This window comes from Odontesthes bonariensis, chromosome 10 (assembly GCF_027942865.1).
Source record: "Odontesthes bonariensis isolate fOdoBon6 chromosome 10, fOdoBon6.hap1, whole genome shotgun sequence".
Lineage (NCBI taxonomy): Eukaryota > Metazoa > Chordata > Actinopteri > Atheriniformes > Atherinopsidae > Odontesthes > Odontesthes bonariensis.
The window spans coordinates 16,948,477-17,193,726 of record NC_134515.1 but is presented as its reverse complement, the minus strand read 5'-3'; the positions used below and the strand labels follow the sequence as shown (position 1 = coordinate 17,193,726).

The following is a 245,250-nucleotide window of genomic DNA, read 5'->3' as shown; positions in this document are numbered from 1 at the left end:
GATAGTAGTCCTCACCCACATCTCAAATTCAAGGAATTGCTATTCTCACATATTGTTATGTACTTGTTGTCGTTATTCTAAAGGGGGAAGATTGAAAAATTGAAAAGGTGAAATGCTAAGTATGCTGTACAAGCTTCCTCTACTGTGAGAAATTGTTCCCACTATGGAGTAAAGCATGGATGTGCTTCAGATTTGTATTAATTTCCTTTTTTTAATTGTGGCCTTCAGAAGCACATAAATGCTTTCACATTTTGTCATATTCTAGTTCCTGAAATGTCTTTTTTTTTGCCGGCTCAGATTATTCATCCTAAACCTCAAGAAAACATATTTAGTGGATCCCCCACACTGTCAATGGGATTCCTCCACCCAGACAAACCCTTGGACATAATGCAGCTAAGGTTTCTTTCCTCTGGCCAAGAGCTATTGATGGCAGCCTGATCTTGGGTCATACATTTTTTTCAAGTAAATTGCTCATTTGTGGAGTTGCTCAGGCCAGCAGAAACTTTAGTTGGTGCACAAGCTTCATCTCTCAAGAGTTGTCTTTAATTCAGCCATGCACCTCACAGTATGATGGTCTCTGGGTGACCGCTGCTTTCCTCAGCACCTAAAGACACTTGGCGTCAGCCTAAATTTGCTCTCAGTTTAGCAGTCTGTGTGCTAAAGTAGCTGCACGCTCCCACAATAATAGTACTGACGTCACTGGCCACCGCCGGACACTTGCTGCCTTCAGGTTCTCTACTTAAACTCCGAATTTGGAATACCAACGAAGCTAAACAAGTTGATTATATTGATCGATATTACTGTAGTTGTCTTGTGAGGTCAGGAGAAAAGGAGCTACCACCCGATGAAAGAGTTAGGAGAAGAGGTAAACTTTTATAGATAACATACTCCCAGACGTCCAAAAAAAATGTTGTACTATAATCCATGCTCATAAATGTATAATATAAGATAAGATAAGATAGTACTGTATTAGTCCCGCTGTGGGGAAATTCACCGAGTTGATGTAGCAGCAAGGATAGTAAGATAGAAAAAAATGGCATATATATATAATTTCATGTTTGTGAATGTTCAGAGATTGTGTTGTATTGGTTACAGAAAAATAAAAAAATAATACACCATATACAGTATTGAATGAGTCACTTAAGCAGCCAGTATATATACAAACGGACTAAGTATGGATTGATATTTACTATGTATTTACAGTGTCCCACTGATTGTACAAAGAGATATTGCACATGAGAGGGATGAAATTGCACAGTGTCCCGTTTTTTTTTTAACGTGTAAGCTTTACATGTAGCCTAGTGTAATAAAACTATGTTAGTTTCAGTTTAGATTGGTTTTATAGCAATGTCCTCACATGCTTAAATGCAAACCATCAGGCCTTGTCAGAAACATAACAAAGTTGTGGACTTCTTTCTACATTTTGTCATGATGCATGTAGATTATGGAACCAACTGGAATAATGCAAAGAATCCTGATTCATATTTAAAAAAACATTCTTCAAATGAATCTTTTGATATATCTGTGCTTGTTGGGTAATACACATTCTTTGGATGAATGACAGACTGAAAACAGCCCATGATGTTATTACTTTAGGAACTGGCACTGTGTTCTATTCAAGGACCAGAAGATGATGATTAAACTTGTGAACACGTACATATTTTTGCCTCAAAGTTGCCTCAAAGGTTTGGTGCACAAACACAAGTGTTGGACTTTGTACCTCGCATCGCCAGCACAAACAGTTAAAAGACAGGTGCTCCTTCTCTCAAACTGTTCCAGCAAACACCTGCGGACAGATCCCGCGAAACACGTACCATGCAGTCCTTTTCAGCACTAAAGATGTCTTGCTTTTTTAATTGCACAAAAACAGGACAGGTTGAGCATCTGATTTATATGTACCTTTCAGGTGAAATTGATCATGTTTTAAAAGGCACAATGGAGTGAAACAGTCATAGTTTGTTTTATTTTTTTTTACATCTGTGCTCATTTACTATCACAGTGCAAACTAAATATACATATTTGGCCTCCCATAATGCCTTAGTTGAATGGGGAGAAAAAAAAAAAAATCGAGCTTTTGAGAACCGATTAACCGACTAGTTCCTTCCTCAGATTTGCCACAAGGTCATTTGATTGATTATGGTCAACATTTCAAAACAAAAAAATAAATATGATTTTTAACAAAGAAGCTTGTACTGTGCCACTATATTATGGTTTGGTTTTGTTGATCAACCCCTAAATTCAAAAAGACATCTGCAAAGGAGCTGACATTAGGACACAGATGGATTATGGAACAACAGACCTTTCAGTTTTTTCTAACCACAATCCATGTAGATACGATGTGTGGTTGTTGTTTTTTTTGTCTCTAGTTGGCCATCCCAATCTTCTTTTATCTCACTTTCTGATTTGGGGCGACTTAGGTGAGTTGGTCCCTCCTTTTGATCATATCATCCATTTTGGTAATAATACAAATGTTGGCTGCTGTTGGTCTCCACTCCTTTCGTGACACATTTCTGGTCTCTTGAGGTTGATTTGCACTTAACATAGTTACTTTACATCTAATTTAAGTTGTTTTTTGTGTCTCACTTTGTCCAGTGTCATGTTTTGTTCTCCCTTGTTTGTTTGTTTGTTTCTTTAAAGCCACCCTGTCTTTGTTTATAGTATTTTATGTACAACCTCAGTTAAGCTATGTCCAAAAATACCATGGGCCACATAGCTGTGGTCCTATACATTTCATTATTACTATTATTATTCAAAACTCAATTTAAACTTATAGCCAAAGACTATCTTAATCCCTTCGTGTAAACGTCTGCAGGCCAAACTCGACATGGTGCAGTAGCTGGCTCTGTAAATCACTCCGCACATTTCGTGGTGTCCCTTTGAGTAAAACGCTGGCGCGAGACAGTGCGCCCGGACGTATCAGTTTCCGACAGTCCTTGAACGGAGCAAGCTGCAAACCTGCGAGAGGAGCAGTGATTGAGGAGAGAGCAGAGCGACGGCCATCTTAGAGCTGCCGTGGTAACCGACACTCATCTTCTGGGATTTTATTTTTCTTTTGTGATAAACATTTCGCCCGACTGACGCCGGAAGAAGAAGGCTGCGTTTGACTTCGCCGCGGCTGAACTCAGAGTCGGGATGCGGTTCCGAGGGAATAAACACTTTGCATCCGCTGTCGGACTGGTCCTCGGACTATTATGTGCGGTGGAGGCAGCTAAAGGTAACTAAGCTGGGATTTGTGTCCCGATGTGTCTTGTTGGTCTGTGCGTCGCTGCCAGGACTGGATGCTCCGCGGCTCTCCGGAGCCTCCTGGTTCCGTCCAGGCGCTGAAGGTTAAAAGAGAGAAAGGTTAACACTTACCTGCTCAGGGATGGTCAGCAGCGGACGGATCCAGCCGGCAGCAAGTGCATCCCGCAGTGTTTTACCTAGAAAAAAATACAAATAAATAATAATGACAGATTATACACTCACCACGGTTATTATCGGTTGGTAACGTTTGAGCCTCAATCTAAATGTGGTACTTAGGAGATAATATCAAGGGTACGAAACGACCCCCTTCTGTCATCTGCATCCATTTCTATTTCTGGGGTCTCTTCTAGTCGCTTCTTTACGCTCTCTTTTATGAATGATCAAAAATATGACTCACCCTCTGCATAGTTTGTAAATTATTTTTACTTCCCCTTGTCTGGTACTCCCTGTACTTATCGTGTTCTTATTTATATTTATATATATATATATATATATATATATATATATATATATATGTGTGTGTGTGTATACGTATATTGGAGTACCTCTGAATTAAGTCGCATGATATTTTGCATTTGCTCTCTTTACGTTACACAGCTTTATTCTTCCATTATAAGGATTAACACTTGGGTTTCGCAGCGTCTTGGTCGCAACAGGATGGATCTCTGCTGGCTACGCATTGCAGATCCTCTTCACATGTCCCTGTTTTTTTCGGTGGATTCAAATATTTATGTGCTGTGAAGCTTGATCTAAAAAAAAAAAAAACCTCGGTAGGTCTGTGCCCACTCATGACATGAAGCTGTTCAAGGAGTGTTTCTGTTTCCTTCTTTCGCAACGTCACCGATGGTCATGTCTTTATTTGCTGCAGGGCGGTCCTGCTCCCTCCTTACAGCAGCTCCCTCCCTGCTCAGACACCCCCCCCCCCCCCCCCCTCCAGAAAAAAAACACCCACCACTACCACTGCATGGATTTATTGATTGTGTTTTAACCTTAAACTCAGTCCACTCACTACACACTGTGAGCTTCCTGGGCCAGGGCGTGTTAAGGCAGGTGTATATTAGTCACTGACCCGATCAGCAAGCATGAGCAGCCACCAACGCTGCAGGCCAGTGTGTGTTGTTGTCTTTTAATGTTACACCCATTTTATGCCCCATGAGCAAGACACAAAGAGCAAAAGAGATAAAGGTACCCATAAAAGTTTGCACAGGGGGGGCTTTTATCCCTGCCATTTGTCCTGGTTTCCACGTTGAATGCGCAGCAGTAACTTAAATCTTCTCCCCCCCCCCATCACTCAGAAAGAAAAGGCCTTTAACAGCTTGTTCTGGCTTCTTATGATGCAGACCAGTGTGTGCAAAGTGCACCTGCTGCCGTTCCCGCTCTTATCAGGAAAGGGCACCTGTGAGATCGACACCTTGTTTAGGGCTTATCTTTTATTAACCCAGATGTTACCTGCTCATATTGTGCACCACCTCGTGCCCCGTTGTCCGTGTTTTTTTTTTTCATTTGTTGGCCGGCAATCTGTCTGCAGATGAGGAGGCCAAATGCTGCCGAAGGTTTTCCCTTGTACATCTTATTCAGATTTAAATTCCTACCTCGACTGTGTGATCAGTTTTTTTTGTCGCCGTCAGGACAAAGCGTCCAAGTAAAGATAAGTCGTCTCCGTTGCTGCTGCTCGGACTGCTCTCCACCGCTTGAAATGCTTTTTAAGCGACACCCTTTGCGTTTCTCATTTGCTCACGACGCTGTTTCTCATTTGTTTTTCAGGTCGCACCCATGCAATTTATTACTTCTTCCGTTATCACAAGCAGCTGCTCGGTTTCCCCCGTGTTCCCGAGTCATAACATTAGGTCTGCTGAGATGCACGAGCTTCTCCTGTGCACACAATCGGACAAAGGAAAATGCTGGCTGCTGGGAAGTTTCTTGGCCCATTCATCATTGAATTAAGTTAATTCGAGGCGAACAAATTGGATGCCCCGCTTTGTGTGCTGCTGAGTTAACATATGCGCTCTCCTCACATGGCGTCTTACAGGTCAGACATAAGAGTTTACTCCCAGACGTCCAAGTCTGTGCTGGAGAAGCCGAGCACTGATCTGCTTGTATTTGCGCGTGAGTTACGATTGGATCAGGGTCGGGTCAGGTCTGCTAAAGTGAATATGTTAGTAGGTTGTTCTCATGTAGCACCCAAGTCTGTTAGGTCATTTCAGTGGTCTCAACTAAGCTAAGTTGAAGCTATTTTAAAAAAGCAATCTTGGCAGAAACCTCTCGCCTGGCTTGTGAGACGGCCTCCTCCCAAACTAATTGAAAATTGATTTGAGGACCCATGCAGACAAAAAGAAGCCATCGGTGACATGGGTGGTCCTTGAGAAGTAGGGATGCTGAGATCTCCCGTGTGCTGCAGAAACTCTCACTCGGGCCTGGAAGCCACCACCGACCTGTGTGATCTGAACCATCACGCTGTGCTATTGCAAACAGAAGCTTTACGTGGTTGCTCATGGCGGACAACGACTTCATTGTTTTCCTCTTCCGTGCAGCTCAAATGACACTGTTGTTTGCCATATTTCAGCCTCAGTTTACATTCTTGTTTTTCCTCAGAAGTTGACGCAATTAGCTGTCAACACGACAGGAGTTAATGGCTAAAAACCTCGTTGGGAGAAGCACTTTTAGAAAGTTTGAACAGTAAATGGGCAGGAATAGTCAGAGCTGTCGTGTGCACGCTGCATCAGGATTGAACAGGTCGGAACCCTGAACTCTTTCGAAGTGAGGCCACAACTGACTTCGCTCTCAACACTAATCAAAAACTCTTTGCAAGCTCAGACAAGTATGCTCAGATGTTTGGAAGAAAAAATAATGAAATTAAGCAGGATTACATAGCTGCGACGCGCCCTATAAATGACTGACTTTTGGGGTCTGCGAGCATCGAGACACAAACGATAGCTGTTTTAATCATCTTTTAACCCCGGATTTGATTCGATTTTGATTCATTTTTGGTTTGAATATCAACAAACATTATCCAAAGTCCAAAATGCTCCGCTCAAAGTTAGCCTTTTTACCCCTATATTGCAGTGAACAGAGGCCTACTTGGCCGACACGGCCCCCGTAAGTAAACTCTTGCATTTTTTCCAGTGTTTATTCAGAGTTTCTCCGAGGAACAAAAGGCTTTCAGGGTTGGGATCTTGACTGAGTACGTCACAGTGGGGTCACTGTTGGAAGGATCACAACTCAAGCCCCTCAAGAATGTGTTTATGAGATAATCCACAAGTGCTAAGATGTCGAAGATTTGGTCATTTGCCACTCAGGCTACAAGTCTACGGAGCTCAATTTGGGTCGGTGGTAACTTTCCTCTCACTGGGGCCTTTACGAGCTGAATGGAGTCAGTGAACTGTTAAGAAAGGGTCATTCAGTTGGGAATATTAAGTTGGCCAGATGACTGGGAGGTTGTGTCAGTCACCAAGAAAGTATTTTGTTGTCATATTGTGGATTCTGCTTTGAAAATGTAGCCTAACGCCTCTTCGGTTGCATTTTTCTTCTTAATTTTGCTCAGTTTTATGATTAAATTTCAAATAAGCCATCAGAAAATTCAAGAAATGTAACAAGAACACATTGTTTTTCCTTGTTGACATATCAGAATCGAAAGTTGAATGTCTTTGCTCACCAAGGAGTAGCTAATGGTGACGGTTACTGTATCATTTCTGGAAGAAAGTGTATCCGAAATCAGAGCGTTCGGGTTTTAATTCATCTTATATGTGCAGCTTATCTGGCTGTTGGCCTCCCCTGAGGCACAAAGCTTCCAGGAGAAACAAAGAGCGGCACCGCAGAGCTATTCGCGTTTGGGCGTGTTCACGTTAAGATTCAGGTTCCATGGGAAACAGGTAACCAGAGAGCTCGTTACCTGCTGCAGGCCAGCTTCGCCTCAGCGCCTGTTTAAAGCTTCCTCCGTCTCACTCTCACTTAGTCGCTCTCACTGCTGCTTTTGTGCAGCTCACACAGAGAGGGGATTGAGCTCCCTTCAAGGCTCCCACCCCCCTCTTCAGAGGACTGCTGCGGTCGTCCTGGGTGTGTTCGCTCTGTTGGGCGTTTGTGACCGCCCAGAGGACAAACAAATGTTGTTGCCTGGCGGGGGAACTGACAGGCTCTCTCCTGTGTGAGTCGGGTGTTTAGGGAGTCCGGGGCCCCCCCCCCCGAGGCCTGGGCTTCCTTTAAGGGGCTTTGGGGCCTCTGTGAGAACAGTCTCTGGCGTGTGATGGAAGTGGCTTGCGTCAACAAGCTCAGGAGCATGCAATGCAAGACAAACGGAGAAGTGTGCCCGCTGTTTCAGACCGTGTTGTCTATTGATCTTTACTGCTCCACCTGTCAGCAAAATGGAAGTTATTCCTTGACTAAGATTTTGCAGGATCACATACCTTCACCTATTTGGCGTCAGATTCTGCTTGTGTCTGCTGAATATTTTTGTCCAGCTGAAAAAAGAGCTGGAGCTGCCTTGGAAGCGGCCATGAGGGCACCCCGTGGTTGTTGAACGCACACGTGTCAGACGAACCCATCTCCTCTGGCAAGCACAGAAATGTTAAAATACTTGAGAATCAGTTCATAGTTGAATTTCCTTACATGCGGGGAAACAGTCGGTGTCAGTGTTCCACGTCACCTATGCTTCTGTGCTTTTGTTTTGACACTCCGAACTATTCAAAGTGTTCCAAAGTCTCTCCAGAAACACTTCGAAGCCTGACTTTTAGTCTGTGAGTGCAGATGAGCCCTTTCTTCTTTCTTGAGTGTGCTGCAGCAGCTAATTGGACAAGTATGAACAACCTGGCAACAGAGAGGCTTTATTTAGTCTCAGACAACAGTGAGACCATCTGCACAGATCCTGCTGCCGCTTACTGTGTCTGTGATCAGCAGGTTTCGTTCCCAATTTTTATTATATTCAAGTCTGGTCAATCGAACGTTTGCCCGAGCGTTTAGACCGATTATTCAGGATATTTGCTCAACTTTCCATTTCCCCCTGCTTGCAGTCACTGGTAATTTATGTATTATTATACTGCATGAAACTGAAATGATTATGATGGGTGCAGCTGGACAATTTTCATTGCATTGAAACATTAAGTGCGGCTCAGCAGTGGCCAGCCTCATATCGAGTGTAGTAGAGTCTGTCATCAAAGAAGATGGCTGCTGGCCTTATAGTTAGAGCTCGATCAATGAAGCTGAGCACCACAGCACATCACAGACATGACACGTGACCGCAGCACCATCATTACACAACAGGCCCTTTGAGGTTTCCAAGCATTATGAGGCTTCATCTGATAATCACAGTCCGCTGCCACAATCTGGACAGCTGCGGCGTGTTTGTTTGCTGCAGGGTGAACCGCGGCCTGTGAGCAGGCTTGTATCGCGTACTCGGATAATCAGTTGAGGTAGTGAGGATTATGCCGTTGCAGGGCATGTGGAAAACTTATGTTCAAGTGTTCACAATCAAGCCATACTTCATTTAGTTGTCTTGGGAAATGCGTCCAACTTTTGCTGAAATACAAATTTTCAGCATAGGGTTTGTACAGTGGTTTTATTCCCTGTCTGTGAGTGGCATAGTGAGTGGTGGTGTACAGGCAGCCTATTGAATCTCAGGATTACCAAGACCTATTGTGTCTTTGATGTTCTCACAGGAAGTGTTTTATCACGGTTAATAGGTCAAACTGTATAGGTTAGGCTTCGGTAAAAGAGCAAGGCAACCATAATGGGGCTTTGTCATTGTGTTCGTTTGAATGGTCAGTACGCTACTTCATTCCTTTGGGTTCACGAAAGACGTGCGGCGGTTTCACACGGCTTTCTCATGTCTGCGAGTAACTATAAGCTCTGCTCTCTGCTGTGTTGATATTACTGATAATACTTTTAGTGATCGCAACTCTTTTTTTTTTTTTTTTCCAGGTTGAAGTTTTAATCCCTTTCACAGATAGGTCACTTATCCAGCTCCACCGAACTAAAACTCCTGCTCTGCTCTGAAAGAGTGCAGGTGGCAGAGCTGATGAGTAAATGCCTGGTGCCCACAGTCAAACCAAGAGCTTTATCCATGTCCACCTGCAGCAGAGGTCAGCTGTTTATCGACCCAGCTCCCTTCAAAATGTTCTCCATTTCCTGAGTACAGCCTCCGGTTGTCATTTTGGGCACCTCGAATGAAAGATTTCATGGGTCATAGGTCGTCTTTTCTCATCCTGACGCATCATACTCATCCCCGCATGCACACAATGATAAGGTTGTCGGGTGCCTTTATTGTTTTCTCTGACGCTCATTGTTTGACCATGAGAGTGAATGAAATGTTGGCATGCCATTATAGGATTAAGCGTTATTGGCTTTATTTGCTGTGTAACAGGATTGCATACCACTGCGTCGCTGGGCTGTAAGGCGTTCAGGAGCCCCAGCATTCATACTGGAGAACTGAGGTCAATTGTAGTGCTGAATGTGGCATTTTTTAGGTTTCATTTGTTGTTGCGGCTGTTGAGATAGATGCTGTTAAACAGAAAAGAAGAAGCATGTTTTACAGACTCTTTTATAGTTACCAAAAGTGGAAAGGATACTTTTTATCATTTAGCAAGATTATATCTGCGTATTATATATCTGTGTAGCTACATCTTAACTCTCCATCTAATAGTTATTTTTAGCCAGTGATATCCTTGAGCAAGAAATGGTACGATGAGGAAATGCGGTCATTTTCTTTTCTCCGTAGCCCACAGTTTGCACATGTAAGCATTGGTTGTGGCCTAGAAATGGCATTTCCATCTCCATCTTCAGGGGAAGAGACTATATAATTGAGAGCAATCCGTCCTTAATGTTTGCTATAACTGTGTTGATTGTGTTCAAAATGCAGATATGTTCAGTGGAAATGACCCGCCTTGTATTGAATAAAGATGGGATAGACGTTCTATTCTGTGATGCGCTGCTCATCTTTCTGTTCTCTTTCAGTTGACAGAATATTTTTGAGTTGTGGATTAAAAGTGTCACCGAGCACTTTAGGAACATGCGCTGGACATTTATCTCTCATTTCTAACATTCAAATAAACTTGTACAGCAGATTGATTTTACTCGCACGGGACACACGACACGTCGGTTTATTTAACGGGATCACTTAGAAAGATAGGACAGTACTCCGTGTTCATGATGCATAAAAGATAATTCCAGGGGCGGTCGGTGGCGTAGTGGGTTAAGCAGCCGCCCCATGTACAGAGGCTAGAGTCCTCGATGCAGCGGGCCCCGGTTCGAGTCCCGCACTGAGTGGCCCTTTGCTGCATGTCTCCCCCCTCTCTCTGCCCCCTGCTTCCTGTCTCTCTCCAACTGTCCTATCATTAAAGGCATAAAAAGATTCCTTTGGTTGTGTCTGCTTTGATGTGAGTTAAAGGCTGAGTTTGCAGGGTGTAATGGGGCTGCCAGTGAGCATGAATTAAATCAGACAGATTTCTTTATTAAGTTGAATTAAGACAATGGTGAAAAAAAAAAATCATTTTTTCTCAGAATGCATTATTTCAAACCCCTTTTTTTCCAAAATATTTTTACCCTTCCTAAATCCTAAGCACTTTCCTCCAGAAAGATCTATTCACTCCATTACTTCCCTTTATAATCCTTAAATATGAAAAAATGACTTCTAGGAAAACCACGACATTTCAGAGGATACCATGTCTGTATTTGTGCATGTCACTTCTCGGTTTCTCTGTGTGAACAAGTCATAACACAACATATGTTACCTCCATCCACTGCCAGCTTGAGGGGGTTGATGAAGCTGTCTTGTCAAAGGGGCCTTGTTGGCAATTTCACACAATGCATTTCTAAATTTCATGCTTTTAGGGAAACGTTATAGATTTCATTTCACGGGATGTGTTTGTGAATCAAAAGGGGCTTTGATTTCACTGGCACAGCAATAGTGCAAATTGCTTTTGAATCTGTCAAAGGCTGTGAGCGTCTGCCATTTCGACCTTCTTACCAGGGCTTACTTCTGGAACATTTTTCCACAGTTTGCCATCTGTGAGCATATATCTGCGTCAACACTTGTTTCAGTTGGTCTGTGCTGCCAGTCTCAGACGATAGCTGGGAAGTGATCGCAATTGTCAGATGTTGCTTGCTTCACAGAACTTCACAGAACTTCCCCTCTACCTCTAAAGTAGTAAACTTTGAGGTTTTCTCATGGGTCAGTGTGAGGCCGCACATTACACAAGTGGACACTGTGCCTTTTAAGATTAAAGAACCAGGAGACAGCCGCTCGGCCAGTTCACCTGTTTAATTTTTTTAGAATCATGTTGACACATTTTGTTCAGATTTTGCAGGAACGCCACTGCTCGATATTTTGCTGTTCAGTGAGTTGAGGTTCAACACACCTCGGAGCTGAAGGCCACAAAAGACTCGTGGACAAGTGCGAGGCCAACACGTGACCCAGCTAATGTAACAGTGACTCTGTAGAAGCTCAAGCAGATTATTGTGGCGGCCTGGTCCAGCAATCTGTCTAAAGACATCCACCTCACTTGAGGTCACGAGACGCTCGGCAAAGTGATTTATTGGGCTTGATCAATCCTAAATTAGCAGCAAGCACGTCCACGTCTTCACATCTTCAAGCACTGCTTGTTCAGCAGGGCAGGATCGAACCAGTTTCAAACATTGTTGTCTGATGAAAGCCTGTTTCAAGGTGGAACTTTTGGAGTCAATTTTGCTATGATCACGAAGGCATGCCATGTGTTTGGGGATCTTTTGTGCACATCACGCCATCTTTCTCTGCTCACTTCCTTGTTATGACTGTGGCGTCAAATTTATCATTCATGCTGAAAAAATGATGCCACGACATGTAAGCTGAGGCACACCTACGAAACTGAGCAGTTTTCGTCGTGCTTCACAAACATGGCTTTCAGTCGTAACGTATTTTTGTCTTCTGATTCTGCAGCCGTTGCGATGATGTTAGTTGTTCTTAAGTGTGTGTTGTAATACGTATTTGAAAATGCTAACATGGTGCACTTTCCTCTGGTGAGTGGATATCTCTATTAGAACTATTATCTGGATTATACCGCCAGTTCACTGGGGCGCCCACATCTCACCAATCACTTGCAATTAGGTTGTAATTTATTTAGACTTGACAGTGTAATCACTGAGAATTACACTTAATTACGTGACGATACAAATGCAGTCATTTGCTTCGCTGAAATTGGATTTAGCCGAGCGGTTTCTTTTCATGTAATCTGAAAACATTTCTATCGTTCCTTTATGCTTTTTTGGGGGAGGTTCATTACGTCTGTTTGCTCTCTGAAGCTCATAACGTAGCTGTAGCACAGACCGCGTTAGGGAGCATCAAGCATCCTCTTGTGAGTTAACGAACATGTGATGCCGGCTGTTTCTGGAACATCAGAGGGTGGTGGATGATTTAATACCGCAGCAAAAAAAAAAAAACAGACTACAGTGCGGATTGTTCTGTTGAGGCTCAAAGTGGGAATGTTGCTTCACTGCCATTAACTCTGTTTGTGTGAGTCATAGCGAACTAACCTGTATTTGCAAAAAAAAAAATCAAAGGAAATGCAAATACAAGTACATTTTTTTACCTTTCTATGACGAACGGTGGGTCCACAAATAGGATTTCCCAGACCTCCTCAAAATTGCCTAACATATGCTCAGCTGTGGAAGTAATCGGAGCCCACACGTGCAAACAGTATTTTTGCAGTACAGCTCAGTGGATGGATAGATTGGCTGCCTTTTCATGGGACAGTTTTTTTTTTTTTTTGGTTGTTTTTTTTAAACACATGTGCGTGCTCCCATGCCAAAACATCCATGCTATGACCAGCAGAAACTACAAGTACATCCAAGTTCCTGTTGTAATCAGGAGCTAAAATATCCACAACAGTGTTTTCAGTGGCATCATAGAATAACTAACCAAACTGAGAGGCTTTTATGTAACTACAGCCTTGTGCTGTGGTGGTCTTTCTAAATGGAGCGAGTGTATTGATGCTTAACGTGTGAAAATCTATGTGCACAAAACTGCTTTTAGCCACCCAAGGTCAATTCATCTGACCTTTTGATAACTCAAATGTAGCATTTGTATCAATTCATCCAAGAGAGAGCTCTCATATAGCCTGTGGCAAATGGTTATGTGTTTAAATGATTGAAACATAACCTTGTCAACCCCAGATTATGTCACCCACAGTTTCCTAGCTAACATTTGGCAACGTTATGGTGCCGTGGTCGATTTCCTGCTATTGATTGTTGAGGCAATATCAGCTTCAGTGGATGGTCAGGCCTCAATTAATCAGAGAAGCTGACGCTGTTTGTTGAGCATCTGAATGAAGAATCCTGAGCAATCTTCAGTAGCTTAAAAAAGCTCATTTTGATCTATTATTAAAACTTGTTGTAAACAGGTCTTGCACAAAGTGATGATTTCTTACAGCGTTTTTTTTTGTTTTTTTTTTCTTTTGTGCTCAAACTCATCATTCCAAAATGCAGTTGAAGAGGGATGCAGACTGAGTTTAGTGTCACGCCTGTCGGCCAGAGTTAGCGTCCCGTTTCCAGATCAGTGGCTCAGGAATGCCATCACCTCCTCTCGCTCCGGAGTGAGCGCATATTGGCTGTAAGAGACCCGCGTTTCTCTTGCATCCATGCCGTCACTCACCGCAGCTTTTTCTGCTGCCGCCAGCTGCGACAGAGTGCCGTCTGCAGCTGGGACACTTCCCTGGCCGATACAGATACTTTACCATCCTTGTGTTACCACTGATGTAAACTGTGGATCTGTCTCTTGCAACACTGCAGTTGTAGAAAGTCCTTTCGTGAAATCACCTCCAAGGTGGAGAACAAGGTTTTTATTCCGCTGAAATGCTACGCCATCTCGGCTCTGCAGAGATGCTAGCGCTCGATCGTCATTGGCTCATGGTAGCCTGCTCCTGCTGGAGGTTATCCCTTCATTTTATCTAGTGCTTCTAAAAATAACATTAAGCGCATCCCAAACCTCATTAAAAATGTATTAACGCTGCATGTGGGGGAGGGCACAGATGAAAGTCAGGCCGACAATGTGAGCAAACACGTATGAAGTGAGATCATTAAAAACCAAATCCAAACACGTGAATTCCTTTTTAGTGCTGCTGAGGTGAAGTTCCGATCAACACATTTGCATCTTGGGACAAAACTGACGTGATGAGACATGTTTTTGTTAGAGACTGACATTTTCTCTCTCTGTTTCTCGCAGTCAATAAGCACAAACCTTGGATCGAGACGACGTATCACGGGATCGTGACGGAAAATGACGATAAAGTTCTTCTGGACCCCCCTCTAATTGCGCTAGACAAGGATGCTCCTTTACGCTACGCAGGTGAGACAGAAGGTTTCATGTCGCCGCTGTTCCTTCACCGATCAGTGATCAAAAGACTGCTCTGTGGTCATTTCACGCAAAAAGTGCAGAGAAAATGTAATCGACACCACACACCTAGAAGCTTTGAGACTGCGTGACACATGATGAATGCAGAACAAGTGCATGAATGATGTGCATTTCTTAGACATTTCAAGGACATTGACGTGTACTTTTAAAGATGCATGATCTGCTTGCTAATAAATGATGTATAAGCCAAATTAATTATTCTTACCAAATGAAATAGAAAGACATCTGTAGTTAGTATGGAAGTAGAACCTTTAATGTATTCTGAGCATCATGCTTTGAAATTGCAAATGCATCATGATTAATGTATGAAGGTCTTGCTCCCTGTAGTGCATTTTATTATGTATAACTCTTAATTCTTCCTGTGATAAAGCTTACATATGAGATCAATTATATGTATGTATAAATCTTACTTTGCTTCCTAATTTATGGTTCTATAGCTTCTGGTTGCACACATGTCTTATATAAAAGCATCCTAACCTTAGATTTTATGTCTTGCCTTTCATGACGGACAGCTGGCTGCCATATCCTCCAGACTGGCCCTTTTGATAATCAGATCAAAATACCTTTTCAAGTTTTCTTTTCGCTTCCAACTCAGTGCAGAGGCACAATTAAAGTGTTTTATGTACGGAGGCAGCATTAGCTTTGTTTTTTTTGTTTTTTTTTAATCAAGTGGGAATTGACTTTGGCCAGGATTCAAAGCACCACGGCAGTGGAAATGATTTCCCACCGTTTCACATCACACGAGCTGTGTGATCTTTTCTGGGCTGCTCTCGCTGCTCTTGCCGCTCTCGCCGCACTTTATATTTTAATCTCGGGATTACTTCTCCTGACTTAAACTGTGAGGCTTTAGCTTCCACATGTCAACAGCAGGAGATGCCAAATGTAATTGTTTATTCTGTCGTATACCTTATAAGATTTGGTTAAATATGGCTGCCCTTCGCGGGGCTGCTCATCGTCGCAGTTTTAAAGGTAGACAGCCTCAACAGGAGGCTCCAGAATGGAATAATATGCCCATTCTCTGCGTGACGTTTGTCTCCTTTCACAGTGAATTAGCGCTGAATACAAAGCACGGTGCTCCCAATTCTTTCAGAAGGGGCTCCACTTTTGATGAGCAGGTTTGCAAATGGACTGCGTGTCCCTGTGAACTTGCTCTCTCTTGAGACAGAGCAAGCTTCACGTGGCAGCGGGGGTGAGCCGCTCTGTCATGCCAGATTCCCTCTAGTTGGTCCATCTGTGCCAACTAAGAGGGTTCACCGTTAAGCTGACCCCACAGGCCATTCAGAGGCCCAATCACAGGCCTTCCAGTGAGATCAGTGGAAATGGGTGAATCTTTACCGTAGATCAGTTGCTATGTAAGTTAGTGCATGTATACGGCTGATGTAGCATGAAGCTGGCATCAAGTGTATCTTTGTATGAGTGTGTGTGTGTGTGTATATATATATATATATATATATATATTATATATTATATATTATATATATTGCAGTGAATTCAGGGTGATTGAAGCTGAAGTGTTTGAAACCAAAGCTCTTGAGCACAGTGGTCATGGATGACTGCTCTAACATGAAAGAGGGACATCGAGCAGGAATAATTCTAGTCTAATATTCCCTCCAGAGGAATGATACATAGATATGTGTATATAGATGAATATTCAATAGATGATGATTATTTCAACGTATTTATAGTTGGCATCACCGAATATGAACATGTCACTGTAAGGGCGTGCAGAGAGGCCCTTTTGAGTCTAATGAAAAGCTCAGGAATTCCTAAATCTCTGTTGTGAGCTGATCATTAGAGCTGCCTTGACCACAGAGGCCATAACTCCTACTGTGTGATGGGTCTCAACTGCATTCCTCCATTAGCTGTGCCTGCTCGTCCTTCCTAATGCGAAATCTATTCCTGATTGTTGAGAAGGTAGCAATGAAGTGGCCAGTTCAGACCTTTCTGAGGTCGTGAAAGAGATTTAAAGCAGGCCGCTAATAGAAAAGGGATAATTTGGTTGATTTTCTCATTTCAATAGATATGTATTTTTTAAATCTCTTCTTCAAATCTTCAACAAAGCCCGAGTTGATCAACAAAAAGGTGTTGAAGGACACTCCTCCAAAGCATGCTGCTCCTACGAAAGTGAGATTTATGTACATGGTTGCAATTAGATGTTGTGACACAACATCTAATTGCAACCATGTACATTTTCTGAGAGGATTTGCTTTGGCCTTGATGAAATCGAAAGGACGGCTTGCTTTTATTTCATCAACTGACCTGAAACCTTCTGCTTATGAATTCCTCTTAATGGAGCTTTTGTAAGGCTCCAGCTCGAGTATGTCTCTCTCTGTCCTCTATGTGTCTTCTCTGAGCTGCTAACTCTTCTCTTGTCTGGGTTTATCTTCTCTCCTTCCCTGTAGAGAGTTTTGAGGTGACCCTCACTGAAGAAGGTGATCTTGGGCTTTTTCTTCTGCCTTGTGCTTAGTTGTTACTATTAACCCACTAACGCAAAAGCAGCATCCACACTTTTACACAGAAACTCCTGCCTTGCTCTGTAATTTCCACCCATTCGGTTTTTCTCAACCCTCTGTTTTCTCTCGCCTTGGATTTTTTGGAGTTCCAACAGCTGGATGAAAAGTGTGATGTGGGGCTGACTGTTCTTAGAAATATCTGTGCATGAGACATCCATTGCAGTTTGCAGACCCTAACAGTTTTTCAGCTGTCACCCGGAAACAGAAAGCTGCTCAAAAACAGGAGTTCTTAGCACCTTCAATTAAAACAAAAAAAATCAACAACACAGAAACTAAGTTGGCTTTCTGACACAATTAATTATGAAGTTAAATCTGAAAAGCCTGCATGAGTTGACATTTTGTAGCCTCATGACAATTGGAGCATGAATCTAGTCTCGGATTTGAATTGACAGAGGACGGGTGTTCTGTAAACGTGAGCATCCTAAAGGCACCACGCATGCTCCTCATGGTGCCTCTCTCAGGCCTGCAAAACATCTGTGCACTGAGAGGGACTCCTGTAGACGTCCAATTAGATCGCTGAGATTGTTAACTAATGCAAACTCTCTTTGCTGCAAAGTTTCTGTTCTTGCATCTCCGCCTCAGTTGGGTCTCTTGGTTTAATCCTTTGCCACTAATCTCTACCATTAGCATGGCTGCAGTTGTCATTTGATGTGGATGTCAAGCAAGCTGATATTTCTAACCCCAGTTCTCATCCAGTGCTTTTTGTTTGAATACTGTTCTTGTACTGGTTTAGTTCTCTTATGATTTCATGATTTTCTTTGGTCTCATTTTGCAGTAGTTTTGGGTGAGAGGCGGGCAAAATTACACAGGAAGACTTTCTTCAATTGTGCAAAAAAAAAAAAAAAACTACTATAGAAAGTGTTGGCTTAGGCTTGATTTCTTTCACAGATTTTTTTTGGGGGGGGGTTTGATGGCTGAATTGGTGCCGCACCACCTCATCACAGCGCCCTCTATTGTTAATATTTAAAATTCTATTTCTGTTTCTATGTTTTTTATGTTAAGATAAGTTGTATCTTTAACAATCCTCATTTTAATGCTGGTCTCTGTGTACTTAGTTTTGAGCTTGGTTTCTCGAGTTTGATTTGAAATATAATGAGTACTCCTGTGAAATGCCTGTCCACAAATTTTCAGTTTCTGCCTGCATGAATGGATGCACCGTTTTCAAGTGGCTTGTAAAATTCACTAATACTAAATCTCCCACATCCTCTCCCAACTACTCACCCATATGACAGTGCTATGGGCTTCCTCCACAGACACCATTCACCTCAGTCTACAACTCCCTGGCTCCCAAATTCTGTGGCTGATGGTTATTCATTTATTTTTTTGCTTGGATGTATTTTTATTCATTTTTATTTATTTGTTTCAGTAAGCATACTTATTTTCTCATTTGAAACCTTAAGGCTTCGATCGGTTGTTCTGAGCGAGCTATGTTTTCACTCTCAACGTGTTCAGGTGAGATTTGCGGCTTCAGGATCCACGGGCAGAATGTTCCCTTCGAGGCAGTGGTCCTGGACAAGTCCACTGGCGAGGGGGTTATCAGGGCCAAGGACAAGCTGGACTGCGAGCTGCAGAAGGAGCACACCTTCACCATCCAAGCGTACGACTGCGGAGAGGGTCCTGATGGTGCCAACATGAAAAAATCCCACAAGTGAGTCAACCTCATCTGATCCCTGTATTTCCCTCCGTTTGACTATGTTATTGGGTTCACTTCACTTTGTCACACTTCATTGAAAATGAGTTGTTCCCACTTTATCACCTTCCTGTTGAAATTTGAGTGGTATGATTCAATGTACTCTCATATCCAGGACTGTGTAAACATACACAAACGGGACTCCCTGTTGAGTCATATATTTACCTGCTTTCTGTGTAGGTGTTGGTCTAAAAAAAAAAAAAGAATAGCTAATGGTCATATCTTCTAGAAAAATAGGGAATGATATAAAGCCCACAAAATACCTATGGCTTGTCGTTGCTTATGACCTTTTGTACGTGGGCTATACCTTTAAATAAGTGGGAACCGTGGGAAATTTCACTGTTATCTGACTTTCTGTAAACTAAACAATGAATTAATTAAATTATAGAATTGCAGGCCTAATAAAACCTCATTCGCAGTCCGGGCTTACAGTGCTTATAATCAGTGCTTCCTGAGTGACGGCAACACCTAAAATGAATGAACACACAGTACAGTGGTGTTTGACTTGCTGCCAGTGAAATCCACATTCATGGGTGCTCTAGTAGGAGAACAAGTTTGAATTCCAGCAAAGGAATGAGCTACTTTCCACTCGTGTTTACTCGTCTCTTATTACTGGTTGCAATGACCTCTGTAGAGCTGAGCTTTGATTTTTGTTTGTATTTTTTATGACGGGCAGGACCTGATAGGTAGGGAAAAGAATGTCTTTGAAAATCTGTCTTTAGTCAGGAAGTAGTTTTTGAGGAAGAAGTATGTCCTAATCTGGGAGAGCAGGGTTGTATTTTATCTCAGGAGGATAAAACAATGTGAGCGCACACTCGAAGCAACAATGTACCGTTTGTTTGTTTGAACCAAAGTCCTTGTTTGACATTGACGCTAGTTTTCTATTCAAAGAGAATAATCAGAAAGCAATTGTTTTCATTTTATGTTTTCGTCATCAAATGTGGCAACAAGACGTTTGCCCTTTAGAAAAATGCTCCTGTTAACTCCCTCATTGTTGAATATCCAGCTGACATCACTGTGTCGTGTCCGTCTCAGGGCGACCGTCCACATCCAGGTGAACGACATCAACGAGTATTCACCAGTGTTCAAGGAGAAGACCTACAAAGCCACTGTTATTGAGGGAAAGAAATACGACAGCATCACGAAGGTGGAGGCGGTGGATGCCGACTGCTCATTCCAGTTCAGCCAAATCTGCAGCTACGAGATTGTGACTCCCGATGTGCCGTTCACCATCGACAAGGACGGTAAATAGCTTCACATGATGTACTTCGCTGCAGCGCGGACCAAAGATCCGGGATTGTATTGACAGACATCACATTGTTTATTGATCTGTGCAAACAATGATGCCACGAGCCTGTCATTTAGAATTCACAGCAGCTTAGCTTGCTGGCTTGCGAGACAATGACAGCCTCCTGGTAATATCACCCAAGTTGATCACTTGGACTCTTTGAATACAGATCCAGCTAAGATGCATCAGATTTTGATGTCCAACCAGTGTGATGCATGGTCGCGTTTAAGAGGAATGAAGTGCAGGTGATAGTACAAAGAGGTTAATCAATATGGTGATACACGATGTTGGGACAGTTAATCGTTGTTTGAGGTTGAAATAAAAAAGTCTGATCTGGGATCTGATCTTTGGTCATCAATTTTTCCATCTCCCTCTTTGAATCATTGCATGTTAATCGGACTCAGTGTGAGCTCTCATTGTAACGTGTCGAGGATAAAGATCACATCCGAATATCGTGATGGAGCCCTGAGAGATATCAGTGTTTTTTCTCAGTGGCAGTTCTTTATGCTGTATCTAAGACTTGCCTCTTTCTTTTTTGTTTTTTTCTCGCTTCTCTAAGGCTTCATCAAGAACACAGAGAAACTGAGCTACGGCAAAGAGCACATGTACAAGTTGACGGTGACGGCCTACGACTGTGGAAAGAACCGAGCCTCTGAGGACGTGGTGGTCAAGATCAGCGTCAAGCCCACCTGCAAACCCAGCTGGCAAGGTATCAGAAAAGCTGCTCTGTTCTTGCTGTTGCTCACCAGCTCGTTTAGGTGAGTCTGTGTCGACCCAATGATGCGGTCCATTCAGGCCGGGACTGTCACAAGGGTTATTTAACTACTTTAAGCCATAAGGTCTTTATCACAGCAGAAAGAACTGAAACGAATAATAACTATTCCCAAATCCTCTGTTTAACGCTCACCCTCTGTCGACGCTCTTTTGATGAACATCTTTTTCCTCTCTTCTCTTTTCTCTTTTTTTTTTTTTTAATGTTCAGGCTTCAATAAAAGGATTGAATATGAGCCCGGCACAGGTAGCATGGCCCTTTTCCCCAGCATGCACTTGGAGACCTGCGATGAGCCAATCACCTCCATCCGTGCCAGTATTGAACTGGAAACCAGCCACATTGGGAAAGGCTGTGACCGCGACACCTACTCTGAGAAGTCGCTGCACAAGTTGTGTGGTCAGTAAACGCTCCACCGGAAATAGAATCCGAGTTCTTTCTGATAAATCAAAGCACTCAGTATTTTTGTTTCTGTCATCTCTGTTCTTTAGGAGCCAGCTCCGGCACCGTGGAGCTCCTCCCTGCACCCAGCAGCTCTGCCAACTGGACATTAGGACTGCCCACTGATAACGGGCATGACAGTGACCAGGTGTTTGAGTTCAATGGCACTCAAGCCATTAAGGTTCCTGAGAGTATGGTGAGCACCAGCCTGAAGGAGCCCTTCACCATCTCTGTGTGGATGAGGCACGGTCCTGGGGCTCACGACAAGGAGACCATCCTCTGCAAATCTGACAAAACAGGTATTAACTCTCGAGAGGGGTCAAATCTTTCTCGAAAATGCTACAGGGACGACCATTCCAAAGTATTTTAGTTCAGTTTGCATTACAGGGGTGGTTTACTTCATCAATATTAGATTCAATCTAACGGGAAACAGTTCTATTTACATCATACAGTGACTTATCATCCCTCTTGCATGCGTTAACGCCTTGTTAAGAAAAGACACGAGAGCCTGTCTTTATCTGAAAACTGTGAAATTAAAATATCTGCTGAAAAGGTCACACCTATGTTCAGTTGTTATTGCAGCTCGTACTCGTTACTGTTGCACATATGGCGTCAGCAAGTACGCCTCTGACTTCAAAAGGAAAAAAAAGAAGCCATTGTAAGTTCAGGCTATTATCATTGTTATGTGCAGCTGGCTGGCAAACACATGGAAACGCGTACTTTTATATTTTCTTTCTCACCTCAGCTGAGTGCTCCCTGACCCCTGAGTTTCTGTCAGTAGTTGTAAACTCTGCGAGCGCTCACAAGCTGCTCGATCTTGCTGACTGTAAAGCCTCTAGTGTGGTCAGTGAGGGGGCGGAGGTTCATCAGCTTCACCACGTTTGCTTATATAAGAGGGATTACATCAGAACGGCTGTGCCCTGGGCGGGATGCACTCGTACGTGTGATCTCAGCGCTCCGTTCGTGCCCTCCATTCAGCGCAGTGTCTGCTTCAAAGAAACACGCTATGTGAAATTAGCCATTACGTTTTGGTGCACCGCTGAAAATCAACACAGGACCAACACTGATTAATCGGAAAGGTTTTTTTTTTTTTGCTTATCTATTTCACTAAATTAAGCAGTGGTTGCTTTTCCATGTGACTAATCACAGAAAAATCCATTGGGAATTAGCTGTGAAGCTGGTTTGAATAACAGCTCTGTATCTGAGAGGCGGTGAAGGGATGTTGTGGAGTACACAGAACATCGTTTCTGTATATTTCAGAGAGAATGTTTGTGTATTTCTTTTCTTTGTATAATTTGGGTTTGTCATCCAGTGTGTTTACAAGTGCTTTGATGCCCCTTTTGAATGCCGTAATCCTCAAATTGTCTGCTAATATGTGTGTGTGTTGTTTGGTCTTTTTTTTTCTTATACTTTCTGTAGAAAATTAAGCTATTCTATTCAGTTAGAACATACTGATATTAGTAAATGTTACTGTTTCAGTTGTAGTTGGGGCACCTTGTAAACCTGCTTACCAGCCATCTTACATATATTCCCATAGTAAGTTACAGATAAAGACTTTACAGTTGGTTTGAGTTTCTCATGCTGATCTCCTCTATCTGCAGACATGAACAGACATCACTACTCCCTCTACGTCCACAACTGCAGAGTGATCTTCCTCCTACGCCAGGATCCGTCGGAGGCAGAGAACTACAAACCAGCCGAGTTTCACTGGAAACTGGACCAGGTCAGCTCAGCCGCTTCAAAACCAAGACTTGTATAGCATTAGATGGATAACCTGTCATCCAAGATACTTGAAACCTCTGATTTCAGCGTCATATTTCCTTTGTTGGGCTCTCTACAGGCTTGTGACAAAGAGTGGCATCACTATGTGCTCAATGTGGAGTCCCCCACTGTTTCTTTGTTTGTGGATGGAACCACCTTTGAGCCCTTCCTGGTTACAGAGGACTACCCGCTGCACACCTCCAAGATCGAAACTCAGCTCACCGTCGGGGCCTGCTGGCAAGGTAAACCTTGAAGCTGCCCCCCCGCCTCCCCTTGTAACTCTGTTAAAAGACAAAGTGTATTTATTTAAACTGTCTGAGACGGACATTCATGATGTAGAAAAGTGTTAGTTTCTCTTCTGTGTGGCTGAGTATCTGCCTTAGTTACATTCTGCTGTTTGTCATTGTTAAATAGTAAAAGACACTCGAATGCTATTCTTAAGTAGAACCTGTGTAAAATACAGCCTGCATATTGTTTCATAGTTAGCCGACACTTTATTAACTCTTCCTTGAATTCTCAAGTGACGCAGCATGACCTCTTATGTAGCATCTGGATCTCCTACAGTTCCTCAACCTTCCTTCCTGTCTCTCCCTGCTCTCTCGTTTCCGTCCTTTGCAGAAAATTCAGGACATGACAATGACACAGAGAGAGTCCCTGAGCCCACCTCAGGTTGCTCAAGTCTTTCCCTTTCTCCTCAGATACGTCCATGTGTTCACAATGTCCCACCACGCTAACTGCATCTTCATACCATTTTGCTGGAATGATCCTAAAACATTCTAGACGCACCAACGTTTTATTTTTCCTTTAGTTTGCCAATACTTTTTCCAGCATGAGAAGGCATTTGCCAGTGGTATGAGGCGCTGCTCCATGTTTCGTTCATCCTTCATTTAATTGCTCTTCAAGCTTTAGCAGCCACGAAGCTTAGCTTTTTATTCACACTGATACACCAGCAGTGCAGAAATGGACACAGTACAGAGAGCTCTGAGCAGGCTGCGGCTTTTTTGGCCATGCTGGCTTTTCTTTCAGAGGGCGACCTTGCATATCAGATAACAAACACCCGCCCCTGGATGATCGTGCCACCTTGAGATAGTTAGTTTGACATTAACCCCGCAGAGATGCCAACTTACTCTCATTATGTTTTAGCATGAAGATATGAAACACCATCACAATGATCACCGCTCAGTATTACAGATTAGCTTAGTGTATAAAAAGCATTTTGCAGTATTCAAGATAGTTGTTTTTGTGAAATTAAGTCAACTAGAATTGATCTCAGATGAATCCCCTCTTTGAGTTTCATTTTATGTGTTGTTGTCATTTCTTTTCCTCCATAAAGCAGTAGTTCATCCCATTATTGCATGAAGGCATGTAAAAGCCCATCCATCATCTGCTTGCCTTGTCCTCCGGGCCTCAGGCCTTCTAAGGGAATACATACTAACTTGCATGAACTCCATTCATGCCAGCATGTTTGAATTGTCAGCCCCGGGAAGTCTGTGGAATTTACTCTTAAGTAACTCATTTTCTGTAACCAGGCGGAAATGCCCGAATGGCTCAGTTTTTCCGAGGGAACCTCGCAGGGCTGATCATCCGCTCTGGCAAGCTGGAGAACAAGAAGGTGATCGACTGTTTGTACACCTGCAAAGAGGGACTGGACGTGCAGCTGCCTGAGGAGGTCGCTTCGGCTGTCAAGGTGAGGGTGGCAAAGTGCTTCGGGCAGTCTGGCTCTGAAATATATTAGTGCTTTAAAAAAAGGAACTCAGACACTGCAGTGCTCTCAGCTTGTCATAAGTCACCTTTATGTGGGAACTTTAATAAGAATAAAGAGTGATTGAATAGTTTTTTATATTGTGGCCATCGTACAGGTTTTATTTGACTTGATTTATTTTTTTAATCTGACTAAGCTGACCTTGTTTTCTTCTCACAGGTGGAGTTTAACCCCAACCAGTCCTCTCTGACCATGGAAGGAGACGACATCGATGCCTTCGACAAAGTCATACAGCACATCTCCTACTTGAACTCTCGCCAGTTCCCAACCCCTGGCATCAGGCACCTTCGCATCTCCACCACCGTCAAGTATGTAGCAGAAGAACGCTTATCTGCCCCGTCTGTCCCGCCATCTTACCTGCCAATTATATCCGCCTTTTACATTCAGATTGGTTTGCCATTTGTTGTGGTAAATGGAGGTCGAGAGCTTTACTCCGTTTCCGTGAGAAGGAAAGTAAGAGTGAGCGGTTGTGATGAAAGTGACAAACAGAAGAGCAGTATGTTGTTTTTTTTTTGTTTGTTTGTGTTTCTTAAATATATTCAGAGACTCTAATGTCACCAAAGGAACAGAATGACATTTACTGATTTAACCCATTCGCTCTAGCTGACGCAATGACCGGTTCCAGTGAGTGAAGCAGTCGGACATTTTTTCTCATTCGCATAAAATCTGTATCCACAATCAATTACGTTTGTATTAATATCGAGAACAAATTCCAGCTACACACTTAGAGTCACAGTGAAAGTATTTTTCTGTTATTGTGAAAGGTTTCTCACCACATTGTGGTTTACCAGCGTAAGCAAAAATATGCTCCCATGTTTAGGATTATCCCTTTGCTTTCTCAAAAAGCCTAAATGCTGTAGTAACTGCTGCATGTCCTTTTTGCTGTACACATGCAATCCAGTTATGGCAGTCGGACACATTCAAAACGCCCCGTTGCTCAACAAGAGCAAAAGGAGACGCAGCAGCTTCATCGAAAATCGATTTAAAAGTGCCGCTTTTTAAGGTTATTGTTCAATCTTCCGCAGATGCTTCAACGAGGACGCCTGCGTGACGGTGCCGGACGCCGAAGGTTATGTGATGGTGCTGCAGCCGGAGGAGCCCAAGATCAGCCTGAGCGGCATCGACCACTTTGCCCGCAGCGCTGCCGAGTTTGAGAGCCAGGAAGGAGTGACGCTGTTTCCTGAGCTTCGTATTGTAAGCACCATCACCCGGGAGGTGGAGGCCGACACAGAGTCTGAAGCTACCGAGGGAGCTGACGATGACCCCACAGGTAAGAGATGTTCACATCAGGTAAACCTTTAGGTAACCTCTTTTAATGTTGAAGGGGTTTTGAAAATAAATGCAGAATTTTTCTCTTGGTTTCATAGTCTAGACATCCTCTGAGCAATATAGACTGAATGTCCTCCTTAGTTTTTTGTAGTCGATAGTAATGCTCCATTTGTTCCCCCGATTGAATTACCTCAGATGCTGACCGGGCAGCAAAGCTGCAGCTGATAGCAGGGTAGACATACAGTAGCTGGTTATTTTGCGGATTATGCCTGGGCGATGCGGGGATTGAACAGACAAAGCAATAGGGAGGGAGAGAGGGAAGAGATAAGTTGTTTATTTCTGGGAGTGGTCAGCGACCAGCCGTGCCATCTGTTGGGTTTCCGTACGGGTTAAGAAGAGGAGGCACAATAGACGTGCTCTGAGGCTGACACAGATACAGTGAGATACGATGTCCTGTGGTTAGCAGCAGGCCATATGGGACAAAAGGGCTTAGAGAGATCTGTTTCTGTCACCGGTGTTAGCCTGCCCCACCTTACACAAGCTGCAAACAAGAGATGTCACACTGAATGATTAAGAGTCATTTAAAAGGAGCTTCCACCCAGTCAAAAACAGAGAATACAGACTTGATCAGCAGTGTTTGAACATTGCAATAAACTATAATTGACTGTATTTGATATCTAAACTAATTCCTATGTTAATCTCCATATTAACATATAGTTCCAGTCAAAGGTTTCCAAACTTTTGATTGGTGCAGTGTACATGATTTCTGAAACAAATGTACAGTATATTTACATCATTCTCAGAGCGACAGTGTGCAGCTTTCTGAGATGCAAAACATGGGCATTTTCATGTATGCGGTACATTAGTGGTTCCAGAAGTAAATGGCAAATAAATGTCTAAACCTACCGTAACTGCTGAATTTGACCCGTGCCTTTTGGAGCACGAAATGCCAGCTTTTTCTCTTGGGCGATATTTTCTAATAACCTGGGCTCATTTTGCATACCTTATGATCTGGGGAAAATGACTGGACTTTCTGTTTCTTACGATTTCTCTATTTTTCCCTCAGCTCCCATTCTTTGATTTGCAGGCGATTAATCCCCTGAAACAAGATCGCTAACATTTGTTCCGCTGCTGTGACTCAGAATTGATTAACTCTAACTTGCCTTTGCGCTTAAAGAGTGCAGTCAGAGGGTAATCGTATGTAAACTATACGGGTTTTTGTCCAAATAAACAGAATTCTGTGAACAGTTTGGTGCACGTGCGGTATCTAGATATTTAGTTTGTTTTTTTTTTAACAGTAAGATTAAACTTATAGATTACACCCCATCACATATTTGTATTCCATCTCTTCATCTTAATGATTTCTTATTCACGCTTATGTCAGTCCAAGAGGCGGTGGTGTCAGAGGAGATAATGCACAACTTGGACACATGCGAAGTCTCTGTGGTGGGAGACGAGCTGGACGGGGAGCACGAGAGCCTGGAGGTGGACACGTCCCTGCTGCAGCAGCGCGCCTTAGAGATGAGCTCATCTAACCTTGGCCTCGTCATTACTGGTACAGAGCACCGCTAAGAACACACCACCTCAACATTTTAAGTACAATGATAGTTCACTGAAAGAATGGCTTTGATTAAGAAGGGAATTTGCATACAAATAACAAAAACGCATGTAATCATTTGCGCTGAACGTGGCCAGGCATTTAAGTCCAAACCCACTGAAGCTAGAAGGATATAAAACCAGGGTTACTTATCTGAAGTTAACGTCAAATGCATTTCTGAGTCCTCTTTGAACATTTTTATGTCATTTTTATGAATGTCCTCTGGCGATCGCTGTGTTTGTGTTTGACACGAACTCCCACCCTGTTCTTTTCAGGTGTGAACACCATGGCCAACTATGAGCAGGTCCTGCACCTCATCCGTTACAAGAACTGGCACACGGAGGCTCTCTTTGACAGGAAATTCAAGCTGGTCTGCTCTGAGCTCAACGGCCGCTACATCAGCAATGACTTCAAGGTTGAGGTACGTCCGAGCTGTTGCGTTACACGACTGTGACACTTTGGGACAACAACCCTGGGCTGCATTGAAGTCTCGGTGTTACTGATGTATTGTGTCCCCTCACAATACAGTGAGGACAGTTTACATAAAGTTTTTTGTTTTTATTTCCTTCTAGGTAAATGTGATTCACACAGCCAGTCCTGTGGAGCATGCCAACGATGCCATGATGCAGCCCAACTTCATCAACCCTGTCCACCACGCCTCTGTGGATCTGTCTGGTCACAACTTGGTCAACGCTCATCAGGCCTCAGGTACTGAAACACGTGAGCCTGACATGAGATGTTTGGGCTCAAATACAAAGTAAAGATGTTCTCTTTGCTTCCTCAAAAGCCAGGAGTTTTCAATTTTGTTTTGTTTGAATATAAAACCCTTTTTTACTGAAACATGTCTGCAGTCTTAAGCCTTATTTGCTGGGGATTAGTGTTACCGGGAAACCTCGTATGATTTAGAAACCACCCCTCCCACATCCGTGCTTTGTGTTGGATAACAGAAACTGCGTTTTACTCGTCTTTGTTGGCATCATCCCCTGATATAATGTCAATGTTTTGCATAACAAAGATGCTGGCTGAATGTGCCCAGTCACTAGTTATAAACCTACATTGTTCCTGCCACATGCCGCTGATCTCATCATCCACAGGTTTTGTTTTTATGATGGATTTGACCTCTTCCTTTTCATGAATGGATCACAGTGCCATATATAAACAAAATATATTTTACTTTACTAATAAACAATGTGGCAGATTCCAAAGATTATAAGATCTCAGGTGACTTCTTCAGTTGTTGTTTATTAGAAGAGGTCCCCTGGTAACACGAGCCCTGTGCAAGTAGGGCTAAAGATAATCATCCTACCAAAGTTATTAAGAAAAACTGCTTAGATTTGGTCATGTCTATTTATTTTAACTGCACGTGAACAAAGCATTGATATCAATTTTGTTCACGCTAAACGATGTCAAGTTATGATGTTTCACGTATTTTAGAAAACTTGTTGAACAGGGATTCAGCTTTTCAAACCATCAATTTACTGTCTGTTCTGTTATCTGTTAGTGTTTAGTCTAGATGTCATAATCAAACCTGTAATCTGCTCAATTGTGCGTTAGAATAAGATTGTGCCGCTGCAGATGGATTACAGCCTATTAAGCAGAAGTAGGACATGCATGGAATTCTAGTTGTTTTCCTTGTTTTTTGTCTGGGTTTTTTTTAATGGCACAAGTTTGGGGATTACACTTGAGCGTGGTCTGTGACATTTGTACAGGCGGCGCCCAGAGGAAAACCTTTTTTTATGCCGCAGCCTCTGCTATCTTTTAGGCTGACGGGCTCACAAAGCTCATCACTGTGCAAGGGAGGCCCTTTCCTGATAAAATGGGGAGAAGTAAAGCAGGTTGGTGGGAGACAAGTAAAGCTATTTAAAGAAAGTCACACACACACACACCGCTGAAGCCATTCAGGTGCAGCTCACTCAGCACTGGCACACCTTAGATATGCAGCCTTTGAAATACCCCTTTTTTTTTTTATCTCCCCTCCATAAGACTATAATGTATAACTATAATGTTTCTGTGTGCAACAAATGTGCAGATCTAAGCTGTCACTTAGTGATTGTTGCTGTGTTGTCTTGCAGTGGTTCCCAGCGCTGCCACCATTGTCATTGTGGTGTGCGTTAGCTTCCTGGTGTTCATGATCATCCTGGGCGTGTTCCGCATCCGAGCTGCACACCAGAGCACCATGAGAGACCAGGAGAACGGCAAGGAGAACGAGATGGACTGGGACGACTCCGCTCTCACCATCACCGTAAATCCAATGGAGGTAAAAAAAGAAAAAGAAAAAAAAAGTTTTATGGGTGTTAGCCAGTGAGAACTGTTTAACCGGATTTAATTTCTCAACAAAATGTGCTTCAGCCGCAGCCCAGACAGCTTTCCCCCCAGCTTATGCATTCTTGTGTGATGCTGTGACTGTGCCCTAGTTCTGATCTGCGGTGGGCATGGGGGGGGGGGGCTCTTTGTGGCAGATATGCAAGTAGTGTTTGTAGTCAAACTGAAATGAATTGATCATATATTTTTGTGACTAGTTTGTCTCATCAGGATTTGGTGTTTTTGCACCAATGAGCAACATTTTTGTCAAAAGTAATGAACTGCGTCTGCTTGAGGGCAGGATATAAACATTTGCACGGTGGATTCATTCCTTTCATTGAACTTCTTTTCTTACTTTGCTTGTCATCACAATGTTGGGTTGCCACTGCGGAGAGCAGAGCCGCTGAATTAAACCTCATATATATATACAAAAAAATATGAACCTTATTGGAAAAATGCTTTGTCCTTCACTCAGTATCCAGATAATCTTGATTTAGTGTTGCATGTTTTACCCTCGTTTCAACAAAATCATTTAACAAATCGATCGACTTAAGACAACAGTGTTCAGTGAGAGAATACAACATGCATTTCATATCTCTCTGCAAGTTTTATTATATATTGCCGACTACTCTTCTGCTAGTCTGCTAGTCTGACTGCAATCAACTGTGCTGAAAGGGTTCTGGAGATCTGCTATGTCCAACCTCATGAGACTGCTGTTGTGTGATCTCTAGATACGGCCACAGCTTACAGGAACATGCGTAAAAACAGAAATAAGGGAGCTCGAAGCCCCAGTGAAAACGAACAGAACGGGTCAAAGGCCTTTACTTCGCTGCGCAGCTGGACCGTCAGATTTAAGCTCTTTCCCTAAACAACAAAACAAACTAATATTGAAAAGAATACTGCCGGTAGCTTCCAGCTCAACTAGTGATTATGCAAATAAATAGTAATAGATAAACCAAAAAAAAACCAGCACCGACCTAAGGGGAAGGAGTGATGGTGGAGGGATGACTACTCGCTGCACGTGAGCCTCCTCAGCAAATCGGTGATAAAGAGGAGGAGAGAGGACAGGTTGATGATAGAATGTCAAAGGAAATGAGGAGAGAAAGAACGCAAAAGTTCAAGTTCATGCAACAGTGACTGTCAGATTAAAGTGACCTGGTTGTTTGACCTTCGGGAGACGTGAGAAAACTTTTATCAAACTCGATGTTGGGGTGTATATATCGAACTATCGGGAAAGTTTTCCTCCGTCTGTTAAGTCATTTTCTTCAATTCAATAGAATTTAAAGAGCCCTCAGAGCCCAACAAGTTCAAAGGACGATGTCATTACTCTGAAACTCACTATTTTCTTATCAGTTTTTGTTAAGATCGAGTCAGATGTTATAATGCCCTTGATTGGAACAGACTGTGTATTGTTATTTTGAATTAAAGGAGATCAAACTCTTCGTCTGCTTTGACACGAATATGTCAAACGTCAAAACGAGTTATTAAAAATTATTGTCATTATTATTATTATTGTTACTATTATTATTATTATTATTATTACTATTATTATTATTGCCAGACCACAAAAATTGGTGCCATGGTAATGGTGTGCATCCATTTGTCATGTGTCCTGGTCAAAGCCTGGATAACTCACGGAGGCAACGAAACTCCAAAAAAGAGTTCACAGGTCAGGGTTAGGGAACTGATCGTTAAAGCACGTTGTCTCACGTTTCTCCCCTTTCTCTCGCTGTCTATAACGCAGACGTACGAGGACCAGCACAGCAGCGAGGATGAGGAGGAAGAGGAGGAGGAGAGTGAGGACGGGGAGGAGGAAGATGACATCACGAGCGCCGAGTCGGAGAGCAGCGAGGACGAAGAGGGCGGGGAGCCCGAGGACCAGCAGGGCGCCAGCAGACAGCAGCAGCTGGAGTGGGACGACTCCACCCTCACCTACTGAAGCGACAAACACACGAGCTCTGACGCGCACACGTCACCACCCCCACACCCACTGCTTCACACGCCCCTCCTTACAGTTTCATGTCTTGGAGCCATGATGTAAAAACAAGAAAATGATTTAAAAAAAGAAAAGAAAAAGAGAACAGAAAATCCCTTCAGCTTATACATGGTCAAGGCTTTCCTGTTGTTATCTTAGTGGTGGTACTCGGTGTAATGTAGTCATCACCAGATTGCTTGTTTTTACTTTTCATTTTTTTTATTTATTATATTTGAATTCCCAGGAAAACTTGGCCTGCATTTGTTTTGAACTGTGTGAGGAAGCCGACCCTGCACTTTTTTTTTTCGTGCTACTCTCAGACGTCTCTCGGAAGGAAAATCGCTTTCTTTTCCTGATCTACATTCTCCGCTGATGCTTTTAGATTTGTTCGCCGCTAACTCTTAAACCGCTTCGACTTCAGTTCTCTTGAATTATAGTCCACAGTGAAAGGAAATTTTAACTAACCAGTAGCCTGCGATTTCTTTCTTTCTCTCTTTCCTTTTTCAGTGCATGGGGGAAGTCTTATGTGTAGAGAAACAAATTTTGCTTTTTAAAGATTTTGTAAATATGATGAAACCGTGTAATTAGCCAACGTGTTTAGTGAGGGCCCGCTCAACGGGGTCCAATGTCTCAACAGACGCCGTGTGTAATGTAGAATATTTGTGTCACACAGGCTGTAGCATGTCGCTTAATTTTTCTGCAAAGGCTGTCCCATCATGCTGCGTCGCGATGAGAAACCCAGGACCGTTACGCGGAGGTTTCCATGATAAAGTGGTGTCCCATTTTTTTCGCGATGGTTTCAGCTCCGTACGCGCTTTGCTTCGCTTGCACAGGCGGCGACGCTCGACTCCCGGCGTTTGTGTCATTTCATTCCCAGTTGGTCTCGCTGTTGTACAGACGGGATTTTTCTTCTTCTTCTTCTTTTCTTTTTGTTCCGGAGCAATCGCACCCAGAGAAATGCTCGTGTCAACAAAATCTTTGCGAAGCGTCGGCTGTCGATCTTGAAATGTAGGTACTTAAAATGTCTGCTGGTGTGTTTGGACGAGCAGAGATTCACTCAGCAGCTATAAAGCCTTTCTCCCGGTCCTGCTGTGCTGACGGGAGTCGGAAGGGAAAAAAACCCAAAACCTTCCAAACGACCGGAAGAGCATGATTTTTATGTCAGACTTGGAGAATTGGATATAAGTGGCTGAATAGGGCAGTTGGTGGTTATTGTCTTTGGGGTGTAAAGTGAAATGAGAGGATTTGCTAGGATTGCTTTGTTGCAAGCTTATTTTCCATGACACATTTAAAAATAATAATAAAAATATCTATATTCGATGCATTTTTAAACTGTTTTCTGATTGCAAAAGTATCACAGACTTTATTGTGCTTAACGGATTTACTGCAAGAGGTATTTCTGCATGGTTTCCAACAGGAAAACACTTTAAAAATTAGTCTCCTTTGAATGTTAAACCAAGATTTTCTTCTCTCTCTCTCTCTCTTTTTTTTTTTTTTTCTTTTGCAGTAGACCACTAGATTTTATTGTACATGGAACTGTACTGTAGAGTTGTTCTAAGATATTTGTTTACATTTGGTAAACTTATTTTCCTGCTGGTACTAGTGTAAAGCTTATACAATTGATTGGGAAAATGTGTCCAGCCTCTAGCTCCTCTCTGACGCTGTTGTCCATAACTGTTGTAAATATCTTTCACAAAAACCAGATCATGAAGCCCTTCACACTCTTGTCTGGTGTTCGTCTTGTGCGTTCGGGGCACTCGGAGCGGCGTCGATTAGGACGAGATTTTGGGGGCATTACCGGGATTAGAGGAGCTGGTTTTCGCATGTTTTCAGAGGCCAAAACCGATCTCAAACACATTTGAGCCTCTTATTTCGGAGAAAAGGGTTCGTTTAATGGTTAATGACTTTTTAAGTTCGGTTTAGGCATTTTTTTAAATTTTCTTTTTCTATGTTTTGTGGTGGCGACATAGTGACCAGTCTCCCCTCCATGATGACTTAGACACGTAAAACATGGGGCAAGGTCTGAGCCGGCTGAGATGGGAGTGCCTTTTGCCGATCATAGAGTAATTAGCAGGTCTAACAAAAACACCTATTCACGCTCTTTTATTTGTGGCATTTTATTTTTTAAAACAAAAATCTGTTTGATGCTAGATTTCTTACAAGGCCGAGGGGCCGTTTTCTCTCAGTTTGCCGTAATTATAGTCCACCGCTAGTTTTCTGAAAAGTGCAAACATTTTACATAGATGTCATGTGTCCTTGTTGATGTGTAGAGGAAGTAGATCCATATCGTCTCTTCTATAGATATTGTACTGAATCATATTGACGGAATCCACCTTTTAAAGATGTACAGTACTTTATGAAATTGCTTTGGCAGCATATGTGGGCATACTGCGAACAGGCTTGTCTGTGTATAGTGGACGGTGATTTTGAACGGTGTGCTATTGCCTGAATTGTTGAGAAGTTATCTTTCGGGCAGCATGAAATTCACAAGATTACAATAAGCGTGCCAGCTCCGAGATCCTCACAGTTTCATCATGTCAAACACTTTGTGCGAGCTACAGTTTTAACAGCCCGGTGTCATGGGTCACTGATGCGTGCGACTCTGATGTCAAGTCTCCACAGTTACGCCACCATCTGCAGTTTCAGTGGATTGTTGTTCTCCGATCAGCCCCTGAGCTAAGCGTCACCAACTATGTGAAATGCAGCCATACTCGAATAACACGATGGGGAACCGACTTTGCATGACACATGTATGTTCCATAGGGTTGCAAGGCGGGGGTAAGAAAGGAGCTGTGACACACTACTGTTTTTCAGATTGTCTGTTTCACACATCCGTGACACTCCAGGTATGATTATGATTTTTTTTGTTTTCTTTCTCAAAAAGGATGGTGGAGATGTTTTCAGAACAGCTGGATGTTTCCTTTGTGCTTTTGTTGGAGCTGCTCTCTCTTTTCTACCAATTGAAAGGCGAATTGTAGTGAAGTTGATGCTCGCTCGTAAACAAAATAAAGGATGATGAGATGGGATGTAACCTCTGTCTGAGCTTGTTTTTCTTCACTCGTCACTCGCAGTGTAAATGTTGCACTGGTGAGGACAGGAAAGGTATGAGAACACACCCTCAGCGGTGCTGCTGAATGTTTTGAGCAGTGCTCCCCCTGGTGGTTAAAAAAAAAAAGCTTAAAAAAAAGCTCTTACATAAAGGACCGTTTTACAGGCTAAACATACCAATGAATAATACACAATTTGTTGTTTGAAATGTTCGGTTCACACTGGAAACGTCGTCCAGTTTAAACTGAAACACGGTTTAAAATGATGACTAAAGAATGCAAAGAAAACACCTGGATAGATAAATACTCGGCACATCAAATGTGCGCCGACGGCCTCAATTTCAAACCATATTTGCTGTTTTCTTTCTCAGGAATTAAATACAGATGTCTCGAGCCACTGCTCACATGGAACCATTAATTAGTCGAGTACTCTGTGGCCCTTAAATGAACCCTCTTTCAAAGTCACTTAATAAATAATCTCATTTAACTGGGCGTGATCTGATGTTAATTGCATAACTGTACCATGCAGTGCACCTGAGGGTAAGCATCTGGATTTGAGGTTGCTCCACTCCTCTTTAATTCAGCATACGTACGTAAACGAATGAGATAACATTTCCTTTTCTTTATTCCAATAATTGGGGTAATTTTTTTTTTTATATCATCCTGGTAAATGTGCCCTTATCACTTCATGGTACTATACGACTCCTGCACTGTTCTCTTCACACTAATCTTATCTTCCTGGGCAGTTAACAGCCCAAAGGTGGTAAATCAAAACCATATGAGACTCATGAGATGGCTGCTTAGACCATCTGTAAGTTTTTTGGGTTTTTTTACTTTTTTACTTAAGTCAAATTATCACCACAGCGGTGCAAAAGTAAATGGAGTGATGGTAGCAAAAGTGCTGGTCTGATTCCTCCGGATCATAAATTACATCATTTCTGTTGTAGCTGCTGGATGTGGAGCAACTTTGGACTACTTTACAAGCAGGGGCACCAGATAAATCTGAGGTGTCATGAGCCGATTAGTGGCAGTCGAAAGACGACAAATCAACAAACAGCTCAGTTTTTGGACTTTAACCTTTGATTTGGGTGAGACGTTTGAATCATTGTAACCCGTATTCCAGCACAAGTTAAGAAAAACAAATGACCGTTTTACAAAGCTGACGCAGACTACTCTCACACGCTTTTAAGATGTCAAAAAGATTGAAAGCCACTGCCCTCATCTTTAAAACTGGGTTGTATTTTAAACAGCCTGCTTAATTATCCGCTGTTAAAAACCTCCACGTAAAAGGAACTAAAGCTGTCAAATGAATGTAGCGGAGCAGAAAGGGCATCATTTCCCTAAAAATGGGAGCATTAAAGTTGAGAACAAGTACCTCAAAATAGTACACAGGGACAGCATTTACTGTAGTTAAATGTACTTGGTTACTTTCAGCTGACGTGCAGTGGATAGAGCTTAGAAATGTCATATTTTGTTAGTATAGGATATCCTAACAGCAGCCCTTTAAAAAAAAACAGACACATTGTCAAGCTTTTTGACGTATGTTCAGTATTTGTCATGAATATTGTACACAGTTTTGATTATTTTAAAACTGTAGGGATTTGATTGGCAGATTTCAGAACTCTGAACACCCTGAACAACAAACACAGAGGGCTTATTACATGTAATGTGACTCGGAGGGTCACTGTAAACTGAAGACACTCGGGAGGTCTGGTTCATGTGGTGTTTCTGTTATTTTTTCCAGAACCAACAGAACCAAAAAGCACACATTGTTTTGTTTAAAAACTACATCTCAATCATTTGAAGCCGTCACACAGGAAATCAAACCTCTAAAAAAACAGCACTGATGAATTTTCGGGTTTGAAGGCGGACACGGCAGCCCAAAACAGCACAAACGACATCACAATAATCCTCTTTCTCGTCTTTATACTCATCTGATCACATGCTCGTACCTACTATGATACTGTTTTTGCACTTATTAAGACAGATAAAAGACGTTTACAAAAGTTGACATGTATAAAACAATACTGTTAAAAAGCTTTAGAACTACAGGAACACCTAAAAGTGCACGGATTATATACAAAGTCTGCAATCAATTGGCACATTTCTGTCTCAGTGAGAACAAAGACGGTGACTTAAAATGAACATTCTGTAAGCGAGCTATACTTTGGGTTTTACACCAGAGCTTGCTAAAGCCAATATCTTGTCTTCAGAACCTGAAAAGGAGAAAAAAATAATAATGAGGTAATGAATATTAATGCAAAAGCATGTCTGGCATTATTACAGAGGAAATGTTTATGCTCACCAAGGTTTGCAGTCACTTTTTCAAACTGGCTCAGAGTGGCTGTAGCATTTTCAGTGAGAAAACTCTCATCCTCTGGAGTGAGCTGTCGGAAAATACGTTTAACAGTGTTACAGCTCCTTCGGGCATTTTGAACAACTGGTCTGTCAGCCTGGTGGTAGCTGCACGGCCAAAAATAAGTCAATGCCTCTTTAAAAGATAGCTTGGACACATGGGCACATGGTACTGAATCATTTGAGCACCCATGGAAAAACTCAGCTGTGAGGAGTTACTCACCTTCTCTCCAAGTTTCCTCAAGGCTGTGAGGATTTCCATTTTCTGCTGCGTGTGCACGTCTCGGGACAGTTTCCCCACCATCACATCTCGGTCCATCTGCCCGGAATGTCACACACCAGTTGGACAGTTTTCAGGAAAAACAACGCACACTCACACTCACACTCACAACAGGAGCCAAACACAGATCTGCCACAACATTAAAACCACTTACAGAAGAGGTTAAAAAGCATTGATCATCCCTACTGGATGTTACCCTCACATACACTTAGACACCGTTGCTGACAAACACACCGCCCCATCACAGCAGGTCTCCTCGGAAGGACAATGGACCACCAATAGAGCAGCCTGCGTAATGGGGGTGCATTTCTTTGGGCATGGTGCTGCCACCAAAACTGCCCAGACCCATTTCTATTTGCCATTTATAGGATGTGCTGGAACAAATACAATTCATAGCAAGTTTAGGTTGGTTTTAATGTTGTGGCTAATTGGTGCACACTTAAAGCTGCAGTCCAAACCTCTGCTAGTCTGGTTCTCAGCTGTCCTGGCTGCTTTTTGGCAAAGAGTCGGATCACCTCTGGGGTTTTGAATGCTTGGCTGATGGCTGCCTGGATTGCCTGATGGAGACAGCGACACAGTTCTAAGATTTCACAAATTATCGAGCCATTTTTGTTGCTTTGTCTCTAGAAATTCTTAAAATTGACCCCTATTACTGAGTATTTGCTCATTATTAAACGCTCATACCAGCTGCATTCCACTGAGTTCATCCACCAGTGTCATGTCTCCTGACATTATCTTCTTCAGGGAGTCATTAAATTCACCCAGCTGTTCCAACGTTTCCTTCTTTGTATCTTCATACTCTTCCTCGTCGAGTTCTTCTCTAGAATAAACAATGAAACGATAAGAAACAGAGACGAAAAGGAGGCATATCGAAGTACACTGGAGTCTCGTCTCTGTACCGCACCTGCATTCCTCCAGGTCCTGGAGCTGTTGCATCAGTCTGTCAAGCTGTTCCTCCATATTCTGCCTCAATTTACCGGTTTCCGATTTCCCCCGAGAAGCCATCCTCAGTTAAAATCCTGTCTCCAAACTTTGGGGGGGACACTTGTCAGGGAACGAACCGTCAATACACACAGTAGATTATACTGGGTGTTGTTAACCAGTATCCCACAGTTCACGAACGCCCTGTTAAAGGTAGCATAATGCAGTAACTACACTGATGAATGGTTGGCCGAATTAACTTAAACGCTAAAAGCTCGTGCAAACAGTGAAACTAACACAGTTAGCTGCTTAGCAAGCTAGCACGCTAAGAGAAAGCATCTCACCGGGAATACCTTTGTAAACACTTGTCAATAAACCGTGCGTTAAGAGTGATGCTTGCGTCAGCTTGAGAGGGTGTACCATAAAAATAACCAGAATCACAGAGCTAAAAGATTCACTGAGAAAACAAAAACTCTAGTTAAATAAATAATGGCAACAAAACGTTTACTATCGGTCGGGCCGTTTGACACTTGGAATATTGTGATTGTGAACCTAACTCGCGGGCGTGGGTGCGGCTCTCTTCTTCCTTATTGATTCTATCCAATCAGATTTCTTTATCATTGCGTAATCCAAACGTCAGTACGTACAGGAAGCAAGTGACACATTTCAGAGCAGCGGGCAGTCGCTCTTTCCTCTGGTAGTACAACGACTACATTAATTCACATTCACATGAGAAAATACACTTTGCTATGTTGACTTTATGATTTTTATCTGTCGAAGATCGCTTACACACATTTTAGTGGCGCTTACAGATAAAATAGTTGTTTACGTATCAGTGACAGCGTTAACGTCTGTTAAGCTAACATAGCTTTTGCTTTGTCATCTTAGTTTCTTTTAATAGAAGAATGTACTACTTATTTTTCACTTGGGTGAATGGGGTGCAGTTCAACTCCCAAAACTCAGGGGGTCCATGAAGATTTCTGACATGTGACTTTTGAAAGGAATTAGTTCAGCCACTCTTTGTATCTGTTGTAGAATCCAGCTCCAGCATGAATCATGGAGAATCAGAGTATAACCAGAGTGGTCCTGGTGGCCTGCGGGTCCTTCAACCCCATCACCAATATGCACCTGAGAATGTTTGAACTGGCCCGCGATCATCTGGAAGACACAGGTTGAGTTAAATGAAAGTTTCATGTTTTACAGTGATGCTTCTTTTTGCGTTTCAGCCTGTAGACGTCTGTCAAAACCTATCTTGTGTTCTGAACACCACAAATAAAACTGAGATCATAGCCTTTGTGTTAGAGCGAGAAATCTCACTGAATAGTGGATGTACACCTGCAAAACACACTTCATAAGTATATATCACTCGTGGTGGAATTCTTCCGATTCAAATCGTTCAAATTTCAATGTGATATTTTCAGTATTTAGTGCGTCTGAATTTTGAAAGAAGCACTTAAAAAATGTTTGAAATCAATGTCATTTTCACCGTGAATCTAGGTTGAGAACACATTTTGAAATGATAAACTTTGATCTTTCTGTGGCCACACCAGTTAAAGCGGCAGTAGGCAACTTTTTTTTAGTCATATTAGCTTGAACTGTCATGGGATTCTGGAAGTAGAATATTAAATAGGCTGTTTAGGAAAAATAACGAAATCTGTAGCTCCCTCTGAAGCCTGTAATCATGCTTACAAAAACCGAGCGCTCCCGGCTGTTTTTAACCAATCAAGTTACGGTGGAGGAATCCTACCTGTCAATCACAGCTTGTGCACACGCTGCTGAGCGTGAGTCTTCCCCAGCTTGTGAGCGCTCACACTGGTGTGAACTCACGTGCACAACCTCGTCCACAGAGGGGGAGGGGTTTGGGGGGCGATTCGGAGCTTGTTAGAGGTTGGGGGAGGGACCTGAAAGTTGTGTCAGTTCGAATTTTCCGACTTTAGACTCGGAATTTTGAAAACTTGCCTACTGCAGCTTTAAACTGAGTAGGTTTAGTTTTTGTGTCAATCAACACAAACACATTCAAAACAATCTAAACATGCTTTAAGAGTGGAGACAATAAAACAAAACCTAAAGCCATAAAAGCTCTCTCTTTCTTGTAGCAAGACAAACTATTTTTTGAATACTGAATTTATCACAGGTATTGCTTGAAAAGTCTGAAAATGCATATTTAAAATGATTTAAAACTGCTTGAAAATGACTTATTAAAGGTGAAGAAACTTTGAGTACAGCCAATGCTGCATGAAAAAAGAGGTTCTAAACCGAGAAATACATAACGAGCATAATTATATAATTCACTGACTTTGGAGTCATGCATACTCTTTTGGATACATATTGCATTTTAGTTGCACTTTTAAATACTTCTCTATAGCCAATATGCTTCTGCTGCTCTTATTTACCTGTTCACACTTTTTTACTTTGTTTGTCAGGTCAGTACAGTGTGGTGAAAGGAATCATCTCCCCGGTGGGCGATGCCTATAAGAAGAAGGGTTTGATTGAAGCCAGCCACCGTGTGGAGATGGCCAGACTCGCCACAGAAAGCTCATCCTGGATTAAAGTAGACCCCTGGGAGAGCTTGCAGCTGGAGTGGCTGGAGACGGCCAAAGTTGTTCGGTAAGTTTGCACCTTGCATTCGTTCTTGGGACGAATAATACAAAGCACCCCCGTCGAACCTTTCAGTAATTTCAGTTTTCTTTCCTCCTGCGCTCAATTGTCTGTAGATTCTCCTTCATGTTATAGCATCTTTGTTTTGTTTTTTGCTTTGGTTAAGGTGGGATTGTCTTCCTTTAAATCTATTTTGAGCATGTTAATTTAAAAGTAATTTCTTAAAAAGCAATGATCTAGACTTCGGAAATCAAAATATTGATAACTGTTGCAGAAACCTGTTTAATTTTCTACCTCTTAAAAATCTCTGAATGTTATGCCTGAATTGTTGGAATTTATTTTCAAGTTGATGATTTATCAATTGAATACATGGCTTTAATCACATTCTGTAGATGCATTTACAGACGACTGAACCTTTTGTCTTTTCAGTTGTGTTTCCTCACATGGATTCCGACATCCTGCTTTCAGAAAACTAATAAACTAATCTGAAAGTTCAATGGCAGGGCTGTTAAGGGTTGTTAGTATGAATCATCGAGTACCTCCCACCTGCTATCCAAATAAGATGTGTAGATTAATGGAGGGAAAATATTGAATGATCATGGGAAGATGAATCTGCAGTAGTTGCTTACAGTGTACAGTCTACCCTGACAATCTAAAGTAAAAACACAAAAATTGTGCACAAACTTGAGTGAAAGTTGTATTTGGATTAAGGGAAGGTTATCTCATGAGGCTGTGAAGAAGAGACGGATTTGTACACTGGCAGTACGACAGATACCTAAAATATTCCAATGTGTGGGGAAACTATTAACACAGTTGATGCCTGATTGATTTTGTCTGCCCTTCACATAGGCATCACTATGAGGAGCTGCTTGCTGCAGAGATTAACAGCGATGATGTGGACACTGTCAAGTATGGAAAAAAGAGGCGTTTTGAGGAGAAATATTTTGAGGGTTCAGCACATCGAAAAAGAAGTGGTAGGTCATGTATGGATACAGAAAATAGCGGAACTCAGATAATCTTTTCTCAGTGTTCTTGTCAGCAACTTCCCTTTTGCAGTCTGTTGAGTCCAGACACAAAGCAGGCCTGCTCCTGCACGCATTTTTTTCTTTTCTTTTACAGCTTAAAGTATTGTCCTCAACAAAATACACAAAATATTCAGCATGAGCAAGTGAGGTGCAAACTGTTCCATGTGTTTATGGTGTCTGATGATTAAGCTTACCCCAGAAATGTTGCTTTGCACTCCTGTACCGTTTTCTTCCCCTCATACATATGTAAATGAAGGAACCTGCGCTAGATCTGATGCAACTTTGTCACGTATTTAGCAACAGTCCTTGATGTGTAAAGTTGTCAGTCATCCCAACTGATCTTTGGAGAACTGATTAGTTGTTCGCAGAGCCATAAGAGCCATCGTAACCGAACTCTCCTCTGTGCTCAGATGGCCCTCAGCTGATGCTGCTGTGTGGGGCTGATGTCCTGGAATCCTTCGGGATTCCCAATCTGTGGAAGCAGGAGGACATTGCTGAGATCGTGGGCCGCTACGGTCTGGTTTGCATCACCCGCAGTGGCAGTGACCCACACAAGTTCATCCACCAGTCAGATGTGCTGTGGAAGTATCGCAAGAACATCCACATTGTCCACGAATGGGTGACCAACGAGATCTCAGCCACTCATGTGCGCCGCGCGCTGCGTCGAGGTCGGAGCGTCAGATATCTGCTGCCAGACGGCATCGTCCGCTACATCCAAGAGCATAATCTCTACAGTGCCGAGAGCGAGCAGAAGAACGCCGATGTGATCCTAGCACCTCTTCAGAGATACACGGGTGCCCCCTCAAGTTGAAGGTTTACTGTTAATTTAAACAAAATCAGACACCATGCAGTTTAGTGAAGCCTCCACCAGTGCCTACTCTACAGAGCAGTCTCTTCTTAGAAAAGTTCCAACTTTTTTGAGTGAAGTGATTTAGTAACAGTTAGACTTTGCACTAAGTTTGCGTGTTTTATCTTTTTTTAAACTCCTAACTGAACACCGGTTCAACTAAAGTGCTGCTGCCACTGCTGCAAATAGACATATTGTCTAGTTACAAGAGATGTTTTCAAGATTATGCGCAAAAGTATCAACTCATATGATGTTTGTTATTGCATGTGATACGATCAGGAACAAAGTGATTTAGTATGAGCCTTTTTTCTTTTTTTAATGTCATTACATGTTTTGCACCCTAAGCTGTGCTTTTAAATTCACTCCCTCAGGCAAGCAGGCCAGATGCTTCCAACACTCGGTGCTGCAGATTTTTAAAAAAGATAAAGTGTGACGTGTTGTGCTGCAAATAAACAATTCTCTTTATTTTTCACCTTGGGGGGGGTTGCTTCATTTTTGTTACAAAACTTATCGTCACTTGAAAAAAAAAAAAAAAAAAAAACTTTAATCATTCTCAGTTAAGTAAGTGTCACATTCATTCATGTGCTGTTTGATTAAAATGCAGTTTGTTAGAGGGAAAGTTTAATTATCTCTCAGTTCATTAGCACTATTGATAGAATACAAATTATGTCAATTACAGCAGAGTAAAGACTGATAGCAGTATGGTGAAAGTATAACTGCATCGCAGTCATATTAGAGTCTGCATTTAACAATTTAGATTAAATGTTGGGAGACATTAGATTGCTTAAAAAACCTAAAGATATTAGGGATCATTATGAAATAACAGCATTGAAGCCATGACTTAATGTGGTTACATCCCAAGCTCATGTTTTTCTCATGAAATGCGTTACACGTCTGCATCATGTGCCTATGACAGAGTTTACACAGGAAGTCTTGGCAGGAAAACAATCCAAACTGTGTTTTTTTTCCACATACTCTGTCATGTGGGGAATGACACCCTTTGTGTTTGGACAAGCTTCATGTTGTTTATTTTCTGTTGAAGAGTATGTACCAATTTCCGCATTTTTTTTCTCAGTGCATAGACAGGTGCACCTTTTCAGTGTAGATGGCCTTCCTTATAGAACAATAGGCTTTTTCCTGCACAGTAAGAGCATAGATGATTGTTTCTTATCCATGGCTGTAGAAGCGATGTACTGTACTTTTGAGTGCTTTTCCTTGCGTTATAGTAGTATTTTTTTATGTGCGTATTATTTCTTTGTCTTTAACAAAATGTCAGTGGAAAAACCGTCCCTGCAAGCAGGAAGGTGAACACATTTTTTTGTAGTGATAATAGTAGTGACAAACATCTATTTTAGAAATGCGACCATGAAATCTTGAAGGAAATTGGTATCAGCGCTCCAAGAGCAACAGCTTTTATTAGACTAACAGGAATTGAGGACGACAAGCTCCACCTGGTAAGAATAATAACTTAGAAAGACGGAATTACAGAACTAAATGCTTCGAGCTAATTTACTTTATTTCTACATTTCATGAAAATCCGGTCACTGAACATGTGACCTATTTCCCTCAGGAGCTGCACTGGGAGGCAGAAGTCTACAAGCAGGTTTTTAAGAAACCTGTAATTCCTCATGTCAGAGGAATGACATGAATTTCAGGACAAGTGGACCAATAATGAAAGCGATTGTGTGCCAGATCCATCACTGTCAACGCTGAAGAGCAAAACCACGCAAAAAGATGATGGCACTTTTCTCTGTAACGCAGATCTCAGGCTAAGAGAAAATGTCTGTCCTGTTAGGGTATGAATTGACACCAACAGATGGCATCGCTGCATTACTTTTGGAAGATAGTGCAGCTTAGTGGTTCTGGCAAAAATATTAAACATCCAGGATGTTTATAGCTCCTTCCAGCTGGCTGAAAAAATAAAAGAAGAGCTGACTTTTATTTTCCTCTGAACTATACTGTCTTTGTAGACAAACTTAAGATGGCTTGTGCTGTCCGTCAAAGAACTTGCTAGTTGCAAAATCCTCATTCGTGTCAATATATTTATACCTGATGTCAGACAAAGTTAGGTGCAGGATATTTGGAATTCAGCTATGTTACATTGGAATTTTGTAAAATAAAACTGGTTTGAAAGAACTCAACAGTTATTCAATATTTCTTCCCGCGTCATTCATCACACACGTAATGAGGCCTAAACTGTGCAAAATGGGTATTTTATTGTGTATCGTACGGTAATAGATCTGCCATCCAGATATTTGTTATGGCCTCACACGCAACTGATGTGCACATTGACTTTGATAAATAACTGCAGGGTATGCTGTTTATTTTTAAGAGAGTCGAAGCATTGGGTATTAATCTTAAAGAAGCTCAGAGCAGTTAGCTTGAAATTAATTGGAGTAAAGTGCAGTGAAATTATACAAAATATAGACTTGTATACATCTGAAACCTCTGGTGAAAGAAATGCTTCACACACAAATGTTTTTTTTTACAGTGAATGAATGCAACGCTGTAAAGAAAAAGAAAAAACCCTCTTCACTACATGTAAATATCCATCAATTCAGCAGTGATGTTACATGAGAAAAATGCACAGATATCATTACAATGTTAATGTCAAAAAAGTATATGAAGCTGTCGTATAGGTCCTGTGTTCTCCAACTAAATGTACAAACTTATATACTATTAAAGGCATTGAAAGGAAAAGTACCAAATCAACCAATTTAAAAAGGCAGCGCTGGGAAATGTTTGGAGCATGAAAAATTCCCAAAAATGATCAAATTAGTTTTTCAGTCAATGAAACAGTTCAGCTCCAGGACTGCTTCTGGTATTCACTTTAATTGTTTCATTAGATTTTCATGCGTTTTGTATGTCAACATTTCAATTTGTGAGACAAGTGGGTTAAAAAATGCTAGATAAATATAATGGTGTAAGAAAAAAACAATAAAACAAACCAAATAAAGATCATATCGAATTAGATCGTCCTTTTTGTAAAAGGTAAAATTAGAATATTCACCAGTGGTGTTTGTCTTTTGGTGCAATCATTTAATAAAAGCACTATATTACAGTTAATCACTTCACCCAACAGGTGCAATACAGAGTTTTTCTATGCGACACAGTAATGCCACAAACCTCCAGTGGTCCCTTAAGTCACGTGACGTAGTGTAGAACCAAAATGGCCGCTATTGTATTTTGACGTATAATAGCTAGCTACTTTTCTTTTTGTTTAATTCTTGGTAGAAAACTAGTTAACGAGAGACATTTTGGAGGAATTGTATCTTGCCATCCTCCGTAAATTGGTGTCCTAGTTTTTATCTTGAGGACAATCAAGACTGACACGTATTTGTTGAACGAGTTAGACTATGCATATTCAGTTCTAATACAAGCTAGCTAGCTGGCTCTGGCTGGCACTCTGAAGCAACTGAAAGTGAAATAGCTTGCTAACTTAGCTGTGATGATGGAGGAATTGAGCGCGGATGAGGTAAGGTGTCAATGAAAACTGCAATAACTAAGAGAGGAATGGGTTTTTATTTCCCTAATGGTATAAATTACGGTTTAGAAATTCCTTCCCTTACCCTTGGTGGGGGTCTTGCTACTAGCCGAGTTGCTACAAAAGGTAGCACAGATGTTAGCTTAATCTAAATGGAAGAAAAGCATTAGCTAGAAAATCCCACAGTTGGCTCAGGACCGGTAAACATAAATGCATGTTTGCCATCTCGATCCATATGGTGTTTTTTAAAGGAGATAATTAAATAAAGCAGTGAATGAACGAGAAGTTCATAGGTTGTGTGTTTTCTGTCACCGTTACCCGTGCCGTTTTATTCAGCCGGAGTACAGTGCTAATTCGCTAACGTACAGCCAAACTCAGTGCACGAGCTCTGGAAATAGTAGGTTTTGAGATAAAACGACCAAATTAGCGTAGATATATTGGCTCATCGTCATCTGGAAGATTGTTACTCGTCGATGTTTTTTGACAAAAGCATGACATCGTAGTTACTGATTTTATCTGACATATCTTCTTGCGGTAGGCTAGCTGACAATCGCTAATGTTGTTTTGCTAACGGCCAGAAATTAGCCTGCGAGACGACTCAGCAGAAATAAAAGGAAAAAAAAATCGGGCCACCATTGTGCAATCATCTGTGAGTGGGGTCGACTATTGGTACTCGCGTCAAATTGCATTCAATATTGTTGTTGCAGTACCTTTTCTAAAATGCCTGTGTCTTAAACGTAGTATTAGAGGTACAGAGGGTTTAACAGTATTTTACTCATTGTAAAGTACTGTTACTATGGAGAAATTGTATACAAGAACAAGTCAACTTATTGCCGGGTCATTCTGCTCTAAACCCCCCCACCCCCATCTCAAATTGGAAACATTTATTTCTTTAAAAAAATATATCATGTAAAACTTCTTTTAAGTGTGTGTAAAAATGGGTCATACATGTGTGGTTGATTTGATGTACTAAGATCAATATCAGAAAAACAAGTCATTACGAGTTGTACCTTCAACTATTCCTGGACCTAATGGAATAAAAATCGATCTTTAGAAAGACTTGTGTTTAGTAAAATTAGAATTTATGGCAGAGCTGAAGTCAACAGCTACATGTTGACTTCACTAGTATCACTTTCCACTAGAAAGTATGAAGCAATTTAAGATCATTATTCTTGAGAGAAGAATACAGCAAAAATAGCCTGTTTGTTTTCCAGCTCCAAAAAACTGTACCTAGACCTATCTTTGACTGTTTTCACTCTGCATTTGTGACTGAATAACTTTTAGACGTTTTAGACTGGAATTAGCACTGAGGACATTCAGATTTTGGTCGCGAGAGGGTAAAAGCAACTTCAGAAAGGAACGCAAGACTTTTATTTCGATCGAAAAATGATCATTGACTTTAATACTATAAAATCTGTTTGATCCATAGGATTTGCAGATACTGTATTTTTACACCTGGTCCAGAAATACACAAGTTATTGTTGAGGTGTGGAAGTGATTGCAAAAGGGATGAAGTCAAGTTCAGTTGGGCAAACTTGGACATTTCCTAAATGAAATTAGAGGATTACTTTAGCAAGGTAACATAAAACTAAGAAATGCCCTTAGACTACATTTGTTTTGCATGCTGTTGGTTGAAAATTAATACTTTTTAACTGTCCACCCAGACAAATTGGACTTGGACTCTCAATTTGTCCCATCAAAATATCTGAGTATAGAAGTCTGAGAATTTTTGTAGGAGATGGATCACTTCTTCTTTTTGTTTTATCTTAGTAAAAACAAACGGGTCCAGAAAGAGTACTTTCAGTAGTTTCCACAAGCCTGATTTAAAAAAATAAATAAATAAATAAATAAAAAATAAAAAAATAAATGTTTTCTTCTCCCCACTCAGCTTAGTACAAACATAAGCTCTGGCGTACAGGCTTCTTATACCTTTCCCATGTAAACGGAGCCATGAGGATTATTTCTAACTTCAGATAGCTTTTATTAAAAAGATTGTATTATTGTTTCCAATAATTTCATTTAGTTGAATAAACATTTTGCCACTAATATCCGGCAAACAATGAATGCCTACTATTAATAAACTCTTCTTTACATGCCTGCGAAGGCTTGATGAGTTTTTTTATTTTTATTTTATTTTTTTATACTCTGCCCCCACATTTTTGATAAACTAACTTTCTTGTTCTTGAAGAGGATTTGGTCCCTAAGATACGGCAAAAGCAGAAGGCCTCAAATAAACCCAAAAAACATTATCAGTAAAGTAAAATTCCAATCTACTTTGTTGTCATCGAGCGCGGTTAGTGGGGTAATAATTATCAACATTTGTTGTCATGTGTTCTATTATTATTCTGTCCAGACTAAAGGAGCCAGTCCCTATTAAAAGGCTAATCGATAACTGGTCAATAAACATTTCAACTGTCTGGATGTTGTTTGAGCTGCACAGAGAACTTTAAGTGAACCTGAAAAATCTGCTGGTGTACATTTTAAGATTCGCAGAAGGCGACTGGCGCGACTTGCAGGAGGTCAGACGTCACAACCCAGCACCCCTCTCAGCACACCCCTGACATCCCCACAGAGAGAGACTCCACCCGGACCCCTCCCTGGACCCTCAGGTGCCGCACCCCAACCTGTGCCACCAGCTGCCTCTCAATCGTTGGGGCTCAATGTCCACACTGGCACCCCTGCCACATCCCCCATGGGCAACTCTGGTAAGATTTAAAGTCCGCAGGTTATGGGACATATGCAACCATTTTTTTTGTGGAATTGTCCTTTACTGTTGGCGGTACTTGTCTTTAAAAGTTCAGATTTAGGTTTGATGTTAGGAACAGATCAGCTTTCTTAATCTGTCAACGATGAGTAATCACTGTCAGCCCTTTTTGTGAGGTGTTGCCTAACTCTGCTGTACCTCTCAAATTAGCTTGTGACATGTTGTTTGTGAGGCTTGGAGGATAAACAGGCGTGGTATTTTGAGCACAACACAGAGCAATCTTTATATTGGTGACCTTGATATTTGACAAGTGGGAATCGATCACAAATACCCATGGATATCAACACAAACGGCTCTGCGTGATCACCAGTGTTCCTGTTTGACACAAAGCGTAGAGGACCTTCAGGGCAAAGTGAGAATCGAGGCTTTCATCCATGCACCGCTCTGGAAAATGCACCAGTGAGCCATGTATAGATGCAGCGACAGTTTCCTGGCATTGTTCGTTGGTTTGCATAGATGTGTCTGTTGCTATGTAGGTCTTTGGGGGCGAATGATGCAGTTACGAGTCATTCAAAATGTGTCTTTTTCATCGTGACTTTCAAGCAATCCCTTATTGAAGCCCTCTTTTTACATAGGCAGTTTTTATTTGCTATGACAGTTGTTAATCAAATGATTATTTCTCAACTAAGTTGGAATTTTTTTTTAATTCTATCATTAAATCCTGGGTGTTAATCAGCTTTTTTTCTTCCTGTTTGACACTTATCAGGACTTATAATAGTATGGCACAGAAGACGAATCTTAAGCTTTGCTCTCGCATTGTTGTTAAGATTTTCCCTCTGTGACAGTAGCTCTGGCATGACACGACTGCGTAATCCTGTCGCATCCACGTCGAGTTTTCAGTGGTAAGCAGGGAATTTAATTCCCTGTAGTGATAATAGTAGTGACAAAAATCTATTTTAGAAATATGACCATGAAATATTAAAGGAAATTGATATCAGCGCTCCAAGAGCACCAGCTTTTATTAGACTAACAGGAATCAAAATGTAATTAGTCTAAATTAAAAGTTCTTTTTTAAAAAAACTTTTTTTTCACTTTGTAAAATTCTACACATGATGTCAGCTTTGTAAAGATGTGGCCACTCCATTTACTCATTATTCCATTAGCTTGAACTGATGTTGATGATGTTGATGATACTTTATGTTGTGAATTTTTAATTCGATGGTGTGAAAGCAGCGAGCGAATGAAGAGAAAAATAAGGGACGATGTGCTAAAATCCACAGCTTCGCAGGTTTTAAGTGTTTGGGTTTTTTTCTGGATGGAGGATGAACTGGCCGGTGGGTTGGTCTTACTTAAAGAATGGGTAAAAAAAACCCTAAAAAGTAGGGTATTCCATGAAACAAAATTTATATAAATTTAACTCTCACAATTAGGGCCGGCACGGTATATGTATTCGTGCCGAACCGTCACGGTATGGGGGTCGCGGTTCGGTACGCGCATTGCCACGCAGAATACACACGGTACGGAAGTTTAATATTGATCTGAACGCGGAACTGTTATTTTGCAAGAGTTTCCTTCAGGACCCATTTAAACACTGCCACATGCAAGCTCTGATTGGTCCGTAGAGATATACGCTTTCGGACAGAGTAGTTATAAGAACGCAGTTATCAGAACTGTCCTACTCGAATTTCGTTCTGATAACTGTCCTTCCCCAGCGGAACTGTTTCAGTCTGCATTCGCACATGAGTCGGGACCAGGTCGGGACTTATGCGCCGCGCGCAGCCGTCTGCGTCAGTGACGTGTTACGTTAGCCGTTTAGCGCCACATTCAACAACAAAACAAAACAAAACAAAACCAGAGAGATGAAAAAACACCACAAAGAAGCTAACAGGCATCTAATATCAGGCGTCTAATATCGAGGCTGGTAGAGCTCACAGTCAGGATCAAGCGCAGGCGATACTTCGATTCATGAAGGAAGAAAGGAGAGCAGAGCGCTGCAGACAAAGGAGACAACGTGTAAGTTTAACTTATTAAACACGCGCCGGTTCTGTCTGTGTGGTATGAGGAAACATTTCAGCCGTGATAGCATGACATGGGGCGTAGCTGCCGACCACCACACACCTCCGTCAGGTGTGTTCTATAGAAACCATGAAAAGACCCGACCAATTACGTCTCCCAAATGTATTACAACAACCCCTGGATACGAATACATGCAGAGCAAAAAAAATTACCGAAGCAATTGGAATTTACATCGCATCTGCCATGCGCCCAAATTCCACTGTAGAAGAGGCAGGATTCAGATGTCTATTACATGTGCTCGAACCTCGCTACACGCCTCCTTCGGCACTGTACCGAAAATGTACCGAACCGTAGGGTCCAAACCGAGGTACGTACCGAACCGTGAGTTTTTTGTACCATTCCACCCCTACTCACAATGTAATTCAAAGCCAGACCCACAACAAAATGTATTTTTTCCCTATCGGAAAAAAGAATCCTCGACGGTTCAGTCCAAGTATTCTAACCGAACAGAAAGAGATGTTCCTTGAGCCTCAGAGATGTTTATGTTGTTGTTATGTTTTTGCAGGGGTGGCGTATGGCAGTCAGAGCAGCGAGGGTGTGAGCTCCCTCTCCAGTTCACCCTCCAACAGCCTCGAGACTCAGTCCCAGAGTTTGTCCCGATCGCAGAGCATGGACATTGACCCTGCCTCGTGTGAAAAGAGGCAAGTGTTTTTAATGTTTTAAGTGTAAGGTGCTCCTCTTTTCTTGATGTCCAAAGTGGCTGTGAAATGTACTATCTCTGTCTGAGGGAAGAGATGGGTCAGTAATAGATTTCGAGGGGTTCGTTGATGAGTCTAATATGAAACTTTGTTTGAACCACACGGCATCTACGGGTTGAATGTTTTGCTTAGGATCGCAGACTCATGAAGCACTTTGTCGCCCTCTTTTCTTCAGCATGTCCCAGGTGGATGTGGACTCAGGGATAGAGAACATGGAGGTGGAGGACAGTGACCGCAGGGAGAAGAGAAGCTTGGCCGAAAAGGTAAAAGAGGAAGACCTTGAAATAATTTGGTTAATTTGACTTTGATTATGTTCTTCTGGAGATCAAATGAGTTTTGAATGCATTAACATGAAATAGGTGCTTGGGTACAAAGGTAATTGGAGACTTTCGAAAAACACTTTGTTTCGCTTTCATTTGGTTCTTTGGCTTTGTGGGAAATACCCGTCTCTTGTTTGACCACAGAGATCACGAGATAATAAGTAACCTGACTCTGTTGTGTTAGTTATTTTGGCATGTACTGTATGATGGCTCATGCTTTCTATCAAAAAGCCTTTGCTACCTTTCACAGGAAACCTCTGCAAACTCCGATGTCTCCGAAGAACAGGCTCTGCAGCTGATTTGTAAGATCCTCCGCGTATCGTGGAAGGAGCAAGATAGAGATGTCATCTTTCTCCCTTCGCTGGCTGCAGAGTTTCACCTGAACTCTAAAGATGGTATGTTGTTGGACGGCTTCTCTTTCCTTCTCACCAAAACGACTGGACTCTGCAGAATGGCAGGCTGCTTACTCTAGTCCTATTCCTGCACCGCTAACTAGACTGTTACTCTTTCTTCCTAATCTCGCAGTATACTCTGACTTCAAAGACCTCATCAGCCAGATCCTGATGGAAGTCTTAATGATGTCATCCCAGTCACATGTCCATAACCCTTTTGCCAGCTTGACCGCCACCTCACAGCCAATTGCAGCAGCAAAATCCCCCGACCACCGTCTGACACTGGTGCAGCCCCCCAGCCAAGGTGGCAGCCCAATGGGCCCTAGTGCGGGGTCCTTTGGAGCCAGCTCTCTGTCCAGGCAAGTACCTTTACTGGTTTATATCTTCTCTGACGACTAAGCTCCCAGAAATGCATAAAGGCAATGGGGTGCATGGATGCTATCTGAAGTTTTCTTTTCTTCTTATTAATTTTTGTGGCTGGAAGCTGCCATATTTTTTTCGTAGTCACTGTGCTCTTGCTTTGATCATCTGTCTTTAAAGCAGTGTCGACAGATCAGTTTGCCAACCAATGATGATCTTATCAATGTTATCCACAGTCTGTATGGTTGTGGTAGTCCTCACCCAATGGCTTTGGATGCAGCCAAGAGGACTTGCTCATCTCTCTCCACCCCCACTACATCTACTGCACCCTCTGCTCTACAATCATTTGTTCCTCCCAGCCCGCCTGCTTCTTCCACTCAGAGGCACTCCCTCAACCCTCCATCTGCCCCCATGCCCATCTCCCAACGCTATCGGCCATACTCTGTCACCCCTCCCTTGGGAGCTCCTTCCCCACTGAGCCCAGGTCAGCGAGGATTTAGTTTTCTTGGACCTTCTCCAAGCCCGACTGGGCCCTCTGTTCCTCCCAACACCCCAGTTCCTATCCCACCATTTAGCCCCCAGTCCCTCTCCTTGAGCTCAGCCAGGGCTCGCAACCAATCCTCCTCCACAACCCCTCCTGTGGTGCCTCCTTCTCCCAGATTGAATGCTCGACAGGCTGCCTTTGCTTCCAGGATCCCACCTTCTAGGTATCTCATCTGTCATTTGCATGTCAGTGTGGAGTGCGCATCCCAGCAGACATTTAAAAACCTCAACTTATAGTGAGTCACCAGATGTGAGGCTAGGTGAGAAGTGAGCATTGGCCAAATCCATGTCTTTTGTTTTACATTGCTTTTTTTTTTTTTTTAGAGCAAATCAATTCTCATTTACGCAAGCTTAAGATTATCCAAATTGAGAATTGCACTGCCAGTCTAAAAGTCAATGACTGACTTGTTACTTGAGCTTTTCTTGACTTAAAATCTAAAGACAGGTTCTGTCGGTGTGTTAAAGCTACACACAAAATGTCCTCGATGAATATTTAAAACCCATCGCAAGAAGTAGTCCTCACGGAAGCATGACGCTCCAGTTTCCCTTGTGCTCCCTTCCTCTGTGTCCTCTTTTCTTGTGACTTGTTACCACTCTGAATTTATTTCTATCTCTTTTTCTGTCTCCTCATGCCATCACAACATCTACCCTTCTTCCAACCTGTCTCTCACATCTGTCTTTTTCTTGTCCTGTTAGCCCCTTGTCGTTCCTGTTTTTTGCCCTTTCTGACATGTCTCAGGACAGCAGTGATGAAGACTCTGAGGAGGAGGAGGATTTTGCACAGGTTCAGTTTGGGTCCAGGTACACCACTGCACGGTGTGTGTTAATGCGTGTGTGCGCTTGCTCAGAGATGGGCCTACTGCATGTTCCAGTGGGTCCAACAGGCTTACAGCTAACAGTGCACAAACACTCCAGTTAAGAGCTGTGAAAGTTGAACTGATGGACACTTTGAGCGCTTTTTGGTTGTTAGATGGTTGGCCCTATGGTGCCAGGACTGTAACTGCTTTTATGTTTTTTAACATCTCAGGGAGGCTGAGAAGGAAATGTGCTGTTTTATGAAGAAGATAATCTGAACCCTGAACGCCAGAAGAGCTCATTAACTTCACAGAAAATCTCATCCTCAGTTTTTACATGCTGCACAGCAGCATAAAAGTGTCCAGATGACAGATACACCTGAATTGTTTGTTGCTGATTGTAGGCCTAATTAGGAGTTCCTGTACTATAGTTATTTATTGACATTCATTCGCGACATTAAGACTGTCTTCACAACATCAAAAGCTTTGTTTCTGATTCAATGTTAACAAAGCAATTTTGTCATCTACCCATATTACTCGTGTATGTGTGTGCGTGTGTGTGTGTGTGTGTGTGTGTGTGTGTGTGTGTGTGTGTGTGTGTGTGTACACACGTGTGTGTACGGTATATATATATATATATATATTCATTTTTTTTTTTTTTTTTTTTTAAAGCTTCAATATCAGTTTTATTTACCCTGTTGCCTGCAAATAACCAATTTAATTTTATTATTACCCTGCTTGGTATGATTGTGCTTTGAAGCCATGTACATGTTACGGTTTCATAGCTGAACACTAACAGCAACTTGAATTCTTATCACCACATTTGTCAGGTAAATGTGACAAGGTGAATATTTCTTCTATAAAATGAGCTCTTGGATATGTGAATCTGTTCTTAACCCCCCCCCCCCCCCAGAGTTCAGTTTTTAATTTTGCACTGCCGTCTTTTTCAGGATTCTCCAGGGTTGCGTTTGAGCCGTTTAACCACTCACAACTAATGTCTGATATTGGTGATACATTTCTCGACACTGTGATGTTTTCTCTTAATCAATGAGCCTCTCCGCCTGCTTCTGTGTTTATCTTCCGGTTTGTAGTCTCGGTGCATGTGGAGTGGGGATGTCCTGCGATTCAGCCAGCGACGGCTTCACCATTGAAGCATGCAAAGAGACAGAGATGCTGAACTACCTCATGGAGCGTTTTGACAGTGTTGGCATGGAAGAGAGGAAAGCTCCCAAGGTGGGAAACTGCAAGAGAGGAGATTTTCATGGATTTTTTTATTTTTTATTTTTTCCGCCTCCCACTGAATTGGAGACTTATTCAGTATATATTGTTAGAGATGAGTTTTTTTAGGTTGTGATCATTGGGATAATAACTGATATTTGACAACCCTTTGGTTCCTTTTTCGCTACATCTAATTTAGTATCAGCTGTGCTGAGGTCAGGTGAACATTCTGTACATCACAGACTGGCTGCAGGCCTGCCGGTCTTTAAATGGGTTCTTTGTAATTTAGCAGGATCTGAAGGGGTCTCTGTAAAATTGGTGGAATATTTTATTTGAACGTCTCCCCATTTTATCCCCTCTTTGTCTCCTTCTCAGATGTGTAGCCAACCAAATGTGAGCCAGCTTCTCGGTAACATTCGCTCTCAGTGCATCTCCCATGTTTCTCTGGTCCTGCAGGGCACCCTGACCCAGCCTCGGTAAGAAACTCTGCTTTGGGTTGTTTTCTTTCCTGTCATTATACTTGTGCAAGTTCCATTCCTTCCCCTCTCCGTCTCCATAGCAACTACTCTTTCACCTTGCTTACGAACCAGTTATTTATTTCTTTTCACCACGCTGTTTTTCTGTCACTTTGCTGCATGTAGGAGCCCCCTCCAACAGTCTCTGCTGGTACCTTATATGCTGTGTCGGAACCTTCCTTATGGCTTTATTCAGGAGCTGGTGCGCATCACCCATCAGGAGGAAGAAGTCTTCAGACAGGTTAGCACATCTTTCCATTTTTTGAGACCCATTTACACTCGACGAGTGTCACTTATGTTGGAACTATCCCAGTAAATGGGAGCAGAAACAAATCCATTCCAGGATAAACACTTAAAATATAAAACAGAAACAACTTTGGTGAGAATCCTCTACTGCAAGGATAGAACTGTGATGCATATAAAAATTTAGAATCAGTTGATTCAGTGATGGATTGTCAGTACAAGATGACACAACTAGACCAAAAGGGCTTGGCTAGCGAGTTTAGCAATAATCCAGGTCAAACTGAATTGAGCTGAGTCAGCTTAACTATGTTTATCACCATCTTTTTCAGATCTTCATACCCATCCTCCATGGCCTGACGTTAGCAGTGAAAGAATGTTCCTTTGACAGTGACAACTTTAAATTCCCCCTCATGGTAAGGACACATCGTCCTACAGGACCAGACAGGATATGAGAACGAATGAATTAACTAATTGCTTTTCCCCTTCAACAGGTTTATGTTGTGCGTTCAAAGGTGCCAACTGAAGATATGTGTGCTTTATGTTTTTTTTTTTTTACAGGCATTAGCTGAGCTCTGTGAAATCAAGTTTGGAAAGACTCACCCTGTGTGCAGTTTGGTGAGTATATGGCTGGCCTGGCTGCATTATGACTCGTTTTATTATAATTTCCTCGTAGCTCTTTTATGTGGAAATGGGGCTCCTGTTCTTTGTTACACCTTCCTCATACCAATAAACTCTGAGCTCTGTATATTAGCTTCTTCCCTATATTACTTTTTCCCACTACATATTTAGTAGTGTGACAGAATGTCATTTCAAAGTATTTTCAGTTTATATTAAGTTCTGGTTGGCACTTAATTAGGAGACTTAAGTAAGTTACTTTAGTTCATAATATGGACAAACTGCCTGACAGGTATATAATTAGTTAATTCTGGGTTGTTAATCGCAGAACTAGACGACAAAATGGGTTGTAAGTGTATCCTTTGTGTATCCTCCTGTAACGTATATCTCTGTCGCACCTCTTCTTTGCAGGTAACATCGCTGCCTCTGTGGTGTCCCAAACCTCTGAGTCCTGGCTGTGGCAGAGAAATCCAGAGACTGTCCTGCCTCGGAGCGTTCTTTAGCCTCTCTGTGTTTGCTGAAGACGATGTGAGTTGCATTTCTCCCTCTTGATTAGCTTGTCGGAAAATGTTCGATGCATTCTGCACTGTCACGAAAGCCTGAATGTGTGTCGGAATGGAGAGCGAACCTATGTAACGATACGGCAAAGACAGATTGCAGCGTGGCAAGTTGTTCAGTGTACAGAAAATCTTGACATGATGCTCCTCTGTTTAGACCAAAGTAGGAGACAAGTATTTCTCCGGCCCAGCCATCACCATGGAGAACACACGAGTTGTCAGCCAGTCATTGCAGCACTACCTGGAGTCAGCCAGGGTGAGTTTCCACAATCCAAGGTTGCTTTTTTTTTTTTTTTTTTCTTTTCTTATTCCTGTCTTTCGCAGTAATAAAGAAATGATAGAATTATGTCTCTAATTATTTGTCTTCTATGTCAGGGTGACATGTTCAAAGTTCTCCACAACGTGCTGCTAAATGGAGAAACGCGCGAGTTAGCCCTTAATTACATGGCAGCTCTGGTCAACCACAATGTGAAGAAAGCCCAGATGCAGGTTTGTTCCACAAGTTCTCATTTCCACATGTCACAGCTTTTAAAACGAATGTCTCTCCGGTTGCTACAGTTACGTTATAAAAAAAGAAATCTTGTGCACGCACAACGAGATGCATTTAAACCAATTTCATCTTAGTTTCTTTTTTTTTTTTAATTATTATTATTTGAGCAACATTTTCCTCTTTCTCGCAGACTGATGACAAACTGGTGTCGACGGATGGCTTTATGCTTAACTTCTTATGGGTGCTGCAACAGTTGAGCATGAAGATCAAGTTGGAGACAGTAGACCCCTACTACATTTTCCATCCCCGGTGTCGCCTCGTTGTCAGCCTGGAAGAAACTCGAATCAAAGCCACCATGGAGGACCTAAAAAGCTGGCTGACTGAACTGCGTAAGTTGACGGAAATAAAAGCACTTGAATACAAGGTTGTCAGAGCTCTGAAGAAACAAAATGTTTAGGAAGTGGTTTTTTGTTGTTTTTGTTTTTTTTGCTTGAATATAAGATTTTGGTATTATTTTCAATTCATTGAATGAAAGTTAACTACATAACTGAAAGTGATTTTTTTTTTTTTTCTTCTTTTTTTTCATGTATAATTGGCAATATGTTCCTATTTATCCATACTTCAGTGATTCATCAAGCCATTTTCTAGCCTATTATGTTTATATCCACATATTTACATCCATGTGCCTTTTTAATGCCATATGTTTGAGTGATTTTTAAAAAAAAAAAAAAAAAACCTGGACACAAACATGGAATAATGAATTTACTCCGTGAACGTGAACAGATGAAGATCCAACCAAGTTCTCAGAACCCAAGTTCCCCACCGAGTGCTTCTTCTTGACGCTTCACACCCACCATTTGTCCATTCTGCCCGGCTGTCGGCGCTACATTCGCAGATTGCGCGCCATCCGTGAACTCAACAGGTACATGTACGCACAAATAGTCGCTTCATATTCACATTGCAAGTGCAATAATAGTTTTTTCTCACTTGTTAGGACTGTAGAGGAGCTCAAAAACAGTGAGAGTCAGTGGAAGGATTCTCCATTAGCTAGTCGGCACAGAGAGATGCTCAAACGATGCAAAACCCAGCTCAAGGTAAAGTTTGCGTAGCTGTACAAAGCTGCTTTTCCTTCATTTATTGGTGAATTCTTAGGCACCAGATTGAAGGTACACACACACACAAATACTCTGCATTAGAGCACTTGTAACCGGTGCTTAAACGCTGAAACGTGCATGATTCTGTAACGCAGCATATTTACAGAGATGTGATCCTTATCGTGTGTGACTTTGTCCTGTCAGAAACTGGTGCGAGCCAAAGCTTGCGCTGACGTGGGCCTTCTGGACGAGAACCTGCTCCGCAGATGTCTGCAGTTTTATAGCACAGTGATTCAGCTCATTCTGCGTATGGTGGACCCTGCCTACCCGAAGTGAGTCATCGCACCACTGACGGCCCGTGCTGCCGTTTCTCAAGATATTGATGTCATAAGGAACTAATGTGACATCAGCTTTTTTTTTTTTTTTTTTTTAATTTGATCCTTTGTTAGTCTGCTTTTGATGCCGTGTTTCATACCAGAGGACATTATAGACGAAGAAGCACTAAGATGTATTTATTTTTTCCTCCTTCTCACAGCATTACTCTACCATTGAACCCTGAGATTCCCAAAAGCTTTGCTGCTCTTCCTGAGTTTTACATCGAGGATGTGGCAGAGTTTCTGCTTTTTGTTGTGCAGTAAGTTTTCTGCTTGGGATAATAAATCAACATCGGCATTCATATGGAAGCTAAAACTAGCTGCGATTTGTAAGCTGACACCTGTGTCATTTGTTTGATTTTGTGCTCCTCTTTCATGCATCCTTTCTTCCAGGTACTCTCCCCAGGTGTTATATGAGCCGTGCGTCCAGGACATTGTCACCTTCTTGGTGGTGTTCATCTGCAGTCAGAACTACATCAGGAACCCCTACCTTATAGCCAAGTTGGTGGAGGTGCTGTTCGTCACCAACCCTGCAGTACAGCCTCGTACTCAGCGATTCTCTGAAATGATGGAGAATCACCCACTGTCTGTCAAACAGCTGGTCCCTGCTCTCATGAAGTTTTACACGGGTGAGTTTAATGTACAGCATACTGTATAAGCTGCTACTAAAATGGAAATGTGTAGTGCATATATGTAATGGGAACGTGTTATTCTTCTTTCTCTTTTCACAAAATAATTGTCTTCATTGGTTAGATGTTGAGCACACTGGTGCTACCAGCGAGTTCTATGATAAGTTCACTATACGGTACCATATCAGCACTATCTTCAAGAGTCTCTGGCAGAACATTGCCCACCATGGCACCTTCTTGGAGGAGTTCAAGTGAGTTTGCTCTTGACAAAACACAAAATGAATGAATATGCAGTGTATCAGTGCATTATTTCCAGCCTGATCTATTCGTCTGTCCGTTCTTGTGCTTACTTCCCACCAGCTCTGGCAAGCAGTTTGTGCGCTACATCAACATGCTGATTAATGACACCACCTTCTTGCTGGATGAGAGCCTCGAGTCCCTGAAGCGTATCCACGAGGTTCAAGAGGAGATGAAGAATAAGGAGCAGTGGGAGCAGCTGCCGAGGGTCTGTGCTTGATTTACCAAAAGTATAGGCAGATGTAAAACGCATAACTGCACAACGCTAGAGGAATGAAAATGCACCTGAATCGCAGTGAATAATACCTAAGAGAGAGGGTCAACAGTAGAACTAGCAAAAAAACTCAATTATAGCAAAAGTCCTCGTCCTTGTGAGCTATGGCAAAATACACCTCTTTCATAGTTGTGCCAATAGACTATAAAAAACCTAGTCACAGGAACAGGACCTCACCTAACCTGTTTTATGATGGAATTTGTTCCACAAGCAGCACCAGCACACTAATGAAATGAGGTTATGTCAACCATAAATTGTGTGGACAAAATGGATGGACTTGGTATTTCATGAGACAAGTTGACATTTTGAATCAAAGTTTGAACATTTCTTATTGAGCCTAACGGCCCTCGGTGGACCTGCTCTTTAAGGCAGACTGATTTCAGTTTTAAGATTTGGTGGCTCCATCCGCTTTCCATTCACAATTAATGGTTATGCACAGCGGTGAAACCTGGGAGGAGCGATGCAATAGAACAGAAATTCTTACGCGTTTTCCTGCAACTTTTCAGGAGCAACAGCAGAGCCGCCAGTCCCAGTTGACTCAGGATGAGCGGGTGTCTCGCTCCTATCTGGCCCTGGCTACAGAAACGGTTGAAATGTTCCACATCCTCACCAAGCAGGTTCAGAAACCTTTCCTCAGGCCCGTGAGTGTCCCTGTTCTCACTTTCCTTTTTTTTCTTTTTTTTTTTTTTTTTTTACATATTGAGAGTGATGTTTAAATATTGAGAATCTTTAAACGGCGCCACCTTTTTCACACAGGAGCTGGGGCCTCGTTTAGCTGCTATGCTGAACTTTAACCTTCAGCAGCTCTGTGGGCCCAAATGTCGGGACCTGAAGGTGGAGAACCCTGAGAAGTATGGCTTTGAGCCAAAGAAGCTCCTCGACCAGCTGACTGACATTTACCTGCAGCTGGACTGTGCCCGCTTTGCTAAAGCAATTGCAGATGATCAGGTAGGGCGCTGATTAACTCAGCTTTAGTATTTAAAACGGTCATCTTTTTATTTATTTTTTTGCACTAATGATCTTAGTTTTACACACAGATTTCTACTAAATTGAACGTTTTGGTTTCAGTAACATTAAGGCACAAAGTTGCATTTAAATGTTGATTTATAAAATGGCTTTAATGCATAATTCATCCCTAGAGAATCCTTTGAATGATAAAGCAGTAATGACACGCCGTTTAATCTCCCAGTTTACCATTTATTCATATAGTAATGTTGAAAATGGGTTAGACACCGAATACTCGCCTCAGACTACCTAAGGAACTTTCTTTTTTTAATTTCTCTCCAGCGATCATACAGCCGTGAACTCTTTGAGGAGGTGATCTCAAAGATGAGGAAAGCTGGTATTAAGTCTTCTATCGCCATTGAGAAATTCAAGCTGCTATCCGAGAAGGTGGAAGAGATAGTCGCCAAGAACTCCCAGTCTGAAATGGACTATAGCGATGCGCCCGATGAGTTCAAAGGTGTGTTCGTCAGCTTTGTTTTCAGAACAGAAAACTAATACTTTTGCAGAATGTAACGGACTTAAAGTGGCACTGCATCCTCCATTCACTCTGTGTAATAATACTTTCAGTAACACTCCCCATGTGCTCAGTTCCATGTTATTAGAAGGTCGATGTTGCCTTTTTTAAATTGCCACCAAGTTTTTTTTGACAAGGTAGAATATCCACATTGTAATTAAGTGAAGTGGCCCGTTTGTCATATTGTTCTGCTTCTAAACTCACATCAACCAAGATATACAAATGCATACATTGGTGATGAGTACATTTAGAAAAAAAGCGGACAGAAAAATTGGTCACCTGACCCACATATGTAGCATGTTACAGATTGTCCTCTGGAAGAAAAACTTCACTATTTTTTTTTTTACCTCTGGTCATTCTCTGACAGTTGAGACCTTCATTGAATTCTAAACATTTGCAGCAGATTTTGGAGCTCATACAGATCATATAGACAGCTTAGAGCGTGGATATCTTGCAACCACAGACTTAAGATAATCCAGAAAGAGAATGTGGTCTGCATACCTCCTTTGATTCCCAGATATGCCTGCCAGCCCACCACAGTTGATGGAAGTGTGCCATACAGGACGCTGGAGTATCAGCTGTCTGTGTGGTCACAATTTCACATGCCAGGTTTTATTTTTGTAACGCACAAGCCCTACTTCAACAACCTTGTGACATTCCATCACAGGGAACACATTTTCAAATGCTCTTTGAGTGATATTTTATAGGATATTTTGTAAATTGGTATTTTGATGGGTGGACTAATATTACCGTCATAGAAAAATATCTAGCTGAAATTATGTTTTGGATTTTGTTTGTTCTTTTCTTTCTTTCTTTTTATACATTCAAGAATTTATTAACTTTGAGTATTTGTCAGCACATTTTCCCACATTTTGCTAATTCGAAAACTGTTTCTGCTTCAAAGTCCGTGCCTGAAGAATAGAACAGATAGAGAAGATTGTAGCATTCCCTGTTAAACAAAGGTGCCGGTTTAAAAGTGCAATATTTGGATGGTCAGTAAATGGCCGTCATTGAGTGTTTCAGTAGTATTTGTGGTTTAATCCTCTGCTTTCCCACAGACCCTCTGATGGACACGCTGATGACTGACCCCGTGATACTGCCTTCGGGGAACATCATGGACAGATCAATCATCTTGCGCCACCTGCTCAACTCCCCCACTGACCCCTTCAACAGGCAGCCACTCACAGAAAGCATGCTGGAGTCAGGTAACCTCAACACTTTTCATCATTAATAACATGTACAGCATAAATTTCAGTTCAAAATTGGCAAGAGCACGCATTTATTTCTCACAAAGAAACGGCAAAACCTTCATTATAGGCGGGATGAGTCATTTCTTTAGAAGCTAGTTCCCCGCCTGCTCGATTGTGAGCGTCAGTTCTGTGGCTGCTTCTCACCGTCTTGTTAATTCCGCAGTTCCTGAACTGAAAGAGAGGATCCATGCTTGGATGAGAGAGAAACAGAGCGGACGGCCTCTGTAAGGACCACGTCACAGATGCCTGGCCTGCTAATAACCACGAAGGGATCGATCCAAATTGCCTCAATTCAGTGTCACTACTACCAGTGAGAACATGGGGGGGAGAAAAAAAAAGGAGACCTGATTGATTTTTATTTGCATTTACTTTTTTTTTTTTTTTTTTTTCTTTGTTGTTTTTTTTCTCAAACCATTATCATGGTTCTAAAAGCAAAACATAATAAAGTGAAGACTTTTAAGTTTTTCTCTCATGAGTTTGTGTATATATATCAAAATGTTTACATATATTTAACAGTAGTTGGTTAATGCATTAAAATGCTGCAGACACATCTCTCCAACACCAACAGGATTGGCAGCACCGTGAACGGTCACTTTGTTCATCATCCTCCTTTACGGTTCTCATTTTGTTTTGTAATATTGTGTATGTTGGCTTCATTAAAGACTTAGTATTATTTCAGGGAGAGTGGAGGACGATACATGTAGGAGTCCGTGTGAGTTCCGATAAAATTGTTAGCCCTGACTTTTCTCCATCAAGACTGTGACAATGATGTACCCGAGTACACGTGAAATATGCTGGTGTCCCAGAGCTAACTGCACAGTTTGTGCTTGTAGGTAAAGTAAACAGCTGAGAATAACCATTAAGGATGTAGCTTAAAGTAAACTAATCCCTAAAAGTTCAGCTTTCTTCCTGGCACCAGAGTGAGATGAGCAGTGGCTTACCAAAACACAGGCTGTTCCGATCTACGTTTTTAGACACATTTCCTCTGCTGCCTTCAATACACTGAATTTACTTTTGTGTGCGCATGGCCTAAAGTCCAGAACCTCCAAGACAACTCATGGTCCTGTAACAACATGTAAGGGAAAGTGGAAAGGAACATGGTGAAAACGAAGCATGACCACCACAAACAGCAGCTTGGTAGTACACCATTAAAAGTCATCTCACGTCAGTTTGGTCTCTTTCAAATGGCACTGTACCTAAGTCGACCTTGCTGCCGTCAATTGTACAGGAAATGATTTCCTTTAACCACATACCTGTTTTGGAAGCTAGGATTTTGAACTGAAATAAATGATGATACACATTATTTCACAACTCGTCATTGTTTTTTCCTCATATTGATTGGTTTATTTGTTATAATGAAAGAACAGATATTTATACATCTATTTATACACCTTATTTCCCTAATAAATCAATATATAGCCTATTCATTCATATATAGGTATATATACGTAATCATAGAAAAACAAAGAAGTACAATTTCTTAAATTTACATCTAATTTCAACGATGTTGCATATCAGATTGTTGTTAACTATGTATTTGTAGACATTCTTTGTCTCTTCAGTGGTTTCACATCTTAATATGGATATCTTTTCTATCATATTGGTCATGTTTTCTCCGTCATTTGGAGACATATCGTATGTCTGGGATAAATACCAGTTACCCCGTGGCTCGTTTAGAAATGTATGTGGACATTGTGAAGTTGATCAAATACACGGCAGCCCGTTTGTTAATGCCACACGGTAAGATGTAGCATGCTAGATCTGTCGGTAGAGGGCGCTCTTTGCGGTGACCATTGGTGATGCGGTGACAGCGGTGCGGGGAGCGGTAGGTAGAAATCCTGCAGTGTGGCGTCACGCTCGAAAAATGGAGAAAAACCCCACCCTCCGCCTATGCTTCCCGATAAAGAGGTTCGCCATTGGCTCCTCGACGCATTTGTCAATCATGTGTGCGCGTGGGTTGGCTCCTCAGCCTGTCCGTCCGCACGCTGTTGAGGGAGTTGACGTAATCTCTTCGGTAAATCAAGGCGATCCATCGATTTCCATTTTCGCTTGTGTGCAGATAGACGTCCGCTTTCCATCCAACGTTACGGGAAAATTAACCGGTTAAAGAGCCGCCGTTTTCTTCCTCAAATCCATCCAGCGGAGGATACCGCTATAATGGGTGTTTTTTACGGAAGTGGACGTTGTAGCAGTTTACGTTCGTGCAGATTCTGATTTAAAAAAAACAAAAAAAAAACAACACGTCCAGACGCCCGCAAGCTAACGTCGGTTGTAGCCACTGTCCGGTGGTGTCATATTGATCAGACTCTTCAAAACGTGTGAGTATGGATGAAATAAATTGTTGACATATTTACATTTTTAAAGGGTTGTTGTGTTCGTGGTTATTACAGATTAATTCGTGCTGGTTTGCAGTTGAGTGTATTAACTAACATGAAGTCACATATATGCGTTTCCGGTTCACACAGCGGGTTTTAATTATGTGAAATTTGCAAAAATATAGTGTTAATTAGCTCTGTGTTTGTGCATGGGTGGACAGCTGTTAACACACCCGGGGTTAGTTCAGTCTCATGCCTGTATCCTTAAGCTACAGCTGCTAACATTTTAAGTCTTAACGCTAGCTAATAGTGTTCAATTTAACGATTATCATTTCAAACTTTGACCGCATTCGGGTTTAATGGCAACATTTTCTTTTCCCCTCCGTGCAGGGTAAATGTGAACAGAGTGTTCAGCCTGTGCTGCAACCACAAACATGTAACTCCTCCCTGCACTATCCCACAACATGCAGCAGCGGAGGATTAGCCCGCTTCCTAACATCGGCGAAATTAAGGTTCAAATTCGGGCATTTAAGCTCTTTGTCTGCACGGGACGAACGGAGTCGGATGTAGCAGACGAGCCCGGCTCGCCGTCCCACCGTGGCCCTCACCGAAAAGGGGGGGTAGATAGAATTTCATGGGCGTATGCTTCAGCAAGTATGGCTGACTGCAAGGACATGGAAAAACATGGCATATTTAGGCTGTGTAGTCACAGGGTGCGGGAAGTATAGCTTCAGCTTCAGCTGTCCCACATAGGAAAGTTGTGATCAAGTAAAAGTCAAAAGCGCATCGACCTGCTGCAGTAATCATTTTTTGTTCATGGCTAAAACGCCCCCTCCCCCCCCAATATTCTGTAGATTTGATATAAAAATACAGCACATTGCATCTTTTTTTTGCACTGTTAAAGGTTTGATTCGCTGCTTTGTTTACAAAATATTAAAGGCCTCAATGGGTTTGTCGGCCATGTTTTTTTTGTAGGCTGTTTAGACCGGAAATTGTAAGGGAGTGCACGAAATTGTAAGGGAGTGCACTTTTACTGCATTCATTTATATTTCACTCTGCATTCTAGACGAACAAGCTGAGCTTTTATTATCACTAAACTGACTCATTCTCCCCCCCCCCCCCCCCCCGCCCCCCAACTCCTTCAGGAGCTACACAAGCAGTCCTACTGGGAGACGGCCCTGAAACGCAAACATGTCCGGGGCGTCTGTGAAAGTCGCTGTTCGAGTTCGGCCATTCAACACCAGGGAGACGAGCAAGGACTCAAAATGCATCATTCAGATGCAAGGCAACACTACAAGTGAGTAGCCCCCTGGCATGCGCACAAGAACACCCACGCAAACCGAGCACCGGGTCTTGAATCGATGCGGGTTTGCCTGTTGAGGGAAGTTTGGTGTACCGCACATCCTCCCGCGGAGTCTTTGCAAAGTACAGCAGATTGAGCAAACTGAATAGTGGAGGATTGGGGACAAGCAGCCTGAAAGAGAATAAAAGGCTTACAGAGTGAAATTCCTCCTCCTCCGAAGGGGCCTGTGTGCCTGAAGGGTTCTCTGTGTGAGAAGATTTCAGTTGGTTCATGCTGGGAGACCCAGGGGTCGTCACACAGCCTGACCTGCTGACACCCACAGTTCATCTCAGCTTAATCACGCAGTTGGTGTTTTATAATGGCCCTGTGTGTTGCTGTGGTGTTTATGGTTGCCTTATCTCTGAGTATACACAGACATTTTCTGTAAAGAGGCAAATCAAATGCTACAGACACAAGTTCACAAGTGCTAATGAATATATGGATGTGCTTTAACAATATAGTGAAAGAGAATTGGATCAGATTAAAAATTCAGCAAGTTATTTAAAGTGTTTTTATGCTTTCTGAATGTGTCACCCAGCTGTACATATAAACACATCAAACCTTTATGGTTTTATGTGTAAAAGGGGCCTTGCCTCGCTATTTGGCACCCACGTGGAATCTATGCCTTTAAGAAAGGATTAATATCAGCAGAGCAAGAGGAGAAGACCTGAATGTGGCTTTTAGTTGTGTGAGTCAACCTGCTTTGGTGTGACTTTGAGTCATCGGGTACAGTTAGGTGTTACCTGCCGCCTTACTCATGTCTGGGATGTATGTCCCATTTCAGCTGGCAGATAAACGCAGTCCCCCCCCCCCCCCCCCCCCCCCCCCCCCCGACATTAGTATGGAAACATTTAATGACCCAGTAACATGACAGCATGTGACACCAGAAAGTCGTTCTTCCAGCAGACTCTCTGACTTTCCTCGAGTCGTGTCTCTCAGTCTGATCAACCACATTAGACTAAGCCTGTATGAATCTTCCATAGGATCAAGTGTCCCTTACTAGATATGGCCCACTTGCTCTTTATCTCTCCCACTCTACCAAAGAGAAGCTTTGTGTTTAATCCGCAGTTCTTTTACTCCATATCCTCTGGTTTTCATTATGCCAATGTCACTCGAAGGAGCTGGAGGGTGACTTGTGGTTTGTGACCGAACTGCAGTGGCATATGCAGTGTTTTTTTTTTTTTGTTTTTTTTTTTGTGTGTGAGCGTGTGAGGAGAGAGAGGAGTAGGCTGCAGCAATGCCTACTCTACCTCCTATCACATGGGCAGATTGCAGAGCAGAAAGGGAGGCTGGCAGGCAGCCATACTCTCTTCGTCAGGACTTCATTGCAGATGGTATGCTGAGAAAGCTGTCTTATTAGGATGCTGAGAGTTTGAAGTGGCTCTAACGTACATGGATTCGTACAGCTGAGAGTATTTAACGTGCAGTGAGAAAACTGACCTTTCTGACATCTTCTGTCAGATTTACCAAAGACGGACAACTTGTCTTTACTTTAAACAATTGGGAAACAGTTTGTTGGGAAGGCAAAGAGATACCTTGTTCATTGTTGTATTGGACTATCACACCTATTGGTATTTTTGTCATTTCATAACATTTTCATTTCATTTTTCTCTTCGATCTGAGTAATAAGTGTTTGCACAAAAACACATTGACATTTAACAGTGTTCGTGCCTGTTCCCATCATAATTTTTTTGTTTTCAATTCATGTTTTGATTGGAAATGCAAATCATAGATAAGGCTTGCTGTGCAGAAGGGTGAAAGTGTTTTTTTCTCCAGTTAATTCAACATAACAACTGATCACATGACTGATGGCTCTTTTAGAGAAAAATCCATGACCAAAGCCAGCTGTAATGAAAGCGTGATGATGACATCACAGATTGTTAAAGACCTCCTTTTTTTTCTCATGTGTATGTCCAAGACAACAGAGTTTTTGTTCTTCTTTTTTGGGAGTATTTGTTTTCCAGTTGGTGACCATAGCAACCTTCCTTGGTGATGTCAGATGTATAGAACATAAACTACGCTGCATCTTTCTGTTAACAGTCCACAGCTAGTTTCTTCCCTTGAAATCTGTCGGACACGTGACAAATTCTCATTTTCTTTTCGCAGCAGATCAAAAGATTACTGCAAATTTCTTTTCATGTCAAATGTAAACATGACCTGTAACCCATCGCACCCTTCACATTGTCAAATACATTTTTTAATCAGCTTTAAAGGGGCCTATCACCCCTTTAAGTCCTGCCTAGCAGAGAGCAGATGTAAGCAAACAACATCAACAACCCCCCCCCCCCCCCCAGCATTCACTATATCATACTATTGCTAATAGACTGTTCAAAAAGCTGTTAAAATCAAGTTTAGTAGTAAGATAGCGCTAGCCAAACATGGTGTCTGCAATATATGTCCAAGTGTGCCATTTTCGGGGGTCTTTGGATTTAAATAGGACTGAAAGCAGCCTAGCGGAAATGGCATATTTCATGGAGTTGTTTGGTCAGCTCGTAGGTGTTTGGCAGATGTGTGTGAGAGGCCCTGACACCACCCCCCCCCCCCCTTGGGGACTCGCTCAAGGGCGTATGGGCCTGTCTGTGTGTATGTGTCAACAGTACGGAGAAAGACGACGCTTGGGGGCAAGAGCAGGATATGCTATCTGCCCCCCTCGCTTTAGCTCGTCTTTCTACCACGCACAGAGGCTTGATAAGGATGGGTAGCAGGCAGAGGGGCAGCAAATTGATTATCCTGTGTGCATAGCCTCCGCAGGCAGACTTGAAGTAAGCAAAGGCCTCTTTCAGCAGAGGCTCTTAGACATACCAGAGATAATGTAATTACAAAGGAGAGACGCGATAGGCAGTTACACTGATTTGTGTTGGTGCTTCAAATGTTGAATAACTCCAGCACCTCCAGAGTCTTCATTTGGGCGTGATGTGTTCTTCACTTTGGTCTCTGTCTTCTTATGCAACCTATGCGTCATGGTCCCCTTCAGCCAGTGAGCTGACACTCATGAACGTAAAGGCCAAATGTGGCGAATGGACTATTCCGAACATAAAGCTGGGCTCAGATTATTTTCCTACTTTCCCCGTTTTTCCCTTTAAGGGAAGAAGTCCAGTGTTCAGGATGGCGTTCATCATGTCTAATCATTAAAGACCAGTTACTTTCCAGATTACTTGTTACGTTTCAAAGAGCTGGATTCTATACAGCGCCATCCCCTATGGGAAGAGTAAAACTACATTACAAACTGGTAGAGCAAACAGAAGGTCACCACGACAATTAAACCGTCACCTTTCATATATAATTCTGACGAGTGCCCTCTCAGTAACTGCTAAGTGGATGGTGACCTTACAAAAACCCTGCAGGGAGGCATCGGCTCAGCTCCGGTGTCGGGTACACATAGGAGGAGGCCATCACCACAGCAGAAATAACAATGAACCTCCCCTGACTGAATGAATTATAGAACATACTTGTGGGACAAGTGGAGAGCACTGGTTTGTGTGAGGGATGGTCATCCCTCTGCTGAACCCTGTGTTGACTGGGCCGATTGACCCCATTAGGACCAATAATCCACTGGCTCGCTTCAGGTCGCCACGCCCTACTGCCATAATCCGTCTGACCCTTGCGGGTGCACACATGGGATGTTGCCTTCCTCATCAGCTCCAGCTTAGATTGTTTTGGAGCGACACATGTACTACTCACAGATCAGACTCACACATTTCAGATTGACCTGCTAATGACGAGGGAGGACGGGCTGATGTCTGTGTCTGTCATCGGCTTTTTCTGTGTCACGAGACTGTCGGGTGACGCGCACAAGTACACGCTGAGGCCCTCACCCAGTTTTTCAGTCCATCGATCTGAGACGGCTCGGTGATAGAAAGTTCCAGAGTTGGTGTACCTGTCTGAAAACTTTGTCGGGCGAGTGTTCGAAGCGAGGCAGGCGCCGTATGACTTTTTGGCTCGCGCTGGACTCGGAAATGGATTGGTCACAGCGTGGCGAGAATGTCGGTTAGCTTGTCTTTCGCCAAATTATTTGGCGGAACAAGTGGCACGACCAATTGTCCATTCAAACATGATGGCTTTCGTTGATAAAGAGCATCATTTTGTGCTATTTTAAAGCCCAAATTATACTTCTGGCTTCGGTTACCATAAACAACGAATGTGTCACCTAACGGTCATTCAGTACAATAAGGATTATACCCAGTGAGCCTCGTATGAATGTTTTTTTTCTTTCTTTTATTTTCAATAAACCCCCCCCCCCCCCCCCCATTTTTTTTTTTTTTTTTTTTTTTTTTTTTTTTTTTTTTTTTTTTTTTCAGATTTCCTGCTTTCAAGAAAATGTACCGACCTATGAACCCTGGACCACATTACATAGTGATCCTCAGTTTTCAGAGTGTGAGGGGTGAAGTCTCTCACGGCCACCGCTGTCATATGGTCTGCGGTTGTCTTCTGTCCTGGACTGTCAAAGACATGGCAACCTTGTTCTGCTTCAAAAATATCTTGCCTGAATGAATAAGAGCCTGTCTTCCTTCATGTGCTTTACTTTTCCTAAACATCATGTGCTTTGCTGCCTTGTGTTGCTTTTCCTGACGTAGGTTTTTGGTTTTTGCAAGTTGTTTGATGCCGAGCGTTGGCAGTTATCTAACGTTAGACCGTCGTTATATATGGGAGAGTAGTTCATTTGAAAAAGAAATCCTCATTTTGTGTGGCTTTCTGTCTGTTCTATCTAAATCATAGAGTTTTCTGTTATGCAAGTCTTATTATTATGCAAGATTATTTGACAGAGATAAAAGTCGCAGTTAAGATGTAACGGTTGTCATTTGGAGGCCTCTGCTCACGCAATCAATTCATTTTTGGTGTTCCGTTCGTGGACCTTTCAAGCGACATAGTGCTATTATTATGTTCAAACTGAAGCATTCCCGTTGGCACCGAATCGCTTCTCATCAATTAGTGTTTTGAAATGAATGACAAACCACAACGGGGCGGCACACATCCGGGATAGGCTGAATGCTGGTGTACAGTGCTTAATACGGCAGCAGTCAAACAAAGTCTTCTCATGATTTGTCCAAGTGCAAAATCTTTTGTCTTTTTATTATATTTGGAAAGAAAAATCTCAGGCTGTTTAAGTAACAAATTGGTGATGCCTTTACATGAACTATAACAACCGACATAAAAAGAAATAAAGGCTGTGCACCTGGAAAACCAGTGTTCCTCCATAAGGTGAAGTCACCTTCTGTCAGGTCTGTGGTTCACTTACTTTAGCTGCTGAAACCAGTGGAATGCTAGCTGCAATAACAGATGTGGAGCGGTGATTCTGTATCATTGTATCTCTTTGTCGTTTTTTTTTCCCCATCCATCATCTTTGCCAAGGTTTTTTCACCCTTACTGTATTTGTTTTTAGCTCACCCTTCGCTTCAGCCTGTGATTGAGCTCTGCAATCTGATTGAGCCTTTTGTAGAAAATCCGGGGATATCGGAGGAGCTGACTTGAGGGGGGGGGGGGGGGGGGGGGTTAAACGCTGCCACGGCAGCAGAGACAGTGAAAGTCGTGCACGAGCTTTATTCACGTGGCTGACAGCGTGAGGCAGCATCTCGTACAGTTGCCCAGCTGGAATGATGAGGTTTTTTTTGTCATACTGATGGAGGCTGGATAATACATTCAGCTTGCATAGATTAACTAAAACTGAAGAGAAGGCAAAGCTGTTTGTGTTTGCGTCCATCAGTGTGTAATCATTTGGAGCTTGTCCCTCCACAGACTAAAAGAAATGTCTTGCTTTCATTTCAAAATGGTAAGTTGGACTCATGGTCCCGTTTGCTTCTGATTCCTCAGACTGTCTCAGAATGATGATGTTGAGATCACTTCTTGCAGTGGAGTCATATCATCACTTACTGCACCTTTTGTTCCTCTTATCGTCTGGACTTGTCTCCCTGATGGCACTGCGTGATGGATGAAAATGTAAACACGAAAGCTTTGGCTCAGTGTCGCATGCGCATGGCAGTTAGATGGAGGCAGCGTAATGCTTGATCCTGTGCCGCAGCTCCCTCGCATCTGACTTGCTAATGGATGTTACGCTCACATAGGCCTATGTGGCTGGATATAGATTTATGTACTAATGAATTTATAGCAGAGCGTAATGCCCTTGTGCTGTCGGTTTAATGCCGGCACCCTGTCCTCTTCACACTACCAGCAGACTTTGCACTCGTCCTTTTAGCTCGTTGCCACAGCAGCCCACATCCATTCGTCTCTGACTCAGCAATAAAAGAAGGGGCTAAGAAGCAGATAATGGCATGTTTGTTTTCACGTTTTCGCTGTCCTGGCTTGGTCCTTCTACCTACTCTTGGTTCATTGCCTAAGTCGGGTTAAATGGCTGGACTTTCCCACATTCAACAGCGTGAAGTTTTTGTGCCCTCACCGACACGGCTCTCTTTCCAGACTGTATTGTTTGATTTCCTCCCACAGTCTGAGGGCTGCTTTCAGACGCAAACTCACAAGCTTTGTAGTCGAGGCACGGCAACTTGTTGGTGGCATGATGCTCATTTTGTATTATTCATGAGTAAAAAAAAAAAGCACCATAGTATTTTTAAAACCTAATTGATCCAGAAGAGCTGACTGCTGATCAGGTTGGCTACTAGAATCCTGAGCTGCTTCAATATGGAGCTGCCTCATTCTGCCATTTAAATACCGTGAAGCTAATTGAGATCAGTAGAGCATACTCGCACGCTTGTAAATGCCAACCCATGCACGCACAAACCGTTTCAGATTCATTACTGTTCCCCACAGAGAAAACTCTGGATAAAAGGTGTTTTAGAACTTGAGTTATCGCTCGGCGCTCTCCCCAGTTGTTTTCTTGTTTCACCTTTCAAACCAGGGATGCAAACCAAATGAAAAGATGTGAGATTTTCTCAGATTCACGTGCCCGCTCTGTGCTCATGATGTCATGATTATATAAAGCCAGAAAGCATTTAAAGTGAACTGCTGAGTGGAGGCTAGTTGAGGAAATCCAGGTCACTGCTCTGTAAAATGGGAGCCTGTTGTTCGCAGTGAATACGAGGGCCTCTGTGTCCCCCCCATCTGCACAGACTGGTTTACACTGTTACCACTCAGTCATTGTGCCTGGATAGTATGATAATCTGCAGGCTGTTTCAGACAAATTGGAGATTTGGAACATGTATTTCCCTCAGTGAGTTAACTGCTGGACAGCAACGGCAGATATTTGCGAAGCCTTTTGGGGCACGGTTCTCATTTTAAAGTTACGGCTCACTTGAGTTGGAATCTGAATATTTCTTGTGGGAGAGAAGTTTTCTTACTGCTCCTGCTCTAGGTTCCTGTTGATTATTAGCACTACCAGCAAAGTCGATGATCGAATTGTTCCTTCATAACACCTTTAGAATGATATCATATCTCCAAAACAGCAGCTGTTTAGGAATTGCTTTCTTTTCAATCCTTTTGTTTCTTCATGCAGCACATGCAGGCCCACTTCCTTAAAGCTGCTTGTGACTAGGCCTACGCAGGAAATGTTCAGCTGCCAATACATGAAGTGCTATTTTTGAACAGGAATATGCCACAGTTGTCCAAAACTAAGGTGCTGTTGCTGCGGCCTGTTTCATGATGCAGGATGTGTTGGACAAGACCTCTGACCTTTTGAGGCGGCACCTGCAAGGAGAAAAATATGCTCACTGGGTCTGATGCGGAGAGTGTTGCCCCTTTGAGCTGTGCATGTTGCTTGAAACTCTAACTTAAGTGCCCTGTCATTTAAAAAAAATAAAAAAATAATATATATTTTTTTTTTTTTTTTTTTGTCGAAGCGGACGAATTGATGACAAATTAAAATCTGTGAGATGGGCAGACAAGGAATTAAGTCCGAATATAAACGTAGAGATTTATTGTTATTTAAGCTCTGAAATCGTGGTAGCGCTGTGTGGTTTGTGGGTTTAACCCCTCATGTCATCATCTGAGAGGCTGCCTGGTATCCCTCTTCTTTGTTGTATTTCTGTGTTTGTTTAGCTTCTGAATGGAGTCCTGCTGGCTTTGCATGTTTTCCCTGTCTGGTGGCTTCTAGAAGCCTCTCTTTAGTCTGTTATCCTGCACTCTGCGAGGGAGTCAGTCCGAGGTTGCTTGTATCAAAGGCCCTTGCAGCCCTAGTTAGGTGTCACTGCCTGGGAGTTGGGGAGCAATGTATGGTTTGGCTTAGACTTCAGCGGAAAGATTGGGCGGCTGAAATCTGTCCATTCCTTCCTGTCAGTGACAGTCTGTCGGCATGCAAAGCACTAGCTGCCATCTGCTGCTGTATAAATAGACAGTAGAACAGGGCTGGAACAGCTGGCATATGGACCAAGACTGTGACCTCTGTCGCTGCTTTATAGCCTAACAGGCAAACCCACCCCAGTTATTTTATCTATATGGAATGAATGGGTCACTTTTTTTTTTTTTTTTTTTTTTTTTTCTTGCATGTAAACACACATTATGACTGCCTGTACAGACTACACCATATTTCTTTAAATATAATGATTGTAAAATGAATATCTTCATATGAGTGCATTCCCATTGTTTTTAATGTGCCGTTTACGTTTTTGCTGACCTCGGTCACATCAAAGGTTTCTTTTTTTGGGGGGTTAGGGTTAGAGTGTGTCTGTCTCTTCTTTCTATTAAGAGACGGTAGGTAAGGCAGTGTGAAAAGGCTCATTGTAACAGGCGGCATTGGGTATATAAAGCCTTGTCATAACAGTTTGCTTAATGTTTTGTGCAGGCTCTGTTGTCAACTGAGATACCGTCCCCTGCTTTTCGGTGCTTTGTTCTGGTGTTTTCCTGTGCTTTTTTCCCCTTTCCTTTCTCACAGTAGGAATAGGGAAAATGCCATTATCAGCCTGTTTTTTTTTTATTTTTATTTTTAAGTAATTGCCTTCTCTCACAATTCCAGTAATATCTCTGAGTATAGTTTAGCAAAAAGGAATTGTGTGATGTGGCGACTGTGATATAGATCCCTGTCATCTCCGCTGACTAGGCAAGCTCTGTTTGCCTGAGAAATTTCCAGTCTTCGTGGCAGGAAAACTCCGGGGGTTATTATTTAATTAAAGGCCACATGACATCTACCTCACCACGGATGAAAGTGCACTGCACTCAGTTGGCCAGTTGAGATGCCACATGCTAATTTCTGTTTTGGAGATGTTGTGCATCTTGTGTTGTGGTTGCAGCAAGCTCAGCTGTTTGTCAAATGCGCACAGCCGTGCTCAGACTCTACTTTTAGCCCTCAGCTTTGAGATGCATTCAGTGATAACTCTTTCACCTGCGCTGCAGCCCTGGTAACCGAGCCATCACACACACACACACACACACTCTGCCAAAATCACTGCAAAAAACATGCAGCAAGCATTTCTGCGGCCACCTCAGCATGCACCCAACGCAGTCCGTCTGCTATCCGTTTCAAGACAGAACAACCATATTAGCATTACTGTGGCCGAGCTCACGCAGTCGGGTCATGTCAGCAGCTGCTTTGCTTTAGCGCTCATGCACAAACTCTGACACTGGTGGGCAGTATTACTAATGCAGCATTACACCGTGGTGGTACAGCTCCTCTCTTTATGTGGTGGGCATGACGAACATAAATCAGTCCAGAAGTCCTGAGCAGCCTGTATTTTTTTAAATGATCAGCCAGTGTCGGTTATCTTAAAATGGCAAGTCATTTATTAGTCGATAACTCACACTTATTGGTCAAAGGGATGCCTGCCATGTAGCCGTACTCATCAGTACCTCATGACCTTGATCACAAGTTAATCAATTATTTATGGGGTTATATTTATGTGGATGCCACTGCCCTCACAGTAAGAAGCGAATCCTGTGCTACATTGAACTCGCTGACCGATCTGTGGCATCAGTCGCTTGCAGCAGCAGCTTGTTCAACAAGAGTCAGGACTACCTGCTCATATGCTGGATTGGGTTGCTTTTATGAGTTTAGTAACAATCTTCCATGTGTCCTCTCATCTCTGATCTGCAGTGATCTGAATAACATCAGATTAAATGTTCTAGTTTCCATCCAGATTAATATCTATTATCTAGAAGAGAAGATCGCTCTAAACTTTTTTCATTAAGCAAAGAAGAAGATTATTAAATCTGATTTGTTTAATTTTTTTTTAGGCTTTCTTACTGCCTTTAGGCGGCCATTTGTAAATGTAATCTACTTAAATTAAAATGCAGCAAATTGGTAATTACTGTATCAAACGATATTTATGAAATGGAATATTTAGAAGCTTAGTATGAAATGGACATTAATTTTGAGCAGAATGTTTAGCGGTCTCTCTTGGAATAAAAAGTTATGGTTACTAATGGCAGTCCCTAATCAACACTGAGTGAATTGTCATTAATGAAATCATTTGAGATATCGGCCACATGTGTACGGTTATATCACCCTGCTGGCTACATGCAGAAAGACTTGGGAATGCCATTAGAATGCATCAGTGTTGCTGAAAGGAGCTTATGTGGTAATTGCAGCTCCATTTCTTTGGAAGCCTGTGTTCCTTTACCAGCTCATCCATTTGTTGGCCTTTGAAAGTTTCATGTATGGATTTTTTTTAATGCATTTATCCTCTTCTTGTGATCCAAAATAGACATTGATCAATCTGCGAGAACAGCTAACTGGCCCTTAGGTGGTTACTGGAAGAGAGAGGCTGATGGGTTCAGCCATTTCAGATTGGTCTCAGGTGAAAGGGGCTAGCTTTTAGTCCCCATCTGGTGCTCAGAGGCCCCCTAACAGCCTAATTATGGAGGGGTGTTTTTGCTTTCCTGGTTGGATTATAGACCCCATGTTGAACACTGAGGAAGAAAATGTCTGCTGGCTACAACCAGCTGAGTGATGTTATTTAGATGGCAGGATGTGGTTAGTTTACTCGTATCCACCTTGCTTTGAAATGGAGAGCTCCTGTGGCACGCTGGCAACCGATCAGTTTTATATTTTTGCAACAGGAGCTGAAAATATAGAACAGTTACATTTAGCAAAGATGGGAGTCACCCTCTTTGCCACCCGGTGGTTTGTCTTCACAGAGCAGGCAGGACTGCATTTCTCAGTCCTGAGAGAATCGTGTCTCTTTAGTTTGATGGCCTGATGATGACTCATTATCTGATCTTGTGCCTGAATAATAATTTTGTGTTTGAATCATTAACTGCGTTTTCTGTTACATGATGTATTTTCTTAAATTTGAATAACCCACAAAGTCTGACATAAGTGGCTTCATGACTTAAATATCCCAAAGGTTTGCAGATGGAGCCTCCGACATGTTTCGGAGTGTTCAAACCATCAAAAGCTTGAAATCAGTATTTTATGTATGACTGTAATTGTCTATAAACCTGGATTTCAAGTAACTAATTTTAGGAGAGCAGCGGTGAGGAATGCTTGAGAGAGAAAAAGGAACGCAGTGTGCCGCATCCTCCCCTTCTGTGCCAAGTTGAAGTTGTTATGGCAACCGGAGTCTGGTCTTATACCTGTTGCCATGGTTGAGAAAGACAAATTGATGACGTTGTTTATGAGGCAGCAGAATGTGTCTACCATTTAAAGTGCAGAGTGAAACTCCGGGTGGAATATTTACTATAAGTGGGAGGCAGAGGGACTAATTGTCTCACGTCTGGTGTGATTCCATGTTCACATAAAGGCAGAGTGTGATCCATAGGTGCAAGTGTAGTGGCTCTTGAATAGAATATAGGGACATTTATTGTAGGGATGTACAGAATGTAGTTGGTTATAAATGCAAAAGAAAAGGAATGAAATCCCACCTAATTGTCAGTCTTACCATCCTCGTCCTTCAGTTGGCACAAATTTTACATCTCCATTTGTGTAGTGGTTGCATTCCTTTCCTCGCTTCACATTTATAGGCTCTTAAATGACAGACGCACACTTCTGACGCACTTACAAGGCTACATGGGTGAAGCAGCTTTCTGTTCTGAGTGGGCTTATGAATGGGATGTTTATGCCACATGAGCATGATTCACCTTTTGGAGCTGAGCATTGTTCCAGTTGCTGCCTGGTTTGACACCTTTTTTTACGTCTCAAAAATTCCCTCTGGTCTATTATAAGAGTCTCAAAATGAACTGGGGGAACGTGCCTGTCTCAGACGTCAGAAAGCTCACTCATGCTTTGTCTTGCCAGGACTCAGCTCGGCCTGTAAGTCTAGCCTGTCACCATCAGTCTGCCGGCTTGTAATGGGCATTTCACTGTCCACATATCTCACATGTGCCGCCATCTTTCTGTTTTTACTTCTGACACTGAATCAGAATATATTCTGCCTCCTCATTAATAGCCACTGTAGATTGTTCCAGGAAAGGGTAATAAGGGCATCAGTAACCGAAACCTCCCTTCATTTCTTCATGGCCGGTCTCTAATTTCCCTTTGGAAGCAGGTCAGGGGTGAAAATGGGCTTTATTTAGCCACCTGTCTCGCTGTATCTACTTCCAGTGCCCAATATGGAAGCCGCCTCTGTGCACCTTAACCTGCAGGTTTGAGACAAGCAGATGTGTCATTTTTTTACGTGTGCAAATTTGTTACAATCGCACTTGCAATAATCATCGCATATTCAGTGCGAAGCAGTTAGTGAGCTGGTTTCTGAGGACACACTGTGCTTTTCTGTCAGCATGATGTGACCCATGGAGGGCGATATGCAATCCCTGTCTCTCCACTTCGCCTGCATTATTGATAAGTGCACTGAAATCCTTTTCGGCACATAAGGCACTCTGCTGGCGACATCTTGATGCAAAGCCTCTCGAGCACCCTCATGTCCAGGAGCTGGACCTGGCTATAATTTGCCCATTAACGAAGTGCAGAATTTGCATGAAAAAAGGCTAATTACCGCTTTGCGGTTGGCACTGCAGACTTGCTCAAAAATAATGAAAATGCTTTAAATACTTGACATACAGTTTTGTCTTGCTTTGTCTGTCTTTTTTCACACTCCTTTCTCACTCCTTCCTTTTCCCCTTCCCATCCATTTTAAACAGTGGAGGTTTATCCACCTGGCTTGAGCAAACTTTAACCATGAATCAAGACATCTTTAGCTAATTATGGCTACAAATGTATTGCCGTCAATTAGCATCATTCTTCTCCCCTGTCACATATCCAGTGCTCAGTCTGAGAGCTAGTACACTTGTCCCACGGGTACCAACCAGCGTGGTTGAGGGGGATGACATACCAGGCGTGGTAACAGATTCTTTCTCATTATGAAATGTGTGTGGCCGTGGGGAATGGCTGCGTTGTGCGGAAACACTCTGTCAGCAGATGCTGCACAACAGGTGAAATGTTGCGAGTAGGCTGTGTTGTTACTTGTACTGTGTTGTTACTCAAACTCTGTCGTTATGCTGTGTTAATAGTCCATATGATATAAGTTTGGATGCTGATTAAAGATGACATAAAAGATGACAGTTGTGCGGTTCTCAGAAACCTAAAAAAGTCAGAATGTGTCACTGATTCATGTGACTTATGTTTCCAAATATATCGCTGTTGGTTCTCTGATTGAGGAACCGGACGGCCGTTACACAACTAGCATGAAAATTAAGTTGTGTCAATTTAGACATTAACCAACTTATGCTCAAAGTAGCCTTCAAATGAAACTCTAATATCATAAGAGAAGTTGTAAACCAGATGTTTTTTTCACCACATTACTTATGTTGCTCCTTCTCCACAGCTATCCTTAACCCCAAAGCCCCAAAGGAACCAGCAAAGACCTTCAGTTTTGATTACTCCTACTGGTCGCACACCACAGTGAGTTTGAACGTATTCTTTGCTCCATTGTCTGTGATCTAAAAATATTTTTTTTAAACTTAACAGGATACGGCACATATTTCCTGTTAAAGATGTGACGACTTTCCACTTGTGTACATTTTAAAGTATCCCTTTCTTGCCTCACAGCCAGAAGATCCCTCCTTTGCATCACAGACTCGTGTGTTCAATGACATCGGCAAGGAAATGCTGGAGCATGCTTTTGAAGGTTATAACGTCTGCATCTTTGCCTATGGCCAGACTGGAGCTGGCAAATCCTACACTATGATGGGCAGGCAGGAGGAGGGACAGGAAGGAATCATTCCCTTGGTTTGTAGAAGACACCCTTCAGAATTTAAGACAAACCTCAACTACTTTAGTAATGCGGTCTCTTGTCTTGAATCGAATTGCAGCCTTAAAATTTCAGATAATTTACATTTTCACCCTTTGTTGTAATCATATAGCACAATGGCTCTGCAGATTTCCCTGCTTTATAGCTTCATTTATGAGTTCAGCTGTTTTTAACCCTTGCTAGTGCCTGTAGCTGCCACCTGACTTCCTAATTTACAGTAAATGGTTTTTATTTTGTTGTCTTTTTGTCCATGGGTCTCTTATCCCCACTTAACCTCTCCTTTACTTCTCAACATGCGCTTAATTTGGTCTAAAAATATTTTGCTCTGCTTCTCAGCTGTGTGAAGATCTATTTGAGAAAATCAATGAGGACAACAACAAAGGGGACCTCTCCTACTCAGTGGAGGTAAGTTTTTAAGAAGATTTTAAGTCTGTAATCCCTGTTGTTAAACCCTTCCTCCTGATTCTTTGATGAGCCATCCCTTGTCCTCTCCTAACGGCGCATCTGGTAATAGTCAGACGTCGAACACATATTGAGTCGGCCTTTGACGATATTGGGCTTTGCCAGTATATGTTTTGTGAAACTTCACTTCCACTTTTTCTCACATAGTCTCAAAACACAGTACGATTTCACGTAAGAACATCATGTTCTAAATGTCAAATATCTTGCTATATAACAACGTGTCTACATATTCCAAAGTTTCATTCCGATATTTCTGATACTGACCTCACGTTACTGAGTGGAGGCGTGGTTCTGAAGCACCTGAAGTGATGCTGTCCCATTGGAAACTGTTCCTAGGTCAGTTACATGGAGATCTACTGTGAGCGGGTGCGAGATTTGCTCAATCCCAAGAACAAAGGCAACCTACGAGTGCGAGAGCATCCGCTGCTGGGTCCCTACGTGGAGGATCTTTCCAAGCTAGCGGTCACCTCTTACACAGACATCGCTGACCTAATGGATGCAGGCAACAAGGCCAGGTGAGCCGAGCACAGGGATCGTGCCAAGATCTTTGGATGGGGTGACGTGGTAACCCACATTTTCAGTGTTAAAGGCTGATAAAAAGATAAGAATGTTCTGGATCCTCAGTTATGAGCATAGAATGAGTCGTTCAGCACACCAGAAGCTTCCTTTTGTTGTATTGCTTATTTGTAATAGGAATTCAGGCTTGCTTCTTTATAGAAAAAAATGTAGGTAATGAGTATGTTTGAATGAAATAAGTGTATACCACTGATTGCACATGATGTATCTGTGTTGTATGCTTCACTGAGTGTGTCATGAGAGCACCTGTGGGGAGGAGTGAACAGCTTTAATCTTTCTGTGCTGAGTCAGAGGGCTTATTTCTAGAACGTGGCGTGTAAAGCCCGTAACTCCCCTGTGGCCATTCTTCTGAGTGCGCCTTGTGCGTTTCTGTTCGGTGTCCTCACAGTATTATCCACCTCCGCTGCACGAAGTAATCCCTCAGATTCGATTCACTCTGAAAGGTGTAAAACCCAGAGATGATGGCACCCGTAACGGCCAAGGCCCTGCATGCACTCTTAACCATTGTGGACGATGCAGTAGAAGGAATAAAGATGCTCGGAAAAATGTTGCATGTCCACATTGTTTTGTGTTTCCAAACTGTAACGATCTGTGCTCACCTACAGAACTGTGGCTGCCACCAACATGAATGAGACCAGCAGCAGGTCCCATGCAGTTTTCACCATCGTCTTCACACAGAAGAAACACGACAGTGAGACAGACCTCTCCACAGAAAAGGTCAGAGCAGACCAGAAATCCAGCCATCTTATCGTTATTTAATAATGCCACATTCCCACTGTTTGACACCTAAGGCCTTGATGTCGTGTTTTTAGGAATGCGTGTTTTCACCACATTTTTTTTTTCTCCATTTAAAGCCTGTTTTTTAGTTTGTTTCTTTGATTTTATCTTAATCTCTACTATGGTTCCCTTAAGCTGTTTTCACACATGACTTGAGATTTAGGACATTACCTGGCGTCACTTTTGCACACAGAGGAAACAGTCTGTGTCAGGTGTGTTCTCATGTCTGCAAAGATTCTATTAGGTGTAGGCAAGGGGGTAGACCCCCTGGGTGGAGCACGCAGGAGGCAGGACATGACGCCTATCCCTCCACTTAGATATTTCCGTTGGCAACCTTGTGGTAAATGATTTTCTTCTTCAACATGGGTGTTATGTCCAGTTTTTAGCTAGTCTAGTGTGATACAAACGTCATCGGAACACGCGCTCTCTCTCTCTCCAGACAAGTACTCGCTCTGTTCACAAACGGGCTCGCTCAGACGTCACACGGGCTTTTTTTCGTAAGGAAGCTGGAAGGAAAGGGTCTGCAAGACGTTTGGTCCCGCTGATGTGGACTTTTGCAGTTTGACACGCAGCTTTGCAGAGTTTTGTCTCGAAAATTTCAGGGATGTCGTGAATGTGCGAGAACATCTTAACTCAGTTCTAAATGTGGAAAGGGGGGGGGGGTGCATTTTAGATTTGGCCCTTTGCACTTCCTCCAACTGTGGAGACACAAAGACTCCTGTGTTATTGTGAAGACAATAGTTATTGTATCTGACCACTCTATCAGATTTTACTGCCACACTGCAGTTCACTCGACAGTCATGCTGAAATTTACAGATGTTTTGAGGATTTGGTTTATTTATTAGCCATTTCAAAGTATTTTTGATTTTTCTTTTTTTTTTTGTTAAAAAATCTCTCTTTATGATTTAAATTACACATAAGAATCTTGCAGTTGGATTCATTTTGATTAAATCTAATCAATCAAACCTAAAATTGATTTTTGATTCAACATCCTTCTTAAAACAGTAAAAAAACTGAATGGTTCACAGTCTTGTCTGTGACCTTTGTCACAAACCAATGTACAAGCAGGTAAGCCTTGTGTGAATCATATGCCCTCTTCTAATACAAATGTATATTATTTATAAGCTTGATGCATCTAATGCGCTCACTCCCTCCCTCCCATTAGGTCAGTAAAATTAGTCTGGTAGACTTGGCAGGAAGTGAACGTGCAGATTCCACTGGAGCTAAAGGCACCAGGCTAAAGGTAAGACTTCCATCTTCAGAAACACCTGCAAACTGTATTAATAGACAGTTGGCTGATTATTATTTCGCCAACTATGGAATGATATGTTTTATTTGTACTTGTAGGAGGGAGCAAACATCAACAAATCTCTCACCACGTTAGGAAAAGTTATCTCTGCGTTGGCTGAAGTGGTGAGTATTTCATTTTTGATTTTATTTGTCTCCTCTCCCTTTTTCCTCCTTTACGGTCTGTTTCTTACCTTCTGCAACTTGACCCCGTCTTCTCAAGGACTTGGTATTTGTAGCGTTGCACGCTGTAATGTCTGCCCTCTGTTTTCTCTTCTCTTTTCCTTGTAATGCCTGCTTACACAGGATAACTGTACCAGCAAGGTAAACCCTTTGACAGCTCAAGCACTAACCTCTAATTCATCCCACGAGATGGGCTCGACAGCTTTTTGCTTTGTGCAGTGTAAAAAGATGCAGCCATTTTATCACCTGAAGGGCTGTGCTTTTAGGCACAATGCACTATTACTCTCACAATCATTACCCTCTACTCATTGTACTGTTTCATCCTAATATTGAGCAGTCAACCATCATTTTAAGAGTTAAAACAGAAAGCCTTCCATTAGTCGTACCACCCCCCCCCCCCCCCCCCCCTCGTGCCTAATATTCTTCTTTTTTCTTCTTTTTTTACTCCAGAGCAAGAAGAAGAAAAAGTCTGACTTCATCCCATACAGAGACTCTGTTCTGACCTGGCTGCTGAGGGAGAACCTCGGTATGAACATTAGTGTAACTTGATAAATATATCGTACTGGTGGAATTTATATCAACCCATTTATATAATGGAATAGGATGGAGGGGTGAAAAAAAAATGACTGGAGCTAGTGTACATTACTCTCTGCCATTTTAAGAAGAACACTGTCAGCAGACTGTAATTCAACATAACTAGACAAGGACACTCCTCCCTTCGGTTAGTGCATGCATAGAGGAGAGACATGTGCTGCGTATCTTTAGTCTTGACTGGCACATGTCGTACATAATATTTCAGTTTTTAGTTTATGCAAGTGGAACTCTTGTACCTCGTTGTGCTCTGCAGCTTGTTTAAAAAACTGCTCACCCACATTGTCACATAATTGACACCTCATCTGAACTCTTATAAGGTGGAAACTCCAGAACTGCCATGGTTGCTGCCCTCAGTCCTGCAGATATTAACTATGATGAAACCCTCAGCACTCTACGGTAAGTTTCCTGTTCGGGGCATAGATACTTACTCACAAAAATGAATACATTTAGATGCATAATTATGGAACATCCCCAATCTTTCAATCGTTTTTTTTTTTTTTTTTAGCTACGCCGACCGAGCAAAGAACATCAAATGTAATGCTGTCATTAATGAGGATCCCAACAATAAGTTGGTGCGCGAGCTGAAGGACGAAGTTGCTCGACTGAAGGAGCTGCTCCAAGCTCAGGGCCTGGGAGACATCCTGGACAGTGAGTTTTACGCCACCACGCGGCCTCTACCGTCTCTGTTGGGGCCTACCACAAGCTGGCAACATCTTCTATCTTCATTACTGTCTCATAGCTTTCAGCCATCTAAGTTTGTTTTTCATTACAGGACTTGTACCTGTACACGGTACAAAACTAAAACTTAAAAAAAAAAACTAAAAAAAAACAAACATTTGAATTATGCCTCCTTTATAAATATATGTATTTTGCAATAAATGTGCTGATTCTTATTGAACAAAAAGGTTTTTTTAAGAATATATATGTCGTGTACAAAACTGTTCATAAAACATTTGATGAAAATTTATTTAGTCACCTGTCGCTGGTTGTGATTGACAACACAGACGGTAGCTTTAAAGCTACATTGAAATGTCACACACCATTTGCTGTACACAAGAGTAATGGCTCTTGTCAATTAGAAACATATCTCCATTAATAAGTTCTAATAGCTGAAGTGATTAATAGCCCACCTACTTGCTAATGGCCGCTTAGATGATGTGTAATGACGTGGCACTTAACAAGTCAGTCTATGGCATTTATTCTCACCCTTGTCATTGTTTTCATCCAGTTTTCTAAGAAATCTCAGTAACCTTTTCCTCTCATTCTGCTGGTGCTGACTTCTGACCCTTCTCATCTTTTCCTGCCTCCCCTCAGTTGATCCTATGGGGGATGATTGCCCAGGAAGTGGAGTCAAATGTGTGTATATGTGTGCCAGTCATGCATTGTATATCACCATTTGCCCTAATTATAAATGGCTAACATTGCTTACAACCCCCATTACCCGTATATCAAAAGTGCTGCCAGCTTTGCATGTTATGCTTTGGTAAAAAAAGCAAAAGCTTAAGAGAGTAAAACTCTGAAATGCAAGGCTGATTTGGCAGGGTTAGCACGCCACTAGGTTAGCATGCTTTGCGCTTGCTCTTTAATTGTGGGGGTGAGGCAGCTTTTTTGCAGGCTCGGATCCAATTATTTTACAAACCAGTTTTAGAATTTCCCTTTTAGAAACATAATTTAGAGTAGCGTGTCCGTCTTCCCCACCCCCCATGCAAATGCATCATTTTATAACCATTTCTCATTTTCTGTCACTCACTTTCTGAAGCTTCTTTTGTTGCCAGTGGCTCCTGCTGCTTTTTATTGTGTTTTCTTTTACTAATCCTCCACTACAGGTGACAGTGCTCAAAGCTTTAGAATGCCACTTCTGAGTCCTCAAAGTGAGGCTCAGAGCAGCAGACGGAAAGGTGGATAATTTTATATTTCTAAGTAGCCGCACCAGAGGTGTGCATGTGTACAGAGTTGACTAACTTAGTGTGCTTTGATAGTTTGTGTTGAGTAGTTTGGTAGTGTGCTGTGATCTTAAACTTCCCTAACACGTCTGCCCTTTTGTCCTCTCATAACTCTTGGCAAAAATGATGGAATTGCCGCAGTTGGCAGATGTTCATTCAGTTGTTTTCTTTGGTTAAAAAAAAAAATAGATAAAAAAGAATCATAAAATCACAGATATGATCAAAAAGTATTGAATGGCTCAATCATGCGGAAGAAATGAAGGAAGTGTAAATTTGCAAACGAGTTTGCGATTGAGACTGGCAGGAAACATGGTCCCAAACAAGAAAGCTGGCAGTGGAAACCATGGAAAGTACAAGTACAAACAAAACGGGAAAGCTGTAAAAGGGGAAAGGCACAGGTCGACCAAGAAAGATGTCAAGACTCAAAGCATTAGGTCTTGAAAATAGAAAATGCGCGACAAAAGAAATCTAAAAGCGGATGGGCAGAAACAGGAGGCGGTGTTTGTGATCGAGCTTTAAAAAAAAATAAATTATTTTTTAAAAACAGCTGAAGGAAATGGGATTTACCAAGCTCACAGTGGGCTGGAGACATGATTGGATGACATTCGGTGATTAATCATCTGCATTTGACAAGGGGACGAGGTTGAGACTTTTTTTTGGTGCTGGTCAAATTAAACGTATAAAGATGACCTAAAGAAAAGAAACACATTTCCACAGTCATTGATGATATGGAGTTGATGTCCGGTAAAGGACCAGCGGAGACAGCAGGACACTTTCCTCTTTTGTCATTTTTAAGGATGCTGATGGTACATTTTGTCACAGAGCAAAGAGCATTTAAAATGTTTCTTGAAAAAAGAAAGACACATCAACTCAGTGACATGGGCTGTAAACATTCCAGATCTCAGTACCATGGGGAAAAAAATGGTCCACGACGAGGCCGCTATTCCTGCAAAGCTGATCTGTTAACTCCTACCGAGAAAGTTGGAACCTGAGTGATGAGGAGTATTTTTTTCATTAGGGAAGTCTTCCAACAATTCAAGCTGTCAGAGAGGCTAAAACAAAGTTAATTTTTTTTTAGTTTTGTTTTACAAAAATTATTCAGCTGTTGAATAGTTTTACGCCATATCTTTGTTTTTGTTTTTTTGTTTGTTTTTGTTGTTGTATAGAATAAATTAACTGAATGAACATCCTCCAAGAGTGTTGATTCTGTAATTTAACCTGGAGGTATGTGCTAATAATTTGTGAAAATGGTCTGAATTTTTTCACCCGTTTCACTTACTTGCTCTTTGCCATTTGCAGGGTAAAAGCAAACCTTTTGCTCCTGCATTGTGTTATTGTTAAGCTGAAATAGCTCTGTACTTTGGGTGTGTTTCTCAAGATTAAGAAAGCCCATATCTTCTAAAAGCCTTAACTCTCAAGTTATTTAACCTATACTTGTCTGATGGAATTGTCGGCTCTTTCGCAGCGCAGTGTGTTATCGTAGACATCCTTGGAGCCATTATGTTGACATGAGCTGCCTGACCTTTGAGTGAGGCTGCAGTGGCTTTGTTATTTTGTGTGTGTGTGTGTGTGTGTGTGTGTGTGAGTGAGTGAGTGACTCGACTCAACTATGGGCTGAACTTTGGCAGCATGTGTCTGATACTCTCCTCTGTCCTATCATTGGACCCTCATGCAGTCTCCATCTCCCTCCCATCCTGTAGTTGATAAACTGATAGCAGTTTTCACACAGCGTGTTTTCATTCATGTAACAGCTCAAGACAAAAAGACCAAAGTGACGCACTGTCATTCATTTGATTTGTACGAACTTAAAAAACTAAGAGCTCAGAGTTTATTGCGCCTATCTCCAATTCTGGCTCTCAAAAGAATCAATCCCCAGAACACTCTTAAAGAGAATTTGGGCGAATTATTATTATTATTATTATTATTATTATTATTATTATTATTATTATTATTATTATTATTATTATTATTTTTCTTCCAATTTTGCAAGATAAGGAGTCAAACTGTTAAACTTGCTGGAGTGAAAACTGCTGCTCTCAGTAGCAGACCATCATGCTGAGTGTTTGTTTGAACCCTTTGACGTACAATGTGTGTCTTACGTTGGTCTTTCCTCCCTTTTGTCTTTTCTCTTTCCCCATTTTCTCCTCTCTCCCCTCTTCCTGTTTGGTATTTGGTTCCTCCATTTTATGCGTTTATTCCCTCTATCCTATATCCTGGGTCTATCCCACCTCCCTCTGTTGTTCTCTTCTTTTTTTTTCTCTCTCTCCTATTGTTGGCTCAGACCTCAAAGACATTCAGAACAATAAGCATAGATACTTGATAGCCTCAGAGAACCAACGCCCTGGCCATTTCTCCACAGCCCCTATTGGTTCCCTGACAGCCTCTCCATCCTCTGGCGCACTGTGCAGCCAGGGGGGCCTGCAGTCAGTCACCAGCATCCAGGAGCGAATCATGTCCACACCCGGAGGAGAGGAGGCCATCGAAAGACTAAAGGTAAAGTAGATGATGTCGAATGCAGTTCTCATGTTCCTACGCCTCCAGATAGAGGAGAGGAGTCTCACAGCCATTTCCTCCACTCTTTGATGTATCTTTTGAACGCACCAGACACACACAAACTTGATTTTTTTTTTTTTTTTTTTTTTCCTTCTTCTTGCCATTCAGCCCCAGTAGAGATAACCCCCGAAAAGCCACATTCTGCCTTGTAAATCTTAACGAAAAGCCATATGCTGAACTGAAAATTCCCCATCTGCAAAACTTATGCATGATTTAGACTTGCCTAAAGGCTTGAAAAAGTTCATATTTTATGTATATTAGGTAATGACGTTCTTTTCACCTTATGGTCTGTTGAATATCGTTGCTATAATCAGAATCTCATCGACTCATATTGAATTGTTTGATTTAAACGGCATAAGAAAATGAAATGCAAGACCTATAGTAATTTCATGTGGCCTAGTGTGGCAGGTGCATGTTCTAAAAAAAAAATGTCTTCCAATCTGTGATTTGATGAATGGATGTGAAGTGAAAAATGAAAAATTCACAGCACGTTGAACGAAAAGCGCTAACACCCCAGGCGGTGTATTTGTTGAATAAACTCAGTCCGTGTCAATGTGACCGTTTCAAATGAAGACACCCCCCCCCCCCACAGAGTGTAATAAAAATTTGTTTGGCTTCTCAGTCCACATGTGGGCTCTGAACTTTATGCTCTCGGTGCACACTCTCCGTCTGTAGATAACGTAGCTCACAGGACTGCAACAACCAGCCATCAGGAGCTGCAGTTTCCATAGCAACCATGGTGCTCAGTCTGTCTGTCATCCCAATGACGTCAAGCACCGACGCAAATACGGATGAAATGAGACCAAAATAGATTTGAGTTTTATTGGCGATATTCTCATTTTAAATTTGTTGTTGCTATTTTTGGTGACAGACAAAAAGCATTACGCTAAAGGTTAATAACCTTTATAGTTCTTATACATCCGTGGCTCTGTTGACCCTTTTTTTTTTTTTTTTTTTTTTTTTTTTTTAATTAGTATATTCTGCTTCATTAAATATTTACAGTTCAGTCTGTCATTAAATAGATCAGTACTCAGAGCAAGGAACCGCTCCCTGCTTTTCAAAGATCAGATGTAGATGCCGTTTTCTGTGCTTACGGGAGCATAAAGTAGAATTATAAAAGCTGTCGAATGAGGGCTGCATACATCATTGTGTTACTCCGTCCCTCCTTTTCGAGAGTTGAACCCTGACTTCTTTGTCTTGTCCATGAGAAAAGAGTATCTTAACTTGAATAAGAAGACTAATTTGTCTCCCATATGTAATCCTGGCACTAAACTGAATTGGTGGCCTCCAAACACTGCTAATAGCTACAATTGCATTGCACTACGTGTGCTTTCCTCACTTTTTGCCTCGTGTGTTCAGGAATCAGAAAAGATCATCGCTGAGCTCAATGAAACCTGGGAGGAGAAGCTGCGGAAGACAGAAGCAATCCGCATGGAGAGGTCAGTATCATCAGACAGTCCTGCTCGTTTACATCTGCATCTCTCGAGGGAGGGAGGGAGGGAGTAGGGAGGAGCAATGTGTGTCCTACATGTGCATCCACCCTGTCAGTCTTAATTGGGATTTATGGTCTGTCTGAACTGCATGTCAGATGGTCTGATAGCCCTGGAAACACCCCCCCCCCCGGCCCACACACACCTTTATGACGTCAAAGCTGGAGTCTCTGTCACCCATTGTCTGTTACTTTCCAGAACAGACAATCGGACATTTACAGCCAACTCATGCTGTGATTGGCCAGCTGTGTGGATGTGAGAGGCATTGTGCTTCTCTTTCTACTTCTCTTTCGCTCCCATCTCTTGCTTAGCTGTTTGTGGTGCTTTTTATCGCATCCAGCTAAATACAATACTCTTGATGTCTCCTCAGAGAGATCATTTGAAAATGAACACTGTTGGCCCCCGTTTGCAAGTGATGCCTCTCCCTCCTCTCTTGGCCGTCTTTTTTTTTTCTCTCTTCCTGTTGTTCAAAACCGCTACTAACGCTTTAATTTGCAACGTTTTCGGAGAGCAGGTCTTTAGCCTTCAGAAAACCCTTCGTCAGCGTCTTTTCCCTCCTCTGTGCCATCTTCTCTCTCTTCACCTATCTGCCTCCTCGGCACCAATTCTGTCCATTTCCCTTGCCTTCTTAGTCGTAACACACTGCTGCACAGACACCCCTGTCACACCCTTTCTCCCCCTTTATCCACTCATCTGTGGCTGCAGAAATCAGCCATGTGTTACTTTCTGTCCACCGAGTCAAAGCACCGATCACTTGCTCTAATGTTACGCACCATTAGTTTTCAGCCTCTTCCGCTTTTGTTTTCAGAAAAATGAAGGTGTGAATAAATGTGCCACTGTTATAGAGTGCAAGAAAATACATGGAACATGCAGAGTAAAGACCTGTTTGAATACAAAGTGCCATTGCTGAGTCTGCGTGTGTTTTGCCTCCGTCACAGGGAGGCTCTGCTTGCAGAGATGGGCGTGGCAATCCGTGAAGATGGCGGCACGTTGGGCGTGTTCTCTCCCAAAAAGGTAGGGCAGATTGGATGGGAAAGAATGAAACGTAAACTTTGAGACCGATGGCAGGGTGACTGTGTCAAAATTTTTCCATGGGCGTTGATACTCGGTCCTCCATCATTTCATGTTATTTTTATCCCATGAGAACCACCACCCCCCTCTGAACTGTCACGGTTTTTTTTTCCTCACAATCCACTTTATCTTCCTGTCTTTCCACTTTTTTTATTTATTTTCTTCACATGCTCAGCTTAGCCACGATGGGCCCTTCGATGAGCAGTATGATTGTATTTCTGCCACGAAGGTTTGTTTAATTGAATAAACAGACAGAGCACCTTTTCTGCACCAGAACTAGCCCCAAAGCTGGCTGTTTAGTTGAGCCTTTTCCCGTAGTTTTATTTGAATGTAATGCTTTGTAAGTTAGATCAAACTTAACCTGTAGCTTCTCACATCCCTCTGTGCTATCATTAGCAAATTAGATTACAGGTAGTAATACTTTCCCTTTCCTAATGATACTTTCCAACAATTTAAAGACCAACAGATGTGCTTCTTGGCAGAGTCACAATAATGACTGTGTATTTTTAATCACTGACAAATGAGCTCTCTGCTCAATGTTTTAACCCACTTCAGTCTTCTGCTTCTGTGTCATGTTTTTCCCCCTTTCTTCAATTCCGTTTTCCTTCCATTGATTTGTTTTTTTCCTTTTCTTTTTTCTTCTGTCACTCGCTTTTCAATGAGAAGCCTTGTGATCTCTATACAGACTTTAATGGGGTATTTTCCCCAAAAAAGGTTGGTGGTTTGGAGGAGTAGCTTTTAGGATTGTTTGTTGTCTTTTCAGACCCTAGAGCTGTCATGACTGTTCCTGTGCGTACGTTTGTGTACTGTGTCACTGATGGAGGGGCATCTGTATTTGAAATATATGAAACTGGACTCATTTTTACTGTCTGTCCTTGTGTTGATAAGTTTTCCACATCGCTAGATATAAATGAAAGAAATGTCATTGTGCTGAAGTATCTGTCGCTCATGTTCATCTGCAGACTCCACACTTGGTCAACCTGAATGAGGATCCTCTGATGTCAGAGTGCCTGCTCTACTACATCAAAGACGGGATTACAAGGTAACCAAAATCTAAATGATGACACTGAAATGCTGCAGTTAATCTGGAAAAAATGTTGTATTTAGTTATCTCTTTTTATGTCAGGCAAGGGGAACTTTGAGAATCACTGATGCAAAATTTTGTTAGTGATTGGAATTTTATTTATTTATTTTGGCAGTCTCGAGTTACTTTTCTCCTTTCTTTGTCCTTTTGCTCCCTTCTGGAGACTATTCACGTTGAGTATTTTGTTACATTTGCGCCCCAGGGGGCCAATAAGTGATGAAAGAGCTGATTGTGCCGTCCAATAGGTGTCGGTTTAAAGGTTCCATTTAGCTTCTGCTGCTGACCTTTTCGCTGGAATGGTTGACAATGTAACGATAAAGCAATACGCGGTCTCAAATGGCCTCTGTGACTGTTTCAGGGTGGGTCAGGCTGATGCTGAAAGAAGGCAGGACATTGTTCTAAGTGGAGCTCACATCAAGGAGGAACACTGCGTCTTCCGCAGCGAAAGAAACGCCAACGGAGATGGTGAGACTCAACTGTACCAGTTTGCTTGCTGTGTTTGATTTAAAGTAAAGGGGGGGGGAAAAATCTGTTTAGATTACTGACAGATACTCCTAAATGAAAGCAGCCACAGCTGTTTATTAAGAAATATCGAGTAATAATTTACTCAGTTAATGAAATGAGCTCATATATTTAGATTTTTCTGTTGCTAATGGAGACATACCTGTCAGTAATCGCTTCGTACAGTAAAAAATATATTTGGCAATTTGTATTTACATTTGAATGACCGTGAGCTTATTAAACTGAACGATGATTGGTTGGTTGTTTTGTTTTTGCCGAAGTTATTGTCTTGCTGGTGCCATGTGAGGGATCAGAAACCTACGTGAACGGCAAGCGTGTGGAGGATGCGATCCAGCTTCGTTCAGGTGCATATCTCCCTTTTGAGTAGGATGAAAATAACAACCGTGTATATATAGATGAGTGATATTTGTTTAATCTCTGGAAGCTTTTTGGATCAAATCTCTCTCGTAATATCTATGATAAGGCCCTTCTCTGGACTTTGTAGATACTAGTTGAACGGCATGTCCCGTGCTCTCACACTTTTTCCTGCCACACATGTGCCCTGCCTTTGTTTAGGCAACCGTATCATTATGGGAAAGAACCACGTGTTCCGGTTCAACCACCCAGAGCAGGCCAGAGCCGAGAGGGAGAAGACGCCATCTGCCGAAACCCCCGTGGAGCCCGTGGACTGGACGTTCGCTCAGAGAGAGCTGCTGGAGAAACAGGGCATCGACATGAAGCAGGAAATGGAGAAAAGGTATTCAAGCTGTCCTGCTTGCTTTGCTTTCAGGAATTTCTAAGAGTCTGTCTTTGGCAGTTGTACATGTTCAAATACGGATTGTAAAGTATTTTTTGTTATTGTTAAATGAGTTTCAGAATTGATATATTTTACTCACTTGTGTAGGCTTACTGAGATGGAAATCCTATACAAAAAGGAGAAGGAAGAGGCAGACCAGCTCCTGGAGCAACAGCGACTGGTGAGTTGAAATAAACTGGAACATAATGAGGCCCACTTTATGCATTCAATTGGTTTTCTCTTGGCATTATTTTAGCTGTTTGAGACAGGTTAGTGCAGAGTGGGTTTCAGAGGAGTCAAGTTATGATTGAGACTTTTTGCATAGCCTGCTACTTTCCTCTATTTTGTGTGTGATTTGGAGGGAAATGTTCTTCCACATATTATAAGTTAAAGCATGAATGATTATGGTTCAATTACAATTGGAAAGCTTGAATTAGTTTTTTGGATGATAGTTTAATTTGGTCCATTTAAATCTGGTACTAATTCTCACTCTAAGCGCCGACACTTGAGATTTGTGTGAATCACACTTTTACTCCTAGCGCATGTCTGTTCCTCTTGCATGGAAGTTTCTCTGGTTTTGAGACGGATGAGCTTTTACCTGCCTTCATCTTGAGTTTTAACAGATCTTTTTTTTTTTTTTTCCTGTAGCAACTTGATTAAGTGAAAGTTAGATTTGAAAGCTTTCCCCTCTCCAAATCCCCGTTTCCCCTTCCTTGTGTCTTCTGTAGTGGATCTGAATCTTGCAAAAGAGCAGCTTTCAGCTAAATTTGACATCAAGAAATTTGAAACTGGTTCAGTATTGGCCACCTTTGGAACGCAGACGCCCTGCTGTTGTGAAAGAAAAAGACAAAATGCTGCTTTTTGCACGGTTCATGTTAATAGCATGTTCTCTTAACTCATTCAGTATATGTTCTGGACTAAGTTGCAGTCTTTGCTGTTGAGCTGGTCAACTCTGAAGTGGCTGTTGATTTGCTTGGATTAGATTTCTACTCTAGTTTTCTTGCTCTGTTTTGTCCTGAGTTTCATCTCTTCAATGCAGTTGCTGACATGTACAATGCATTGTGATAACAAAAATTGCTGCTGTAGTTTTTGACAGATAGTGACAATGTGGTTTCTCATTGACTTCTTTGGCCACCTTTCTTTGCTGGCCTTACTTGGCATTCGTTTTGCACACTGGGGCCACGGCTCCACAACAGAGTTATCACCGCTCACAACTGAGTCAAATGAGTCCCAGATCTCTCTCGTACTCCGGTGTTTTTTACGTGCCGAAACACAGGCATAAGTTTCAGGCTCATAGGGACATAACATGTCCAATTCTTGCCACAGACAGTCTCATACAGAGCTGAACATCCTACTGGTATCTACTGGTTGTGATCTGTAATGTTTCTTGTCTACGAAAAATGAGAAACTGCATTTTTGTTTCCAACTAACAACTTTCTTGTAGTGGATTAACACTTGCCCTCACTTCTCGCCTCTTCTCTCAACTGGCTTTCTTATCAACTGCAAGAACACTCTTGTCTTCTAACTCACCGCTAATACTAAAGCAACTCAAACCTTCTGGACTAAAGGGGGTGAAAGCTCCAGAGTCCATCTACATGCATGCCCACTGTAAGCATGTTTGGGATCCAGCTGTCAAATCACAAATTTTTCAGTTAAGAAGAGGAATATCAAAACATTACTGAGGTGCTCCAATCAGCAACTATCATCGATTGATATTTCCTTTCTAATCATGATAGACATGCTTTACCTTTACTTTTAATATCAGTATGCAACATTGGGAACAAAAGTGTAAGAATTATATTCCCATTATTGAGAGCCTTGTTTTTCTTTGTGAATATTTTTAAATATTCATTTCCATTTTGAAATTTCTCTAGTAAAAAAAAATCTGAGAAAGAAAAACTGAAAAGAAAGTCAATGAAGCCACAGTTTGTTGTATGTTTGGCTAATTTAATAACTTTTTCTTCATTTTGATTGTAATCTGCATGGCATGGTGCCATACATCTTGGACAGTAATGATGTATGCAAAATACATATTTTTTAATAGTCTCCTTTGGCCAAAATTCCAAATCTTAAAACATTAAAATTCTTGGATTTAACTTTGACTTGAAACGTGGTTTAAGTTCCCATGTTGCATATTTATACCTTTTTATATAATTCATTCTTATTTTAAAACCATCCTTTCATCCTCTCCCTGATTTCCCATTTTAATTTCTCCCTTTTTTTTTTTTTTTTTTTTTTTTTTTTTTTTTTTTTTTTTGGGAACCATTTGGTTTGTGTCCTGTGTTGTTTTCTCAAGGATGGAGACTCTGATAGTGGGGATGACTCAGATAAGAGGTCTTGTGAGGAGAGCTGGAGACTGATCACTTCCCTGAGGGAAAAGCTGCCTCCCAGCAAGCTGCAAACCATAGTGAAAAAGTGTGGATTACCCAGCAGTGGGAAAAGAAGAGAGCCAGTTAAAATGTACCAGGTCCCTCAGCGACGCCGCATCACCAAGGACTCCAAGTGGGTGACTATCTCTGACCTAAAGATCCAGGCAGTCAAAGAAATCTGCTACGAAGTAGCTCTTAATGACTTCCGCCACACACGGCAGGAAATTGAGGCACTGGCTATTGTGAAGATGAAAGAGCTTTGTGCTAGCTACAGCAAGAAGGACCCCAACGAGCGGGACTCGTGGAGGGCAGTGGCTCGGGATGTTTGGGACACTGTTGGGGTTGGGGATGAACGCATCGAAGATGTCTTGATCAATGGGCCTCGACCTGGAGGAGTTGTAATGGATGAACTAAAAGTACACATTGATAAACTCGAGGACATCCTGCAGGAGGTGAAGAAACAGAATAACATGAAGGATGAGGAGATCCGTGCTCTCAGGAACAAGATGGTGAAAATGGAAAAGGTCCTCCCGCTCATCACCCCAGAGAGCCAAGAAAAGCCTCTCAGTGGGGGCGCTTCTTTTTGTGCAACTAGAACTCCCAGCCCGAGAGAAGGAAAACCTCCTTTGCCCGAAATGCCTGACGCAGAGGATGCAGAGTCGCAAACAAGCCAAAGTGCTGGAGATGACTCAACCCTGAAGCGAGGCCACATGCGCTGGATGCGTCAAGAGCAGGCTCGCCTCAAGAGTCTGCAGCAACAAGAGATCTCTAAGCAGCTCCGCCGGCACACCGGACCACATCGCTTTATACCACCAGAGGACCGAAAGCTACGTTTTCCCTTCAAAAGTAACCCCAAGCACCGCAACTCATGGAGTCCAGGTACTCATATCATAATTACAGATCAGCAGGTCATAGAACTAAAGGTGCCCAAAGAAGCTGTAGAGGAAGAGGAGGGAGAAAACGAGGCCGATGTGGCATTACAGCCTAGAGACAAGATGGCGGCTTCAGTTATGCACACCATGCCGCCTCTGCCAAGCCCGTCAGTTCAGCGCAGAGGCAAAGACTTCGAGCAAGGTTTAAACCAGGGTCACAGACACAACTATAGGAACAACCAGCACCAGCAGCCCCACGAAAGAGGCCGCAGCAACTCTTTTAATCACCGTCAGCGACCTTCTGGCTCCATGGAGTCACTGCAGCAGTCTGAAAACAACAGGAGGCACACACAGACCATCTACCTGCCCCGCCACCACCAGAACCAGCCAGCACACCCCCCCCCTCAACACCAACAACAGCCCTGCCACTATAACGGCATGGTGTATACCGACGGCAGCTTCAATGGCTACCAGCAATACCATCACGCTGACCACGTTAACCACCCCGTCAGCTTTCACGCACCTCCGCGAATGCGCAGGCAAATGTCTGCTCCGAATCTGAAAGCCAGCAGAGAGACGGCAGTCTGACTCGTGGAGTGAGGAGCTAGTTTCGTACACTCTAAGTAGGCAAATGCATTACAGATCACAACAGCAGAATTGACTGTGACTTTAGCACTTGATCAGTGTGTTACTGGTTGATCCAAGTATTCTATGTACTATGAAACAACGTTTTCTCATCATCATCCTCATCATCATATTTGCCATGTTCATCAGTTTTTTGCTGCACTGTGTGTCGTCATCTTTAGCACTGGGTGAGCCATCATTAGGATTTGCAGCCGGCAGATGATCATTTGGACTATTTTTTTTCGCAGGAGAGACATGCCACGCCTGCTTTTATTGGCATGTGTGACAATTCATGACTCATGCTTTGATTTGCCAAAATTATGCTCATGGTTGATATTCTGAGTTTACATTTTTGCCATTTTTAGTATTGTTTCATGATGAATGTTTGTAACCACTACACTATGGATACATGGAATTTTCTTAAGACTTGTTGTTGCCCCAGCGAGGAACAGAAAGCGGTCTCTATTTATTTCCCTCTATGTATAATTAAACTGAATGTTAGGATGGGAAAATAAGTCCTCTTTGCAATATTTACATCTTGTTTTGTACCTCAGAAAGCATGTTCTGTCATAAGTCATCATTGGCCGTGATCAGCAATCAGAAGAATTTTTTTTTTTTTTTTTTTTTTAAACGTATATTGTATTAGCTTGATGCGCCAGTCAACTGTGTGCCTTTTTTAGACTGAAATGGTGTTAAATGTAAGTGGTATTCAAAAGTGCCTTTTATTGCACTAACTCTATTAATCCTGCTATGCATTTGCTACTCAGTGTTTTCTTTTTCCCTCGTTAAGTGTATTTGCAGGGCTTTAGCTGAATATTGCGAAACTTCACGACTCACCTAATCAAAATTAACTTTTGTGTATTAACACTCTTATTTATTCAAATGCTTAGTAAGCCACTACATTTCTAGATCTAGTACCTTTTCCAGAGCTTTCCTTTTATGTTTTGATTCACTTCAGATGTGTAACTGCCACCACTTGTTACAGTATTTTCTACTTCCTGGAGTCGAGATTAAGCTGTGTATTTAGACAGGGAGTTCACTAATGGGGATTTCTACATGTTTTAGTTGATTCCTAAATTTTTTTTTTCTTTAAAAACAACTTTTCATTGATGGTTTGCTGTCTTTGGATGCTGGAGCTCACCAAGAACTCTATGAACCACTATAGTGAAATGCTAGGACATAGACCTAGCGTCTCTGTGTGAAAGTTTCACTGTGAACAGTCCAGACCTTTCAGAATAAGACCCTCTCCTATTTTTGTTTTTTTTCCTCTCCGAGGATTAGTCAAACATTATGAACAAATCTATGATTTGGTTTAATCCAGTCTTGAAATTTTAGCTTTGTGGTTCATTGAGTAAGCACAGAGCTCACTGTGTTTCAAATGGATACCCACTGAGTGTTGTCATGGTTCCCAAAGTCTGGCCTTTAAAAATGTTGGAAGAGGGACAAAGACTTGAGATGTTTGCATACTTGTTATTCAGGAGAAATACCCATATCAAATGAGATTTTGAGAGCTGCCTTGTTTTTGCCGCCGTACACTGAAACAGTGTTTATGGAATAACTTGTCCACCTTGTCGCCTGTTAATTGTGCTTCACCTGATGCTTCCAGTTTGCAGAATGTTTGCATTTCAGTATTCTGTTTTTTTTGTTTTTTTTTCTTTTTATGCATTTCTTGCTGCGTTTGTAGCTTTAAAAGATCCCCATTAAGTATTATAACTCATTATCAGGTGGCCTTCAGATCATTTGCTTAGAAACTGAGACATTCAGCAGCACGGTGAGGCCTTTTGAAGACTGTTAATGGAGTGATGACATCATTTGATTTTATACTCTTAAGTTTCGACTGTATATTTTCTGCCTAACTGTGCCACTTTGACTATCTTTGCATGCAGCAGCGTACATGTCTTCAGCCCTGATGTTTGCTCCATTAAAGAATGGCATTTAGCTTATGCTCTGCCGCTGATGACGACTATGTAAGCTGGAACATATATACAACACACTTGAGCTATGTACAGTGAACTGTTCCTTTTGAAAAATACAAATCTTTATGCCAGGTCTCAATTCAGTGTCCCTGAGTGTTGTACGTCTGCTTTTTGGATCCACAATAATCAATACCTCATTGTGGCTGTGTAGAGAGTTAAGCTGCTCCTTCCTCGAGCATTTTTTTGCAAACATATTTGAAGAAGAAAAAAAAAGATAATACCCATTCTATGTGTTGCTGGAGGTTTATTTTCAAAGGATGACTGAAATAAAAATGACCTGCTTCACGTGCAGTTCTTCGTTTTGAACGGGTGGTGTTTGTTTTTCTACGCCAGGAAAATGCAGTTCAGCGACAGAACCAAGTGTCGATATGTACTCCCTACCAAGAGTTGTAGTTTGAGATACTGCAAAACACAATTTATTTCAAGCTACTGTATAGATTTCTGTAATGTTTTACTATTGTTTACATAATTGTCCCAAGATAAGGCAGACCTCTTTATAACTCTTTATTTCTTAAGACTGCAATCACTGAATCTAACATCGTGACCACGTTGCACGCTTGGAAATTTCTGTTGTGATTCAAAGACAAATGAAGTATTTTCAAATGTGTCGTGTAAAACGGCCTCAAATGCTGTAGCGTGTGGATCACTGTGGTAGTTTTTAGCTGCTTGAAGTAAAACAGGGACTTTGGGTGTTGGGCTGTTGGTAGGATACCAACGGGGAGGAGGTCAGCGACAGATGAAAAGGCTGCATTGTCTTCCCAGAAGACTGTGAACAAACAGGATGAGGTCATCGGGTCCGCAGCCTGTCCTTCTCTGATGATGATGGCGCCCCTCATTGGATTACAGTTGACTCAGCTTCTACCAGCACCTCTCTTCTTCCATTGCAGCCATTTCTCTATGAGGATGTTGGTTCATTTATTAATTCAGAATGCATGCCGGAACAGTTTATTTGTCATTTATTGCACTTCAGTTCTTTACTTTATAAACGGAAGCATTTGAACTCCATGTGTGTCTGCTATTTGGATCTTGATTAGAACAGATTTTTTTTTTTTTTTTTTTTGGGGGGGGGGGGGGGTGATGGTGATGATGATCATGATCATGTGATCATTTTGTAAGTTGGTTTTCCCTCAGATTTCCAAGAAACACTTTTCTTGTACTCTCGGTCCTTTGCTAAGCAGCCTTTGATGTTCAGTATTGTTCAGTGCATCTCATTCCACATTAGGCATGATCCATTCCCCTGTTACTCCCCTGTGCATCATTTGCACATCCGGCAGCAGGTTTCATTTGGACCAGCGGTCAAAGTCTTCAGGGCTAGTTTTTCCAGAAGTAGATTCCCTGTGGTTATCCTGACATGGAAATATGAAATGTGGTTCTGATGGCTCGCGGAGCTCACCTGTCGTTGCAGCTGATGGACAGCTGTCCGTGTTCTCCTGTGTGTTGGTGTCCAGGTTTACGAGAGCAAACTGCAGGAACTGCAGAAACAGGTGGAAACTCGCTCTCTGGTAGCAGAGACACCTGATGAGGAAGAGCTGGAGGAGGAGGAGGAAGAGGAGGAAGGTGCGTATTGCTGACTCCTCATCCCTTTAGATATTTCTGTAAGAGTGCACTCTTCATGTAATCTGTATAAATGATGTTTGTTTTCTTCCACATTTCGTGTCCAGAGCCTAAACTACTGGGATGTGCGTATAGCATTTTATACACGATATTATACTTAAATCACTTTTTTTTTTTTTCCAGATTAAAATGTATTAATAGTGCCATACTAATTACCCACAGAAGATATCAAGTCAAACTAGTCCATAAATATCACATCATCAGATTCCTCTCAAGTGAAACACAACTAATACTCTATAACGGTTTACTTGAAGTAAAAGGACCATACACGAAGGTTTTCATGTTTTAGCCCATTAACGTGTCCTTAAAAGTGTGGCACCGTGTTTCAGAGTATCACAGGTACATACTGGTTTCCATCTTGCCTTGGATACATTCAGTTTGGGTTTTCCAGGAGCAGCGTTCGTGAACTCGATGCTTTTCTTCATCCGATTTTGGAAATTGTGCTTTAAAATGGTCTCTGCACACCAAGTGTGGTCAGTTGTCGCAATCAGTATTAATTTAGTATGATTGATAGGAGAGAATGGATCTGTGGTGGGTTTAAAACTATCAAAACAGCTGGTATGGTCCTTTTTTTTTTTTGTTTGTTTGTTTGTTTTGTTTTAGCAAGTGTTTGTGAATTTAAATGTGTTTTATACGTATGATGTTAACTTCACCTCTGTCTGCTGTCTGTCCACAGTGCCGTGGACTCAACATGAGTTTGAGATGGCTCAGTGGGCCTTCAGGAAGTGGAGGTACCATCAGTTCACCTCCCTGCGTGACCAGCTGTGGGGGAACGCCGTCTACCTAAAGGAAGCCAACGCTATTAGTGTGGAGCTGAAGAAGAAAGTAAGTGAAATGATGTTCCAGGTTTCTTAATCGTAGTTAGATATTTGTTACTGTCTGGTTTTACTTTAAAGAGCAATATACAAAAAAATTATTTTTTTCTTTCTTTCTGACCTTGAGTAAATTAACTTTTCTTAAGGCTTCCAAAGTAAAAGATTTGGTTAAAGAGCTGATGCATGATTTCAGGGTCACAGGTAGTCATTTCACCACAAGACAAACAAAAAACTACCGACCAAGAACTTCTGGAACTTCTGCCAAAATAGTCATACTACATTCCCATACATAGTGTAAGAAACGTACGTTTCCCTTTTACCCGTCGCACGTTTTCCTAAGAGCTGTATTTGAGTTTAATTATATCGATGTGAAATAAAAAAGCTGCACTCCATCCGGTTCATGGGTCAGTTACTGTGACGCAGGTTGACACGTTACATATTCTGCTGACCGGATTTTTTTTAAACACAAACCCACATGATGATGCTTTCAGGCCATGGAGGGCATCACAAGGGAAGATAGATGGCGCCTGCTGACGTAAATAGGTCAGATACTTCAGGCTGTCGCCGACTGCAGAGGACTCGCCACATGATAATAAACATGATCATTTTGTTAAGACTTTGTGTGTTTTACTTTTTAAAAGGGCTTTATCTCCCGTACAGTTTGTCTTATCTGTACGCAAAACAAAATAGTCTTATCGGGCACTTGAATGCAGCATCAGTTATTTCCTTTGTTAATGTGCTGAAGCACATAGTCTGAACAAATGTGGAACTTTCCACTTCGCATAGTATGGACTGTGCACAGGCAAGTGTTTTAAATCATCCAGAATACAACATTGATTTGCTGTCGCACAGACGGATTGAATTGGTTACAAATCAAAAGCCGGCCTGCTGTAGTTTACCTTTCCCATCAAACCAGCATGATTTACACTCCGTACTTTAGATGCTACAGGATTGAAAATGTCATGTGACAGATGAGCCTTCTACAATATCAGAGATTTTTTATTTATTTATTTTTTTTATCTATAGGTTTCTGTCTGAGTGTGATTTATATCCAGTGTGGTTAATTGGTGGAGGATGCTGGGAAGAGAGAGGCCGTAAAATGCAGGTTTGATCTATTTGATGTTTTTAAAATGCCCCCTCTCCCGTTCCTCAGGTGCAGTTTCAGTTCGTCTTGCTGACGGACACGCTGTACTCCCCGCTGCCCCCTGAGCTCCAGCCTCCAGAGCCAGAGAAAGAGCGCGACGCCAGGCCTTTCCCTCGCACCGTGGTGGCCGTGGAGATTCAGGACTTGAAGAATGGAGCCACACACTACTGGTCCCTTGAAAAACTCAAGTAATGCCCATAACTTGAAAATAAGAGATGTTATTTACTATAATAATAATAATGATAACTTTTCTAACTTCCTCTCATATCAGTTCTACTGGCCTCAGTTTCAGAGTAATAGTTCAACGTATAATACATATAAATCATTACATCTCGCAGCATCTTTCCCCTCCTGCTTTGCAAGGAGGTGCGTGCTCTTATCTTGCTTCCATTAATACTGAGCGTCGTCATTTGCAGGCAGAGGCTGGAGCAGATGAGGGAGATGTACGACCGGGCAGGAGAAATGGCCTCCTCTCACCAGGAGGACGGCGAGGGCTCTCTGACAGGAAATGACCCTTTCTACGACCGTTTCCACTGGTTTAAGCTTGTCGGGAGGTGTGTAGCACAAAATACACACGTTTAAAACTCACCAGATATCGAGATTGAATCCTACCTGTTGTGCTGAGTGTTTGTTTTTGTAACCAACTAATGTTTTGGAATTTAAAAGTGATTTGTGCATTTCTTTTGGCGTTCCATTTTTCCCTGTCCTAGCGGCTCATGTATCAGTGATATCACGTTTCTGGCGTCATGTTTTTATCATTTATTTCTGCCGATGGTTTGTCACTCATATGAATGTTTCATGCATTTTTGGTTTGTTTCACATTTGTGATTTTTTTTTTTTATTATTATTATTTATTTATTTTTTTTATTTCCCTCATTTTTGATGTCACATATCAGTTTCTCCCTTGTTTTTATTCTATTCTGACAACACATTTTGAGTTGTCTTTTCGCCATCGGAAATTTAGTCTCATTTATGCCTTGCGTCATTTTGCCTTGTCTGTTGTTGCCGTTTTCATGTCGATAACCCCTGTAATTCACACAGAAGCTTGTTAACAACCTGCTGGATTTGAATAACGTGTGAATGTGTGGCATTTTGCATTTTATCCTCTTTCGTCCTGGATACACGAGCAGATTTATATCTTAATCCTTTAAAATGGAATTTCATTTTGGTTTAAAATTACCACGTTCCTATAACCTGCTGTGACACCTGCTATTAGCCTAATACGTTATGAAAGGAATCCTCCTGCTGCATTTGCAGTAGCTTTTTTAGTAGCTTTAATTTGATTTGTTCAAACAAATTATGGCTTCTAATTACTGCTAGAAAAATGACTGACTGGTGTCCGGCTGCTGTTAGTTGATGACTTAGCAAGTCTTTTTTTTTTTGGTATATTTTTCTGTTTTGTGTCTTGAAACTATCACATAGCAATTTGTGAGAAAATAATATTAGTGAAAAATCGGACCTTTTTTGGCCTGTTTTAACTCTTCTATCACTCCACTGTTACCTTTCCTTGGTTCTTGCCATTGTTCCCAAACTGCCATCCCTCTCAGCTCCCCCATCTTCCACGGCTGCGTTAACGAGCACCTGGCCGACCGCACACCCTCGCCCACCTTCTCCACTACCGACTCCGAGATCACAGAGCTGGCGGACGAACGCCAGAGCGAGATGTCAGACTTTATAGACGACGAGGCGTTTGTGGACGACACCAGCTCAGACGCCGGCACCGAGGAGGGCTCGGACATCTTCAGCGATGGCCAGGATCCCTTCTACGACCGCTCCCCCTGGTTCATCCTGGTGGGAAGGTTGGTGACTGGCAGTGGTGTTTCCTCGTCCTCCACACGCACAGGCTGGGACAGGAGAGCTGATGTTGGCTTGTTGTAGCTTAGTTTGTTTTTATATATGATGTTAAAGCCCAAATTGATGTTGCACCAACAATGTAATCTATTACTTAATATTTCATGTATTATTGGACCAAATCTGAACTGTTAGCAGATACTGTAAGCGTATCACTTAATCAGATCACGCATTCAGAGCCCTTTTGAATTTGATACGATTTGTCATACTTCTTTGCTCTGAGGCCAGCTTATTTATGGGCTGCTTTAAATTTAGACTGAGTTGAAAAGCCACCATCTTTTTCTGTCCACGTTCTCGCGAAGCGATGGCTCATCTTCCACCAACACACTGCTGACTGTATTAACTCCCATCTGTGTGTGAAATACGTGTATCTACTGTGTACAGACCGACTTAAGTATTTGTCATTTTGTTTTGTTTTTTTGTTTTTTTTAAATGGTTTAAGCCCTTGCTTTTCATTTTGTTTTTTGTTCTTTTTTTTTTGTTGTTGCTTTTTCTTATTTTTTCAAACATTGTGTTGAAATGATTTTGTTCTCATAACCTTGCTTGTGTAACATTGTTCTTAAAATGTATTGTAGTTCTTATTAATTCACTCGCAGTTGACCGTCACCTTAACATGCCTACTTGAATTTGTTTTGGTCTCCGTCCACAAAAAATAATTTTCTTCAGCAGCATTTGAAATTTGATGTCGCCTCAGTGCCGTAAACATGATGGCTTAGTATTAAACACTGAGTCCATGCAGGTTTCCAGCCGGACACATTCTGCAGTAGCTCTGCGACCTGCATCACTCTGACGTAGAGATTTTGCAGATTGATACCTTTCCTCCCTCTTGGCCTTGAGTCTCTCAGTGCTGGGAGGGAGGGTCGGGGTGACAGAGAAAGAGTAGGTCACTAAGGGTGCAGCAAAAAAACAAATCAAGTCCCACAAAACAAAATGTCAGTGTGTGACTGAGAGACAAACGTCTCCATAACACAACACCGTAAACCAGTCTTTTACAGCCTTTACTGCTGCTGCGTCCTGGCCATCAGTCATAAGCATCACGCAGTGAAGAAAGGGTTGTAGCTGCAGCTTTTTTTACGGCCCTAAACATCCTTGTTATGTTCTCCTCTTTTTCTTTTTTTTTTTCTTTTCTTTTCTTATGTTTGTTCCTTCACATAATTGTCACTAATATTTGACTGTAATGTACTTTCATTAATACATGCTAAACGGTGAAAATGATGGTGCCCATGTTGGATGTTTAAACCGCCGGAAGACATATTTGTCAGTGTGTAGACTTTAGTGGTATGGAGCAGACAACATGGCGGCTACATACACCCTTATGATCCTTATGTTGATGATTGCTGGATCTAAACACTGCCGCAGTTGTTCCCCGCTGCACCACACTGCACCACGGGTTCTCATGTCTCTCCTCTCGTTTTTACTCTCAGAGCTTTTGTGTACCTGAGCAACCTGCTGTATCCTGTACCACTGGTTCATCGTGTTGCCGTAGTAACGGAGAAGGGCGAGGTGCGAGGTTTTCTGCGCGTGGGGGTCCAGGCTATAGCTGGTGAGTAATTAATGAGGTTGTTTAATTTACAGACCTGTTGGAGCAGATAAGAAAGTCTAATGTATATATGCTTATTACCACTTCTTATTTATGACGGTCTATGGATGCGGGCTATATTTATGCTGTTTGAATAATATATTTTACTCAAACCAAATAACTAGATAAAGGTATAGTACTGTCTTAAGATTTAAAAGCAATATGGCAACATGTGGAAGGGCCCTTCAAGCGACTGATCTGCCAGCAAAGCAGAGATTCCCTTAGATCCTTTCCGTACTCCCGCTGATGTGCTTTGACAGTTTAAGTCAGCTGTGTCTGGGACAGATCCTGATAAAAGGATGGTTTGTTTCTTTGTAGCTGACGAGGAGGCTCCAGACTACGGGTCTGGAATAAGACAGTCGGGGACCGCCAAGATTTCCTTTGATGATGAATACTTCAAACAGGTGAGCCCAAAGTCAGATAAAAGGAGTTTCAAACTTAGATACTCACTTTTTCTGTGTGTGTGTGTGTGTGTGTGTGTGTGTGTGTGTGAGGCAGCGGGTGTGTAATATTTGGGTTAAAACATCATGGTAGGGGAGAAAGTTTTTTTTCATGTTTGATTTTTAATCTTGGTCTTATCATTCTGTTTATTCAAGACAAATGAGGATTGTCAGATTAGTGCTCCTAGCCTCTATCAACTATCCTTGAACAAAACAGATCTTCTGATATTTTAAATCCTCTACCAGCTTTATGCTAATGTCTTGTTTCCTCTTGCACATCTTTTATCTTCCCACTCAGAATGATTTCCCTTCCACGGTGATGACTCGCTCTGGCTTGTCCCTTGAAGAGCTGCGCATTGTGGAGGGTCAGGGTCAGAGTTCAGAGGTCATCACACCCTCAGAGGAGCTCAACAGAATCAACGAGATGGGTACAACTGCCAGTCCTTAACTTACCTCGTAAATTTCCACCTCTCATCCCAGGGGGAAGCACTTTTAGCAGATGGTCCTGAGATACAAAGGAGGACTTTTTTTTGTTATATTTTGTTATGGAAATTGGATTTTTTTTTTTTTTTTTGCAGGTTTTCTTGCTCTGTGAAGGAATCTGCACAAATACTAAATGATTAGTTAAAACCAGAATCGGCTACAAATCACAAGCTTTGAATTGTAGAGGTTGGAATTCACATGCAGATTGCAAAGCACAGTCCCAGCTGCAGTTGTTGGTCACTTAAAATAAATCAACCCGCAAGCCCCACTGACCTTCTCTTGTTTTTCTTTTTTTTTCCCCAGACCTTAAGCTGGGTAACATTGCGGACACCAAACTGAGTCCCGGTGAAGGTCTGGCAGGACAGTTGGAGGTGGGCAGCATCTTTACCTTCCGTGTTACCGTCCTCCAGGCCAGCAGCATCCCGCCGGAGTATGCTGACATCTTCTGCCAGTTTAAGTGAGTCTACATTCCTCAGTCTTAATGTTAAGTGTGGTTTACCTGAAGTGCCTTTTGTCTAAGCTGCAGTGGTTGTGAATGTATCATAATGTTTACATGCACTGGGAATAAAACCGTTAAGGTAGCTGTGAAAACTGTGATGCTGTGAAAATAGCATTGCCTATGAAACAAAACTGTTATGAGGCAGTAATGTTATAAAAAAGAAATGAATGTTTCTGATAGTAGGTTTTAAAAATCATTAGATTTTTTTTTTTATTGATTTGATCATTTGAGTTCATTTATCACGTCACATGTAACCTGACAGTGGATGCCACTTTACCTTTAAATTAGGTTAGCAGAGAATAAAGAGAAGTTTGAGCTATATCCTAGATCCTCTTGTTTTTGTGTTAAAACCCCAACATTACACACTGACGCTCTAGCATGTTTCTTCCTTCAGTTTCCTTCATCGTCACGACGAGGCTTTTTCCACTGAGCCTCTAAAGAACGCCGGCAAAGGAGCTCCTCTGGGCTTTTACCACGTCCAGAATGTGAGTGCTCACACTCGCACAACTGAAGATGCAAAAGCTGTAACTTTGTTATAGTCGGCTGATAACTTAGTTATTTCACTTTGCATGCAGGTTTCAGTGGAGGTCACAGAGTCTTTTATTGAATACATCAAGACCAAACCCATCGTGTTTGAGGTGTTTGGCCACTACCAGCAACACCCGCTGCACATTCATGGTCAGGACCTGATCAGGTCAGTGGAGCTGAAAATGAATTCATTCTTCTATAGGGATGCAGTGAGAGTTTAGGTTTCCTTTACAAAATGTAGTTAAATGTTTGGAATAATATCCAGGTCTTTGTGGACATTTTCTATAGTTACAGTTTTATTTCTCTTAACAGTCCTCCAACCCCATCAAGGAAATACTACCCTATTCCTATGCCTCTGTCTAAACCAGGTAAGACATGCAATCTTCACACAGCACACTGTGAGAGCAGTACGCTCCATCACCATCAGTTCAGCTTGATTTTGTTTTTATGTGTGTCTTACATAAGCATGCCTCATATGTCCTTCCCCTTTTCCCATTTCTTGCTTCCTTTGGATTGTTTTGTCTCTCATTTGATCGTTCCCCCACACTCTATAATCCTCTTACCAACTCTTTCCTCCCTCTTCCACATCTCTTTTTCTCACATGTCCCGTCCAATCTTTCTCACCATTCGCACAACATTGCACACACAGACCATGCCCGTAAGATCGAGCTGGTGCGCTACCTTGTGAGCGGCTATGTAAACGGCAAAGTGCTGGACACGCTGTCTGAGCACGCCAACGCCCTCGCCTCTTCCGCCGTGGCCACTTTGGAGGATGAGGCTGACCAGCTCTCGAATTTCCCCTTCCTCCAAGTGACCAATGACCCCGTGCTAATTGTACCCAGGCACCATGGTTGGTACAGTGGACGCTGTAGTAGCTGATAAGGCTGGCATTAGATGCACCTGTGTTGTGGTGACTAGACTAGCGCTTTGCTCTTATGGTGCTATGTGACTGCCGGCAGTCGCAAGGTAGAGCTGTCCGGTGTTGTGTGCTGCAGCTCACTACCAGTACGTTTAGGTCCTGTCAACTCAGGCAACCCCCCCCCCTGTTGCTTAGAAACTGACCTGAGCTGAAACCTTCTGGTGGATGGCGCATTTATATATTTATAGAATTTCAAGCTAAATAGTTAAATATGTATTCATCATAGTTACTGACATAGCTTCGATCAGACTCCAGAGGCCTAAATCCTCGTAGGTTTATCTGCATTCCAATTCTATCATTTTCATGTGAATTTATTCTAGCGTGTGTTAGAGATGAGCCCGTTTAACACCAACATAATCCTGATGATGTCTCAGGCAGCAGGGTGCTGTCAATGATGGTGTAATCTGCGGTTTAGCCCCTCACAGCTTCCCATTCCACTTTTTTCCTGATGAATTTACTTCTAGCTACTTCTAGCATCTGTTTTCTGAGTAAACCGTCCGTGTGTGGGTTCATTGTATCCAGAGTCAGCAGTATGTTCACTCCACATGTCCGTCCTCTGTTTAGTTATCCTAATTGTGCAGTCGATATATTTGCCCCTTATTTTCATTAGTGCCCTCTGGAATTCAAGAAAAGTCCAAATTGATGATATTGAGCCTGTGTGTGTTAATGCAATAGTTCCTGCCACGAAGCTGAACACCATCACCAAGTCCAACCTGGGTCAGTGTGTCAGCAAGTACGACCTGCTGGTCTGGTTCGAGATCAGTGAGCTGGAGCCCACTGGAGAGTAAGTGTCTACCTCTGCATCTTTTATTAAGAAACGCAAGCAAATCAGACATCATTGGACACTTTTTGATCTTCACCTTGCAACATTAAAGCTTTAAGTTAAGTGTAAACTTAGCGAAAAGATGTCAAAGATTTGACTTTGACCCAGAAAAGTTTCAGTTCCCACATCTGCAGCAGCGGGGTTCTTATTAACTCACGGTGCCCTTGTGCAGCATCATGCATTTTAAAATCCAGACTGAGTCTGACGTCTCTCCATCCACAGGTACATCCCAGCTATAGTGGATCACAGTGGAGGACTTCCCTGCCATGGCACATACCTGCTGCACCAGGTGCTGGAGGGTTACACCGTTCTTACTGCTCATACTCACCCAACTAATTTTAAATTTTTTTAGACGGTAAATGAATTAGTTATTACTTTTAAGCATTACCTTGATCCTAATCTCCTGTTGTGTTTGCTGCAGGGGATCCAGCGGAGGATCACGGTGACTCTCATCCATGAGAAGGGTAGCGAGCTCCACTGGAAGGACGTTCGCGAGCTGGTTGTGGGTGAGCAATCTTCCCTCAGGGATTTCTCTAGCACTGCAGCAAACAATGCTGCTTGTAGAGGTGTAGAAGAGGTGGAAAGTGTGTTGTCGTGTAATCAAGAAAGTCAGGGGACACACTGACTATCACTATCACTATGTGATACGACACCTTTTTAAAGGAGTTTTACACTGAAAGTATAGCGCACAGTCTTCTCAGTCTGGAGAGATGCTGCTGTTTAGCTTCAGGCTGCCTGACATTCTAGAATAATTACATTTCCCATTTTTAGACATTTCAGTTTCTGACACTTAGTGAGGATACATGTCCGGGTGACGGACACTGATAGGGCTGCAAACGGACAAACTTGCAGTTAATCTCTGCTGACTGGAGTCCTTATTTTGGCATTCACATTCCACCAAAATAAGTTCTTCTAATTGTATTGATGTGTTGTGCTGTTCTGTGTCTCCTCAGGTCGTATCAGGAATAAGGCCGAAGTGGACGACAGTGCAGCCGATGCTGTCCTGTCCCTTAACATTATATCTGCTAAAAACATCAAGTCCTCCCACAACACCCACAGGTAGGATAAATCCTCTCTGAGAATTTGTCTGGCTCTGATTAATTGATAACAAACACACTTTAGACACAACATGCAGAGGTGTAAATGCATTCATTTGAGCATGTTAGAATGTGTTCTGCTGGAATTCCTGTTAATCATTAGCCCAAACATTTTTATTTTTATTTTTACCTTTTAGCCACTGTTTTAGGGAATATGTTACTTGTGTTCTTGCCTTTTTTATGCTGAAGGCAAATCAGGATCACTGCATGACCATTTTCACTGCTGTTAATTTGTTCCATTGTCCTTGTTGCCTGACTCGCCTCTTTTTTTTTTTTTTTTTTTTTTTTTTCTTTGCACTCTTCCCTTCTGCTGCGGTTGGACTCATGATTGTGCTCAGACTTTCTATTGATAAGGATATTGATAGGTACCAGTGAACAGAGAACATAAGGCTCCTTCCCTGAAGGGTCTTTATGTTTCTTTATAGTCCTATAGATTTGTAGAAAATAAGTGCTCCATATTTTGTGTTGTTTTTTTTTTTATTTCCTTGCATGTTGCTTAAGAGCTGTCTTTTGTTTCCATTGATATTTAGCTTCTGTGAATCCAGTTTCCAAATGTTAATGGACGTAAAGGCAGTCTTGATGGCAAATGCAGCCCCCTTTTTTTGTATTTATTGTATAAGTTTGTGATTTTGTGACTGCAGTTCAAAGTGTGTCGATATTCTGAGGTTTCAGAGTGAATGCGTTTCTCTCACTTGTTTTCCACTGTATGAAATTTAACTCAATTATAGCCATGGCCTGTGTAGCAAGGCAGCTCTGGCTCTGTCTGTGTGTACCAGCTCCCCCTGCTGCCAGAATCAGGAACAGTGCCAACTCGATGAGACCCTCACAAACATTTCCTTTGAAATGATAAGGCACATTATTTGTAAAGCAGCACACTGAACATATAAACTTTATGTTCCTCTTATCTTAGTTTTTGACAGTGGACACTCTGGCTTCTGATGTCTTTGTGTCCAGATCTTACCACCGTTTGTTTCCTTATATTTCATCATGACGGTGATGAAATATAAGGCCACTTCAGTGCTAATCTGTCAGAGCTGTGTTCACAACATCATTAACAGAATAACCAAATGTCTAAGTTCGTGTTCATTAAAGATAAAACTGTAAGGGTTACGTTCTCTGTATCTTTCTTTGATTTTTTTTTTTTTTTTTTTTTTTTTTTTTTTTTATATCTTTCTTTCGCCCCCCTCAGAACTTTTTATCGCTTTGAGGCAGTGTGGGACAGCTCTCTGCACAACTCCCTCCTGCTAAACCGAGTCACTCCTTATGGAGAGAAGATCTTCATGACCCTGTCTGCATATCTGGAGGTCCGTCTGCTCTGACTCATTTTATCGTATCTGTTTGCATTGGGTTCTAAAGTTTACCACTCTGTATGTCAGCTCACTTCCTGTGTCTTCTCTTCACAGCTGGACCATTGCATCCAGCCTGCCATCATTACCAAAGACATCTGCATGGTCTTCTACTCCCGAGACGCTAAGATCTCCCCTCCCCGTTCTCTCAGAAACCTCTTTGGCAGTGGGTACTCCAAAACTCCAGACTGGTAAGGCTCCCAGCTGTCACACTCTGACTGTTTCTATCACACAAGTAAACGGCATTTCTGCCACGTTAAACTGTCATTGATCAGAGTCTCTTTTGCTTCATTACAGCAACCGAGTCACTGGCATCTACGAGCTGAGCTTGTGCAAGATGTCCGACACTGGAAGCCCAGGTGAACAGACCAAAAAACTTCAGAAATATTTGAAGACACTTGACTGGTTTATGGTACTTAGTCTGAGAATTTCATCCTAATGAAGGGATTTTTATCCTGAGCAGGGATGCAACGCAGGAGGAGGAAGGTCCTGGACACATCGGTGGCTTATGTGCGTGGAGAGGAGAACCTGGCCGGCTGGAGGCCCAGAGGAGACAGCCTCATCCTGGAGCACCAATGGGAGCTGGAGAAAATGGAGCAGCTGCATGAGGTGGGACCTCCAAAAATTATGTTTCACACCCACAAGCTCAAGTTAAATAAAGTGCCTCTCAGGCTTTTCAAACTTTCCTGTGCTCTGGCTCTCTTTCTCCCCTGAGAAAAGTTCAATTTCAATTGAGTTTTATTAATATAGCGCCAAAGTACAACAGATGTCATCTCAAGGCACTTCAAAGACACAATCCAATTTGTGCCAATTAGAATCTAATTCATTGAAATAAAATCATAATCCAATTCATCAAATTCCAAATTTGTCAAATTCATACATACACAGCCAATTAAAAACAGAAAAAGAAAAAAGGTAGCTTAGCTAAGGAAACCAACAGATTGCACCGAAACTTCTCTGGCAGAACCCAACTCAGGAAGGGCGGCCATCTGCCAGCTGGGGTTTGAGAGGACATAAAAGAAGGGACAACAAACACTATAACACTAGACCAGGGACACCTGCTGAGAAAGAGAAACAACAAGTTAATGACAACAATAATGTTATATGTACATTGAGAAAAAAGAGAATGGAGTGAGGAAAAGTGCATAATCGGAGTACCTTCGGAAATCTAGGCCTACAGCAGCATAACTATGGGCTGTTTCAGGATCACCTGAGCCACCCCTAACTACAAGGCAAGTTTTAAGCCTAATCTTAAAGGTAGATTAGGCAGCCTGCTTCCCAGACGTACACTGGTAACTGGTTCCTCAAGAGGGACCTGATAACTAAAGGCTCTGCCTACCATTCTACTTTTAGAAACTCTGGGAACCACAAGTAAACCATTAGTCTGAGAGCAAAGTGCTCTGTTGGGAAAACATTGCGCAATGACATCTTTAAGGTATGGTGGAGCTTGGCCATTAGGAGCTTTATATGTGAGGAGAAGAATTTTAAATTCTATTCTGAATTCAACAGGGAGCCAATGAAGAGAAGCTAAAACTGAAGAAATATGCTCACCAACTGACTGGTTTCATCTGGTTTCATAGATGGGTATAGCTGAGTATCATCAGCATAGCAATGGACATTTAGGCCATGCTGTCTAATCAGATCTTAATGGAAGCATGTATAAAGTGAAAAGAATAGGTCCAAGCACAGAACCCTGCAGAACTCCATAGTTTACTCTGGTGTGCAAGGAAGATTCTTCATTTATAAAAGAGCCTTAACTTGTACCTAACCCTTATTCTGTTATTCCTCTAGGTGGAGAAGACCCGTCACTTCCTCCTTCTGAGGGAGAAGCTGGGAGAGGCAGCTCCAGTTGGAACAGCTCCTACAACCAAGTCCCTGAGCGAGTCTCTGTCCTCAAGCATGAGCTCAGGCACTCTGTCCACCTCCACCTCCATCTCCTCGCAGATCTCCAGCACCACCTTTGAAAGTGCCATCACGCCCAGCGAGAGCAGCGGCTACGACTCTGCGGACATCGAAAGTTTGGTGGACCGTGAGAAGGAGCTGGCTACTAAGGTGAGAGCCAATGAGGATTTTCTATATTCAGCAGAGCTGATAACAGCTGCTTCCTCTTTTCTGCCATGAACTTCAACTGATCGGTCTTGTTGCCTTGTAGTGCCTGCGCCTCCTGACGCACACCTTCAACAGTGAATACAACCAAGTGGTCAATAGCATCAGCGACTGCAAGGTGAGAAAAAAAACACAAGCAATCTGAAACGTATAAAGTGTTCACATCTTATTTGTTTGAACTAAAAAGTGAGTGCAGCATTATGTCTCAATAGGACGTCTGCGTATTTAACTTCTGCTTCTTCTTTTTCTCTGCAGCTGTCTGACATCTCACCCATTGGACGCGACCCATCAGTGACCAGCTTCAGCAGTGCCACCCTCACCCCCTCCTCCACCTGCCCCTCTCTGTCTGACTCCCGCTGTGGCTCCTTAGACCAGAAGTAAAACTGTTTCCTAAACCTCTACTGATCTTAGATGCTCTTCAACACATCGAATGCATGTAGTTTGAGCTTATTGGCTTTTTTGATACTAACTTGGTATTTAATCTCCAAGGACCCCAGAGAACTGCTCTCGTGCCTCCAGCCCCTCCTGCTCAGACTATGAGAACTTCCCAATGGTTCCCACTCTGGAGACGTCCTACCTTGCAAGGGCTGGAAAGAACGAGTTCCTCAACTTGGTGCCTGATATTGAAGAAATGAGGCCGGGGTGAGTAATACTAAGCTAGCTCTTTTGCTGTAATTTTGCTTTTGTTTTTCCTTTTGATTCACTGTGCAGAAGCATCATAAAAGCTTTGTCAATGTGAGATGTATCTCAGAGTCCAGACACAAGTGGATAATCCTGTTTTCTAACTCAAGCGGAAAGAATGTGAATAGGCTGAGCTTGGATGATTTTAGTTGGACTCATATTGATCTGACCTCATGAAAACAAGTTTTTCCTTAAAAAAAAAAAAAAGCATGAACATGTAAGGGATTGCTTTTTTTTTTTTTTTTTTTTAAACATTTTTTTTTAATTTTTTCTTTTTTTCCAGGTCCGTTGTGTCCAAGAAAGGTTTCTTAAGCTTCATGGAGCCACGCTCTAACTCGTGGGTGAAGCACTTTGTGGTTGTTCGCCGGCCCTACGTGTTCATCTACAACAGCGACAAGGACCCTGTGGAGCGAGGCGTCCTCAACCTGTCCACATCACAGGTGGAATACAGTGAAGACCAGCAGGCCATGCTGAAGGTAGGTCCTCAGGTGTTATCAGGGGTATCAGCACCTCCACATGGCACACGGGTCATTTATAATACATGCACGGGGATTGTTTTGCAAGTGTCAACAAAACATCAGCAACAACTTTAATGAAAATTGGCCACCGATTCTAGCCTGGGAATTCCCATGCTGCTTTGTGCGCGATTTCATTCACACTGCAAAGGCAGCCTGGAAACCACCACCCTTATTTTTGCCTGAGTTAGGGAACCAATCACAGAACCGGGGGGGGGGGGGGGGGGGGGGGGGGCAGCAAGACGATGACGACGTCTATGCGCGACACCGAAGCTTGTAGAGTATTAATCCAACATGGCAGCGGACACAACGTTATCGTTCGATGCAGCCTTAGAAAGTGTTTTAAGTAGCTTAGAACGCAAGTTTACTTTTAAAAATAATCGTTAAACGCCATCTTCTTCTCATACACAGTAAAGCGTCTTCTTCTTCCTCGTCGAATTTCTGTCGCTCTACATACGTCATCTGGTATAAGTGATACAATTGGCTATGAATCGCGCGCAAAGCAGCATGGGAAGAACCAGATGCCATTTGATAGACATTCGTAGCGCCCAATAAACGGCTCTAGGCATTCGTAAACCACGCCTCAAATACGAGAAAATGCACACCTAGTTCCCAGACCACCTTCTCATCGAGATGTGGACAGGTCAGCCAGGCTACACCGATTCAGCAGTTTAGGGAACCCATATTGTGCTGATTTACAAGTTGATCATTTAATTTTGGGAGTTTACAGGAATAGTTCACGTGCACTTAGGGGCATGCATTTCAAAACACCTTTCTGAATGGTCAGAAATGGCAGAGAGCAGGAGAGCTACTGAAAACCTGGACCACAAAAAGACATTTCTTGCAGTTTAGGAGCAATGCCTTAGAGTCAACTTGGATTTTGTATCTCTGCAGAGCCGTTACACACTCAAAAAGCTGAATATTACATAAAAAAACCCACAGATGCACAGCCTTTCAAATCATTTTTATTCTTTTCAGACTCCCAACACGTTTGCTGTGTGCACAAAATATAGAGGAATCCTCCTGCAGGCCAACAACGAGAAGGACATGAACGACTGGCTTTATGCTTTTAATCCTCTGTTAGCAGGAACGATAAGGTACAAACACACTACTCCACTTTGCACTTTACACGCAGCACCTCAGAAAGTGCATTTTCACCTCACCGCGACTTGTTGTCCCCACAGATCTAAGCTGGCGAGGAGGCGCAGTGGCTTGACAAAGAACTGAGTGGAGCGGCACACAGAAACCCACGACTCCCACTCTTTCTGAACAGCCTTTGAACATACCAAGTGTTAACACTTATTAATCATTGTGATTCTCGGGTTTTCTCTTGTTAGTAGACTTGTGGCTTAAGTCTCCTTTCATGCGACTAAAAGTTTCAGTTCCAGAAAAACTTGCCTCCCCGTTCCCTCCACCGACCCCCCCTGCCAACTTGGCTTTCCTCCTCCTCCCCCTTAGCTTTTTGTGTTTCTATTTTTATGACAATGTTTGGGTCTAATTTTGTTCCGCTTTGTTGTCATTCCTGAACTCCCTAACTAGTAGCATGTTGTAGTAGTCAACTTGTGTGTGCACGGCTCTTCAAAAACTCATTTTCAGTTTGCCAATCATCTGTAAAAGAAAAAAATGTCTTTATCAGTGTTATTTGTCTCCCTAAACGAGTTTTATTCCCTTTTTTTTTTTTTTTTTGCTTTTCCCGTTTTCGATAATGAGCTCGCATGATAACTGCAGCATTTCTCAGGAGAAGGACCAGGTTTGCTCCCTGACAAAAAAAAAAAATTAAGCAAATCAGATAACCTATGGTTAAATCACGAAGGAAAATCTCCAACTATCCCTAAATGAGTGCTATTTAATGCTCTGCTACATGAACTTGTGCTGCTAATAAATTGATAGTTTTATTTTTTAATCGTAAGGGGATTTGCATCAGGCCGCTGTTTCGTCTCAGAGCAGCTCCCCTGGACTGTCTCAAAATGTTAGGATTAAAGAAAATTCAAGCAAAATCATGTCGAGCTAAGGGAGACACGATGGCAGCACCGGATCGCCGCTGTCATCCGCGCAATGTTTAGATCCCACTCCTCATTCTCTGTACATACACCAACTCCAATCCTCAATAGTGCCAGTGTCAGTCAGTGCATTTGTGTCAACATCAAAAAATACATGCTAACTGGATCAAAACAAGCAAAAATTTATGATTTTTGTACCTCTGCAGTGGAAATGCAAGGATGGGTTGTTCCAGCAGGAGTAGATATTTGTCCTTTTTGCTATTTCATCTCTAGAAAAAACAGGGTTTCGAGGAGATGGGGAGGAAGAGAGAGTTCCATTTATAAATACGGTTTGTTCTGGGATCATTGAGATTGTAACTCACATTTAAGACATTCCTCTTAGCTCCTCTAGCTTACACTAACATGCTGAGCCTCAGAAATGTGTTATTTATCCGTGGTGAGAAGGGTGGAAGAGGATGAAGTTGCAGTGTTTTCCACTGTGATCCACTCGCTGCCTCACCAGCGTCGGATAAAACCTCTAAAGCTAAGTGCTTACAGTTCAGCAGCTCCACGCGTCACCACTTCTTCAATATCTATTCCTGTTCCTGAACTGAAACCTCTTCATTCCTTTTAACTCGCATCGTCTTTTATTCTTAAAACTGTTTGGTTTTCTTTTACAATTATTCTTTTGATCATTCCACAGTGATTTTTTTTTTTTTTTTTTTACTAATTGTAAAAGGGCATTTATTTCTTGGTTTGTAACCAGCATCTATTGGTGTTTCACCTTATTTTGCACATTAACTCATATCTATAGCAAGACGAAGACAGATCACGTAGGAATATGTCTGAGCATCGGGAACAATGATGAGAGCACATATCGAGGCTACACTGGATGACAGATGTTTGTCAAAAGGTTTACTGAAAAGAGATATTAAAGGGATGACATATTCAAAGGTTTTATTTCTGATGTTGTTCTTGAAAATATTTGCTCTGCACGTCGTGCTGCAGCTGCTCCATTTGGCTGCCAGTAAATTCAATTTGTGGCGCATCCGTTTCTACGTGTTGGAGCTGTGTTACGAGCACAGATGGGTGTCATTAAACTCTGGCCTACCAACCAGCAGTGTGCCCGCTGTGTCACCTGAAAGGAACAATTGGGGTAGAAACAGAGGCGCTTACTGCAAGTATTTGTGTGATTATTGCTGATGCACGGACAGAAAACATTTGCGCCGGATGCAACATGAGATACGCAGAGCGTCACTGCCCTCAGGTCAGCCAGCCTGCTGGACAGAGTGACAAAGACCTGCAAGATCTTTGATTTCTGTGTAAATGTCGTCTGTTAAGGAAATCGCAGAAAGACGTTATTAACAAAGAATCTGTGCACTTATTTAGGCTCAAAGTGCGGCGTACCTCAAATGGACCTGAACAAGAAGAGATACATATTTATAACGAGCACTTCTCAGAGCAAACGTTTTCACCTCAGTGGCTAATTTTCAGAGGTGTATTATTTTGGATTGTGTATTTATTGTTTGCAATGTATATATTAGTTTGCAGCTCTTTGCACATATTAATAAAAGGTTCAACTAACTGATCAAATGAAGTCTGTGCGGTTTAGTTGTTCTGCTCATAATGAACCAAATGAAGGTGTGGCAGCCTCCTCTGGTGTGAACTGGGAGAGAGTTGAATGTACGACTTAAGATGTGTGGGTTTTTTTTCCATCATTGCAAAAACAGGGAAAAGAGACCCAAAATGTCTCTCTTCTCAGGACGAGATGAGTTACATTAGTGCTTCCTCTTTTATCAGAAAGTGGTTTGAGTGACTTAAAAGTCTGCTTTTGTTTTTAAGAGTATTTACCCACAGCTCAAGCTGACCGGCTGTCTTTAATCTAACCAAGCTGGTTTTTAATCTAGTTTTATTTTTTTTTTTCTAATATCAGGGAATTTAACTCAAAGTAGCTAGTGAAATCTAAAGTGACAGGACACTATTGTTTATTGTGACCGTGTCCTTCTTCACCTCATCGCTTTTTTTTTCCGTTGATGCCTTTACAAAAACAAAGATTCACGATATTTTCCATTTTCCATCTTCCCCTCTGACAATTAAAATCAGTCGCCTACGTTCCCTTTCAGATTCCTTCATAAAAAGAATAAAGGACAAACCGTGACATTAACACTGTACATTATTTGTCAGACTGGTTTCATTTTCATACTTATTTTGTAAATATCTGTGTTGTATGGAGCTTGAACTAAAATGTAAATATGTTTACTGTATTTGTAATAATCCATTCGCTGTATAGCATAGATGTGTCATGCAGATATCCTAATTCTGTGTATGGTAAACTTGCACCATTGAACTGTTTAGTGAATGAGGCAACAATAAAAGTGCAAAATGTGCATTAGCAGATGAAGTGACGCTCGTTTGTCCTCTCCTCTGTGCTCAGCTTCACTGCGGTCCTCTTTTTATCCGATGACGGCTTCCTGTCATCGAATCCTATTTAGGAAAAGAAAATAAGGAAAACATGCTCTTGAAAAAATGCTAGAATTCTAGTGAAACTAACTTAAAACCTATATGAAAAAAATTATATTTATATATATATATTATCATTTACCACAAGTATCTTTACTTAGATGATGCCTTCTCACTTATTTCTTAATTTGTCAAAGACAAATATGCCTCTATTGCTTTAATTTGCTTAGTTTTTGATGGCTTATTTTCTACTGCTAAACTTTTAGTGTACACATCAGACACTTATGACTAATTAAAGTGTATCAGTGACTTGTAGAACAAAAAATAAACCCTTTCTTTAACTAATTTTTCACCCCGAGGGATTTTTTTTCATGCGCGATAAGCTGTTATGACATTAAAGCTCTTTAGTGCAGAGTCCTTTTCATGTGATCTGCCACAGATTCCAAGCAGCTCGGAGAAGAAATGTGCGGTTTATTGAATAAAAGCTGTATGGATAGAAAAGGGAGAGCTTAAAGACGAAGACTAGTGCTTAAAAAGGCTATTGGATTAATTTTTTTTCAGTATTTTCTGACATTTTTTAGCATGTTAACCTAAAGTTGTGTTGTAGAAAATCGTATGGACTCTGAGCTAAAGGAACCTCATGAATTCAACACATGATCTTGATATCAGATGACCACCTAGCCACATCATGTCAGCTGATGTTCTTTTGTGTAAGTTGTCATAGAAAAAAAACAACTATTTTTTACTAAAGGCATACTTTGAATGATATTCAGTTACAAAATAGTGCAGCAGCGGTCCTGCAAAAAGACCTCAGGAGGAGCTCAAAGAGTCTGAGGTGTTCCCTCAACCTACAAACTCCCCAGATAACAATCTGATGGGATCTGTGGGAAGCAAGCTCAATCTACAAAGATCCTGCCCCACAACCCACAGGACCTAAAGGATGTGTTAGTAAGACACTCAAGGACACCCTCACATGTTTTTTGTCCGCGTCCTGACTGTTTGGGGGTTAGTTTGGCTTCATGCGGAGGACTGATCAATATAACGCGGACAATCACAATGTTATGGCTGATTGTTCAATTCAATTCATTTTTATTTATATAGCGCCAAATTCAACAAATGTCATCTCAAGGTACTTAGATAATAAAGTCCAATTCAAGCCAATTGGAATTCAATTAATTTTAATCATAATTATTCATAAAATAATCCAATTCGTTCATATAGAGCCAATTCAAAAACAATTTCCTAGCTAAGGAAACCAACAGATTGCACTGAAACTGTTGTGTACAGTAATACAAAAAAAAAAGAAAAAGAAAAACAGCTCATGCTGTGCTGTTGGAAGAGAGTTTAGGAACTGAGAGCAAAAGGTTTCTCCCGTTCTTAGTTGATATGCAATTTAAATTACCAACAGTTCAGGGCCTCAATTGCAGTATTTTTACAGTCATTACTTTTCACATTTACTAGCTGTGCAGAGATTTCTCCCCAAAGTCTATTAAATGTATTATATGATAATATTTTTGTCTCGTTCGTCAAAGTTGTCATTCTTAAACTCTTTGCTCACACAGTCTTTCGTGGAATGGTCAGTGCCTCCCAATATATACTCTCTGTTAGATGCTCTAACAGGTGTCTTTCCTGTCTTTTGTTTCCCTGGTGTTAACTTTTTAGAGACATGTTATTGGCAAACAAAAAACACTGTAATCTGTTTTTATTTTACAATTTTCCACAGAGTCCAGACATTTAGTTAATTCTACCTCATCTGATTGTTTGACTGTGATCCTGATAAATTGTTGGAGGAAAGAAAAATTTGGAAAATTGTGTTTGTTTTTGTGTATGCGTGCAATTTCAGCGTGTTCTTCCATATCAGATTAATTTGACAACTTTTTTTTTTTTATTGTATTGGATTAAATTAGAATAAAATCACTCTTTCTTTGAGGTGCTACCAGCTCAGCATCCACCAGAGACGACTGCTTCTTCTTCTCCGTGATGGTTTTATCTTGAGCAATGAAACACTTTATCTTTATTTCATCATTAAGTATCTTTCAACTAAGTTCAATATCAAATATGTGTTATCTAACTATAATTCAGATCCAGGTTTATTGGCTCTATTAGAAGTACGAAGCAGAGGAGTAACTGCAGTCACGCATGCTGATTTCAATGTACCTCGGAATTTATTTCACGATAATGGTTCGTTGTTTGTGGTCAGTAGTTCTAATTTTCACTTCAGTTAATAAATAGCTAAAATGTTCTAATAGTATGTCGTGTAATGTTTTATCAGAAGTTTGATGATAGCGTCTTTTCTTTTTTCCCTAGTACGAAGTCAGAATTTCCTAGCTCTCATGTTTGTCGAATACAGCATTACGCCATTTCATGTGGGCGTGGCCGATGCAAACATGAGTGACTGCCGCTGTAACCAATAGGAGAACGGCTATCTCTGCTCAGCGTTCTGAACAAATCAGAAATCACAATTAACATCACGTCACTTCTCTTGACGTCCTCTGATTGGTGGATGCTGTACGTAGGCGTACGTCTGCTTCTCTGTCAATTTGGATCAGACCCACTGGAGGAGGAAGTGAAAAACGAGTCAGGAAGATATCGGCAAGGCATTATTGGCGTGTGAGCTCGGCAGTCATTTGAACAGTTGTTAACTTACTGTTACTTTATCCTCGAAGCACGATGGCTCAGTAAGTTTTCTAATGAGTCTTTACTTCATTCAGAAACAGGGAGATGTGGAGAGTTGTTTGCTGAAAGGCGAGGTTAAATTGTAGATTGTAGTTGTTTTGTCTGTTTTACTGAGAGTAATCTTCTTCATCGGTTAGTTTAAGTAGTGCTGTTATCTTGTTATGTAGCTGGCTAGCTGTTGTGTTTAGCAGAAATGCATATATGATATTTAATGTAAAACTTAACGCAATGACACAATAATCGCTAAGTATTCTGGGAATTGAAGTGTGTTTTCAAGGTTAGGAAGCTTATGTTTTGATTTGCGTTTAATAAATGAAAGTCCATCTTCCTCATGCATCTTACGAGGAAGCTGTGAAATTCGCTTTTGTGTTCTAATATAGCTTGATTCCCATCAGGTCCTCAGAGTAAATGTGATCACTCTTGTTTTTATAGAGCAGACATTGCACTTATTGGTTTGGCTGTCATGGGCCAGAACATCGTCATGAACATGAACGACCATGGCTTTGTGGTAAGACCATTACTTACATTGGTTTTCACTTCCTCGGGCTAAAACTGTCCCTCTGTTGTTTGACTCGGTTAACAAATATGTCTCTTACAGGTCTGCGCTTACAACCGAACTGTGTCCAAGGTGCATGACTTCCTGAAGAATGAGGCTAAGGGCTCCAAGGTGATTGGAGCCGAGTCCCTTGAGGACATGGTGTCCAAGCTGAAGAAGCCGAGGAGGATCATCCTGCTGGTCAAGGCTGGACAGGCTGTGGATGACTTCATCGATAAACTGGTTTGTACGAAACTACAGTTAAACCAAGCATTACCAAGCTTTATATATAGAGTTATTAACGTAGTGCTGTATTTGTTCTCCCTCAGGTTCCTCTTCTAGACGCCGGGGATATCATCATCGATGGTGGCAACTCCGAATACAGAGACACAACAGTAAGTCGCTGAGAATTGCTGTGTGACAGAATCACTTTATTTAACTCCGCGGACATCCTCGTAATTCTCCTGCCTTTGCGTCACACAGCGGCGGTGTAAGAGTCTGAAAGAGAAGGGCTTGCTGTTCGTTGGCAGCGGGGTGAGTGGCGGCGAGGAGGGCGCGAGATACGGACCGTCACTCATGCCAGGTGGACATAAAGAGGCCTGGTAAGTCATGACAAACTATCATTGCATGTCAAATCCAGTCTCTGAAAATGTTGGATACATATCAGACATGTTGAATCTAACACCCACTGGTTACTATTCTTTCTCTAAGGCCACACATAAAAGACATCTTCCAGAGCATCGCTGCCAAGGTGGGAACAGGAGAGCCTTGTTGTGACTGGGTGAGTGCATTTTATTTTATTATGTGTGTGTGTAATTCTTACTACACTTATTATGTAGGATGCAGTGTCTATTATCAAGTCTACACATGTTTCTCGGGCAGGTTGGAGACGAGGGTGCAGGACATTTTGTGAAAATGGTCCACAATGGCATTGAGTATGGAGACATGCAGCTGATCTGCGAGGCCTATCACCTGATGAAGGATGTTCTGGGCATGGATCACGATGAGATGGCACAGGTGAGCTCGTTGTATCTGTCTGACATCCTTTTTATGATGTAAAATCAACTGAAAAACCAACGCGGCTGTCTGAAATTCATCTCGCTGTGGCTGAAACGCTCAGGCTTTCGACAAATGGAACAAGACAGAGCTGGACTCCTTCCTGATTGAGATCACAGCCGACATCCTGAAATACAGGGACGCTGATGGGACACACCTGCTGCCCAAGATCCGTGACAGTGCTGGACAGAAAGGCACAGGGAAGTGGACGGCCATTTCAGCCCTGGAGTATGGCACACCTGTCACTTTGATCGGTAAGAGGAAGAAAGGAGGTTGTAGACGAGGAAGTATCTTGTTTCTTTCTCTGCTTTCGGTAAACTGTGCTAACCCGACAAAAAGCGTTGCACCACAACTGTTTACATTTCAACATCCCAAAAAAAATGAAAAGGCAGCCAGTGAACCAGCTTTCCAAGTGAGCTTCCTCTCTGGGACGTGATCAATATGAGGCGGCCTGTAAGAAGATTGAAGGCTTTTCCAATGGCCTGCTCATCTCAAGTGACATAAGTGGGATTTGGCTTTGGCTTTTGCTGTGACTGTATGACAATCTGTTTCATGAACAGCCACAGACAAGAGGCAATAGTGATATTCAAAGATGTCATAGTATTGGCCTGTGAGAGTCCTCTTTAAAGTTAAAGAAGTAAATTATACGTAAAGTTTGTTGCAGTTGTGTTTTGTAGCATGAACTGGCCTCTCACCAAACCACTGCACTGATTGTTGGGATTAGACTGATTTCATGTTGCCTGCTTGGTTACCGTCAGAGCTGCCCATCCACTTGTGATAGAGATGGCTGCAGTACAAAAGGCTTCATTGTGTCAGCACTGATCCAGCCAGTGTGGAGAAGTATGCATGGCTGGATTTCACACCCAACAGGAGTAACATCCCCCTGCAGGGCACTGCACTAGGCAGTTTCCCTGTATCATGTAGCTGGGCAGCTTTTAGCAAGTCATGCTGACTGAACAGGTTTTCTTCCTCTTCTCTTGACACAGTGGGAAGGAAATAATTTTTTTCCCATTTTCAAGGTGACACACCTTCTGAACAACACAGTGTAAGAAATGGTGCTGAGTCATGCTGATCCTTGAACATTGTCGTAATGATAGTGTAGTGTTGCTGTAAGTTGGTGTTGTCTTGCATATCCTCAGTAATAATTTGCTGTGGGAGATGTCAGGTCATCTAAACGACTGTTTAGACTCTTTTTATCGCGAAAGAAGAGCTGTCTGCTTTTGTGTGACACACACATACCGTGACGTGTGCAGAAAGCTAACCCTGTCCATTTCTATTCATCTGTTCCCTCTCTCCCCCTCCCTCCCTCCTGCTTTGTGTCTCAGGGGAGGCTGTCTTTGCCAGATGCCTGTCCTCTCTAAAGGATGAGAGAGTGGAGGCCAGCCGCAGCCTCTCAGGGCCACAGGGGGTCAAATTCAGCGGTGACAAGGCTGCTTTCCTGGAAGACATTAGAAAGGTAGAACACGCAGTGTGTTGTGTGTATGCGATTCGCACAGTTTGAAAGCTCGAAATTCAGCGACGGAAAGATTAGATTTTATGTTGTAATCACCGTTGTGATGTAAATGTCATCATTTTTGCAGAACAGAATGTTAAACCAGAATCACATGTGGTTAAGCAAAGTTGAAAGCTTTAACATTTGGCAACTAAATGACACAGAAGTGATGAAAACCATAACCTCTAACATTTGCATCAGCCTTTTCATCAGCGCATGCAGTGGCATGTGAAAGTTTGGGCAACATTTCTCCTTTCTGTGAGCAGCTGCACAAATAAGGGATGGTTTTTAAAAAAGGTACAAAGTTTAAAGGGAAACTGCTGTATTTTCAACATTAAGCCTCTTTTATGTGTCGTCTGCAATGTTTTAGAACCCCCCTCACCGCTTTTTTAAATTTTACTGCTGTCTCCGGTATTTGCCTAATTTTGATTCATCTCAACCTGCTTCAGAACGGCAAGTCATATGCATGTCCTAAAAGGTCCGTAAAAGCACCATAAACGTCCATTTTCAAAATCATCAACTCACCGGAGTGGTTACTGGTGTGCACTGGTAATCCATATCAAATTTCGTGGCGAAAAGTTGCTTCTGTCGTGTTTTATTTGACATTTTGTACTGGATGTTCGTTGATATTACTCCGCCACCGCTAAGAAAATAGTTCGAGCATGAACGAGCTGCCAAATAAAACACGACAGAAGCAACTTTTCGCAACAAAATTTGATATGGATTACCATTGCACAACAGTAACCACTCCGGTGAGTTGATTATTTTGAAAACGGACGTTTATTGTGCTTTTACGGACCTTTCTAGACATGCGCATGACTTGCCGTTCTGAAGCAGGTTGAGAAGAATCAAAATTAGGCAAATACCGGAGACAGCAGTAAACATCAAAAAAGCGGTGAGGGGGGTTCTAAAACATTGCAGACGACTCAGAAAAGAGGCTTAATGTTGAAAATACCGCAGTTCCCCTTTAATTATGAGAGCTCGAATCTCTTAGGGTGTCCACATCTGTGCATGGTGCTCCTTTGTGTACAACCTTTTCCATTTTAAAGTTGTACAAAACTAAAAATGAATCCCCAAGCTTGCTAGAAAAAGAAGGACTGAATGTTTCATCCTTTATGGCTTTTCAAAATGTGCTCATTAACTTTTCTCTTCACAAATTTTGACAGTGGGGCCCAAACTTTTGCTTGCTTTGGTGAAATGTAAATGTCTCCTTACATTGTGACCAATATCTATCTCAAATGATGGCGTTTTATAATAAGCGATTGATCACTTTTTCATCCTCCAGGCCCTCTACGCCTCCAAGATCATTTCCTACGCGCAGGGCTTCATGCTGCTGCGGCAGGCGGCCAAAGAGTTCGACTGGTCGCTGAACTACGGCGCCATCGCTCTGATGTGGAGAGGAGGCTGTATCATTCGAAGGTACGTCTAACCTCATCGGTCCTCATACATGCTATGAGACTGGTTTCAGGGTTGTCTTGTGCAAAATCCTGTTTTTACAGTGATGGTGTAAATGTGGTTGGTTGGTAAGAGAGACCGCTTCTTGAGAAAGCAAGATGGTGGGAAGTTTCCATGTAATTCACTCAAGGGTTCTTAGGAAGGTCAGGACCTAAGTTGCAGGGCAACACTAGTTCAGAGGGGATGTGTTCTTTAAGTCGGTGAGAAACATTAAATGTAGCAGCGTAAAGGAAGTTTGGCGCCCTGTAGAGCGAGAATCTGCATCAATTTGGGGGAAGAATGAGGAAATTATGGTTGCGACATTGGTTTGCTTTCTGTAATCTTAGAAAACGTTGCGTAAATCTAAATCAAATACAACACCCTGCATGGGTTGCAGTAGAAAATAGGTTTTCAAAGTGCAGTTTGCTCACTTGTAGGTTTGATTGTGGTATTTAAATATGACATTATTTATGGAATTTGAAGTATTGTGCAGTCATTTCTCTTTTTCCTGAGTTTACTAATGGTGTTCTTTCCTCTCACCAGTGTGTTCCTGGGCAAAATCAAAGAGGCTTTTGACAGGGATTCTGACCTGCAGAACTTGTTGCTGGACAATTTCTTCAGTAACGCCGTGCAAGACTGTCAGGTATGAGGAAGAAGGAAGTGGCCCAACACATATCTGCAATCGCTACGTTGACAAAGAAGGAATTACAACTTATTTCCTTTTTTTTTTTTTTTTTTTTTTTTTTTTTTTTAAGAAAGTCTTTGGTCTTTGTTTTTTCACAAGCTGATTACTATCCTATTCCTGACCAGATTTACACTAAATGAAATGTAAATTAGCTCAACGTACATAAAAGTCACGAAGCTACTAATCGGTTCCCTGTTTTGCTTTAGGATTCATGGCGCAGAACAGTCAGCGTTGGAGTCCAGCATGGCATCCCCATGCCCTGTTTCACCACAGCTCTGTCCTTCTACGACGGCTACAGACACGAGAAGCTGCCTGCCAACCTGCTCCAGGTAAGAAAACAGCAGAAACTACAGGGCAGCGACCACTGAGCATATGGCCAAGTGTTGGAGTATATCGGATTAAAAAGATCACGTGTAGGTGTGGCGTGTCGGGATCTCAGGGCTTTAAGGTCCTGACACTGTGAGGTGTGGTGGTGTGACAACTTGACTCATTTCTCTGTGGACTTTTTTTTTTTTTTTTACTCTTTTGTTTGCATATAAATGTAATGATCCCATTCGATCTTCTATGAAGCTTAAGCAATATCTATTAAGAAAACAACCAGCTTAAAGGACAGGTTTGACCATGCTGGAATGAATCATTACTGGCATTTTCACGGTGAAACAACTTCTTGTTTTGCTAATGGCGTTTCTGTTTTGTAGGCCCAGAGAGACTACTTTGGAGCACACACATATGAGCTGCTGTCAGACCCCGGTCATTTCATCCACACCAACTGGACAGGCCACGGTGGAAATGTCTCCTCCTCATCCTACAATGCTTAAGGATGATGATCTTCAAAGCCGTGAAAACCACAAAAGTGAATAAAGGCTGAGGATGAGGGAACTCTTCCTGCGAGAGAAGACGTTACACATTCCACCTACTTAACCACGCCATCCACCCCAACAATCACCTTCATCCGACTTTTTACTCCCCTCAGAGACTTGATGTCATTTTATTTATCAAGAAATCATAGATAACCTGTGTTCTCTCCTCCCTGTGTGTTCTGATGTAACAACAGTCACGAGAGGGGGAGGGAAAATGTGTGGACTCCATCTGGATATCTGGCTAATGTTTACCTGTCATGTTGGGCCCAGGGTTCACGGTGTTAACACTGGATTAAGGTGAACTGTCGCACTGTACTGCAACAGGCTAAATAAAGATTTCAATCCCTTTATAATTAGCTTGTGTGGTCCTTACTCTCTGGGAGCTGTAAACAAGATCAAAGTATGTTATTGTGTAGCATGAAATTAGGCAACAAATTACAGAGGCTGGTGGATTTATAAACGGTTAAAAAGGCAAAGAGATGCTACTCACTGTATGAATACATGCTGTAAATATATAAACTGCATAAATGTACAGTGGTACATTAAACATGAAGGACATGATGAATACACACATGTAGAATGTGTAGCTACGGACAGACTGTTTTTAATATAACACCATCCAACTATTTACTATTCACCTCATTGGATACAATAACTTACAATTACTGAAATATCTGAGTCATATCCTTTGTTCTCCAGCAGGCGGACCCGTGACCACTTTAAACATGGCAAAGAGAAATTAATCGAAATGAAAGTAATGTTAAGACTACAAAATAGTTCAAGCTGCAGTGCAAGGCCTCCCAATAAGCATATAACATTTATGCATTTCACATTATTCTGCCTATAGCCTTAAAAATAATTTTTCTAATTCTATATTAGTGGGCTGCATAGTATTTTAGGAGATTATTTAAATAATGTGTTTGTGTGAAAATGAACATTTAATGCAACAGTATATCGTCAACATTACAGTAGAAACGGGTATCAGAACAAGTTCAAGGCTCAACAACAACTCTAAACCTAAACATTTAGTTTTACGTCTACGGCTCGATTACTGTTGATGAGAAAGCAACGTTTGCCAGCATTTGCTGCGAAATTACAGCTACACTGTTTCCCTTATTTACATAGCTCCAAATGTCATCTCACCACACATAAAATAATATACTTCTTTTCACTGCAATCATTCACACAGAGCTAATTCAAAAACTATTTCCTAGCTGCGGAAACCAACAAATTGCACATAAACTTGTCTTCAGTCCGATCCTCCATCCTCAGCGCAGGGCAGCTGGGGGCTGAGAGGACAGGAAAGGGGACACCAGGCCAGGGATACCTGCTGAAAAAGAGGAACTCTGTTAGAAAAATATCCAACTGTGACATCTTTAAGACATGATGGAGCTCTGTCATTAAGAGCAAGGACAACAATCTTAAATTATATTCTGAATTTAACGGGGAACCAATGAAAAGAAGCTAAAACTGGAGAAATCTCAGCCAAATAATAAACAATCAATAAATGGATGGATGGATGGTCCAGTGTGTGGGTGGAAAATGTCACCTTCAGCAGCTAACGTGATGAAATGAAAACTGACGGCTTGGTGAACTCACGAAGGAGTGAATAATGAGGAGGAAGCAGAGGAAGCTGAGGACCAACTCAAGGCCACTTTGGTGGTGGAAATCTACATTTTTAGACAGGGACTGAATCTCTAAGGTTTGTTATGGGGTTTAGGCACATTTATTTCATTGTAAAAAGAAAGTACACATCCCTAAAATCGTATTATAGCAACAAGATGAGTTATTTTCTCATGTTTTCTTTTGATGTAAAGCGTGTAGACCATAGAAAGAAGGCACTGTTGTTCCGTTTCTCTGTGCATTGTTACATTTTTCAACGTTAAGATTATGAGCTGTTTACATTTAACTGGTGTTTAAAATGTTTTTTGTTTAAATGGCTGTTACAGATGCTGGTACAATGATGCCTACTGCTCCTTGATTCCTAAACTAAAAGGTGCAACTTACCTCTGCAGATCAGAGAGATGGGGCCAAAAGAAGGAACTAGGCCTGGGCTGAGAGGGAAGGCCAGCACCCATCCCTGCGGTTTTTCCAGGGACAACTTGCCCTTTTTAAATGGGGATACAGAAGTTGTGGTCATTTGTGTGTGGTCACCCAAATGGTTTCCACTGTCTCTGTTTAAAGCCTGTTTGATCGCCTCATATAGGGCACCTTAACCCTGAGGAACAGAAGGATAAGGCCGAGTCAGCGAAGGAGAGGAATTGGGATTTGGACTAAATAAAGTCTCTCAGAATCGGATGCCTTTTGTGTCTTGTATGAATGTAAACAATGTACATCCTTCTGTTACTGGGCTTATACACATCTTATACCGAAACAAGGCCATGTTTGAACTACTTTCCCCTGTTTTTTTTTTTTTTTCCTTGTTATCCGTTTCTTCAGTTTAGTGACGCCTCCTTCATGACAGACAGATGTTCTGCTGCTGGGGTGGCTGAGTGTGCCTCAACATCACGTTTCTCTCAGAGACCCAACAGTAACTGCCTAGATGTTGTCCATGAACTGAACTGTCAGATTAAAAAAAAATTTGTTTGGAGAAGGCGAGCTGTCCTTGTGGATCTGAGCGGATCTGGAGTGTGGGACATGACCTGAGGCAGGAAAAGGAGAACTAGAGTCAAGATTCATGTCTTCTAAATGAAGACTCAGTAAAAACAAAACAACCAACATCAAATGTGTGAACTGGGAATATGTTATATACAAAAAAATAGTATTTCTTAAGAAAAGTACGTCATTATATACATTAAATATAGGGGAAAAAAAAAAAAAAAAAAAAAGTGCTTACAATTATTTGGGAGGCTTTTATTTTTATGTCCTCACCGGAAGTATCTGCTAGCTTGACAACCTCTTTGCATCTGTCTCTATACTCTTCTCTGGTGGCCATACGCTGTAACTACACCCTGAAAGTCAGTATGAACATTGAAATGTGGGAAATCTTTATAAAATGAGGTTTTATGATGGAAGAGAGCAGTTATATTAATATTTTAATAACACTATCATATTTAGTTAAGATTATGAATGCTAGAGTTTTACCACAGCTTACATTTCTTATCATTACTCAGTGAAGATAGATAAATAGATTGTTGTCCCGTTGTGTGTGAAATGGAGTGAAATCTGTTACAAAGTCATTTTGTTCATATGATGAAGGCAACCAGCTGCAGTTCACAGATTCAGTCTGTGATCAGGGCGTTTCTGCCCTCTCGTGGCCACAAATGGTATCTACAGAAAAGGTAATGCTAGAGATATTACAAACGACTGACACTTCCGGCGGTACCTTTCAAAATAAAATGATATTGACAGACTAATATGAAGCTATTTGATCTGGTTTTATTTACGAGTGACTTAATATAAATAAATACTGCTTAGATGTTGTCCATGAACTGAGCTGTCAGATTAAAAAATGTCTTCGGAGAAGGCGAGCTGTCCTTCCAGATCTGAGCATATGACGGATTTACGATTGATGAGTTCGGTCCATCTCAAGAGGAGCTGCTGAGGTTTCATATGAATCAGTTCCCATTAGCTTTGGGACATTTGGTCTGCAGACCTGCCTGTGCTCATATTAACTCTACAAATGTTGTACTCGTATTAAACTCAGTGTTGTTTCTGTTTTATTCTCTGATGTTTGCAACAAATAAGTGTCATTAAACTGAAGTTCAACGGCAGACACAGAATTTAAGAGTGTTTGCTCAGGCTGTTGGAGCTGTCAGCTGTCAAAGCTCGTGACTGAAACATTTCCATGGTTAACTCTCAGGTACAGAAAGAGTGAAATTCTCTCATATCAAATAGTTCTTGATGCTAGAAAGAAGTTTGGTGTTGCAGAGTTTACAGGTTCAAATCTTCACAAGGTACAGAAATCCTAGGAAAGGAAAGGCAGAGTCGTAATGACTGAGAGCCCTCCTGTACTTTTGTCAAAGCCACCAAGAATGAAAGACAGAGTGAAATGCTCTAAGAAAAAAATCTACTTGTTTTTTTCAACAGCTCAGTCTGTTAGCAGAAGGCTTTAAGTCTGAAAGGGATTTTCTGAAGGCTGAAGTGTGCTCAAGAAGCATCTCAGCTGTGTGCCCACATAGCACAAGCTGTTAGAGATCAGTTTGGGAAGTCTTAGGGACCAAGCTCAAGTCTGTAACAGGTTCCAGTTTGAAGGCCAAAAAAGAGCCAAAACATTCAAGAAGGACCAATATACTGTTAGGAAGAACAGCTCTGTATGTTGGAGAGCAGCTTGAGAAGGCAGAGTTCAAGCCTTTTCCAGGTTCCACTCAATTTTTCTCAGCCTTCAAATTTTGAAACCAACAAGTCAGAGACTTTATTTGGATACAGAGCATGAGCCAGAACAGTCCCAATCCAACACCAAGCACCTGAACAAACCAAAGACAGTTGATGAGCAAAGCTGCTTCACAGGAAACATGTTGGAAGAAGCGGCACAAACAAGCGGAGGCATCTCAGAGGATCAATAGACTGTTTTTGGGACTTTGGGAGATCATATGTTCAAGTCCAGTGAGTGCTGCTTAAAGAGTTTAAATGTCTCCAGGTTTTAGAGGCCAAAGTAAAGAGTGAAAATCTTTAAGTTGGGAAGTTTCATTCTCTGATTTAATGGCTCAAACTGTTACTGAGCAGCTTTTAGTTTGTCAAGATGAGGGATCAAAGCTCTTATAAACTCTGCAGTTCAGCATCCGAACAGAAGAATGGAACCAGCTCAGAAAGGAGGCTGAAGCTGTGATTTGGTGGTTCAGGCAGCTACAGAGCAGCTTCTGGAAGCAGAGGGAAGGGGTTCAACTCCTGTGGATGCTGATGGCTTTTAGAAAAGAAAGGGCAGGTGGTTCAGCTCGGAGTGGGCTGGGACTTTTGAAGCCAAAATGAAAAGAGAAACTTTAAGATTCAACCTTCCAGTGTGTAATTGAACAGCTCAGGGTGTTGGGTGAAATCTTTGAGCCTCCGAGAACATGGAAACGAAGATCACAGGACTTTTAAAGCTGTACGAAGTTGCTCAGAGTAGCTCAGGATGATGGGACGCTGCCTGGGGTTGGAATAATCATGCGTTCAATTCCCTCGAATGCTCTGTGGACTTCCAGGTTTTATCCTTTTATCCTAATCATCATTTCTTTTAGGGATAAAGACCAACATGTGTGAAAATGTTAGCTCAGACTGATAAAACAGTGAGGTGGTGTTTGGGAGAGTGGGGGATCAAAACCCACAGCTGTAAAGGGTGCATAGCGTAGCATAGAAGGGCATAGAAGAGGAGCATAGCGTAAGATACTTTTAGACCCTAGCGAGGGCAGTGCAGGCAGAAGAGTGTGTTATCTGCAGAAATTATAGACGCGAGTGTAAGGTCATGAATAATAAAACACTCTACTTCCTTTACCCACATCGCTGACCAATAAGCATGTGCTGAATATGAACAAATGCAGCAGCTTAAAGGTTTTGCCTCCGTTGTCTGACATTAACATCTTTCTATATTCTATTTCCATTTATCCCATAAAAGCCATGGCTTGTCAGAGCTACATGGCGTTGGTATCATGGCAGTGACAACAAAATACTTGCAGACTTGTATCAGATTTGGATTAAATGTTGCTTAATCCTGAAACACAAACCGTGGTCTTCTATCTCCAGTAAAGTTTTTTTTTTTTTAAATCGAAATATTCCTAACGCAGCAGTCCTCATTTTAAATCGAAGCCGTGTTTTAGTGTAACCAAAGTTTTTCAGGTGTACCTTTGTAGGGTTTGTACTCAGGACTGAACATGCTGATGACACGTGTCACCTGGTGCAATGACGTCAAACACTTTCAGTGTTTTAAAGAGTTTCCAGACACCATAGCTTTGTGGACAAGAGGCAGAAACTCCGTCAGGTTACTGGTTTATAGGATCAACTGATTGTTGAGGTTTATTTCTTTTAACTTGTTAATTTTCCTGGTTTTTGTTACCAAGAAGAACAAATCTGAAGAATCAACCCATCTCTTTCTGAAAATGATGTAAATATACCTTTAAATCATTGACTATATCTGCGTTTACACATATTGCATATTGTGATCTTCAGCACTGTGAACTGCTGCTGATATGAGAGTCTGAATCTAATCCTTTTGGTCTTTGCTCAGTCACACTATAAGATGAGTTAAAGATTTAACAATTCAATTTCATCCGATGACAATATATGCACACATCACGCACTGTAAGCAAAGGTATGTTTAAGTTAATTTCTAAAGGAAATGTGTCCAATGTTTGCAATTTTATGTTGCCCTGTGTGCAAGCTTCAGCCTCACGGCCGACATCTTCTGCATCATCGAGAGCTAATTATAATACAAAAATAAAAATGAAATCAGAAAACTACAGTGGAAATGAGTTTCCAGCACAAACTGCGCATTGAGCAGAAGAGAGAGGCAGGAAACTTTGTCAGGAATAACTGAGCTAAAGTTTGGACACACATCGTGTACCTCGGTGAGAGGCCGCAGAGAGGACCGCCAGAAACCGGATCAGCTCCCTGAGGAACCTTCTCCTCCTGCTCAGTGGGAGAAAACACAGAAAAAACCCAAATGTGATCACTGCATTCACAGCAGCAAAGTGTTAATCAAACCAACTATAAAATGCATTTTAAAGGCACAGAAATACATATTTGGTAACTTACCATTAGGCAAATTCAGAGCCCTCTCTTTTTTAAAAATCATTTTTTTTTTGTACATAGGGTTTTTATTGCAATCATGAAGAAGAATATTGTACAACTGTGTTTTTTGTTTTACATTTACAGATTTCACCCAGCAGATGTTTCATATCCTTAGACCTATTATCTTATCAGTCCCCAAAACCTTGTGCGAGGGTGTGCATGGGTGGGTGTACCTACAAAGATGGCACAGGTGCTCCATCCACAGGCAGGAAATTGAAACTACACCTAGTAACAAGCCAGCATAAATTCTACGAAGCACAGCACCTGCACACAGTTCACACACAGGGCTGGATCTGAGCTTCCCAATGAAAGGCTCTAAAGTGAAAGCATGGAAATTTGTCAAAACAACAACAACTGAATGTGAAGAGTGACAAAATACTATGCTTATCAACACAGAGACCACAGATGATTAAAAACTCAAGACCTTTATTTTACAATGCAACACTTCATATATCAATACATTGTGTCAATTTTGTGCTGGCATGTTTAGTCAGTCAGGTTTCTTAAAAATCAGTCAGATCATACATTTGACCATCTTTACAAGCAAACAAAAGACTGAGAAGACTTCCAGCCATACCGACAACTTCTGACCACATTTAAAAACAAACGTCCGGCCACGACGTTCATAAATGATCAGCGACTGTGAGGAAGTGAGGGGGGAAAATCAAACCCCGACTGACAGATGTAGCTGGTTTCAGAAAGGCAGAATTTGCGTCAGATTTGGACAGAAGCAGGTGTGATTTTTGAGGTACAAAAATGTACCGAAACCGTTTGTGATCAAGTAAGGTCCGTTCTAAATTTGGTGGTCCGAGGGTTCTTGCTAGCGAGGTGACGAAGATCCTTTCAGGATTAAGGCAGTTGTGCAGTAATTCCACTTTGGTTTGCACCAGCTCACCGAACAAGGGCTTCACCTTCCACGTTACTGACTCCAACCTGGGCTTTCCGTGTCCGATGTCCCTATACATGTAAATTAAAGTGTTGGCAGTTCAATTAATGTGAAGTCAAAAACAAGTCACTGTCAAGAGGGTATTATACCTAGTCAAAGTCACTTTTATTTCAGACTTTCCTTTGAATCACAAAACATAGAAAATGCATTCGTAACCACTTCAAACAAACTTTCAATGGGAATTTGTCAAACATTCACCACATCAACTTCTTTCAAACTCCACTTCCCCCACCCCCCACACAGACCTCACTAACACAAAGTCACATTTTCACACAGAGAGGGTGATTACAAGAAGAAACTAAAGCACACAACCAGACGCAGCATTCACATATCAGACGGCAAGAAAGGTCTACAAAAGGATACAAATACTCTTAGCAATTGATATTTCACTGTGATTTTGAAAGAATTAAGGTCGATAGAAAAACGATGTGAGCAAGCAGAGAGCTGAGGGAACTGGAGATGCAAGAAAAGTCCTTGTGTTGGCCACTGGGAACACACTCGTACGTGCTTCTTCCTCACACACGCACAAAGCCACAGGTTCTTCTCAACTCTCGCAGGCATTTGTCTTTTTAAGGAGGGGAAAAAAAAAAAAAAAAAGAAACACTTGCACAAACAGTTCTTCTCACACTTTGCTCTCCCGTTCGTTCACTTTCACTCGGTCCATCACCCATCCCACTCATTGAGCTGGAAAAGCGACACAGGGCAGACAAGATTTCTATAATCCCGGGGAAAAAAAATAAAATGGGGAAAAGAAAAAAAAAAAAAAAAAAAAAAAAGACAACACCCACCGTCTAACACAGTATATGCAGAGTGAAGCTCTGTTCGTGGACGACAAAGCATTTTACACATGGGAGGAGGGGAACTGATTCTGAGATCTGCCGAACATTGCTGCCAATGATGTGATTCCTCCCGGGAAATTGCGAAAGAGTTGGTGAACTGCAGAAGAGACTTTTATGAAGGCGTTTCCAAATGATGTAAAACAAAAAAGCAAAACAAAAAAAAGATACAATAAAATGCATACACATATATATACATAATCATATAAAGCCCATTTAACAGTGGGCTGTGGGGGGATCTCAAGATGCTCGTGCATGTTTATAAATAATTATGGCACATGCACAGTCATCTTTTTGTAGCGTATTCTCCCAAACAAAACAATATAGTGTGGCAGAGTCCACTTACAAACTAAACTTTTCACCCATTCAATGCATGACTCCACAGTCAGTCACACAAATATAAATGTTCTCTTTAATAAAATAAAAGGCAGTGTATTTCTTTTAAATTAGATAGAAGCCATCCCCCCCTGTAGGTATACTTACCAGATTAGCCTAACAGCAACAGAAAAGGTTAACTTGTAGCTATCTACATTCCCCAACTAGGGGACTTAGATTCCATAGACGTGCCAAAGCCGGAGCTGAACCCACTGTTGGAGGCGTTGTTAGTGCCTGCAGCCCAGCCAAGGCTAGCTGAGTTGGGGCTGCTGTAACTGGTACTGGCAGAGCTATAGGTCTGATCTCGGGTTGTAGTGGCTGTGCCTGCCGTTGTGGTCAGACCCTGCTGGTTAGCCAGCATACCCATCATTCCCCAACTGCTCTGCAGGGCTGCCTGGGCAGCTGCCACCATTGCTGGGTTAAGACCTAGAGCCCCAAAGTTAACCCCTCCACTACCGCTGCCAAGCCCACCGCGATTACTGCCATACCCCTGACTGAACCCACCAGCCCCAAATCGCGCTCGTTCCATCATTTGCCTACTATTATTGTGTTTGGGCTCAGCGTTGGAGATGTGGACGCTGACACCCTTGATGATCAAGTCCTCTCCACATAAAGCCTGGGCAACCTGGGAAAGAGGGGAAGGAGGGGGGTTAACATTGTACTTTTTGATGTCATCATTTCTTCATCTGGCAGTGCACAATAATACAAATCTATGAACATAATATGAATATTTTTTAATTCACTTCTCAAACTCCTGTGTTTATACTTTCAACATAAGTATTTGGAGGACAACCCCAATTCCAAAAAAAGCCAGGACTCTGTATAAAATGTAAATTAAAGAGAAAGGCAACTATTTGCAAATATCATAAACCAATATTTTATTCATAATAAAGCATGGAAAACCCACTGAATGTTGAAAGTGGGACATTCTATCATTTAATAAAAATTTTATTGGCTCATCTTGAAATTGATGGTGGAAACGACTGCCATACGTTAGGACAGGACCCATGTTAACCTCTGTGAACCATCTCCTATTCTTGCAACAGGAGACCAGTTGCTGGCCCTTTGAGAGTTATGTTGCCCCATTCTTGACTGATATAAGATGGTAACTGCACAACAATCAAGTTTTTGTCATATTTTTCCGTTTCGTGATGCACCAAATGTTTTCAGTTGGTCGAAGGTCTGTACTGCAGGCAGGCCAGTCCCGACACTTCTATTATGAAGCCATGTTGGTGTAATAGATGCAGCATGTGGTTTAGTATCGTCTAGATGAAATATGCAAGCTCTTCCATGAATAAAAGTAATCTGCATGGGAGCATATGTTCCTCTAAAACCAGTGTATAGCTTTCATCATTGGTGCCTTTCCAGATGTGCAAGTTGTTAGTTCCATAAACAACAATGCAACTCCATGGTCCCTCTCCTCTCTCATCTGGAGGGTGTGTTGTCCATGATTTCCAAAACGAATTTCAAATATCGATTCATCTGACTGCAGAACAGTTTTCCGTTTCATCTCAGTCCATCTTAAATAAGCTTTGGCCCAAAGAAGACGTCATTATTTCTGGATCATGTTCACATATGGCTTTTTCTTTTCTTTTTTTTTTTAAACAGTCTACACAGCGTTCCATTTCTTTTTCTGGATTTGAGGTTGTAGTTTTTGTCATCTTAGAAAGATGCCATCTGCTAATTTTCAAACTCTCCCAAGTGTGGCCACTCTTACCTGATCATCAGCAAATGTGACAAATGCAAATGCCCGGAAAGGTTTGGGGATGAAGACATCTGTGACTTCACCATACTGCATGAAGTACTGCCTCAGCTCGTCAGTTGTCATGTCCTCTGTGCAGCGGCCAACGAAGATTTTACGGCTCCGCATGGGCTCATCAGGACATGCCTGAGAGGACATAGAGATAAAGCCATATTTAAGTTAAGTTACATGAGCTTTTGTCTCTTGTATAAATCCTTCTCCACCTATCACAATGATGTGAAAGTATCATTTCAAAGTGTAACTATTAAGAATTATTACAAGAAGGTGATAATAAAAATGAATAAATAACAAGCAAAATAAATGTAGCAACTTTGATCTAGATCAGGTTTGTATATCAGATTATAACAGCTAATCTACTTCAAAATTGAGTTCAAAACTGTTTCCAACATACCTTTGAATTTGGAAGTTTGCAGTCACACCATCGGCCATCAATCATGTGTCTCTGAGCAATGACTTTAGTTTGCGTCTCATACTCGGTGAACCGGACAAACCCAAACCCTTTTGAGTTGCCAGTTTTTACATCCCTCTTCACCTGGAGTAAAAAGCAAAAAACGTGAGCTTCATTTCTTCTTCTAAATATGAGACATATCCTAGAAACACTCAAAGCTTTAAAAAAAAAGGCTGGCGACAATACCTGCACCATGATGACCTCCCCAAAGGTGCTAAAATAATCTTTCAGGTCTTGTTCTGACGTTTTCCACGGCAGCCCGAGGACAATGAGATCTGATGTCTTCTGAAAGCCCCTTTTAACTTTCACAGCCGAAGCAGCATCTATTTCATCCATCTTTCTTTTGTTATCTGTGAGGAACAGTGTCTTACATCAGAAAAACACTCATCTGTAAACCTCAAACTGAGCAGAAAGGTCAGGCATAACCCCTTTTGGACATTTCACTTAATAATGGTGATGCACCGCAAAATTACACTCAATAAATGACCAAAGACTCCTATATAACTAAGTTAAATATATAAATATAAAAATAAATTAAAAAAAAATCACAGCAAATAATATGCCGTCATAACAGTTCCCATTCTTCTTTAATAATTCAATATAAGCACTAAGTGCAGCAGTATTTTCCCTGTGTTTAGCAACAAGATGTACATGCCAAAATACTTGAGGGATTAAGGCACAGGTCTGATGTGGCCATGATTTCATCCTTACCAAACATAGAAATGATTTCCTATACAGACTTGACTTTCATGCATATGCTAATAAAGCAAGCCCTGAGTAAATGCCTTATTGGAGGGTGCAATTTGTAGTACTATTGAGTTGTTAAGCACTATAATGAGAGGTACTGACAGTCTTTCATATATATCAGGTTGGACAAATTATCATAAATACTTTTTAGGTAATCAATAATAAATAAAGCACCAAATTAAAACACAGTAAAAGGTAGAACTGTTGTATTAGACTCCAAGTTGTAGAAAAAAAGAACTGTCTCACCTTTGGGATAATTGACGACATAGACCAGGTTTCCCCAGTCATTCTCTGGCGCATGAAGGACTCCCTCCACAAGCCGGACCCCTCTCATGCACTGGGACTCTGGGTTCCTGTACCGAAGCCCGCATGCCCCCGGGAACTGAGCTGCCACCGACGATAGCAAGACAGTACCGTCGTCCTCTGAAGGGATCTCCATGGGCTCTTCATTTTCATCCTCAGCCACCCGAATGTACAGCTCTGACATGGTGTCCTGGATGGCTGAGTCCTGGTCCAAGTGGAATCAGCTGACGGAGCTCAAGTTATTAGTAAACACCGTAGTGCTGCACACGAGTTTGAGACGTCGATCCTGGGTTGAGTTCGCCTCAGTTTAGTCGATAAAGCAAATGTGAAGCAAATTCAGTCAAACTTTACGAGATACTCACGCTGCAACTGTAACATTTAAAACCAGGCGGCCATGAAAGCGGAATGTTTTGACTGCACGCGTAAACACATTAGCAAGCTACCTAATAAGCTAGCAAACTCAAGACAGCCTGAAAAATGAATGACCATCCACTTTCGCGTTGACACAACGGACACAAATCCGTTCCTAATCTACGAATACGTGGTCGAAAAATGTATGCAGACCAAAAAAAAAAGGACAAGTTTTCTTATTCCGCTTAATATAAGCACAAAATGTCCACAGCTGCATACAGCTAACCTCTATAACCCCAGGCTAGCTAACAAAATGGCTGCGGACCGCTCACCTTGTAAAGATGACATCATCGAGTTGGGAAGGCGCACTATTATTTTTTTATAGGGAGGTTAAAAATTCAAGTGAAAGCCTTTTACTTATCATTGTTCTCCTCAAACAGTCAGTTATTGATTAACAATTTTAAATAATTTGTAAAGGCTATGTGGGTCGATTTATTAATCAAGTCGTGTCTCACAGTTTTTAATTTTCGAAGTTTGTATCAGTCGATTTCACCTTCGAAGTCTGTCTACAACGTTCAACTTTGAGAGGCCAAACAAAAGGTGTGATTATCCTATGTATTTGCCACAGTGGAACCATGTGTCATGCGAAACCTGCGTTTGAAATGAAATACTGAACAATTACCAAACACGCATCAGTAATACAAAACGGATTGTTATTGTGTGCGACCAAACTTGGTTTTGCAACTTAGAAAGCTCCAGATGAAGTAGGGGCCTTTCCTGGAGTCCTTTTAGGCCTGCAGTCAGTCTGAATACTTATTCAACGAATCTTTGTCTTCAGTGGTGCTGAAACAATTGTGAATTCTCTACATTTCAGCATATAGATTACCTGAAATATCAGATTTATTTATTGACTTTGATAGAAAGGTCAGGGTGGCACCAAGGAAGGGCTCCAGAACAGGCCAGCAGGGTCAACCAAATTATTGGTATTTACTTTTAAATCTTTGAAACAGGAAACGTTCTCTCTGTTTGATTATTGCTTTGGTTCAATGGTTTGATCTGTTGGAAGATGTTAAAGGGATAGTTCGCCTCTTTTGACATGAAGCTGTATGTCATCCCATACTAGCAATATTGTTTATGAGCATTGACTTACCCCCTACTGCGTACTGTGAGCCGAGTTCCGGCCTTGTTTTGGAGTTGACGAAAGTAGTTCGGCAAGTTGGCTGGGGTTTAAAAAATAAAGCGTTTTGCTTCTGGAGCATGTCTCAGCTGGCACTGGGCGAGAGGCAGGGTACACCAATACATCACATCGCCACTCTGGAGACAAACGAGACAAACAACCATGCACACTCACTCCTTGTGTAAATCTAGAGACACCAACTAACCTAACATGCATGTTGTGGGAGGAACCCGGAGTACATGGAGAGAACCCCCACATACACGGGGAGAACATTCAAACTCCACACAGAAAGACCCCTTTTGGAACCTTTGGCAGTTCCTATAACCTTTTAATCCACGGGGCCGTTTTTTCCCGTATTCGCACATACAGGAACTCGAGACCATCTCCCTCAGTTCCTATAACCATTTCAGCTCCTTCTCCGAGGCTGGGTCTTTTCTGGGTTCTATAGGAACACATCTGACGGAGGTGTTTGGTGGTTGGTAGCTACGCCCCATGTCATGTTGTCGTTCTTAGAACGGCGTTCTTAGAACGGCGTTCTTAGGCGTTCTTAGAACTGCTCTGTCCGAATGCGGCTTTTGTTGTGTTCTGTAAACTTGTCAATTCTGCTGAACAGTAAACAAATGTCTTGTGTATAGTTTGGTTACATGTGTGGAATTTGATAGAAAATGGTGTTGTATAAAACTTAACTTTGACTTTTTATTGTTTTCCAACTATCAGCCATAACAAGCTTATTTCATTTAAAGTTTTTTTTTGTGTTTTATCTTGAGGAATGTGTTTTCCATTCAACATAGAAAATGGACTGACACTCCAACAAGAGTAACAGGTATGAATTTATTCTGTGAATACCAGTTATGAGTGCTTTTACATGGATCGTGAGAAAATATACTTTCATTACCAGAAATTTCTGAATTTATGGAGATGTGGATCGACAGCACAGATATTGAAGGGCTCACAATCTGGCTGTTAAAGTCTTTACAGTCAAGCACAATACCGTGATCAAATTTTATTTCTAGATTCAGCGACTCGGGTTGTTTAGTTCATAAACAGGTTTGTCAATGTCTCACTGAATTTCTAATCCATATGTACAAACTCTTTTGAATTTTGCACCTGGACGACTTTCATGTCTTTACACAGAATTTGATGAAGCGCATAAAAAATATGCAGGCAGTTTGCTGATGAAGTGTCCCATGGTTACTGCAACACACAGCAGAGAGCAAATCAAGCGGGCCTCAGAGCATATTCAGGTAACAGCTCACTGGTGTCCCACGGTTTATTTCAGGAATTTTGCAACATTTTAGAAAGACAATTTTGGTGTGTCTTTAGGTGACGAGACAAGTTCCCCATAGAAACTGGGATAATGAGGTGGAAATCAAATTCAGTCATTTTGATTGCCCTATAGTTGTGTGTCTCGTTTGTCTCTGTGTGTCCCTGTGATGGACTGGCGACCTGACCAGGGTGTACCCTGCCTCTCACCTAATGACAGCTGGGATAGGCTCCAGCGCCCAATGCGACCCTGAAATGGATTAGACGAGTATAAAAAATGGCTGGATGATTGCCCTATAAATGTGAATGGTTTTATTTGTTTACCATGTTTTTGATTTTGCACTGCAGTCGCATTAGTGACTGTGTCTGGGTGATCACCTCATTCTTGCCTGATCCAGATGAACACTGACACGACTGGAGCAGACTTTACAGTTCAAGACAGGAAGACAGAGATCCTAAGCCCTGTCGCAGTGACAAACTTAACGCATCACTCCGCCACCCAGTGGTCATTTGAAATAACACAACATAAATTCACTCACTGACTTGTTGGTTAACACAAATACTAGAAAATGAAGAGGAATCCTTTTCATTAAAGCTGGCATGGGGTCAGTATGCCTATAGTATGGAAGGGACATGTAAAAAAAAAAAGAGTAACAAGCAGAGTTAGAGTTTATTGTTCTTATTGTTTTCCTTCTCAACCAAAAGTACTACAGTGATCTTATGAAGAGGTTACAGTTAAAAGTTCTGTATGTCCACAATAAAAGGGCTTGTACGTATTATTCTATCTAACTGCTCAACAGTTTGGGGTCTCCTTTGTCCTTTTTGTCATTCAATATTGTGACAACCGTGTTATTGGGTGTTAGGTCTGAACTGCAGACAGGCCAGTTTAGCAGCTGGGCTCTTTTCCTACAAAGATGCTGTAATATGTGCAGAATATGTTGTGACATTGTCTTCCCGAACAAAACAAGTTCATTCCTGGAATAGACCTGTAGACATAATTCAGAATTAATATAGCTTTTGCAAATGTGTAAGTTGCAAATGCCATGTGCACGAAAGGTCTTCCTATCATTGTAGCTGGCTTCTGGTTTGTGTGTAGATTACAAGCCAGAAAGCCATTTCTTCTTTCAGCTTTTAACATTTCAAATGTTGTTCTAGAAAAGGTTGGGTGTTTCAGAATCTTTTTTTTTTTTTTTTTTTTTTTCTTTGCACAGTACAGTTTCAACCTGCACTGCTTAATGCAGCAATGTAATATGTTCACTAACACAGAGAGACTTCCTTAGCCATTGTGAGATTTCAACCACAGCAGTTTGTTTACTTTTAATGCCAGATGACCCAAAGTGAAAAGCCATTAGTGCTATTGACTGATGATAGCAAAATCCCCAAATCCTTTTCAATTTTATATTGACAAATGTCTTTTTTTTCTTCTCTTAAATATTTGCTCGCACAGACTTTTCCAGTGTGGTAAACTCCCTCTCTATATTTCTGAAAGACTCAGGCTCCGTGTGATCCTGTTTTTTTCTGTTCCTTTACACAATCACATTACTAATAATAAGTAGACTAATAACCAATTAGCTGTGAGATGTTTCCCCAGTTGCTTGTGTTTATTCATATTTTGCCCAGCATTCCAAATATTTGGGAAATGATTTTATCCTTCAAGTTGTATGTTTAGTCCAGTAGTGCCCAGGCGGAGTCAGTGTTTCCACTCCTAATAACACAGTTGTATTCCTGCCATGTTTCAGTGACAAGCTCCATAGCAAACGAGGCCGTGGTGCACATTTTCAAACAGAGCAGACGAGGCAGCAATCACAAAGAAGCACTGACAGTCAGTGACGAGTTAGTTAACCAGACAAAAACCTTCACTGTCCATGAGACAAGAGAATTTGTAACGCCGATCATTCCCACAGCTCAAATACATCTGACCAAGGTTAGTGCTGCAACAATAAATCCATCATTCTGAAGGTTCATGAATGTTGTCTAATGCAGAGGAGATGAGATCTCTTAAGATACAAGCTCCTTACACTTTGAAACATTTGAAGCAGGTTTGTCTTACGGCCCTGCAGATACAACTAATATCTCCTGCAGCCTTTCTACAGGGTGGATGTTATGTTCACCTTCAAAGAGACAAATCACAAAATGCACTGGACCATGGAGAACACGCTGCCATGCAAAGGTGAGTGTGCTGCTGATGAACACAGTAAAACTAAAGAGGTGAGTAATTACCGAATGTTATTGTTACCACGGGCTATTCCATGGCATTTAATGCAGTCAAACCAGGCACGTTTGTAGTGAAGAATCCATTTAGTCAAATCACGGAAGGCCACAGTTTCCTTTATCAAAACGTTCTACAAAGATTATTACATGCAATCGTCTTTTTCTTGATTCTATGTTATTTTTGTTGTTGTTTTTGTCTTTTTAAAGTCAATCTTTACTTGAAGTACAGTTTCAGTGTAGCTCCACATGTTGGGATTAAGGCCTTTTGATTGTTTCGTCGTGATTGCCATCGATGCCACGCACTTCTCGTATGTTTGCAGTCGTGAAAGGTGACGCCGTGGTCAGTGAAGGTTGACTACACAAGCAGGAACACGGCCAGGCGTTGCCTGAGAGTGGACATTATCCAGACGCAGACGAAGCAGGCGTTGAATAAACATGTCTTTTTCCGAGCAGCATAACAATCTGATGGTGAGAAGAGCCGGCAGTTGGCTCAGCTGATGCCACCTTTCATAAAAAAGTTATGCAGCGTTTCTTGATGACGCAGGCGATCAGCTTATTAGTGATGATTGTCAGAGAGTTATTTTGGTTTATTCTATTCTTTTATAAAATAAGACAATGTTTCTGACAAAAGACATTTTAATCTACAGCGGTACTGCTTTAGTTGTCTTTGTTGCAGTATCTTTGATTAACAGGAGAGGGCACTATTGAATGTGTTTTCAAACATCCTTCTTGACAGGCTGCAGCCTGCATCCAGATGGTGTTTATCAAATTAACCGGTTTTACGTGTTTTAGCAGCAGACTCATACTGTCTTTGTATTTTTTTTTTTTTTATCCGCTCTAACACATAAAATGTTTGATTCACATTAAATAACCCTGGGATGAGTAGTAAAGAGGGGGGCGGTTTCACTCATATTCCTTGGCAGTGTGATCAATTAGTTGCTTTAGATGTATTGCCGTCTTAAGAGTAGTCACTTAAATGGACCAGAACCTGTAAACAAAAAGGTCTGAAGATGTTTCACTTTTGTTTTCCAGCCTTTGTCTTTTCACTTTTGTTATTGTGACCTCTTTGCATGCACCAAAGCCTCTGTAAATGATAATGGCGTAGTGTTACGCAGTTACATGCATCATATACAATGGGCTGTGGGGCAGAAAATCTAAACTTCCTTGTGCCTTTGGTTCCCATCTGCTCAGTGAACTTCTGAGCAGGAAATGGAATAAGCGGTGCAAAAAAAGCTTGCCAACATCCTCCTTCTTTTCATGTGGCCTCTCTTGGCCATTACTTTATCTGTATTGACTGTTAAGAGTATTTACAAAGTTAAAAATCCCTTTCATGTTCCACTGTTTCTTTTGTGTTTTAATTTCAGTCAGAGCATATGGTTAGCACATCTGGGAGATGCTAATCTTGGTGGCACCCAACCCCCACGCTGCTTGGGTGAAGTGATCCATATATGGTCTTCATTGTTATTGCTCATAATCACTCGTCATTAGGATAAACTACTTCTGTTGATTGGTCGCTTTGAGTTTGCTGCTTAGTAAATTTTTGTCATTTCAAACGAACCTTTAGAAAAAGTGAGACTTATTTTTTCCTTTTTTCTGATCTGCGAAACATCCCAGCAGAATCTAACCCTGCAACTGAACTTACCAGCAGTTTCCCTTCCTGAGCAGTTCCTTCTAAACATTTTTGCAAACACAACCATCAATCTGCTAAACTTTAATATTTCTAGTTCATATTCAGTGTCAGCGTTTTCTGAGTAGTCTAATAAGAAGACCGAGTGACAAACTGTGTAGCCTGGGTCATGTGTCCACAAAGACGCAATCGGGATGTAAGTGGATCTCATTTCATTTCATTTCAGAATAACTGCATTTAATCCTACATAATAGAAAGGAAGTGCTATTACCTGGCAATTTAGTTAAACCAAAATTAAGTCAAAATCACTATTGTGTACAACTTTGGGTCATTAAATACCTCTTCAGCATCCTCTGCTTTCTAGCTTCCAGCTCTCAGGCAGACGGGGTTTCATGCCACTGGAGAGACATGGGGAGCAAGAGGGGGAGGAAGGCTATGTGTGGCTTTGAGTGGTTTGCTGGGCCTCTTCATCTCGCTCGGCGGGTAATTACAGAATCATGGGTCAACCACGCATGTAACCACGGTTACGTTGCACAGTAGCAGATGTGCTCATGATATTATCCAGCACCAGAGCAAAAAAAGGTAAATAAAAACAGATGTGGCTGGTTGCTACGGATCTTCGCCAAACTTTGCGCGCACTCCTAATTGTTCCCATGTGGGCCTGCTGAGCTGGAGTAGTAAAAGGGGTGGGCATACCCTGCTTAAGAATAGCCCGCGTTTCTTAACAGGAGAAATTTATGAATGGGACAAGGAGCCTCTGATGGTGGCTGTGGTGGTGTTCTTATATTGTGCTAATGTGTGTTTGGCTTTCGATGGAGTAAAAACCCATTTTAACCTTGTTCTTTCCTAAATTATTTTCTTTCTTTTGAGAACAGTGCATCACTCCCGTCCTCGAGGCCATCTCTGAGCATCCCAACGATGGTCCCAATGCTTTCTATATGAAGCCATGCCTGCATTTATGTCTGTGACACTGCACAATGCCAGGGAGGTCCCTTACTGGATGCGAGCCAGATGAAAAACTGACTGAGGAAGAGGTTTGATTTCATTGATATCCTGTGTTTGCTGAGGATCGGATTCCTGCACACAATCTACACCAGAGCTTGGTACTTGTGTGGTGTGAGATTCTAAGTGTGTGTCTGCAAAAGTATATTTGTTGCAGTGTGTTTGCAGTAATGACAAGCAGGTTAAAATGAAAGTGCATGGGCTTCAGTGTGGACTTGAAATTCCTGATTTAAAGACGTTACACAGTTTGATATTTCCCACATCTTCTGTGTTGCCTCCGTTGAGCTGGAATGTAATCTATCCTCTTTTCACCACAGACACACACCCACACACACTTGCACGTCTTACCCTATGAAACCGCCTGCCAACAGTGTGTGCCTCCTCTCCCTCTCTCATTAACCGCAACTGTCAGATCCTCCAGATGAGGAGCAATTAAACTAGATAATAAACACTCGCCATCAATTCCTGTTTGTTGTTGTTGTTGTTGTTGTTGATGATGTCGAGCTGGGGGCTCCTCTCCTGCCACCTCCGTGCTAACTAGTACTTGAGTAAAACACAAGAGCAGCAAATGGAGAGCCCTTTATAACACTGAAAACCCCTCTACCTACTGCATGTATGGCAACGCTGGGTTGATAATAAAAACGACTCTGAATGTTAACAATTAGATCCTAATCAGACACAGCTCACGGAGGCTGCTCTTTTATCCCTGGGCTTCACAGAAAAGGCAAACAAAGTGCCGCAGACTGTCAAGATAAAACACTACTCGGATTGGTGGTGTCTTAGTGCTCCTTAAAGGACAGTGATCTCAGCACATGTTTCTTCCTGAGATGGCGTGCTGTAAAGACTCCTGTGTTTGCTCTTGTATCGGAGTGATAAGGCCGCTCCTCATCACCTTCTGATAATGCTCATCTCCCCTGATGATGAAGTGATGGGGAAGAGTTGGGGAGACAGGGAGGACAGCCATGGAAGTGTTTTACACTGTGGAGGATTGGGTGGTGAGAGAAAAAGATTTGCTCCAAATGAAAGAGTTGAACCTGATATTTGTATTGTTATCTTGAGCAACTTGTTCTTTTTAAAAAAATTTTTTTTATGTTGCATTATAAGAACATTTGAAGCTGGATTTCTTCTAATGACATGAACTCTAGCTGACCTAAAGTGGTGCGTGTTCATTCATCATTGTTAGGCTTGTGAAAAAAATAGTGCCTTGGATGGTTTTCCACTTAAATTTGAAGGCTGGACAAAGCCTTCTTCTTAAAAGACAATACCCCTTCCTCCAAAGGCTATAAAAACATGTATACAGCTGTACAAGGAGTTTCCTGATCCAAAGGCAAAATACAGTGTCAGATATTCCTATTACCAATCAGGATGGCGTGGCCTGGAAAATAATGCACAAGATGAAACTGGCCTGTTCAGAAAAAGCTTAAAAAAAAAACTGATCCGATTTCCCTTTCTCTGTGGAAAAATGGACGTGGTCTCTTGTTTTGAAACCATATTTCCCTCGAAAACACCCTGAAAACTAAACAAAATTGACAGTCTTGGATTTATTGTCTTGCTCTCTTTTGTCTTTGGTCACCACTGTTTGTGCATTTGCCATGGAAACGGCAGGGTTATTTATCTTTACAGCCCTTTTACAATAACGTCCCTTTCCTGACCAAACAACAGAGGAAATATCAGGTCAAGCCTCTTCCTCCCTCTAATGATCAGGTCAATTCAGCCTCGGTACTTCAGATGGCTCGTGCACATTCACATGCATTCACACAGATTTGTATACAGTTTTTGATTAAGATTTCCGTCTTCTTGTTGTGTGTATGTTTTTAAAAAAAAAAACACTTTTTGTTCTAATGTTAAAGGAAAAGGGGAGGTGAGGTATTTCTTTTTATGTTCTGAATGTCGGAATGCTGGAGAAGTCGCTTCTCGCAGAAACACTAGATGGAGACAGAGAAAACTGACTCCCCGGCTGCTTTTTTGACAGTTGTAAGATTGCAGCTCACATCAGATCCTCAAAAACACAGAACTGAATGCATCACGTCTAAAATTTTGATGCATACAAAGTTAGACGATGAGTGGTTTTTTAGAAGTGAGCTTTTCATGTGCAGAAATGTGAAAAACACGATGAATTTCACTTGCTCTGAGTGCCCCATTTCACCCTTTACAGGATAAATCTAATAATCTATTTTTCACTGATAGAATGTACTCTGTAAATTCATCCGCAAATCTTCCTTATCTTCCTCTCGTCTTGTTTGTACCCCAGTATATTTTAGCCGTCGGATGCTCCCCCCCTTATTGTAGCAAGGGGGAGATGAGCGATCGCGCCTTTTAAGGAGCTGTTATCCTGAAAGTTGCTCAGAGTATATACAGACTTCTCTCCACAGTCCACATAAACAGCACAGATAATAGAAGAAACTGACAATGTAGATGAGGAAGAATAGGGATAAAAGCATGAGGTGTGTAGAAAGTGCATGTCACAATTAAATTACTTAATGGGTGAAAGTCCCACGATAGATCACATGTAATTTACGTCAAGAGTCACCGTAATAAAGACTTTGTAAAACTTACATTGAAATTCAATTAGAGTGTTGAATGCATAACCAAAGCCGTGAAAAATGAACTCATTGGGGGTCCCTTTTCATTACTGCCCGGAGGCAAAAGAGACCATTAATTTAATACATTCCATGTTTTTTCACATGAGCATTTTTAAGTTAGCGCACATTTCCATCCTAATGTATCTAATACAAAGAGAGAGCCTGCCAAAGACTGCATTATACAAGCAGCAAAGAACAACCCCCCCACTTCCCCCCCTCCAGTTGTTACCTTGAGTAGTCAGACCACTTTCAATCAGTCAAGCTTGAAAAACGACCTGGCCTTAAAAAAAAAAAAAAAACAACAAAAGAAGAAATTATGATATTGTTTTATTGATTCGTAGAGTGGTGAATATTCCTGTACCGCAGGTGCCGTGTCCCCCTGGTACAGAGGTGCGTACAATGGCGCCGGCGAGTTAGACTGTAAACAGCCAAACAGCAAGTCTTAATTAAGATATTGCTGTTTTATCTAAGAACAGTGGATCTGCACACTTCAGTCAACCACAGAGCCGAAACAAAGCAGACCCCTTCAGAAGTTCCACCCTTAAGAGGAGTGCTAATTAAAATACTATTTCATTAACTGTTCCAGCTTGGTAAATATAAGTTTACCAGGGGTCAATAGACTTTACAACACATAATGATTTGGAATATAATTACCGTGCAAAGGGAGGTATGAAAAATGCCTTTAAAAAGTTGTTTGTCTTTCCGACGCTGACCCACTATGTCAGTCTTGGCTAGCACAGTTCAGAGGAAGGATCATGTCAGTTGCTGACAACTTGATGCACCAACAGTTTATCAGACTCTTTTTCACCTTTATACAGTAAACATGGCACTTGGTGTGCGGCTAGGGAGCTGCATTTCGGCTCTGCTGTTCAAGCATGTATGAAATGTAGAACAATTCAGCTTATAACTGCAAAGAGAAATGACAGAAAATGCTCTGTTCTGTTAAGAATAACATTTAATTGTCTTTCATCATGTTGCATCGGTAATAAGATTCAAACTGCATTCCAGATTTTAAATACTTTCTTGCAGAGGAAGTAGGCATACTTAGATTTTGTCATGTACAAATGAATTTAAACTGGACCCACTTTGTCTTTTTTCCTCCTATTGTTTTTTTTCCAGTTCTGTACACACAGCCTGTTAATGAAATCAACTCATAGAACAATGCCTCATACAGTCGACTATTCCTTTTAATGAGTAGATGCAAACAACAGTGCTGCATGTGAAAAGTCATAAACACATGTTTTTTCAGGGACAAAGATGAGAGTGACACTGGAGCCAATCTGGGCGAGTACTCGTGAAGCAGGGAGAAAAAAAAACATGTATTATTCATTGAAAAACTGTGAATGTTAGTGCTACTTTTCCTTGTTTCAGCACGCATTTTTCCATTTGTCTTGTGATGCTAAATTTTTTACGTTTTCCCCACATTGCTTTGGTGTTGTATATAATTAGTGACTTTACAGCAAAATCACTTCTGACACCGCTGTGTTCACAAATTAGAATCTTTGAGGAGGATTCAGCAGGGAGAGTGGGTCTGGGAGAAATTGTCTTAAGAATTGTCTAAATATTATATGTGCTGCCGTGAAAAGTGACAAAATCACTTGAATTAACAGAAAAAGATGTGAAAGCTAATTGAAAACTCTTGGCTTATTTATGTATGTTGGAAACCTCATCATGTTTTCAAGAGCAGGCTGTGCCCTCCGCAAACACGTATCCTGTGCAGAAAAAAAAGGGCAGGAAACACTGAAGTGCGTATTTGATTTATTTATTTTCACCCAGACGGATACTCAGAGCTTTATACAGATTTTGCCATTTGGAGGTTGAAATAATGGATGGGGCACTCATCCATTTTTAATTCCTCCATGTTGTGTGAAGGGTAAACATGCTGTTTGAGATGTCTTTTCTGTGCTGAACTGTGTTTTCTCATTATGAGATTGTGCATAGGGAGTGAAAACGAGTCACCAAAGTGGCTTGCAAACAAGGCATAGAGGATACCTTCTAATAATGGTTATTCTGAAAAGCCAATCATGTCTCCAGAGCTAAAAAAAAAATTATTCCATGGGTGCTTCCTGTCACATTTCATATAAAAGTAAAAATTCAATAGCGGTAATTTTCTTCTAATTAATTTGTAGTGTTCACTGATCTAAGGACAGGGATCTTTAGAGACAGACCATCCACACATGGGAAGTTATCTGAGAGTAATACAGTGAAAACAGCTCTCAGTTTAAACCCAGACACCAGCACACAGATCCACTGATAATTTGGAATCATTTTTAATAAGTCGTAATTACACAGAGGGTCTGATTGTGCTCTGCAGCCCTTGAAAATGAAATATGTTACATCGGGGCCTGATGGTAAAGGATATTGCTTGCCGTTCATACATAATTGAGAGATCTTGAATGTCAAACCAGTGGGAGAAAATGCAACAGAAGCAACAGTACACCTCACCACAAAACTACACTGAATCGTCTCCACTCTGAGGCAGTCAGCAGAGGGGAACATGTGTTATGTGGTGTACCAATGTGCCCGAAGGAGATGTACATTGACAGGTTTGTATTCAATACTGCTTTTTTCCCCAAATTGCTGCTATGTACTGTTTTGTCTTCATGGATCTTAGATAGAAGCATGCCACATTTTTCAGAATCAAACTGCTAAACTTTCACAGTATAGTTTCAGAAAAAGAACAAGCTTTTGTAAACCAAAAGCGATCAAGGATGTCTTTAGTCTGTCCTTTTTCCCATTCCCAGTTTCTGACGGAGGCTAGAGGACTGGCAGGAGAAAGAGAGTTGTCTGTAAACACATAACCTGACTTTGTTAGTCAATGAAATACACACGAGCCCGCCATGGAAGCTTTTTATTTTCTCCTCCTCTTCATAGATAAATGACTTGCTGTCTCCTGAGCAAAGAGCCATCTTTATATTTTTGACGTTTTCCTGTTTAATGTGTTGTACATTTTATACGGCCCGTCTGCATTTTCTCTTAAATCTTAAAATATAGTTATTGATGCCTTGCCTCGAGTACATTATGCAGAATTTGTTAGTAAGTACCATTTTTGCATATTGACGGTAACAGGAAAATGCACGTATGGAAATTCTAATATAAATTGACTTATATATATAGGCTCAGACTGTGCTCACTAAGCTCTTCTGCAAATAATATATAGTTCTTTATGCTGCTAATCCCGGGGAGCAGCCTTAAAAGCTGCTGGCTGGAAGGAGAGAAAAAGAAACAACCAGGTCCTTTAGCTTTTAAAGACTTTTATCTAATATTACAGGAATGACGGATTGTGCTTCTTTCTAAGGCTTTTATGCTTTGTTTCAACAGGACGGGGAAGAAGAGAGATATGCGAGGAGACGAAGGGTGATATTGATAAGGATGGAAGGTGCAGAAGAGTGTACTCCGGTGTAATGCAGCTTTATGGTGCCCTTTTTCATTTAGCATGAATGGTTTTTATGATTCCATTTCTTGGGTGAACAGGGATGAAAGAGGACTAAGGGGTTGAAACTAACAGAGGACACATCAGGACCACAGAGGAACATTTAACTCTTGGCTCCGTCAACAAGATAAAAAAAGAAAACCTTTTGATACAAAATATCTCAACTATTTTCTAAGACAAATGTCTTAAACTGACATTCAGGCAAAAATATGAATGAATCTGGCAGTGAAATTAATGTGTTTCTCCTCTAAACAGCAAAGCCTTGCTGCTAACAAGCTGCTACAGCTGCATATATCCCTCATGAACAGCTTGCAGATTTGGTTAAGCTATACATTTATTACCTTATTATCAGATTTTATTTGTCTGGGATCTTTGTATAAATTTAATAGAATTATTTCTTGTCAAAGCCTTTACATTTAACACTCTGTGCTTTTAGTCTCAATCTCTGACACATTGTTCTCACACAAGGAGCAGTTTTCCCTCTAGGGTGCTTCTACTTTTGTCACTTTCCTTCAGAAAAAATTTGAAATCCTCACTGTCAACGGCTTCGGTGCATTTTAATCAATTTTGACAGCATATGAAAACAGATTCACAGCAGATATGTTTCCAATTCCTTTTTATATGAGTAATCAGGTTTCTGTCACGTGATACATGAAATGTATCCTATGAAGTAGCGTGTGGAGACCACTTTTATTTGAGATATTACCAACATTTCATGGTTCATGCCTGTAAGTGAGCATCCTTTCCAGTTTATGCATTTCCAAACAAAAGATTTAAAGACATCAATTTTGAGTGGTGATTGTCCGTGGTGGATCAAATATTCAGATCCGTTTGTAAAAATGACATCCCACTGAGCAACATCACAGTGCCAACACCTGTTAAAGATTGTGAGCCATGTTCTTTACTTCCAGCCCAGTTTTACAAATAAAAAAACACAAAAAGAACAACAAAAAGTGGGTTAAAATGTCCAAAAAGTAGTAGTGTCACAACATGACTGTAGAATTGGAAGATGGCAACATTTAACTTTTGTTATTTTGTTTATGGCATTGTTTAGGTGATAAGATGCCAGCCTGTAGCCATGTACTGATTAATGCATAGTTATTAATAAACCATGTGTTCTTTTTTTTTATCCTTAACTCTAACCATGTATGTAATAATAACTAACACTAACTTTATATTCCTTATGCCCAATCCTAACCATTTGCGATGACTGCTGAGTTAAAAATAGCAATACTGTCAGGTTTTTCCCTGTGGACCAACATAGCTATTACATATTCTAGAGGTTGATTCTGAGTTTGTCGATGACCATTCCGGAGAAAGCAGACTTTGCGGTATACAGTAAATCCAGAGAAGCTGGTCTTTTCATTTCATTATTCTCCTCTCACTTAAAACTCAATCCCACTTTCATTTTCTTGATTTTATTGGTCACATGTCCATCTATTGTAAGATAAATTGCAGGTCAAAGCCTTGTACTTGTCAACTTATTATTGTGGAGAACAGATGGAGATGTTGTTGAAGGCAAGCACACTATTAGGTTTCTGTCTGGCATAAAAATAAACTAATAGAATGAAATAAAAAAAAGATGCGATGTTCTGAATGAATCAAATGAAAAAACTGTAATTAACTATAAAATCTGATGCTTTTATCACTTGATATCGTTAAACTATTTTATCATATGCACGATTAAAGATGAAGTAGTTTCTTTTGCTTTCGAAAGTATAGAGATATAATGTATTTTTCTTTCTGTTGAAAAACTTTATCACAATCACAAGCAGATCAAACGATTGTACACAGACTGATGCACACTGTTAGATCTTTTTCCGCTCCAGTCACTGGCACGAAACAGAGCAGCTGGTATGTTTCTAAACAGGGAAATGAGGAAATTGTGATAATGTTGATAAATGTATCATCTGATAAACTCTTATAAATCCTTTAACTCTCGATTGGAGTGGACCTCAGCATTGAAACAGAGACCTGAAAAGGTTTGTAAAACATATTAGAGGAATGCTTTGGATGGATGACTTCCTTGATCTTGACTTACTCATCTCCGCTCTGTGATCCCGATACTGATACTAACGTTTAAAGCATCCACTTCTCAGGAACAGAGCGGTCATTTTTCTGTCTCCCAATAAGGTTTTGTGGTTATATCCTCTATGTCTAAGGCACATAAAGGCTTTATAAGGGTGCTTACAGACAGACTCCAGCAGAATCAGGGTTTTTGAATCTGTTTAAATGATTTTAAAGGCGGGGCTGAGGGCTATGATTCACTGATTTATTGCTTCCCCCTCTTAGTTCAGATTGATGTTTTGCTTTTCCATGCCTTCCTGCTTTTATGGCATCATCTTGTGTCCAGAGATGTGGCTTCCCCAATAAAGAGCCTTTTAACTTTGCACACATTTCTATAAAAAAACAAAAGAAGGAGAAACTGTTTTGAAAACGCATGAAAATCCATTATATGTGAACCATGTTGTGTGCATAAAACATGTGATATGAAGGAAAATTGTTGCAATTCATGTGCTGGCAGTGACAAATAAAATATAAAAAGAAACTACGCTGATATTTTATTACTGGTAGTACATTTATAATTCTCCTTGAGGCTTTCAGCAAGGGACAGCCAATCACATGTTATTTTATGCTGCCGTATTAAGACACATGCAACAAGAAAATCCTCTGAACCACAGTGTCCTCGTGTCATAAGTGTCACGTTGGGCTGTTGTCTAAACAAAGACATGGCCTGGAAACCCGAAGGAGTTAGGGGGACAGGTTAGGCACAACGAGAGACATCCATTTTAATTAAATGTTACACAGTCCCACTCCCAGGCCTTAATACAAGTAGGCTTTCTGCAAAGATCTCATTTAGGACAAACAAGATGACTGCATCTTTCTCTAACTATCACCCACAGCCGAGGAGCGCACTGTGATACAGAGGCTGTAAAATGACTGATGTTTGTAAAAAGCGACATTTCTGCCTGGTAAGCACTTCTACAGGGACGCTCCTGAGTTTTTATGTGCGGGTTCATAAACTCCCAGACTAATGCACCCTGACACTCTGTTTTGATATCATTACAGCATTATACTCATCCTTTTTTGAGTGAAAAAACGCAAGTACTTAGAAAGTCGAAATTCATAAATAAATTTATGTCAAGCTGCACTTAATATTGATTTTGTTAGTGTACAGATTCAATAATAAGGTACCGTCTACATGAATATTTAAATATAATCTTCATTTCTGCATCTCCTAATGGCCTTTTCTCCTCTACACTCAATTTAAACACAATTTGGAAACTATAATGTATTGAAAATGACTGGAATTCAGCAATAAATCACTGCTCGGATAAGTGTGGGCCTTTTATAAGATAGGCCAATATTAGTTCCCAGGGGAATCAGCACGATTAGATTTCTGTTTTTTAAACTTAGCAATTAGCATTCCAGTTATTGTTTCACTAGAAATGGTTGCCTCCCCATTTTCAATTTCCATGCAGCCATGAAAGAGAGTCTAATGGTCTGCAGGTTAACCAGAAATGTCAAAGGTCAAATTACAGTGAGTGAAAGTACAACCTCTGTGCACCACAGAACATGCAGATTGATCCCCGCAACGTTACTCTGTTTTCACTGTTTGCTGGAGACTGGGCAACCTGCATGAAGTCAGTTATTGTTAACAGTTAATGGATAAAAGTAAAAGAAGAAGAGTGATGCGCTGGTCGAGGCAGCAGTCCAAGCTAGCGTAAATGAATGAACAAAACCCTCTAATAGGCATGTGGAGCCACAGCGTGCGATCCATATGATGGCTATCAATAATTCATTCCTGGCTTTGGCCTTTTGGGAGACATTAAGGTAATATGAAGAGCAGTCAGGCCAAATGGTTTGCAAATCCTTTTTAAGCAGGATACACAGTATCATCTACCTGATTTCTGCACAACTAGCAGCTTTATAGTGAGTATAACTGTTTTAGATAAGCACAATCAAGAGCACTTACGTTTCACTTTATTTGAAAGATTAGAAGCAGCGAAGCAATATCAAAACAATTCATTCTCGCTCATAGTGGTTATCTCTTTTTCTATTGTGCATTCAAACACAATATGGACATTAAATGGAAAATGTTGAGAAATTTAAAAGTATTCACAGCAGACACATTTGAAAAACAGAGAAATTATAGTAAATATAAAAGTGTAAAAAATCATTTGAGCAATGATTACAGTGGGACAACATGGGGCTCATATGGGCTTCACACTCTACAACTGCTAATAGTTTGTTGTTGGAACTTTTATTATCATCACCCCGGTCCATGTGGTTCTGGTTCAACAGCCAGCCTTTGTTGTCTTTGCTTGCCCTTAGAAAAAGCACAGCTTCAGCATTAATAATTGGCTTTTCAGAGACATTTTGATTTGTCCCCGTGTTTGGAAAGCCATATGGATGTGATTTGTTTTGGAGAAACGGGCTTCCACTCACTCACAAACTGTCAATTGATCTCATATGTTGAAAAGGATTAGCAGACTTTTATCCTTGTCCAAAGTAAAGCAAAAGGGGAAGGATATTCCTGAAACTGGTTTTCTGAATGTGTTTTTCTGAATCCCTCCATATTTCCCCTCCATGTGGAAGTGGTGAACATACTGTACAGTACAGACCTACAGCAGTTTGACACCACAGCTCAGTGATTAGTCCACACACTCCATATTATGTAAAGGTGGCCTGGCAGCAGCGTCTAATGGCCTCCCTGTCTCTATAAGTTATGGATGTAGCCTTTTGTGCGGCAGGGTTGCACATAAAGGCCCCTCTTTTTAATTCACAGTCACCCATGGTCAAGCTAAATGGCTGACAGTGGGATTGGAGGCCTGTGTTGATACCCATGCCCACTTAATCTAAAAAATGGCTCTTAACACTAACTAAAAATCTCCCACTCTGCACTTTTTGGTTTAATATTTAACAAAATGGATTTTTTTAATGTCTTTGACCAATGTTTTCCCTGAGAAACTGCATGAAAGGAAACATTTCACATTTAGTACTTCTTACAACAGCATTTAAACATGTTTTTCCTCCGTTATTTATGTTTCATTAGTGGACACTCTTTGAGATTAAAGACTGCACATTAAATTTTATGACTGCTTCAGTAAAATTATAGGCATATCTACAGTAAATACAAAGATCATACTGGTTGTAGAAAAAGGATGCATTTTCAAAGCAGTCTTTACACACAAACACTCATAAATGTGCCATACAGAGTGGTATCACATGTACACCTGCAATGGTTAGTCATCTGTCTAAGTCAATCTTCACATGATAAAAGCTTGGTCTGGCCCCCTTTAATTGCGTCTGTGACTTGGAACAAAACCTGGCAGCAAAATGTAGCAGAATCCTGATCTGTGCTCTTCTCAGCGGCACATTATTTTTTTTTCCTTGAGTGGATTATTAAAAATTGATCATTCTTTGTAATAGAATCATTTCTGTCTGTTTTCATATTTTAATCCTGTTTTAAGGAAAACACGATACATTAATCAAATATGACAGAACATACTCTTAATGTAATCATGCAGGGGAATATGAATTGCAAATGCCTCGCCACCACCCTCTTCCAGCCCAAATGTACTTCCATTAATGTTACAAAATAAAATAATCATGACCATTTTAAATAGAAATCAACTACATGGAATGCGACAGAATATTTTAGAATTGGGTTTGTGTGAAATGGCGAAATGCAGGGGCTTTACATCAAAAGCCGATGGCATAATGCTGTGAACAAGCGCTGGCGCCTTGGGACAGCAACTCAAGACAAATGCAAGTCGACGCACGCTTCGCCAGGCCCCATTTCCTCGCTGATCGAGATGGAGCACAAGTTTTCTGTGTCAAGAACAAAGATTCTTCTCAGCTGAGATGATTCTTGACTAATGGTACATCGTCACTTCCCGTCGTGTCCTTGTTGACCAGATTGAGCCCACAGGAGCGTTGAATGTACACGAGTGCACCACAGAGATTACTCTATGTCTCTGCTCTCAGACGGGATGGTTATGAAATTTAAGATCAAACTATAACATTGTAAAATGAGAATGAAAAGCTTTCAAATTGTGGGGTGAAAAAACAACAATTGTTGTTCAGGGCCTACAGAGAAAGGGGAATTAGTGCACTGATGATATCTTGCGATTAATGTAATACATTATGAAGGCGCCACTGTATATCTGAACACAACTGCTTTTATGGACTAAAATATCTCATAAGCATTTAGGCGTTTTCCTTGAAGAGACTGGGAATGAGCATTCCAGAGACATTTGCTTGGAATGGAGAGGCACCTTTCAAAACAAGTCAATATTCAGCACAGAAGAAAGAGGTCCTAATTAGATTCATTTGCCTCTTGGATCAATGTTTTCCTAGGGATGTGAGTTATAAAGTCAGAGTGGAGCATAAATAATCAAAAACAAATAAAGATGTGTGTTTGGAGAAATATGGCTGATGGTGCTCATAAAATCTCAGTCCAGCATGCAAAAGCAGAATGAATATTTAAAGATGGGAAGAAAAGAAAATAGCTCTGGTAGAGAAAATGTGAAGTTTCTAAAAAGGTCTGACCTTGGCCAGCAGACTGGAGGAATCCTTTAGAGGGTACCTTGGCCATACTTAGTGAAAAGTAGATAATTTGTTAATGTCACGCACTTGTTGGAAATGGCAGATAAATGGATTTCAGCCATTATTTTCCAGCTTAAGTGAAGTGAAGGAGGAAACGTTGCGGAGAGGACAAACCCAGTTATGACTGATAAGTGTCTAAAAGCTAATGAAGGCTGGCTAGGCCAAGGTCAATGGCTACTAGTGAGATGCTATGTGCTGCTCCGTTGTCCTGCTGCTTAAATATAGAGGAAATATACATTGAGCTTTTAACACCTTGAAACATAGTAGAGACTGGTATATGAAATATGGGCATGTAATGGCTTTTTAATGACGGCCTCCCGGCCCACTATTCTGGCCTGAGATTGGAAATCGGAGGTGAACCTTGATATCACTGCACTAAGTGCTTGTAATGCACCGTAACTTCTGGCCATCCTGTTGAGGGAGACGGTTCAAGCCAGGAGATAAATGCTCCCATACTGGACAGGGGGACTCTGCACTCCCTGTGATCCCAGCCGTAGTCACTCTCAAGTTTAAAAGAGTGACAGACAAGTAAGTGGTGATTCGTTGATTTGCAGGTGTCTAGACATGTAAATGACCATTATCTGGCTTGTATATATATGTACATATGTATATATATATATATATATATATATATATATATGTATGTAAAAAGTTGCTGTGACAATGTTTTCATGCAACATGTCTAAAGCTGTGCACTTGACCTAAGCTAAGTGGCACCCCCCTCAGTTTGTAGAGGCTAATATGAAGAACTGTTGGTTTACAAACTGAGGTTTGGAAGTTGTTGCTGTAATGGTTGGTTCATGTGTCATGTTTGTATATTCAAGCAGTCACCATACACTTATGCTGTCTAGACCAATTACCTTACATTTATGTGACAGATGCTTCCCCTCATCTTGTGAAAGCTCCTATTTTGAAGTATGAACCAAAAGAGGCTGTCAAACCAGTTTGGGTTGCAATTTCTGCAGGACACAAAAAAACCAGAAAAATATAGATCAATGGTTCCCAGTCTTTTTTCCTCAAAATAAACCAAGGTACAACTTTGAGTGCAATGTGATAACGTGAATTTGCACGGTGGAAAAGTACATAGCAAATTTCATAATAAAGGCTCAAAACATTGTGCAATACCCACATTTTGGTTTTGCAGTTCTCCACTGTTGTACAGCTCCTTTGCACTTCATGATGGTAGTCTCTCATGTACACGTTCAAATCGTGATGATGTCTACAGTTGCCACCTTTGACAAGGACTCAGTCCCCAGGATAACTGGTTCAAATACCTACTCTTCGACTTGGGACTAAGTAGAAGAGTTAAAAGTACATGTTTAGAGTTAGAATTAATGTACATGGTTACGTTTACAAATTTAAAAAGAATGCATTTTTCTGCTTTTATTTTCCTCCATAAAGTGCACAAGAACTTGTCCACACGAAATGCTCTCGTGGCAAAAACTTTTGATAATCAAGCAAATGTGTTATTTCATTAAACATGCGCAAATCTAATTTCAACAACATCACAGCCTGCAGTTGACTCAAACCCCCAAGATGCCCTGAGATCTTTGGGGTGGTTCGAGTGAAGCAAAGCTAAATGTGCTTTCTGGGCTTGTCACATTTTAGAAACATGTGTTATTAGCCACTTGGCCAAACATGAATGCCTATTGCTTTCAAAATCATGAAAACAATAAGCATTGTTCTCTGCCCTTAAAACGCTTGGGTAGTGTGAGCTGAGGACGCTGCTGAAAGATCTCAGACAAGTTCGAATTTCCCTTATCAATAGGACAAACAGAGTAGAGTGTGCTTTATCTAAACCAAACTGCTAAGATGTGAAGTAACAAACGTACTTTCCAGGACTAAGTTACCACCATAAATAAATTGTGCATTCACATGGCAAACACATCCTGAAATAGAGGTCTTGACTGATGTAGCACATTAGCAGCAGAGGTAGTCTGGCCCTGATAAACTACAGCAACACATATGTTAATCTCTGTTGTCTGAAGTAAAAGTTTGTGAACCCACTGTGTAAAAAAACTAGACTTATGTTAGTGATGATTCTCAACTTTCTAAAAGAATCCAGCATGTCTAATTCTCCCAGGTGTCCCATAACTGTACTTCAGCTCCGCAGTAGTCACATATCCCTTTAACATCCACGGCGTGGTGTTGATCCTTCACAAAATGAATCCATGATGTGTTAATATAGTTAACATGTACACATACAGTTCTGTAACATCAGCAGTGTGTAATTGTTACCTTTAAATTGCATACCTTTAAATCTGATTCTCTGAGCTGGTGTACAGCTACTTCATCATGATTCCACATTTTGACTTTGCTTCATAAAATTAATCCAGTTCATATTTTCATTAGGATGACAATGACTACACAAAACATGGTGAGGAACATCCTATGGACTACATTAATAGCTGGGGGTCACAAAAGAAGGTCCAGGTCTCACAAATGAGATGATTTCCATTTTTTTACAGTTTATTATAATACCTGGCTGATTTTAATTCAGTTGTTTCTAGCTCCAATACACCGATTCTCATTATAACAGGTTCAAGTTCATACATGAAACTTGTGTAATCAGCACAAAAAGTTTGATGGTTGATCGATTGTAAAATATTCCAAATACTGAATCGAGGCTACAGATACAAGAAATAGATCATTTTTTAGGGAAAAAAAATGTTTGAAAGATAAATACCACACTGATGTTCATCACCAGACAGAATAAATATATCTTTTACTTTTTATTTCCACTGTGCTTTCACAGTAGAACTACTGAGTTGAGTGGAGGATGCTATACTTGCTGCTTCTACAGTTTGGCTATAAGATGACCCTTGGCTGGACTCTCAGTTTTGACTCCCATAATCCAATCATCTAAGTGAATAATTAGCAAATAATAACACCCGTGCAACATCATCTTGGCTCCATCCAGTAGAGTGGCTTCCCTTCCGCCACTTGTGTGCTTAATGTCCTCTAAAGACCCATATTACACCCCAATTAGATGGCACTCTTGTTTCCTTACATCAAGGCCTTGACTCTACTGGCTTGTCACCCTCCCTTGGCCTAATCAATTTCATTACTCCAGTTACAGCCCCAGCCCCGGGAAAGCTGTGCCCTTAAACTTCAGCTCCCTCTTCAATCGATCAATAGCTCGAGTCCCTGCCAAGGTTCCATTTAAAGTTCATTTATTTCAAGCCATCATATAAAACAAGACAGAGCATCGATGCAGCCCCACTTTGTTTTATTTGACTGAGGATTTCCACTATGACACTCAAATCCACTCCAGTTTACTCCCAAAGCTGTTCTGGGAACAGGCACTGGGTAGGATCACAATACGACCACGTTTATTTACTTCCTGCAACCTGGCACTCTGAGTAACATGTGCACCACACAGACAAAATACCATGCAACGGCATGAGTCCTATTAGGATTTTGCCAGAACTGAAGCAGACAGTTTGTACTCAAAGTTAGAGATTTTCTCCTTTTGGAAAATTTTCCCTTAAAGTAACCTTTTGCCTGAGGATACAAACAATGAATATCATGAACTTGAGCCATGAAAGTAAGTTTCTGTGAGTAGTCTCACACATAGAACCTCACAGAAATAGGTTCAACTTCCGCGCGTTTCCTTTTTCACGGTTCCCTGTCGATCCTGTCACATCCTAAATTATCACCAGTTAATTAATCTCAATGATTAATGAAATATAGCCAGGTCTATCTCCTCCATTACATGCTTGCAAAGTCTATAGAGATACCAAGCTTTGGTGTGCAATTATACTGTATACAAAATTAATATCCTTAAATATTCATAAGGGTTATATAGAAGATGATCATGATTGTGGAATCCTGCATCTTCAGTCCCTCATTAACCAGACAACTTCATTATCATTCACAGCTTGACAAATCACTGGTATGGTTTTGGAAATCTAATGAGGATAATTTGCTTTGGATATTGTGAATGAGGTCCCAATTTACATGAAAGTGGCCCCCAGCATTGACTGAAGTGGTACGTTTACTTATTCCGCTGCTGGGATGTGTTGCCATATGCTACTGTATCTCACAACTTACAGTAAGGCACATTGTTACTTATTGCCCAATACGCTCCGTTCAGAAATCAGCAGATAAACAAACGGGCACAAATTAAGATCTCAAGTTGCACGATACATGTCACAACAAAAACTCAAGTGACTCTTGAGATTTTGATGATTCGGGCCACTAGTGAGTCAAAGCTGACGGGTCAACCGGAGCCAGACTCCTCAGACGTCCTGTCACTGCCTCATGAGAGTGACTTCACTGCTTGTCAGAGAGCATTTCACCTGCTACAGTCACATCTCTCACACAACTGCTTAATTGCAGGATATTCACGAGCTGAAGCTCACTCATAACATTGTGGAAGTGAGAGAACAAAAGTATTCCAGAATCAAATCTTTTACAGATTATTTATTTTTGACAAAAACAAATAGATCTTTTAGAATTTAGATTAGTTGATTAAAACACTGTTTTACCAAAGAATGCAAATAACAGACCCACTCATCAGGGATTTTGATTTGAGAAATAAAGCTTGTTTTGATTTGGTAAAATTGTCTCTTAGGAAATTATGAATGAGTCACCAGAACGTTTTGTAATATGCTCTTAACAGCTGAATCAAACCTCTGTAGCTTCCCCTCATTTGATAGATGAGGAAAGACTGCTTGGAAAGTCCTAAAATTAAAATATCATTCATGCAAGTACAGACCAAGGAATAACATTAGAATTAGGGGTCTACTTAATTTTACTTTTATCTGTTTAAAAGTGCTTATTTCATGCACATTTACCTTAATCTTAATTACAAAAAAAAGAAGAAGCTATTAAATAAGTATAAAATTAAAGGGTTCTGTGTGAAAAAATTATAGATATGACTTCAAACTCTATGGGGTTTTACTATAATAACAACTCTCAGTTTTAAGAGCAATGTTTCATGTTGACCGGAGTTCCACTGTGGCCTCTTAGAGCGCCACTTTGATGGAGGAGTCTTGATTCAGTAGCACATTTGGGTTTAAACCAAAAAAAGAGCCTCTTTCGGTAGAATGAGCATGTCAGCTTTGCCACACATGGCAAGCGCAACTGCAGTAGGGCTTGGCAGGGAGAGGCCCATTTCTGGGAGTGATTTCTTCCAAAGCTGGCCCAAATGAAAGCATCTTGTTTTAATCAGGGATTCTGGCTGCGATTGCTGCAGTGGGAGCTGCGACTTGGCAGTCAGTTGCAATGCAGTCTGTGGCACTCGTACAAAATACACAAATATTTCCACAGTAATTATGTGTCAAGTTAAACAAGCAATTGAGGGCTCAGGCTGAATGTGTTGGGGTGGGAGCTAAGCAGAAGTGCACGGTGTGTTACTTGGATGTAGGGGATAGAGTAAGACCCCCAACAAGACAAATTAGGCCAACAGGCTTTTGGACTTCCTTTTCTCTTTTTTTGGCTTCTGTCATTGCAACAGGCCACATTGTAATTGGGATTACTCAATGGATTGAGCAATATTATGTGGTGTTGCCACATCTCGTTCCAATGTAGGAAGGCGCTCTCAGTTCACAAGACGGAGTTCAGAGACTGGGTGGATGGCCAAAGGGGCTAAGTAATTGTGAGATCAGTGACTTGAGCTTTTTTGTGGTTCCTGGTTTTTATCGGCACATTTGTAAATCTACATTGGCACGAGTACTTGAAATTGAAATACGATCGCTGAATGACTATGATCTCACTAAAGCTGATTGAAATGGTTGGAAATCTAGTGTGAGAAGCAGTAATCTTGCATATCAATTTAAACTGAGACTAAAAAGCAGTCATATTCATTTCATGTTTGTCCGTGTCTCTCAATGTGTTGTTTAACAACAACAAATGTTGGATTTTTCTTCTTTTATTTTTTCAACTCCTTTTTCTTTAGATATGACATAACTATGAGACAGGGAAAAAAAATAGCAAGTTTAGAAAAATCAGCCCAGATTTACCAAAAAAAAAAAAAAAAAGATATTATACAAACGTTTGTCTACATGTCACAATCCTGGGGTGTAAATTATAGGATGGCTGTCCCTTTCTGTAGGGCCAAATGACATAACAGAACATATGATCCATGAATAGTAATGTATTTAGGCCCCACCATGTATATTTTCTTCCAATTCTCCATTTTTACTCCCATCATATATTTATGGTGTATCCCTAAGCACTGAGAATGAGAATTAAGACTAAAAGTTAGGATTTACAACTGACGGGTAAACAGAAAAGTGAAAGGACTGAGTAAAACACTGTAACCGGTGGGTCTTGATGTTGTGGTGTCTACAGTGTAGCACCCTCCACCATCCCCTCCTTCCTACTTATAACCATCTCTACAATATTTCCCAGCTTTTTTTCCTCAAAATACGAAACATTTGTCAATTAGGGCAATAATGTTATCCTCAACAGTTTTCTTAAAAGGGATCCATCTTTAGGTAACATAAATAACATCAGATTTGTGCCCCTTTGATTGCATTTACAAGATCTTGTAATTTAGCAGATTGGTTCATTTCTGACACTAGAACATCATAAAACCCTAGCTCGTGGGTCTCTAACTATTCTACAGGCCTTTTTTTCACAATTCAATCCGTCATTTACTGCATTAGCACACACATTGTGTATATGTTGAAATGTCCTTATGCTTTTGTATATGTGGGACAAACAAAAAAAGATTTAAAGACTTGCATTTATGAACATAAGACTGCGGTAACATGGATTAACAGGAACAGAAAACATGGATTATGAGATTGCCCAACATTAGGCACATACTAACTATGACTTCACGGCATCACTTCAGTTTCTGGGAATAGAGATAAATCTTATATTTCTCTAGAGGAGGTGACATCATAAACCCAATGCTTTGCAGAAAGGCACATTGGATCCACTCTTTCAATACAGTGCAGCCCTGTAGTGTTAATGAAGAACTGAATTTGTCCCATTTTCTTTAACATTATACATGACAGATGTTCAGGCAGATGTTCATATTTTTACTCCTACATTCTGTGAGTCTGTGAGAGGTCAGACTTTGCTTTGATCTTGTTGACCTTAGAGCGCTAATGAAAAGCATGATTGATCATTTCTCCGTGACATGTCACATTTTAAAGATGTTTGCATTTATCGCTTTATCTCTTCACTTTTGTAACTTTGAAGGATTTTTATTTCTTTGTGTCCGATGGTGTTCGGGCTGTGGTTTTTGGACACTTCTTGCGGAGACCCACAACCTTGTATCGCCTGAGCAGTGGGCTTGTAACTATTTTTAACTGGCCTATGCTTTAGGTTGACTGTTTTCCACCATGACTCTGAATTTTCCCCACTGGGGGATGAATAAAGTATTTTTCTATTATATTCTACAACACAATAGTCTCCAGATGTTTGTCTGATTCCACCATTAAAAGCTGTGAAATGTCAGCTCCAGAGGTTCTTTTGCGCTTTCTTACTTATAATCAATCGTGACCACATCAACTGTGTTGAATGTATGAAAAAAGTAGACTTGATGACATATATATGTATGGATGAACAAATATATTTGATGTTGAACATCAACATGGTCACATATCAAGTAAATGTATTCCGTGTAAATGTCTCTGTTGTGACCTGAGTAAAATTTATTTTGTCTTTACTGTGAAACTTCAGCATTTTTGTACTGTGGAGCAACATAGCTATTACTTTCTGCCATGAAATGAGTATGTGTTGAAAAAATATCAAATTTGTCACAAGTAAGCGTTACGTAAAAAGACTGAAGTCTTACAAGCAATGACCCTTTACCTACTATAGAGGGAAAAGTCCAAATAACAAAAGCTTTTTGAAAACCTGCAACAAAAACTCCTTCTTTAGGCCTCATGTCTTTCCAACCAGTTTCTTTCAAATCTTTTAAAACATTTTCCAAGACAATGCAAACTAAAGAGCTAACAGGACTCTTATTCCACCAGCTTAAGAGTAATTTCACTCGACTGACAGAGTCAGTTTCAGCCTCTGTGTTGCATTAAATTCCCATGACCTTCCACCACGAGGAAACTCTGAGTATCATTGCACCTGATTTAACGCTGACTGATCTGAGCAGGAAACCAAATACCTACCCTTCAGCAAAAAAGAAAACCTCCCCCTTTACAGGTACATGTCAGTGCAACTTAAAAAAGCTCTCCCAGGTGATAGCAGGCTGAAAAGGTAGTATCACAGAGATTTCTCCAAGTCACTTGAGACAAACCTGTGACAATAGCTTTAGTAGAAATTGTAAAAGATGAAAACTCTGTGGAGTTATTATGTGAAGTTTTTCCAATTGCCACCACCCACTACCCCTACGACCATACATAATACATTCAACATAATGATATCCACTTTGCAATGACATAAAATAATAGAAATAGATAATATAAGGTAAAGTAACAATAAAAAAGGAGCCAGCCCAAAACGAAATGTATTTATCTAAGTGAAGTAGCTCTTGTCAAACCTAAGGCTTCTTCACAGAGGTGCTTTCTTACCTGAGCGGGTGAGTCAAAAATAAACTATAGGTTTCAAACAAACTTTCAAATAAAGTTGTTGATAAAACTTAAAAGAACAACGTAACATCAGTTCATCTACCAATCAGTCTACCTGCTTCATGGCTGAAGCCCTATCCTAGCTACTATCAGTACACGCAGGCCGCCACTTACAAACGTCTGTGAATTAGAACCTTCAGCCTTCGCTTCATTCTTCCATAAGTGCCTGCAGCCAATTCAACAATCAATTAAATAGGATGTCATTACATACGAACAGGTATGATGTTGGAGGACTTCAACCTGCTGATGGTTAAAGCTTGAACTGAAATAAAAATTCAATAAATTAATCAATAAATTGAAAACACAGCAGTATGTGCAATTTTTCAGTCTTTATTGCGAAACAGCAACATTTTGGGCAGTGGATTAACTTAGCTTTTTTAGGTTCTGTATCAGTCGAAATCAGTCGGTGTATGTTATGTCGCTGTTTTGACCAGTGCACATGATGTAAAAAATACCATTTCAGAAAAATCTGGAGATTTTTAATTTTTTTTTTTGCACCATGATCTTTTCCTAAACGTAACCAAGAGTTTTCATTCCAATGTAGCACCCACAGTACTCAAGGCCCAGTGTTGTATCTGTCCTTTATGCACGGGCACTCTTTCCTACCTGTAAATGCTGACTCAACATGTCACCTCCAAGAAATTTGGGGTTAAACAGGGAGTGGTTATTTGATATATTTCTGCAAGAGCAAACCATTCTCCTCTTTATTTCTGAGCTGCAGGTGTTTCTGTGATTTACACAAAGTATTACTGTACATCTATGCTGTGATGTAGAATCCACATTCTATTTACTGCATGAGCATTTATTATATGAACAAATTACAGTCTGTACAAGGAAATAGGTGAGATGGTTAAAAAAAATTGCCAGACTTTACCTAAGAGGCTGGATAAATGAAATAGTGAACAGGCTAAAAATACAAGCTTGACAGTGGGACTGATCACTAAGTTGTTAATTCATGCAAGTGAAAACTTAACTAATGTATAGCTAACACTGACATTGAAATGATGAAGGTTGTGTAACGTATGGCATACAGGCATAGTGTTTCATTCATCTTTTAATAACATCTTTCACAAAACATGACTCATCCAGAATTCTTTGCTTCATCTGTTGAATTAAAAGTGTTGTTCTGTTGTCATCATTCTATGCATATATCCAATAGAACTGGAAAAGACAAAAGTGTTCAAATTAGCCTGTCCCATTGCTGTAGCGAAGTTGTCATCCATCTGAAAAGAAAAACATTTCTACACAGGTGATAGTACATATATCCAATGAATTATGGACCAAACACCCCCGTGTATGAAAACGAGGAGTTAGTGTTGTTCTCACTCACTGTTTGGTTATGTTTAGGCACTAAATCTACATGGTCAAATGTAAAAGTTTGGCTTTAAATACAGACTTTTACATTTTTAACACTGCGTATTAAAATGTGACATCAGGTGTACCTGACGAAACTTTGACATGAGCAGGGGGATGAGACAGGGCCTGAAAATACAAACTGACCTCAAACTGCAGTTCACTGAACCACCACTGAGGGTAATAAAAATGGTTTATTGAGAGTAACACTTTTAAGCTTTCAAGGCATATTGAGTAGTTAAACACATGATTTCATACATGGCCCCTTTGGTGCAAAGTAACAACTGCAATGGTCAAGGGAGTGAATAACATACTGCAGTTAGTCACAGAACATAGCAATAAAAGGGAAATAAAATCAAATTGCTTTCATGGTGGATACTTTGTAAGGTACACACTCTGTAGGATGGTGCTGCATTGTCAAAGTTATGTGTCACTGACTAATGTCTACATACCCTCTGTCCAAAGGCTGCATCATTGCCACTTCAAAATAAGAAAAAAGCTAGAAACACCAGCAGAGGGCTGTGTCACTGCAGAAAAATACACCACCACACTCCTCTACTGGGTCATAAGATGTGATTGGGAGGGAAACTTTGAGATGTGTCTAAATGTATATATATACTTATATATTATTATATATGTATATTATACATATACATATATTTTAGGGCTGGGCCAGTTAACTCGTTATTATCGCGTTAACTCGTTAATTATTTAACGCTGACAAATATTTTATTGCGCATTAGCGCAGGTTTTATTAGTTATTTTATTATTGTAAAAGTCTGTTGCTCACAGGCTTTTATTTTGTAAAAGTCTGTTACTGTCTGCTGTGGAACCGGAAAAGAAAGTAATTGGCGGATCCACCAAACACGGAGAAGGGTACGGAACTTTTACTCGGCCATTTTCATTTTAAAGTTCTTCCAGACGGCGGAGTCGACAGAACCAAAGTCATCTGTAAACACTGCCAAGTTGAATTGTCTTCTCACCGTAGTAGTTTCAGTCTAAAGTATCACTTAAAGGCAAAACACACAATTGATACCAGCAAGTCATTCAACGAAACAGACAGTGGAGCGAGGCTTCTACATAAAAACTACATAAAAATGCTGATGTTAAAAGTGTGTTTGCACAACAAATGTTATGGCACTTTCATTCATATGGCAGTACATTTAAAATAAAACTGCATGCTAAAAGCTATACACTACTTTTGAATTCATTTTTGGATTTTGCGTACAAATGCGATTAATTGCGATTAATCAGGGAAATCATGTGATTAATTAGATTAAAAATTGTAATCATTGCCCAGCCCTAATATATTTATTTCAGGAAGAAAAAGCCTAAGAAAATGTCTTACGTGCATGCTGAAACAAGGCTGTTACCAAAACTAATATTTCATGGGCGTAGCTTGTCTCATAGTGAGAGTAAAATCAGAATCTGCAAAGCAGCTGCATAAAATCATAAGTATATACAGAAATGTAAAGTTGCAAATATATCCTGCTAAACGGTAGAGTCAAGGAAATTCTCAGCCACCATCATTACTGTGGTAGAGTATCTGCCTCTTCTCGATCAGCCAGCATGCAGCTCCTTATTTTAACCACAGTTCAACTCGACATTACCTTTGACATATATTTAGAAAGACCATCTTCCAACAAAATATATGCATTTCAGGCCTTACTATAATAAATGTTTGTGCCCAACCGCTGAGGTTCTCACAGCGGTGTAGCTGCGATGCTCTCATTACACCCAATCCAATATAAGCCCCCTCATTTCTCTCCTTACTGTATGGAACCAGCACACAGAAGTGACACCAGCCCTCTGAAAGAATATGCTCATTAGCAAAACTAGCTAACAGTAGATCTCCCTATGTCTATTAGTGTTACATTTACATGTGGCATGACAGTGATTCATCACAAATATTGGCTTTGACTGGAATCCTGTCTCTGTACACTCCTATTGCTGCTGTGACAACCATTAAATCACCTGCCACAGAGGAGCCACTTTACTGATGCTGCTGTTGATGCCTGGCTGACCCGTCTTGCCCCAACGGTAGGCTGTATACTTCTGTTTTATGTCACATGGAGCAGCAGTTCAGAAACAAACAGGGCTTCTTAGTGACTGATCAAGTCAAGCAAAAGAAAGATGAAAATTACATTTAATAGATGGATGAGGAGATCTTTCATCTCATATCGTATAGGGACATTTATTGCCTTCCTGAGCCACTGTTCTTTGGTTTAAAACTTTTCCCAATGTATTCTTTTACACCTGGAAAAAAAGGATTTTTTTCTTGCTTTCATAAACTGATGTGGGAATTTAGAAATAAAGTAAACAGTCGGGCTCAGAGTCCATTTCTTATTTAAATGTTCACATTATCTGTGCCAAAACTCTGATTTCCCTCCTCACTCTGCTACACACAAAGCTCAGCTTCCCAGGTGCCTGCTACAGATGGCGATAAAAGGTATTTGCTTTTTGAAGGTGTTGTCTTGGGTTTTTGTGTAAATCCATTATTTAGGATATCCTTGGTTGGATGTTTATTGTTATGGATTTGGAGAAAACTTCTTGGTTCCTGGTGGCGTGAAGAACGAAGGAACACCCTCTGGATAGTTCAGCTGTGCGACTGTGGAAGTGAAAAAGTTTTAATCAAAAGTGAGGCATGAATGAAAGTAGTTTATCTGCAGCAGGACTGCTGCTCTCATTCTTCAAGATCCTGCAGTTTTTTCCTCGTAACCGAGTACTGCAGCAGCTGGTTGAGCTGAGTGGCCCACTTTTAACCAAAGAGAGGGAATATCTGTTAAAATCATTCAGCGGATCTGTGGGACTCGGTGGCATATTGCTGAGAAACAGAATTAACGGGGATTTAACTGTCCTGGTGGCTTGTTTCACAGTGGAATTAGCATGCAGTTAACTCAGCACTGGACCTTTGTCTTATCCTCTGTTTTTCATATTCCTCTGTCTATCACTGTAGAGTTATCGAAAACATAAACGCGTCAAAAAGTCGATGCAATGCAGATCAGTAGTTTTTAACTTACTGTATATTCCCATTGAATAAACTGGCCTACACCCATTAAAAACCGATTAACAGAAACAGCCACAGATTACACCAGCTGATCCCATTTTCAACAGTCAGTTTTTCACATGAAACAGAATTAAAAAGCCATATCATCAAATATTTATGAAGTGTGTCCTTTTAAACAACTGTGCAAAAGTCTTCAGCCATCCCCTATTTCTTCACATACTGCCAGGAAAACCTTTACTTTTGTTAAGTTGTGCCTAAACATGGGTTCACTCCTTGGTGCTTGAATGATATTATTCACAGGTTCATGTTAAGTGGCTTGACAAGGAAAAGAAAAAAAGTTCTTCTGAAAATGGTCAAGTATGAGCACTGAACTAAAAAAAAAAAGGAAAAAAAAAAAAGAAAATTAAAAGATTACAAGAAAGTCTGGCTCCATGGAAGCAAAATATAAAGAATTGAGGGGTGGTTCAAAACTTTTGATCAATACTGTGCTTAACACTGCATTTGCAAATGGTCCCTTTTCACGGCACATATTTTGGTTTATCATACGAGGAGAAACAGGTATAATTCATAACATTTTAAAAAACTACGGCATTCCTATTTGGCGAGCTGACTGAGGGATCTTTTTAACGTCCAGTTTTGCTCACTATTATGACTTAACGGGGAACTTTGTGGAGCTGAGCCATCATTAACAACTGTGCACTTTCTGCCATGGCGCACGTGATTTTACTGTAAATTCAGATGCCGTCTCATTGCTCTGTCTGCACATTCAATCTGCCTCATTCTTTTCATATTCCTGCCATTAATCTACCTCTAAACACCATCTCCGTCTCAAAATAAGGCCAGTGTTACTGGAAGAAGGTGGCCAGGTGTTTGATGAACCCTGCAGGGAAACTCTGGTACTGAGATGCGCCAGTGGGAGGCGCTTTAGCCGTGCTGTATCAGCCGCCTGTGTGCAGGATGGAGAGGCTGTCTGCTCAACGTGAGAAAAGTTTATCTTTTGACAAGCCTATTTGACTTCGTGCATTTCAACAAAACTACCATCACATTCGCAGCTGTATGTAGAATAAAACGTGGTTATTTAGTGTAAAGACATGGCTATCATAGAGGAAAGTCGATAAGACATCTCAGTAAGCGTTTATATTTAAAAATGTTTGTGCGGCGCAGAGGTACTTATGATCGACAGTCCTTCATAACTGTAACACCCTGTGGACACACACGATGCAGATAGTTTTTTCTTTTTCTTCTTTTTAGTGGAGATCTTGTCTATTGCTTCATAGATTGTGGAATCGTGGCTCTGCCTCCAAAGTGTCAAGAAAAAAGAAAGAAAAGGGGCTGCATTTATCAACAACAACAACAACAAAAAGTCTAGTCCTAATGGTTTCAAGCGAGAAAACACAAGGTCTCCCACAAATACTCATTAAGAAACCAAACGCCCAAATGTTGTTTATCCACTTAATAAAGGCTGCGCAGCTGGTGACGGATGGGCTCAGGGTCAAAGTGCTGTTTCTCAGATTTCAGTTCATTTGCACAAAGACAGTCAGACGCCTCGACTCCCTGCGAGTCAATATCGTTGATAACAAAGGACACAATCCTTGTGCGACAACGCCTTGAAGTTGTCTCCCGGTGAACTCACGCAAGCACAAATGCAAAGTGTAGTTCAGCAGTGAGAAGAAAAGGGGAGTCTTAGCACCAGTAGGCTACTCTTGTCATTTAGCTGCTGAGTTTTATAACAGGGGACCTGCTGCAAATAGCAGGGAGGAGAGAAAATAGCTGAATGCAAACGATCTGCTCTTCTCTTGTTGGGTATTAAACACTTTATAGAAAATTAAACCTTTCAGAGGTAGCAGTAAAAGACCCGGGTGCATCTGTCTTTTCTCGGCTATCATCAGGCATTGGTATCCAAACAATTCCAGGATAATGCATTTAAATACAAGTCCTATTATTTTTTATTGTTATTTTGCATTTTCTCATTCCCTGCTTCGCATCTTTGGCTACCAGATGTGTCTCCACACTGAAGAATTATTTCTCCTCCCCAGAGTCAAATAAATGCAATCAATATGAGTATTGCTCTCAGGCCTTGAAATATTACATTAATGTTCCATGTGGTGACATTTTAGCTGGAATTTTCAAATACATCATGAAGGCTCAAATTAATATTTATCAGCAAGAGGCTTTTATGCTTTGCAAAACAGTATTAGCGTGGAGTCCAATAATCTTGTCCTCTAAATAGGAAAACGGTGTCCGCATAGGCTTGGTTAGACAGGTGTGGATTTAATAAGCTAAATAGATGTCTTTATTTTTAGCCCACTCTCAATCCTTTTTTATTTTTTTTAAATGAAAGAAAAAACAGACAATTCATATAATTGTCTGGATTTTCCCAGACCTCAAAAAAGCCCCTATTTTGAGGCTCATTGATAACTATATGCATTTCATACATTTATTACATTTCTTGTATTCCCTGGAGGTGGTGAGAGTCAGATTCATTTGACTTAAGTAAGGGGGTTGGTGGGTTCAGCACTGATATAATTATTTATTCGGACATGTTAAACAATTTGTCTTCCCTATCTCTGCTGATCAGAGCAAAAAAAAAGGCCTAAGAAATTCTAAAGACATTGATTTCTCAATATCTACTTGAACTCACCAGATAAAGGCACGAGCCACCCAGACGGCGCAAGGTGTTACATGCACACACATACCTCATGTCATTATTCTTTTTAGGCCACGCTTACATGTGCATGTATTTTTGGTAAAGCTTGAGGGGATTCATCCTGTCAGTCTAGAAAAATGTTATGCATCTGTGACCATAGGGAATAGCTTTCTATCGTTTATAGATCTGTTTTAAATTATTCTTGTCATTGAGCCCCAAATTTATGCCATCATTGATCCAGCAAGGAAAATATGAAACGAATTGGGGTTGCTATTTGATGACCTGCAGGTCAAGGAGATTTTAACATTGGTATTATTGAGCGTGGCATCTGTCGTTTTTCACCTGGGCTGCTGCCCTCTTCACTGTCCCTGTTCTCTTCTGCCAGAATGAAAACAAACACTTCTTTATGTGGCATGAAAGCTCCAAATCTGTCGCTGGCAAGGTGACAGTTGCAGTGCCGAGTCTGAGGAAGATTCTCAGTTTGTCTGAGGCTTATTTACTGATGTATGGAACAAAGCATCTACGCCTAAAAGGGCTTTCTCTTTCAGTCATTAAACCATTTATTGCATGTTGTAAAGGGTACTTATTTTGATGTTTTTAAAGGGTGCTGCAATGCTTGAAAGTTAATGTTAAGAGTAGCGATAATCCAATCAGTTCATACAAATGCAGCTGTACCCAGCAGACTTGCAGAATGTATCATTGAACAGCCCCTTTTCATTATTCATATGGTTAACTTTCCATAGTGGAATTTACATGACACGGGCCATGTGAACAGTGGATCCTGTGCAGTCCTGGAGCAGCCTATTTTCAGTCAGATAGCCAGACTGTGTCAGAGCGTCACCACTCTGCCTCCGAGCTCTGAGCAGAATGAGCCAGGTGTTGTGGTAACAGACTTCCCCTGTGGCCCACTGATGAAGAACATCTGGAGTGCTTCTGTTCCGCCACTTCTTTCCTGTCCCCAATATGACCAGGCGATGTAGCTAACAGTGCGATGCATGTCGACACATGGCTCCAAGGTCCCTAGATAGACTATGAGATGCCCAGATATTCTTACTTGACAGGGCTGCCCCATCGACACACTGTGAACTCTTTCCATATGCCTGGCTGGTGTTGGGTCCAAGGGTGCAGAACCCAGACAAAGTCTCTACCACAGTTCATGTAACTGCTCTTTGGGCCTGAAAGGTGAGAGACAACAGTGCAGGAACAGTTGTCTGATAGTGCGTCATTTTGCTACTAAGATTAGTGTAAATGAAAATGACAACTCATGTGAACAGTTGTTAAATGTGTTAAGATGTAGCTATTTTGTGTCCACATTTGATAACTGGTGGACTACCACAGTTTATTTAATTCCGCATTTTTTCCATGAATTTGACAAAAAAAAAAAGATGCCAAAATAGATAAAGTTCCACTCATAAATCTTATGTCTACACTAGTCAATTCTTTTAATCTCTAATTAAACTGTGGCAAACAGTGTCATCACTTGCTGTACTTTTAAAATGTTCTACCTATATCAATTTTGACAACCAGCACTTACAACGTGATTTACCATTGAGAATAAAAGTCTAAGGCAAACTAAGTAATCCAATGATAACTTTTCTTTTACAGTGCTGCAGTCGCCTGTGAGTAGATCTTAAATCACCTGGAGACATTCACTGGACCTCGGTGACAGGCGAGTGTTTAAAATACAGTATCTACATGTGAAACTCTCAAAAATATTAACTTTTGATTTTCAAACATCACCTGAAGTTATTCTTATTTTTGGAAAGTATTACACGCTTCATTGGTTTAACAGTAAATGTGACTCTGTAAACATTTTGTACTACTTTTATTAACACAAACAATTGATGTAGGATTGTTTTTGTCCTTCTCTCCTCTTGACAGCCAAGGCTGTAAAAGAGTTAAATCTTCTGGAACCCTGCCCTGCTGGCCAATTGAATGGCAAACACAGTGATCCAAAACACCCTCTGCAGAAATAAAACAATATATAGAAATGCGCAATAGTGGGATTTAATTTTCACACCACCATCCATTTATATAATACATGAAATGAACCTCAAATTAATTTGCACCGAGGCTCTAAAGTAACAATGTAATCTCGGTGTTATAGCCCAGTTGCAAATGGATTTCTGTCTCTTGTAATTTTGTGAGAAGCACTCTAGGGGTCACCTTAAAAGATGTCGCTATTTTTTAAAAGCACAAACTATCCCGTGGCCTGTCAGCAAAAGGGAATCTCTGCAATGCAATCTGTTTTGTGCCATCGATTTGTCTGGTGTTGCACCTTGTCACATGGTTTGCCTGTTAGGTTTGCTGGTATTGGCAGAGATGACTAATATTATACCCAGATGTCTATAATAAAGTGTGGAGTATCTGCTTACTTGTGCGCAATCTGGTCCTTACAACTTCCTGACCAGTGCAGAATGACTTGAACCCTGCTAAATGTTAAGGGAACAACATTATATTACATGGCACAGCAAGAGTGCCGGAGAGAGGGACTCAGCAGAATATGATGACGCTTCTATTAGTGTCATCTAGCTGAAGGACCTGGAACAGAATTCCACAAATTATCCTGGATTGTGATGCCTCTGATGCTGAATTCATACCTTTGTTTGAGAATTCTTTCTTTTTTTTGGTAGATTTGGATGTAGAAGACACAAGGGAAAACATCCATGAGATAAATACACATTCAGATACTTCAAATAAAACAAAAAAACCCACAAAAAAGTAATAAAAGTTGCATGTTTCCTTTTTTCAAAAGGACACTTATCAGACACTTGTCAAGCAGCACCTGTCATGCTATCAGTCACTTCAGAGCTCTCCCCCACAGCTATAATACGTTCCCTCTTACACTCAAAATCCACTCAGCATTTCCAGACCTTTTCATACGTCACATGAGCCCACCCAGATATCTCCTGGGTTATAACTCTGTACCTAAATTTAGACAATATATTAAGACGCTCCCCTGTGGACGCGATTGTGACTTTTGCCTTTTTTAGGGAGCAAAGTACAGCATTTAACGGAGCCCGTCTCCGTGTGGTGTTTAGTTTTGAAATCACCGCAAAGTCTCAGTGAAGGTCACTCAGAATACACAGTGACGTGATTTAAAGAGTGTTTCCACAACAGTCGCAGTTGAAAGTTGAACGCTGCCGGAAGGCACACCGTTTTATAGATTCATAAAGACAAAATAGATTGCATTATATATTTGAATTCATTAAGAAAAAGAGAAGTCTAATATTTGCATTTCATTTTAGACCTCAGTAACGTCATCATGATCACACTCTTCTGCACGTAGATGGCCCTGAGTAAACAACTGTCCTTCCACCTCAATGCCCGACACCTTTTCTGATCATTTTGTGGCTTCTTCATTTCCTCATTTCAGCGCTATGCAGTTACCGCCGTGTTCTTAGACGAAGCTTTTCAGCTGAACCCCCCCCCCCCCCCCCCCCCCCCCCCGCTCCTTTACTCTTTGAATGTCAGCGTTTTCTCTGAAGGAGGAATTTAGAGCTCAGAAAGTTTATAAATAAGCCTTCTATCAAGTTCCACAACAGGTGTGACCCCTGTGTCCTAAAACTGAACACTTTCAGTGGCTGGCCGCTGGTTGGTAAGAGAACTGCTAACGTTCTTATCATTTAAAAACCTCAACCCTGTACATATCATGGTATCATGGTAAAAAATATACAAAGTTTCCCTTTTTAAAAAATAATGTCTGAGCTATGACAATGTGTTAAACAAGACCAGTTTGTGCACGCAAAAGCGGCTGTAGTGAGGACGGACTCGTCAAGTTGTGTTCCTGTCTCGGGAGTTTAAAGTATTCAATGAAGCTTTCAAGGATAAACACCCTATCAGGTGATATACTGTACCCAACAGCACTCAGAATGACACACCGAAAAGAATGCAGCTCGTCCCTATGGTGTTTCCACAAGGGCCGTCGGAGGAGGACTGTAGAATTTGGAAGTGAAATCGTGACAGACTTTTTGACACCAAACCTATTAACTGCTCCCGCTAGAGCTCGAGGTGTAAACAGGCTAGAAAAAGCGAGGGGTTGTTGCATGAAATGACCACTATGGAGTACAATCCAAGAACCAAAATCCAGACAGAGCTGCAAACTGAGGGCACAGGATGCACAGCGGCTTCTGCAAAAATGATAAAGCTGTTGTCGCAGCTTAGCAATTCGTAACGCAAGGATAAAGAAAACTCCACTTGCAGGTTGAAAGTGGAGTACAGATGTGCCTGTATTCATCTGTTGATAAGCTGGTGTAAGAGGAGAGGGCTTCGTCTTTTCTCTCCAGGGTGAAATGTTAGTGTTGAAGCTACTATCCCAAGAAAATTCTTTAAAAAAAAAACGTTTATATTAAACAGGGTAGTTAAAAAATTAAACTCGGAAGTAGCTTTTAAATCCTGAGGGAATAATTATGGTCAATCACAAAACTTTATCATACTACGAGGCAAACAATGTCACAGAGCCTGAGCTGATTGCTCAAATTCAGCTTAAATGATTATGCTTGGTCATGCATGACTGATGTGCTCTAATGTACTATTTAAACCCCTTTAGGTTATCAATTTAGTTTCCTATAATCAGCTCACATTTCTCAGTCAAGCTACAAAGAAGTGGGAATCGCTGTTTAAAGACTCAAAATCTTAACGCCTGAAAGAGAACTCCTATCATGTCGTGTATATATAGAAAAGCTTCTTTTTTTTTTCACATATTGCTGATTGCATGTCTCAAGGGGGGTTGAACACAACATTTTATTTACCACACAACATCACTGCTAAAATAGGTTGAGAAATAAGAGATGGTGGGTAATGGTGGGTAAAATGTCCTCCTCCATGTTACTCCCATGTCCTTAAATGTCCCTCCTGTCCCCTGTCAACTGAGAACTGTCTCAGAATTGGGAGCAGGTGAGCCAAGAATGAAAGCTGGCCAGATTACTTTACATTATTTCAATCAATTATTTAAATGTTCCCGTTGCCTTCATGATGGCTTGACGAGGCATGGCAAATAATGATCCCTGCCCCGTGCCTGCAAGTTGGGACACACGCTAACTTACAAGTGTGCAGCTGAGCATGAAAAATTCACATGCACGAGTTCACAACAACACCAAAACACTACTTTTAGTGCTGTTGATTGGAACCAACTGCGGAAAGATGTCGGGTCGACCCGTGTGAGGTCAATACCAGTGGGTACTAGAGCTAGTTGCATTTAATGTCTCTGTTACCGTGGTCATTGACAAGCAGCTGATGCAGCACAGTGAGGTGGGGAGGGGAATAAGTTTAGCCAAACAAGTGTAAGAGGAACAGGGTACCCTTTGTCCCAGACTGTGACTTTAAAGTGTGTCAAAAGCTACTAAATATTTTAGAATTAGGTGTGTGTTAGGGCAAGCCTTCTCTATCAGACGTCTGCTATGTTTATTCTCCCAGGGAAACAGGTGCAGCCACATGAAGGAGAATTTCATTTCAAAAATAGCATTTAGCATTTTACTCCTCCTGGAAGCCTTCTCTAAGAGAAATTCTCATGTAATCATACACCACGATGACTGAAAACTTCTGAAGTTGATCCACTGAGACATATGGTGTCTTGGGGAGAGGAGGAGCCGCAGGGCCTCGATGGGTGTAAACAGGATTCAAATGTGGTTTGGTTTGTCATTATTTACAGGGGACAAATGTATCAAATTTCTGTCGCAACGGTATTAATTGAGTTGTTTTTGCTGTTTCGTGGTTCGTGGTCCACAACGAAAGAGATGTGAACAAAACAGAAAATTTCTCCATTTCATTTAAAGACATTTTTCTGACATGGCTTTATAAACAGGCTTTATGAACATCCAGGTCCAGCTCACAGTCCCTCTTTGCATTTGATTTTATTTTAACTTTTTCCATTTGCGTTATCAAATGCTGCCTACAACATAATGAGAGATGTTGCAATTAATTTTCTTTTAATCAAGGTCGAAATGAAGTAAATTGGTGCGTCTTGGCAAGCCCTCATTTTCTATTTTTGCAGTGATGCAAAACAAATACGATAAAATTATGGCCCTCCTCACCTTCTGTAATTAGAAAGCATGAATGATCACCAGGAGATGATATGGGCTATACAGTACCTCTGCTTGTGCCTCTCCCCCAGGAGATCAGATTTGAGCTCTTTTGAAACAGATGACCATGTTTTCCTCCCCTCGCCTCCCTTATTTGTCTGTTCTCTTTTCCCTCTGCTGGAGTTACAGAGGGAGCAGCTCAACATGACATTGACTGCAATGTTGTTATAATGCCTCTCAAATGTTATTAAAAAGCGCAGCTGTGGAAGACCTTGCTGACTCTACACATTTCTATTAACTATGTTGTTTCAGTGTCCCTCCAAGTTGATTAGGAATTTATTAAAATTAGATTTTACCCTGCCCATCTTATCATCACTTATAGTGTAGTGACCGGCGCTGTTGATGGCGGCACTTGTTTTTAGTTCAGACATGTGAATACAGCTTCTGTAATTATTACTGTGAGATATCATTTCACACTATGAGATTTAAGCAAAGACCTAAATGGATCTCTTATTTGAGAATATACAGTTTGTGTGGAGAAAAGTTGAGATTGCTCTGATACTGCAGTTTTATGGAGGACCCACACCTTAATTTCCTGTTGGAAGTGATTGAGGAAGTAGCCACCTACCTCTTATTGTTTGCTGCCTAAACATGTAAATGTCTTAGACGGAGAAATTACATATTGCCCCTGGACGAAAAGACAAACAAGCAGGTTCAGAAAGACATTTAGATAACATTTGTATTTGCACGTTTTCTTTTTTTAAATGGTACCTTCCATATTTCACTGAGTGCCTTTATTTTTCTTATTCTTTTATTTATTTATTTTTTACATGTCATATGAGGTCACAAGAAATGTATACCTATCCATGAAGTTTTACAGAAAAGTTATTCCCTGGCTGAGGCATTTCAGCTCTTGCCCTCTGCTGTTCATGTGCTGTGTGCATCTGTCACACCAAATGTGTCTCTGTGCGGCCTCAAACACAAGGTGTACACAGTGTTGAAATGTACTGGAAAAATATATACAAAGGCTTGATCGAGCGTTTGCTCTAAGTCAGCATAGTGAGGTGGGTATGGCGACAGCTGTCCAATCTTGCCCTCACCCCTCCTCCTCATAACAGCCACCATCACTTTTCAAAAATGCTCCCTGTTTACCATACATAGGCAGCTGCCACCACTGTTAACTTCCATAAGACAGCCACCTGCTAAAGGACATTTGTACATGTCTTCATTTAATTAAGGCAAATGCCAGTTCATTGGCTCCCTCATGCAATGTGACTGAAAATAAGTCGACCTTGATAAGCCTTCTGCAAGTGGACAGTTTGGGCATGTGTCTTCTTTACATATCACATGGTTTCGTTTTCTACAGAAATGTTATGCGTTTTATCCGTTTAAAACTCTAGAATCAAACCCTGTAGTCAGATGTGGTGAAGCAGTGTAGATTCAGTGTCGTGATTAAATATAAGCCAGTTTGTTCCTTATAAGCTATTCCACACTTCATATCAACATCTAAACAACTCCATCTGCAGTACTACTCCTCTAAAAAATACCTTTCTATATCTAGTTTTAACAGTATTCTTGTTGCCCAGGGAAATAAAGTATCACTTACCTGCAATATGACACTTATTTTGATGATCATAAACTGGGTATTTGAGCAGACACTCATAGCACGCACACAGAGCGCTCAGCCAACTGCACTCAGTTTTTTTTTCTGTTTTGGCTTTTATGTAATTGTTTCTCGGAAAGCTGGTGAATTATGCAAAATGCATTTTCAAAAAAAATTATAATCTTATACTTAAATGAGCAACAAGGACGGTTTAATTGGAACTTAATGAAATACTGAAAAAAGCTGCCTCTTGCGCTAATTTTCTTTTCTTTTCTTTCTTTCTTTTTTCTTTCCACACCTGAGCGAGTTTGCTGTTGGTATCAAGAGTTTTTAGAATCAGACTCTCAGAAAAGCAGCCTGACATTTTGGAAAATGCATGATATAAAATCAGATCTCATATTTGATTTAAATTTCATGTCACATAGGTCAAGCAGAATGTATTTAGACTGGCAGCAGCAGGGGTGTGTCTAAAGGGGGTGGCACGGCATTACCTCCCCCTCCCTCGAGCCATCCATTTTCCATACCCGCTTAATTCTATTCAGGGTCGCAGGGGGGCTTGAGTCTGTCCCAGCTACCATCAGGCAAGAGGCAGGGTGCACCCTGGAGGACCCAGGACATTCTTGTTACAACTCAACTTTTATGGTCATGGATGCCACTTTTACACTTTCCATGCAGTTGCTCTCATGACCATGGGAGTTTGCATTTTGCTTGAATATGATTATAGGTGGTTTCTGCCTCTATGAACAGATGACCAACAGATACGTTTAAACCCATTATCTGGATGTGTCAGAAATAAAGAACTTCAGTCGCGAGAGCAACAAGCTGTCCTGCAACAGATGGTACAGTTTGGCCTTCACAGAGCACTGCTCTTCCCATCGTCAAGTCAGTCTGGGATTACATAAAGAAACAGAAGTAACTCAAAAACAATAAATCCACAGATATGAGACAAGTTCTCATATTTCATATCTCAAGATTCCAAACACTGCGTGCATCTTATGAAAATGGATGTTGCATTGTAAAGCCAGTTATTTATGTCATTAATTTGTGTTTACAGCACTTTTCATGAAGTATGTCTTTCTTAACCTTGAACTGCTGTGTGATTTGTTTTTAATGTTTTATAATTAGCAGTTCCAATGGCAAAGGAGTCAGTAGGGCAGAGGTGGGGTAGATACGCCCTTGAGAGCCGCCTTATGAATAAACGGCTGGCGATAAATGAACTGGATCATTACTGAATCAAGTGATCTGCAGAATAATCTATTGATTTTTCTGGTCTTTCTTACTTCTTTATTATTCTGTATCACAGTATTGCAACATCAGGAGGAACCAACTGATGGATGGGACTCTTGGACCTCTGCAGTGACCGTGGTGGATTTCTTTAAGAAAGTAGTATATATAACACATCCCAGGGTTGTGGATATAAACTGCGTTCAATAACAAGTAGATTTATGTCTCACGAGGTGTGCTTTTTCTCATCTATCAATGGGATTCTTCAACGTTTTTTCGGGGAGAGGACATTTAGGTCGCATCAGCAATGCGTATGTGCACTCTGTAAATGTGCAGTCACAGACAATAGAAGATGAGTCTCAAGTATGAAATTATCCTACATTACTTTTCTAATTATTTTTTTTCCCCAGGGTTTTATTAAAATAAAAATAGTCACAGGTGTTACAAGGATTTTCTATTTCCACTCAAGTGCCCAAATTCCTTAAAAGAGACTATTCAGTCAAATTATTCAGCCTGATTTTGAATTTCAGTAAAATGGACATTTTTGGGTTCAGATGATGCACAAACGTTTAGTTGGTCCCCTGTTATGGAAATGAAACAGACATTATTTTGATATGACAAATCAAGTGGCCAATATTATATGGATGGAGATAAACCAGGCAGTGGGTCACAGATATACAATCCTGAACTTTAAGCAAGAGATTAAAGCACTACCTTGTTAGTTGACTTTGCTATCGATCCTCTTGATTCTTTATTATGTACAAGAGGACACGTCACAAAACTGCTAATTGGCAATAATCTGTTTGTCAATAGTTCACAAGACTGCAGAATTTAGATAAGGGAAGTTCAAGTTTAAAATACATTATCACAGCCCACTATTCCTCCTGGAATAGCTTCAAGGAGTCTCATGCTCAGAATATTTTACAGTAAATTATTGATGTATGTTAAATGGTAGAAAAGGTGAGAAGGAAAGAAAACAAACTGAGGGGGTGACATTCGTGTTACACCACTCGAAAGGTAAACTTTAAATTGAATGTGGAAATATTACATTTTGCTCTTTATTAAGAGGCTTCATCAATTAACATTTTGATATCAATAGTAAGTCAAATGACTGTTGTGCAAAAAGGGTTGTGAGCACAAAAGTGCCCCCCCCCTGCATGATTAGTCATTTGTGAGAATGATTTGTGTTTCGATTTTGAGTTCTTGGTACTTTTTAGCTCTTGGTTTTACTTTTACAGTTCTAAACTACTTTTTTTTTTTATTACAGTTTTTCTGCACATGGCAAGAATGTCGCCGGTTCAAACCTTAGACGGGGCCTTTCTGTGTGGAGCATGTTCTTCTTGTGCCCATGAGGATTTACTTCAAGTGCTCTAGTTTTCTCCTTTATTCTAAATAGAAGCTGATAATTGGTGATTTTGTACTTGCATGTCATAAGTAGGCTCACTTTAATACCTGCTCCACTCATAAGGGCTCAAATGCATCAATCTGGGAAGAAGAATTCACTGGTTAAGTCACAAGTAAAAGCAAAGAAAACTGTGCTTTTTGTCAAAGAAAGGCATGCTTCACCTTGCAAGACTGGATCAATGTTATTACATCTCACCTGCATTGCTGCATTAATCAAACTATAAATCCTTCTGGGTTGAATTGAACAGTTCATACCTGTGATTTTATCCCAAATAAGCATTTGTAAAAAGGCCTTGTAAATTTTGCCACGATGAAGAAAACAACAACCTAAACTGGATGGGATAAGTTTCGTCTCCTCACTGTCACGCCCATGGACTCATTTTTTAGTTTTCATGTTTTAGGTTATGCTTTTGCTGTCAGTCCATGTTTAGTTTTGCCTTAGTTTCCCTTCATTCTGTTCATTAGGTTCATTCACTTTACCTGTGTTTTCCTCAGCTGCACTCACTCCCCAATCACTCCCAGCCCTCTATTTAGTTTCCTGCCTCCCCTGTCAGTTTTGTCGGATCTTTGCCTCTGTTACCATTTCCCATGCCCCATGTTTCTTACCCCACGTTACCTGACCTTCCTGCCTTGTTTCCATGTTCCGCGTTCCCTTCGTTAAGTTAAGTATTTATTCCATGTCATGCCTGTTTTTTAGAATCCGACTAAGCCGCGCTTTTGGTTTGTCACTTTGTTTTTTTTGGAAAATAAATCCAGTTTTCCTTTTAAGTCTGCATCCGTGTCCTCCCTCAACACCACCTTTCTGACACTCACTTTGTAACTCAAAAGTCCAATTTGTGACTTGAATTTAAACCTGTCAAAGAATTTCAGTTTTCTAACTAATTTATTGATAATCAAAGAGCAGGGAATATTTATTTGTTCCTTTTCATGACTCAACAAGTTTTTTTTTTTTTTTTTTTAATCTTTGTTTTTAATCTTTTTATTCGAAGACACCCTGGGTTGCCCTATATGGTCTTTGCCATATTGCATGTGCTAATATGGCAGCACTGGTGGGACAAACAAAACACTGGCTCGAGTCGTTTACATTTTTTGTTGACATCATAGTTCAGGGAAAAATAGAGAGTATCCCTTTGGTTGCAAAAAGCTGATGATGTCACTACATCCTGCAGAAATGGACCATAAAGAAATGACTATTCTTGCTATTAAATATCATTTTGCCCTCACATTTAATAGCCTAAACATGAAGTTGGAAGGGTGTCATTTTGCTTTTATAAACTGACATAGACGACAGTTAGTCAAAGCAAGATAAGTAGTCGGTTTTATGTCATGATACTTGATACAACAGGTTGTATGAAGGCCATCCAGTTTGTGCAATCATTGGCTGGTGGATACATATCTACAACTATCACAAACGCGAGTTTGTGATAGTTTTCATCAGAGTTTTAGTAAATTAATAATGTGTTCCAGGTGCATCAGTAAGCCACCTCAAGATAAAAAGTGATAACTAAAAACCCTGTTGTAAACTGTAACTTAAACTACACAAAAAAGTTTTTCAACTACACCATATCTAAAGAAAAAATGTCTTGATAATTCATAAGCTTTGATGGAGAACGGCATCATACTCCACTTCTGGTTTTCTAAGCAACACCTGCGATCTGAGAAATTCAATTAGGACTCCTCTTCCCACTTGGAGCCGGTCTCCAGGGCAGATCTTCCGGGCTACTCGCCCCGTAAGAAATTAGAAAATGCTACAATAAAACCTGAAAAACTGAAAAAAAAAAAGGTGGGAAGTTCAATAATGACAGCTTTCAACCCGTCTACAAACACACAGGTCCCTTCAGCTGGAAGTCAGCGAAAGACAGCGAACTACCACAGGTAAGAGTTTTCCCTTTTCCTCTCAACTACTGTACATGCTCATTTCATTTCCCAACGCACTACGCTGAAATGGACATCAAAGTCCTACTCCCTCCTGCAGGTAGAGCGACAAAGATGACTGTCAAGCAGTGTTTAAGCATTTATAAAATGTTACTGGAGGACAGAGAGTTGATGTGAGGACTTGTCGGTTGGCACGGTGTGACTGCCTGTCTCGGTACAGCGGCAGCGCCGACAGCAGCAGCAGGTCTGGAGCGACTTTTACAGTCTGAGCGAACCTTATGTGCCTTTAGAAATGCCGGCGACAGGACCCGTCTTTCAGTAAACTTTGGTAATACGCACGACGGTCAAAGACCGGAGGAAAATCAAAGCGCCTGCCACACTTTAAAGTGCAACAGAAAATGTTCAACTTTTTCTCTACAGTTCGTACTTTTTGCACACTCAGTGCGAGCTCAAATGCGTTCGCTGCCATCCTCGAAATGTGGACAATAAAAGACAAAGTGAAAGCGGAGCGTACATGTCGTGTTCATTATTTATGCAACTGCTTGGACCTGTAGTGCAGGTTGTTACTATGAGCTGATACTTCTCCAAATATACAACAAAAACGACACAAATGAGCGACCTTTTTGGTGCGACTTCTGGAGCCGAAAGCCTCAGTTTTAGTCAAGATAAACTTAGTGAAACTCCATTGACTGCCCCTAAACAGGTAGTAGTCTCCGTACAGTATCATTTACTGTAAATAGGGGAACTACTATAAATGCAGTCAATTCTCAAAGCATGAACTGCGGAAGTTCTGCTGTTGAAGATCTAACGAGTTTTAGAAATGTTCTATCTTTGTCTTGCATGTGTAATTTAGGGTGTTATCTGAAAGTAGCCAAAACTGAAATCAGCTGTTTGCATGCCTTGACTGAAATTTCTCTATTAATTATTAATAATCATCAGCACCCCCCCCCCCCCCCCACACCAAAAAAAAAAAAAGCGTTTTTGGGGAACTGTCCCTGCTCTGACTGCACATACATGCAGTAACTGTATCTCCTATGGTACATGCAATCCAGTTTCTGCCCCCTGTCAGCGTCTGTAAGGTTGTCTGACTTCCACCCTCTGTAGAACGAGCAATCTGTTAAAACACTGTATAAACTGTGCATGTTTGGTTAGTTGTGATCTCTACAAAACGCCACTATGATGTGAGATTTAATTTAACACGCTTTTGTAAAGGGTCAATGTTTGTTCTCTTGTGCATTTAGAAATGTCTGCTGTGTGCTCTCCAGTATGTTTGTTATTATTCTCAGGGATGAAGATGAGGACAGGAATAGATCACTGGCACTTTAAGCCCGGATTTCTCATATTCTCGCCGGATCTTTCTCCTTTGCTAATTATTGTGTTGTTTTCAGAGCAAATATGTCATATCCATGGCGACCAGGCAGGTTTATTGTCTCTCCTGTGCAATAGCTCACAAAAGTAATTAATTATCCTTTCCCCCCCCCCTCTCCCTCCTGTCTTTGGTTAAACAGATCATTCAAGGAAAGCTATCTTCTATATTAAAAATGCAACTGCTAGTACATCACAAGGTAAACACGAAAGTTTTCTCAGCTTTTCACTTTTGATGTCCCCTTTGTGTTTTGATTTGGTTTAGTCTTACAAATCAGTTGAATGTTTAATAATTCTATAATAATAAAAAAAAGACAATTATGCGCACAGTGTGTGAGTTTCAGCAATTTTTTCATGATATCCTCATGATGCAGCAGCTGTTCAGCCTAACTGTTGCAGATGTATTCATGCATGCAAAGCAAGCACACACTTGGCACTTACACTGGAAAGCTTAAAAACACATGTTTAGACATGAAATCAGCCTGCTTTTTGTGTGTTCTGAATAGCAACCATTAGCCAGTCTGAAGGTAAGTTTACTCTAGCGATGTCTTTTTATTTCACGAGGTCTTGAAAATAATAGCCAACAGCAGGTGACACTGCAGGGAACAACAGTTCGCCACAGTGCATTGCAGAGGTATTGCACATGCACTTTCTTACGGTGTACCCAAAGAGAGCTGTAAAGCGAAGGAGTTTCCAACTCTTCAGCACGTGTCTGCTGTCCAGAGGTCCATCTCTTGCTGGACACCAGCCAGGATTCACTGTCAGATTGGTGGTACAGGTTCTCATCTCTCTTCAGCATTGATGAGACACTGCAGTATCCATCTGTCAAACATACTGCCCCTCTTTCTCTACTTGTCTTTGGCTTGCTCTTATACCTTCTTTGTTTGTTTTTTTTTCCATTGTCACCAAAGGTAAAAAAAAAAGAAAGCTTGGTAAATTTCAACAGCTGAAAAAGCTGAAGTGCTCATTTTCAGTTTTCACTGTTGTGTCTGTTTGGTTTGTTTTTTCTGCATGTGCACCTTTGGGTGTTAGTTTCTGTTTCTTGAAATGTTGCCTTTAGTGCTTCGCCTCATGTTCACTAAACTGGGTAAGAATCACATTGGTTAATCAGTGTGCGATGACTCCTACATTCATATTGCTTACAGACCTATCAGTCAGTGAAATGCTTCATGTCTCATAAGTACCCATCTGCATCTGTCAAGGGGTGTGCAGAATTAAACCCATGCGTATTCCTCCTATGTTTGACCTTGGCTGTGGACCTCAGGTCTTTGATGTCAAATAAGCATCAGTAATCCCAAGCGGCATTTGACAGGCTTCAGGAGTCATGACTTTTGTTTCCCCGGCACATAAGCTTTATCAATTGCCCTCAGTGTAATGATTTTGTATACAAATTCACACTGCCGCAACCATAGTGTTTTCCTTGTAAAAATATACTGCTTTCAACATGTACGGTTATACCAGCACAAATAGCACACATGTTTTTTTAATCATCGTTATTGTTTTTATTTTAGTGCTGAGGAAATGTCCTTTTTGCATGCTTGATCAGCCAGTAGAGAAATCCAATATAATGGAGGTTCAAGGTGAATTGCATCTCGTACACCCCCCCCCCCTCTTCGACTGAAGGAATATTCCAAAGCAAAATAAACAAATCACACAGACAACAGTAATATAGGGTTGATTTTGAAGGCATGAAATAAGTATCGATTAAATCCTGCAGTTCATAGATGAAAATGGCCTTTTTAGTAATTTGTCCTGGGTCCTTTCAATATGATGGAGAAAGACACAGACAGAGGCATGGACTGGGGAGGAGAGAGGGACTGCAGCGAGGGTGGAGAGGAAGAGTAGAGAGAAGAAAAAGACAAGTGAACAGCAAGAAACAGAAAGAAGAGCTTTCATAGACTCGAGAAAGGGACAAGCTGCCTCTCTCCGACCTCATTATCATTCTTAATAAGTCTTAAGGAAAGAAGGAGCATTGAGTGTAAATGCATGGTAATCCTTACACTGGCCAAGGTTAGTAGGGACGTCAGCACACGCGCGCTGTTCCCAGCTGGCCACTTTGGGACAGGGAGCACAGTTAAGGATAGATGTTCAAGGAGAAAGTGAGGACGTTTAGACAGTGTGTAAAGGTTATAGGCCCTTTCCCCCAGCCTGTATCTCCTCAGTGCCCGCGCCACCTGGCATTTAATGAGTAAACAAATCTGCATCTGACTTAAAACTGCAGTATTTGGCCAAAAGACTGAGTGCATTCAGTAATAATTCAGTGGAAGAACGGCAAAGGTGAGAAGTGGAAACTGGTTTGATTAAAAATGTAAGTGGAGTAGCTTTTACTTCATCATTGGATTCAATTTTATATTTATACTCAGAGTAACCGTTGACTCCAGCGCACGCCTAACTCAGTGCTATTTGGGTGTGGTCCAGAAGCAAGCCTTAAGATGTATTGGATGAACTGGTGACCAATTAACTCATTTAACAAATTGCAAGTCACTTGTAGTGGTTGTTCAGCCATGTTGCTTTAATGGAAATCCAATGCAGTACTTATTTATGTACTGTACTAAATTGACAGTCCGGTCTTGTGTCCCAACATACATTATACAGTGTTAGTAATATTAAAGTATTTCCGCTCATTAATCAAATCAGATGGGAGAACGTCTGGCATATCAATCTTAGTTCTTAGCAAAACCACAGTAGTTAATGGAAAAATACTGCAGCGACAAAATCATCTGTTGTAGGCCCTGTTTTACAAAGTACACATTGCAACGCTGAACAAGAGTTCGATGAATAACATATCTGTATATCTCTGTTTTGAGAAACACTCCCTCTCTCGTGCTTCCTGAGTCAGATGAACGTGTGTAGCTGTCGGCACATACTTTGAGCAGGATATACTTCCTCAACAAACATAACTCCCCAGGAATATGCTTTTAGTAGTAGAATTATAAGAAGTATAAAAAAAAGTAAAAATAGTTATCCAAGCCGATTTGCACATAGGGGCGTATATTTTACAACCACAGTCCTTACATAGAGAAATGCAAGCATGATAATAGAGAAATGTGCTGTATCAGTTCTGCGCTGTAATTTGAATGTGTGTCCACTCAGCTTAGACGTTGTGTCCGCCACATTGGAGAATGAAGAGTCGTCTTCAGTGTTTGACCTCTACTAGTACTAGTAACTGATGACCACGCACATTAAGAATTGCGACGACTGCACAGACAGTGGACATCCTCATTAGACCGGCCTCTGGAAAAGTAACCTGAACTGCCAAATAGTTTGTTACATAAAACCATAAGGAGAGTTCTTTTTCTTTTCTTGTAAAATAAAACCCTGAGGAGGTGATCGGATGAATCGAACAGTCACCAACTAGCATGAGCTAATTTCAACCAATCAGATCAGACAAGGAACTGAAGTGGAGACAGTCAGTGAAGAGGAGCCCCCTGCGGCTGCCAATAAAGAATCTGAATTTGTCTAAACTTTTGTGTTTTAACCGCATTCAAGCTTTGGGCCTGGAAAAAGATTACACTTTTAAGAATATGGTACACAGTATATTGACTTAATGAATGAATAATCCATGTTTATAGTGTGCTTTTTGTACTTTTTTTGAAAGTGATGTCATTCTGTTATTCGTACATTGATTATGTTAATATTCATCATGGTTTCTTTGAAGTTAGGGTTGGGTGAAATGTTAAGATTCTCCAGCTGGTCACTTTCAATCAAACAGCCGGCAAATGCAGCTATATTCGTGGAGGTGTGTGTGCGTGTAGTGTGAAGGGGGTGGATGGGAAAGTCCTTGGAGAGTTCTTACTCCCCACAGCCTATTTTCAGCTAATGCTATCATGGAAAAGATACAAAATACATCTGTGTGATATTAGAAAAATACGACTTTCTTTCTTTGTGAGTTTTTTGGTGACATATTACATTTTAATGAGATTACTGAATGCACGTATGTCTGAATGATTAATAAACAATATTTTATTATAACTTAAATACCTTTCACTCAAAGTGTTTTTTTAATGTACCAAACAATGGAGAGGAGACCATTCTGTGCCTCTTACTGAGGGAATGTCACTTAGGAGGGAAACTTTTGACTCTTTCAGTGCAGTTCTTTTCAAGTTTGGTATTTAAGGATGTGCATTCTGCATTGTGACTATTGCACATGTATGCATCATAATAAAAAAAAAGAAAATAACGACACAAAAAATGGTATATTTTCAAGTATATTATAAAGTTTGCATGGACAAAAGCATGAATTATTTGTGAATCAACTAAGATAACAATTGCTATTGTTTTCGGCCTGTATTATACAGCAATAATCCCCACAGTTTTTTAAAAGTAAATACAGTGTAGGCTTTTATTAGACGATCAAAAATATTATGTTAAAATCTGGGGAGAGCTTGTACCTGTGTCATTGTTGAAATAGAGATGGTGACTATTAACGATCATTTTTCCCACAGAAGTGAAAGACATATCACTGAAATATGTCCTCTCTCTTAAATTTCTCATACTGCCAGTAAATATGGATCTTAATATTGACTCTGTGGAGCTGTTTTGGAGTGTGTTGGCTTATTTCTCCAAGAAGGGGACAACAGTAAAATGAGCAAATGAAACTGGAGCTGATGGTGTAGAATGGGTGTGCCCTTTTGTCTTCTTGCTCAGTGCAATGCCATGTCTGTGCCTTTCTGTCATGTAAAGATGATTTACCCAGAGACAGATGTTCTCAGACCTTTGCTCATGAGCCTACACCATTTTGTTCTATTTTTTGCTCTTTTAAAGGTTAGGTGTGGAACGCTTTCCCTGAAGCATGTCAGGATCTTTTGATTGCTTTGGTGTCAGTTTCTCTGCTCAGCTGTAAGTTGAGTTTAGATGCTTCTCTCATAGTGGACTTAAGTCTCCCCAGGCTGTCATGTTACACTTAGAAAAAGCTTGTAGAAACAAGGCTTCTTCACCCACTCGACTACATTTTGGTTGAGGCACGGTTGGCAGCCTGCTCCCTTACTGCCCCCTCCTCCCCATCGTCAACCATCCAACCACCTCCAGGGAGCCTTGGAAGACAGAGAGCCATCACCATGGTGATGTGAACACAGATCCCACACACACCAGTCCATTGTGACTGGCGTGCGTTGAGGTGAGAGGGAACAAAATGTCACAGCAACAGGTTTTTTTGTGTTTTTGTTTTTGCCTCAATCCCCAGAGGAACTGTGCTCAGATCCATGTACTCAGTCACAGTGGAGAGATTGCCAGGGAGACTGGGAGTTTAGGAAGCAAGTTGATTGGGGAAACAAATGACATGGAAGGAAACTGTAAATACTAATAAGTCTGTGTTTTTGTTTTGCTTCTTTTTTTTTTATCTGCCGTGATATAAGATCATAATGAGCAATGTCTTGGAATGTGACACCCCTACCCCTCAAAATGTTATGGAAGTGGAAACTGGACGGCCCTTTTAATCCCACTGTCCACTTCTCCCATGGTGTCCCGTGATTAGCTTATGATGCTGAATGCCCTTCAAGCATTCAGTTTATGCTGACCTTTGACCTGCCTTGATCCAGACAGCACGCTATTGGCTCCCAGAGAAGGGTTTTATAGAAAATATGGCATTGAAAAAGTGGAGCAGCTTTTGCCCTCAACCCTGAGGAAGATATGGTCTGTGTCCTGTGACAGATCCAGGGTTGCCCTCAGTCTCAGAGGTTGTGAGGAGGGATCAAACATGTGCTCGAGGGCCTAAAGGTGACTTCAAACTCCCAACCCTAACGTCTGGTGTAAGGTCCGGGCCTCCTGCCCTCTGCTCTGAGTAAGAAACATACGTGTCGCTCCTGTGATATTAAGTTTCAAAGAATTATCTCTGGATTTACAAACATACATTATACACCTCAATTTTATTTTGCTTTTAGGGTCATTGGCATGTGCAGAATACTGTTTTATTATGCAAGTGCCAGAAGTCTCATTAATATTTGTTGATATGTAGCCGTAGCAGTCAGGTCTTTTCATGCCAAGTCTGTAAGAGTCTGCCATCTCCATTCCCTGAGCAGATGCAAAGGTGCAGGTCCTGAGAGATCCTTTTATGTTTGGAGACCTCTCCTTGCTCCTTTGACTTCGACCTCAACCACAGCACTGCTCTGTTTCAATCAGCTCTCTGCTGTAATCCCACTTCAGAATTCCTCTTGGCTGTGCGAGTAAATAAATTTTTCAGCATTTATTAGAATACAGCTTGCCAGAAGGGACTCCTCTCTCCTTTCCTATTGCTGCTCCAGTAATTAGTAAATTGATTAGGAGAACTTCTACACACCTCCTTGGCTCTTATCTCCCCATTCTAAGACAATATTGCTGTGCCATGGGACAGCGTAAATATTTTAAAGGAAACCCTCAGTGAATCTCATTAAATGGCTCTGGGGCAGAGCAGATGTCTCCTGCTGAAGGTCCCTGCCAATTTTCTAAACTATGATGAAAGTAAAGTTTTGGATTATTTAAGCATGCCATGTCCTGTGGGGTTTTTTCTTGCCACTGAAGACCTCTGTGATTCCTCCACAAGTCCGTGCCAGGACTGCTCCTCTCCCTTTGGATCTATTAGTTTGAAATCGTTTGGGTGATGACTCTTTGAAAATGGTGGTCATTCTGGGAAGCTTTGTTCAAATGCAATGCAACAAAGACCTCTCTTTTATGCATAAATGCTAATTAAAAATTTTACCCCCCATCCCCAAGCTGCAGAGGGAAAGACTTGGTTGCAATTTGGCAGATAATCAAATTGCATTTTAAATAGAGCTGTTTAAAGATGACTCTGGTCTGCTCACAGGAAGACACCGTGACACGAATTAAGCTCAGATACGCTGCTATGGAACAACTAAAACACAAACTGAATTCACAGAACATTTTGATTAGGTAAAAGAAACTCAAGTACACACAATTGTCTTCACCAAATGCATGCATGCAGGAATTCTGTGTTTCTTTTAATTATTATCTTCTTTTTAGCAAGTAGCATAATTTCATAATATGTCCTTACAATCTGAACAATTGCAGCAAAGCGCTAATAGGACATGACTTGCTAACGGATGTGTTACCTAGGAAAAATTTTGCCCTTAATTTTATATTTTCAGCCTGACAGAAATGGCAAACTGGGTGGAAAATCTTGTCAACAGCTATGTTTGTCCACAAAAATATGCGCTTAGAAGCTGTCCCCCCGGATTTGGTATACATCATTAAGTTCTTCATGGCCAATCAAATTGTCTGTTCACACAGCATTCCAGTACATATTAGTGACATCTCATTAGCAGAAAACAGAAAAGTGCCACAAAAAATTTGGGAAACAGGCCTGAATTGTTTATCTCTCAGAATAAGTTAAAAGTGTGATTCTCATGAAATGATGGAATTGGATCAAACATGCAGCTCCTCAAACCTCTCTTATCCTCGCTTTTTGTGTCCCAGAATCACTGACAACGGCACGTTTTTCCTCTCAGGCCACATTTCCTGTAAAGTTAACCATTCATCACGAGACCAACACTGCCATTTGCAACTGTTCATATCCATAAAACCTCATTATGGACAGCACAACAAGTGATGCTTGACTTGTAAGTTTAAAGGGGTCTTAATTGGCTGTGATTTGCTGGCTGTTCAGCCTTGATTGTGCAAGTGGTGCAGTGATCCCCTGCGGATGATACATGACTTTTCTGTCAAAGTAATGCACCTTAACACTGCATGTATCTATAGACTTCTGCCAAAGTGTTGCTGTCATGTCAGCGTCATAACACACTGCAGGTTGAACTTACAGTAAGTAGATGTAATGTGAACCTTTTCCAGAAGCTCACAACCACAGAAAGCCCCTGGAGATCTCTTAAAGTGACTCAATGCTTTCATTTTAGATTTGTTGTTAAAAGAATCTAAATACATTTAGGGAACTATGAAAAACCAGCGCAGCATGACTTTAGAGCAAATACCAAATATCTTTGGCACTTAAAAACCGGAGATGAGATACTTAATTGAAGGACACATGGAGCAGTATATCCATATAGAATTGTTGATGACAAAATTAAAGTAGTGTGGTTCAGCTGTTTGAGTCCTGCAGATTTCGAACACCAATTTCTAATTTTCTTGCTCTACACTTTGTGTCTGTCAAAATCTGTCACCTTTTTGTACATTGCCAAAAATCTTTTTTTTTGGTCAAATTTGTAAGTGTAGCAAAATTTTTCCCCGGAGCTGCGCTCTCTTATGATGCTGATTGACAAATATTGTTGCAAAGTTAATGACACAAGAGGGATTTGATTGATCATGTGGATGACTGATCATAAAACTCCAGTCAATATTTGGCTGCAGCTTTATTTCCTCTGAACAACAGTGTATCAGGACAACTGACATATATTGCTAGACAGACGGCGATGGCAAAACACATATTTACACTTCGTCTCTCCTTGAGTGTGATGATGCTCCCTCTGTTTGCCATACAGTAAATAATATCCCAAGATGCTAAAATAAGCAGTCTTAGGGTATTTATTCATTTGGAGCAAAAGGTATTGGTTAAAGCTGACCAATTTTTGAGTAGTTGGGATGAAAATCTCCCTTTAATTACTGTACTCTGTAGATCCTTTGGTCCCATTTCCTCTGACGGTATTAAAAAAAAAAAAGTCTCTTTTATTTATAGAAATAAAATTTTAGCTTCAGGGACAATAGGCTAGTTCTGTTTTACGGAACAGCAGACTTTATCTTTTTAATAAAATTTCCTGACTTGGTGAAAGTTTAATTAATAAGGGACTTAAAGCTAAGAGAATGAGCATGGGAGTTAGGTCTTTAAGGGGGTACTTATTTTTCCATCTGGGCTATCCTCCAAAAAAAGTGTCAATTAGTGCGTTAAGCTGAAGAGACAAAAACGTCATTAGTTCCTGTGAAAAGAATAATGAGTTTTGAATGTTTTGCTTCAGAGGAAAGGCCAAAAGCACAGTGAGACTTATGTATTTTCATTTATTTCCTGTAATTATCAGAGTTTGAGGAGGGATTTATTGTTCTAAGGTGAAGTATTGGGAACATAGACACAGTGGGTTACCTTTTCTAGTAATTATCTACCCCAGTTGTCTGAAATAAGTATATTTACTCTGATTTGTCTCTACTAAATAGTTGCACTGAACAGCTAGTTTTGTGGAAAGTATCAGCAGAGGGAATACTGCTCTTTACTGGGTGTCACCACTGATATCTGCTGAATAGTTAATAGCTGAAAACAAAGTTGAGTTTAATATCACAAGGCTTGTTTGTTGTCCTCTTGCCTTCTTTAAGCTTTTGGGCATTTACATTTTTTTTCACACGTCTTTTTCACTTGTGGTTAGGTAATCTGTGATTGAGCAAGACCAATTTGTAATGAACTTTCTACCTTTCACATGGCCATTTGTAGGGTTTTTATGTAGGCACAAAGTGTGACATTGGTGCTTCAATGAGGCTCACATTTCTGGTCATAGTTCAAGAGGTTTGAGGCACTGAGCCCAAAATATGTCAGTGACTTGTGCCACACACAACAGGAGATGGCTTTTGCATCACAGTGTGAGTGCTAGTAAATGATTGGTTACAGGAGATCCTCCAATAAATTAATTGTTTCCACTTCATGGTTAAGTATGTGCTACTCTTCCAAATCGAGTGCTGGTACTTGGTTATTACACTTTAATAGCTCGCTTGCCAAACTAACGATATATTACTCCATGTGCTGGCTCAGATCAGAGAAGATGAATTGGCTATTAATTAGAGTTGCACTGAGAGGGCACAGGGGAGAGACTACTCATAGCCTTGCAATCAGTGTCAACGGGGGCCCTTTTCTGACTGGGACAGCCAGGGCAGGTCCAGGTCACTGCGTCTTAACATGGAAACCAATGAATCTGTTTAAAATAGCAGCCTCAAACATGGCCATCATCTTGCCCAAGTCCAACAAGGGACGAGAGAGTTTTAACATGAAGCAGCTGCAAGTTCTTATGATGATTTCATTCAGGAGCACGGACAGAATGGCAGAGTTGGGTGGGAGGTTGTTTGGCTCCACGAGATTCTTTAACAAAAGCCTCACGTCCGAATGACTTTGAAATAGAAAGTTATGGAGGAAGTATGTGACAGGCAGAGATGATTTGTGGGGAATATTATTGTTTGGCTCACTTTTCTTGTGCAGACTCTGAATTAGCCCTTTTATCACAATTAATTAAGCTTGCCTATAGGAGATGTTCCATCTTGAGCTCATCTACACAGGATAAATAAGTCAAAGCAGCAGGATATATGTCCTTTTATTGGCTGACATGATCTCAGAGGCATCTGTAGTGTTTGGGTGGGAGGGTGGGGGACTGTCTCTATGGTACGACTTTGTGGAAGAATCTTTGCCATCACTCACTTTGAATGCTTATTTTATGACTCGTTTTGTTAAAAACCTCTTTTTTTAATGCAAGGTATCAGGAGTTATGGCCTGTCCATGCAAATTAGGAAATTCTGACACTTTGTTATTCATGTCATCGTCTTTTTAAACACTTAAAGGCAGTAAATTTCACTGTGACAGGCTGCTCCAAAATTGCCACTAAATATTATTAAATATTTTAACAAGTTCCTTGTAAATATGCCTTAAATGTTTGAACGATGGGCAGGAAGAAAAATGGCTTTGCATCAACTTATTAGAGGCTATAAAAGTGGCAGTGATTTATCATGGATGTGGAGCAACTCAGGCCATCCTTTTTTTTTTTTTTTTTTTTTTTTTTTTTTTTTTTGCTTGTTTGGTTGGCTTGCTTTGTTTCGATGTGCACATTAAAGAGAGAAACATTACCTTAAAAGCCTGCAGTTTCACAAGTCATGAAAATGATAGCAGCAGATACTCTTGCACCTGTAGTCCTTGAAAGACAGAGTGATGTATGGCAATAGCATTTTAAAGTTTTAAAGCTTCTCATACCCATTTATAGTTTTACAATTTGTGATATCACTGGCTGTAACACAATGCATTTATCAAGAAATCTATGATGATTTATTGTTGCACAGGTCTTGCTAACACAGAGTTTCTGATTTTTAACTGCGATCATTTTCTCCTCTTCTTGTGACAATTAGGATGGAACAAATTTTACGCAAAAGAAATGTTATCTCACTGTTATGCCACTGCCCATCACAATATCAGTGGCACTGTGATCAACCCATCACTGTTCAGAAAAAATACTTGTGAAGTGTGAATCAGAGCAAAATTCTGTCTCATGTGCTTCCCGGAGATGTACAGTGATCATTTTCTCTGGTAATTCTAGAAAATGATTCTGATGCTTTAAATCCTTCTGATTCACAAAGTCAGTTTCTAAAGAGAAATGAGATGTGACGCAGACTTGGGCTGCATCTTTCCTGTTGTGGCGTTGGGAATTTAGGATTAAATTTAGAGTTACATGCCTAAATTCCTGAAGATTCATGTTTAAGCACTGACAATCTGTAGATTCCTTCATCAGCAACGCAATCCAGATTTAGTGACGTAAGGTGTCTTTTTATTTAAATTCTTAGAAACTAAAACTTAATGAAAGCACTGTCTCTTTCATGGTTCCAATTTATTCCAATAGTTCCCGTTCAATGCTGTGTAGTTGTTGTTACTACGTAATATTATTGTGTGTAAAAACTATTCAAATGGCCTGTTGCTCATTTTTTGAACAAGCGTGTGCTTCATTTGGGCTTTCAGAGTGAGACTGTTTGTGCTATTTGCTGTATTTTGTCAAGCAAAAAGGCAACAATCAGCACAGTCTAAAAATAAAATGTGTCAAATGTATTCAAGATTCTGTAAGAATGTATATAAAAAAGCTTAATTTAAGCTGCAGAAATTCAAATCTGATCACCAGGAATATTAAACTTGAGATTTTACTGGTTTTGTTAGTTGGAGTTCATGATCATCTTTATGCTCCTTTTAGATGTTTGGATGTGAAGGAGGGAGTCAAGTGCTGAATAACCCACTCACAGTTTCGGCATGCAGCCACTACAGTATTCCACAAATCTCAGCGCTGTCTTTGCACATCACTCTTACCAGTTAGTATGACGTGACGGCTGCCATGTCAGCAACATGGCACATCTCTATTCTCCCTCTCTTGAGCTCTCTGCGAGTTTTCCCCGGGGTTGGCAGAAAATGAGTGCCCCCGTGTCTGAGTGGCTATAACCTTGCCATCAGCTTGTGTTTTGTTTTTTTTTTGTTTTTTTTTCAAACTCTAAAGACTTGAACACTGATGAGTCAAGCCACACAGAGCACACCTCAGGGAAAATTCAGTGTGAATAAAAATAACAAGTGGATTTTTGACTGCAGTAAAGATGTGAGCATCCTGGCACTGGGCTAAAAGCCTGAGCAGATTTGTGCCCCCCCCTCCCCAGTTCATTTGATTAGACTGTCTCGTGTTCAGGAAGTGCTGAAAGGCACTGCAGATTGTATCTGCACAAAATGCCGTCCTTACGTCCAGAGACAGTTGCCAGTCCTGGTCTTTGAAATTCCAAAGTAGTTTTCAATCCAGTTAAGGCTCCGTATTGTGGTTGTCTCTTTGTGGCCCCCATGCTGAGGCTCTTATTAGAAGGGTTAAGTATGAGAAAGCCTGTGCTGGTATTTCTGCGGTTGCTCATCTGCGCACCGCACATGAATTTTTCTAAATTATTTATTTTCCTGACATCACCATATGGTGCTGTAACGTGTTTGTCTTGGAGCATACTGGAGCAGTGCAAGACTGAGTAGGAATTACTTGTGTATACATATGAGACCCTCTTCAAACAATGCCTGTTTTTTTGTTATTTCTTTCGCTGGGTGGGCTCCGTTGATGCAATCCCATGCAACATGCTACAAAAGTTCTCTTCTCTCATCTACTTGAGAGCAAAGAGATAATAAACATAATTGGGCCAAAATGCAGAGATGTTTCAAAAAGTCATTGGTCTTCAATGAATGGGGCAACTGAGCAAGAAGCTTTCAAGGCCCTAGAAAAATCCTGATCTTCTTTGAAATGCCACAATTAATTGCTATGCGTTGTCCCCAATGCATGGATGATTAAATGTGCTCCTAAACTGCCCTGATTTGTGGGGGCACCTTGCCGATTTTATTTGCCACTGTTAACATTTTCATTCGTGCATTATGCATGGTGCTGTGGGGCAAGGAAGTGCTGCAAACAAATGGCCTGAGGGATCAGTGTAAACACAGCCTGCCATAAGGGGGAGAAGACGAACAGTTCAGCACAGGCTCTCTCAGCAAGTCTTCACTGACAAACTAGACACTAACTAGACAGCTTGGCTGTGTCTTAACAGATCACGAGCGTGGCTGTGGATGTCATTTACCTCAGATCCTCGAACATATCGACTAAAAATGACCAGATTTATTCAAAGAAGGTAGGGACAGGTTTGGGTTTTGAAACAATGGAACACACTCTTCTGTATCTTTATTAATCAACAATGAATGCATGTCTGATACAATATTTCTATCTTACTAATTTAATGTGATTCCTCCTCCTTCAGCATGTATAGGCTGAGGTCACTTACACTAGTTAATTCTGACAGCCAATGCAATGTGGTGCTAGCTGCTTTGTGTTCAGGGATTTTTATTCCTCATTGCAATAATCAGTGACTGATGGAAGCCTTAGTGTTATATGAAGGCATGCCAAATGACATGTGCTCCCTTTTGAACATGAAACATTACAGAGTAGAAATATGAATTTTCACATTAGAGGCATATTAACTCTGTGATTAGGATTTACTTGATCTGGGATCTTGGCTGTTAGAAGTGCAACGCTGCACACAGGGCCTGCCTGAGTTGTCAGCTGTCATGGCACTGGCCCAGAGCCCTACACTTGGCAGGTCTCCACCCTCTCACCTCCGGCTGACAATGCAAATACAGGCAAAATATGTGTAGCTGCTGGACAGCTCTGCATGCGCTCGTGTAATTCCATATGAAAAAGAACTTCAGTCTGGTGTAAGCTGATCATTATAGTTATGATCTTTTTCACAATGTTTGTCTGCTGTTTTGACACTGGAATCAGTTTTTCATAAAGCAGCGTTTCAAGTTCTTTCCAGTGTAGTACTATTTGTGTGTGTGTGTGTTTTTTTTTACTCCATCTCTTGCCATCAAATTGCTACTAATGCACTTGACAAAGGAAAGAGGGCAGATATTATTTTTTATGGCCTGACCTTTGAAACATTATTATTTTTTTGATGAATAACTGTTTACTCTCAAAGCTGTTATTAAACAAGTTTCCTTAAGTTTTGCAGTCATATCTCCTGTGGAGCGAAGCCTGATGTTAGCTGAAATAGAACGTCTGTTTTAGTGGACTGGAGGCTAGTGTTAAATAGATGGCAACCAGTTCGTTAGGATGTCTTTCAGAGCATGAAAAATGACCTTTTCCCTTGTAATTGTAGTTTGAGCTCTGAGATAGTTGACTGGAACCAGAGCATACTGTATGTTGACAAGGATCACTGAAAACAATTAGCATTGCATATCACTAGTCAGTCTGCAGGCAGCTCTGTTTTCCCATTATTTACACCTTTGTGCATAAATGCCTGTCTTGATTTGATTTTCTGTGACAGAAGTAAAGCAAATACAAATATTTTTCTATTTAAAGATTCAAATGCACTGAACAAACCTTACAATCGTAAAGATTATAAAATCATACCTAAATAAACACACATTTACAAGCATATGTTTTCTATTTTTGTTTACAGCCAGCTTAAGGGGAGACAGATTGTGGATTTACTTAAAATTAATTCTCGTTTTATGAGCTAATATGCCTGTAATTTTTGCAGCCAAATTTCAAATTGGGTCTGTCTTGGGTTTAGTACCATAAATTACTGACACTTTTGGCTATTCAGTACACGTATCAATATTTATAGCAGTTACGTGCGGCTTTCTACAGGTAAATTGTGATTCTCTGGGCTTGTCAACCTAAGATTTTACCTCTTTTTGGGTTAATTCAATTCATCATATATTCGCAATGTAACTGATGAGGCCTCTCATTAACCTGGTTAAGGTAATCTCTGCAAAGCAGATAGATATGATAAAGAGATATGCCCAGACTTAGTTTTTCCTCTTCTCAACATCATTGTGAATTTAGATTCTTAGGGAAATGTCACATGGCAAATTGAAGTGTGTCAATATTTCTATCTATAATATCAAATGTTGGTGGAATATATGCTGCCATATTGAACTAAGGATATAGATAGGATAAGACTTTACATTTAACAGTTTTGGATTACTTTTCATCTTTTAAACTATTGCTGCCATCATCAGAAATCCCCCTCTTACCCTCTGATGTTTTGATAAAGCAAATGTGCTTGAAGAGAGCAAATATTTAAGGTATCTGCAAATGTGATGCACATCTGTCAAACAGCCCAAGGGTGAAAACCAGCGCATAACAAGGCAACAAATGCTGATCCGGGACTTCTCTGCGGCAAAATAAAATATGGCTCAAGTTTTCATTAAGGTGCTATTGATTAGCTTTTCCTGGCAATGAATTATAGACGACATTAAATAAAAGGGAAAATATTTTTATGACTTTGCTTAGGCCATGCCAGATTCCCCCTTTGCCTTTCGTATGCTCGCCCTGACAGGCATTTTGTTTTCTCTCAAATTCTTGTGGCTTCTGCAAGACCAAGATCAAGTTGAAAAAAAAAAAAAAGTTGTATCTCTTTAATTCTCTCATGAATTCTGTATGTTTGTAAAATGATTTGGAATGGAGGTATGAGAGGATTCAATATACATTTTTTTAATGAATAGAATTTTACATATCAACTGGTCAAAAATGCTCATAGTAACTCGTCAAATCAGGCCACTGTTTCTTTTTGTTGGCTCAGTATAGGATTTATCTTTTCATACATGCTTTCTGACCATTGCTTATTCTCTGAATACCTAAGGTTTCCACCAGGGCCGGACAATTCCTCAAGAAACTAAAGTACTCAATTCACACTTTTTTTTATGCCTCCATTGTAGGTAGCAACAGCTGTGAGTCGCTTGCACATGCATAATGTATTCCTCATAGAGCGCTAGGGTTTGGACTGTGGGAGAAAATGCTGAGGTATTCTGTCACATCTTTCTCTTTGAGTGATCATTGTACATGTAATTATAGCTGAACTCAATGCACAGATGTTGTCTTTGGATTAGGATTTTGTCAGATGAAACTGAGATTATACATACAATCATAATTTTATGAGAGCAGAGTCGCAAGAGTCTCGAAATGGTTTTTGTTGTGTGATGAAAGAAACGGAAAAACATGTGAATGAGAGCAACTTTATTTTTAATTAGACAGTACTAATAGTATATGTGAACACAGGAAGTAGGAGAAAAACAAAAATGGTGGCTTGCACAAAGCAGAATACAAAATGAACACACATCCCTTCTCCAAAACTCATGCAAGGTCACATCTTGAGAGCTGTGTATCACCTGTTAGAATCCCCAACGATTATATAGCTATAAGCAACAATACTAATACAAAGCAGACCTTGTCTGACACATGGAAAAAATAGTTTTCCTCAAACTTTATTCACTCTGTTCTGACACCATAAACTCACAATGTCATGTGTCCTAACATATTTTGGCTTGATTTGATTAACACAATAAACCTATTTTTAAGTTGCTGCAAATTCATTTTCTATTGATGGACTAGGAAATGATCAAATAATTTCATCTCTTTTTAATACACCCTAACATTGATATAGCTGTCTTTATGTAGTGTAATCAGGATTTTAATGGCTAAAAGTAAAACATATTCCATTGTGAACATTGAGGATTTAGTGCCTAGTGCCTCTATCTGCCTCTAAATGAAGATGTTCCAACACCTACTGGAATGACATAGCCCTCCAGTTGAAACGATGACCCATATTGGCATCCTATAAAGCACTGCACCCACAAGCAGCAGGGGGGCAATATAACTCATATTTTAAGAGGACACTCTGTAGGAGTGGATGTCGCTATAATGCCATCGCTTTTAATCGTGCACCTTCGTGTGATGTGCGATCGAGACTAACCTGTTACGACTGTTTTTTCACTTCTGAGTTATTTTTAGTCAATAACACAACAACATTTCCTGGTTGGGTTTACACAATTACGATACTTGGTTGGAATTAGAAAAAGATCATGGTTCGAGCTAAAATACAATCTTTTTACAATGCAACTCTCACCTTCATGGACACTCTTTTGCTGGTTGCCTTGTTTACATGCAAACACAACATGTTATAATAAAAGTCCTGGCACTTCCTGGTTCCCTTTAGATTACTTCACATGGATAGGGTTAGAAAATGATCATGGTCAGGGCTAAAAGACTTTCTTATTACAAGGAGAACGTCACCTATATGGACGCCATTTTTACACTTTATCTGCATTTACTCTTATGACCACTAGAGGTCGCATATTCTTAGAATGTATTTATGAGGCGAATGCGAGAAATAGCTTTAGCCTTAAAGGTAGGGTAGGAGATCCTGGATTTTGAGTCCAGCGAAGCTGCATTTTGAAAATACACAGGTAAAAAGTCCCAACCCTTTTCTTCACTTTCCCCCCGAAGGCACGCCTCTAGAGTACATGAACGCGCACGAGCACGAAGGTGCACGAGCGCTGTTCTGACAGCAAGCATCGATCGTTGCCGTATTTAGTATTTAGTATTTAGTTTATGCTAACTATACGTTTAATAATGCTAGGTGCTAGCCAAGCTGGCTCTAGTTTAGCTTGCTGCCAAGCTTCTGGACGCGTAATTCGTTCACGGAGCAGGGTACACGCACAGGGGGAAGGAGGGGGAGGGAGGAGCAGATTGCAGTTTGAAAGACGGCATCAGAATCCAATCATTGTTAACGGTCCGTTCAGTATGATTGGATAGTGTTTTTCCTAGATTGTACGTTCTAGAGGCCACTAAAACTTTTCATATTTGTGTCAAAACTTTTAATTAATTGGTTGCAATGGGGGTGTGAAGAATATTTCAAGCAAATTTTTTAAAAAAATGTTCCAGAAAAAGATCCCGTACCCCACCTTTAACAGATAATAATTTCATAAATCATTTAAGCTATAAATAGCTTTTTCTGAAAAATAAATCAGTTAAGGTAATGAGACCTTTTCACTTTTGGGTCTATATCATTACTCTTTGGTAAAGTATCTTATCGAGTCAATTAATGTTACAATCATTAGAATATGGCATTAATAAAGTAAACAACAGATGAAGGCCTCGTTTCCCCTTACATCTGGAGATGGCAAAATGACGAGTTTTTATATGTGGATTAATTAAGAAAAAAAGTTATCTTTGTTATCAAAGCATGAAATATTAAATCAGAGGTCATTGAATCATTTTAATCATCGATTTAATTTAGTCACTTGGATGAGTGAATTGCTCCTCAAAGCATGGTTAAACTTCTCTTACATTTCTGAGTCTTCATCTTCCTTTTACATCCTCTTAAATGCACCACATGCTGAGGCATAAACAACCTCAGAAACAATATCACAGTTTTACAAATGCACAATACCTCTGCAGGACCTCGTTTAGTTTTAAAGAACTGACTTTGATGGCATGAAAAAACACATCCACATCCCCTTTTCTGTCTAAACGTCTTCTTCCAGCCATATGTGTTGCATGTGGGTAGAGAGGCTGTTTGTTGCAATAGCTGTCACCAGATGCTATCACTGGGGGAATCGAGGGGTCACCAGAGTCATTAAATTAGAAACTGTGACACTCTGGGTCAAATACAGTGAAAACGAAACACACGTGCTATCGTCTAGATCTGTGCTGCATTTCTGACATAAAAGGCAAGGACAACTGCTCTGTTACAGGAACAGCAGCATTTTCAGTCCTTCCTTAAGTTTCGGTGCACCAGTGGAATGTACTGACTGTTGTTGGGGTTAAACACTTATTAGAATAATAACATCTCTGTACAGTAAACTACAGTTCAACCTGTCTGCCTGGTTTTGTGTTCTTAAACATGTTTTATCTTTCTGCATATAAAATGTCTGTTTTATAAACTAGGAGTCAAGTTGCAGGGCCAGTTTTCTCAACTGAAACATATTTCTCTTCTTCTCTTATGCTCTTTGTTGTGATTCAACAAGGAAAAATATCGGATGCTAATATACTGATTTGCAAATTCAATGTAGTATGTCTTAAATGTAAAATGTGTCCAGTTATGTATTAGTTCCATGACAGTGAAAATTGAAGTCCCCCAAAAAGTTGAGAAGTGCACTTAGTGGAATGAAAATCTGATGTTATTTCATAAGCAAAAGCGCTACTCAGATATTTAGTGTGTACTTTGCTCACAGTATGAACTTTATGACTACTGTAGATGTGAAGCAAAACACTGTGTTTTCGGTGGCATCTCAGCATTCCATTCATGCCGTTTGTTTGGTTTCAGAAGGCACAGAAGACGTACAAAAATATGTCCTTGGCCTTTTCCGTCATTGAAAAAAATAATCTTGTCTTGTTTTCAGAGAAATGCAACCACGCCTAAAAATTCTTACCATACAGGCGGTTTGAGCTCTTGTGAAATTATTTTTTCTTTACTGTGATATTTGTTTTGCGTACATGGGAAGATAAGTGAAAAAAGTGGCCTGAGTGTATTTCTTTCATTGCATTCAAGTGAAAAGTACTTTAGACATAAACATATAATGTGCCTTTTTACACATTACAGGAAAGGATTTTTTTTAGATTAATTTCCTTTCTGATGGATAGTGAAGTAATTCCCGTAAGGTCTTACAGTTTATTACTTAAACTTCTTTTAAAGCGGTTACTTGCTCTAAAACCTGCCTGATGGTTCCCATCAACTGTACAAGGTCTCATGTAATAGAAATAAACTGGATTTTAAAAGGCTAATTTAAGTGTACTATGGCTATTGGCACAAATGATCTCAATTTATGTACTTGTTTTTTGTGATGAATCTTAAACCTTAAGTCACAAAATACATTTTCATCCATTTAGTATTCCTACATGAAGGAGCAGTAGAGTAAGAGTTCAGTAAGAGTTGACTTATTTAATTTGTGTTTTGTTTTTAAACTGATGGCTATTTGATTCTTTTGAGTAATTCAAAAGGTAAAATTTATTGAAATGTGTTCATTAACTTGCCACATTATGGAAATCAAGAAATGACTAGACTGTTACAAAGCTGCAGTGCAAAGTTAATAGAAAATCTTTTCGAAGCGACAGTGCTTTATAGAAGAGTGCCATGACTGCTTGCTGCTCTTCAGTGTTCAGACTGCAGGCAGTTAGTGAGCCAGGTGTTTTGCCCAAGATTTTTCCACAAGACAAATGGAAAACTGCCATATCCTCTAAACAATCCATTTATAAGTCTTATACGACTCACCACGACTGAGCACCAAAAGCTCAATTTTATTAGTTTCTTGTCTTTGTCAGGCATAGCTTCCAGTTTACGTTTTGCAGGTAATTATAGCGTTGTGCACCCTAGAGTGGCACAAATTAGCACTTTGGAGGAAGAATCAGTTGGCTTGATGCCCATCATTGCCTGCATCGCCTGGACATGATAAACGCACAAGCAAAAATGCCTGTAAAAGGCCTCCAAACTGGGTATCAAGACTTAAATGCAGCTTCACATAAAAACAAAGATAGTTTTGGAGCATTCTGTCTTCGTTATTGTGTTTTAATGATGAGCAAACATGATATGTAAAAGCAGGCCATGATGAAGGTAAATGGGGAAGTCCTTGCAATAGCAACAAATTCAGATAGTACTGATAGATAATATCAAATATCAAAGGATGCTCCGACCTAAAGTCTTTGGGTCAGCTATCTTTTCAAGGAAAGCAACAGCTTCACAAATACACTGACATTCTAACAGTAACTGGTGAAATGAGAGGACACCTTATGAAAACGCATTGTCAGGGCTGAGTCTTTAGACGTTGCCTGTGCATGTGCTTAACGTTTGAGGAATAATGTGCAAGGTTTGATGTGGTCTGAGGAGTTTTTCTATTGCACATGCCTTGAAAGACAGCCCATTGCTGTACTGTATACTGTATGCAATTCCTCCTCATTACATGTGGAATTTCCTCCCAGATGATTGAAGTATCAGCATATTGCTGCCATATTCCCTCCCACAAGAGGCTTGAGTTTTAATAATTTGCAGAATGAAGGGGGCAGATGAGAGGCTATCAAAGTCACTTGGTTTAATCTCTGAAGCACTGCCATTCAAAAAGTTTTCTTGAACAAGGAAGAACAGTTTATGTTCTCACTAAAAAGCAGTCTTGAAAGACAGCTAACCTTGTATCAGTGTACATTGTTCATCCAGTGTGTATTTGTACACTGTGTATACTGTAATCAATATGTGCCAAGAAATACTATATGTACGATGTTTACAGTATGATCAGGTGGAAGAAAAATAACAATAAGTAATCTTATGTCATTTAACTGTTCTATGCAAAGTTAATGTAATCCTCTAATGTTTAGTATAACGCATCAATCATGCAAAAATCTATTGTTGCATTAGCCTTGAAAGAACAATAATAATAAAAATGCGGTAATGGTTTTAGCTTCCTTTCCATAAATCATACATGCAGGCAGGGGAGGGGGAATCTTAACTTGCCATTTCAGCTCATCTGAGGAGTTGAAGGGATGCAGAATACTGATAGGATATTGAACAATAAACAGAGGCGCATTTGGTCACTTTCAGCCTGAAGTGGTTTGAAATACTGCTTGACACAGTTAGTAGCTGCTTCTAACTGAAGTTGACCCAACACCTTCTACAATGACATAAAGCCGTTTTCTGTTCGATAGGCACTCAACAAGGGACTGTAAATCAACAGTAAATGCATAAAAACAGTGCATAGTTGGAGATTTATGTTCACACTGCAGATCCTTTTAAACAAATATTAAAATAAGATCCAAATCAGCCAGAACATCTTTTCACAGGTTATCCTCGCGTCAGGTTCGAGTTTAACCACAGCACCCGACAAGATGTTCGGATTTATATATCGATAATAACATTTGATCGATAATGGAGCTGTCGCTCTAAAGACTCTAGAGGTCCTGTTCTCTAAAGAAACTGTAAAGCAAATCACCAAATGACTGGAGCACAGTTAGTTCTACGCACATTATTTGAATGTTAGGAGCAACAGATAAGCATGCCTCCCATCCAGTAACGTATTATTATACAAAAAATTGTGCAGCAAAACACATACGTTGAGAGAGAATTGCTTAGCACAGCCTTCAGATTTGATAAGTGGAAGTGCGTTTCTTCCATGTGGTTTCAACCTGGGACCTTTTACAAGTGCTTGTCAGAGTAGCGCTCAAAGTACTGCCTGAAGAGGCTTTTCGATTTCACAGAGAATATATTCTTCCCAGGAAGTGGGTGGAGAAGATAATTCTCCAAAAGAGGAGTAAAAAAAAAGAAAGAAAGAGAATTAATAAACCTTTTTAGTCGGCATAATCATCCATTTGAACTTGAACTGAACAGAGCAACAAAACAAATCATTTTTGGGGAAAGAATACATGTATTTTAATGCCCTCAAGCAAAACTAATTAAAGACGACACCTCATTTACATAAATAAGCATTATAATTTGCATGCATGCACAGGGGAATAGAGTCAGGAAAGAAAGCAATATTTTGCAGTCTGCTAATTTCATTTTATTCAGGATTTAAGCTTAATAAAGATTCATTTTGGAGAGGAAAGGAAAATAATCAAAGGGGAAATTTGAACTATCTCCAAAGATGCAGCAGCCTTCTATTCAAAGGGCTCCTTTCGAGTCACCAGATGACTCCTAATCTGGAGTGGCACTTCCTGGCCTGGTTCCAACACCAACTCCTTGAAAGGTAAAGAAATTTTAGAGCCCAATTTATTAGTATGCAGTTCTGGCTTCGGGTAGAGAATTAATGGCGGTGACTGATAATGACTGTAATCGTGGCACAAATGGGGTGTTGAAATAGCAAACAACGGGCACAAGGCATGTAATGGGGATTTTATTAATTACCCAAGGTCCCTAGCACGAGTAGTCTTCAGGATTTACTGTGGCCATGCCAGCCGGTCGAGAAAGGGTCGGCCAGTCTAATCTGATGGAGAAAGGGTCACAACTGAGAAGTGGAGTGCTGCTGCACTTCCCTTAAAACAATTTCATCATGTTATTTGAGATTCTGTCATTGAAAATATTAGAGAAGTTGTATTCATTTGGCATATTTATTTGTTTATTTCTTTTTCATTATTACATTAGAATCCTCGTACCGTCGGACAGTGACTGTTTATGAAAAAGTCAGCTATAGGAAGAAAGTATTAAGTCATATGAGGAAACAGAGCCAATTCAGATAAATTGTGCTCCTTCTACACGGTGCTTTATTTGAGTTATGTTGTAAAGGCATTCACCTGAACTACAATGACATAAGCTCCCTCTGTCTTTGTTGACTATCAGAAAAAGAAATCAACATATGGTAGCACTGTCAGGTAGGATAATCCTTTCACACATCAGCTCATCAACAAGAGAGGATTGATTAAAAGTCCTTTTTATTACTCACTGCATCCTTAATGGACGCTAGACTTTCAAAATGGAAGAAACAATTAGAGTTTTACTGCTTTGTGGGCACTACTGATTTATATAAATCACTGCACGGGTGTAAATTTTCCAATAAAAGTCTGTACCTCTCCTAGCATACATAATCAACATGTCCATTCTTGGTATACATGCTAGACTTGCACAATCTCTTTAAATTGCCAGGACTCAACAGTCATACCAATCTGAGCTCAATCAGTTGATTGGCTGTACGGCGCTTGATGGAATTTCGTTTACTGTTTCCATATGTTATTCCACTACAAATCATACATAGTTAGCCTGCTAAAGGCCCCAGAAGACTTACCCATAACAAAGGCAAACAAACATGGCTATGACTAATCATTGTGTATTTCAGCGGCATATGAAGGGGAAACTGGAGTTTGCTCATCTTTAACCCTCCTGAAACAGTTGAAGTAGGTGTATTGTGATATACTGGCATTGATGAGAATCCAGATGATAAAAGAACGAAAGATGGACGTCAAGTAGCCAAGACACATCAGTTTATATTGGGATTTGACCTCAGCTGATAAATTAATTCTTTAATGTAATTCTGTCGTCAAAAAAATAATACAAAAAAACTTAAAAGATAAGTGAATGATTTTGCATAGCACTACAGTTTTTTTTCCAGGTTTTCCCTAGACATTGCAATAATGTCGTTGTCATGAATGCCCAAAGCCCAAAGGAGAAGCCTGCAAAATACTTCAAATTAGAATTTTAGAACAGTTTAACTACCTGGATGGAGTTAAAGTGATACTCCACCCAAAATCTATTTTTGGAGCATTAAGTAATTACTTTAGCATATTTGTAATGTTTTAATCCTCGTTGAGGAGCTTGTCAGTTGCAATCTATCCCAATAATGAAGAGTTTTAGTAGAGGACAAAAAAAGGATGTGTGACAAATGTCAAAGTGAAAAACATTTGTGAGTGAGCTGCTGTCTGTACCTGTATCTATTAACAGTGAGAGTCAGGGATTTTCCGGTAGAAGCTGGGTCTGTTGTGTTCTCTCCAGAAGGAGAGTGAAATATGTTATAAAATGACAATGTTTTTTTTTTTTTCTACCACCTTTTGAAATGTATTAATGTGAGGCATGGAGTGTTTTTTTGTTTATGTGACAAGCAGTGTTTCATTGAACCGCTTGATTGACTGAAAAATATTTATACACCGTTCTAACACTAATATGAGTTAAATGAATAAATAAATAAAGACTGGAAACTGTTGAGAAGTGAAGAAATGTATTTGGTGACTGAGAAATAGTGGTTTGAATCTTTACATTGGAAATCTGTCATAGCTGCACTTCAGTATATGCCTGAGACCGTCAGCATGTTAAAAGGAAACAACTGATTTTACAATGCAAAAACTTTACACAGGTCTTTGGGAGTGTCACTGTATACACTGAATATGTGGACAAAGCTGCCAGTTGAATTGTGTTGTTCACCTTTTATTCTTTCAGTATAAGTGCCTTTAAAGGAGTAAAGATAAACCATGAACACTTTTACTCGAACATTCACAACAACGGCATGAACAGCCTAAAGTCAACAGGCTGCACCACTTTCAGTGCAATCTGAGTGAAACAAACTAATAGGGACCAAATTTGTTCTGATTGCTGCTAAATCCCCTCAAGTATTGAAAGAGAAGTCTTGCTCAAATCTTTGTTTCAGCCCAGATAAAGAGACATACGGACATTCATACTACAGAAAAGCTGGATATTATTTCAGAAGGTAAAAACACAACACTTGAAAGCATAAAGTGAAACTGAAATCTGAATTATTTCATGAGTAGTGTACTAATGGTTAAAGGTTTGTCTATATCACAGTGATAATCACATAAAACATGTAAGAAAAAAGTATTTACAAAAAGTGTTGTGGGGCTGCCACACCTTGCATTTATAGGAACTGCAATGATAAACTGGAATGCCCTTTTGCTCAAGTCACATTGCGTGACAAAGGTGTGTGCATCTTTTTTACTGTATGTTTATCTCATTCTTATGCCTCAGGGGCACCTGATGGTAACATAACCTCAGAAAATCTCACCATTCAGGTTCATTTTCTCTTTTTGTCAGTGCTCAGAACCTCGTGCTTTTTTTCAGTAGAGTTGAACTAAATTTTTTCTGCTAACTTTACCGTCTCTTTGCTTGCTGATTGACCGTCTCTGAAATGATTATTACAGCCACCAACAGTGAAGTCTGTGCATTAGTAAACACTGTTGTTGGTATAAGTTTTGAACTTTTAAGATGTGCTGAAACAAGCATCATTTATCAATTATGGAAAACATTCAACATATATGTTTTCCTAATGGTAAGTTTCCCAGTAAGAAGAATTGTCTTTGAAGACTCTTCCAAATCTGTTAACGACCCTGATGCATCAAATGGTTTCCCAGGGGCCGGCCAGTCACTGAACAGTTAACACTTTGCAGCTCCTATGATTGCCGTTTTATCACCAAAATCAAAATATGCACCTTTTCAGAACCTTCCCTCATTCACAAGTTCTGACAAGGTTTTCACAAGTTGCTTAGCTATGTGTTATGTTTATAGTATTACTGTGTTCTTTTGGAGTAACCTGTTTCTGATGTCTTACAAACTGATTATGAAGAAACAGTTGTTTTTTTTCATCCAACATGCTTTTCCCACGTGATTTACTTAGCAACATTCATAGTTCTAGTAAACATTCAGGTTCTGATAGAATGCATTTGCTTTAAGTCTTCCATTAAAGTTTGGCACTAGTTTATCACATAATTATGAGCAAATTATTGCTTTTAATGTATCTTTCTATTACTGCTTGCATCTGCTTTTCTGTCTTAGACAGAGTCGCCTCTTTAATGGAAAATCCCAGAAAGTGCATACCTTATTTACTTCTGAAATGCCCATCTCGTGCGGTTTCTTTGTTTCCATGGGTGTGTACATTTTTTTTCAATTTATGAGGTCATGTGTAAAAAATGTACTGAAAAACAGTCGTGCCATAACATATCAAAACCTGTTTTTTCATAATGTCCTAGATATTAAAAAAAAAAAAAAAAAGCCTCATCTTAAACACACAATGAATGTTTCACTCTGTTTTTGTTTGTTTTGCTCCTCCTCTTGTCTCAAATCTGAAGTGAGAGGGAGACACTTTGAAACTAAAGTTGTCAACATTCCTTGGCAGTGACACAAGTCTCACCTTATTGCTCGCTTTCAAAACACATGAAAAACACAGAGCTGAACCAGATGTTCGAGTTCTTGTCTGAAAACAGACCGTATTTAAAGCAAGACACGTGTAAACGTGATACTTAAATTGAAAAAAAGATATTCAAGCAGTTGGTAAATGCAAACATTCTTTGGAAAAAATAATTTTTTCATGTCGATGACAGTCACTTGAACAACTGATACCTGATATTTTGTTGACTCCCTAACTTTTGCTGCCTCTGGTAAAGCCGAATCGCATAATCTTGTACAGATTTGTCTTGTAATGATCTTCCAAATAATGCAACTCAGTCACATTATTACAAGAGTCCACACAGAGTAAGTTCCTCGCTGGTCGGAAATAGCAGTCCTGCGGGCATTGAAGAGGAGATCCCTCTGTGTTCCAGAGGTGTCTCAGACAGGAGTGTTGCCTCACCTGGTCCTGTATTTACCTCAGATGGTCGGATTAGGAAGCAGCCATGTGGAAGATATGACACTAATCCGTCGTCCCTTTACTTGGCACTCAGACACGGTCCTCTGCAACACGGTCCTCCCAAAGTTAGAGCTGCGCTCTTAAAGGATGTTAAAATATCAGCAGCATTTTCGACACAGCGTAATTTGAACAACCTTTTAGGAAATATGTTGCTTTTTAAAATTTTACACACATTTTTACGCCATTACATGTATTCTGCTATAATCAGTACTTAGTGTATAAGGTTATTTTTGCAATACATTGATGCACCCAAGCATTTTATAAAGAAAAACATAAATCAGTGGACTAATGTTTCAGATTTTCAGTATTTGTACCGTCTGCCTTCCTATTAACTTGACGAGGACTCGTTGATCAAGATTATGGTTTTGTCGAGAACATTCCAGATACATTTTTGCTTTTCAACTTTGACAAACTACTGATACAATCTAACTTACAAAAAAGTTTTAGACAGTTGTTCATTTGTTGAAAAAAAATTGTAGCTACAACATACTGATTAATAGATTATTCTCAGAGCTTCTTGATGCTACCTACCTTTGATAACTTGGTTGGCAGATGAAGTTAAGCCATACCCATGAATTGTTGTGAATTTAATTGATATTTTCAGTCTCTTATTGATATTTAGAGGCTATGGTACTGTGAGAGTTTAGAGCTTCTTCTTTATACTTTTGGTCTGAGGACTTGCCCTTGATATCATAACCACATCACAAATGGTGGGAAGCAAAACTCTTATTTATCCAATGTGTTGATAATTAAGCTGTTCTCATTAGTGACATAATTGGAAATGTAATTAGCAATAGTAATAATTATTGCGTTTAATACCTTTTCTCTTTAGTTATCAGGCTCATTCAAACTGGTAATTAGAGTTCAAGAGAATTTTATACTTTTGTCCTATTTCATTTTGGTCACGAATTATTTCTGTTGTATCTTACATCAATAAATCATTTCCATATTCATTTAGATTTGTCAGTAAACACATAAAACACTGCTCACTCACTTTATAAAGCAAAAGGACATCTGCAGTTAAATTTTTTACAATACCACAGCACCATTCTGTCTGCAGTGTTTCAGTTTTGCCTTAACTTCGCTGACCAAATAGCAACAAGAGGAAAAGGCTTTTATGGTAAATGGCCTGTACTTATATAGCGCTCCTCCAGTTTAGCTGACCACTCAAAGTGATTTTACACTACATGCCTCATTCACCCATCCACGCTGCACTTCTTAGTCTATGCAGTCCTGTCGTTTTCTCTGTCACACATTCACACACTGGTGGACACATCAGAGGCAACCTGAGAGAACAACCTTCTGATTGGCAGACGACTGCACTACCTCCTGTGCTGCAGCCGTCCCGGCTTTATGGCAGATGTAGTCTTAATTAAAGGAATTTGAATGCTGCCATTAGCACAGTAGTGTTTCATTTGGTTGACTGTAGAAGAACAAGTCCACTGTTTTCTTCTTCTGCGCTAAACATTGTACTAAATACGTTTTCAAGATCCTTGATCTCCCCAGTCAAAATGAAACCTGTCACATTTGTCTGTTTTTACAGTGTCTTATACTCCCAGGGGTGAACTAGTTTTGCCTTGGTTTGAATGACTTTTTTTTGGCTGCTTTGAAAATATGCAACTTTACATTCAAACTGATACTGGTTCTATTAATTATCACATCTTGGGTGGGATCTGGTCAAATTCTTTTCATCTCTCATTTCAAAGAAATGACATGTGACAGTAAATGGCTATTTTATGTTTATCTACAGAAATCAGATGGTGTCAGAGTGATCATCAGCAGGAGGCAATAAATCTGCACCAGATTCAGCTTTAGCGCAGATTTTTCAACAAGGTGAGTCTTAAATTTCTATTTGTGTCATTGTACACCATATAGGCTACTAATTGCCAATACAGAAAATACATTTTAAATTGGAACTGGATTTCCTTTCTGTCTAATGAATCCCACACAATTTGTTAATCATTTGTACAAAAGAGCATTTTACACATTTGTCATTATATCTCTGCTTTTTTTCAGTGAGAAACAAATGATTGGATAATTGACTTTACTTTCACAAAACACAAAATGTGTTATAGGATGTGTGGTTTCGGTGTCTCTGCTCCATGTTGAAGTTGCACCTCTGTTTCTTGGAGCAACTTAATTGTCTTAAACATGCACGCAAGCAGCACGTACGAGTCATGATACCCCAAGGCATAGATTAATTAAGCTATGAAAACCCATGAGCAGAGAGCATTCAGCAGGTGCCTGTTTGCCTTGGTATGGGACTTGTTTTTGGCAGTGGTGCAGTGGCTCATTATAAATCTGTAATTAAGTTACAATTTTATTTGCTTTTTTTAACACATTCATAGGGGATCAACATGTCTTAAACTCTGATTCTGTTAAGTGCACTCTTGGCTATATCACTTTTGTATCCTCTATTATTCCTCAGGAATCATACTCTGACAAATAAGTGGCTGAGTGATACTGTGTGTGTCTCAAACGGTTTGGTATCCTGAGCCTACAGGTGTTCATGTTTTCAGCTGACTGTTGAGGCGTACCTCGTGATTCTTAAAATCTCTTGATTTGCTTCTAATCCAAAACAAGCTGATTTACTGCCCCCATCCTCCCTCCCTCTGTATCTCAGCACATAAACAAACATTGTTCCCTCCTGCTGGCTGAAGGGATGGTCCTCAGAACCCCCACAGTTCGGCTCATCTCATGTTGGGTGTTTTGGCAGCGCTAAGTGAATGCAATGAAGCGGCTCTCTCAGGCCAACATCTGTTATTCTGAGTCACCTGCCAGCAAAGAGGGAGGGTGAGATGCACAGCAGGGGCCTGAAGGAGGGATGAGCAAGGCTGTGGGAGAGAAACCCCGTGTCTGCAGGGTGGTCAGACTGAATGAGAGCCACCACCACAGTGGTAATGTTTGCCAAGAGTTTGCTCAAGCTAACAATGCAGCCTGCGGAGGGGCAGCCGAGGCAGGAAATTGAGGTTAACAACATTGTTACATATTAAACAGGGCTTGGCTTCATGCATAGGATGTGGAATGGCAAATGCTTGAAGAGTCAAGCGTGTTATTTAGAAATTAAATCTACAAAAAAACTGTGGCAGTATTTGTGGCCCTGTGTGGAATTGCTGTTTTTAGAAAAGTAAAAGTAAGGAAGAAAACCAAGTTTTGATGACTTTAAATTGTTTGGTATAGAATAGATTAGTTAGTTTTTGTTATTATCAAATAATTTACTCAGTGTGGAATCTGGATTCCTGTCAAAATGTAATATTACAGACAGTTGATAGCGTGTTTTGTTTAGCTCCGTAGCTCCGAGCCATGGGTCTGTGGCCAAGGCACACTTGTTTTGGACCAGTAAGCATCCTATTCTGGCAGTCTCAGGTGGGATTTAGGTGTGACCACGTTAACGATGGCTGCTCGAAAAAAGGTTAGTATATACGATGCTACAGCTTCCGTCATTTCAGAGCAAGATAGTATTTCTTCATTTCCTAAAAAGAATGTATGTATTTCTCGCTCTTCTCTCAACTTTGGTGGGAGCTTGATTTTACCAACTAGTTCCATTCTGAGGATCAGGTTTGAAAGCAACATATGACAGACAATGATATAGTTATTTTCCATCTGATATCTGCGTGTTAGCACTTTCAAGATTGTTTTTGCTGTGGGAAACAAACTCAGTGGCTGCTCCATGAACACTGGTGTTACCAGTAAGTTTGAAGACACTGGGCCTCATGCAAGAACATTTTCGTATTTTTATTCTAAATTTCTCTCCCTTTTTTTCATAAGAAGGTCTCGTACGAACACGCCACATCAGATTCAACAAACGCTCTTAACTTCGGAAAAAGTGAGTAAACGACCTGCGTAAATGATGAATCCCACTCGTGCGTAACTCGTGTGTATCTAAGTGCGAGTGCACGAGGATAGTAGATCTGTCTCCAGTCTCGCCCCGGAAAAGTTCCAGTGGCCAAAAATCCAAGGGTGGTGAGGACCTGGACGTGTGGTGGAATTGGGTTTGATCGGCATGTTTCTATCTGGAGTTATGTCTCTAGCAAGCTGCATATTTGCAGCAGCACAGTCTTTGGGAATCTTAATCGCGATGTCAGCCATTCGTCTGTCTACACGGTCTCTTCCAAGAGCCTGACGCGCTAAGGCATCCAAAAGTAACAAGACAGCCGCTGGTTACGCTTCCCATTGACCTTGTTATATACAGATTCAAATGAACCTTCAATTAGTGCATAATTTAAGTCAAACAGAATAATGTCAGCATAATTATGGGGTATAATGTATATTTATTTATGTTTTCTTCAAAGTAATTAAATATACAATCCATTAGTCAAGCAAACTTGATTGGAATAACAGCGGACTATTTTATGAAACTCCTACGACAGCTATGGATCACTCGTAAAATACGAAAAGATTGGTGAATGTGCAAATTTTCTTAAATCACTCGTACGGACAATTTAAGAACAAATCTGTGCGTACGAACGGTTCTTGCATGAGGCCCACTGTTTTGCAGCAGCGGGTTTGCTATATTCTAGCCAAAGCACCACCAAGCATTTTCACCCCTATACACCAGTATGACATTACAGTGCAGCCAGACCACTTACTGGCACGACACATAACTGTCGAGATACGTTGAGCTATGCAAGCCTACTTTCGAGCGGGCGTGTAAAAATACTCAACCTTTCTCTAAATTTGAAAGTAATATCCTTACCTATGAATTTGATAATACATTCGCAAACTTCAGGCGCAGTGAGTCAGCAGTTGCGATTAAGATGAGTAGTTTCACAAATGGTAATTGTACATTACGTTGCACAGGTCCATGCTTTGTTTTTCATAACTCTATCCTTACAAGTGAATCTCACCGCTTTCCGGTACTCTTTCCCCACTGCGCTTTGCCCTGGGGACAGATGCCTTCTACGTGTTGTAATAAGGGTAGCTGATATAATGAAGGTCATTGTAATCAGAGCTAATGTGCCAAGGAGTCAAGACACTGTAGCTTTATTTGCCAGCAAGGCGCTGCATTTGGTACCCATGGGGATCAGGCTGATAGTGTTATCTTTGCTAACCTGACTCTAATACAGGCCTTGCTCCTCTGTTTGTGTCAGTGTCAGCGCTGAACTTTTCCCAGTGATCCCCTCCGTAAGTGGATGGGCATGCATTGGGCTGTTCTATGCTCCATCCTGGTTAAATCCCATCCCAGGGTGTTTGACTTCTCTCAGTTCACAAACTGCATTTAGAGAGCAGCGTTCTCTCTCCGACTGTCTGACTTGGAAAACAGACTGAGTTTGCACGGGCTTCAGTGGAAAGTACTTGACAGAGAAACATTACATGGGCGTCTGCTGAAGACTGGCTCGTAGGAGATGACCTCTAATTCTAATCCTGTCCCTCAGGATATGCAAATGTCCTCAGCTCAAATTTGATTTGTTTTTGTTTATACATAACACAGCTGTTTATTAATAAATGTATTACAACTGTGAAAATGTAAAAAAAGAACTTACCAAATTGTTAAGATGTCATCTTGTACAAGTTTATTTAAAACTTTGGTTTGGATGTTTTTGCTCTTTCATCATGCTGCCTGACATCATATAACATATATATGATATGCAGACTTTTGATGAAACCCAACCGCTTCAGTGAAGTATTGATTACTGTATTTAGTTGTTTTTGAGGTTATTTAAAAAAAAAAACCAAAAAAAAAAAAGTTTAGTTGAATGGTTGAATATAGAGGAGATGAACTTGGTCACTTGTCAAAAAGTTATCAAATGTTAGCTTAGGAACTTCAGTTCCACTACTGTCATGACCATCTTAACAATTTTACATGGTCTAAATGCTCAGTAAGTGATTTTGTGTTTACCTGCTCTGTTCTGGGTTGATGGTTTTTTTTCCCACAATTTTATATTCTCGCTATTTAAATAGAGTGCTTTCTGTAAGAAGCCTCAAAGGCCTTTTTCCTATTCAATGGAGCACCTCCTGGAAAAAAAAAAAAAAGGTTATCCATATCTAACCCTATGCAAGTCCCCTGATCCCATCATTCAAACTTCCAAGCCTCTCTTTGTGGCTTCCTAGAGGACCACGGTGAAATGATCTCTTTTGTTTCGCATCATTAGTTCCATCTGTTGTGCGAGCAGGCCTGTCTGTTCCGGAGCATGGCAACGTGATGGTCGCCAGGGGCGATTTGAGACGCTACAGTCCCGGTGGCTTGTGGCTCGACCTCCACAACCACCATTGCTTCTTCTGTGATCTCCGTGACACCATCACACCCGCCCAACCGTGTTTACTTCTTCACACATTTAGGGAAAAATCAAGCATGCATGTGCTGACCATGCTTTAGACAATGTTTGTTATTTTTAGGGCAGGAGTTTATAGGCGTGATATTCCACACCTTTACACAATATTTTCTGAAGAGCATAATTAATTTCTTATGGTGTGCAGTTTAAGGTTTTGCTTAAACACTATTCACCCAACTTGTCCACATTGTGTGCGAAAGAAAGCTTTATCAGGTCAGATTTGTGTGCCTATTTTCTTGCAGTCGTGAGTAAATGATGCACCAAACAGATGTAGCATTTTCTCACAACAAGGAAATATTTTATTCATGATTTACATGAATGATAAATCTTCAGAAAATCTTAGCGCTGATGGGCATACACAATTTAACATCTGTCTTCCTCAGAATAATTAATCGCATACCAGAACACTTGGGACTCTGTGTTGAATTTTTCCTTTCACTTTACTTTGTGTAATTACTTCTTTAAAGACAGAGTATTCCCGAAAGAAGACCAGAATACTAAACATGCCTCTGCGAAAGAACAATTCTGAAATATGCAGGAAAAGCTTGCACTTGAAAGAACTGCTTCTTTGTCGTACCCTTGTGAACCCACGCAAACTTCGTCAAATTTAAGACAGAGCAAAGTGGCCATACATTCTAATTATAATACGTAATCCCCAAATGAATATTTTCGTAATGTCTCCCAAGTGAATTGCTCTTATCCCCGTAGTGTGAATGTGCAGTACAAGGGCATCAGTGTGTATGTCAGTGGGGAGATCACCAGATAATTTTCATTGAAGATGGAGCCATCAAAGGTCATAGCCATCCAAATGACCTAACCTTGCAATGTAACACCTGGGTGTAAAAGTGGACTCATCCTATCTGCTGGGATGGGTGTAATGTACCTCTAATGTATAAAGTGCGGAAATAAAATAAGAGTTATAGGTTGGTGGAGGAGGTTCAGTGTGGGCTCGAGAATACTGTAACTCTATAGGGTGAAATAGCTGTGTTGGTATCACCCGAGGTGACAGGCTATTGCCAGAGTGCTGTATTTGTTGGAACCATTATGAAATAAAGTCTGTGAAAAAGGCCAATATTCAGTTTGAATTGATTCCTGGAAAACTCCAGAAGTGAATATGCTTTCATTTTGATAGTATTACTATGGACAAAATGTGTTGTGTCAGTTTCACCTCACCATTACTTTGCTCCATTAAGGCAAAACCAAGTGATTTTTATTTTTGCCCAGTCTATTTTCTGTGATAAAATGAAAATCTGAAAGCTTTATTAAGTCTGAGTGACACCTAAAGCTGAGAGCCAACAGGAAAATAAGTCATGTGGGATCTGATTTCAGTTCATTTTTGCTCAATTCCCATCTCCTGATCAAATACTGCACTTTCCAGTAGGGCTTAATGGGAGTGTCAAGTTCACAAAGGCCTGCTCTCTTGCACTGACTCTATTACCTGATAACAGCAGTGGTTTTGGCACTTCTTTGCACAGTGCAGTTCAGCCTGGCTTGCACTCTGCAAATTTTCAGCAGGTTGTAATTGAAGCTGTGTTGAGATCATTTTATTAATTTCCACAGATCTTCCCTGCATATATTTTCAGGTTACTATGGTCACTAACCCATTTCATTTTCCTCTGTGCACTCTGACTACTTGCAGTGCTCTTCTCAACGAAGCTTTTGAATGCTGCCTCTCTTTAAGCCAAACAAACATGACCACTGATGTCTTGGGTTCAGGGCCTTTCAAACAACCTTTCAATAAAACAAGCTCAGCTGCGAGACATACAGGATCTCTCATGCTGGGCAGCCCCGCTGAAAATACCCTCCCTCCTGTTTCAAAGCCATCAGCTTTTGGTTCCCCCAGGAGAGCCAGCATTATCCTGCAGGGTTTATTTAAACTTGTTGGGAAGGTCTTGCCTTTTTTCATACAGTAGGTTATGTGACATTTAAGAGAACCTCACCACATATGAAACAGATTTTACTCAGCTTATTGATCCAAATTTCAAGACCACAAGTGCCATTTTCATTTAAAAGGTAAGTGGTAGCGGATTTTTTTTATATGGGCTGGGTGATGCTGGGTGTGTCACACCTGCAATCATCTGCCTGTTGTATTAGCATATGAAGACTGACACTAAGCAGCAGGGGAAACTTGCTGTAATTGTCAGATGTTTTGTGCTATGTTAGTGCAACCTGAAGGGTAAGAGGAATAGCAGGAAGGGAAGAAAAGAAGGAGAAAGACAAATGAGGACAGATGACAAATGACAAAGGCATCCTTTACAGCTTGATACTACAGTCCCTGAATGTTTTTTTTCTTTTTTTTCCACTGACCTTTTCTCTTCTTCCCCACATCTAACTACATAGTAGAGGATATGGCACTTAAATAAATGTCATTTGACCATCACTGGTTTCAGTGTCACACGTTGACTTGTGGTATTTTGTTAGACTTTTCCATTTTTCTGAGTAGAACATTCATTCTGGCTGCTATGTTGTTTTACTTTATGCATGCCTTATGCTGCAGTTTACTCAGTCAAGGTACTTACAGTGCATCCTTTTTTTAATCACTCCTTCTTAACGGCCTCTTAAATCACCAAACTGGTCAGTCTCAGCGTGTTTCTTTTTTGTACAATCATAGGAGGACTTCTATGCTTTGGCTGAGACATTATTGGACCATTAAACCGCCACCCCTCCTACTCTTCAGCACTTTCACTTCTGTATAAAGGCATTGGAATTACATCCAGGGGGTGGGGGTTGCAAAAAGACTGCTGGAAAGGCTACTTATTCTCTTAATGATGTCTTGTCCTTTTAAAAGTCGTCACAAATGGATGACTGCCGCAGAGAAGCCCCCTGGAGACCGAGGTCATCCCAACCTCCTTGTCCCGGCACACAGAGTTACTTTCTAGGAAGTGAGTCAGGATGGTTTGTGCTAAAAACTGGGTTTGTTGACATCGGATGGGCGCTGTGTAAAGCCACCAAGTAATTATTGCGTGGGTGGATTAGTTGGAAGGTATTTCTGATTAGTTTGCTGCCCACTTATAGCTTCAGCCAAAGACAGAGTATAAACATATTTACGTTTTTGACTCTAGTAGTTTAATCAGTTAATCATAAATACAGTGTCTTTGAATTTAAGTATGCTTTGTGAAAGAAGTTCCACATTTTTCCAATGGGTGTGTACGAAATGAGAATCTGTCCATTGACATTAAGCTATCAACACTCATCCATAATTATAGTGTCATGGTTGCGCAAATAGAGCGTCGTCATTCCGAAAAATTCGGTCAAGAGTCACACTTTAAATATAACATACTTATTAAAGAATTAACATAAAAAAGTTAAGTGAAACAGAGGTGGACTTCCACTTTTGTGGACCATGTGAGTTGGTGAAGTAAATAAGGGACAGAGGTGATAAAAAGCCACACTGTAGATTTAAGTATAAGAGAGTTCTGAAAGGTTCTTTTCAGTCTCAGAACCTTTGGGCCATATACAAGCTCACATCAAGCGGCTGAGGTGTAGTCAGTGATACAAATGACACGTGTCTCGAAGGATCCTCTGATTTGTATAATATCCTTCAGACAAGGTCATAAAAGTGCCTACATCTTTGAAGATAGAAGAAAAGAAAACATGTACCCCATTCATTGTGCCTGTGGAATAGAACAAACGTGAGATCACGGTGTCGAGGGGCTTTCACTCTTCAAAGTTGATATGAATCAGACATGAAACGATTTAGATAAAGTGATAGCTATCTTGATTCCTGGCGCCGTCTGTTGAATAGACGGTGTAACGGGTAGGGAAGCTGAATGGCTGTGTTTTAGTGTGAAATCCTGGGGAAACGTATCCATCTGGTGCATGAATAATTTAGATGGCTCAAGTTGGTTCCTGTTGCTGTTGTGTTTGCGCTCAGCATTCTCTCTCAGCTCAGCACCCCCACCATCACCCCTCCCTCCTTGACATCACTCCAGAGGCTTGTTTGTGATGCTTAAAGGGAAGTTGGGCCACATGAGGAATCGTGGGGAGGAGAGACCGACTTTCCCTCTCTGCTTTCTGTCTCCTGTCTTCTTTCTTTCTTAGACCGACACAAATCTCAGATAAACAGTTTAACACCTACTGACACACTTACTCACAAATGTCACACACTCAGGGATTTTGCATGTGAGAAATCCAGTGAAGACATAGTGAAGATGTAGCTGTGCTCTGTGCATGCAAGTTTGGTGAAAATCTGTTTGATGTTGTCATATCTTTGCTTTGAGTATTGTGACTGAAAAAATATTTTTACATGTCACCTAAAAAGTGTTTTTGTGTTTGAAAGGTTACTATGAAAATCTAACACTTTGCACATTACTAGTCATTTGGCAAATTAGGCTCAATGCTAATGTATCTTATTATCACTTCATGAGCGTAATGTAACTTACTTATTTGTGTTCTTTTTGATTTTTTTCCAAATAAAAGCTTTAAACTGGGCTATAAAGCTTGAGAGTCTATTTTGCCATTGTACACTTGAGCAGCATTTCCGACCCACAGTTATCGTAAATATTTGTTACAGCATACAAAGCTACGGAATGAATGCTTTACTTTAAATATCTGCTTTTTAATGAAAGCAATCTATTTGAACATATGGTAAGGCCTTTGCAATCACCAGATTTTTGATGAGCATCTTTTGTCTCTCCAACTGTGATACTAACTGTACTCTTACATTTCTTCAGTCATGTGATCACACAACTCACTTACATGCATACTGTAGAATGTATAAGAAAATTGGACAAAACCACATTGATGTCTTGCACTCATTTGTGGTCTCCCATTTGAAGCCTCAAGTTTTGCAGATTGGGATTGTCATCTTGGCTTTTAAAAGTGGATATTGCATGTGTGCAGCATCCCTGACCAAGGACAGCACAAACACCTTCAACTTATTGATCCAATAGAAGCCCTATGCCAAAGGGCAATGATAACACTTGTACAAAAATACTGTTTCTAAGGAAATGTAGATGTAGTGTGTAGGCAATAGATGGGTTTCTGATCAACGTCATTACACATTGACCCCCGTGCAACTAGAGGGCAGAAAGCGGTGTTTAACCTGGCTTGTTTTGCAGAGCCAAGCTCCAAAACAGAGATGATAAGGCAGTTCATTCAGAGGAATTCTACTACACTCTCACATGTGAATGGTTAGGGCTAGGAGTCAGTACATGGTTAGGTCAACATGTTACAAAAATGCATGGTTAAACAAAGAAAACATTTGACTTTTTACGGTTTGCAATCCACATCATGTCACACAAATACTGCTGAACTGAAACCAACACTTGGGGATACATTGCCATCTCACAATCAACAACCGTGGATGGCAAATTTTGTGCTCGACAAACATCACATAGATTCTGGTGAGACTGAGGGCTCGCATACACATCAGCTGGGACACAACAGTTCAGTAGTGCACATGCAACATACACGGCAAAAGGTTGAGAAGAAAGGTTTCTCAACCCTGACATTTACATTTTACGTTATCTCACAAATTTTGTCAGTTGTGATGATAAACCAAAGTATCTTTTGCACTTGTTCAGCACTTCAGTCGATTGAAATGCAGGACTTCTGATGAACGTTTGATGTTAAAAAAGAACAAAAGAAAACCAGGAGGCGGCCTTATTTTTGTCCCACTGTGAATCGAGAGCATGGAGAAATTAAACTTCAGCTACTTATTTGTTCCCACTTTCTAGGCACATCGAATGCAGCATTACTCCTTTGTCTTCTTCCTCTTCTTCTTTCTCCACCTATTTCAAAATTATGTTCCGGGTTCACAAATAAAAAGTCAAAGAAACAAGCATTTGCGTGACATAATAACTGAAATAAAACACATCAATAGCCAACTGCCTCTGCAAAGTCCCGCCCCCTTGACTCAAATATCAAAGGGGATTGGAGCTCGCCATATATATATATATATATATATCTATAAATTGTTTGCTAAATGTACACCACATGCTTGAAAAAGCAAAAAAAAAAAACATATGCCATGCCAAAAAGCCAGTTAGCACACCATCCTGCAAATCCATTAATGCGACAAGCCAGCTATATTAATCCAGTCCCTGTCTTTAAGGAAGCCAGTCGGGATGAAGGGGGTGGCATCGAGGAATGAGAGAGGAGAAGACGGAGGGAGAAAGACAGAGAGGGAGGGAGGGAGGAGGAGGAGGAGGTGACAGGCCCTTGGAATCTCAACCTCTCTCTCCTGGCGCCCGCTCTAATCAACCCCTGTAATTTATGCAGAAAATATGATTTATATTTAATTTCACTACACTTGCATTGTTAATTTGAGATGTAATTAACGCGTCGCCACGGCAACTAATTTCTCAATGCCGTAAATTATCACCGCCTTTTCATCAAAATTCAGTTACTTTGGCTCCTGTGTGCAGTGTTGTGATGCAATTAGGTTACCAGGGCAACTCCAAAGTGTTAATTTTCTTTTGTTATATTGCAGTGAGGCAGAAGTTTTTATAACATAAGTCATATTCACTTTTTTTTTTTTTTTTTTTTATGAACAAAGAACTTGGGAGCAGCGGTGTTTAATGTAGCCTGTGGAAATTTCCTCTCAAGAGCACAAATACACAAACCTGCATTCTGATCTTCACAACACTTGTTGTACTTATGAAGTGGACTGAGTGATTGCTGAGAATCCTTTGCTGTTGCAAGAAGAGGTGTCTCAAAGTTGTCCTTTGGGAAAGGGCAAGTTTGTCAAAGGGAATCTATATAAATGAGAAATGCGTTTATCTTTCAAATTTAAGAGAGCGCCCTCTCCTTTCACTCACTTTCTGTCTTATACATACAAACACGCTCACACACACGGCAGCACATTTTCAGTACTCACACTCCTTTTATTCCCACAACAGTGACTGTGAAATGACTCAATATTTTAATCAACTGTATCTAATTTGCACTCTAGCAGAAGATAGGGCCGCATGTGTGCTGTCGTTGCCTTGGTTGGAAATGAGTATGCCCACCGGATGGCTCTGAGCTGCCCTGGATTGCCACGCTTGGCAGTCTCTGTGGCCCACTCGCCGCGTCCGTCTCCAATCCATCCCCCTTAGCTAGTCTTCAGTGGAAATATCAGGTCATTGGCTGCTAAGCTGTGGTTAACTGCAAAGGTAATTAAATTTGTAAGCAGGTTTTTGAATCTTTTTAGCCTCTTCGGTAATACCGGCAGGGATTACAGTGTTTTTGAAGCGCAGCTCTGTTTTGACGCTCGGGCAGAAAGGGGCCAAGTCGCAGTGACCAGACGAGGTTCACAGCAGCCAAAGCCGTAACTGTCGGAGTCAGAGCCATGACGTCTTCTTTACCGTGGAAATATACAAGGAAAAATGCTTAGAAAACCTTTTTTTTATTTTTTTTTTATTCAGAGTGCTGCTACATTGTGTGTGTGTTTCTTTAAAAGTCAAAACTATTTTCTTGATCATCTGATGCTCAGAATTCTGCTGATGTTTCTTTCAGGATTTCATTGTTACTTTCATAATGTTGATTTGCCTTATTTCTTCTAGAGACTGAAGCTGAGGATTTCTTTCTAATGTTGTCCCATTGCCACTGTTGACACAACAGTTTAACATTATTTATTAAGACATATGAGAACAATCAGCGAGTCCTCTATAATGTGAAAGTCATGTAAAAGGACTCAAAGATGTCTGTTTCTCTGAAGGAAATGGCTTTTATCACTTCAGAAGATATGATATGATTTAGCCTTTTTTAGAGCTTTCCTGTGTGCAAAAGGACTAATAGTGGTTCATATTTAGATATTTAGACTTTTTCACTAAACTCTCCAGTGCTGCAACCCCTCCCTGTCTGATCTTTTAACTATACCCCACCTCAGAGTTTAAAACAAGCTTGTACTTGCCTGATTATGTTTAACCTATGTTAAATACGTGGCATTATGTAGAAACTTCTAAATCTATTGCGCATGTCATCATGTTCAAAGCGGCAATGTTTAGAACATTTCACGTTACATAGCTACGGTTTCCTGTGGGTGATTTTTAGAGCAATATTGTGTAACATGGAGCTGCAACAGGGCTGAGGCTTGAATATCTTTCTCAGGCAGAAAGCAGTCTCGTTACTGATGTCAAACTTTGTCCAAATAACAATTAGAAGTCACAATGAGGCTGAACTGCCTAATCAAAGGCAGTGCAAGAGGACATCTAACCTGTCTGGTATGTCTGGCAAGTCTCGCTTGATTAGAACAACAGAGTGAAAATATTCTTGCTATTGTCCTGGTGGATGCAAAGTACGAGTGTGAGGAAAGGTCATCAAGGAAGTTTTTTTTATGTAACTTGCTCTGTAAAAACACCAAGTTGATAAGACTTGTTTATTTATTCAAGTCCAAAAGAGTATTTGCTTTTGTCGCATTTATTCCCATTTTGCCTGCAAGAGGGGCCCTGGAAGACGAGTTACCAAGGAACACAAAATTTTAATTAGTGTATTTTAATCATTCAGGCTTTTCAAGCTAATCCACAGACCCCTGAGAATTCCCAAGATGCAGCTCTGTGCTGCTTTACCATTTATTGTTGAGTCTATTATAATTACTGTTAGCAGGTGGGGGCAGGGAGACGTTTATTATGTTTTTCCATCTTTATTATAATTACTAGAAAAAATGAAAGGATGCTGTTTCATTAAGTTTAGAGATGATGCCATTTTCCCCCTGTTTTCCCCTCAATCTCCTTCCTGCCTTTGTTTCATAAAGCTATTGTACTGCCTTTCATTCCAGAGCTTTCATACGTTGCACAGCTTTGTGAGAAAAAAACAACAAAAAGAAACAGATCTTTTATTAAGAACAGAAGAGGGGAAGATGGTCTTAAAGAACTTAATTTCTGAGACAGTTTTTCCTCTTTCTTTTTTTTTTTTTTTATTCTTTTTTTTTTTTAAATGCAAGCTCCGAGAATGAAGTTGAGACATCCTCTGAAACCCAAATGTTTAATAGAGTTGGACTGGGATCAGAACAGAAATCCAGAAAGTAGAATATGTTTGCCTCTCTTTCACACTCCTCAGAAAAGATAAGACGACTGCAGTAAATCTTTAAGCCCCATGCTTTTGTTTCTCTGCAGGGATTTTAGCATCTTCCAGGAATATTTTATGTTCGTCTGTTTAAGTAATATTTTCCCACTCCCTCCTCCTCTTAAGTCCCAAATGTGCAGCAGTTGTGTATCTAAAACAATCAGGCTGCTGAAGTGTTGAATCAAATAAACTGGAGTTTTCTCAGTTAGAATTCTTTTGCACATGTGTTTGTTAGTCCTTGGAAGGTTACTTAAACAACCAACTTTCAGCACAGTTGTTTTGTTTATTTGAAATGAAGTAAGGCAGCAATTTAAAGTGTCTTTGGTGCATGACAGTGTATTTTCATGCGATATGAGTTGACTAGTTGATCAGAGCTTGTAGAATGGTTATGTTAGAGTCAACTACATCACATAAAACTTAACACTTGCCATCATTTCAATGTCTGTCAAGGGCACCATTTTGGCAATGGATCACATCAATTTTCCTAAGTGAACAGATCTGAAGCTGTCACTTGGCTGGAAAGCAGTATACTCAAGAAGCATATTTTACAATATGATTTGACTTCCAGTTGAAGGGTAAAATTCACGACTGGAATATGAAAAATAAAGATTTTATTGGTCATGACGAGCATTCAACTCTTTGTAAACCTTCAGTTGTCATTCATTTATTTATTTTTTTTCACAGCAGCATCAGTCATTGACTTATATGTTCGCGTAGTATTAATACAACAGGAGGTAAACTTGTCAAGTCGTGACAAAAGCGCCTTTACTGTGAAGAGACAGATCGATAAGCTTACTCTTTGCATAAGGAGCTCCTTTTTTTTCCCGATTGTTGAGTTGTTATATCTGATCTGATGATTTAAGAATAAGAATTCACATCAGTTGCGCCTGCATCAGAATAACAAAATAAAGTTTATCAAGCGACATCAAACATTCCATGTGAGGCTTCTCTGAAATCTAGCTTGATGAGCTTATTCTTTGTATTGCTGATTTTTATGATATCTGATATGCCATAAAGCAGTGAAATAATTACTTGTAAGTTAGTATTACAGTAAATATAGTCTTTCCACTAACTTTAGTGGTTCACTTTGTGCTGATGGTTGAATAGAAATGACATTTAAAACCTCTCTGCTGTTTCTTATTTTGAATGAAAAACTGATATTGTACTTCACACAGTGTTACAGGTCTTGGAGTACATTTATCAGACTGCGGTAGTTGTGATACTCAGATCGGGCTCGTTTGGATGTGTTGAAGTCTCTCTGACCCCTTTTTCACAGAGGGATTTGCAACACTGTTTCGGAGCCAGGCCCTTCACTTGAAACAGTTTTCTATATAATAGAGTAATATTATTATAGAAACAATATTAGTTCCAAAAGGGTACAAACTCTTTGCTGGTCAAGAACCATGAATTGCTCAAATCAGGACATAGACATGGTTATTTGGATCAACAAAAGCAACTAAAAAAACCTAAACTTTCTGACCACTTTGTTATAAATATATTTAAAAAACCCGAGCCATTTGAACTTGTGCTTACACATTTATTAGAATTTCACCACGTTTGCAGTAGTAGTTTTAAACTCCATTTGCAAGTGAGGTTTCCTAACCTGTGGAAAATAGCACATCAGCACTGAGAATGCTCACAAGTTGAATCAACTTCAGCCTGGTGCTAGCACTGACTCAAAACTAGCATTAACAGTGTTTTCTGTCTAGATTTTCAATACAACTTAAAGAAAATAACCAAGCATTCAGTAGTTAACATTAGCAGCTACAGTGTTATGGGGATCAATGTGAATGTTGTCACGTGTAGAAGGTGGCGAGGTAGGAGGACCCAGGTGCAGACATAGCTCGAGAGCCAGGAGGTAAAATGAAAAGAAAACTATTTTTATTTTAAACAAAAAGCACAGCAAAGCCAGATAACCAACTCCAAAAAGAACACCAGAAAACAAAAACAAAAAGTAGACCAAACTAGGAAAGCCAGGAATAACACTGAACTAGGGGAAGAGGGGAAGGGGAAAAAAAAAAGACTGTAACAACAGTTCAAGAGGACAACCTGAAGAGAACAGGGGATCTGACAAAGAGAGAACGAAACCAGGAGTTTAAATACAAAGGAGGGTGATTGCTGAGTGAAGACAGCTGAGGGAAATAAACACAGGTGAAGGGAGAGGAGCTGAAGAGAGACTGAGGAAACAAGTGAGGAAGTGAACAGAACCCTAACAAGAAACAGAATAGAAATACCAAAAACAAACACCAAAAAATATCAAAACAACACAGAACATGACAAATGTATTTATTTGAGGAGGCATAATGCACATTAGTTAGCTTTCAGATTAATTTGAATATACAGAATTTACAGTAGCCAAAAGGCATATTTTTTGTCAGTTCCTTTACCTGTTGTTAACAGTCCAAAATAGCACGGTCATAAAATCAGGAATTTTTATATCATCATCTCTCTGCTTGCCACTTTCCATTTATGAATATTAGTATCCACATTTTTACTTTCAGAATGCTTTTTAATGTTGTTTCAAGCTCCTCGGTGTCACACAAAGTGGTGCCATCTCTGTGTTAGTGTCTGCAGCAACAAAAACAGTCAAGTCAAACTAGTCTGTAACACAACAATTCAGTTTACCCATTTGGTTTGCCTATCTGTTTTTCCCAACCCACTGCTTTCAAGAAGAATTGGTGTTTGTCTCGCAAAGAACAATTTTTAAGCCAGAAGCAGCAATGTGTGCAGCATGAGTCAGTTTGCTGTGTTACTCATCAATGCTCTGTGATCCATACATGGCACCTTGACTCCTGACAAATTTGCTATAAAATGTGAAGTAATCCATAATGTCCTCCGGGAACATGTGCCACATTTGATTGTCTGAAATGCAGTTTTGATTTGCAGTACTATTTCAACTTGCTGAGAAGTGATTTTTGGCCAAGAAATTAGTCTGAGCTGATCCCAGCATCCATTTGCCCAGAGTATTACAGTTGGCCAGAGAAAGAATGAAAAAAAAGAAAAAAGTTTGGCAAACGTTAGACTTTCCAACCCGTTGACGAATACATTGCACCTCAAAAAGTGTCTCATTAGAGCAGATTAACATTGAGAACGACCTTATTATGAAAGGTACCAATTCCAAACATCTGTTTCTGTTGAGGTTTCATTGCGCTGTCAAAAGTTATTGTTTTGTCTTTTACTCCTTTAAAATTTTCCTCCATCAGTTGAAACTGTTTACTGTCTCTGAAATTCTGGAGCGGCAATGTGTATTCAGCACCACATCATTGCTCTATTTCAGGGCAGAAAGGAGACATGAGTAAGCAGTGATCTCAAGTGGATATTTTTCATGTTTTCATGTAAAATTCCACATCTTCCCATGAGGTGGCTTTCAGACAAAAATGAGATATGTTTCAGGACAGGTCCTCGGAAAAAATAATTAATAGATGTTTGAAGTGTGAAAGGGCAACCTAATGCAATTATAGTGCCTTTGTGAAGTGTCAGGATTTTGGAATTATAAAAATCACTCAGGACTGGCAGGAGTAATTATGTGGGTGAAAGAGACATTCTTTCACACAATTGCTGATGCGAGCCGTCGACTGCCCAGTTTTTTCCACTCTAAAATAGTTTCACAGTTTTATCAGCAGGTGCCTCAAAGAATTTAAGAATTTATGTTTTATTTTTTCTCTTCTTTAAGTTATGATTAATGAATCAATGTATTCAAAACATCTTTAAATGTACAATATTTTGGTGAGAAGTTGGGCTATCTTATGTTTGACCTTCTCAAAGCACACCAAAAACATTCCCCTGAAACAGCATAACAAAATGTAGAATGTGAAACTCTTAAGGCCTCAAAACCTTCCGGGAAATTCCAGCTCAGTTTAGGATTCCTAATGCTTAACTTATTCAGTAGATTACTAAACCAAAAAAAGCTTGCACAGAGATAAATGACATTATTACAAAAAAAAAAAGTTTTCTGTTATTTGTATTCTCATTATTTGTCATCTCCCTCATGGTCATGTGAGGTGTTTATGTAACATCGCCATATTGTTGCAGCACCAGCCATGGCCACACGTGGATTCTGTGAAAACTGCTGTGAAATACAGGCAAAGTTATATAAAGAATGGCGCTCACCATGTCCGACACCATGTACGAAAGCAAGCAACCAGTCCAAGGCAAGATTTTTGCTTATTTTTCATTGGATCATTTAGCAGCTGCCTTGGTTAGCCACAGTATTAGGTTTACCTATCCCTCTACACCTCATATGTATTTTGATGAAACCACAATAAGATAAATGGAAAATTTATTGTGTAAAAATCTACTGAAATGTAGGATAAATGTAACTGCTTTAAAATGTACTTTCAGTATAAGTTACTTTAAAAAAAATTGTGATAGTCACAACGGTGCTAATAATCCTCAAATCTCAAGTTAAGAATGTATATAGCATGTTATTTTCTAACTTCAAATCATATTAATAGAGTCAAGAGCGAATTAAAACATGAGATGAACATAATAAACGTCTAGCTTCTAATGCCATAAGAACCACAGCAGCAAAGCTTTTAACTAGAATCTTGAATGAATGGGAAATTCAGTGACTGAACTGAATAAACTTGCCTGTGCAGGCTGGCACAAGTCGAATGGAAAGTTTTTGTTTGTCTGTCATCGCCTTTTTCAGAATACAAATCAAAGGTTGTTGCTTGGACTGGTTGAATTAGTTTGTTCAATGTGTCAAAGCTTTTATATCTTCATTCAGCTTCAGGAAGGACATCATGTCATTTTCAGGTTCAGCAGAGTTAAATACTTCAAAACAAACACACTTAAGTAAGAATAGCATTGTATTTGAAGAGAACTTTCGGAAAATAATCATCCCTTTTAAATAAGATCAATTTTTTAATTATTTTGTTGATAATTCTACCCCTTTTCAAGGCCCTAATGGTGTGTTTCTGTCTGTGTTTTATGTCTGCCTGCAGTCTGTATGTTAAGCTGTAAGGGAACATCTGTAAATTCTAGCAAAAGATAATTACCCTGGATACGCTCTTCCCTTTCTGTGCAGTATCGTTGCAATAACAGTAAAGACTAATACTCAGAGTAATCTTGATGTAGCGTTGTTTCTGATGAATCACAGTGAAAAGGATTAACCTAACTGTATCAGTTGGCATGGTAAAGTTGCCACCTTTCATCCTGGTTTCATCCAACACCAAAGCAGCGATTGAATTCTGGATCAGTGGTACAGTTACAGGGCAGAGTTTTTTGGACCTCTCAGAAGCATGGCCTTGATAAGCTTTGTGGAATAATAATGAGCGCATCTGTTCTTCACACACAGACAGCCAGGTGATGCTGAGGTTTTTGTATAATAGTAGGGCAACTGATTCCATTAGCACACATGATGGGTCTCTTGGGGTTTTTTAGGGTGGAAAGCATGTATGTTGGTTCTGCTTTTTTCAACCACCCCCCCACTCCCACCCTTTTTTTTTTCTTTCCTTAATAAGCTTGATGTCTGTTTTACCATGATGCAATACAGAGCCTCTTTACCCAGTCTGATCCAAAGGTCCATGCGCTCAGTTTGAGTGAGACAGGCTAACCAGGCCTGATAAAAGTGGCATTAAACCATCAGACTTCTCCCCTCACACAGCATCCACATCCACATCATACAAATTACTGCTCAATTTGGCTGCAATCATGCTCTTAACATGGAGCTGGTTTGGAGAGGAGCTTTTCTAATTATGGGCAATCTGTAAAAGATTGTTGTTGTGATTACTGCACAGACATATGCCCTCGTGCCGAGCACATACAAAGCAGAACCCAGCAAACTAAATGCCTAAGAAAGAGTTGGGCATTAACTTAATGCCCTGCCTCTGAAGATTTCCTGTCTACATATATACAGTAGAGTATCATTGTGTTAACAAAGGCAGAATAAATAGTGTGAGTCTCTTGTTTTGGAGTTCTGACAAAAGAAAAAAGACAAAGGAATTCGTCAAATATTTGGGATATTTTGAGTGGCCAGCAGATATCTGGATAACTGAAGACTTCCTGTTATGTTGATGGTAATTTTATAGCCTAAATGCTAAAAAACAAAAAACAAAAGCTAAATTAATCATCAGATTATAGTTGTTTCAAGACATTATTTCGGGCCACACGTTTTATCTCTCCGGTGTGTTTTATCATACCGTCCTCATGGAAACCAAAGCCTAATCAAAAGTCATTGGTGAGTAACCTGAAAATGAAATCAATTAAATGAAAAGGAAACTAAATTGAATAAAAAATAAATGAGGGGTGAAAAAAAACTTTATTAATCCTAATGTTGAAGTATTTTTTTCTTCTTCTGCTCATAGTTTCAGCTTGCTATTAAAACTACAAATGGAAACCAAAAAGAATTGTGTCAGTTTCCTCCAAACTTTGCACACACATAAGCAGAAATGTCTGATTAACGAAATTGTAGGCCCTGCTTCTTGTTGCCAGGAAATATCACATTGGCCCACATTGGCTCTGCCAGAGTGCATGAGGGCATAAGCAGCCTTCGGAACAACAGAAATTTAGTCCTTCGTTGGACAGTCGTTTTCCCATACAGGACTGTTCTTATTTTTACCGCTCGGTTTAGTTTAAGCAGCATATCTACTTGGTTTGATTTAGCCAAGAATACTGGACAGTTAGCTTTTCAAAAAGACAGCAGTGTATATTTTACATGCGCTTATTCACATTACTTCCAATTTGTAAAATATTCATATCTTCAAAAGGGAGCTGTTGAAGAAAAATACCGAGAACCACTGTCCTAGGAGGCAGAGAAGAGCACCTCCTGGTCATACCTATGGGAGTCCTAACCAGTAATAATGTCCTTTTCATGGCCTGATAAAATTCAAATTGGGTCATTTAACTGTATTCAAATTTGAAAAAGTGTTTAATCATCATGAGACCATCAAATAACTGATATTAGACAGCACCATAGTTATACATGTATAAAAAGAAAAAATGCATGCTTGCCATCATAATATGAACAACGTCATTGTAATGATTCATGGTGAGAGGAAAGCTAGGAAAGGTGAGCAGTCAGTTCTGTGCAAGATGTTGATAAAAGACCTATAAAAACTTATACATTTGCTATGTTTGAAAGCTTCCCAAAATTTTCTATATGAAATACAGAATAGCTAAATATGAAATATATGAATATATAGTTTTCACTTGAATGTGTTGGATGTAGTGATCAGTTTGACTGTCAGACCAGTAGTTTTTCAGCCTTTTCACTACTATCCAACTTCCTGTCACACAGTGCCGTCTCTGGCTGAAACCCATGGTTGGCACATGCGCGCAGATAGAGGGTGGGACGGGTGTGTCTCGACACACCCAGATTTTGATTCACTTGGATCCGTCCCCCTCACTTTTATGGAGAAACACATCTCTGCTTTCTTTCTTCGCATTTTGCAATGTGCGAAATAGCGCCTCCCCGGACGCATATGGGCTATGTGGCGAGAAACGGTATTACACTCCTGTATTCAATTGCATCCAGCCAGAACTGGCTTCCCCTTCGATCCGTCCCCCTCACCTTAAAAAAAAAAACAACCTCTGCTTTCTTTCTTTGCTTAAGGCAAACCTCACGGGGAAATCAAAAGATAAATTAACATTAGGTTTATTGCATGTCAGTGCATGCTTTGCAACAACTGACATAAAACCAAACAAAGACAGATATTAATATTCGGTTGTTGAGCTGGGCAGGCTACGTCGTCGTCGAGCCTGGTTGCCATAGTTACCCAGAACGCGTATTACAGGCATCAGTGGGACAGCTCCTAGTTCAGGACCTCATAACCTACCAACACGGCATGCATGATGAGGCCAGCCAGACCCAAAAAGCATCAACTGTAAGTAAACTGTGCCATACGTTACCCTGAGCTGCAGTGGCAAGATTTGAAAATTCAGTTAGCCATGTTCAAGAACAGGTAGCCTACAGTTTCGAAACCACTGCAGATGCTGCACAGATCTTAAAAGCAATGCACGTTGAAGTTCGTGTTGTTAATGGTAGTGCCCGCATCGTCTGCTGAGCCAGAACGAAGTTTCTTTTTTAAAAATTTTTTTAATTGACATTCAGAAACAAACATTCACATCCGGTACATATGCATATCTTGCATCTCTTGTCTGTCCTAAATGCCAAAGTGGTATTTTTGCTTTATGTCTAAACGATAGAAAAAAAAAGAAAGAACCAAACAACAACAAAAACACACAAGAATATGTACAAAGTGGGGAGTGATCCTTTTTATATGGCATAGTCATTGATTTGTAAAAATGAAATCAGGACTATGGGGCGTGACATAGTTGACCCAGTTTTCCCAGTATGAGGTGAATTTCTCCAGTTTAAGATTAACACATGCTGTTATTCTCTCCATTTTATATATGTCCATTGTGATGTCCATCCAGATGTTGACAGTTGGGCTCTCTTGTGATAACCATTTCCTGGTAATATTCTTTTTGCAAGCCATTAGCAGGATATTTATGAGGTGCTTATCTCTTTTCAGCCATCCCTCAGGTATTTGTCCGAAAAACATAGTCTTAATGTCGAGGGGTATTTCGCATTTGAAAATGTCCTGTCAGAACAAAGTTTCTGTGGCTTGCGGAGGCTTAAAACGTGGTTGCGGTCCACCATGACCCAAAAAAGGCTGAATGGAATGGCAGTGTGCCACATCCATCAAGAAAGGCTGGACAATCTGAACAGGAAAGACATTGCCCAACAGTTTATTCGGGGCAAGGATCGGAGGAGAGAGGTTTTTGGATCCTTCACTTAATCTATTTGCATTTGAGGCCATTTATTGAAAACTCATGTCGAGCTGCTGGCAGCTTTGTCCCCCCCAGTTCCAAAATCCTATCTGCGCCCCTGGGTTGGCAGACTTGCTTACGAACACACACATGTATTGAAACTACACTTAAGTGTTTACGTGGTCCAGATTTCATTGTGAGGCATCAAAATATACCTATTTTAGAAAATCTTGACCAAATAATCAAATAACAATGAGATTCAGAAATAAAGGCCTACTTCTAATAAATATGTAAATAAAGGCCTCAGCTTTCAGTTGAGGAAATATGGTAAATATGCTGCTCCGGATATCACTCACTAAGCCATTTCATGGGGACTTCAAGGCCTGAAAAAATGGACCACAAGCCTACATAGGTATGGTGCTGGATGCAAGAATTAAATACATTTAATTTACCATCAAGTAGCACATAGTGACAAATGAATTAGAAGGTTACAACCAGAGCGTCAACAGTGGTAAAGATTATTAAAAATGCTAAATGTGGAATTGTGAGAAATTAACTTTTCTTACTGCATGACTTTTCTGTTAATGTCTGTGAGTTTTTCTGTTTTTTTTTTGTGTGTAATTTGTCTCTCTTTATTTGAGTGTTGGGCTGCTACTTCGTTTTCGGTGCACCGATCAAGGGAGTTTGAATGAGCCTCACTTACGGCTTATAAAAAAGATTTTTGGCTCCATCTCACCTTAGAAAAACTCCACATCCACCCAAACCGCCACACGTGCCCTCTTCCTGTCTCCTTTTATTACACAGCCATGATCCTCTTATGAAGGCTTCCTCTCCAGTGGAATACCATATGTTTTTAGTTAAACCCAATATCTTGTTCTCATCATTCAAGGCGAGCATTCGCCAAGCCAAAAGCATTGAGAAAGCTCCACTTCTGCCATTCTTTTGATTTTTTTTTTTCCGCCTGACATATCTCAGAATATTTTAAATCGCTGAGGTTTTAAATTAATTTACAGCCACAACAAAAGAGCTCAGCATTTTAATAGCATTGTAAGTAATTTTAAGTTAATTCCATAACCTCTGAAATAGAGTTCAGGCAGCCACTAAATTGTGGTTGCTGTTGACGAACACAGAGGTCACACAGAGGGTTCCAGCTTATTCATCAAAGGATTAGTGGGATATCATTTTTAAATTGCCATTTTTTCTTTCCAACGGGACCTAAAACATGTCACTGAAACTATGTGGAGGACATAAAAACTGTTACTAATTTGGTTAAAATTTTTGTCATAGATTCAACTTATTCATGCTTGCTCATACCATTATTAAAAAATCAACTATTGTGCTCAGAACTGAGCAAAATGTGTTTTTGTAGGATCACTCATGGGATAATTTCAGTATAGGCAGGAGCTTTACATGGGTTTGGGAATCAACCAAAGCAGCTGTACACAAAGTTATGGAAATTCTCAAGCAGACACATCTACATTGAACAGGAATGCGGTATGAATGAGTACAATTAGTATTTTTCTATTACTCAAATGATACTTTTTAACTTCCACAGGCTCATCGTCCTCACCGTTCTTGAAATCCTTTTTCACCCTTCCCTAACAGCAAGAAACAAGTGGCTTCCTTCATAATGCTTTCAATGATATGAGAGTATGGTTGTGGTGTCAACTCCTTTTCAGTGTGAATTTTCCCCCCCACATTAAATGTAAGCTGTTATAGGACCCAAAGGAGCTCAGTAGTCTATTTTCCAAAGATGTTGTCAACCATGTGGCTTACACCCCTGAGAGGTGAAGGTAATCAGGCTTTTCATCTCCAGAGGAGGGGCGAAGTCGAGATCTTGGCTGACTCCATATTTTCCTCAGCCATTCTGTGTCTGAGTTAAGCGTCACTCTTCTGGACTAAATCTTCTATGTCTAGTTGGACCCACGTCCTTAACCATGCTTTATTCTCTTTCACTTTGATGTTCCGTTTTTTTTTTTTTTTTTCAAAATCTTTGCACATATTAGAGACTGTGCTGCTAATTTTAGTTTCCTTATGATCGCACATTCTCCTTGGAACAGTTTACTTTTGCATCTTTTACAGTCTCAATGCTGCCTTTGAACACAATATTGCTGTTGGATATGCCAGCATATGTCAACATCTTGGTGCTGTAACAGAAATATTGAACAAAAGAGGCTCTAATTTGTATTGTGAATGCTGAGTAGAAGTGTGTTTATGCTGTGCTTCTCGCAGGTGAATAAAACCGGAATCAGCACTTAGGCATGAGATCAAAACCGCATTTTAAGAAAAAGATCAAAACCCTAAATTCCCTCATTAAAGAGCAAATTTCCTTTAAGGCTTTGAAATCACTTTTCTTCTGAGACCACATCCACGTTTGCATGTCTTTTGTGTAGGAGTTGAAACAATTGCTCTCTTCTGTGCGCCTCCCTAAAATAGCAGACGTACAGGGCTTGTAAGAAATTAGTCAATTTAATTTCCTTGAGTAATGAAAATGTCATGCACCATTTAATAAAACTGCAAGAAAAAAGTCTGTGTTTCACACGTTGGAGATAGCTAGGGCCCCATGGATTTGAAACTTTGACAGTTGCCCCTTTTGATGTTTTCTCTGAGTTTTGTTTCTTTTTTTTTCTTGATGTGATTTCAAATTAATCTCAACAGCTTGGATGTAAATATGAAAATGAGACTTGTTTGGTCTCCCCCTGACAACTGAGAGCACTGCTGGCTGAGGTAACCGATATCTCTTTCCCCTTTAAACTGCAAATTATTTTACGTTTATGAGTTTGTCTCATCTTCAAGGTCAAAAAT

The 245,250-nt window shown here is 40.7% G+C and overlaps 8 protein-coding genes across 31 annotated transcripts in view; 6 read left to right on the top strand and 2 right to left on the bottom strand.

The window, feature by feature from the left end:
• Window positions 1-2,923: 2,923 nt before the first annotated feature.
• Window positions 2,924-32,080, top strand: clstn1 (calsyntenin 1). 4 transcript variants are annotated; one of them, XM_075476541.1, is made up of 19 exons: window positions 2,924-3,214; window positions 14,426-14,548; window positions 17,017-17,046; window positions 18,580-18,775; window positions 19,853-20,061; window positions 20,665-20,814; window positions 21,088-21,273; window positions 21,366-21,614; window positions 22,917-23,038; window positions 23,156-23,318; window positions 23,695-23,745; window positions 24,606-24,763; window positions 24,998-25,146; window positions 25,864-26,108; window positions 27,492-27,662; window positions 27,980-28,125; window positions 28,277-28,412; window positions 29,777-29,961; window positions 31,750-32,080. In XM_075476541.1, exons 1-19 carry the CDS (start codon window positions 3,133-3,135, stop codon window positions 31,942-31,944), a joined length of 2,946 nt encoding a protein of 981 aa, XP_075332656.1. In that variant the 5' UTR covers window positions 2,924-3,132; the 3' UTR covers window positions 31,945-32,080. The 4 variants fall into 4 exon arrangements, with proteins under 4 accessions (XP_075332656.1, XP_075332658.1, XP_075332659.1 ...); XM_075476543.1 differs by lacking the exon at window positions 23,695-23,745; XM_075476542.1 differs by lacking the exon at window positions 17,017-17,046 and having other exon boundaries at window positions 2,925-3,214.
• A 4,454-nt stretch (window positions 32,081-36,534) lies between these two features.
• lzic (leucine zipper and CTNNBIP1 domain containing) lies at window positions 36,535-39,130 on the bottom strand. Of its 2 annotated transcripts, XM_075475639.1 has the most exons (7): window positions 38,937-39,130; window positions 38,567-38,787; window positions 38,347-38,482; window positions 38,121-38,219; window positions 37,606-37,701; window positions 37,333-37,414; window positions 36,535-37,243 (listed from the first exon to the last, which is right to left on the bottom strand). In XM_075475639.1, the coding sequence occupies exons 2-7, from the start codon at window positions 38,665-38,667 to the stop codon at window positions 37,188-37,190; spliced, it is 570 nt and encodes a 189-aa protein (XP_075331754.1). In that variant the 5' UTR covers window positions 38,668-38,787; window positions 38,937-39,130; the 3' UTR covers window positions 36,535-37,187. The 2 variants fall into 2 exon arrangements, with proteins under 2 accessions (XP_075331754.1, XP_075331753.1); XM_075475638.1 differs by having other exon boundaries at window positions 38,567-39,130.
• Window positions 39,131-39,222: 92 nt separating this feature from the next.
• Window positions 39,223-43,525, top strand: nmnat1 (nicotinamide nucleotide adenylyltransferase 1). Its single transcript, XM_075476539.1, has 5 exons — window positions 39,223-39,280; window positions 39,619-39,754; window positions 41,007-41,190; window positions 42,031-42,155; window positions 42,617-43,525. Exons 2-5 carry the CDS (start codon window positions 39,640-39,642, stop codon window positions 43,015-43,017), a joined length of 825 nt encoding a protein of 274 aa, XP_075332654.1. The 5' UTR covers window positions 39,223-39,280; window positions 39,619-39,639; the 3' UTR covers window positions 43,018-43,525.
• A 2,691-nt stretch (window positions 43,526-46,216) lies between these two features.
• ube4b (ubiquitination factor E4B, UFD2 homolog (S. cerevisiae)) lies at window positions 46,217-64,802 on the top strand. 3 transcript variants are annotated; one of them, XM_075476537.1, is made up of 29 exons: window positions 46,217-46,528; window positions 49,023-49,242; window positions 51,823-51,958; window positions 52,191-52,278; window positions 52,586-52,730; window positions 52,861-53,086; window positions 53,324-53,794; window positions 54,327-54,431; window positions 55,516-55,657; window positions 56,018-56,118; window positions 56,284-56,398; window positions 56,730-56,813; window positions 56,959-57,015; window positions 57,427-57,543; window positions 57,730-57,828; window positions 57,948-58,061; window positions 58,253-58,451; window positions 58,846-58,984; window positions 59,057-59,156; window positions 59,361-59,488; window positions 59,692-59,790; window positions 59,924-60,159; window positions 60,284-60,410; window positions 60,520-60,664; window positions 61,237-61,371; window positions 61,487-61,678; window positions 62,018-62,192; window positions 63,308-63,454; window positions 63,663-64,802. In XM_075476537.1, exons 1-29 carry the CDS (start codon window positions 46,502-46,504, stop codon window positions 63,725-63,727), a joined length of 4,134 nt encoding a protein of 1,377 aa, XP_075332652.1. In that variant the 5' UTR covers window positions 46,217-46,501; the 3' UTR covers window positions 63,728-64,802. The 3 variants fall into 3 exon arrangements, with proteins under 3 accessions (XP_075332652.1, XP_075332653.1, XP_075332651.1); XM_075476538.1 differs by lacking the exons at window positions 53,324-53,794; window positions 54,327-54,431 and having other exon boundaries at window positions 51,823-51,964; XM_075476536.1 differs by lacking the exons at window positions 46,217-46,528; window positions 49,023-49,242; window positions 51,823-51,958 and having other exon boundaries at window positions 52,195-52,278; window positions 54,327-54,446.
• A 693-nt stretch (window positions 64,803-65,495) lies between these two features.
• Window positions 65,496-121,188, top strand: kif1b (kinesin family member 1B). 16 transcript variants are annotated; one of them, XM_075476524.1, is made up of 51 exons: window positions 65,500-65,817; window positions 66,960-67,111; window positions 80,794-80,870; window positions 81,018-81,197; window positions 81,556-81,624; window positions 82,018-82,196; window positions 82,863-82,974; window positions 84,200-84,277; window positions 84,382-84,447; window positions 84,628-84,645; window positions 84,955-85,030; window positions 85,416-85,494; window positions 85,604-85,746; window positions 86,413-86,454; window positions 86,925-86,996; window positions 89,401-89,534; window positions 90,954-91,033; window positions 92,023-92,098; window positions 93,118-93,197; window positions 93,598-93,704; window positions 94,022-94,105; window positions 94,317-94,497; window positions 94,645-94,717; window positions 101,826-101,934; window positions 102,039-102,056; window positions 102,668-102,816; window positions 103,960-104,138; window positions 104,367-104,504; window positions 105,498-105,749; window positions 107,226-107,344; window positions 107,699-107,784; window positions 108,119-108,248; window positions 108,607-108,760; window positions 109,197-109,287; window positions 109,378-109,496; window positions 109,643-109,698; window positions 110,925-111,033; window positions 111,295-111,361; window positions 111,494-111,578; window positions 112,026-112,131; window positions 113,359-113,473; window positions 113,573-113,706; window positions 113,813-113,874; window positions 113,979-114,124; window positions 115,307-115,567; window positions 115,668-115,739; window positions 115,877-115,998; window positions 116,111-116,263; window positions 116,586-116,778; window positions 117,796-117,914; window positions 118,002-121,188. In XM_075476524.1, the coding sequence occupies exons 2-51, from the start codon at window positions 67,006-67,008 to the stop codon at window positions 118,042-118,044; spliced, it is 5,499 nt and encodes a 1,832-aa protein (XP_075332639.1). In that variant the 5' UTR covers window positions 65,500-65,817; window positions 66,960-67,005; the 3' UTR covers window positions 118,045-121,188. The 16 variants fall into 16 exon arrangements, with proteins under 16 accessions (XP_075332650.1, XP_075332639.1, XP_075332634.1 ...); XM_075476519.1 differs by having other exon boundaries at window positions 89,323-89,534; XM_075476521.1 differs by lacking the exon at window positions 84,628-84,645 and having other exon boundaries at window positions 89,323-89,534.
• Window positions 121,189-123,803: 2,615 nt separating this feature from the next.
• On the top strand, window positions 123,804-130,347 carry pgd (phosphogluconate dehydrogenase). Its single transcript, XM_075476518.1, has 13 exons — window positions 123,804-123,934; window positions 124,365-124,440; window positions 124,531-124,710; window positions 124,797-124,862; window positions 124,951-125,069; window positions 125,179-125,248; window positions 125,350-125,484; window positions 125,588-125,777; window positions 126,849-126,979; window positions 128,301-128,434; window positions 128,993-129,092; window positions 129,341-129,463; window positions 129,833-130,347. Exons 1-13 carry the CDS (start codon window positions 123,927-123,929, stop codon window positions 129,950-129,952), a joined length of 1,452 nt encoding a protein of 483 aa, XP_075332633.1. The 5' UTR covers window positions 123,804-123,926; the 3' UTR covers window positions 129,953-130,347.
• A 6,758-nt stretch (window positions 130,348-137,105) lies between these two features.
• Window positions 137,106-142,779, bottom strand: tardbpa (TAR DNA binding protein a). 3 transcript variants are annotated; one of them, XR_012770496.1, is made up of 7 exons: window positions 142,057-142,779; window positions 141,250-141,413; window positions 141,007-141,147; window positions 140,571-140,741; window positions 139,394-139,478; window positions 138,431-138,578; window positions 137,106-137,653 (listed from the first exon to the last, which is right to left on the bottom strand). XR_012770496.1 is itself a non-coding variant. In XM_075476517.1 (6 exons), exons 1-5 carry the CDS (start codon window positions 142,295-142,297, stop codon window positions 139,005-139,007), a joined length of 1,191 nt encoding a protein of 396 aa, XP_075332632.1. In that variant the 5' UTR covers window positions 142,298-142,779; the 3' UTR covers window positions 138,492-138,578; window positions 138,962-139,004. The 3 variants fall into 3 exon arrangements, 2 of the variants coding, with proteins under 2 accessions (XP_075332631.1, XP_075332632.1); XM_075476517.1 differs by lacking the exon at window positions 137,106-137,653 and having other exon boundaries at window positions 138,492-138,578; window positions 138,962-139,478; XM_075476516.1 differs by lacking the exon at window positions 137,106-137,653 and having other exon boundaries at window positions 138,487-139,478.
• A 47,074-nt stretch (window positions 142,780-189,853) lies between these two features.
• casz1 (castor zinc finger 1) overlaps window positions 189,854-245,250 on the top strand; it is a 166,671-nt gene continuing 111,274 nt past the window's right edge. The window contains exons 1-3 of the mRNA XM_075476512.1: window positions 189,854-190,047; window positions 191,556-191,612; window positions 220,221-220,303. The gene's annotated coding sequence lies outside the window, so the exon portion shown is untranslated. The remainder of the gene's footprint in view (window positions 190,048-191,555; window positions 191,613-220,220; window positions 220,304-245,250) is intronic.

Excerpts from the sequence above, each read along its gene's own strand:
- tardbpa (XM_075476516.1), bottom strand. The coding sequence starts at position 142,297 with ATGTCAGAGCTGTACATTCGGGTGGCTGAGGATGAAAATGAAGAGCCC. Across the intron at positions 140,742-141,006 it reads GCAAACTTCCAAATTCAAAG|GCATGTCCTGATGAGCCCAT; the intron begins GTATGTTGGAAA and ends ATGTCCTCTCAG. Across the intron at positions 139,479-140,570 it reads TCACATTTGCTGATGATCAG|GTTGCCCAGGCTTTATGTGG; the intron begins GTAAGAGTGGCC and ends CCTCTTTCCCAG.
- ube4b (XM_075476537.1), top strand. The coding sequence starts at position 46,502 with ATGATGGAGGAATTGAGCGCGGATGAG. Across the intron at positions 51,959-52,190 it reads CCTGCCTCGTGTGAAAAGAG|CATGTCCCAGGTGGATGTGG; the intron begins GCAAGTGTTTTT and ends TCTTTTCTTCAG. Across the intron at positions 52,279-52,585 it reads AGAGAAGCTTGGCCGAAAAG|GAAACCTCTGCAAACTCCGA; the intron begins GTAAAAGAGGAA and ends TACCTTTCACAG.
- pgd (XM_075476518.1), top strand. Across the intron at positions 124,863-124,950 it reads CCGAATACAGAGACACAACA|CGGCGGTGTAAGAGTCTGAA; the intron begins GTAAGTCGCTGA and ends TGCGTCACACAG. Across the intron at positions 129,464-129,832 it reads TGCCTGCCAACCTGCTCCAG|GCCCAGAGAGACTACTTTGG; the intron begins GTAAGAAAACAG and ends TCTGTTTTGTAG.
- lzic (XM_075475638.1), bottom strand. The coding sequence starts at position 38,667 with ATGGCTTCTCGGGGGAAATCGGAAACCGGTAAATTGAGGCAGAATATG. Across the intron at positions 38,220-38,346 it reads AACTCAGTGGAATGCAGCTG|GCAATCCAGGCAGCCATCAG; the intron begins GTATGAGCGTTT and ends TGTCTCCATCAG. Across the intron at positions 37,415-37,605 it reads TGAGGAAACTTGGAGAGAAG|CTCACTCCAGAGGATGAGAG; the intron begins GTGAGTAACTCC and ends ATTTTCCGACAG.
- nmnat1 (XM_075476539.1), top strand. The coding sequence starts at position 39,640 with ATGGAGAATCAGAGTATAACCAGAGTGGTCCTGGTGGCCTGCGGGTCC. Across the intron at positions 41,191-42,030 it reads GAGACGGCCAAAGTTGTTCG|GCATCACTATGAGGAGCTGC; the intron begins GTAAGTTTGCAC and ends CCCTTCACATAG. Across the intron at positions 42,156-42,616 it reads AGCACATCGAAAAAGAAGTG|ATGGCCCTCAGCTGATGCTG; the intron begins GTAGGTCATGTA and ends CTCTGTGCTCAG.
- clstn1 (XM_075476541.1), top strand. The coding sequence starts at position 3,133 with ATGCGGTTCCGAGGGAATAAACACTTTGCATCCGCTGTCGGACTGGTC. Across the intron at positions 18,776-19,852 it reads AACATGAAAAAATCCCACAA|GGCGACCGTCCACATCCAGG; the intron begins GTGAGTCAACCT and ends TGTCCGTCTCAG. Across the intron at positions 23,746-24,605 it reads AGTCCCTGAGCCCACCTCAG|GCGGAAATGCCCGAATGGCT; the intron begins GTTGCTCAAGTC and ends TTCTGTAACCAG.
- kif1b (XM_075476519.1), top strand. The coding sequence starts at position 67,006 with ATGTCCGGGGCGTCTGTGAAAGTCGCTGTTCGAGTTCGGCCATTCAAC. Across the intron at positions 82,197-82,862 it reads GATGCAGGCAACAAGGCCAG|AACTGTGGCTGCCACCAACA; the intron begins GTGAGCCGAGCA and ends GCTCACCTACAG. Across the intron at positions 86,455-86,924 it reads CCCAGGAAGTGGAGTCAAAT|GTGACAGTGCTCAAAGCTTT; the intron begins GTGTGTATATGT and ends CCTCCACTACAG.